General features: G+C 46.5%; 3 protein-coding genes across 7 annotated transcripts in view; 2 read left to right on the top strand and 1 right to left on the bottom strand.

Moving 5' to 3' along the window:
* Nucleotides 1–8,707: 8,707 nt before the first annotated feature.
* zc3h4 (zinc finger CCCH-type containing 4) lies at nucleotides 8,708–57,674 on the bottom strand. The gene is made up of 12 exons (XM_085973607.1): nucleotides 57,352–57,674; nucleotides 49,192–49,429; nucleotides 47,332–47,442; nucleotides 45,035–45,305; nucleotides 43,207–43,958; nucleotides 37,353–37,466; nucleotides 33,926–34,037; nucleotides 30,856–30,965; nucleotides 26,814–27,163; nucleotides 25,203–25,543; nucleotides 16,899–17,141; nucleotides 8,708–15,927 (listed from the first exon to the last, which is right to left on the bottom strand). Exons 1-12 carry the CDS (start codon nucleotides 57,471–57,473, stop codon nucleotides 14,426–14,428), a joined length of 4,266 nt encoding a protein of 1,421 aa, XP_085829733.1. The 5' UTR covers nucleotides 57,474–57,674; the 3' UTR covers nucleotides 8,708–14,425.
* Nucleotides 57,675–98,737: 41,063 nt separating this feature from the next.
* Nucleotides 98,738–218,471, top strand: supt5h (SPT5 homolog, DSIF elongation factor subunit). 5 transcript variants are annotated; one of them, XM_085973603.1, is made up of 31 exons: nucleotides 98,768–98,850; nucleotides 100,941–101,057; nucleotides 117,023–117,129; nucleotides 121,533–121,731; nucleotides 122,974–123,039; nucleotides 128,633–128,644; nucleotides 133,007–133,076; nucleotides 135,957–136,025; nucleotides 136,807–136,872; nucleotides 137,000–137,030; nucleotides 140,475–140,543; nucleotides 144,795–145,046; nucleotides 150,436–150,525; nucleotides 150,851–150,921; nucleotides 151,680–151,785; nucleotides 152,894–152,987; nucleotides 155,185–155,321; nucleotides 155,987–156,142; nucleotides 160,983–161,129; nucleotides 172,592–172,738; nucleotides 173,428–173,553; nucleotides 175,315–175,399; nucleotides 181,595–181,705; nucleotides 183,961–184,063; nucleotides 184,574–184,701; nucleotides 186,789–186,894; nucleotides 187,066–187,224; nucleotides 189,569–189,737; nucleotides 203,361–203,564; nucleotides 208,598–208,693; nucleotides 215,643–218,471. In XM_085973603.1, the coding sequence occupies exons 3-31, from the start codon at nucleotides 117,043–117,045 to the stop codon at nucleotides 215,823–215,825; spliced, it is 3,339 nt and encodes a 1,112-aa protein (XP_085829729.1). In that variant the 5' UTR covers nucleotides 98,768–98,850; nucleotides 100,941–101,057; nucleotides 117,023–117,042; the 3' UTR covers nucleotides 215,826–218,471. The 5 variants fall into 5 exon arrangements, with proteins under 5 accessions (XP_085829730.1, XP_085829728.1, XP_085829732.1 ...); XM_085973604.1 differs by lacking the exon at nucleotides 100,941–101,057 and having other exon boundaries at nucleotides 98,738–98,850; nucleotides 117,023–117,123; XM_085973602.1 differs by lacking the exon at nucleotides 100,941–101,057 and having other exon boundaries at nucleotides 98,738–98,850.
* Nucleotides 218,472–222,092: 3,621 nt separating this feature from the next.
* The window catches only part of timm50 (translocase of inner mitochondrial membrane 50 homolog (S. cerevisiae)), a 186,774-nt gene continuing 168,875 nt past the window's right edge, over nucleotides 222,093–239,991 (top strand). The window contains exon 1 of the mRNA XM_085973600.1: nucleotides 222,093–222,534. Within this exon, the coding sequence (XP_085829726.1) occupies nucleotides 222,123–222,534 (412 nt within the window). The 5' untranslated portion in view covers nucleotides 222,093–222,122. The remainder of the gene's footprint in view (nucleotides 222,535–239,991) is intronic.

The following is a 239,991-nucleotide window of genomic DNA, read 5'->3' as shown; positions in this document are numbered from 1 at the left end:
TCATGTGGCCAAGCAGCGAGACTTTACCGGCACAGGCCCGCTGGACCGAACGGCCTCCTTCAGTGCAGTATGATTTTATACTGGAGAAAATGCAGATGTATGGTCTCCCACCAGTGACGGCACTCAACAGCGGAAGCAGCCCCACCTTCGGGGAACTGACGGCATCGCTAGAGGTGCCAACCCTCCAGGAATTAAAGATCAATCTCCCGAGCACGACCGCCAGCAACACCCGGGAGAAAAATCATTGGGGCATTAAAAAAAAGTTTTTTTTTCTCATTTCCCATTTTCTTTGAACACTTTTATTTATTAAAATATTGGAGATGGGGGAAGGGGCTGTTTGAGCGGGAGGGGCAGTGAGGCGGGAGGCCATGTGAGGAAACCTCCGGGAAGATGTCCAATCAGAGTGGGCGACCCGGGCCATCATGAGAATCTGATGGATCTGCCATTGGACTTCTGGCTGCCCTGTCAAGGCAAGGAATCCAGGGATAAAAACAGAAAATGCTGGAAATACTCAGCAGGTCAGGCAGCATCTGTGGAGAGAGAAACAGGGTTTCAGGTCGATGACCCTTTGTCAGAACTAAAGGGTCATCGAGCTGAAACGTTAACTCTGTTTCTCTCTCCACAGATGCTGCCTGACCTGCTGAGTTACTCCAGCATTTTCTGGTTTTATTTCAGATTTCCAGCATCCACAGTATTTTGCTTTTGTATTAAAGGAATCCAGGGAGTCAGTTTACACACGAGAACGCTGCCTTTTCACATTATACAGAGCGGCCCAGCATGTTTTCAGAGACTGGTTGCCTATATACGTCCCTCTCCTCAAACAGAAACAAGAAAACAATCGGACGCTTCCTGATACACCTTTTCTTTTATGATCTCAAACATCACTCCAGTGAAAGGTACAGTGTATAAACCACTAAAAAAAAAGCCTCAAGACTTTGTGAAAACTAACTGAAACTGTTATTTCTTCTGAACGTCATCTGTAACTACGAAAAAATAGTGGAACTGGAATCAAATGGGTCTTACCCATTGCTGTGAGCCGTCACAAAATACTTCAGTTCGTAGATCAGCATTACCATCACAAGCCATGGAACTGTTGCGCTACTGTTAGCATTGTGTAGTGACTTTTAGGTACTTTACAAGGGTTTGAAGGACGCAGATTGGGGAAAAAGAAGCCTTGGCAAGGGGGGTCATCAAAGGCACAGAGCGAGGTTTTGAAAAGTGAGAGAGGTGGCAAGTAGGGGGGTTTTTAGGAAGAGAATTCTGTAGTGCAGGGGTGTGGCAGCTGAAGACTTTGCCTCCGATGGAGGAGTGGGGGTGGAAGCAGACACGCGAGACCTGAGACGAGAGCCTAGGTGCATGTTGGGAAATTGGGCTGAGTGAAGACATGTAGGGATTGGAAAGCAAGGACAGCTGTTAGAAAGTCAATGAATTGGGGACTGGCAACCATCGGTGGTTGGGAAGGGCAGGAGTGGATGGGTGCAGGGGAACATAACATAAGAAATAGGAGCAGGTGTAGGCCATTCAGCCCTTCGAGCCTGCTCCGCCATTCAATAAGATCATGGCTGATCTGCCTCAAATCCACCTTCCCGCACTATCCCCATATCCCTTGGTTCCTTTAGTATCCAAAAATCTATCGATCTCAGTAAACAACCAAGCTCTGTGGTAGAGAATTCCAAAGATTCACAACTCTTTGAGTGAAGAAATTTCTCATATCAGTCGTAAATGGCCGACTCCTTATCCTGAGACTGTGACCCCTAGTTCTCGACTCTCCAGCCAGGGGAAACATCCTCCTAGCATCTACCCTGTCAAGCCCCTTAAGAATTTTATGCATTTCAATGAGATCACCTCTCATTCTTCTCAACTCTAGGGAATATAGGCCTAGTCTACTCAATCTCTCCTCATAGGACAATCCCCCCATCCCAGGAATCAATCTAGTGAACCTTCGTTGCACTCCCTCTAAGGCAAGTATATCCTTCCTTAGGTAAGGAGACCAAAGCTGTCCACAGTACTCCAGATGTGGTCTCAGTATGATTGCAGTAAGACATCTTTACTCTTATTCTCCAATCCTTTTGTAATAAAGGCCAACATTCAATTTGCTTTCTAAATTGCTTGCTGTACCTGCATGTTAACTTTCTGTGATTCGTGTACAAAGACAGCCAAATCCCTCTGAATACCAAGATTCCCCAATCTCTCACCGTTTTAAAAATACTTTGCTTTTCTATTTTTCCTACCAAAGTGGATAACTGGTATAGAGTAGGATACCAACAAAGAATGATGAAGAATTATTCATTGTTTTGTTCATTTCAGTTGACTTGAGTGTTTTTGTTGAAATGATTAATGTTGTTGACATCACTGGATACTGGTGATTCACCCTCCCCACCCCTTAGATAATCGGTTTTAGTGATGCTAATTGAGGGATAAATATTGGGCAGGACACTAGGGAGAGCTTCCCTGCTCTTCTTTGAAATAATGCCGTGGGATCTTTTACGTCAACCTGTGAGGGCAGACGGGGCCTCGGTTTAACGTCTCATTCGAAAGACAGCACCTCCGACAGTGCAGCACTCCTTCAGTACTGCACTGGGAGTGTCAGCCTAGATTTTGTGCTCAACTCTCTGAAGTGGGACGTGAGACCCACAACCTTCTGACTCCAAAGCGAGAAGGCTACCCAGTGAACCGAGGCTCAGTGAGTCTTGTCTGCAGTGAGAGATGTGATACCCAAGCTGTGTTCAGTAAATTTTCTTTGAATTAAGTTACATCTTGGATTTTATCTGAATCCAAATAATGAGATGCTTATTTTTTTAAAAGAAAAGGGCATTTGGTTTATTTCTGAAGCTTCATAATCATTCTTTATTTCTGTGTTAATTGATCACACCCACCTTGTCCAAATAAAAGAAAACTTAACTTTACATGAGGACTCAGATAAGCAGATTGACGGAAGGGTATAGTGTATTCATATTCACTACCTACCAATGTTCCCTCTAATTTTTTTTTGGTGCGCGGTCCCTTTAACTGGCTGCGCGACCCATTCAAATATTCGCGTGCGCGCAGTTTCTTCCATGTACAAGCCGGTGGGCGGCCTGTGCGGGACCTCCAGACTGCTGCGCGGTCACGCAGCTTAGAGGGAACATTGCTACCTACCCTTCCTCGATCACCGAGTCTATCCATACACCTGATACAAAGTGATGTTTTCTTGCCTTTTTAAGGGCAGGACAGGTGTGATGAAATAAATCTATTAAAAAAAAACACAATCGCGTGTTAACCTTTTAAAACACCTTCCTGGTATCTTCCAAAATAAATGGAAATTTTGACCTGGTATAATTTCGGAATCTGAATACAATATGCAGCCTCGGGAGTTGTTAAAAATGGTATTACAAAAGCCTCATAACTACAGTCAGAGATAGCAGTGAGCTTTAGTTTCCTCTTTACCTCCATTGAGTTAAGGAAGAGGAAGTCCTGACCAGCCTCAGGTGGGAGACAAGAACCACCAAGTAATACAAGATAAGGAAAGGCCATTCAGCCTAGGTAGCTCACTTGTTTAGACCCACATACCCAGTCCGAGCTGTTTTTGAAAATTATACCACAGCTATCACCGTAAACAGTAATTATACGAGATGTAAACAGCAATTATATCGAACGATCAATCTGAGGCCAGTATCTGCAGAGTACAGACAGCAACAGGTTACATCACACTAAATGTTTAACGTTGATAAAGCAGGGTCTGAAAACATTTAAGAAAGATACTGGCAGTAAATTCACTGTATTCAGGAAGTCCGTTGGACCTCCTGATAATTTCTAAGCCGGCCTTCACACCATTCTGGAGTTATACTGCACACGGTGTCAAGTCCAAGTGATGCGACACGGGTTCTCCCGCTTGACTTCAGTGCAGAATCTGATCAGGATCAGATTCCAGGTTTATGCTGACACTTTGTGTTGATGTGCAGCCACGAAGCTTAATAATGTAACAAGAAAAATGTTCAAGAATGGAAGAGTATTTTCCAGGGCTGAAAATTTCCGCTCCCCGAGTCTGGGGTGCGAGGCCAATTGAAGCACTCCAACTGACCAGCTAACTGGTCCAACCATCCAACCTGTGACCTCACAATTTTACAAAATATAGAAAACAAACAATTCATAAACTATGATTTTGAGTCATTATTCTATATTTGGAATTATAAAGAAAAACATTAACATTGGCAATCAAATGAAAGCAGAAATTGCTGGAAACAACTGTGTCTGAAAGATAAAGGTTAATCATTTGGATGTGACCTTCAGCAGTGGTTTTGATAAAGGGTCTCATGTAAAGTGTTAACCTACCATCAGATTGCACATTTAAATTTATATCTGCTGGGTGATTAGCAGCCAAAACAAATAGTAACTTGATTGGTAGTCTTTAATGTAACAAAATGTCCCGTGCTTCACAGATGGATGTAAGGTAACGGATGCTGAGCCAGGGGAGGATTGGGAAGTGACCAAAAGCTTGGTTGAAAAGATGGGTTATAAAATGGTTTTCAAAAGATGGAGAGGTGGAGAAGTTTAAACTAGGATTTGGAATGCACTGCCTGATCGGGTGGTGGATACAGTTTCAATAGTAGCTTTCAAAGGGGAATTGGATAAATACTTGGAGCAAAATTTGCAGGGATCTGGGGAAAGAGCGGGGGGGTGGGACTAACTGGATTGCTCTTCGAAAGAGCTGGCACAGACTCGATGGGCCGAATGGCCTCCTTCCATGCAATGCTATTCTATGATTCTAAAGATGGAACTCCACAGAATCGCACCAAGACAAAAGACACTGCCGCTAATGTGGGGGTGGCTGAAAGTTAACATGCAGGTACAGCAAGCAATTAGGAAAGCAAATGGTATGTTGGCCTTTATTACAAGAGGATTTGAGTTAAAGAGTAAAGATGTCTTGCTGCAATTATATTAGGGCCCTGGTGAGACCACACCTGGAGCATCGTGTATGGTTTTGGTCTCCTTACCTCAAAGGATATACTTGCCATAGAGGGAGTGCAATGAAGGTTCACCAGGCTGGTTCCTGGGATAGGGATTGTCCTATGAGGGGAGATTGAATAGACTAGGCCTATATTCTCTAGAGTTTAGAAGAATGAGAGGTGATCTCATTGAAACATACAAAATTCTTACAGGGCTTGACAGGGTAGATGCAGGGAGGATGTTTCCCCTGGCTGGAGAGTCTAGAACCAGGGGTCACAGTCTCAGAATAAGGGGTCAGCCATTTAGGACTGAGATGAGGAGAAATTTCTTCACTCAGAGGGTGGTGAATCTTTGGAATTCTCTACCCCAGAGGGCTGTGGAGGCTCAGTCGTTGAGTATATTCAAGACAGAGATCGATAAATTTTTGAATATTAAGGGAATCAAGGGATATGGGGATAGTGCAGGAAAGTGGAGGTACAAGATCAGCCATGATCTTACTGAATGGCGGAGCAGGCTCCATGGGCCGAATGGCCTACTCCTGCTCCTATTCCTTATGTTCTTACCTCCCTTGGCATTTCTCAGTCTGTTAGAATGTACGTGGTACAGCGGAGCAACAATGAAACTTAGTGGCTTCAACTAGAGTCACCCGACCTGTTTACATAAGAAAGTCCCATTATAATGGATTACAATGTCACTTTCAATGTTAAATGTTGGCATACAAGGTGTGACTAAAAATCATAACCGGAAGTGAGATTTATGACCAGGAAATGTGCGCCTACAATATTTTTAATACTTATTTTTAGAAGACCGATTTTTACTTTTATGCAGCGGATATGCTGGATAAGGTCAAAGTAAAATTGTGACCTCCCTTAGTTGCCGAGTGGGTAAAAGCACCACTCGGTGTAGCTAAAGTCACAGAGACCACTTTTGCCTCAGCACCCCATGATTAGAGGGCAGAAAAAGCAGTGAGGATCCCACACTCCTGATCACTATAGAATGACTCGAGCTGCCGAGGGCCCGTGTGTGTCGACGTTTGGGTGAGAGCAGAATTGGGCTCAGCTACGATGAGTGGTTGGTGTGAAATCTATTTTTCTGACCATGCAATAGGAGCAAAAATCCCTTGAAAAGCAGACTGGTTACACTTCAAACCTATCATCACTCATTAACTAGGCTCACAACATGAAGAATGGCCACTCACACCAGGTACTTGAGGGCAGTCAGTCCTCAGCAAGTGTGCTCGTTTCCAGACAGGTTGTAAAAAATGGACAGTGACCTAGGCATGTTATCTAGACACTAGTACTAAGCTATTTAGTTTATTGCCATCAGCGAATTACCAGAAAAAAAGCTCTACCACAAACAAATATATAATTCTAATGTATAACACTAACCGGTGCTAGAACGAAGTGTAGCCAGGTGAAGTGGGCTAGAGGGCACTTGATGATTGAACCAGGATGTGCAGATAAAATTCAGTCCCCGTTTTCAAGTCATACATTCGCTTCTTATAGTTTACATAATACTTTGATATCATAATTAAATAGCAGAGCTTAGGGTAATTTAGGAATCAGAGAAATAGAACTGACCGCAGCAGATTTTATCTGCAGCATAGGTTGAGGAGTTGCACAACTGAGCCACTGCAGCGCCACTACTGGTGGGAGGATATAATAAAGCGTGACAGTTTACTTTGGCAATTTCCTTAATAAATGTTGACATAGAAGTTATAATGGAAATGTTGACACAGAAAGTAATATTTTTATTATATTATAGACACAGCTATATTAACCCATCAATTTCAGGATGAATCTAAATTGCCTATTTAAAGGAAAGGAATACCTGGCCTCATCTCTTTAATTCAAAGAAATACTTCGGGGGTCTATTTAAAACATATATTTTGAGAAAAGGTTTCATGATTTTATTTTTAGAAACATCACATGTTTTACCTCTTACCGGTGATGTTATTTACAAGGAGAAGCTCGATTCGCCTTGGAGCAGCTCCATTCATTTCAATAGTCAATTTGGACCGGGGCCGATTGCTAATCTAGAGCCACAGACTCCTGGAAAACAAGCGACTGTCATCAGCACATATTCCTGCAACGCAACTACTCAAGATCATTTTTTAGTTCTGCCTGAATTCACCTTGCGGGAATTCATGGAGCTCCTCCCATCAGGAGCATCACAGTAGCAGCCTCGACAGGATGGGGTACAGGATTACTGTTATGGTAATTTAATAAAACATCAGGCAGATTTTTTCAAATGATATATATTTGGAACAGATGGCAAAGTGCTTTGAACAGAAAGTACTTGCCTTCACCTGTAAGTTGCTGAATGCGTATACTGAAACGTAATATTCTGAAGTTAACCACAAACAAAATCTTAAAACTATGTGCTTTTGGAAGAGCACTGGTTTTTTCACTGAAATCATGCTACCCGCCTTTACCAATGGTTGCAGCATCTGCTTAATGTCGGTATCGGTCATATTTTATTAACACTGGTCAGGGGCTGAGAAACAGTCTACTTAAAACCAACACATTCCATGTTCAAAATGACAAGACTGACAACTTTTGCTGTATTTATCAGTAACAAAAATAAATGTGTAGGTAACAGGATATTATTTGCAGGCAGTACTCAGTGACGCCTGGTCGAGGAAGGTATTTGATGTCAGTGCTGGGGAATGGGGCACTTTCATTATCAGGCACAGCTGGCAGTATTAAGCACTCCCAGGTCAAGTATAGCATGCTTGGATGTTTCATTGATGCAGACCTGACAATGTGCCCCAACCTCCGAAGATTATCTGCGATATTCATCCCCCACCTCCACCCTGTGTCCTATCATTTTTTTTCTTCATTAATTCCTGGGATGTGGGCGTCATGGACAAGGCCGGCATTTATTGCCCATTCCTAATTGCCCTCGAGAGTGGCTTGCTAGGCCGTTTCGGAGGGCAGTTCAGAGTCATCATTGCTGTGGGTCTGGAGTCACATACAGGCCAGACCGGGTAAGGACGGCAGAAATCCTTCCATAAAGGACATTAGTGAGCCAGATGGGTTTTTACGACAAGTTTCATGGTCACCAATGCTGATACTAGCTTTTTATTCCAGGTTTATTTAATTAACTGAATTTAAATTCCCCAGCTGCCGTGGTGGAATTTCAACTTATGTCTCCGGGTCATTAGTCCAGGCCTCTGGATTATTAGTCCAGTAACATAACCACTATGCTACCATACCAAATTAATGCCGAATTTGGGGAACAGACTACCCGACCACATTTCATGCAGACCCTTCCTCCCAGCAGAGGCTTTCATCCCATCAGCTGGGGTAAAAGAAGTGTCCATCCCACTGCACCACCCATTGCCATCCCACTGCACCACCCATTGCCATCCCACTGCACCACCCATTCCCATCCTCCCACAACTGTTGGTGTTTCAGTGAACTGAACTACAACGGAAGACTCCTACAGAGATTCCTACAGCCCAGGTTCTTAGCTTATTTTTTTTCCGATTTACTCCTCTCACGAAGGCGTTGGCTCTTACTGGGGTACAGCAGCTCTTCAGTACCTTGCCCAAGTGGCAATCCCTTGTTTTGTAAGCCGAGACAGTAGGGGGTCACTGGGCTACTTGACCGTGAAAGTATCATGGCAGAGCCCAATTCTGTCCTCAACCAATGTCCAAACACATACACTTTCTAGCAGTGGTCACTGGATAGCCATCGAGAATACCAACCATAACCTACGAGCATTGAAGCCAATGACTGCCTCAGAGAGACCAAGAGGACGCACCCATCACCGAGAATAAAATATTAATACTGTACTTTTTATTAGCTGATGGTTAAAAAGCTGATGGTTAAAAAGCTGATGAGAAGGATACATGACAATACAATCTACCTATCACAAAAGGCATGTGATTTTGATGTTTAAGGGTGCACAGTAACACACTTACACTTGCTTCTTCAACATGCCCCCCTCCCTTCAAATAGCATCTCTTCTTTAAAAAAAAAGATATATAGTTTAACTAATTAATACGCTAATTAATACGTTCATTTCAGAGACAGTTAAATACAAAGACTGATTTTTTTTTTTTTACATATACAAGGAAAACAGGTTTGTGGTAGCTGTGTGAAGAGGCTGGACCCAGCATGAGGCAACACTTTACCATATATTGTACATCTCCTGCATGGAGAGTTGAGCTGCCACTAGTCAAATAGCAAAGTGTCGTGTTACATTTAGATGTGTTCTCTTGCCATGTTAGCTGAACTGTTAAAACAACTGGTCTAGGATTCAGTGCAGACTTTGTATGTGTTGATAATATTTGGCCCAAGAAATTATACCAATTGACTCATTCCGTGCACGGACATTAGCCAAACCATTAAAACCCAGTTTACATCAATCGAATCTAACAATCGATTCGCAATAAAGAATCTAGCGTGTACTAGGAAGATCTGATCAATCGGAATCAAGACCACTGCAATCCATGTTGCAGGAACGACTGGAGTCTCTGTAAATGCTTCAAATTCATTTTGGAATTGGCATGCCATAATACTTTATACATATAGAATTAATCGATCCAACTACACTCTGTTCTTTATGTTTAAACCCACTACAAACAGGTTCAATTTGATATCCAAAACTGCCAAGTACTCCACTGTCCACACAGTCACAGTGTGGATTTGAATCAAAGCAGCAATGCCCACTGGCCAGGAGATTTTCACCCTGTATACTTCAAGGATTATAAGCCTGCAAACTATACTCTATGATAATGTTTTTTGTTAAATCACATTATACTATTTGAACAAACTCATTCACTTTGAAGGGGTTAACTCCTCAGTTGAAATAGTAACGGAATTTCATACAAAGCATGACTAGGATGATGAAACATCATCACTTTCCAGCCTCAAGCCCTTTGAATACTCCCAATCCAAGACACACACGCGCATACAGACATATATACACAAACACGCACGCATAGACATAGGCAGACACACGCACACACAGACAGACACACACACATACAGAGACACACACACACACAGAGCTTTGCAACAGGAAATACAGGCTGCACGTTTTGCCACTCAGAAATGAATCCAGATTAAATTTAATCCAAATTCATTTGAAATGATACTTCACCCGTGCAAAGAACTACTTTCATTTCGATTCACTTCGGATTAACCCTAAATTTTAAACCTAGATCAGCTGATTTGGATCTGACCTCTTACTGTACGTGCTTCTTTCTCCCTCTGGAAATCGATCAGTACAAGCGGCAATATTGCAGTGCGCAGAGTCAAATCACAAATACAAATGCCATAATATTGTCTAACGTAAAAATATGTATGGGATGTCATCCAACTGAGCTCAGTGCATCATTTAAGTAACCTTTCACCATAGAATTAAAAGCACAATCCCCAATTCCCCCCACTCCAACGTTCCAACACAACATATAACAGAGCACGAATAACGGCGCTTATTTTGCCCCATTTGTTATTGCACAGAGCAGACTACACCCTGGGAATTCAGAAGACTTGGTGGAAGAGGTGGCTTTGACTTTAGCCTACCCGAAAATTAAACTGCAGCTCAATTTCAGTTGGACTCATCATGGCGAGTACTGCATCTTTATTAACAGATGTGCCACATCACAAGTAAATCCGATTTCATTTGGTTTCAATTGGATCACAATTGGTCTTCTGGCTCGACTGGTGAAAGTGGCCAAATGGCAATTTGATTATTTGCCACGAGTGAAGTGTGTTATAAATTTCAAATCCATCTATAATCTACACTCCACTTCAACTCTTTCATTCCTGAATATCCTATGTCGTTAATACTGCTTGTTCAAAGGGTTGTTCTCCATTTTTTGTAGCTTAAATTCCTTAAAATGCAACAATTCCTATTTGGTACATTCAGAAGATAGAACATTGATCTTGTGATGAAAGAGACTACACAGCGCATCTGAAGTGTAGAATTTACACCTTGCTTCCCTTTTCAGCAAACTGAAAAGACAAGGTGGCACCATGACTGACCATATTCACTTACAGATCCACACGAGGCTTTACAACTCATCAACCACATCTTTTTAGACATTTCCCTATTTTGAGCATCAGTTAATGAGAAATTTAAATCTTAAAAGAAGAAAAGATTGTACTTTAGATCAGACTTTAAAAATCAATAAAATTAAGTTAAGTTTCATAATGATCTCCAGTGATAACACTGAAGAAGTACTTATGCAACAAGCTAAAATGTGCTTCTATCAGCCCATCTCAGCCCTGGAAAGAAAGCTGACACACAGAGTGTGTGGATTACTAAACCCAGCTTTAAGATTGTTACCTGTAATACAGGAAACTTTCGATTAACCGGCACCTAAATAACCGGAAACGTCGGTTAACTGGCAAAATTCAGGAGTAGGTTCAGGTAACTTTTATTACTTGCCTTCCTCCATGTGTTGCTGTGCAAGGGTGTGGCTGCAGCTGTTGCTAAGCTACAGAGACGCTTGCAACTTGTGGCCATTGTTCTGAACCTGTTGCTAAGCAACAGGGTTTGTTGCTTTATACGGAGCTCTTAGCTCCGTATCTTTTACTATAGCTTTCGGTTATCCGGAATTTTTGATGAACCGGCACCACGTCGGTCCCGTCCGTGCCGGATAAAAAAAAGTTTCCTGTAAGTGGCTGGCTGGTTACACTACTCGAGTCGAGTGTCCAAGGTAATAGGAGCTCATCTCAAACACCCCACATACTTTATGAAATGGAGGAGGGGGAAATAATTTATATAAACCCATAGCAATTTGTACATAAAGATACAAACACACCTCATTAAAAAGGACATCATCTCCGAAATGATAGAACAAATATTTTGGAAGTGAATTAAAGGTCAGAGAACCTGATCAACAGGTTCTAAAGGTATCAGTGCTCTACCATTTCATAACACTTCCTGAACCCCAAGATTGGATTATACCTGTTAAACATTCAAAATATCGGCTATTGTAAATATTATGTACAGTTCATACAGAACTTAAATAAAACCTAGAATGCACTGTGTAACATCAGCCAGCTGTTACTCGTGTTCCGCATCGAGAGATGATGCAAGGTCAAAGTGCATTACAACTGTGTGTAATAAATACTGATTACAGAAATGGAGTACACCACAGAGTTATTCACTATACAATATTTATATGTGTAATAAAAATATATTTGGCTGAACTATAAAAAGGACACTGCTATCCAACGAACTATGGAGCTACCTCTCATCTAGACAGTATCATTGTAAAGCAAATTTCATAGAGACACTGTCTTCATATTGGGTATCATGCTATTTAAAATCCTGGCATCAGGAATAAATCCACAACATAAGCCAATACATAACCCCAACAGGATTCCAACACAATCCAACTAACCAAATGAAAAACCGCTACCCTTTGGCCCCATGTCTAGTTCCTACTTTGAGTGGACACCCAAATATAACCCATCACAATAATCCATCCCTCCCCCCGCCACGGCAGTTATCTCAGCCGTACTCGTAACCCTTCAGCCGTGCCTCACTGTCACATGATCCTACAAACTAACCCTGCAGTGACACCCAATGCCAACTCCTAAAGCCAGCGCGGAACACATGAGCTTGTACATCCTCTTGTCACCGTCCAAATCAAAACATTCATTTTCACTCCTCATCGACACGGACAGCTCATTTTAATATGAGCTGGCTGACTTTCTCACCAACACACCTCTGAGCGGCTGGCAACTTCGCAGCATCTGCTGGGAATGCACTTGCTCTATAACTTGCCCCGAGGTAACTCATGGCAGTACGGAATGTGGCTTGTCGAGACTGATTCAGGTGGTTAGTCCGGTTAACACATGGATTTGGTTGGTAACTTTAGAAATTTACAACCACCTGACGAGCATTGTTCCCTCGAATGTTTTCTTTTTGGGTGCGCGGTCCATTCAAATTACCGCGCATGCGCGCTTTTTCCAATTAAAAGCCGGTGAGCTGGTTGCGCGGGACCTCCAGACCATTGCGCGGCTGCGCAGCTGAACAGGAACATTGCTGACAAGTAAGCACAGCATTAAATTTACAGCACTGTAACTGGTACTGGTCGCACCCTTACAGATAATGAGTAGAAAAATAATTTAAACTTTCACTGGAGTTAGTGCAGTGTTACAGGAAGCTTTGTTACAATCAACAGCAAACCCTACATATTTACACAGACTTTAAAAAACAAAATTAACTTGTCACTGTGCACCTGACCTAAATTTTAGGAAATGTGGGAGCCTTACGACAGGAAAAACATTTTATTTTCTTCAAACAGATTATTCTACACTAATCCATCCGTCTCGGATTCGTCAGTGCCTCAGCTGCAGATACAAACAGACCTAAAATGATGTGAATGCTTGACTTTTTCTCTACTTTTTGTACATATTTACCATATAAAGATATTAAAACAAAAAGTAAAACAAAAAACAGCACCTTGTGTACGATTTCTCCACAGAAGAAATGCTTCAGTGTACAGTATTTGGAGTCTGTTGTGAATATATCACAGAGAGTGCAATCCTTGAGCTGAGAAAGCCTTGGTAACTTGGAAGACCCACATGTCCAATTTGGACAGGTTACAGGAATGCACGGAAACAATGGCCCGTTCTCGGCAGTTTCCAGAGAAGCAGGTACCAGGGTTGCAGGAGGCGCTTCTTTTTTTAGATAAAAAAGATTCTCAGTTATTCTTGAATATTCTGTCGTATCAGTTTGTCAAGAGTGTAGTTTATATACATGTGTGTGTATTTTTAAAATACATGTTTAAGACAGTCAACATTTCTAGCAGGGTTTTTAAGCCTGGGAAGTTTCACAGCCTTACACGTGAAATGTTCTAGGAAGTTCTGCCTCGCGGAATGGGGCTATCTGGTGATGCAGGGGCTGCAGACAGCCAGTTATTTGATAAAACCCAGCCGCACCCTCTTCACTGCCACATCGAGCAGGAAAGAGTAAACTCAGGGACCCACAGAACAAAACTGTATCTAAATGTATAGGAGGGTCACTTCACAAACACACCATTCAACTCATATCAGATTACATCTACATTCGATGTCAATTATGCACTTCTACAGAAAACTACACTGCAGTGTTTCCAAAAGACTGTCCTGGCAAAAAAGACCAATATCTTGTCTTCTATTTGAATCAGTAAGAGGCTGTATCTTGTCACAGACAAGCTCCTGCTATTGCAGCTTTCATCAGACAGACTGACTTGTCTTTAGAAAGAATGCACAAGAGCCAATAACTGGGGAAAGCCCACTTTTGCTTGTTTTGCTTTTGAAGAGTCTGAACTAATGGACTGAATCAGGTGTTGGATTCAGATATTGGTCTTCTGAACTGGCTAAAGTTCAGCTCGGTGAACTCTCATCACCTGCTTTCGAAGCATATTCACATTTATTAATTACAAAGTTAAAGTATATGATAAAACGTTGCCCGACACTGTGTCCAGCCCCTGATGTGAGGTTAAATATACAAGGTTAAATGCAGCATTCACTGTCCTTTTTACAATTTACTGACAAAATGGTGACGCAGTGGGATCAAACCCTTTAAAAACGTCTTTCAAGGAAGTTGCGTCCTGCTCGGTCGCCTCAGGAGGACTGTTCCCACCAAAGGGGCTGCCTGAGCCAGATTTACTGGCCTGCTTCACCTCGGAGAACTGCGGGTGAATCAGTCCAAACAGAGATGACACTGGGAGGCTGTGCACTGCCGTTTGACCCGTCTCCTGTGTGGGGGCAGCAGGAGCAGCTGGTTTAGGCCTGGGCCTGTTGTAACTATTGTATCTGCCTGCAGGAGTTTCGGAACTCAACTTCTCATTTTCCATTTGATCCAGCGTTAATTTCCTTACAAACAATGACTCTTTTGGCTTACTTGTGCTTTTCGAGACGTCCAACCCTTTAAGCTGAAGGTTACCTTCGCTGGAAGACTCTGTGCCTCTAACATTTGCACTCTGGGTGTTCGGAGTTCTTGGATCATACAAACTAATACCACTCAGCATGGTGCTCTGTTCTCCACCTCCTCCTCTGCTCTGCCCACCAGCAGTAACTAACCTGGGATCATATGGTACAAGGCCAGCACCCAAATCCTTCACTACAGGCGGGGCAGGGGGCTCATTTTGCTCCGCGGGCTTTCCGGATTGGGAGTTAGAGGTTTTGGGTACGCCAGTGGACCTCTGCAGCCTTGGGTCAACGGGGATCTTTCGCATCCTGGGGTCGGAAGGTTTGTCGTTCTGCGTGGTCACCTTGGTTGCTGAAGCGTCCACATTCTTCAATATTCGAGACAACAAGCCCAAGTTTGGAAGGGCAGAACTTGGTGCTGGCTGGGAAGGCTCCACAACTGGGTCGGAACTGCGCTGTCTGGGGTCCGAAGGCCCAGTTTGCGGTAAACGGTTCAACCGGGGGTCCAATGCTGGGAAGGGCACGGGAACAGCAACAGGATCTGGCTTAGGAATGGGCAGTGGGATCAGGTCCTCTGGGCTCCACAAGATACTTTTAGCAAAATGAGGCTTCCCCAGGGAGATGTCCATTTTAATATGGCTAAACTGCTTAAGCTGAGACCTGGGATCTCTCAACGAGGAACCTAGCAGAGGATCGAGAGGAATGACTACTGCCCTGTCCCTCAGGATCCTCTCGCCTTCCTCGTCATTAATTGCTGCTTGAGGCTTTACATTGGTAGCGACGGTTTGATGAACAGTGTCTGTTTTAGGCACAGTTACAGTCCTGCTTTCTGCAGCAGCTGTATCGGATCCAGAACTTCCCGACGTGTTCTCCGTGCTTCGAGATAGCCGGGGGTCCCTCGAAATCCGAGGGTCCACGGGCCGATTTGCGCTCGACTGCTTCTCCTTCTGCAGGCGCGGATCAGCGGCACTCTGGCTGTTACCGTTCTTGTTTTGTGCCACCCACGGGGCTTGCACTTGAGGCTTGCTAGCAGACTGCTGACGGAGTGTTTTTAATATGGAGCTCATACTACTTCCACCTTCCTCTTCATCACTTGAGTACCAATTATCACCATCACCTACGAAACACACAGCAGCACATTACTTTATACTGCAAGAGTTCTTTCAGTTTGAGGTGTGATCACTACTCTTCTATTAAGGAAGTGCACAAACTTTTAATATACTTTGTGGTATAATTGAGCATCGATCATTAATTCCCATTTCTCTACTTTTCTGCTCCCAGTATAGCCATCATGTAGGCTGAGACAGTTTGAAACCTTGAAAATGACTAAGAGGGTACCTCTAGTGGTATATAATAGGAAATGGTAAAGAAAAAGTATCATTACTTCAAATTAAATTACAGAAATCATTGCAAGGGGTCAGGGGTTCAAACTTGAGAAAGGTAAACGTAGACCTGACGTCAGGAAGTTTTTCATACACAGAGTATTAACCATGTGGAAGAGACTTCCAGGCAGATCAGTGAAGGCTGCTATAATTTAAACAGTTGGATGTAGGGATGGGGAGAAAGTACAGATTCTTCCTGGATTAATGAGCCAAATAGCTTTTCCCCTCCGTATTTATCTAGAAAACCATGGACTTATTAGCCTGTATCAGGCAGTAGGAGATGCACTTCATGTGGTGAAGTCTCATCGTCAAGTCTGCCTGCAAATGTGTATTGTAGCCCATCTTATAGCACGAGCACACCACCTTATAGCCTGACTAGAACTATCAATACTCTCAAACTGCAGGTAACAGCTGTTGACTTGAAGTTAGGATTCAAATTCGAGCCCAATGAATGGAGTCTACCATTAGAACTATTTGGCTAACATATTAAACATGGGTTTGAATGCAGTGAGTGCAGTTTACTTCACACAATGTATGGAATTTGCAACAAGCTTTCAAATATTGTGGGCAACAGCCACACAGTACTTAAGGATGACTGGGGAAAAAAATCTGCTTACTTTCTACTTTGATTGAGGATTGCACTGGGACATCGAATAACGCTATTTACTGTACAAAGCCTAACCAGAATTAAAAAAGCAATACTCACCCTCCTCGTTCTCTTTCTCCCGCTGGCTGTTGTCTGCTTTCCTCTTTGCCTTCTCCTCTTCCTCCTGCTGCTTTTGCTGAATGCGTAGAAAGAGTGCCCGCTGGGCGGCAGGAAGGAAGTCCGGGATATTTACAGCTGCTTTCTGACTGGATGGGACACCTCCATTCTCCTCCGCCTCCACTTCATCAATCTGTTGCAGCAGAACAGGCTGGCCACCGCCTTCCTCCATCTCTTCATAGTCACCTGGCACAGAAATGAGCAAAGAGGGATAGGCTGATTATCCTCAGGCATCTCACCAAATTCAACCTCAAAGCTTTTTCAAACAAAATAACTTTTACTCATTTTAAAGCAAATATAGATGTTATTTTTCCACGTCCTTGTTTTGCAGCAGTTCAATTGGGTCACTGTTTGGGCGAGTCAACCTGTTTCACAGGAGCTAAATGGGGCAGTGATTGTTCCATTGGTTTATAGTAGGTGAGCAGGTGTAGGGGGGGGGGGGGGAGGAAGGAATAGAAAGAACACCCTGTGCTTTTGTAAGAGGCAGGAAAGATAAAATGTTGCAAATGGGAATTTTTGTAAGAGGCATATATGCTGGGAGGCACACAACAGGATTCTGGGGTGACTGTCCCTTTAATGGTTTCTGTCCATAGAGGCAGCGGCAAAAAGAGGTCCGCCAGGTAACGCAACATGACCAAGAATGGGGAACGGAATCCAAAATCCCCAAAGCTTTGATAGTGCATGCTAGTGTTCCAATGTTTCCACAGCTAAAATAGGAATTGATTGTGAATGAAGAAAAAATAAGTCAGAGTACTTTTAATAGCCAAATGTTATCCATCTGTATAACTGGGAAGACAGTTAAAGAATGCAGCAGGTAACTTCAGGTTTGTCAGTCACTTCCCTCCCCCCTCACGGAGAGTCACCAGGTCTGGGTTCTACTTACACCTGCTCCAACAATGCATCTCTATTATGTGGGCAACCTGCTTGATCGCTACCCACCACCTCCTACTGGACAGTGAGCACGTGGATGCTGGTGAGACGCTTCTGTTTTCCAAAGTTGAACAGCCTGCCAATACTCACTGCTCAGGGTGTAATATGGTGTGGTACTATAGGGCAGCTGGCACATAGAACTGTTGCTTAGCATGAGACAGCAGCTCCAGGAGAGCTGAAAAAGTTGGAGGTGGAGGAGGCAATAAAACTGCCCAACACACAGCTTTTCAAAATACATTCAAGATGGAGCTACTCTCACATAATTTGCTTGGAAAGATGTAATCACAGCATTATTTTGCAACACACAAGCGTTTACTGTGACACAATCACAGCAATAATAAACTAATTGACCCTATGGGTCCAATTCAGAATCAAGCTACATTTATAAACGAGCAGTAGACAAGCTCATTAGTAAGAATATAAAATTAGTAACAGTACATGGCTAATAAACTCATCCAATTCATTTCAAATGGAAGTACGCTGGACTGTGTTCCAGACATACTTTAAAAAAAAATCTTCATTCTGTCCAAGATTGCAGAATCCACTCATTCTTGAATAAACTTATCGAGCTACTTTTTAAATGGGAATAAATTCTGCACTGTTTCAATACTCTACAAGTACGATCTCCTCCGGGCACTGCAGTGTGCCAATACTGCATTTTTTGAAATAACAACAGAAAATGCTGGAAAAACTCAGCAGGTCAGGCAACATCCGTGGAGAGAAATTTGAGTTGACGTTTCGGGTTTGACCCTTCTTCAAAACTGGAGAGAAAAGGAACTAGATCGAAGGCAGGGCTGCGATCGGACAAAAGAATAAAAGAACCAAAAGAAGTAAAAGAGATTAGAAGCTAGACGAGATGGTAATAGGCTGGGATTAGGTGTAAAGTGTACTGGCAGGGCAAAAGATAGCTGCCAGGTGTGAGAGAGAAGCAAAAGGAAAGGGGGGGGGGAGGAAAGGAGTGGAAATTTTTTTTTTGAAGATCTGCTTCGGTTTGCCTTGGCAAGCTCTGTCGTACTTTATGCAAATGTTTTTAATGACTCGTGTACTAACACACCTTTCGCCTGCGAGGCTAGAAAAGTCACCACATCCAGCATTTTTAGCACCTGAATTACTGTACATTTTTCAAGTCAGAACACCATTCACTTTTCATTCTCTAAACGCCAGCCAGAGAATGATATCCACCTTTCTCGCGTATCTTGCTCGCCACACGATTTGATAGTCATTGAATGTGGATGTTCCAACTATAATCCCTTTGATCATCATTCACGTGTACTTTTCCTTTATGCTTGCCCACAACCCAATTTTAATTTGCCCTAAATAACAAACTTTCAGTAAATAACACAATGCATCAAGACTCGGAGCGTAAGGCGAGAGTGGAAATAGTCCAAATCTAGTCTAAAAGGTACAATTTGTTTTTAAATGTCAGAGTCATAACGGCACAGGAGTCCGCCATTCAGCCCATCGAGTCCATGCCGGCTCTCTGCAGAGCAATCGAGTCAGTCCCATTCCCCCGCTCTATCCCCATAGCCCTCAAGTGCCTATCCAGTCTCCCCTTGAAAACATCGAGTGTCTCCACTTCCACCACTTCCGTCGGCAGCGAGTTCCAGGTCCTCACCACTCGCTGCGTAAAAAAGTTTCCCCTCACATCCGCCCTGTATCTCTTGCCCAAAACCTTCAATCTGTGTCCCCTAGTCCTTGTACCATCAACTAGTGGGAACAGCCTTTCCCCGTCTAGCCTATCCAAACCCGTCATAATCTTGTACACCTCTATCAAATCACCCCTCAACCTCCTTTGCTCTAATGAAAACAAATCCAGCTTCTCCAACCTGTCCTTGTAGCTAAGATCCCCCATCCCCGGAACCATTCTGGTAAATCTCCTCTGCACCCTCTCAAGGGCCTTCACAGCCTTCCTAAAGTGTGGTTACCAGTGTGGCCTAACCAGCGCTTTATAAAGGTTCAGCATAACTTCTCTACTTTTGTACTCAATACCTCTATTTATGAAGCCCAAGATCCCATATGCTTTGCTAACCACTCTCTCAATATATCCTGCCACCTTCAGGGACCTATGCACATTAACTCCCAGGTCCCTCTGTCCCTGCACACTCTTTAAAACTGTGCCATTAAGTGTATATTGCCTCTCCCTGTTCCTTCTGCCAAAATGCATCGCCTCACACTTCTCTGTATTAAATTCCATCTGCCACTTGCCTCTCTATGTCCTGTTGATATCATCAACACTGTTTGCCACACCCCCAAGTTTGGTGTCATTGGCAAATTTAGAAATTCTACTCTGTATTCCAATATCCAGGTCATTTATATCAAAAAGAGCAGTGGCCCCAGCACTGACCCTTGGGGAACACCACTGTCTACCATCCTCCAGTCTGAAAAACAGCCATTTACCACAACTCGCTGTTTTCTGTCCATAAGCCAATTCCTTATCCAAGCTGCCACTGACCCACCTATTCCATGAGCCTCAATTTTGTTAACCAGCCTTCTGTGTGGTACTTTGGCAAACGCCTTCCGAAAATCCATGTAGACAACATCCATTGTATTCCCATCATCAATCCTCTCTGTTACTTCAAACACGATCTGCCTTTTACAAATCCATGTCGGCTCTCCTTATCTCCAAATGCCCGTTAATTTTTTTCCTTGATTATTGTTTCTAAAACTTTACCCACCACTGATATTAAACTGACCGGCCTGTAGTTACTAGGATTGTCCTTACACCCTTTCTTGAACAATGGTGTCACATTTGCCACTTTCCAATCCTCAGGCACCTCCCCCGCATCTAGGGAAGATTGGAAAATTATGGCAAGCCCTTCCGCTATCTCCTCCCCCAATTCCCTTAGCAACCTAGGATGCAAGCCATCTGGACCAGGCGACTTGTCCACTCTAAGCATACCCAGTCTTTCTAGTAAATCCTGTTTATCAATTTTCACCCCTTCCATTGTTTCTACTTTTTCCACTTCTACCGATATTTTGTCAGCATCCACCTCCTTAGTAAACACCAATACAAAGTACTCATTGAGTATTCTAGCCTTGCCCTGCGCCTCTAAGCATATATCACCTGCGTTGTCTCTAATAGGCCCCGCACCGCATCGCCTCTTACTACCCGCTTACTGTTTACATGCCGGTAGAAGGTTTTTGGGTTCCCTTTTATGTTAACTGTCATTCTGCTCTCTCATTCTCTCTTTGCCAATATTATTTTCATCTTCACTTCCCCTCTCAACTTATTGTATTTGGTCTGGTTCTCCCTTGAAGAATTCACCTGACATGCATTATACACCCTCTTTTTTATTTCATCATCTTCTCTATCTCCCTTGTCATCCAAGGAGCCCTTGCTTCGGTTCCCTTACCCTTCCCTCTTGTTGGAATGTACCTAGCCTGTGCTTGGAACATCTCCTCCTTAAAGATCACCCATTGTTCCGTTACAGTTTTTCCTGTCAGTCTTTGGTTCCATTTTACCCTGGCTAGATCCTTTCGCATCCCATTGAAGTTAGCCCTATCCCAGTTTAGAAGTTCCACCTTAGATTGTTCCTTGCTCCTCTCCATTGCTAATCTACATCTTATGATACGATGATTACTCATACCCAAGTGTTCTCCCACAGACACTTGGTCGACCTGGCCCACCTCATTCCCCAGCACCTGATCCAGCAATGCCTCCTTCCTAGTTGGGCCAAGAACATATTGGTCAAGGAAATTCTCCTGAACACATTTCAGAAATTCCTCCCCCTCCTTTTCCTTTCCCTTTACCCCAGCATTATCCCAATCGATATTTGGGTAATTAAAGTCCCCCAATATCACCACTCTAATGCTCTTGCATATCTCTGCGATTTCCCCGCAGATTTGCTCCTCTACCTCCCTCTCACTATTTAGAGGCCTATAGAATACCCCCAATAGTGTGATCATACCCTTTTTGCTCCTCAACTCTAACCAAATGGATTCTGTCCTTGTCCCCTCAAGAACATCCTCCCTTTCCAACACTATAATGTCTTCCTTAAACAGCACTGCCACCCCACCCCCCTTTATCCTTCCCTATCTTTTCTGAACACCTTGTACCCTTGAATATTAAGTGCCCAGTCCTCACCGTTTTTAAGCCACGTTTCCGTTATTGCCACATAGCTAATTGTGCTTGTAGCTCACCAACCTTGTTCACCACACTTTGTGCGTTTACGTACATGCATTCTAAACCCATTTTTGAATTTTTCATAGTCTTTCTTAGTCTGCTCCTATCTAATATGGTACTACCGTCTCTAGTACTATCCAACACACTCACGCTTTTATGCACCTTATTCCTCTTTTCTACTCCTCTATGCTGGTGCCCACCCCCTGCCAAGTTAGTTTAAACCCTCCCCAACAGCACTAACAAACCTCCCTGCGAGAATATTGGTCCCGGCTCTGTTGAGGTGTAACCAGTCCGGCTTGTACAGGTCCCACCTTCCCCAGAAACAGCCCCAATGCCTCAGGAATCTAAAACCCTCCCTCCTGCACCATCTCTCCAGCCACACATTCATCTGCTCTATCCTCCTATTCCTGTACTCACTAGCACGTGGCACATGGAGTAATCTGGAGATTATCTTTGAGGACCTGCTTTTTAATCTCTCTCCTAGCTCCCTAAACTCTGCCTGCAGGACCTCATCCCTCTATCTGCCTATGTCGTTGGTACCGATATGGACAATGACCTCTGGCTGTTCGCCCCCCCCCCCCCCAAGAGTGTCCTGCAGCCGCTCAGTGGCATCCTTGACCCTGGCACCAGGGAGGCAACATACCAGCCTGGAGTCACGTCTACGGCCGCAGAAACGCCTGTCTGCTCCCCTAACTATCGAATCCCCAACCACGATTGAGCTTCCACTTGTTTTCCTCCCCCCCTGTGCAGCTGAGCCACCCGTGGTGCCGTGGACTTGACTCTGGCTGCACTCCCCAGAGGAACCATCGCCCTCACCAGTACTCAGAACAGAATACTGGTTGGAGAGCGCGATGCACTCCAGGGGCTCCTGCACTACCTGCCTGGTCCTCCTCTTCTGTCTGGCGGTCACCCATTTCCACTCTGCCTGCACACTCTTAAGCAGCGGGGTGACCACCTCTAGAAACATGCTATCCACGTAACTCTCAGCTTCACGGATGCACCGCAGTGACTCCAGCCACCTCTCAAGCGCCGAAACCTGGAGCTCGAGTTGCTGTAGCTGGCGACACTTCCCGCACATGTGGTCGTGCAGGACTTCCCACATGGCACAGGATGTGTACTCCATGGGACTGAGCTGCCCTGCAATGCCTCTATTTAATAGACTAAGAACTAACCCAGCAGGAATAAATTTAAAACTTAACAAAATACACTCCCCAGCTACTCGCCTTTTTAATAGGCTATTAACTAACTTAGCAGAAATAAATTTATAAATTAAAAAAAAAATACACTTACCAGCTACTCACCAATCAGCTCCTTCCCTTGTGCCGATTTCACTTTTTATACTCGGACGTCACTTTTTCAAAAACTGCCTGTTGAGTTGCTGTCACTCCGCTCTCGCTGTGCTCCCTCCAGGTCCGCTCCTTCCGATCGGGACTGCTCCGCTCTCGCTGTGCTCCCTCCAGGTCCGCTCCTTCCGATCGGGACTGCTCCGCTCTCGCTGTGCTCCCTCCAGGTCCGCTCCTTCCGATCGGGACTGCTCCGCTCTCGCTGTGCTCCCTCCAGGTCCGCTCCTTCCGATCGGGACTGCTCCGCTCTCGCTGTGCTCCCTCCAGGTCCGCTCCTTCCGATCGGGACTGCTCCGCTCTCGCTGTGCTCCCTCCAGGTCCGCTCCTTCCGATCGGGACTGCTCCGCTCTCGCTGTGCTCCCTCCAGGTCCGCTCCTTCCGATCGGGACTGCTCCGCTCTCGCTGTGCTCCCTCCAGGTCCGCTCCTTCCGATCGGGACTGCTCCGCTCTCGCTGTGCTCCCTCCAGGTCCGCTCCTTCCGATCGGGACTGCTCCGCTCTCGCTGTGCTCCCTCCAGGTCCGCTCCTTCCGATCGGGACTGCTCCGCTCTCGCTGTGCTCCCTCCAGGTCCGCTCCTTCCGATCGGGACTGCTCCGCTCTCGCTGTGCTCCCTCCAGGTCCGCTCCTTCCGATCGGGACTGCTCCGCTCTCGCTGTGCTCCCTCCAGGTCCGCTCCTTCCGATCGGGACTGCTCCGCTCTCGCTGTGCTCCCTCCAGGTCCGCTCCTTCCGATCGGGACTGCTCCGCTCTCGCTGTGCTCCCTCCAGGTCCGCTCCTTCCGATCGGGACTGCTCCGCTCTCGCTGTGCTCCCTCCAGGTCCGCTCCTTCCGATCGGGACTGCTCCGCTCTCGCTGTGCTCCCTCCAGGTCCGCTCCTTCCGATCGGGACTGCTCCGCTCTCGCTGTGCTCCCTCCAGGTCTGCTCCTTCCGGTCGCAGGCTCCTGCCGATCGGGACTGCTCCGCTCTCACTGTGCTCCCTCCAGGTGCGCTCCTTCTGGTCTCATGTTCCCATTGAAAAATAATCTTCTTTGGCTTATTCCTTGATCAGGAGAGCAGGCAGGAAGGCAGGTGACTTGCTCCCAGGTCAGTGTTCATGTCATTCTAAAACCAGCAGCCCATGTTGACTCACTTGCCAATATTTCCTCAGTCTCTATGGAAGCTACTTTACTTTCTACTGATGGCCTGGCGAAGATCGCTGATGCAACGTGTTGGTGCATATTATGGTACCAGGCTGTATGCCAAGAGCTGGATGGTACTGTGGATTTGCAGCACTTCTGTAGGATTTGACTCCAGCCCAGATTGAGGGAGTTAAAAAAAAAAGCCCTCTCTGTCCAATGTAATATTCCAAAGTGAGATGCGTCTGAGAAGATTCAGTCCAGTTACTGTGATCAGATGCACAGCACAGCCAATAATTTGGCACAAACTGGCACTAATCTCACTCAGAGAGGCTAAAAGAATGACTCATCTCGGAAAGGAGAATTTTACACTACCAAGGATGCTCCTCTAAAACTGGAAGGTACATGTTGATGGTGCAGAGTGGATAGTATTTCTCTCTGCATATGATCAGAGTTGTACCTAACCTTGGAGTACCTGATACAGACACGGAGGAAACCAATGTCCCTCACCGCCTTCAACATAAAAAGTCACCCAATGAATTAAATTAACTGCATTCAAAAGAGCCATGTGATTTTTACCTATTAAAGTGCTTGAAAATGTTTGAAGATGATGTCTCCATATGTTATCAAATCTTTATGTTAGCTTCCTGAATATATTACTAATCTGTGCTGAAAATACAGGATAAATATGCAGCAAGGGACTGGAAAGGGTAAGGTACATAACTTGTGTCCTACCTGCTTCTCCATCTTGACCAGGGTCCATCTGCATTCCCTGCTGTTGATAATAGCTATCATAGAAATTGGGTGCAGAAGGAACAGGGGGCATCATTCCTGGATCTCCTTGCATGAATGGTGCCATTGGAGGGCCTGGTCCCACTGGTGGTCCTGGATTCATTCCAGGGCCTAGCGGCATCTCCTCTGGGCCGGGGCCTGGCATAGGTCCAGGCATTGGGCCAGGCATGGGACCGGGTCCTGGTCCCATACCCGGAGCAGGTCCTGGACCCATGGGAGGTCCTGGTGGCCCAGGAGGTCCCGGAGGCCCTGGGAATCCAGGAGGTGGTGGTGGGAACCGTGGCCTGTGTGGAAAAAGAAAATCAATGTTATTCTCAAGCTCAAGCTTGGTTTGCAAACTGTCTTACACAACATTTATCCTTTGAGGACAATTGTACTTTTTCTGCATCAAAACAAACATTACAGCAAGTGGTGCCTTCGTCTCGCAGGATTCTGTGAGCTCACTTTGGTCTACGTTCAAAGCCAGATCGGATGCTGACCGTTTTAATTTTATATGAAGATGGTTCCACAGCTATCACAGGTGAGCTGCTCCATGCAAAGAGGAAAGGCCTGAAATGTCAGGTCTCATGAAATGGAAAACAGTACAACAGCAACAAATAACTCCTGTGAACTCTCCCTCTTGCGGCATCAGGAACATCCACTTCAAGAAAGGTCTGGCTGAAGAAAGCTCTTGGGTTCATTTGATTTCATCCTCTACAAATGCCAACCCATTACAGCTTTTAACATTCATTAAACAAGTAGACGGCCTCTCCGACAATGCACCACTCCCTCAAAACTGCATTAGAGCATCAGCCTAGATTACGTGCGCAGGTCCTGGTGCATGGCTTGAACACTACAATCTTAACTCAGGTTGATGGTGAATCATGGACGGAAACAGGCCATGCTATCGATGGGCCAAAATGTTATGAAGTCACATCGAGGACAGTTCTATACAAAAACATCTGCATTTGGGATGACTCCAAACATCAGTATTTAAGCATAAAAAACCAGTATGATATAAACCAAACAGTATACTGTAAAATTAAAGCAATTACAAAAATTATTGTTCACAAACAGCCTGTAAAGTGCACCATCCATAGAAACATAGAAGATAGGAGCAAGAGTAGGCCATTCGGCCCCTCGAGCCTGCTCCGCCATTCAATGCTGATCAAAAAGTGATCGCAGGAGGAAAAGCCCACGGGAGTCCAACAAGCCAGCAGCTCCCTTTTAGGTTCAACTCAACCCCAACATTTCAGCCATGTTCGTCAATCCCCTCTCTCTCCAGAAACAGCCAGCTGTGTAAGTGTGCTAAGAATTCTAACTCTAGTGATTCAGCACTCTGCAACAGGTGAAAGATTTCCTGTCTTAAAGTAAGTGAGCAGGGTGCTTTGACCAGCGGATTAAAGGACTAGAACTACTGATATGATGTCATTAATGGCACAATCGTTAGCAATTCCTACACAACAGACCATTTTAAAAGACCATTTAACAAAATAGCAGGGATATTACTATATAAACAAGTTAATATAAAATAGACTTGTGTCAAAATTTAAGAGTAGGGTGCGAAATGCATACCTCATTCCCATTTTATGTGCTAGATGTGGAGTGGGTTGAACAACAATCTCAAAGAGTGAGGGGATCTTCTTTTGACCTGGCAGACATGGTGGCCCAGGAGGTGGAGGGCATGGAGGCGGAGGACCTATTGGTGGGGGACCAGGTGGCGGAGGACCTGGAGGCGGCGGTCCCATCATGGGAGGTCGAGGAGCATTGGGAATATTTGAAGGAGGTGGCATTGGAGGTCGAGGTGGTGTGGGTAACAACCCAACTCCAGGTGGCGGCTTCGGTAAGGGAGTGATTCCTTGTTTCTTTAGCTCTTCCACTTCCTTCTCGTCCTCTGCACCAGCTTCTGCCTCACTGGCTAACATCTAATTGAAATGATGAAAAAACATCAATTTAATGACCAGTTCATAGAATCATAGAATGATACAGCACAGAGGAGGCCAGTCGTACCTGTGCCGGCTCTTTGGTAGAGCTATCCAATTAGTCCCAATTCCCTCCTCTTTCCCCAGAGCCCTGAAATTTTTTTTCCTACAAGTATTTAGCCAATTCTCTTTTGAATGTCACTATTCAATCTGCTTCCACCACCCTCACAGGCAGTGCATTCCAGATCGTAACAACTTGCTGTGTAAAAAAAAAGCTTCCTCGTGTTGTCTCTGGTTCTTTTGCTAATCACCTGAAATCTGCATCCTCGGGTTACCAACCCTTCTGCCACTGGAAAGAGTTTCTATCAAAAACGTTCCTGATTTTCAACACCGCTATCAAATCTCCTCTTAACCTTCTCTGCTCTAAGGAGAACAACCCCAGCTTCTCCAGTCTCTCCACATAACTGAGGTCCCTCAAATTCGGTACCATTCTAGTAAATCTCTTCTCCAAGGCCTTGACATCCTTCCTAAAGTGCGGTGCCCAGAAATGAACACAAGACTCCAGCTGAGGCCTAACCAGTGTTTATAAAGCAACGTCCTTGCTTTTGTACTCCAGTCCTCCATTAATAAATAATAATCCCATAGGCTTTTTTAACAGCCATCTGAACTTGTCCTGCCACCTTGGAAGGTTTGTACACATACACCCCCAGGTCCTGCCACCTTGGAAGGTTTGTACACATACACCCCCAGGTCCTGCCACCTTGGAAGGTTTGTACACATACACCCCCAGGTCCTGCCACCTTGGAAGGTTTGTACACATACACCCCCAGGTCTCACTGTTCCTTTAAAATTGGACCATTTCGTTCATATTGCCTCTTCTCATTTTCCTACCAAAATGCATCACTTAACACGTCTCTGCGTTAAATTTCATCCGCCACTTTTCCACCCATTTTACCAATCTGTCTATGACCTCCTGAAGTCTGTTACTATCCTCCTCATTGTTTACTACATTTCCGAGTTTCGTATCATCTGCAAACTTTGAAATCATGCCCTATATACCCAAGTCATTAATATATATCAAAAAGAGCAGTGGTCCTAGTACCGACCCCTGGGGAACACCACTGTACACTTCCCTCCAGTCTGAAAAACAACCGTTCACCACTACTCTCTGTTTTCTGTCACTTAGCCAATTTTGTATCCATGCTGCCACTGTCCCTTTAATCCCATGGTGTTGAATTTTGCTAACAAGTCTATTATGTGACACTTCCAAAACGTCTTCTGGAAGTCCATATACACAACATCAACCCTCTCCGTTCCTCGATCAAGTTAGTCAAACACGATTTGCCTTTAACAAATCTGTGCTGACTTTCATTTATTAGCCCATACTTTGACAAATGCCAATTAATTTTGTCCTGGATTATTGTCTCTAAAGGTTTCCCCACCACTGACGTTAGGCTGACTGGCCTGTAGTTGCTGGGTTTATCATTCTCCCTTTTTTTTTTTGAACAGGTGTGTAACATTTGCAATCCTCAAGTGCTCTGGCACCAACCCCATATCCAAGGAGGATTGGAGACTGTGGCCAGAGGCTCCGAAATTTCCAGTCTTACTTCCCTCAGTAACCTAGGATGCATCCCATCTGGACCGGGTGACTTTTCTACTTTGAGGACTGCCAATCTTTTAAGTACATCCTCTTTATCTATTTTTATCCTATCCAATATCGCTCCTGCCTCCTCCTTTACTGCTACATTGGCAGCATCCACTTCTCTGGTGAAGACTGAGGCAAAGTAATCATTTAGTACCTCAGCCATGCCCTTTACCTCCACAAGAAAATCTCTTTTTTGGTCCCGAATCAGCCCTACCCTTCCTTTCACTGCCCTTTTACTATTAACGTGTTTATAAAAGACTTTTTAAACCAGCTTTGTGCTGTGAACCTGCAACTCGTCAAACAGTCTACCTTCATTCAAGGCAGTCAAGAGAGGAGACTTTGGTTATGGTTGGAATTGAAGCAAGCTTCCAGGTGAAAAGACTGTGCGCCACCCAACCTCCCAGGATTCCTAAACTAGCTTTAATGGCAAAGTGTTTTCATGTTTATCCCCACTTTTAAAAGGTACTTTATTCTAACTTGCATTTTTTTTTTTAAATGTATTCATTGATAGGATGTGGGCGTCGCTGGCTAGGCCTGCATTTAGTGCCCATCCCTAATTGCCCTTGAGAAGATGGTGGTGAGCCGCCTTCTTGAACCGCTGCAGTCCATATGGTGTAGGTCTTATTGTTTTTCGTAGCGGTTGTTTTACAACTGAGTGGCTTGCTAGGCCATTTCAGAGGGCATTAAGGGTCAACCACATTGCTGTGGGTCTGGAGTCACATGTAGGCCAGACCAGGTAAGGATGGCAGATTTCCTTCCCTAAAGGACATTAGTGAACCAGATGGATTTTTGCAACAATCGACAATGGTATCATGGTCACCATTACTAAGACTAACATTTAATTCCAGAATTAAATTGAATTTAAATTCCACCAGCTGCCGTGGTGGGATTTGAACCCATATCCTCAGAGCATTTGGACTGAGTCTAGTGACATAACCACTACGCCACCGCCTCCCCATGCCGAGAAGCCGAGTTGAAAAGGTGGACAAGCAGCCTGCTGCCAGGCATCCGCCAATGTCACTTCTGAACAGTTTGTCAGAAGGTACACCAGATTGGCCTTGGGAAACTCACCTACTAATCGTCATCTTCTCTGAGGAGCACTTTCCCACTGCTCAACACTCCAAATAACACAGCCAACACCAGGACCTTGCAAACCGCAGGCATAAACCTGGTGTCCTCCCACACAGTGGAACAGTCAGTTGGAACACCACTGTGCAACCTATGGGGATGAACTCTTTATAATAGCACTGCTGTTCATGAGGCTCGACTTCAGTGGCAGAACATGAAGTAAATGAGGCCACAAAGCTGCCTCTGGAGGAGAGGAGAATCACTTCAAGAGGTGCATTTCCTGGGCTTCTCTGGAAACAGAGTCCATCACCATTTTTATTGGCTGTGGTCCAATAGTCTGAAATGAAACTCTCAAACTGTGCATGTGCAATGCAAGTAGGGCAGATACCACAGCACAAGAAGCTCCAACACCACTTGGACTGGAATGGCTCTAATATAAAGCAACAGTAAGTTGTTCCTAAGTCAAGCAATTTCCCTGCATGCAGGCAGCATTTCGGGTACCAATGCCATGTCATATTAACTGAAATAAACTGTTAAATATCAGCTGTTTCTGTGCTCCCAACACGGTAGACAGGAAAAATGCACTGCACAGTTTCTCATTGATCAATGCAGATCAGGCACTTCCCTGGTTCAGTCCCTGGTCTGTGCTGTGAGATGATCTGGGCAGCCGCAAGGATGCCACAAATGGCTTGGGTTAAGGACAAGAAATGAGCCAGGATTCCTGCTCTCGATTATTATCCAGCGACCGACCACCTGCTGAGAAGTGCCCATATACGGACATTGGCCTAGAACACGATTGTGCTCAGATGTGCTCCCCCCATTCTCAGTGATAAAATAACCTCTGGACAAGGTCTAGAATCACAACTGAGAATGACCACTTAAGCAAGGTACCCAAGGGCTGCCGCCGACCTGTATCCCAGTATGAGTCACTGCTGACAGGAGGGGGCGAAAACTTGGAAAGAAAATCCTGGATTTGCTTTACCTTGTCCAGCAGCTCCCTGGTTTCTTCGGTTAGAAGCCTGTGGGAAAATTTGCATTCGTCACCCTGGTAACAATTTCCAGTTGTATGGAAGAACTTGCAAGGAAATTCATGTGAGGCTAATTAAGGACAGTAATTTTCCTGAAAGGGCAACAGAATTTTCTAACATAAGAACTTAAGAAATAGGAGCAGGAGTTGGCCATTTGGCCCTTCGAGCCTGCTCTGCCATTCAATAAGATCATGGCTGATCTTCTACCTCATCTGCACTATCCCCATATCCCTTAATATTCAAAAATCTATTGCTCTGTCTTGAATATACTCAATGACTGAGCCTCCACAGCCCCCTGGGGTAGAGACAAAAGAAGCTCAACCCAAATTTTAAGAATTACTTTTGCTTTTTCATTCTTCCGAATGGACCATTAAGTAATGCACAGGTCAAATACCTCTCAAAGTTTCTTTTTCCCTGTTGAAGAATTTATGCAGTGTTTATTCTGCAGCTACCACAATCTGATTTATACGGCATGGCTCTAAATTAAACTATGGAGGCTGGGGGAGAGCTTTGCACATACACTCATACTCACTCACAGGCGGTAAACCCTAAAAGTTGAGAGAGGAGCAGGTGCATTCTCAGAATTAGACAAAAAAAATTCAGCTCACATTTATGAAGTAAGCAGAAAGTTCAAGGACCCTCGAGAAAAAATCAAGCCTGAAGGCTTTGTGTCTTAATGCGAGGAGCATTCGTAATAAGGTGGATGAATTAGCTGCGCAAATAGATGTAAACGGTTATGATATAATTGGGATTACGGAGAGATGGCCCCAGGGTGACCAAGACTGTGAATTCAACATCCAGGGGTATTCAATATTCAGGAAGGACAGGAAAAAAGGAAAAGGAGGTGGGGTAGCATTGCTGGTTAAAGAGGAGATTAACACAATAGTAAGGAAGGATATTAGCTCTGATGATGTGGAATCTGTGTGGGCAGAGCTGAGAAATACCAAGGGGCAGAAAACATTAGTGAGAGTTGTATACAGACCCCCAAACAGTAAGGCGGAGGTTGGGGATGGCATTAAACGGGAAATTAGAGACGCGAGCAATAAGGGCACAGCAGTGATCATGGGTGACTTTAATCTACATATAGATTGGGTTAACCAAATTAGTAACAATACTGTGGAGGAGGAATTCCTGGAGTGTATACGGGATGGTTTCCTGGACCAATATGTCGAGGAACCAACTGGAGATCAGGCCATCTTAGACTGGGTATTATGTAATGAGAAAGGATTAATTAGCAATCTTGTTGTGCGAGGCCCCTTGGGGAGGAGCGATCATAATATGATAGAATTCTTCATTAAGATGGAGAGTGAAGTAGTTGACTCAGAGACTAGGGTCCTGAATTTAAATAAAGGAAATTACGACGGTATGAGGCACGAGTTGGCTAGGATGGATTGGGGAACGTTAAAGGGTTGACGGTGGAGAGGCAATGGCAAACATTTAAAGATCGCATGGATGAACTACAGAATTTGTTCATCCCTGTTTGGCATAAAAATAAAACAAAAAAGGTCCTTGGAAAGAATGGATAAAGTTTGCAGAATGAGCAGGTTCCTTCCCTTAAAGAAATGGGGAGACATTATTAATGTCATTCTATGTACATCTGCTATTTGTTGAAACTGGTAGCTCTCTCGTGACATTGATGAGTCAGTCTGATGATATAATGTTCCTGTCATTAGTAAACAGTGTACCATGTAATGGAAAGTTGCTGAGGTGATGCTGTGTCCTTTTAAAGACACAAGCTGCTTTACAAACAGTAACAGAGACAATCATTGCCCATACAGCATGATGATTGTCTGCTACTATTTGTAACGTGGCTTGATTGGAAGGTGGTGGGGATTGTGGGACAGTACATTAGTATTCATGGGTTCTGGCAGGAGGAAGCTTGCAGACTGGCCGTTCTGAGAGTTGCCGCGGCTAGGACGTGGTACGATAAGGGGAGAGTCACTGTCTGAAATTGGGAAATGGTTGGGATTGACGGGTTTATTGGCGCTGGTTCACTAATGGTTTCACTGTTTCTACTGTTGTTGCCATGGCTTTCATAAGAATATCGGCTGCAGTAGAGGGTGGTACGGGATAGTGGATGTGGCCAGTTTTGAAATTTAAAAAGCGGAGAATTGGGGCAACATAAAGGCAGAAGCCGGTTTCCAAGCTTAGAAAAAAAGGCTGTCACTGTTTACATATAAAAGTATAAAAATGTGGCAGCATAGTGCAGACAGCAGACTCTGGAGTGAGTCAAGAGGTCACAGGACTGGGAGATGAAGCTTAGAGGGTCACGTTAGAATCTGCCAGAGGTCATCATAACAAATTTGGTTTAATTACAATAAATCTAACCATGATTAGGAGTGTCCAAGAAGTATGACTGAACACTGAGACAAAAAGTTTACATCAATTAAGTGTTATACTTACAGGAAAGTATATGAAATACTTTTAAGACAAATTGAAAACTAAACCTTTATGATTTAAAATGTAAAGTAAACCCCCCCAAAAATAAATGATTTTCCTGTACTCCCTCCCACTTACCCATACACAGTGCTTGTGAGTGTTAAAACCCAGTAAGAATTTTTAGCAAACCATTATTTTTCTGCTTACTTAGAAAATAAAAATCATAATGGTCACTCAGCATGGGAAATCTTAATCACGGTCAGCCAGTTTCTAGCAAGTGGAGGCGGAAAGAAAAACTGCTGCAAATCTGAAATTAAAAAGTGCATGTGCATAGCTCTGCTCTGCTCCTGGACAGTGAACTCGGAATGTTTTGGTAGCACAGTCAAGAATGTGTGCTTTGCCAAAACATTATTTTTAACACCCTTACTTCAGTTTATCAAGTGTGCAGGATCTCCAAAGTACCATCAAAGCACTTTTTAAAGTTGGCTTGACACTGCTCTGAACCTATAGGCTTTTTGGTGTCGAGACCAAGAGATAGAAGACATGGCTTTCCAAGCAGGTCCCCCCCACCGACATGTCACGGGCTCGGATCAGAACCTGACCGAGTTATGCTCCACAAAGTGGAGACCCAGAAGAAAAGGATATCGTGCATGTATAAACAATTTTCTGCTTTAGCGCAGAATCCATTGTAGTAAAATCTGCAGAGCTCCCGCTTCCTGGGGGGCCCTAAATCATGGCTGAAATTGCACTGCTCTCCCTGCAGAGAGGAGGAAAAAAACAAGTTAATATTTCTTCACCATTCTCATTCAGAACTATTCGGTGCAAATAAAAGCCTTTATTCATAATAAACATTTGTCACATCAACTGAGGTCAGGTACAAAAGTCACTGGATATTGTCTGGTCACACAAAGGACATACTCATTCATATCTGTTCTGGAGTCTTCAGTCATGCAGACCGTGCACAGTTGTTATAAATTTACAGATGAATCAGATTAAAAGATAAAGTGAACTGTAATTCTGCCCAATATCCATAACATGTGGACCATTGGAGAGCCACGACAATGTTCAACTGCTGCTCGGCCATTATAGGCAAGTTTGAGCAATTCTCAGCCCTGTCAGTGGGCTGAGCACTGGGTGGCACAGAGGAGAGGGGCAGGGAGAGGAGCAGGTGCACCAGACAGCAGTGCGCCACCCATCAGCCACTGGGGATGGAGAACATAAGAAATAGGAGCAGGAGTTGGCCATTTGGCCCTTCCAGCCTGCTCCGCCATTCAATACGATCATGGCTGATCTTCTACCTCGTCGCCACTTTCCTGCACTATCCCCATATCCCTTGATTCACTTAATATTCAAAAATCTATCGATCTCAGTCTTGAATATACTCAACAACTGAGCCTCCACAGCCCTCTGGGGCAGAGAATTCCAAAGATTCACCACCCTCTGAGTGAAGAAATTTCTCCTCATCTCAGTCCCAAATGGCCGACCTACTCAATCTCTCCTCATAGGGCAATCCCCCCATCCCAGGAACCAGTCTGGTGAACCTTTGTTGCACTCCCTCTAAGGTAAGTTCCCTAAACTACCTAGAACGAAGGTTCACTAGATTGATTCCTGGGATGAGAGGGTTGTCCTATGAGGAGCGATTGGGCCGATACTCTCTGGAGTTTAGAAGAATGAGAGGTGATCTCATTGCAACATATAAGATTCTGAGGGGGGGTTGACAAGGTAGATGCTGAGAGGTTGTTTCCCCTGGCTTTGAGTCTAGAACTATGGGGTATAATCTCAGGATAAGGGGGCGGCCATTTAAGACTGAGATGAGCAGGAATTTCTTCACTCAGAGGATTGTGAATCTTTGGAATTCTCTGCCCCAAAGGGCTGTGGATGCTCAGCTGTTGAGTATATTCACAGTTGAGATAGACAGGTTTTTGGGCACTAGGGGAATCAAGGGATATGGAGATCGGTTGGAAAGTGGAGATGAGATCGAAGATCAGCCATGATCTTATTGAATGGCGGAGCAGGCTCGAGGGGCCGTATGGTCTACTCCTGCTCCTAGTTCTTATGAAACACAGCAGGATGCAAGCAACCTAAAACATGGGCGAAAATCAAGAATGCAGTCCAGTTTTATCTTTACATCAGGTTCAAACAGCTGAAGAAGCAGCCCAGTGCAGATAAATTACACTGTTTACTGCACAATCCATTATGGTAAGCTAGGCTGTTTCTTCACCACAAGTTTGTGTACGGTATCACACCCCAGGGTGTGAACTGGGAATTTGGGAGTAGTTGTCCCGTAATTTTGAGCAATCAATTTGAGACATTTATTATCCAGATTTCCAACTGAATTTTTTTTTTATGGAAAGGCCATACATACACTTGAGTGACCCGTGTTATGTTCACACACGTGAGCTAGCTTCAGCTTCGTGCATGCTGGCAGTCCTGTTTCATGCCCAAATATGTGCAAAGCCCAAATCTTTTATATTGGGACTAATCATAGCATAAATTCCCTACACTGTGCACAAGCAAAAAAAAAGGTGAAATGACTACTGTTACAAATGAAAATTGGCAACCTATGGAACTGTAAGTGAACTGTAATTTAAAACAGTGGAATTCAGTCTGCATCTGTTGGGAGTAACTGTAATTACTTAACTAATATGCAAACTTTTTTACCTATATTTCCACATTTATATAACTATAATTAGTTATATAAAAAAAAACACAAGTTCTGACATAAAAGATGGCTAATAGACTGGAGTTTCATAGTCCATTTCTGATCTATGTTGAATTAACTGACCCCTCAGCTATGGACAGAGGTAGAGGTGCTATAATTTGCATCTGCGCCCCTAGGGTGTGGAGGGGATATTCAGACTGTACTTCCACTTCTAAATCACTGTTGTAACCCCTGCTGAAACTCTGTGTGTGAATGCAGATGTGGAGCAGGATCTGACTTGGCTGTAACAAGTCTACCAAGATTCACGGTCTAATTTCACAAATGAATAATAGGCAGTTAGGTGGGGGGTTGGTGTTGGCACCAGTGCTTGTGGCACAGTACTGCAAGATGAGCCAGGGCCTTCAGTAGAGGGGTGGAAACTGGAGCAGAAAATAAAATATAAAATACACTGAAAACACAAGGGTAGAAAAGCACTGAAACAGTAAGTTATCAAATGGTGGCTTAATGACAGAATGGTGCAACACGGCGCAAATGAGTGGTTAAGCAACGGCTCGATTTTAAAACTCTCATCCTTGTTTTCAAATCCCTCCATGGCCTCGCCCCTCCCTATCTCTGTAATCTCCTCCAGCCCGACAACCCTCAGATATCTGCGCTCCTCTATTTCTGGCCTCTTGAGCAGCACTGATTTTAATCGCCCCACCACTGGTGGCCGTGCCTTGAGCTGCCTGGGCCCTAAGCTCTGGAATTCCCTCCCTAAACCTCTCCGTCTCTCTCTCCTCCTTCAAGGCGCTCCTTAAACCCAACCGCTTTGCCCCAGTATGTGGCTCGGTGCCAATTTTTGTTTGATAACGCTCCTCTGAAGCACCTTGGGACATTTTACTACATTAAAGGCACCATATAAATATAAGTTGTTATTGCTTTTGTAGGAACTGGATTTGCATCCACAATCCCTCACACGATGAATACCAGGTCTAATCACATCTGGATGCTAGGTGCTCCACCAGGGAAGGGGTGAAAAGCTGGAAAGCAAGTCAAGTGCATCTCCTAATAACTAGTTACACCAAGGCAGAACCCTGGAAATTGATAACCTGCAGCCTCAGTCAACTGAGGAATGGTATGCAGTAAAAATATAAGAGATGGAAAGAAAGAAAATATGCTGGGCATAAATTGGTGGCTAAAATTATTCGTGAGCAGTTTGCTGGAAAATGATTAGCAATGGAATAATATAAATTCAACCACTTCCTTCAAAAGCAAACTATAATTTTTCAAAATCTATTTTCTAATACAGCAGAGCAATTAGTTGGATGTTATCAGCCAGAACAGAAGGTGATGGGGATCCAGGTCTCCTGATACTCTGGGTTTCTCAGCATAGTATTACAGCAAGACTGATGCTCACAAGCATTTCCTCACCTTTGAGCACCTGCCCTCTACAAAGAACTTGCAAAGTACTTTCCCTTTCTTCTCGTTACACGGTTGATGTCCTAGGTCGTGCATGTTCCTCATATGCCTCTCATCATTGAGAGCCTAGCAAAACACAAAAGGTTGGGTGGGATGGAGTGAGGGAGTTAACCATGTTCAGTACCGTCAACTAATATGATATAAAATGAAATACGTGTAAATCAGAGATGCAACAGTGGTAAATACACTATTGAACTGGAAAATGAGTATAAGAGACATAAGCATCCTCCTCAAAAATGTTAATACAGGTGGTTTTAAGACATTATTTGCAATGGTTTATTGCCACCAAAAAAGACACAATTTGACTTGTCCCTATTCCCATTGTAAAACAATGTCTTATTCTCCCTCATACTCTATATTGTTGGAGAAGAGGTCAGGCTGCATTTTGTCACCTACTTTTTCTAACAATGTAATGGAAAACATCATGATCAAAGCAATGGAAAATACTGACACCAAAGACAGTACCTGAATGTATAAGGATTGTCCAGCATCTGGTAAAGGAGCTGCAATATGCAGATGATACAGCCATTGCCACTGGGTCTTGGCTACCCAAAAATGAAGACAACAAAAGAGAGTGAAGGAAGATTGAAGAAAATGGATATTGATGGAAAAGGTCAATGAGTGTATGTACCTGGGAAGTTCTTCATCCAGCAAATGGGGATGTCAGAAACAAGTGAAGAGAAAAATTGCTCTAACTGGAAGTGTTTCTGACTAATTATGGAAATCACTACAGGTGGTGAGACATGAAAGTGTGTGTGAGGCTATTGATAAGTCAATGCTTCCATATGGTGCAACGGCTGGACCCTAATGAAAGCACAGTACAAAGAGTGGATGTTTTGGTGCAAATATCCAAAGAAGATGTTAAATATCAGTTGTGAGACCAACACTGAAGTATTGAGGGTATGTAGTAACACAGAATGCTAGTGAGAATATTTGTAATGGGCAATATATTACTGCTGTAGGACTGAAAATGAGTACACTCAGAAGATGGAAGAATGGATTCCAACTGGGAAGACTGAGTGGAAGATCAAAACTGAGATGGAGGACTGTGTACCGGAAGCTGGAATGCAAGAGTTACAATAGATAAAAAGCTACAGGAGCTGAGGGGAGTAGTGACATTTTTAGTCTAGATAGGACAACTAATTAATACTGAACACTATTCCACTGGATCAGAAAGCCAGCACACAGCCTGTTCCTAGGCATTTGTCCGTGTATCTGCTTGCATGACGGAAGCCTACAGTGATTCGTTTCCCAATTTTTTTTCTTCCTCTTCATGGGAAATCATTAGTGAAATCTGGTACTCTCCCTAGGTAATGCTTGGTGAGATCTGGTACTGTCCGTGGGTAATGCTTGGTGTGATCTGGTACTGTCCATGGGTAATACTTGGTGTGATCTGGTACTGTCCATGGGTAATGCTTGGTGTGATCTGGTACTCTCCGTGGGTAATGCTTGGTGAGATCTGGTACTGTCCGTGGGTAATGCTTGGTGTGATCTGCTACTGTCCATGGGTAATGCTTGGTGAGATCTGGTACTGTCCGTGGGTAATGCTTGGTGAGATCTGGTACTGTCCGTGGGTAATGCTTGGTGTGATCTGGTACTGTCCATGGGTAATACTTGGTGTGATCTGGTACTCTCCGTGGGTAATGCTTGGTGTGATCTGGTACTGTCCATGGGTAATGCTTGGTGAGATCTGGTACTGTCCATGGGTAATACTTGGTGTGATCTGGTACTGTCCATGGGTAATGCTTGGTGTGATCTGGTACTGTCCATGGGTAATGCTTGGTGAGATCTGGTACTGTCCGTGGGTAATACTTGGTGAGATCTGGTACTGTCCATGGGTAATGCTTGGTGTGATCTGGTACTGTCCATGGGTAATGCTTGGTGAGATCTGGTACTGTCCATGGGTAATGCTTGGTGTGATCTGGTACTGTCCGTGGGTAATGCTTGGTGAGATCTGGTACTGTCCATGGGTAATGCTTGGTGTGATCTGGTACTGTCCGTGGGTAATGCTTGGTGAGATCTGGTACTGTCCATGGGTAATGCTTGGTGTGATCTGGTACTGTCCATGGGTAATGCTTGGTGAGATCTGGTACTGTCCACGGGTAATACTTGGTGTGACCTGGTACTGTCCACGGGTAATGCTTGGTGAGATCTGGTACTGTCCATGGGTAATGCTTGGTGAGATCTGGTACTGTCCGTGGGTAATGCTTGGTGAGATCTGGTACTGTCCATGGGTAATGCTTGGTGAGATCTGGTACTGTCCATGGGTAATGCTTGGTGTGATCTGGTACTGTCCATGGGTAATGCTTGGTGAGATCTGGTACTGTCCATGGGTAATACTTGGTGAGATCTGGTACTGTCCATGGGTAATGCTTGGTGAGATCTGGTACTGTCCGTGGGTAATGCTTGGTGTGATCTGGTACTGTCCATGGGTAATGCTTGGTGAGATCTGGTACTGTCCGTGGGTAATGCTTGGTGAGATCTGGTACTGTCCGTGGGTAATGCTTGGTGTGATCTGGTACTGTCCATGGGTAATACTTGGTGTGATCTGGTACTGTCCATGGGTAATACTTGGTGTGACCTGGTACTGTCCATGGGTAATGCTTGGTGTGATCTGGTACTGTCCATGGGTAATGCTTGGTGAGATCTGGTACTGTCCATGGGTAATACTTGGTGTGACCTGGTACTGTCCACGGGTAATGCTTGGTGAGATCTGGTACTGTCCATGGGTAATGCTTGGTGAGATCTGGTACTGTCCGTGGGTAATGCTTGGTGAGATCTGGTACTGTCCATGGGTAATGCTTGGTGAGATCTGGTACTGTCCGTGGGTAATACTTGGTGTGATCTGGTACTGTCCGTGGGTAATGCTTGGTGTGATCTGGTACTGTCCATGGGTAATGCTTGGTGAGATCTGGTACTGTCCATGGGTAATACTTGGTGTGACCTGGTACTGTCCACGGGTAATGCTTGGTGAGATCTGGTACTGTCCATGGGTAATGCTTGGTGAGATCTGGTACTGTCCGTGGGTAATGCTTGGTGAGATCTGGTACTGTCCATGGGTAATGCTTGGTGAGATCTGGTACTGTCCGTGGGTAATACTTGGTGAGATCTGGTACTGTCCATGGGTAATACTTGGTGAGATCTGGTACTGTCCATGGGTAATGCTTGGTGAGATCTGGTACTGTCCGTGGGTAATACTTGGTGAGATCTGGTACTGTCCATGGGTAATACTTAGTGAGATCTGGTACTGTCCATGGGTAATACTTGGTGTGATCTGGTACTGTCCATGGGTAATACTTGGTGTGATCTGGTACTGTCCATGGGTAATACTTGGTGTGACCTGGTACTGTCCATGGGTAATACTTGGTGAGATCTGGTACTGTCCATGGGTAATGCTTGGTGAGATCTGGTACTGTCCGTGGGTAATACTTGGTGAGATCTGGTACTGTCCATGGGTAATACTTGGTGAGATCTGGTACTCTCCGTGGGTAATGCTTGGTGTGATCTGGTACTGTCCGTGGGTAATGCTTGGTGAGATCTGGTACTGTCCGTGGGTAATGCTTGGTGAGATCTGGTACTGTCCGTGGGTAATGCTTGGTGAGATCTGGTACTGTCCGTGGGTAATACTTGGTGAGATCTGGTACTGTTCGTGGGTAATACTTGGTGAGATCTGGTACTGTCCATGGGTAATACTTGGTGTGATCTGGTACTGTCCATGGGTAATACTTGGTGAGATCTGGTACTGTCCATAGGTAATACTTGGTGAGATCTGGTACTGTTCGTGGGTAATACTTGGTGAGATCTGGTACTGTCCATGGGTAATGCTTGGTGTGATCTGGTACTGTCCATGGGTAATACTTGGTGAGATCTGGTACTGTCCATGGGTAATGCTTGGTGTGATCTGGTACTGTCCATGGGTAATGCTTGGTGAGATCTGGTACTGTCCATGGGTAATACTTGGTGAGATCTGGTACTGTCCATGGGTAATGCTTGGTGAGATCTGGTACTGTCCATGGGTAATGCTTGGTGAGATCTGGTACTGTCCGTGGGTAATGCTTGGTGAGATCTGGTACTGTCCGTGGGTAATGCTTGGTGTGATCTGGTACTGTCCGTGGGTAATGCTTGGTGTGATCTGGTACTGTTCGTGGGTAATGCTTGGTGTGATCTGGTACTGTCCGTGGGTAATGCTTGGTGAGATCTGGTACTGTCCATGGGTAATACTTGGTGAGATCTGGTACTGTCCATGGGTAATGCTTGGTGAGATCTGGTACTGTCCATGGGTAATGCTTGGTGAGATCTGGTACTGTCCATGGGTAATACTTGGTGAGATCTGGTACTGTCCATGGGTAATGCTTGGTGAGATCTGGTACTGTCCATGGGTAATACTTGGTGAGATCTGGTACTGTCCATGGGTAATGCTTGGTGAGATCTGGTACTGTCCATGGGTAATACTTGGTGTGATCTGGTACTGTCCATGGGTAATGCTTGGTGAGATCTGGTACTGTCCATGGGTAATGCTTGGTGAGATCTGGTACTGTCCATGGGTAATACTTGGTGTGATCTGGTACTGTCCATGGGTAATGCTTGGTGAGATCTGGTACTGTCCATGGGTAATACTTGGTGAGATCTGGTACTGTCCATGGGTAATGCTTGGTGTGATCTGGTACTGTCCATGGGTAATACTTGGTGTGATCTGGTACTGTCCATGGGTAATGCTTGGTGAGATCTGGTACTGTCCATGGGTAATACTTGGTGAGATCTGGTACTGTCCATGGGTAATCACAGAATCACAGAAACCCCACAGTGCAGATAGAGGCCATTTCAGCCCATCGAGCCTGCACCGACACATATCCCACCCTATCCCCGTAACCCCACGTATTTAATCCCCCTAACACTAAGGGTCAATTTATCATAGCCAATCAACCTAACCCGCACATCTTTGGACTGTGGGAGGAAACCGGAGCACCCGGAGAAAACCCACGCAAACACGGGGAGAATGTGCAAACTCCACACAGACAGTTGCCCGAGGCCGGATTCGAACCCGGGTCCCTGGCGCTGTGAGGCAACAGTGCTAACCACTATGCCACCGTGTAATACTTGGTGTGATCTGGTACTGTCCATGGGTAATACTTGGTGTGATCTGGTACTGTCCATGGGTAATGCTTGGTGAGATCTGGTACTGTCCATGGGTAATACTTGGTGAGATCTGGTACTGTCCATGGGTAATACTTGGTGAGATCTGGTACTCAGCTCATGAAGAATTGTGGATACAAATCCACCAACGTGCTACATTGCTTTGATGGCCTTAGGTTACAAAACTATCATATGTAGGTTGGTGCCTTTCATTTCCTCCTGATGGGAGCTCCTGCTCTTATCTGAGCTGCTAAATAAAATCAATAATAATCGAAGTCAGAGCTCCCAAGTGGAAGGTATGAAAGCGACCAAAACAAAATTAAAACATTTGGGCCTATCTTAGTGTCCATTACTAACCAGTGCTGGTAGAGGACAGCGACATCTGCCTCCCTCAATGTGCAAGCGGTGATATAGAAGCTGATAGAAAGTGCCAAGTGAACTAACTGGTTATAGGCGTGAGAACACAACACAAACAAATATAATTTAAACCAAGGCCTTTTTATGTGCAATATATTTCTTCAAACTTTATGCCTTCAAAGTAAGTTTTTCTTCAATATGACTTAGCAACATTTACTCATCCAACTGCATAATAGTCTTCAGCTCTTCTGGGATAACTGCACGTCAAGCAATAATTCAATACTCAAAAAAAAATGTCAGATTTTATGTCTCTTACCCCCATATCTTCATCATAGAGGTCATCGTCACAATCATCCATAGGATCCATCATATGTCCCGGAGGTCCATGTCCTGGCGGTCCATAATCTGGCGGTCCATAATCTGGGGGTCCATAATCCGGCGGTCCATAATCCGGGGGTCCATGTCCCGGCGGTCCATATTCCGGCGGTCCATATTCCGGCGGTCCATATTCCGGCGGTCCATAATCTGGCCCAGGTCCATGACCAGGGGGTGCGTATGCTGGCCCAGGCCCATGCCCTGGTGGTCCATAATCTGGACCAGGTCCATGTCCCGGCCCCTGACCATGACCTGGAGGCCCATGTCCTGGGCCAGGATTGTGACCTGGAGGGGGCCCATGTCCCGGCCCAGGTCCATGACCTGGAGGGGGCCCATGTGCTGGCCCTGATCCGTGACCTGGAGGGGGTCCATGTGTTGGCCCGGAAACATGACCTGGAGGGGGCCCATGTCCCTGGCCTGGGGGCCCATGTCCCTGCCCAGGTCCATGGCCTGGGGGCCCATGTCCCTGCCCAGGTCCTGGTCCATGACTTGTGGGACCATGTGCAGGCCCAGGTCCATGCTCTGGAGGTCCATGTTCTGGTGGTCCATGCCCTGGCCCGGACCCATGTCCTTGTGACCCATGCACTTGGCCATGTGCTCCTCCTCTGCCTCCTCTTCCACCCCGTCCCCTGGCCCTTCCTCGGCCACCTCTGCCTCGGATGCCACGTCCTCTACCACCAGCTCTACCAGGACCTGCAGTTAAAAACAGAGAAGAGAGACAAGAAATAACAGAATTTATAATTAGAATAGGATAAGAATATAAAAGAACAGAAAAGCAATGCACTCAAAAGCATACAACTGGATGAATTATGAACAAATTACAAAATGGATAGCAATGGCTGCAGTGAGAAGTAAAGAAATGTCTAGCAAATATATAACCAATCTTTATCCCTAACTCTTAGTTGTAGAATCTGCCAATACAGTTCAACTTGCACTAATAACACTGCAGGAGTAAAACAAAAAATGTAATCCAACCCTTCAGCCATCCCCATCAAGAGCCCCAGGGAATAAAAGCACCACCTGGTGTAATATTGAGACAGAGAGACCAAGGAGATCCCCGGTTTGATCCTTGGCTTGTGCTAAGCTAATTGTTTGCTGAAGCAGTGATAAAGAACACCTTGCATTTATATAGTGATTTTAACTTCGTAAAACGTCCCAAGATGCTTCATTGCAGTGTTATTAAGCAAGATTTGTCGCAGAGCCACATAAGCAGATATTAGGACAGGTGATGTAGGTTTTAAGGAGTGTCTTAAAGGAGGCGAGAGAGCTGGAGAGGCGGAGAGGTTTAGGCAGGGAATTCCAGAGTTTAGGGCCTAGGCAGCTGAAGGCACGACTGCCAATGGTGGAGCGATGAAAATCGGGGATGAGCAAGAGGCCAGAATTGGAGGAGTGCAGAGATCTCGGAGGGTTGTAGGGCTGGAGGAGTTGACAGAGATAGGGAGGGGCGAGGCCGTGGAGGCTCTGCAATTGACTTCAGCGCCGCTGGGCTAAGGAGACGAGGAAAGAAAGGGCAAGTGTTCTCACCATCATCTACTGACTCCTGATGGAAAGGAATGTGTGTGGGGACAGGATCGTGGTTGATCGTTGGGCCCCGATAGTCGAACAGCCTACTAATCCTGTTTTGGCTCACAGATGAATGGTCACTCGAGAGAGGTAACCGATGGGTCCATGATAACTTACCCCAATATCAGTCAATGCCTCAAAAGGTGGAAAAAAACAGAAGGCAAAAAAAAGGAATACACAAAAGTTCAATTTTCTACAAGCTATACCTGATGTTCCACGCCCCCTATGTCCCATGGGCGTGTGGGCCTGTTGCTGGTGTTGTTGCTGAGAAGCCTCCTTTGCCTTCCTGTACTGGCTTAACTCTTTGGCAAAATCATCATATTCTTCCTCTTCCACATCTGGCGCTTCCTCCTCCTCTTCCTCATAGTCAGCATACTGCTCATCCTCATACTCCTCGTACACGTTATAGTTCATCTTTTCGGATTTCATGTATGTCTTCTTTGGTAAAGGAGCCCCTGAAGGCGGAGGATAAGGTGGCTGCATTGAGTAGAGCATAAGATATCTAATTAATTCAAGGACAGCAAAAATTCAGTAAAAATGTTGATTTACCAAATCATCAAAAACAACAACAGTTGCCCAATGGGTTGGTATGTTAATCGTCTGCCCCACAGTGGGAAAGTACAGTTTTGCACCAATAACCCAGAGTTCCTAATCTTAGCCAGGTCAACAGCAGATAGGTTAGGGCAGAATCCAGCAATAATGCAAATATTGGTAGGAGGTTAAGCCAAGACATTCTTGTGCACCACTCAGCAATTCATGACATAATAGTGGAGCTGAAAGCCTGGAGGCAGGTTCTGTCCTTCCTCTCACCTGACTATGAAAAAGGTGAATCCTCCCCTTCCAATTTTTGTCCTATTTATTTTGATTCTGTAAATAGGGTACATTTTCTCAATGTTTCTTCTGGTTTGTTTGCACACTGCTACTTTTTGTCTTCCTGCTTGCAACTCTCCCTAGTCTGTACACTGCTCCCCGGCCGAGAGGTCAGCTGGCATCCTGCTCATCAGTGTCAGCTGTGGCTCAGTGGGTAGCACACTCGCCTCGGAGTCAGAAGGTTGTGGGTTCAAGTCCCCACTCCAGGGACTTGAGCACATAAATCTAGGCTGATACTCCAGTGCAACACTGAGGGAGCGATGCGCTGTCGGAGCTGCTTTCTTTCGGATGAGACGGTAAACCCAGGCCCCGTCTGCTCTCTCAGGTGGACGTAAAAGATTCCATGGCACTATTTTGAATAAGAGCAGGGAAGTTATCACCGGTGTTCTGGCCAATATTTATCCCTCAATCAACATCACTAAAACAGATTATCTGATCATTATCACATTACTGTTTAGTGGGAGCTTGCTGTATACAAATTGGCTGCCGCGTTTCCTGCATTACAACAGTGACTACACTTCAAAAAGTACAGGAAAGTCTCGTTTAAACGGCACCTAAATATCCGGAATTCTCTATTAACCGGCAACATTCATACTCTGAAAACAACACCTCAATAACTGGAAATGTTGCCGAGTCCGAGTCTCCCGCGGTGGCCGAGTTAGTCAGTGGGGGTAGTTCTCCAAACTGCCGCTACTCGGCTTCTTGGCGCTGTCGGAAGTCGGAACACCTCAATAACAGGAGTCTCACTCTCCCGCGCTGCCGGGAGTACCCAATTACTGTATAATGCACATTTCTTGATTTTTTTTATTTTTGGTTGTTAAAAATAGCCTCGGTAGATAACCCTCTCCGTCATCCGGAATTTTTAATCAACCGGCACCATCCCGGTCCCGTCGGTGCCGGATACAAAAGAGTTTCCTGTATTTTGTTGGCTGTAAATAAATCTTTTCTTTCAGTTCTTAAACAAGCTTCATTCCCCAACGGTTTTACCTTCATGCTCTTCTCTACCAGAATACAAATTCTCAACTAAGACCTTGGGCTGTCTCACTGCTTCACCGCTCATTAATGCAGGAGTCCAGAGTCTCCACTAAGTCCCAGATCTCACACCGCCACCCCTATCCCCCTTATCTCCTTTTATAAACCTAGTCTTAGGGAATACGCCGATTTATTTTTAACTTTATTTTTTCTTCAAAATAACTCATCTGCATCACTGCAAAAAGAAATTAACATTTTATTTTTTAAATCTCCTAAACGCAAATAGAAGATTGATATCCTGCTCTAAGGAGTTCATCGAATCTCCTAGTCACTGGATGTTAAAAATATTTTTGAAAGATATTGACAGCATAAAGAAAGACAGACTTGCATTTATATAGCGCCTTTCACAACCACCTGATGTCCCAAAGCGCTTTACAACCAATGAAGTACTTTTGAAGTGCAGTCACGGTTGTAATGTAGGAAATATGTATCTCAGGCAAGGCTTGGGATCCTTGCAATACAGGAGAGAGGGGAGGGGCAGCAAGAAAAAACCTTGCCGAGGTCACACCCACACTAACCACCGGACAAAACGCTTCAAAGGGTAGCAGTGTAAAGCAAACAACAACATAATACATTAATACTCTACTTCGTCTGCCCTTACCTGTGAATATGGGGGACTGTATTCCCGGTACTTCCGGTACCCCTTCTCCCCGGGACTATAGTCAGACTCATCGCTATAATCAGAATAATCATCACTGGAAGACAAATGACGCTGCAAAGACAATTAAAGTGGAAAGATTGAAAATCCAACACAGCGATGCACATTTAAATTGTCACCTACTGCAACTGGGTGACCCACCAAATAATTAGTCCAGTTTTAGATATCACACCAATACCAGATGGTAGCAACATTTTGAAAGTTATAGTACCAAAAGACAATAAAGGCAACACTACTGTGTCGAGGAATACTGTGAAATTCCAGCCCACTTTACAGCTTCTCAGTTAAAGAAACGGAATAAAATACTATACCCTTGCCATACATATTTTGCAAATAGGATATATACTACTGCAGATTACTGAAGCTAAGTACTGCCACCACTTTGTTCCCTAATGCAATTAACTTCCTTAATTGGCGCTTAGCAATTGTCTATGCGTTGTTGGATCGAAAGTAGCCTGTCCTGCTTTACAATACACTGGGCTGAAACAAAAAGATGGAAAGGTTGAAGGTTCATTAGATTGATTCCTGGGATGACAGCGTTGTCCTATGAGGAGAGAGCGAGCCGATACTCTCTGGAGTTTAGAAGAATGAGAGGTGATCGCATCGAAACATATAAGATTCTAAGGGAGACTGACAGGGTAGATGCTGAGAGGTTGTTTCCCCTGGCTGGAGAGTCTAGTCCCAGGATAAGGGGTTGGCCATTTAAGGAATTTCTTCACTCAGAGGGTTGTGAATCTTTGCTGAATCGTTGAGTATATTCAAGGCTGAGATCGATAGGCTTTTGGACTCTAGGGGAATCAAGAGATATGGAGATCGGGCGGGAAAGTGGAGTTGAGGTTGAAGATCAGCCGTGATCTTATTGAATGGCGGAGCAGGCTCGAGGGGGCCGTACGGCCTACTCCTGCTCCTAATTCTTATATTATGATCGCCAAAATTATTATACGAGTTAAATATTCCCAGACAATATTATTAACCCTAAGGTTCAGCTGCAACCTGTGAATATATCTTGAATGGAGAGCTGTATCCAGAAGTCTAGTCGATATTGGCCCAGATATTCCGATCCCTACGGGTGTGTACGCACTGTGTACACACCCGTAGGGATATCGGAAATGCACAGCGCATGCGCTGAAAACCGGCATTTCTGATCTGTCAAGAATCCACTTGACAGATTGGACGCCTGCCCTGGAGAAGGGCCTCCGCGGGCAGAGAGTTCCGCTTTTTGGAGACCCTCCGCCCACAGAAAACCCTTACAATTCTTATGCCTGGTAAGGCCTGCTTTTACCAGGATAAGAGTTGAAAAAAGTAAAAAAATAAACTAAAAAAATTTCACTGATTTATCATTTAAAAATACTTTAAAAAAGGTAATTTATTTTTAACCCTGTAAAAAACCTGAATTACTTTTTTCAAAAAATTACATTTTTGTTTAAAGATATTTAATTTATTGTAATTTCAACTCATTTTAAAAATGTGATTTTTTTTAATGTATTTAAAGTTTTACTATGTTTTGGGGGTGATCTCCAATCATATATTTGACAGGTCTTCCTGTCAAGTGTATGAAGGGAGATTCCCTTCTTTGATTGGCTGCCCATGGCCCACGTGATCCCAGGGATGCTCCGAACTACCTGCGCCTCTGGGATATGTAGGCCCAGCACACTTGGAGTTTGGAGAGGCCCAGGATCGGAAATGTGCGCGTCCCGGGAGCCCTCAGGTAAGTGCAGAGGTTTTTCCAGATCACAGGCCTCCGCACGCGGGAGGCCTGCGATCGGAAAATACGGGCCATTGTCTAACTTTAGGGCCGATTACCTTGTGCTTTGATTTTCGTTTCTTTTTTGACCTTTTCTTTTCTTTTTCCTTTTCTTTCTTCCGCTTTCTCTTCAACCTACGATGGGATTTGTCCTTGTCCTTATCCTTCTCATCATCCTCGTGATCCCGTTCCTGTTTTTCAGGTTTCTCTTTCTTGATATTCTCCTGGGATTCCTCCTGAACCTCCACTTCCTCACCATCATCTTCTAATTCCCCTTCCTCCAGTTCTCCTTCTTCCCTATATTACCAAAAAATGAATAAATGTCAGGGTCAGAAATTGACATTATGGAGAAAAATAAGTTATTTCATTTAAACTAGCAATTAAGCAAAACAAAATGGCAACTCAAGAAAACTTCAGGATGGTAGTTATAGCCCAGTGAACTGATAGCACTAAAACTACTGGACCTATTTAAGATCAGCACTGACCACCATCCATTTCCACTGAGTACAGGTTTGGTTAGAAGAAGGATGCAAATTTCACTCGAAGCTCAAATAATAAAATAACATTATCATTCCAACAACTCTGTCATATACAGCAACGTGCTAAACATAGTTTGAAAACTTTTTACTAAGTTAAATTTCACTTTAACTTTAAACAAGAACAATTTCCTTCATCTTATGAATAAACTACATTAAGTTGTAAGCAACGTTTACAGCTTTCTCCTGGTGCTGACTAACGCTGGGGTTGGGTTCCACAGGGTCCAGGAACCCTCTGGTACCTCACCCAACTGGTTATTGTTCACTGAGGAGAGTAGACAGTGAAGGTCAATCATTGTTTCACTATGGGTGGGCAACCAGGGGTAGAGAAACCGAGTGCCTCCCTTGAATGGCTGTATTTCCGGCGTTCCCCTTTTTCTCAGAGAATCCCATGCCCTTTCAGGGCAGCCAGTCCACCCCGGGGGGGGGGGGGGGGGAGGGGGGGGGGGCGACACAGGAAACATATTACAAAAGCAAAATACTGCGGATGCTGGAAATCTGAAATAAAAACAGAAAATTTGGAAGTTTTTCCAGCATTTTGTTTTTATTACAGCAAACATATTCCTGTTCTCACCTGACTAATTTTTCCTCTCCAAACCTCATGAAGTCAATTGTGTGGCCCCAACTTACGCCCCAGTTGGGGTTAGTGAGCACAGTACAGACTGGAGATTGAACTTGACCCTTCTGGTTTGTAGTATGGCAATGATTTTATCACCCCACTAAAATAGGGCTCTCCCAATACTCAGCTGATCAAGGCAGTGAATATTTGAGCCAAGTATACCAAGGAGATCCCAGGTTTGATATCTGGTCTGTGCTCAACTAACTGATCTCAACCAGGGTTGAGGTCGGAATGCTACAACTGGCTTCAGTACCCAGTACTGGAGTGGGTGGTTTCCACTCTGAACATGAGCCAATGATCCCTGCTGGAAAGTGTATCTGGATGTTTGGCGAGGACAGCACCAGGATGATTCTCTCCCTCGTCAAACTTCCAACACTAAATATCTTGGTCCGCATACTCAGAGAAAGACCTGTCGAGCAGATATCCAAGAGATTGGACTTCAGCAAGAATCAGTGGCTTCAGGAAAGGGGAGGAAAGGAAAGAGGAAAAATGTTTTTACATTTCTGACTACTGATGCATTACTGCGTTAGTATTATTGGTTTCTATGAACATATTAAGCAGCCAATATGACTAAATTCAGGAAATTAAATAATAAAGCAAACTTCAATCACATCCCCTTTTCTGCTTTGAAAATCACGTATGAATGAAGACATTTTCTGGTTGTTTAAATGTTGAATGGAAAATGTAAACAATGACTTCTAGTGTGGGCATCCAAATGTGAACAACCACATCTTTTACTTTTAGATGGAAGCAACTTTAGATTCAGGCTGCAGTGAGAAAACATGTTGGGTAAAGATACAACTTGGAAAAATATATATGATTATTTTAAATCGTGGCAAGGTCCAGTGACAGATCAGTAATAAGTAGTTGGGCCCTAGACACGAGGTCCCAGCTGTGATCGCTCGTCTCTGTTGAGTTAGCCGATCTCAGTCGAGGCCGTGGTTGGAATATTATACCATTGCACCGCTGGGTTAGAAAAAGCACAACTGGTCAGTGTAACTGCTCCTGATTACTATCAAATAGCTCCGAGGGAAGTGTGAACGCGTGCTTGATAAATGAGGGCAGGCTCAAGCTTGGCTGCAGTGTCCTCTCCCCCTCTGTGGCCACTAACTCAGTGTCATGGCCCACATGTGAATAATGGTCACTTAGGTGAGGTATCATAGGCCACCTGTGGAACCCTGCACAAGGAACCAATGCATTTAGGTGCAGAATTCAGAAAAAAACACGCCTAGGCCTTGCAGCTGCTACAGTAGGTGTGAGAGAGCTAGACATGGTTAATCGCTTGTCTGACCAAGATGACCTATACCTAATATACAACCCTTTACACCTCTTTCCTGCAATTAAAATCTACTTACAAACTATAACACCCGTTAGCTGTTTCTTTGTGAAAATAGTTTGCAGATTTGCACCACCTCTCCCCTACCTATTTTTCCCTCCGCCAGGCCGTGGTTCTCTCCCACTGACCATGACAGTTCTGACGAAGGGCATCGCACAAAATTTGAATCTGTCTTTTTCTGTCAGATGCTGACTGGCATGCTGTGGATTTCCATCATTTCAAAACATACCACTTTTATGTTTGATTGTGCTTTTCTGACGCACCAGCACAAAACTTTAAATCTAAAATATTAATGTGCACCTATCATTTAAAATCTACAAAAATAGTGCAGAACTTTATTCAAATTCATTACTTTGAAAAATTGTCACTTTGTTGAAATGCAATATTAAAATTTCATCTGATAATTTTAAAGTGAGGCATTCTTGGGGCAATTTCCTCTTCTCCTGAAGGCGCTGAATCATACTGGCATGGAGTCCCATGGGCACTCAGTGAGCCTCCAATACCTAACCGAGTGGGCATTCTTTACGCAAGCTTAGACTGTTGCATGCCAGCAAGCTATTCTACCATCTGTGGCACCACAGCCTGGCCCAGCCCTGTCCTCGCCTGACATCAGCACACTTTCCAACATCAGCCGTTGGACTGCATTCAGGAGAGTGAACCCTAGCTGACTTGTTCGCTCCCTGGCCCTGGGGCAGAGGCCAGTTGTAGCACTGCAGTTCAAACCTGACACCCTCCTGGCTTGTACTGCTCAATACAACACCTGGCAGCGAATTGACATACTAGGCAATAGGAATGCAGCACTTAAAAACTTTGTTTAAACCCTTTAAATTGTGTTCTACATCCCTCCAAGAACTCTGCGTTGCTCCAACTCTGGCCTCTTGTGCATCCCCCCACTTCCTCACCCCACCATTGGCAGCTATGGCGGCAGCCATCTCAGCTCTGAACTCTAGAATTCCCTGTCTTCACCTCTCCACCGCTCGAACCTCATGCTCCTTTAAAACCTACCACTTTGACCAAGCTTCTGGTCGCCTCGTCCTAATATCTCCTTCTTTGGCTCAGTGTCAATTATTTGTCTGATTATGCTTCTGTGAAACGTCTTGGAGTGCTTTACTACGTTAAAGGTGCTATATAAAAGCAAATTGTTGATTTTTTTTCAGTAGAATTAACACCAGAACCTTTGCACCATTCACTGCTTATACAAATTTGCAGCTTAAACAGAAACAAGGACTTTGTTATCAGCTGAAGGAGGCTCAGGAATCTTGGTTTTAGGCACAGACTTTAGATATTCTAACATGGCAATACCAGAACTACAATTTCCATTGTGGTGAACTACTCTCAGTCAGACAGTATTGGGGAGATACTGAGCTGACGCAAGCCTCTATCCCAGAGACATACAGTGGGAAAAATCAGGTCTTTGTATGCCGCGTAGATGCCGTTTGCAGTGATGCTGGCAGAAACCTGATAAATTCCCTGTCTGATTTCTGAGGCAAGGAATGGTATACGAGGACTTAAAAATATACTGACAGGGAACCTGGGAACATCCTCCAGGTACCAAATTCCCACTCCCGATATTACAGGCAAACCTCCCAATTGCATTGCCCAGTCAAGGAATCGCAATTCCACAAGGAGTTGGAATAGGTGATCCAGTATGCTCCCATAAAGAACAGAAGATTTAGAAGGTATATTAAAAGTGAAAAAAAAATGTAAACACAGAAATTAAAAACCAAAGTGGGTATTCTATACATCTTCCCTTTGAATTAAAACTGGACAAAAAGACTTCGGAACATCTACATGGTGCGTGTCAACACTGCAAATGCTGAAAAACCTTTGGTGAGATTCCTGAGGTTTTGGGTATAGAACTTCAAATTCAAACTTTCTGGATTACCACTAGCTGTTTCATCAGCAATTGGCATTTTAAAAATGAAGTAACTTCCGGCATTTTAAAAATGAAGTAACTTCAATCAGCCTTCGCATTCAGATTTTGAGAAATTAAATCAGTACTTTGGCTCATCTTCAAAAACTATGTACAGAAAGTAAAAGACGTAATATATGTTGTTGAGGAGCCCCTGGTGGTTAACCTAGCTAGGATTTGGACTGTTCATCTAATGGGGAAAAGGGACATTCTCGTGGCCACTGGTAAGAATTTGCTGCCTGTGGGAAAAAAATCATATTCCAGCTCAGTGTTAATGGTAGATTTGCTCAAATGTTAGCCCAGAGTTCTAACTGTGCAAATGCCAACACCCTGCTAGAATGTTTGTACATGCTACCTACCAATCACCAAGGCTGTTAAACCTACGGTCTTAGAGCAAACTGCAATAAAACATTTGAAAGTGTCTCTTTAATACAAATAGTGAGTCTGATTGCCCCACTGGGTGGGGGAGCAGAGCTCCGGCCTCCGAACACTGGGTTAATACCCGGCAGGGTACTCGCGCCCGATAGCCGTGCATGGTGACTCTCCACTGCATCGGGCCAATCCCCCCACCCCCGGACAGGCCAACAACCCTGTCCACATTAAAAAGGGGGTCTTCATTAAGGAAACAACCCAGAGCTGGATATTAAAGCAGTGAAAGAAATGGGTTGCCTCATGTGCCACTAGGCACAGAAGAGAAGAAGAATGAGACTGTTCATGGCTACATTCAAGTATGAAAGCAGGCAATTACAATTTTCTAACTTTTTAAAAACTGCCTGCATAGTCAACTTAAAATTCACACAAACAAAAAATGCAACTCACTCGATTTATTTCATTATACTAATGATATTTTTTCCCCTTTTTCAGTCAATTATTCTCCCCTCCTGAAGACATTTACTCCTGATGCGATATAGCTCTGTGGGTACCCTCCAGTATCTCGCTCCTCGGGGTCACTATTCAGGTGTGATTCCTGGCAGGCTATTCCAGAATGCAGGCATAACAACGGAACCCAATGCTCTCCTCACCTGATGTTCACATACAGGTGTACTTCCAGCAACAATCAGGAGCCGCAGCTCTGGCTGACTGCCTTTTCTTGCAGGGGCACTGCAGTGTCCTTACTAACATGCTCTCTGAGATCAGCTCCCTCAGCATAGACCAGGAATCCAACCTGGGACCTTCTGGTCTGTATGGCTCTACTGCAAGCTGCTTTTACCATTGGGGAAACACCATCTTTAGACTTTTTAATAAATAGAAAGTTCAACGGATATAGAGTCAAACCTAGGTTGACATAACAATTAAAAATCTTTTATATCCTTCTCCATTTTTAGTTATTTTTCCTCGTCCTTAAGTTCCCAACACATACTGGCTGCGACAACAGCAGCTGATCTAGTTGGAAGGCTCTGTCACCAGCCACTTAACGGCTGACAAGATGGAGTTACTAATTTCCCCAACTTTTGAGAACTGCTCAGCATTTACTTGTGCCAAAAATTGGGAACTCAATGAATGGACACAGAACTTTTTCCTGCTACACTGATGCACAAACTTGCTGCATTACCTTCCCTACCCAATGAAAGAACTGTAAACTCACACATACATAATGATGTGTAACGTAGTACATGTGTATTATGGTCTCAATCAGATTCTGTTCAACTCAGACTATCCTCTGCTTAAAGAATGGAAAGAACTTTTATTCCTTATTTTATTAGCTGCGGAATTATTATCCAAAAGATAAGTTTGATCAATATGACAAGATGGTGATTTGTAAATGGAATAAATATTTAATGAGAATGAAATACTTTTTTTTTTAATCATTTAATTCTCTCTTTCAAACTGATCTGAAATTTCCCAAATGCCATTTCTAGCTTTTCTGTGCACAATTCCATGGCTTTGCAAATGGTGGACTTTTACCCAACTCTTAGCTAATGGTGCTCAGGACATCCACAAGGATTGGCATAAGAACGCGAGACTATCCTGGGGTGATTTTCCAACTATCCCTCCATATCGGAAAGTGTCCAGGCTCTGTTTACCATTATCAACAATACACCATGTTGGGATCCCAGTAATAATCCCAAGTCCTGCTCTTCAGTGGCATTGCGTTTCTGTGTAGCCAGGTTCTATGTTAACCCATATACTGTACAATTACTCTTATGAATTACCAAAATAAAACATTTTGGGCACAGCAACAAGCCATGTTCACATCATAACTATTCTGCCCTGGTTAAAAATGTAAGTTATCAATATCTACACATGAAATTAAGTTATTGAGATCTTCAAGTTTGCACTCACCCCAGTGAATGGACTCTACTTTTAAACCAAATTCCTTTGGTGAGACCTACTTTAAGACATGTACATGATTTTGGCAACATCCTAGAGTGTTATTTTACTCCAGAGCATTGATAAAATAACTGCTTTGTTTATGGATAAGCAATTTACAGTAAAGGTAGGGTTCAACTATGTCAGCACTGACATCCCCGATAGATGTCTAAAATGTTGTTGCGTTTATCCTGCCATAATGGGCTCCAGCTCTTTGTACTCTATGCTGTTCCAGCGTTGTCACTAGGGTAATGTAACATATTGTACCTGTACACCATTGAAAAACATAGGCTTAAGACAACACATTTCAATGTTGTGCCAATATGCTCGTTGTCTGATAATCGTAATTTGGCTCAAATTACTCCCACTATTTGTGTCAAATCTGTAAGTCACCAGTACTTCATTCACTTAGATGAACCCACAATGTACAATTTGAATTTGGAAGGGCAAAATCTACAACTGTATTGATGCGTGTTTTCAGTTCAAGGGGACATAATTTTTTTAATTTTGCATATCCCCCATTACACTTTATTGAAATCCTAATGACAACACTGTACTCTGGCTTCCCGTAACAAGAGAAAATGAGAACTACAGAAGAATGTACACCAAGGGGTCAGTTAATCATGGCTGAAGACAGTGAAAATAATTAAATGAGTTGCAAGTTTTGTTTTTTGCAAAAATATAGGAAAGGATACAGTATCAATGTTTCACAATGCCAAGTAAATATTGTACAAACAGCAGGTGGTGATTTTTTTGTTTTGCTGTGGTTACTACAGTAGCAGATTTTGAAAGGACCAAACTGAAGTCACCAAAGCAAAGAAAATAAATTGTGGGGGGGCAACTGTATTTGTGAAAGGAATGCAAAGTCAGTTTTTTTTTTAAATGGGCCGTGCATACTTAAAAAGAAAATCATCACAAACACACATCAAGATAGCTAAAGAGGGGTTTAAAATAAATTATAAATGTTTCTCTATATACACATGATGATGAGGACGCTGGGTAAAAAAAAAAGAAAATCCAAGTTCAAAGGTGACTTGCCGATGTCCTTTAACCGGGCTGCGTTTTATTAAAGGATATATAGAGCGAAAAATAAACATTAATGTCATAAAAATTAGATTAGCATAACAGAAACAGGCCCTGCTGCAAATAATTCCTGTGCATTCAAGACATATCCACATTGCTCTCTGCCAGCCAAGCATGCGATTAGGCCTTAAACCACCCCCTTACCTCCTGCTTCTTTTTTTAATAAAGAAAATATATAAAACCCAGCGACCACTTTTCCAAGAGGATTTAAATATTTGTTTTTTTCCCCCTTCCTTTTTTTAATAAAAAAAATTCCAAAGATACATTCCTCTACCTTCCGTCTCCTTTTTTTCTTTCAGGAAAAAAAACCTTGGTGAATTGTTGGATAATTTTGTTGTTGTTGTTGATGTTTTTTTTTGATTATTATATAAATAAAAGATAGAAATGTTGGATTAACCAAAAAAAAGGTTGTTTTTACTCGACCTTTCGTCTGCTGACTCAGTGAGGTTGATGTTGTGTTCGTTTTTGGGGGACTGCTTGTTGTTGGAGGAGGTGAGGCTTTCGAGAGACATTCTCTCTCTCCCTTTGGTCTCTCTCTCTCTCATATATATATATATAATAAAAAAGGCCTCTCCCTTAAATTGTTTTTAAAAAAACAAATGCGGGCACGGCAATTCAGAGCTTCTCACTAACTCTATAGAGATCGGGGAAATCAACGGCTCTGGTTACTGCTTAACCGGGGGGACGGGTTTTTTTTTTAAAGTTAATGGCGAGCTGGAGTTTTTTTGTTGTTTTTTTTTCAGTGCGGATCCGAGCCCCCGGGTTTTGTCGCCATTACACACTGACCAGGAGGAAGGGAAGAGAGAGAGAGTAAAAAATCACCGCCACAACATGGCGCCCGCCCGCCCGACGACGACGACCACCACGGACGACGACTACGACGCGCATTCACGGAAACTCACGAACAACGCCGCCGGAATCTGCCGAACCGCCCGACGACGACGCGGAAACTCACGAAGAACGACGCCGGAATCTGCCGAACCGCCCGACGACGACGACGCGGAAACTCACGAAGGACGACGCCGATACCGACGCTTCTCATTCGTCGCTCCACCTGCCGAAGGGTAAAAGGGGGTGACGTCATTTCTTGCGGAAACTCACGAAGAACGACGCCGATGCCGACGCTTCTCATTCGTCGCTCCACCTGCCGAAGGGTAAAAGGGGGTGACGTCATTTCTTACGAAAACGCACGAATGGCCTGCCGCCCAAGCCACCGACGTGCAACATCATTGCACGGAAAGGCACGAATTCCCAGGGCATAAGTTACCTATACAGATTTGTGTGTGTGTAGCTAATATATGGTTATCTTATTATTCGATATATCAAATAATGACATTTTTTAAAATTAAAAACATTTCTTCTGTCTAAATTTGTAGAACAATGCAAACTTCGTTTTATATATTTTTAGAAATAAAAAGAAAGAATTTATACAGACAAATTAGAGAGATGAGTAATAATCATGGGGGATTTCAACTACCCCGATATTAATTGCAGATAAGGGAATGGAGTTCCTACAATGTGTACAGGACTCCTTTCGAACCCAATATGTAAAAAGCCCAACAAGGGAGAATTGGTTATTAGGTCTAGTTATGGGGAATGAGCTAGAGCAGATAAGAGAAGTAAAAGTAGGGGAACATATAGGCAATAGTGACCATAATATAATATGCTTTAAGATGATAATAGAGAAGGACATAAGTATGACAAAAATCAGGTTAATAGATTGGAGAAAAGCTGATTTTGAGGGGCTGAGAATAGAACTTAGGAAGATAAAATGGGCAACAATATTGGCAAACAATGATGTAGAACGACAAAGGGAGACATTTAAAACGGTGTTCAACAGAGTGCAGGAAAAATATATTCCGCTAAAAGGAAAGAACAAACTAAACACTAATGAGACTCCATGGATGAATAAAGACATAAGGGAACAATTGAGGGTAAGGAAAGAGGCATACATCAAGTACATAGACAGCGGAGGTGTGCATGATAAGGGAGAATACAAAGGGATTAGGAGAGAAGTCAAAAAAACAATTAGGAAGGCAAAGAGGAACTATGAAATTAAATGATCAAGCAACATAAAACAAAATGGTGAAATATTTTACATCAATAAAAAAAGAAAGGTTGGGATGGGAATAGGGCCATTAAGGGATAGACAGGACATTACCATAGGTAACGATAGGGAGATGGCAGAAATATTAAATCATTATTTAGTTTTGGTATTTACCAGGGAGATAGAACAGGTGGACATGACATTGGATGATGAGCTGAGTAATGAGATAAGTGCATTTAAAATAAAAAAGGGGATATATTAAATAAACTTATCAAACTCAAAGAGGATAAAACCCCTGGTCCGGATGCATTGCATCCACACATTGTAAAAGAATCTAGGGAAGAGATAGCAGAGGCATTACTACACATATTTAATAACTCGTTAGAAAAAGGTGTAGTGTCAGAGGACTGGCGGATAGCTAACATAATACCTATATTTAAGAAGGGAGATAGAACATGTCCAGGGAATTATAGACCAGTCAGCTTAACATCGGTGGTAGGACAAATAATGGAATCGCGATTAAAGGAGAGAATAGGAGAACATCTAGAAACAAAAAGTATAATAATGAATAGTCAGCATGGATTTCAAAAGGGAAAGTCTTGCTTGACCAACCTCATTGAATTTTTTGAAGAGGTAACAGAGAGAGTAGACAAGGGTAATGCAGTAGATGTAATTTATCTAGATTTTCAAAAGGCCTTCGATAAGGTACCCCATAATAGACTGATGAACAAGGTCAGAGAATGTGGAGTCAAGGGACAAGTAGCAGAATGGATAGTTAGCTGGCTTCAGGACAGAAAGCAGAGAGTGGGGGTAAAGGGTAGCTATTCACAGTGGCAGAAGGTGGGTAGTGGTGTTCCACAAGGATCAGTGCTGGGACCACTGCTGTTCACAATTTATATCAACGATTTAGAATTTGGAATCAAAACACAATTTCTAAATTTGCAGATGACACCAAATCTGCGCACAGCAAGCCCCCACAAACAGCAATGTGATAATGACCAGATAATCTGTTTCACTGATGTTGATTGAGGGATAAACATTAGCCAGGACACCAGGGAGAACTCCCCCTGCTCTTCTTCGAAATAGTGCCATGGGATCTTTTACCTCCACCCGAGAGAGCAGACGGGGCCTCGGTTTAACGTTTCATCCGAAAGACGGCACCTCCGACCGTGCAGCTCTCCCTCAACACTGCACTGGAGTGTCAGCCTAGATTTTTATGCCCGAGTGTCATGGAGTGAGACTTGAACCCACAACCAACTCACTCAGAGGTGAGAATGCCAACCACGGCTGACACTAAAGTAAAGCTCATTCTAAACTAGGTCTATAGGAACATAGGGATGCACAGGACTTCAAAGGGACCACTGCGCTATATCTTGCCTATCCAAAATTTCGGGAAATTCCAAACACCTCAAACAATTCTTCTGCTCAATAAGCTTTTCCCTTACTAGATTGCCAATAGGACTGGCGTAATATTGTTTTTCACTATGGGTACCTGTACTGTTAATATTGTTGATTTTTCTGTAAAATTGATCACTGCATTTGTACTGTTAATCCTAAAGCTGTTTTTAAGGCTTTGTTTTATTATGGCTAATGAATGTAATGGATTTATTATGTAATTGATGAGTTGTAACAAGTACTACCATATTTAAATAAATATGTTTGACTAAAAAAAAAATAAGCTTTCCCTTCAAATAGCTAACATAGAAACATAGAAGATTGGAGCAGGAGTAGGCCATTCGGCCCCTCGAGCCTGCTCCGCCATTCAATGCGATCATGGCTGATCATCCAAATTCAGTACCCTGTCCATGCCTTCTCCCCATATCCCTTGATCCCTTTAGCCTTAAGAAATATATCTAACTCCTTCTTGAATATATTTAATGAATTGGTCTCAACTGCCTTGTGTGGTAGAGAATGCCACAGGTTCACCACTCTCTGGGTGAAGAAATTCCTCCTCATCTCAGTCCTAAATGGCTTACCCCTTATCCTTAGACTGTGACCCCTGGTTCTGGACTCCCCGCCATCGGGAACATTCTTCCTGCATCTAGTCTGTCCAGTCCTGTTAGAATTTTATAAGTTTCAATGAGATCCCCTCTCATTCTTCTAAACTCCAGCGAATATAAGCCTAATCGACCCAATCTCTCCTCATACGTCATTCCTGCCATCCCAGGTATCAGCCTGGTGAATCTTCGCTGCACTCCCTCCATGGCAAGAACATCCTTCCTCAGATAAGGCGACCAAAACTGCACACAATACTCAAGGTGTGGTCTCACCAAGGCCCTGTATAACTGCAGCAAGACATCCTTGCTCCTGTACTCGAATCCTCTCACCATGAAGGCCAACATACCATTTGCCTTCTTAACCACCTGCTGCACCTGCATGCTTACCTTCAGCGACTGGTGCACAAGGACACCCAGGTCTCATTGCATTTCCCCTTTTCCCAATTTATTGCCGTTCAGATAATAATCTGTCTTCCTGTTTTTGCCACCGAAGTGGATAACCTCGCATTTATCCACATTATACTGCATTTGCCATGCATCTGCCCAATCACCCAACCTGTCCAAATCATACTGGAGTTTCTCTGCATCCTCCTCACAGCACACACGCCCACCCAGCTTTGTGTCGTCTGCAAACTTGGAGATATTACATCTAGTTCCCTCGTCTAGATCATTTATAATCGACACTTGGATAAGTAGCTGAAGGAAAGAAATTAGCAGGGGTACGGGGAAAGGGCGGGGCAGTGGGACTCGCTGAAGGACTCTTGCAGAGAGCCAGCACGGGCTCGACGGGCCGAATGGCCTTCTTCCGTGCTGTAACCATTCTATGATATGACCTCTGTCTCCCCATCTGTGTGAAGCAGTTATATCCAAACGTATCCGTTCACCTGCCAGTCTTGCCTGCCTCAATTGTAGCACTCTTGCACAATTGCGAATTGAATGCTAGATTACAGGCAATTTAATGCTTTGGATTCGCATCCAAACGGAGACTATCCAGATTTAATTTGCACAGGAATCTTAGAAGCATATTTACCTTCACATATTGAGTAGATTGGGCCTATACTCTCTGGAGTTTAGAAGAATGAGAGGTGATCTTATTGAAACATACACGATTCAGAAGGGGGTTGACAGGGTAGATGCTGAGAGATTGTTTCCCCTGGCTAGAGAGTCTAGAACTAGGGGACACAGTCTCAGGATAAGGGGTCGGCCATTTAAGACTGAGATGAGGAGGAATTTCTTCACTCGGAGGTTTGTGAATCTTTGGAATTCTCTACCCCAGAGGGCTGTGGATGCTGAGTCTTTGAGTATATTCAAGGCCGAGATCGATAGATTTTTGGACTCTCGGGGAATCGAGGGATATGGAGATCGGGCGGGAAAGTGGAGTTGAGGTCGAAGATCAGCCATGATCTTATTGAATGGCGGAGCAGGCTCGAGGGGCCGTATGGTCAACTCCTGCTTCCAATTCTTATGTTCTTATGTTCTCTGTTTGCTAAGTGTTGGTATAAACATAAAGCGGGGAAACCTACCTGATATTGACGACTAATTTTTCATGAACAGGAAAGTACATCCTTCGCTGCCAGGAGAGGAGATTTACAACCAACATGTTCTGACAAAAGGTCATCGACCTGAAACGTTAACTCTGTTTCTCTCTCCACAGATGCTGCCTGACCTGCTGAGTATTTCCAGCATTTTCTGTTTTTATTTCCGATTTCCAGCATCCGCAGTATTGTGCTTTTGTTTGCAACCAACTTATCTGGATTGGATCCCAGAAGCAAAAGATTCCACTGCATTGGCAAGTTCCCGGGCACTGCAATTTTAAGCTATTTGACAAAAGCAAATCAATAATGAAATCAGGAAATACTGGCACATCTCCTGTCTCATGGTAAGTCAGAGGGTGTGATGTTTTATTCTGACAGGAGCGTTATACCATGTAACACACAATGTTTCATTCTGTTGCTAAGGTGGAACTGTATGTAACCTTGCACTTTCCCTAAAGCCACCAGTTTAAAGTGTGTTGTCAATTCAAGGCTAATTGCTGCGAAGTTTAGAAGAATGAGAGGGGATCTCATTGAAACATGTAACATTCTGACAGGGCTAGACAGACTGGATGCAGGGAGCATGTTTCCCCTGGCTGGGGGGTCTAGAACGAGGGGTCACAGTCTCAGGATACGGGCTAGGACATTTAGGACTGAGATGAGGAGAAATTTCTTCACTCAGAGGGTGGTGAACCTGTGGAATTCTCTACCACAGAAGGCTGTGGAGGCCAAGTCACTGAATATATTTAAGAAGGAGATAGATAGATTTCTAGACACAAAAGGCATCAAGGGGTATGGGGAGAGAGTGGGAATGTGGTATTGAGATAGAGGATCAGCCATGATCATATTGAATGGCGGAGCAGGCTTGAAGGGCTGAATGGCCGACTCCTGCTCCTATCTTTCTATGTTTCAATGTTAAGTGCATTCTGAAGTCAAGTTGAGCCTAATTACTGTTGCTCAGGAAGTTTCTCGGTCAACTGACAGTTGCTTGTAAATTCCCTGCACCTCCCAAGGTCAGAAGAAGCAATTAGAAAATTATTGGTTTTGCATTTCTTTAAGTACGATGCAGAAATTTGCAGGTGTGATGGCCAAAGTACAATGAATGTGTGCTGAATATGAGACCTTGTTGAGATACCGCGGCAAACGTGGGAGTCGAGACCAGAGCTATTGAAAACACAACTACTTTATTCCAACCACATGGCAAAAAGGAACTAGAAAAGCCCGCGCATCCACTTAAATACTTCCCAGACAGGAAGTGCTCCCGGCAGCCTGTCCCTGCGGGAAACAAGTTGCTGGAGGAAAGGGCCCCCGGCTGGGGGCTTCTGCTTAGACTGTCTGTGCTGCCGTGAGCGGATTATGTCCAGTGGTGGCGTGTCGCCACAGAGCTCCCCCCAGAATCCGCTTAGGAGGAGTGGACGAGTCGTGACGGTGGTCTAATGGTTCTGCCGCAGCGGCTCTGAGTGGTCGCCGGTCTGGTTGGCTGGGTCGGGCGGTTCGCCGCCGGCTGTGCTGGCTTGCCGGGGGGACGGCCTCTAGTTGGAGGCTGGGCCACGGGGACCTGTTCCCCTGGTTCTGTGTGTGCTGGTTTGAGCCGGTCGATGGAGACTGTCTCGACCCTGTCGCCGAGTCGCAGCTTGAAGACCTTGTCCCCGGTTTGTAGTACCTCGTACGGACCGTCGTACGGGGGTCGCAGGGGCCCGCGGTGCGCGTCGTGTCGCACGAAGACGAAGCGCGCCTGCTGTAAATTTGGCGGGACGTGAGGTGCGAGTTCGCCGTGTCGGTTGACCGGAAGTGGGGCGAACTGCTGAGCGGAAGAGAAAGAGTCGAGCCGCTGCTGTTCGGCCGACCAAGGCTTGGTAGGCTCCGGAAGGAATTCGTCTGGGACGCGCAGCGGTTGTCCGTAGACTAACTCCGCTGCCGAGGACTGGAGGTCTTCCTTGACCGCGGTGCGTAGGCCGAGTAGCACCCACGGTAGGCGGTCAGTCCAGGTACTGTCCTGCAGGCCGGCGCGGAGTGAGGCCTTGAGTGACCTGTGGAAGCGTTCACAAAGTCCGTTGGCCTGCGGGTGGTACGCCGTGGTGCGGTGGAGCGTCACCCCGAGGTTGCGTGCTGTGGCCGTCCAGAGTTCGGAGGTGAACTGGGCGCCTCTGTCGGAGGTTATGTCGGCCGGTACGCCGAACCTCGCAACCCAGGTGTTAACGAACGCCCTGGCGATGTCGGCTGTGGTGGTGGAGGTCAGCGGCACTGCCTCAGGCCAGCGTGTGTAGCGGTCGACCATCGTGAGGAGATAAGTTTGGCCTTGCGATGGCGGCAGGGGACCGATGATGTCGACGTGTACGTGGTCGAAGCGGCGGCTGGGTACCTCGAAGTCTCCCAGGGGTGCTTTGGTGTGCAGCTGTACCTTAGCCCGTTGGCAGGCGAGGCAGGAGGTGGCCCAAGTCCGAACATCTCTGCTGAGGCCGCGCCAGACGAAGCGCTTGGAGAGGAGTTTGACGGATGCGTGGGAACCCGGGTGAGAGAGCCCGTGGAGAGCGTCGAAAACGCGGCAGCGCCAGGTCTCAGGGACGACTGGCCTGGGTTGGCCGAGTGAGACATCGCACGTGACTGCCGTGGCTTCGGGCCCGTGCGCGACCTTGGCTAGGCGTAGCCCTGGCAGGCTGGTAGCCGCCGAGAGGAGGTCTGGGTCCGTGAGCTGGGCCGCTGCTAGTTGTGCGTAGTCGACCGCGAGGTGATTCGCACAGACGGCGGGACGGGAAAGGCAGTCGGCGACCACGTTGTCTCTACCGGAGACGTGCTGAATGTCCGTAGTAAACTCGGAGACGGCCGCGAGCTGGCGTTGCTGCCTAGCGGACCAGGGTTCGGTGTGCTTGGCCATCGCGTATGTGAGTGGCTTGTGGTCCACATACGCGGTGAAGGGGCGGCCTTCCAGGAGGAACCTGAAATGGCGGACCGACAGGTGGAGTGCGAGAAGCTCGCGGTCGAAAGTGGAGTATTTGACCTCCGGGGGGCGCAGTTGGCGGCTGTAGAAGGCAAGTGGCTGCCACGCGCCATTGACCCACTGCTCGAACACGGCCCCGACCGCGTGGTCGGAGGCGTCGGTGGTGAGCGCGACCCGGGCATCGGCCCTCGGGTGCGCGAGCAGAGTGGCGTCGGCGAGCGCGTTTTTGGTGGCGTCGAAGGCGGCTGCCGTGTCAGTGGTCCAGGCTACGTCCATCTTGCCGGATTTTCCTCGGAGGGAGTCGTATAGGGGCTTCATGAGGGCTGCGGCTCTGGGGATGAACCTGTTGTAGAAGTTCACCATCCCGAGGAACTCCTGGAGGCCCTTGATGGTTGTGGGGCGGGGGAATTGCTGGACGGCCTGCACCTTGTTGGGCAGGGGGACGGCCCCAGCAGGGGTGATGTGGTGACCGAGAAAATCGATCTCGGTTAGGCCGAATTGGCACTTTGCCGGGCTGAGGATGAGCCCGTGTTGGGCTAGGCGCCCGAACAGGATGCGAAGGTGTTCGAGGTGTTCCTGTTTGGAGGAGCTGGCCACGAGAATGTCGTCTAGATAGACGAATAGGAAGTTCAGGTCCCGGAGGACTGAGTCCATAAGGCGCTGGAAAGCCTGTGCTGCATTCTTGAGGCCGAAGCGCATCCTCAGGAACTCGAACAGGCCGAATGGGGTGATGACGGCCGTTTTGGGGATGTCCGCGGGGTGTACGGGGACTTGGTGGTAACCGCGCACCAGGTCGACTTTGGAAAAGACGGTTCGTCCGGCCAGTCGGGCCGAGAAGTCCTGGATGTGTGGCACCGGGTATCGATCGGGGGTGGTGGCGTCGTTGAGGCGGCGGTAGTCCCCGCAAGGGCGCCAGCCTCCGCCGGGCTTGGGGGCGATGTGGAGGGGCGAGGCCCAAGGGCTGCTGGAGCGGCGGATGATGCCGAGTTGTTCCATGGTGGTGAACTCGGCCCGTGCGATTTCCAGCTTGGCCGGGTTGAGTCTGCGGGCGTGGGCAGAAACTGGGGGGCCGGTGGTGGGGATATAGTGTTCCACACCGTGCTTGGCGGCTTTGGCCGAAAAGGTCGGGTTAGTGAGGGCGGGAAACTCAGCTAGGAGTGCCGAGTAGTCGTCCGTGGCTCTGGCGAGGCAGTAGGTCGTCAGGCCGGCCGAACGGGCCGGGGTAAAGGCGCCGGGGATGGGGGCCATAGTGTTGATGTCGACGAGGCGGTGCCTCGGAATGTCGACAAGGAGGCCGTGGGCGCGTAGGAAGTCGGCGCCGATGAGTGGGCAGAGGACCTTGGCTGTGAGGAACTCCCAGCGGTAGCGGCGGCCCGCGAGGTCGAGCGTGACCATGCGGGTGCCATATGTGCGGATTTCAGAGCCGCTGGCTGCAGCCAGTGTGATACCCCGTGTGCCACGTTGGATCTCGAGGGCGGAGGCGGGGGTGATGCTGTGCTGGGCCCCTGTGTCGCACAGAAATCGGCGGTCGGTTCTGTCGTCAGTGACGTACAGTAGGGGCTCCTTCTGCCCCGCGGCCATCGCGGGGGCCGGTGCGGGGGGGGGTTTGAAGGTACACAGTGGCGTGCAGCGTTGAGCCCTAGCGCCAAAACGGGTGTGGTAGTAGCAGTGACCCGGAGTGGTAGGGCGGTCGGGCCTAGCGGCCCGGGAAGACCGCGTGGTCGTTGCCGTGAAGTCGGGCGCGACGTCGCGAGCGGCCTGTGCAGAGAGCAGCCGGTCGGCCTTTTCGGCTATATCATTCAGGTCCATGGAGTCAGACTCCACAATGAGCGGGCGGATGCTGGCGGGGAGCTGCCGAATGAAAAGCGTGCGAAAAAGGGCGCCGGGGTTTTTGTCGTCTGAGAGGGACAGCATGTGGGAAAGCAGGTCTGATGGTGAAGCGTCACCAAGGCCGGGGAGGTCCAGGAGTTGGCAGTGGCGCTGGTAAGAGGATGTTTGAAATTTTTTAAGTAGCGCAGCCTTCAGATGTTCGTACTTGCCCTCTGTTGGTGGATTCTGCAGCGCTGCCCAAACCTTGGGGACTGTAGCGTAGGTGAGCGAGGCGACGAGGTAGTCGTACTTCGTGGCGTCGACTGTAATGCCTTTCAGCCGGAATCTGGACTCAGCTTGAACGAACCAGGCTTCGGCGAGGTTCTCCCAAAAGTCTGGTAATTTAACCGTGACTGCGTTTGTATCCGCCATGCTAGCTTAGGATTCGTCCTGAGCGTCGGGGTCACCAGTGTTGAGATACCGCGGCAAACATGGGAGTCGAGACCAGAGCTATTGAAAACACAACTACTTTATTCCAACCACATGGCAAAAAGGAACTAGAAAAGCCCGCGCATCCACTTAAATACTTCCCAGACAGGAAGTGCTCCCGGCAGCCTGTCCCTGCGGGAAACAAGTTGCTGGAGGAAAGGGCCCCCGGCTGGGGGCTTCTGCTTAGACTGTCTGTGCCGCCGTGAGCGGATTATGTCCAGTGGTGGCGTGTCGCCACAACCTCATTTAAAAAAAAGAAAGACTTGCAGCTATATAGCACCTTTCACGACCACTGCACATCCCAAAGCGCTTTACAGCCAATTAAGTACTTTTGAAATGTAGTCACTGTTACAATGTGGGAAACGCAGCAGCCAATTTGTGCACAGCAAGGTCCCACAAACAGCAATGTGAGTATGACCAGATAATCTGTTTTTAGTGATGTTGATTGAGGGATAAATATTGGCCGGGACACCGGGGAGAACTCCCCTGCTCTTCTTCAACATAGTGCCATGGGATCTTTTACGTCCACCTGAGAAAGCAGACGGGGGCCTCGGTTTAACGTCTCATCCAAAAGACGGCACCTCTGACAGTGCAGCACTCCCTCAGTACTGCACTGGAGTGCCAGCCTAGATTTTATGTTCAAGTCCCTGGAGTGGGACTTGAACCCACAACCTTCTGACTCAGAGGCAAGGGTGCTGCCCACTGAGCCACAACCTTCTTTATATACACATCTCCCCCATGGTATTGGTCACAGATAAAAATACAAAAAAAAATAAAGTGAGTAAATAAATAGTGCTTTGCTTACCTACTGCAGATAGATAAAGAAATAAATATATTTCCTTCACCCACCACAATTACATAATTCAATCGACCTGTGCATAAAAGAAGTTGAAGAGACAAATATCTCCTCAAATATAGTTAGTTGTATAATTTGTTCCAGGCTTGAACCAATCAGATACATTTCAGGTTTTAGTTTGTTTTAGATGTTTTCATATTAAACTTCACAGTTGTAACAATAGCTTCCAGGGTTCAATTAGTGTTGCCAAACCCATAACATTTTTAATTGATCTCCAGGGCACTGGAGTGAGCAACCCTGGAGAAAAATCATGTGATGAACCCTCCGGGAATACATCTAACCAGAGTTTGCAACCCTAGTTTCAACACTTTCCCTCCTCAGATTTTCCACTGCTGGGTGGGTCATACAAACAGCAAGTCTCAGCAGACTCTGTAAAAGACCAGTCTTTCTGTCAAACATTAATACAATTTTGATGGGTTACACACTTCCCCTCCCTCACACCACCGCCCCCACCTGCGCCCCCCCCACGCCCCCCCCACGCCCCCCCGCCCTGTCCAAATCGTGGTTGCTCAGTAGAAAAATCCAGGAGTGCATTAGAGTCATAGGCCTAGAAATTCGGTATAGCCGCGCTTGGGGCGCTAGTCCTGGCGATGCGCAAAGTTTAGCGCCAGGCGCAATTTAGCACGATATTGGGTTGCAGCGCCCCTAAAGGTGATTGCGGCGCTAAATCAGGCGCTGCACGCTACTCTTAAGGCGCTAACCCAGCGGCGCAACCCAATTTCGCGGCGGCGAGGCGCAGCGAGGGTGCTGTCAATAATCACTTTCTCTGAGACACACTGGCGCCGGCCAGCTCTTAAAGGGGCAGGTCAATTGGCATCACCAGACACACTCACTGCCTTGTAGGCCTTCAAAGCGGTGGGAGCCTACCTGTGGCGCACCAGCCTAGCAAGACATGGAAAGGGTGAGGCAGAGGGCAGAACGCCTCACTGATGGGGCATTGGATGCTTTGGTTGGCGCAGTGGAATCAAGGCCAAGGAAGATGGTCGGAATGTGATTTATGTTTTGGACAGTCTCCCGGGTGTGAGAGGCAGTTATGTGTCAGTGTATTAGTTTTGCTTTCTGTTGCCATAGCTTTCTCATGTTTGAAGGAACCACATTTTGTGTAATGAAACACTTTCTTCATTTACAATGGCCATGCCTGCTATTTACATGCATCTTGCCCTTCACAGGCTTGGGGGTATCAGACTGGTTCCATTCCTGTTCTTGGAATGGCAGCAAGCATTCCGTGAGAGGGGCCTAGAAGCTACTTCTGATCAGCCTCTGACGCGCAGCCTGAGAAGAGCCGCTCGCGTAGAAGTTCAGGCCAGCAGGCATCTTCTCAGCCACCGACAGAGATGTCCTGCACCTTATCTGAGGCTGCAGATCTGGCTGAAGCAGCTGGCACAGCTCAGTCACCACCTCCTTTCTAAATCGCAGCCTTCTGACACACTGCTCCTCCGGCATGTTCATGTAGGAAAACTGCTGTCGGAAAACCCTGCCAGCGTAAGGTCTGCTGTGGCGACGTCTGTTGGCCCTCCTCCGTCTGGCCATGCCCGCCCCCCTCTCCCAGCATCTCAGTGCCCTTTCCAGATGATTCAGCAGCAGGACGTTCCCCTCCAATGCAGCCCCCATAATAAGTGCCCACAGGAAGGTTCCCCATTGTCAAGGCTCACCAACAGCAAGGTGATGGTCAGAAGGCTGAAGATCGTCTGCCTCCGCTGGCTCAGTGGTCAAATGGCTCTCAGTGTGCAGCTCAGCAACTCTTTGTAGCTCTCGAGGAAGTTGTGCTCCAAAAATGGCTGCCGCATTTAAACCACACCAGTCCCCTTTAAATAATGCTCCTCCAGCCCGAGAGCGACTTGGTAAGGTTCCAGGTAAGCTGTCACTATTAGCGCCAGGTGCTACGGAGGGGGGCGCCACTGAATTTCCGGTCCGGGGCACCCAAAAGGCGTTGCACACTCAAATGACGTCATAATCAGCCTGCACCCATGAGCGGGCGCTAAGCTGGCGCTAAATGCATGCTCAATATGGGGCAAGGCGCTGGGCGCCCTGCGCCCGCCCGGAAATTGGCTAGCGCCCCACTTCTCGGCCTCTTTAGGCGTTAATCGGTGGCGCTAACAACCGAATTTTTCCCCCATAGAGTTATACAGCACAAAAAGAGGCCCTTCGACCCATCCCATTTTCCAGCACTTGGCCCGTAGCCTTGTATGCTATGGCATTTCAAGTGCTCATCTAAATGATTCTTGAATGTTGTGAGTGTTCCTGCCTCTACCACCCTTTCAGGCAGTGAGTTCCAGATTCCAACCACCCTCTGGGTGAAAAAGTTTTTCTCAAATCCCCAATAAACCTTCTGCCCCTTGCCTTGAAACTATGCCCCCTTGTTATTGACCCATCTACTAAGGGGAAAAGTTCCTTTCTATCTACCCTATCTATGAACCTCATAATTTTGTACATCTCAATCAGGTCCCCCCTCAGCCTTCTCTGCTCAAAGGAAAACAGCCCCAGCCTGTCCAGTCTTTCTTCATAGCTAAAACACTCCAGCCCAGGTAACATCCTGGTGAATCTCCTCTGCACCCTCTCTAATGCAATCACATCCTTCCTATAGGGTGGTGACCAGAACTGCACACAGTATTCCAGCTGTGGCCTAACTAGCATTTTGTACAGCTCCATCATAACCTCCCTGCTCTTATATTCTATGCCTTGGCTAATGAAGGCAAGTATCCCATATGCCTTTTTAACCACCTTATCTACCTGTCCTGCTGCCTTCAGGGATCTATGTACATGCACACCAAGGTCCCTCTGATCCCCTGTCCTTCCTAGGGTCCTACCATTCATTGTGTATTCCCTTGCCTTGTTAGTCCTCCCAAAATGCATCACCTCACACTTTTCAGGGTTAAACTCCATTTGCCACTGTTCTGCCCATCTAACCAACCCATCTATATCGTCCTGTAGCCTGAGGCTTCCCTCCTTGCTATTTACCACTCCACCAATTTTCATGTCATCTGCGAACTTGCTGATCATATCTAAATCATTAATGTACATGACAAACAGCAAAGGACCAGCACCGATCCCTGCGGTACACCACTGGACACAGGCTTCCAGTCACAAAAACAACCTTCGACCATCACCCTCTGCCTCCTGCCACTAAGCCAATTTTGGATCCAATGTGCCAAATTGCCCTGGGTCCCATGGGCTCTTACCTTCTTGACCAGTTTCCCATGTGGGACTTTGTCAAAAGCCTTACTGAAGTCCATGTAGACTACATCAACTGCACTACCCTCATCCACACACCTAGTCACCCCCTCAAAAAATTCAATCAAATTGGTTAGACATGATCTCCCCTGACAAAGCCATGCTGACTATCATTGATTAATCCTTGCCTCTCCAAGTGGAGACTAATTCTGTCCCTCAGAATTTTTTCCAATAATTTCCCTACCACTGATGTTAGGCTCACTGGCCTGTAATTCCCTGATTTATCCCTACTACCCTTCTTGAATAATGGTACTATGTTAGCTGTTCTTCAGTCCTCTGGCACCTCCCCTGTGGCTAGAGAGGTTCTGAAAATTTGTGTCAGAGCCCCTGCAATCTCCTCCCTTGCCTCACACAGCAGCCTGGGATACACCTCGCCTGGGCCTGGGGATTATCCACTTTTAAGCCCACTAAAACCGCTAGTACCTCCTCCCTCTCAATACTAATTTGTTCAAGTATATCACAATCCCCCTGCATGATTTCTATGCCTACATCATCCTTCTCCATAGTGAACACAGATGCAAAATATTCATTTAAAACCTCACCTACATCTTCCGGCTCTACACACAGATTGCCACTTTGGGTCTAATGGGCCCTATTCTTTCACTGGTTATCCTCTTGCCCTTAATATACTTATAAAACACCTTGGGATTTTCCTTTATTTTGCCCGCCCCCTCTTCGCTCTGCTAATTTATTTTTTAAGTACCCCCCTGCAGTTTCTATACTCCTCTAGGGCTTCCACTGTTTTTAGTACTTTGTACCTACCAAAAGCCTCCCTTTTTTTCCTAATCCATTCTTGTATATCCCTTGACATCCAGGGTTCCCTGGGCTTGTTGGTCTCACCCTTGACCTTTACGGGAATATGTTGGCGTTGTACTCTCTCTATTTCCTTTCTGAAAGACTCCCACTACTATGATGTGGAATTTCCTACAAGTAGCTGATACCAGTCCACTTTGGCCAGATCCTGCCTTATCATATTAAAATCAGCCTTCCCCCAATTTAGAACCTTTATTTCTGGTCCATCTTTGTCCTTTTCCATGACTACCTTAAACCTCACCGAATTATGGTCACTGTCACCAAAATGCTCTCCGACTGACACTTCTACCACTTGCCCGGCTACATTCCCTAGAATTAGGTCCAGTACCGCCCCCTCTCTTGCAGGACTTTCTACATGCTGGCTCAAAAAGCTCTCCTTGATGCACTTTAAGAATTCTGCACCCTCTGAGCCTTTCACAGTCTGACTATCCCAGTTAATATTGGGGAAGTTGAAATCCCCTACTATTATTACCCTATTATTTCTACACTTCTCTGAGATTTGCCTACATATCTGTTCCTCTATCTCCCCCTGACTGTTTGGGGGCCTATAGTACACTCCCAGCAAAGTGCTTGCCCCCTTTTTGTTTTTAAGTTCTACCCATATGGCCTCATTAGAGGAACCTGCTAAGATATCATCCCTCCTTACAGCAGTGATTAACTCCTTGATTAATATTGCAACACCCCCTCCTCTTTTACACCCCCCTCTGACTCGCCTGAAGATTCTATACCCCGGAATATTGAGCTGCCAGTCCTGCCCCTCCCTCAACCATGTCTCCGTGATAGCAACAATATCATACTCCCATGTGTTCATCAACACCTTCAATTCATCTGCCTTACTCGCAAGACTCCTTGCATTAAAATAAATGCCATCCAGCCTTGCCATACTCCCTTGTGCCGTTACATATTTGCTCTGCCTTCCAGGCTGACTTGAATTTTCCTCTATATTTGGCTGTGCATCACCCCCGACTATAGCTCCACTCCGTATCCCATCCCCCTGCCAAGTTAGTTTAAACCCCCCCCGCCCCAACAGTACTAGCAAACCTCCCCACAAGGGTGTTGGTCCCGTTCCGGTTCAGGTACAACCTGTCTGACTTGTACAGGTCCCACCTTCTCCAGAAGCAGACCCAGTGATCCAGGAAACTAAAGCCCTCCCTCCTGCACCAACTCTTTAGCCACGCATTCATCTGCTCTATCCTCCTATTCCTATACTCACTAGCACGTGGCACCGGGAGTAATCCAGAGATTACGGCCTAGAAATTCACTTGCGTTTGCGCCCAATTAGGGGCGAAAGAGTGGGTTGCGCCGGAAGTTGCGTCGCGCCCGAAATTAGGTGGGCCCTAACATCGGCGTTAGCCGGTAGCGCTGCGCCGGCACCGATGACGTCATCGGTGTGCGCAGTGCCCTGGTACCGCCCGAAACCACGCCGATCCCCATCTTCAGTAGCGGCCGCCTCATCCATGGCAGCTGCTAACAACATCGGGAGACCGGGTCCTTACAGCAGCCTTAGCGGGGCGCTTTAAGGTGGAGGTGCGGCCGGCCGCTTTTTCGGCGGCCGCCTGCCCGCACCTCCTTCCCTGGCCTCCTCCACCCCCCTCCCCCCCCGCGGCATTGCCGGCTGGTTTCCGTGGAGCCCGGCACTTCTCCGTTGTGCCGGGCTCTTTTGCCGGCACTTGCAATCGGGGCTCCGGCCGTAGCAGGCACCTCCCCCTTAAGAGAAGGGGGAGGCCTGCAGTACAGCAGCCTGCCGCACCGCATCGGGTGGCGCAGCGGGACCAGGAGCGCTGAAATTCACTTTCAGTGCCCCAAGCGGGGCGGCCAAACCCTGGAACAGCGCCCGGTTCCGCTTTGGGGCGCTGAAAGTGAATATGGGGCGGGCACAACTGGCTCCGCGGCGGGCGCAAAATTTCCGGTGCAAACAAGCTGGCGGGGCTATACCCAATTTCTAGGCCCACAACCTTTGAGGTCCTGCTCTTTAATCTGCTACCTAGCTCCCTAAATACTTGTTGCAGGACCTCATCCCTCTTTCTACCTATGTCGTTGGTCCCAATGTGAACCACGACCTCTGCCTGTTCACCCTCCCCCTTCAGAATGCCCTGCAGCCGTTCAGTGACATCCTTGACCCTGGCACCAGGGAGGCAACATACCATCCTGGAGTCATGTCTGCGGCCACAGAATCACTTCTTGTTACCTGGTTAAGCTTCCTCATTCAGCTGGCAGTGATAGCTGTGGGAAAGCAGAGGAATCCAAGTGCAGTTTTCTCAGAGAGGCACAGGCCCCCAGTGGAAAACATTGGAGGTATTTTGAATGCACAAAATGCAATAGTTTCAGCGAGCTTAATTAATTTTGTGTGAATTTTCAACAACAAAAAACCTATTTCAAGAACCATGATGAGAAACAAAAATGGCACTATTTTCAAAATACATTTTGAACAATTTCAATGGTTCTTTATTGATTAGGAGCTTTTTTTTTTAATGCCAATTCTTGATTGGTAATTTTTATTCCCACAACTTGTTGATAGATACAATTCAACCTGATTCACTTGCGATTTGTTGGTGTTTGATGAAACTAATATGTAAGAAAATCAGGTGAAAGTACGACCTACCCTTTCAGGTGAGACACTTTGAAGTGTGATGGATCTGAGCTATGCGCGAGTCTTGATGTCCCATGGCATTGTTCACAGAGAGTCGGTGGGTCCATTGTTTTATGCTATGTCATGTGCAATATATCATCAGGCCAAAGAATTACGGTGATGAAATAATTAAAATTGCACTTTTTATTTCAAATTATTATGGGAGTGTTCGCAATATTTTCATGTTCAAATTATGTGATTCCCACAATTTCATGCAAATTATAAATCAGTGGCCTTGGCTATAATTACATATTTGTTTATCCATGTAATAAGAATATAACATAAGAAATAAGAGCAGGAGTCAGCCATACAGCCCCTCGAGCCTGCTCCGCCACACGGCCCCTCGAGCCTGCTCCGCCACACGGCCCCTCGAGCCTGCTCCGCCGTACGGCCCCTCGAGCCTGCTCCGCCGTACGGCCCCTCGAGCCTGCTCCTCCACACGGCCCCTCGAGCCTGCTCCGCCACACGGCCCCTCGAGCCTGCTCCGCCACATGGCCCCTCGAGCCTGCTCCGCCACACGGCCCCTCGAGCCTGCTCCGCCACACGGCCCCTCGAGCCTGCTCCGCCGTACGGCCCCTCGAGCCTGCTCCGCCGTACGGCCCCTCGAGCCTGCTCCGCCGTACGGCCCCTCGAGCCTGCTCCGCCACACGGCCCCTCGAGCCTGCTCCGCCACACGGCCCCTCGAGCCTGCTCCGCCACACGGCCCCTCGAGCCTGCTCCTCCACACGGCCCCTCGAGCCTGCTCCGCCATTCAATAAGATCATGGCTGATCATCTACATCAACTCCACTTCCCTGCCCGCTCCCCATAACCCTTCACTCCCTTACCGTTCAAAAATCTGTCTCCACCTTAAATATATTCAATAACCCAGCCTCCACAGCTCTCTGGGGCAGAGAATTCCAAAGATTCACGGCCCTCTGAGAGAAGAAATTCTCCCTCATTTCCGTCTTAAATGGGTGCCCCCTTATTCTGAAATTATGCCCCCTAGTTCTAGATTCCCCCACGAGGGGAAACATCCTCTCTGCATCTACCCTGTCAAGCCCCTTCAGAATCTTACATGTTTCAATAAGATCCCCTCTCATTCTTCTAAACTCCAATGAGTATAGGCCCAACCTGCTCAACCTTTCTTCATAAGACAACCCCTTCGTCTCAGGAATCAACCTCGTGAACCTTCTCTGAACTGCCTCCAATGCAAATATATCCTTCCTTAAATAAGGAGACCAAAACTGTACGCAGTACTCCAGGTGTGGTCTCACCAACGCCCTGTACAGTTGTAACAGGACTTCCCTACTTTTATACTCCATTCCCTTTGCAATAAAGGCCAACACTCCATTTGCCTTCCTAATTACTGGCTGTACCTGCATGCTAACTGTCATGTATGTACCTTTAAGGGGGAGAACTACTTTTTACAGCTCCTGTATCCTGTAGTACCGGCAGTGACCACACCTGTATATAAACCCTGAGTAGTGATCTGTACAGTCAGTTGCAGTTTGAACCCTCATTCGGTAAACACCTGTTGATCGTTCCCTGCAGTCTTTGTCTGATTATTGAAGGACACAACATTAAGATACACGGATCTAACATTGGCGACGACGCAGATTCGAACCTACCTGCAACTCTGCATCACCTCCCAGGGATTCGCTCCTGGAGAACAGTGGAAGGAGGTCGAGTCCAGAAGCACGGGCGTCGACCACGGGCAACCGCCCAGTCATCCAGCGGAGATTTGAGCATCGCAGGGGAGGCTGTTGAGAGCCAGGCTTGGCTTTCCAGTCACGGTGGTCCAGCGAAACAGGCTGGCAACAGGTGCTGCGCAGACCCTTCCCGGACAGCGGCGGCTAGAGCCGACTGAGCGGCACAGAAAAAGGCCGAGCAACGTCAACGGGGGAGAGAGAGAGGGCAGAACGCACAGGGTGCAGCCGGTGTCAGGACCGAGCGCCGTCAACGGGGAGAGAGACGAGAGAGAGCAGAGCGCAGCCGGTGTTCAAGGGCCGAGCAGCGTCAACGGGGGAGAGAGGCGCGCAAGAAAACGTGAGGCACTGCCATTGTCACGAGGACCGCTGAGAGCAGCGTTGGCAGCAGCGCGGAAGACGCCATTTTAAGCCGCAGCGGGGAAGAAAGGAAAGCGCGGGAGACGCCATTTTAAGCCACAGCGGGGAAGAAAGGAAAGCGCGGGAGACGCCATTTTAAGCCAGTCTAACCACACCCAAAAATGCCGAAGAGTGGCAGTATCACAGCGTTCGACAATGAAGTCGAAGATTGGACGACATATGTCGAACGCATAGAAGTATACTGCAAGGCGAATGAAGTGCCAGATGACAAGAAAGCGCTGGTATTGTTGAATTCAATGGGTGCAAAAACGTATGGCTTACTACGAAACCTAGTAACCCCAGAGAAGCCAGTAGAAAAGGATTTTGAAAACATAGTGTCAATCCTGCAGGACCACTTAAACCCCACACCGCTGCTGATAGCAGAAAGATTTAAGTTTCACAAAAGGAACCAGCATAAAGATGAAAGTAATGCTGAGTATTTAACGGAACTGCGCAAGCTATCGAAACACTGCCAGTTTGGAACGGGACTAGCAGATACTTTAAGGGACAAGTTTGTGTGTGGGCTTCAAAGTGAAGGAACCCAGAAACGGCTTCTATCAGAAAAGGATCTTACGCTGGACAAGGCTTTCAGCATTGCAGTATCACACGAAGCAGCAGCACGGGGCGCTGCAGAGATACAACGGAGACCGCAAGAATATGGCACAAATGAAATGTCATACGGAACAGTGAACTGCTATCGCTGCGGCAGAACAACACACGACCATAGTGATTGCTGGTTCAAGGACAAAGTGTGCAGACAGTGTGGAAAAGTAGGACACATAGCAAGAGTCTGCAGGTCGGGAAAGAAAACCAGCAGCAAGAAACCTCCACAGGAGAAGTACAAGAAGGTACATAAGGTGACGGAGAGTAGTTCAGACGAACAGAAGAGTGATACAGACTCCGGAAGCAAGGAGCTGGGTTGTCTGAAACTACATAATGTGATCAAAACGGAGGATCACCAAACTATCTGGGTCACGCTCAAGATAGCAGGAATCCAAGTGAAAATGGAATTGGACACAGGATCAGCCCTAACAGTCATAAACCGAAGGGACTACAAGCGGCTATTCTCACATATACCCTTGAGAGATACAAAGATTGTCTTGAAGATGTACACGGGGCAAAAAGTCTACCCCAAAGGAAAAATAAGGGTGAACGTTATATATAACGGCAAGGAAACACCAAAAATGGACCTATATGTATTGCCAAATGGAGGACCACCACTACTAGGACGTGAATGGATCTGGAAGATACAGCTAGATTGGCATTCCATACAAGCACTGACTGTAGATGCCAAAAAGGATGACGACATCACACCTGGACGACCGTCAAAAATGCTAACTGACGCACAAGAAGTGTTCCAGCAGGGACTCGGAACACTAAAAGGCACAACAGCGACGATCAAAATGGAGGAAAATGCAAGCCCAAAGATTTTTAAGGCCAGACCGGTACCTTATGCGATCCGCCCAGCCGTCGAAGCAGAGCTGGAAGGTTTGGAACGTTCAGGAGTACACCCATCGTTCCTGTAATGAAGAGGTCGTTGAGTAATACGCCTGGGGAACCAAAGAAGGTTCGCATCTGTGGGGACTTTAAGGTGACAGTGAACCCAATCCTTCACACTGTACAATATCCGCTTCCGCGGATTGAAGATATTTTCGCCTCGCTATCTGGAGGGAAATGCTTCACTAAGATTGATCTGGCCCAGGCGTACCTGCAAATGGAGGTAGAAGAAGCCTCGAAACAGTACCTCACAGTCAACATTCATAAAGGTCTCTACCAATACAACCGGCTGGTGTTCGGGGTAGCATCAGCTCCGGCTATTTGGCAAAGGGCAATGGAACAAGTCCTGCAAGGGATTCCAGGGACCCAGTGTTATTTGGACGACATCCCGGTCACGGGCGAAAATGACAGTGATCACCTCGCCAACCTGGAGCAGGTGCTCACTAGATTGAAGGAATATGGGCTCCGAGCTAATCGCCACAAATGCGAGTTTTTCCAGAAGCAGATCTCGTATTGTGGCCACGTTATTGATAAAAAGGGGTTACATAAGTCCCCTGAAAAGATTGAGGCAGTAGTCAAGGCTCCAGCACCGGAAAATGTGTCACAACTGAGGTCGTTCCTCGGGCTGGTGAACTACTACCATAAGTTCTTGCCGAATTTGTCTACCTTACTACACCCACTGAATACCCTACTGCAAACGGGGGTACCATGGAAGTGGAGTGACGAATGTAAACGAGCTTTCCAGAAGAGCAAAGCATTGATCACATCAAAAGAGGTGTTGGCTCGTTTCAACCCAGCACTATCAATTCGGTTGGCGTGTGATGCATCACCCTATGGCATTGGAGCGGTGCTGTCGCACAAATTCCCGGACAGCTCGGAGAGGCCAGTCGCCTTTGCGTCTCGGTCACTAACCTCAGCCGAGCGTAACTACGCCCAGATTGACAGGGAGGCCCTCAGCCTAGTGTGGGGAGTGAAAAAGTTCAATCACTATCTGCATGGGCAGAAGTTCACCTTGCTGACTGACCACCAACCACTTGTCTCCATCTTTAATCCAAAGAAGGGCGTTCCGGTGATGACTGCGCAACGGCTACAAAGATGGTCCCTTTTTCTATGGGCGCACCAATATGAAATCGAGTATAAGGGCACGAAACAGCATGGAAACGCTGATGGGCTATCATGCCTGCCACTACCTACTGCGGAGGAAGCACCAGCATTGGATCCTGTCGAAATATTTCATTCGACTATAATTGAATGCTTGCCAGTAACTAACGCTGGTATAGAGAAGGAGACCCGAAATGACCCGACACTGTCTCGGGTATATGATTTGACGGTGAAGGGATGGCCAGCACATGGCGACTCACTGTTGCCAGCATTCTCATCCAGAAGAGAACAGCTGTCAGTATGCCAGGGGACAGTGATGTGTGGATCCCGAGTGGTAATTCCACCCAAGTTAAGGGAGAGAGTGCTCAATGAGCTTCACGAAGGTCATCTGGGAGGGGTGAAAATGAAAAGCCTTGCTAGGGCTTATGTGTGGTGGCCGGGGATCGATCAGCAAATCGAGGACCTGACAAAGAGCTGCTCAGGATGCCAGAAGGTCCAAAATGCACCACCACATGCCCCTCTACACCCATGGGAGTGGCCCTCATCTCCATGGCAATGGGTGCATATTGATTTTGCTGGTCCATTCATGGATTCAATGTTTTTAATAGCTGTGGATGCGCACTCGAAATGGCCTGAGGTGATCAAAATGTCCTCTACCACCACGGAGAAAACGATTGCAGTCCTACGGACCATTTTTGCCAGGAACGGCTTGCCAGAGCAGATTTGCTCTGATAACAGACCACAGTTTGTGTCCGAAGAGTTTCGAAGGTTTATGAAAAGGATTGGGGTAAGGCATTACACATCCGCCCCGTGTCATCCAGCCTCAAATGGATTGGCTGAGAGGTTCGTACAAACCTTTAAAAAAGCAGTAAAGGCCATGTGCGATGACGACATTCCACTGCAGCATAAGGTGGACAATTTCCTGTTAGCCTACAGAAATGCGACACATGCAGTCACCAACCAGGCCCCGGCCATGATGTTCTTTAACCGAAGGTTGAGATCTCGTCTGGATTTGCTCAGACCAAATGTACGAAGAGATGTTGAGCGTAAGCAATTCCAGCACATCAATGAGAAGCCGACAAGGAGCTTCAATGTAGAGCAACCAGTCTTGGCCCGCGACTAGCGAACAGAGAAATGGCAACCAGGAATGATATGCACACGGCAGGGGCCACTAATGTACACAGTGGATGTTGGGGAGACCATTGTGAGACGCCATGCTGACCAGATCCTAGAGTCACAGGAACGAGTCAACCCCATGTCTCGGCCATACGTACCTGGTGAGGAACCCGATGTACAGGTCGCATCTACCTCAGAAACAATAGCATTGGAAGCTGATGAATCAACTGACGACAGGGTGTTAGAATCGCCTCTGCACCAAGAGCGAGACACTCGGGAAAGGCGTTATCCAGAAAGAATCAGGAAGCCTCCCCAAAGACTGAATTTATAAATAGACTATTTTCAGTTAATGTTGCATGTTAAAAGTGTTAATTGTAATTAGTTGATATTTAATTGTTAAATGAGTGTTATGGCACTGTTAATCTAAAAGGGGAGGAATTGTAATGTATGTACCTTTAAGGGGGCAGCACGGTGGCATAGTGGTTAGCACTGTTGCCTCACAGCGCCAGGGACCCGGGTTCGAATCCGGCCTCGGGCGACTGTCTGTGTGGAGTTTGCACATTCTCCCCGTGTTTGCGTGGGTTTCCTCCGGGTGCTCCGGTTTCCTCCCACAGTCCAAAGATGTGCAGGTTAGGTTGATTGGCTATGATAAATTGACCCTTAGTGTTAGGGGGATTAAATACGTGGGGTTACGGGGATAGGGTGGGATATGTGTTGGTGTAGGGGTTACAGGGATCGGGTGGGATATGTGTCGGTGCAGGCTTGATGGGCCGAAATGGCCTCTATCTGCACTGTGGGGTTTCTGTGATTCTGTGATTCTGTGAACTGCTTTTTACAGCTCCTGTATCCTGTAGTACCGGCAGTGACCACACCTGTATATAAACCCTGAGTAGTGATCTGTACAGTCAGTTGCAGTTTGAACCCTCATTCAGTAAACACCTGTTGATCGTTCCCTGCAGTCTGATTATTGAAGGACACAACATTAAGATACACGGATCTAACACTAACTTTTTGTGATTCATGTACAAGGACCCCCAGATCCCTCTGAACCTCAGCATTTTGTAATCTCTCCCCATTTAAATAATAATTTACTTTTTTATTTTTCCTACCAATGTGGATAACCTTGCATTTTCCCACATTGTACTCCATCTGCCAGATTTTTGCCCACTCACTTAGCCTATCTAAATCCCTTTGGATCTTCTTTGCGTCCTCCACACAATTTGCTTTCCCACCTATCTTTGTATCATCAGCAAATTTGGCTACATTACACTCGGTCCCTTCATCTAAGTCATTGATATAGATTGTAAATATGTTGAAGATACCCTGGGAGTACTAGGAATGTTGAGTGTGTGGAAATTGTGCTACTGGGGTATAGCAATGTTTGGAGAGTGTTTGTGAGAAGTTGCAGCATTGTGGTTGGGCATGGGAGCATTTATATGCTAATATACTCGCACAGCAGAAGGTCAGTAAAGGATGCTGAACTATATGATCCAGCTCTCTCTCTTATAAGATTACTGGTGACACAAATTCTCCTCCTTTCTTAATTGACTGGTGAATCAAACAAAATCTGATCTGCAGCCTGACGTAAGACTAACTCCACGACTCATTTCAAGGACCCTAGCCTTAAAGGGATACACACCCATATTTTATTTCACGTGGCAGAATGCTCCTATCCTTAATATATAAGTAAACACCGCATTCTCTAATTTGTGGTGAACAGTACAATGGGAGATTCCCTGGTATTTATTATAAATTCCTGCATGAATCATCAATGTTCTGAATTGAATTAAAAATAAACTCAGGAGGGATTGCAAAATAGTAATTATTTTTTTGCCACACAATTACTATTTGGTGAATAATTGCTGAAATATACCATCATTAAAATTATGCTGTGTGGGTATTAGCATACCTGCTTAATACGTTTATGAAATTCCTTTCATAGAAATTTACGGCACAGAAGGAGGCCATTCGGCCCATCGTATCTGTGCAGGCCGACAAAGAGCTCTCCAGCCTAATCCCACTTTCCAGCTCTTGGTCCGTAGCCCTGTAGGTTACAGCACTTCAAGTGCATATCCAAGTACTTTTTAAATGCGGTGAGGGTTTCTGCCTCTACCACCCTTTCAGGCAGTGAGTTCCAGACCCCCACCACCCTCTGGGTGAAAAAAGTTCTCCTCAACTCTGCCTTGAACCATTCTGGAAATCATGAACAGATTCGCTGCAAGCAGGGTTCGAACCTGCACAAGGAAACCCCACACTCGGCCATCATAGCTGACATTGCGTGGCATTTTAAACAGAGGAATTAACTCATTCCTTCTGTTACAATAGTACTCGGATGTCCCAAAGTGCATCACAGCTGAGTATCGCCTCTGTTGTTAAGTAGACAAAGCCCAAGCCATCTTTTATGTTGTATCTATGCTTTAATGCGTTCAATCAAGCATGTAGATTCGTCGAATTAAATCAGAGTCAGGCAGACAGGCTCATAACTGCGATGTTCACTTTATTGTGTAAAATGGCTGACTGCCATTTTTCCCGGGTAATTCCCATAATGCAATGCACATTACATTACCGTATTTACTGGTGTCAAACTCGCACATTACATTACCGTATTGACTGGTGTCAAACTCGCAATCAATACACGACATCTTACATTTGAATTCACCCCATCAGGGGTACAGTAGCATAGTGGTAATGTTACTAGACAAGAGGCCTGGCCTAATGATCTGGGGACAGGACTTCAAATCTCACCACAGCAGCTGGGGAATTTAAATTCAATTAAGTAAATCTGGAATTAAAAGCCAGTAATGGTAATCATGACACTGTTGTAAAACCCCATCTGGTTCACTAATATCCTTTAGGGGAGGAAATCTACCTTCCTTACCTGGTCTGGCCTACGTGTGGTCTCCAGAGCCACAGCAATGTGGTTGAATCTGACATGGCCTCGCAAGCCACTCAGTTGTATAAAGTGACTCACCATTAAGGATGGGCAAGTAAAGCTGGCCCGCATCCCGTGAATGAATTAAAAAAATTCTAAAGTCATATAAAATAAAGACAAAAAACCTCTGGCTTTTGCTCAATATCTGAGGTCATGATCACAATTTAGGAAACTACTGTGTGGAAAGTTACTGGCATGAAACTACAACTCTGTGGCAGAGCACAGTGGAATATTTTTGCAGCGATTGATAGTTTTAGATAGAGGGGGGAGAAGAGGAGGTGGCAAGTAAAGACTCAGCACCATCACAGGGACACACGCTCACTCAGATGTAAAGACGCTCTAGAAATGGCCTGAGCCAAATTCAACCTCGGGACTCATTCGAATGAAACCGGTGATCTGCAGACGCCGATCGGGGGGGCCTGATGAATTATGGCTGTCTCCGACGCCAAGATAGTTCGCAGGTAGCTCCTCGGAAGTGGGGGAGGAGATGCAACGAGGAGCAAGCCTGGGCCGTTTGTGGAGCGAGGAGGAGCACTTTCAAAAGGTTTAGTGGCTGACGTAATAAAACTCACTACGCACTTGGTTTGAGTGTAAAGCAAGGCTTTAATCAACTTGTTTCAGAACATGGAGGTCTAGTTGTACTTCACTAGTTCTTACAAAATGTCCCTGGGCAAGCTGGCCCACGCCCGAGTATTTATACTCCTTGGACGGCGCCACCAGCTGGCCGTCCAGTGTTATTTCATGAGTAGTTTCTTTATGGTGATGAGATTTATAACAGTGGCCATTTCTTAAGCGGCCTCCCGCGGTCCCTATAAGAATTGAGGGTTAGGCCACTCAAGGCCTGGTACAGCTAGGCGGAGCTTGCACGGCGCAGCCACCACCCATTTATAGAGAGACATAGGGGGGAAAATTCAGTATCGCCCCGTTTGGGGCGCCATTATCGGCCGTGCGCAAAGTTTAGCGCCTGGCGCTAATTATCGCCTCCAACAGCAAACTTGGCTTTTATCGCCCCTGGAGGTGATTGGAGCGCTAAATCAGGTGCTTCACACCTGTCTTAAGGCGCAAAGGCCGAGGAGCGAGGCTCTACCTCAGAGCGCTGGCGAAGCAAGGAAGGGCCAATCAAAATAAACCTGCAAAGTACTGCTCAGTACCCAAAACCCCTTCACACAGCGTTGAATCTCTCCAGAAGTCTCTCTCTCTCTCTCAGAATGCGTGGTGCAAAAATATCACCGACAAAAAAAGGCAGGAAGCGGTCGCCTTTAAATAGCGCTCCCCCAGTCCCTTTCTGACAGCATAACGCTCCCCTCAACCTGTCGTTGCTATCGGCAGGCGGTAAGGCAGGGGGCACCACTCAATATCCGGTCTGGGGCGCTAACGGGGCGTTGTGCACTCGACTGATGTCACGATCTGCCGGCGCAGGAGATCGCGGCGGTAGTGTTTAGCGTCGCCGCAAAATGTCTAGATAATTTCGCGAGCGGCGCAAACATCGCCGCGCCCGAGCACCAGTTGCTTTGCGCCACAATTGACGCCCTCTTAAGGCGCTAACGGGAGGCGTAAACAACTGAATTTTCCCCCCATAGAGTTATACAGCACAGAAAGAGGCCCTTCGACCCATCATGTCCGCGCCGGCCATCAAGCCCTATCTATTCTAATCCCATTTTCCAGCACTTGGTCCGTAGCCTTGTATGCTATGGTGTTTCAAGTGCTTATCTAAATGCTTCTTGAATGTTGTGAGGGTTCCTGCCTCTACCACCCTTTCAGGCAGTGAGTTCCAGATTCCAACCACCCTCTGAGTGAAAAGGTTTTCCCTCAAAACCCCTCTAAACCTCCTGCCCCTTACCTTGAAACTATGCCCCCTGGTTATTGACCCCTCTACTAAGGGGAAAAGTTCCTTTCTATCTACCCTATCTATGCCCCTCATAATTTTGTACACCTCAATCAGGTCCCCCCGCAGCCTTCTCTGCTCTAAGGAAAACAACCCCAGCCTGTCCAGTCTCTCTTCATAGCTGAAGCGCTTTTTTTTGTATTTTGTATCCTAATTTTGCATCGGAGTACCACGACCGGCGGTAGGATGCCGATTTGTATATGCAAGGCGCATAAAACTTGGTTCAGGAGGTCGTCCTGTACAGTTTATAGGCACCCGCATCCAACAAAGAAAGAAAGACTTGCATTTCTATAACACCTTCCACGATCACCGGACGTCCCAAAGCGCTTTACAGCCAATGAAATACTTTTTGAAGTGGAGTCACTGTTGTAATGTAGGAAACGCGGCAGCCAATTTGCACACAGCAAGCTCCCACAAACTGCAATGTGATGACGACCAGATCATCCAGTTTTAGTGATGTTGATTGCGGGATCAATATTGGCCAGGACACCGGGGGATAACTCCCCTGCTCTTCTTCAATATAGTGCCATGGGATCTTTCACATCCACCTGAGAGAGCAGACGGGGCCTCGGTTTAACGTCTCATCTGAAAGACAGCACCTCCCACAGTGCAGCGCTCCCTCAGTATTGCACTGGGAGTGTCAGCCTAGCTTTATGTGCTCAAGTCCCTGGAGTGGGACTTGAGCCCACAAACTTCTGACTCAGAGGCGAGTGTGCCACCCACTGAGCCACAGCTGACACTGGCAGTGTGACAACTGGCTGCCCAGCAGGGCGAATCAGACATGGGTTCATCCCCTTATCGTTCATTTTACACCCAAATAATAGCAGAAATGAAGATGCTTTCACTGGTGGGGAGACCAAAACTAGGGGCCATAATTATAAGAGTCACTAACTAATCCGACAAGGAATTCAGGAGAAACTTCTTTACCCAGAGAAACATAGGAGCAGGAGTAGGCCATTCGGCCCTTCGAGCTTGCTCCGCCATTCAACGAGATCATGGCTGATCATCCAAACCCTAGCACCCGGTCCCTACACCGACAGCCATCCCACCCAAGCCCTATCCCCGTAACCCCACGTATTTAATCCCCCCTAACACTAAGGGCCAATTTTTATCATGGCCAATTAACCTAACCCGCACATCTTTGGACTGTGGGAGGAAACCGGAGCACCCGGAGGAAACCCACGCAAACACGGGGAGAATGTGCAAACTCCACACAGACAGTCACCCGAGGCCGGATTCGAACCCGGGTCCCTGGCGCTGTGAGGCAACAGCGCTAACCACTATGCCACCGTGCTGCCGAGAGTGGTGAGAATGTGGAACTCGCTACAACAGGGAGTGGTTGAGGCGAATAGCATAGATGCATTTAAGGGGAAGCTAGACAGGCACATGAGGGAGAAAGGAATCGAGGGTTATGCAGATATGGTTAGATGAAGAAGGGTAGGAGGAGGCTCGCATGGAGCATAAACACCGGCATAGACCAGTTGAGCCGAATGGCCTGTTTCTGTGCCGTAAATTCGATGTAATTCTGTATGAACACACGTTGTTGTAGATGCTTTCCAACAATCCACGCCAACAAATAGGAATTTAGGAACAGGAGCAATGTTCCCTCTAATTGTTTTTTTTGGGTGCACGGCCCACTCAAACTTGCGCGCAGCACGGTTTTTCCATTGAGAAACTGGCAAGTGACCTGCGCGGGAGCTTCAGATAGCTGCGTGGTCGTGCGGCTAAACGGGACCATTGAACAGGAGTACATAAGAACATAAGAAATAGGAGCAGGAGTGGGCCATACGGCCCCTCGAGCCTGCTCCACCATACGGCTCCTCGAACCTGCTTCGCCATACGGCCCCTCGAAACTGCTCCGCCATACGGCCCCTCGAACCTGCTCCGCCATACGGCCCCTCGAACCTGCTCCACCATACGGCCCCTCGAGCCTGCTCCACCATACGGCCCCTCGAACCTGCTCCGCCATACGGCCCCTCGAACCTGCTCTGCCATACGGCCCCTCGAACCTGCTCCACCATATGGCCCCTCGAGCCTGCTCCGCCATACGGCCCCTCGAACCTGCTCCACCATACGGCCCCTCGAGCCTGCTCCGCCATACGGCCCCTCGAACCTGCTCCGCCATACGGCCCCTCGAACCTGCTCCGCCATACGGCCCCTCGAACCTGCTCCACCATACGGCCCCTCCAACCTGCTCCGCCATACTGCCCCTCGAACCTGCTCCACCATACGGCCCCTCGAGCCTGCTCCGCCATACGGCCCCTCCAACCTGCTCCGCCATACGGCCCCTCGAACCTGCTCCACCATACGGCCCCTCGAGCCTGCTCCGCCATACGGCCCCTCGAACCTGCTCCACCATACGGCCCCTCGAACCTGCTCCACCATACGGCCCCTCGAACCTGCTCCGCCATACGGCCCCTCGAACCTGCTCCACCATACGGCCCCTCGCTCGAGCCTGCTCCGCTATACGGCCCCTCGAACCTGCTCCACCATACGGCCCCTCGAACCTGCTCCGCCATACGGCCCCTCGAACCTGCTCCGCCATACGGCCCCTCGAACCTGCTCCGCCATACGGCCCCTCGAACCTGCTGTGCCATACGGCCCCTCGAACCTGCTCCACCATACAGCCCCTCGAGCCTGCTCCACCATATGGCCCCTCGAACCTGCTCCGCCATACGGCCCCTCGAACCTGCTCCGCCATATGGCCCCTCGAACCTGCTCCGCCATTCAATAAGATCATGGCTGATCGTCGACCTCAACTCCACTTTCCCACCCTATCCCCATATCCTTTGATTTCTTTAGTGTTCAAAAATTTATCGATCTCTGTCTTGAATTTACTCAAAGACTCAGCATCCACAGCCCTCTGGGGTAGAGAATTCCAAAGATTCACCACCCTCTGAGTGAAGGAATTTCTCCTAATCTCAGTCCTAAATGGCCGACCCCTTAACCTGAGACTATGCCCCCTGGTTCTAGACTCCCCAGCCAGCGGAAACAACCTCCCTGCATCTAACCTGTCAAGCCCTGTAAGAATTTTGTATGTTTCAATGAGATCACCTCTCATTCTTCTAAACTCCAGAGAATATAGGCCCTTTCTACTTATTCTCTCTCATAGGAAAGCCCTATCATCCCAGGAATCAGTCTGGTGAACCTTCGCTGCACTCCCTCTATGGCAAGTGTATCTTTCCTTAGGTAAGGAGACCAAAACTGTGCACAGTACTCCAGGTGTGGTCTCCCCAAAGTCCTGTACAATTGCAGCAAGACTTCCTTACTCTTATACTGCAACCCCCTTGCAATAAAGGCTAACATACCATTTGCCTTCCTTATTGCTTGCTGTACCTACACGTTAATTTTCTGTGATTCGTGTCCAAGGATACTCAAATCATTCTGAATTCCAACATTTACTAGTCTCTCACTTTTAAAAGAATATTTTGCTTTTCTATTCTTCCTACCAAAGTGGATAATTTCACATTTTCCCACATTATACTCCATCTGTCACCTTCTTGCCCACTCACGTAACCGGCCTATATCCCTTTGCATACTCCTCACAACTTACTTTCCCACCTTGCTTTGTATTGTCAGCAAACTTGGATACATTACACTCGGTCCCCTCATCTCAGTCTTTGATATCGATTGTAAATAGTTGAGGCCCATGCACTAGTTTTTGCAGCAACCCAGTAGTCAACTAAATCAAGTGAAAGCTGGAAAAAATGAATATATTAAGAGTGAGGAATGTTGGATGCTGTTCGAACCTGGAGCTGGAGCTGGAGCTGCAACTGCAAGATGCTGAGCTGCCAACCCGAAAATAACACGTATATTCCTACTCTCTGTTTTCTGTCCGTTAACTTAATCCAAGCTAATATGTTACCCTCAACCTCATGAACTCTAATCTTGTGTACCAACCTCTTGTGTGGCACTTTATCGCATGCCTTTTAAAAACCCAAATATAGTACATCCACTGGTTCCCCTTTATCTACCCTGCTAGTCCAACACGATTTCCCTTTCACAAGACCTTGTTGACTCTGCCTAATCATATTATGATTTTCTAAATGCCCTATTACCACATCCCTAATAATACATTCCAGCATTTTCCCGACGATTGATGTCAGGTTAATGAGTCTATAGTTCTCTGTTTTCTCTCTCCCTCCCTTCTTGAATAGCAAGGTTATATTTGCTACCTTCCAATCCACGGGGACCGTTCTAGAATCTAGGGAATTCTGGAAGATCAAAACTAATGCATCCACTATCTCTGCAGCCACTTCTTTTAAAACCCTAGGATGTAGGCCATCAGGCCCAGGGGATTTGTTGGCTTTTAACAACATAAAAATACGAGCAGGAGTAGGCCATACTGCACCTCGAGCCTGCTCCACCATTTAATAAGATCATCGTTGAATTTTTACATCAACTGCACTTTTTTGCTCATTTGATTCCCTTAGTGCTCAAAAATCTATTGATCTCAGTCTTTAATATACTCAATGATTGAGCATCTACAGCCCTCTGGGGTGGAGAATTCCAAAGATTCACAACCCTTTGAGTGAAGAAATTTCTCCTCATCTCAGTCCTAAATGGCCGACCCCTAATCTGAGACTATGACCCCCTAGTTCTAGACTCTCCAGCCAGGGGAAGCAGCCTCTCAGCATCTACCCTGTCAAGCCCACTAAGAATTTTATACGTTTCAATGAAATCACCTCTCATTCTTCTAAACTCCAGAGAAGGCCTATTCTACTCAATCTTTCCTCATAGGACAGCCCTCTCATCCCAGGAATCAACCTAGTGAGCCTTTGTTGAACCCCCTCTAAGGCAAGTATATCCTTCCTTAGATAAAGAGACCATTATAGTCTCATTAATTTCTCCAGTACTTTTACTTTATTAATATTAATTCCTTTAAGTTCCTCAGTATCATTAGACCCATGGTTCCACACTATTTCCGTATGTTTTTTGTGTCTTCTATTGTGACGACAGATATAAAATATTTGTTTAACGTTTTTGCCATTTCCTTATTCCCATTATAATTTCTCCTGTCTCTGCCTCTAAGGGACCCATGTTTCCTTTTGCTAATCTCTTCCTTTTTACATACTTGTAGAAGCTCTTACAATTTGTTTTTCTATTTCTTGCTAGTTTACTCTCATGTTCTATTTTCTCCATTTATCAATTTCTTAGTCATCCTTTGCTGATTTCTAAAACCCTCCCAATCCTCGGGCTTACTACTCTTTTTGGCAATATTGTAAGTCTATTCTTTTAATCCAATACTATCCTTAACTTCTCTAGTTGGCCACAGTTGGACCACTTTTCTCATGGAATTTTTATTTCTCAAGAGAATGTATGTTCGTTGAGAATTATTTCTTTAAATGTTTGGCAGTGCTTATCAACTGTCATATCTTTTAATCTAATTTCCCAATATACCTTAGCCAACTCGCCCCTCATACCTTCGTACTTGACTTTGTTTAAATTTAAGACCCTAGTTTCAGACTTAACCGCATCACTCTGAAACTCAATCTAAAATTCTATATTATGATCACTCTTCCCCAGAGGATCCTTTACTACAAGATTACTAATTAACCATGTTTTCATAACACAATATTAGACCTAAAATAGCCTGTTCCCTAGTTGGTTCCTTGACAATTTGTTCTAGATAACTATCCCGAATGCATTCCATGAACACATCCTCCAAACTACTTTTGCCAATTTGGTTTGTCCAGTCTATATGAAGATTAAAGTTCCCCATGATTATTGCATTACCCTTTTTACATGCTCTTCTAATTTGCTAATTAATACTCTGTCTAAAATTGTAACTGCTGTTAGTTGGCCTATAAATTACTCCCATCGGTGTTACTGCCCCAGAGAGCTGTGGAGGCTGGGTCATGAAATATATTTAAGGTGGAGATAGACAGATTTTTACAAGATAAGGGAGTGAAGGGTTATAGGGAGCAGGCAGGGAAGTGGCTTTGAGCCCAAGATCAGCCATGATCTTATTGAATGGCAGAGCAGGCTCGAGGGGCCAAGAGGCCTATTCCTGCTCCTATTTCTTATGTTCTTATGTTACCTGCCCTTTGCTATTTCTTAACTCCATCTGTACTGATTCTATTTCCTGATTTTCTGGGCTAAGATCCTTTCTCACTATTGTCCTTATCTCATCCTTTATTATCAGGGCTACCCCACCTCCTTTTCCATTTTGCATATCTTGTCTAAAAGTCAAGTACCCTGGAATATTTAGATCCCAACCTTTGTCACCCTGCAACCATGTCTCAGTAATGGCTACTAGATTAACCCCATTTATCTCTATTTGTGCCATTAATTCATCTATCTTATTACAAATGCTTCGTGTATTCAGATATAACGTCTTTCATTTTAACTTTTTACTATTTTCCCTGATGTGACCTTGGTCACTAATGCCCAATTACCTTTGTTAAACTCTCTGTTCCTTCCTGAAACACGCTGCTTGATTTTACCCAAATCGCTATTCTGCTCTACAGCCTTGACTTTTCTCTTCAGGCTTATAAATTTTCCTGATTCCTCCCCACCCCCCCCTTATTAGTTTAAAGCCCCATCTACCGCCCTAGTTATTCGATTCACCAGGACACTGGTCCCAGCCTGGTTTAAGTGGAGCCCGTCCCAACGGAACAGCTCCCTCTTTCCCCAGTACTGGTGCCAGTGCCCCATGAACTGAAACCCCTGCCTCACACACCACTCTTTGAGCCACGCATTTAAACCTCTAATCTGTTTGTCCCTGTGCCAATTTGCGCGTGGCTCAGCTAGTAATCCAGAGATTATTACCTTTGAGGTTCTGCTTTTTAATTTGGACCCTAGCTCCTCAAACTCCCATGCAGAATATCATTCCTAGTTCGACCTACGTCATTGGTTCCTACTTAAACCACGACAACTGGATACCCCCTCTCCTGCTCCAAGTTCTTCTACAGCTGCGAGGAGATGTTCTTAACCTGGCAACACAGCCTTCAGGACTCCTGGTTGTGGCTGCAGAGAACAGTTTCTATCCCCCCTGAATATACTGTCCCCTACCACTACAACATTCCTTTTCACTCCCCCCATTTGAATGGCCTCTTGTACCATGGAGCCGTGGTCAGTTTGCTCATCCACCCTGCAGACTTTTCCCCCATCCACATAGGCAGCAAGAACCTCATACCTGCTGGTCAAGGGCAAAGGCCGAGGCTCCTCCTGCACTGCACCTGATGTCCTCTTACCTGCCTGACTCGCAGTCACACTCTCCTGTCCCTGACCATTGACTAACTCTAAGGTACTGCGTAACCTAAGGGGTGTTACTGCATCCTGGGCCAAAATGTCCAGGTAACTCTCCCCCTCCCTGATGCATCACAAGGTCTGCACCTCGGACTCCAGCTCAACAGCTCTGAGCCGAAGTTCCTCGAGTTTGCACTTACTGCAGATGTGGTTGCCTGGGATTGCAATGCTCTCCACAAACTCCCACATGCTGCAGATATGGCACACCACCTGCCCTGCCATCAGTCTTGTCCTGGCCAATATTTATCCCTCAATCAACATAACAAACAGATTATCCGGTTATTATCACGTTGCTGTTTGAGGGACCTTGCTGTGGGTAGATTGGCTGCTGTGTTTCCTACATTGCAACATATACTCCAAAAAGTACTTAATTGGCTGTAAAGCGCTTTGAGACATCCTGTGATCGTGAAAGGCGCTATATAAATGCAAGTCTTTCTTTTTCTTTTTATCTGTAGCAAACCTTGTTTTAAGTATTTAATGAATAAAAGTTTTTATGTAATGAATTCACTTGGTTTATTTTTAGTTTTCTTTTAAACTAATTCATTTGTCTAGTTTAAATTATGAATTTAATAAAGTATTAGTAATTTATAGGTTGCTCTCTGTTTCTCTCTCCACAGATGCTGCCTGACCTGCTGAGTATTTCCAGCATTTTCTGTTCCTGTCTCAGATTTCCAGCATCCGCAGTATTTTGCTTTTGTCCAGGTTCCGAGTGTGAACCACTCCCCTAGCTGTTAGCGTCTCCTTCCCCCTCTGCACCGAGTTCCCACTCTCACTAAATTCCTGTTGCCCCTCTGTTTAGTAGATTCTCCCAGCTCTGCGCACACAGTAGACCTCTTGAGCCTGTTCTGTCATTCAATTAGATCATGGCTGATCAGTACCTCAACCCCATTTACCCTCCTTTGATCCATACCTAACAAAAACCCAGCAACTTTGGCATTGAGAGCTTCAATTATAATAATAATTCAACTTTATTGTCATTGTACAATGCACAAGTACATGAACAACAAAATGTGATCTTGCAAGCTCCCATGAGTCCAGTACAAATAACATTAAAAGCACCGCCCTGGGAGAAGCAAAGCCGCTGCGTCTGTGCGCGCCGCCATTCCATTTCCACCATTCCTCCTGTCCGACAATCTTCAGCCCAACGCCCGGGCCTGCTCACCAGCCGTCCCTCCCGGGGCTCCTTCCGTGACCTTCTCACCAACCGCCCCTCCTCGGGGCTCCTTCCGTGACCTTCTGCACCTGGTCTTCCCTGATGGTCACCCCTCCAAGTACTAACCAGGCCTGACTCTGCTTAGCTTCCAAGCCTTGCCAGTGACCCTGTCCCTAGTCCTAGTTCCAGCATCCGGTCTTTTGGGGGAAGACAGTCCAGATTTCTTTTTTTTTTATTCGTTCATGGGATGTGGGCATCGCTGGCAAGGCCAGCATTTATTCCCCATCCCTAATTGCCCTTGAGAAGGTGGTGGTGAGCCGCCTTCTTGAACCGCTGCAGTCCGTGTGGTGAAGGTACTCCCACAGTGCTGTTAGGGAGGGAGTTCCAGGATTTTGACCCAGCAATGATGAAGGAACGGCGATATATTTCTAAGTCAGGATGGTATGTGACTTGGAGGGAAATTCAGCTCATTTGTCCATGTTTGGACCAAGGCTGTAATGAGGTCTGGAGCTGTGTGGCCCTGGCGAAACCCAGACTGAACATCAGAGCATGTTATGGTGAGTAAATGCCGCTTGATAGCACTGTCAACGACAACTTCCATCACTTTGCTGATGATTGAGAGTAGACTGATGGGGTGGTAATTGGCTGGATTGGATTTGTCCTGCTTTTTGTGGACAGGACATAACTGGGCGATTTTCCTCTTTGTCAGGTGGATGCCAGTGTTGTAGCTGTACTGGAACAGCTTGGCTAGAGGCGCAGCTAGTTCTGGAGCACAAGTCTTCAGCACTACAGCCGGGATGTTGACGGGGCCCATAGCCTTTGCTGTATCCAGTGTGCTCAGCCGTTTCTTGATACCCTTCTACTACCCTTTGTGTGAAGAAGTGCTTCCTGATTTAACTCCTGAACGGCCTGGCTCTAACTTTAAGGTTATGGCCCCTTGTTCTGGACTTCCCCACCAAAGGAAATCATTTCTCTGTATCTGCTCTGTCCAATCATTTTAGCAACTTAAACACCTCCTCAATCTTTTCTACTGGGGGGGAATTACAAGCCAAGTTTATGAAACCTGCCCTCAAAGTAAACACTCAAATTTGAATGCATTTAGAACTTATTTTTGTCATTAACATTACTTGGTACTTAAATGAGACGTTAAACTGAGGCCCCATCTGCCCTCTCAAGCTGTTCCAGTACAGCTACAACACTGGCTTCTACCCGACAAAGTGGAAAATTGCCCAGGTATGTCCTGTCCACAAAAAGCAGGACAAATCCAATCTGGACAATTACCATCTCAATCATCAGCAAAGTGATGGAAGGTGTCGTCGACAGTACTATCAAGTGGCACTTACTCACCAATAACCTGCTCACCGATGCTCAGTTTGAGTTTCGCCAGGACCACTCGGCTGCAGACCTCATTCACAGAATCACAGAAACCCCACAGTGCAGATAGAGGCCATTTCGGCCCATCGAGCCTGCACCGACACATATCCCACCCGATCCCCGTAACCCCTACACCAACACATATCCCACCCTATCCCCACGTATTTAATCCCCCTAACACTAAGGGTCAATTTATCATAGCCAATCCACCTAACCCGCACATCTTTGGACTGTGGGAGGAAACCGGAGCACCCGGAGGAAACCCACGCAAACACAGGGAAAATGTGCAAACTCCACACAGACAGTCACCCAAGGCCGGATTCGAACCCGGGTCCCTGGCGCTTGTGAGGCAACAGTGCTAACCACTATGCCACCGTGCTTTTTGGGGGAAGACATTTCAGATTTCTCTTTTTTTATTCATTCGCGGGATGTGGGCATCGCAGGCGAGGCCAGCGTTTATTGTCCATCCCTAATTGCCCTTGGGAAGGTGGTGGTGAGCCGCCTTCTTGAACCACTGCAATCCTCATGGTGAAGGTACTATTTCGAAGAGCAGGGGGGGAGTTCTCCCCGGTGTCCTGGGGGCTAATATTTATCCCTCAACCAACATCACTAAAAAAACATATTATCTGGTCAATTATCGCATTGCTGTTTGTGGGATTACAGGGGCTACACTTCAAATAGTCCTTCATTGGGCTGTAAAGCACTTTGGGACGTCTGGAGGTCGTGAAATCATCGATCCATAGAATGGTTACAGCACAGTAGGAGGCCATTCGGCCCGTCAAGCCCGTGCTGGCTCTCTGCATAGAGCACTTCAGCTAGTCCCGCTCCCCCGCCCTTTCCCCGTAGCCCTGCAAGTCTTTTTCCTTCAGCTACTTATCCAATTGTCTTTTGAAAGCCACCATTGAGTCGGCCTCCACCACCCTCTCAGGCAGCACATTTCAGATCCTCACCACTCGCTGCGTAACGGCAACAACAACTTGTATTTATAGAGCGCCTTTAACGTAGTAAAATGTCCCAAGGCGCTGCACAGGAGTATTATAAGACAAAAATTTTTACACTGAGCCACTTAAGGAGAAATTAGGGCAGGTGACCAAAAGCTTGGTCAAAGAGGTAAGTTTTAAGGAGCGTCTTAAAGGAGGAAAGAGAGGTAGTGAGGCGGAGAGGATTAGGGAGGGAATTCCAGGCCTAGGCAGCTGAAGGCACGGCCACCGATGGTTGAGCAATTATAATCAGGGATCCTCAAGAGGGCAGAATTAGAGGAGCGCAGATATCTCGGGGGGGTTGTGGGGCTGAAGGAGATCACAGAGATAGGGAGGGGCGAGGCCACGGAGGGATTTGAAAACATGGATGAGAATTTTGAAAAAAGTTTTCCCTCAATTCGCCTTTGGTTCTTCCGCCAATCACCATAGAAACATACATAGAAACATAGAAGATAGGAGCAGGAGTAGGCCATTCAGCCCCTCAAGCCTACTCCGCCATTCAATGAGATTGTGGCTGATCATCCAAACTCAGTACCCTGTTCCTGCTTTCTCCCCATATCCCTGCATCCCTTTAGCCTTAAGAAATATATCTAACTCCTTCTTGACTATATTTAATAAATTGGCCTCAACGACCTTTAGTGGTAGAGAATTCCACAGGTTCACCACTCTCTGGGTGAAGAAATTCCTCCTCATCTCTGTTCTAAATGGCTTACCCCTTATCATTAGACTGTGACCCCTGGTTCTGGACTCCCCCGCCATCGGGAACATCCTTCCTGCATCTAGTCTGTCTAGTCACAGAAATCCCACAGTGCAAATAGAGGCCATTTCGGCCCATCGAGCCTGCACCGACACATATCCCACCCGATCCCCGTAACCCCACGTATTTAATCCCCCTAACACTAAGGGTCAATTTATCATAGCCAATCATCCTAACCCGCACATCTTTGGACTGTGGGAGGAAACCGGAGCACCCGGAGAAAACCCACGCAAACACGGGGAGAATGTGCAAACTCCACACAGACAGTCACCCGAGGCCGGATTCGAACCCGGGTCCCTGGCGCTGTGAGGCAACAGTGCTAACCACTATGCCACCGTGCTGCTGTCCTGTTAGAATTTTATAAGTTTCAATGAGATCCCCTCTAATTCTTCTAAACTCCAGTGAGTACAAGCCCAATCAACCCAATCTCTCCTCATACGTCATTCCTGCCATCCCAGTATCAGCTTGGTGAATCTTCGCGGCACTCCCTCCATGGCAAGAACACCCTTCCTCAGGTAAGGCGACCAAAACTCCACACAATACTCAAGGTGCGGTCTCACCAAGGCCCTGTACAATCTGTGCCCTCTGGTTCTCGACCCTCCCTCCAATGGGAACAGTTTCTCTCTATCTACTCTGTCTAGACCCCCCAACCCTCTGTAGACATGTACGATAGCAAAATACTGCAGATGCTGGAAATCCGAAATAACAACAGAAAATGCTGGAAAAACTCAGCAGGCCAGGCAACATCGGTGGAGAGAAATTAGAGTCGACGTTTCGGGTCGCAACCCTTTTTCAAAACTGGAAGGGAAATGAAATGGTTCGAAAGGCAGGACTGGGAGAGAACAAAAGTGAAGAGACATTAAGAGGTATTCAAAACCAGACGAGATGGTGATAGGACAGTGGAGACAAGCTCAGATTAGGTGTGAACTGTTCTGGCAGAATGGGAGACAGCTGCCATGTGGGAGAGAGAAAAAAAGGAAAGGGCGGGGGGGAGGGAAAAACCAAAACAAAGGTGTGGATAAAAAATATAAGTAAAAATGTAATAGGGGCCGAGGTTATGATCTGAAATTGTTGAACTGGATATTGAGTCCTGAAGGCTGCAAAGTGCCTAATCGGAAGATGAGGTGCTGTTCCTTCAGTTGACATGCTCCTCCTCCTTTTTTTGCCCCTGGTTGACGCACAGCTGTCAATCACAAGGAGGCGAGGAACGCGGGAGCTTACGCCCCTCCTGGCGTCTGGGAGCGTGACGCGCGTGCTCGCACGCACGGCGGGCACGCTGACGCCCTTTGACGCAAGTGGCCGGGGGGATGACGCGCACGCGCACGAACGGCGGGCACCCTCACGCCCTTCGACGCAGACTTGGCGGGGGCGCGCCCGCCCGCTGGCGAGCTGCGCGGTGCGGTATTGGCGCGGGAGCGGCGGCTGGACCGAGGCCGTTCGGAGTTGGTGGTGAGTGTGACCCGGGGGGCAATGGGCCGCCGATAGCGAAGCGAAGGGAAGGAAAGGAAAGGAGGCGGCGGGTTGGGTGACGGCCTGCTCCCACACACCAACTCTTGAAGTCCGGGTTGCACCGATCCGCCCGTCGCCTCAAACTCGACGGCAGGCTGGGAGTCAGCAGCTAGGCCGCGCCGGCGACCCCCGGCTTCTCAGCGGCCGCCCCTTCCCCTGCCCCGGGGGGAGGCTTTCTGTTTGCTCCCTTTTAAAACAATCCCCAAAGGCGAGGCGGGACAGGGAGTCAGCCAGTCCCTCTGGGCAGCTGCCTGCCTGCCTGCCTGGGGTTTTTTCTTGTGTTATGATTTTTATTTACAGGCTGAACTTCCATTGACTTCTTACAGGATACAGTTCAACAGGCGCTATTCTCTCTCCAGTATTCCCCCCCCCAATCTCGGTGCTTAGCGTCAGCAACTCTTCAACTGCATAGGCATCACACACAGCCCAATTTTCTCCTCACCCGATGCCCACATGCCTGCACTTTAGGCAGGGTTGCTGGCTATCAATCAGAAAGAAAAGAACTTGCATTTCTATAGCGCCTTTCACAACCTCAGGACGTCCCAAAGCGCTTTACAGCCAATGAAGTACTTTTTGAAGTGTGGTCACTGCTGTAATGTGGGATACGCGGCAGCTAAATTTGCGCACAGCAAGCTCCCACAAACTGTAATGTGATATAATGACCAGATTATCTGTTTTTAGTGATGTTGGTGGAGGGATAAATATTGGCCCCAGGACACCGGGGAGAACTCCCCTGCTCTTCGAGATAGTGCCGCAGGATCTTTTACATCTGCCTGAGAGAGAACTATTCGAGTTCTCCTTACTGCATTGTGTGTGGCTGGAATCTAGGGATTCTGGTTCCCCAAGCTCCTGTTTAACGTCTAACCTGAAAGACGGCACCTCCCTCAGTACTACACTGGAGTGTCGGCCTCGATTTTTGTGCTCAAGTCGCTGGAGTGGGACTTGAACTCTCAACCTTCTGACAGTGCGAGTGCTGCCAACAGCTGACACTGGGATGTTATAAACTGAATATAGCAAAATGCACTAGTTATATTGTGTGGCCCTTTTGCAGAATAAACCGCAATATCTTAACTATTTTGACACTTTGGGCATATCGTGATTGGTTTTGATAATGGTTTTTAATCATAGTATTTCTATTCAATTCAATTCAATTCAATTTTATTTGTCATATATGCAGCAGAATGTGTACTGCACAATGAAATGTTGATTTTTACGTGTCCTCCCAACATTGGAATAAATATGGCATAACAATGATAAAAATACTAATAGAAATACAGTATTAATAAATAAAACAACAGTAATAAATAATAAATTATTCGTTCATGAATCTTATGGCCTGGGGGTAGAAGCTGTTTCGAAACCTCCTGGTACGAGACTGTATGCTTCGGTATCTCTTACCGGACGGGAGCAGGGCGAAGAGGTTGTGGCTGGGGTGGCTCGCGTCTTTGATGATTCTCGGGGCCTTCCCCCGGCACCTCTCGGGGTAGATATCCTGCACAGCGGGTAGTTTAATTCCTATAGTATGTTGTGCAGCTTTCACCGCCATCTGTAGAGCCTTGCGGTTTGTGGCGGTGCAGTTGCTATACCAGGTAGTGATGCAGCCGGTCAGGATACTCTCGATGGTGCACCGGTAGAAGTTGGTGAGAATCTGGGGGGCCATTCCAAATTTCCCTAAATTCAGTCATTATATCACTGCCTGGAAATAGGGGACTTGGTTGGCTTTGTAATGCAGACCAGTATCTGACTACTATTCAGGCGACCATGATTTCAAGTCCCAACCAGTCATTCAAATTTTGTTACCTGCACTTTGAGTTTTGGAAGAAAAAGGTGACTTTGGATTTACGGTTCCCATAGCTCTCCACAACTGGTGTTTTCCTTGTGTCTAAGCCTACTGTAGACTAATTGGAGTTTGATTGCTGTGATCAGTCAATAACTCCATTATCGTTGTATCACGCGTCTACCGGGCTGGTAGAAGGCGAACTCGATGAACTGTGGCCTTTTCTCATCTAGCACTTCCTATGTAATTTCAGGCTCCTGGATGGAATACTGCCCTACTGTGGGGCAGGAGAACAAAATCTTGTCTGCTCCGCTTCCTTGCAGCCTTTACTGTCCCTCCCCAGAAGAAGTGCAATCGCAGAGCTCATCACGTAATTGATAATGGTCTCGTTAATCCAGACTTGGCAGCGTGGTTACATTGGGAGGTGTGGGGCATGAGTTGGAATAAAATGAAACGAGAGATAAAAGAGTAGAACAGTACTCTCCTGATTCCTCAATTGGTAAAACCATTAAAGAAAAGAAAGACTTGCTTATATATAGTTCCTTTCATGACCTCAGGATGTCCCAAAGTGCTTTGCAGCCAATGAAGTACTTTTGAAGTATGGCCCCTGTTGTAATATGGGAAACATGGCAGCCAACTTGGGAAAAGCAAGCTCCCACAGACAGCAATGACAGATACTCTGTTTTAGTGATGTTGGTTCATGGATAAATAGTGGCCACGACACCGGGGAGAAGCTTCCTGCTGTTCTTCAAAATAGTGCCATCGGATCTTTTGCGTCCACCTGAGAGGGCAGACAGGGCCTCAGTTTAACGTCTCGGCCAAAAGACCGCACCTCCGACAGTGCAGCACTGGAGTGTCAGCCTGGACTTTGTGCTCAAGTCCCTGGAGTGGGACTTGTATGTGCAAAACAACTCTCATGTGCCACATGCAGAGGTTCAGGTACAGAATGAACCAAGAGCTGGTGAATCAGTATTGTTGAAGCATGTATTTTGCCACGGGAAGGCTCCTGCTTGTCCCATGTCACTTTGCATGCATTCCCTGAGGCTTTCGATTTGCACAAAACACGTGTCAGATCTGTGAGACTGCTCCTCATCATTTGTGTCTCTCTCATAATGTAACAAATAAACCCTGCACGAATGCACAGTCTGAAAGGGTGGTGGAAGCAGATTCAATAGTAACTCAAAAGGAAATTGGATATTTGTTTGAAAAGGAAAGAAAATGCAGGGCTATGGCGAAAGTCAAATTTTTGTCTTATAATACTCCTGTGAAGCTCCTTGGGACGTTTTAATACATTAAAGGCGCTATATAAATACAAGTTATTGTTGAGAGTAGGGGAGTGGGACTAATTGGACAACTTTCAAAGAGTTGGCATAGGCACGATGGGCCAAATGGCCGCCTGTGCTGTATGATTCCATGTACTGTACTGTGCAGTTGTTTTGGTAAATAATCGTACTGCAATCCTTGATGGAGGAATTTTAGTATCAATTATTCCGAGGCATAACACTGATTTTCACTTTCCAGTGGCATATTGCCATTGATTGTGAGGCAGGTAAATGTAATTTGTTCCATTTGTTAGATTTATTTTCAATTCCTGTTTTATTATTTTTCCCAATTCTTGATTATTTCTCATCTGATTGTTTGTTTCCTATTCTTTGTGATGTTAACTTCAGATTTAAATTTGATTCCTCTGTATGTGCTGAGATAGCGACTCTCCGCAGTAGTGGTGCAACAGTTGGTTCTATCACCCTTCGGCAAAGGAGGGGAAATCAGACAACAGCAACAACAATTTGCATTTATACAGCACCTTTAATGTAGTAAAACATCCCAAGGCACTTTTCAGGAGTGTTCTCGAACAAAATTTGACATCGAGCCATGAGATATTAGGACAGATGACCAAAAGCTCAATTCAAGAGGTAGGTTTTAAGGAGCGTCTTAATGGAGGATAGAGAGGTGGAGAGGTTTAGGGAGGGAATTCCAGAGCTTTGGGCCGAGGCAGCTGAAGGCATGGCTGCCAATGGTGAAACGGTTAAAATCGGGGATGCACAAGAGGCCAGAGTTGGAGCAGCGCAGATATCTCTGAGGGTTGCAGGGCTGGAGGAAATCACAGAGATAGGGAGGGCTGAGGCCATGGAGGGATTTGAAAACAAGGATGAGAGTTTTAAAACTGAGGCGTTGCCTATGTAGGTCAGTGAGCACAGGTGATGGGTGAGCAGGATTTGGTGCGAGTTTGGATGAGCTCAATTTTGTGGAAGATGGGAGAGTGTTGAAATATTCAAGTCTAGAGGTAACAAACGTTTGGGTAAGGGTTTCAGCAGCAGATGAGCTGAGGCAGGAATGGAGATGGGCTATGTTATGGAGGTTGAAGTAGGCGGTCTTGGTGAAGGCGCGGATATGTGGTCGGAAGCTCATCTGCGGGTCAAGTATGGCAGGAAGGTTGCGAACGGTCTGGTTCAGCCTCAGGATTCCCGCTTTTGATCACTATCCAGTCATCCCAACTGTAAAAACCATGTGAGGACGATAACAGGCTCTGCTGTGATATTTCCATAGCCGAGTATCCTGTCGACGCTCTCTTCCCATGGCTCATGTGAAGAATGGTCACACAGTAAGGTATTCAAGAGCGACTGGCAGCCGTGGAACTGTACTAAGACAAGAGGCAGTGACTTCAGGGGAGGAGGAGAAGAACATTTCCTAAAAGTATTTGGTTTCTTATCTGGGTTGTTGGTGTTGTCTAGTCAGCATTTTGCTGTTACTTTGAAGATCTTGTTGCTGCATGTAGCTTACTTGTCCTCCACTAGAATTTTTGTGATTTCTCTTCCGTTGAAAAAGGTGCAAACAAGTGGAAAGTCTCGGGATAAACATGTTGAATGTTGACCGTTGGCTGAACTGCAGCTCACTTTTACATGGTTATTTGTTTTGTTACAGAACCTTTTTGGTTCTTTCTATGCTGGCTACTTTTTAAAGTTTTACAAAGAAGCAGCTAAAAGGGAATGCGTGTGTGCTTTTGGTAGTTTTTTTTTGTACTCATTAAAATGAGGGATGTTTGTGCCGGGAAAGGAATTGCTTCCCTAGTAGTTTGGGCCAGCATCATATGGAGAGATGAAAACCGTGCCACAGAGAACTCCACTACTAAGCATTCCCAGTTCGAGTGTACTGTGGACCCAGCCCAAATTGTGGTACTCTGCTCCAACAATATGCCTCGACCCTAACCTTGGAGCAGCAATGTTGCCTCGACCCTAACCTTGGAGCAGCAGTGTTGCCTCGACCCTAACCTTGGAGCAGCAGTGTTGCCTCGACCCTAACCTTGGAGCAGCAGTGTTGCCTCGACCCTAACCTTGGAGCAGCAGTGTTGCCTCGACCCTAACCTTGGAGCAGCAGTGTTGCCTCGACCCTAACCTTGGAGCAGCAGTGTTGCCTCGACCCTAACCTTGGAGCAGCAATGTTGCCTCGACCCTAACCTTGGAGCGGCAATGTTGCCTCGACTCTAACCTTGGAGCGGCAATGTTGCCTCGACCCTAACCTTAGAGCGGCAATGTTGCCTCGACCCTAACCTTGGAGCGGCAATGTTGCCTCGACCCTAACCTTGGAGCGGCAGTGTTGCCTCGACCCTAACCTTGGAGCGGCAGTGTTGCCTCGACCCTAACCTTGGAGCGGCAGTGTTGCCTCGACCCTAACCTTGGAGCGGCAGTGTTGCCTCGACTCTAACCTTGGAGCGGCAGTGTTGCCTCGACCCTAACCTTGGAGCGGCAGTGTTGCCTCGACCCTAACCTTGGAGCGGCAGTGTTGCCTCGACCCTAACCTTGGAGCGGCAGTGTTGCCTCGACCCTAACCTTGGAGCGGCAGTGTTGCCTCGACCCTAACCTTGGAGCGGCAGTGTTGCCTCGACCCTAACCTTGGAGCGGCAGTGTTGCCTCGACCCTAACCTTGGAGCGGCAGTGTTGCCTCGACCCTAACCTTGGAGCGGCAGTGTTGCCTCGACCCTAACCTTGGAGCGGCAGTGTTGCCTCGACCCTAACCTTGGAGCGGCAGTGTGACATGTTTCCGCTTATGCCACCATAATGCTTGTGATGAGACTGCTTAAGATCTGAGGAAGGATGCTCTTGCCATGGAGGGAGTGCAGCGAAGATTCACCAGGCTGATACCTGGGATGGCAGGAATGACGTATGAGGAGAGATTGGGTCGATTGGGCTTGTACTCGCTGGAGTTTAGAAGAATGAGAGGGAATCTCATTGAAACTTATAAAATTCTGACAGGACTAGACAGACTAGATGCAGGAAGGATGTTCCCGATGGTCAGGGAGTCCAGAACCAGGGGTCACAGTCTAAAGATAAGGGGTAAGCCATTTGGGACAGAGATGAGGATGAATTTCTTCACCCAGAGAGTGGTGAACCTGTGGAATTCTCTACCACAGAAGGCAGTTGAGGCCAATTCATTAAATATATTCAAGAAGGAGTTGGATATATTTCTTAAGGCTAAGGGGATCAAGGGATATGGGGAGAAGGCAGGGACAGGGTACTGAATTTGGATGATCAGCCATGATCTCATTGAATGGTGGAGCAGGCTCGAGGGGCCGAATGGCCTACTCCTATCTTCTATGTTTCTATGTTTTAAGGTCATTTTGTGTAGGTCTCTTGCAGCCAGTGGAGAGAGGATAATTATTCCCATCCATTTTGGCTGGATTCAAACCCATTTCTGTGGTCAAGGGGGAATGCCAACACCTTTCGCGCCAGCCAGCCTCAACGCTTGCAGAGACTTCTGTATAGAGATCATTGATTGACTATTTCACGTATCCTACTTACTAAAATTTTTCCACAAAAAGTCTGATCTAATTTAAAATGACACCATGTAAAATTCTGAAACCATAGCTAAAGATTAGCATCTGAGTGATTCAAGAATGTTGTATATAAAATGCGAGAAACCGCAAATTCTGGAATGTGAAATAACTTGCTGGAAGCAGGTAAGTCAGCATCTGAAAAAGGAAGATGGGTTAATGTTTCAGGTATGATTCTTCATCAGTGCTGATGTAAGAACCTTCTGTTAATTCATCCATCTCGCTATCAGTTGTAGACTGACATGTATTTGCAGCAATGCCTGTTCTGAATATGATTTTTATGTTAATTTTTCAAAAGACCGACGATAAGGTGCCACATAGTAGACTTTTTTGAACATGTAGTGTCAGGGGACAAGTTGCAGAATGGATAGCAAGCTGGCTACAGAACAGTAAACAGAGGATAGGGGTTAAGGGTAGCTACCCAGACTGGTTAAGGGTGGGAAATGGTGTCCCATAAGGATCGGTGCTGGGACCACAGTTTACATAAACTCTGGAATCGGAAGTACAATTTCAAAATTTGCAGATGACACCAAATTGGGGGGAGGTGGGTTGGGGGGGGCATTGTTAATAGAGGAGGACTGCGACAAAATACAAGAAGACATTAATAAACTTGCAGAATGAGTATGTCATTGGCAAATTAATAAAAATATAGATAACTGAGGTGTTACATTTCAGTAGGAAGAATAAGAAAGCTACATACTCCTTGGAAAATAAGAGAAAATAGGGTATGGTAGCAATGTGGTTATGTTACTGGACCGGTAATCCAGAGGCCTGGACTAATGATCTGGAGACGTGAGTTCAAATCCCACCATGGTAACTGGGGAATTTAAATTCAGTGAATTAATTAAATCTGGAATAAAAAGCTAGCGGTGCCGAGTGGCCCCTTCAAAATATTGTGTATGTGCGGTTTTTGCATTGAAAAGCTGGCAAGCCAGCTGGGTGGGATCCCTTGAGCACTGCGCAGCCACGCTGTTTAAAGGGAACTTTGCCTGGGTGTCCTCAACATTGACTCTGGACCCCATGAAGTCTCATGGCATCAGGTCAAACATGGGCAAGGAAACCTCCTGCTGATTACCACCTACCGCCCTCCCTCAGCTGATGAATCAGTAACTCCTCTATGTTGAACACCACTTGGAAGAAGCACTGAGGTTAGCAAGGGAACAGAATGTACTCTGGCTGGGGGACTTCAATGTCCATCACCAAGAGTGGCTCGGTAGCACCACTTCTGACCGAGCTGGCCGAGTCCTGAAGGACGTAGCTGCCAGAATGGGCCTGTGGCAGGTGGCGAGAGAACCAACACGAGGGAAAAATTTACTTGACCTCTTCTCACCAAGCTACCTGTCGCAGATGCATCTGTCCACGACAGTATTGGTAGGAGTGACTACCACAGCGTCTTTGTGGAGGTGAAGTCCAGTCTTCACACTGAGGACACTCTCCATTGTGTTTTGTGGCACGACCACCATGCTAAATGGGATAGATTCAAAACAGATCAGTAGCTTAAAACTGGGCAGCCATGAATTGCTGTGGGCCATCAGCAGCAGAATTGGATTCCACCACAATCTGTTACCTCATGGCCCAGCATATCCCTCACTCTACCATTACCATCAAGCCAGGGGACCAACCCTGGTTCAATGAGGACTGTCGTAGAGCCTGCCAGGAGCAGCACCAGGCATACCTAAAGATGAGGTGTCAACCTGGGGAAGCTGCAACACTGGACTACATACATGCTGAACAGCATGCTATTGACAGAGCTAAGCGATCCCACAATGAATCAGACCAAAGCTCTCTAGTCCTGCCACATCCAGTTGTGAATGGTAGTGGACAGTTAAACAACTAGCGGGAGGAGGAGGCTCCACGAACATCCCCATCCTCAATGATGGAGCCCAGCACGTGAGTGCAAAAGACAACGCTGAAGCTTTTGCAACCATCTTCAGCCAGAAGTGCCGAGTGGATGATTCATCTCGGCCTCCTCCTGAGGTCCCTACCATCACAGAATACGGTCTTCAGCCAATTCGATTCACTCCACGTGATATCAAGAAATGGTTGAGCGCACTGGATGCAGCAAAGGCTATGGGCCCCGACAACATCACAGCTGTCGTGCTGAAGACTTGTTCTCCAGAACTAGCCGTGCTTCTAGCCAAGCAGTTCCAGCACAGCTACCACACTGGTATCTACCCGACAATGTGGAAAATTGACCAGGTATGTCCTGTCCATAAAAAGCAGGAACATCCAGTCTGGCCAATTACCGCCCCATCAGTCTACTCTCAATCACCAGAAAAGTGCTATCAACTGGCACTTACTCACCAATAACCTGCTGACCGATGCTCAGTTTGGGTTCCGCCAGGACCACTCAGCTCCAGACCTCATTACGGCCTTGGTCCAAACATGGACTGAAGAGCTGGATTCCAGAGGTGAGGTTTGAGTGATTGCCTTTGACATCAGGGCAGCATTTGACTGAGTGTGGCATCAAGGAGCCCTAATAAAATTGAAGTCAATGGGACTCTGAGGGGGAAAAACTCTCCACTGGCCGGAGTCATAACTAGCACAAAGGAAGGTGGTTGTTGGAGGCCAATCATCTCAGCCCCAGGACATCACGGCAGGAGTTCCTCAGGGCAGTGTCCTTGGCCCAACCATCTTCAGCTGCTTCATCAATGACCTTCCCTCCATCATAAGGTCAGAAGTGGGGATGTTCGCTGATGATGAAGTGTTCAGTTCCATTTGGAACTCCCCGGATAATGAAAATCCAATTTGTTTGGGAAAATGTGGAACTCGCTACCACACGGAGTAGTTGACGCACATAGCTTGTTCAGAGGCAGCACAGGCACGATGGGCCGAATGGCGTCCTTCTGTGCTGTATAATTCTAGGTCCCAGTGCATCACAACAGGGATCATACAGCAGGTCCCAGTACATCACGCAGTGAACATCAGAGCAGGGATCATGCAACAGGTCTGGAATGCCCTGCCTGAAACGGTGTTGGAAGCAGATTCAGTGGTAAATTTCCAAATGAAGTTGGATATATCCTTTTAAGAGAAAACATTTGCAGGGCAATGGGGAAAGAACAAGGGGACTACAGGAAACTTGGGTTTATCCGGAGGTTGTATGTCCGGAAACCTTGATCTAACGGCAGAAATCAGCAGCCGTTTTGTTGGTTTTTTTTTCTCCTAGCATTTTTTTAAACAGTCAGTCTCTGGCAAGCCTTTCTGAAGCTGTTGCTAAGCTACAGAGACGCTTCCAAGGTACGGGCCGACTGTTTACAAGCTGTTGCTAAGCAACGGTGTTTGTTGTCAAGATACGGAGATGAAAACCTCCGTATCCTTCAACATTAGCGCTGGTCTGTCCGGAAGTTTTCATAGATCGGCATCACGTCGGTGCCGGATATCGCGAAGTTTCCTGTAGTTGGATAGCTCTTTCAAAAAGCCAGCAGAGGTACGATGGGCCGAATAGCCGCCTTCTGTGCTGTATGATTATGCAGCCCATGAAGAAAAAAATTGTTGTGGCGGCTTGGTTCTTCCCAACAGAGAGCCAGTGCCAGTTATCCCAGGTCACATTCTTGCATTTTGTAATGGTGGGTGGCAAAGGGAGGGGGTGAAAAATGACGATGTTGACTCAAAGTTTGGTCTTCCTCATTGGCACTGTAGTTTAGGAATGAGCCATAAAGACCAGCTTTCATCCCACAGCGGGTGGGAGCTTGCAGTTGATCTCACTGCTTCTGGGTTAAGATCAGATCAGCCGTTGCCTCTGTTTCTGATTTGTTCTCCAGTTTCCTCTTCCCCGATGTGCACCTGCCTGGATGTGGGTGAGGAGATGATTGCTTGTGATGCTCCCAATGGTTGAATAGACTCCCAAAGGTCATTATCTAGGCTTGTACGTGGAAAATGGTCACTTGAGCAAGGTTCTGAAGGGAGGGGGGACACTCTGAACCATGCCTTAGCATGAGTCAGTGATTTCAGGAGAGGGGGAGAGAAAATTGGATGGGGAGAGAGAGCGGTTCTTGACATTCAGGGCCAGAAGACCAAACTTTCAAAACTTGACGACCAGAAATAAATTCTATTCTGGCAGCCACACATTTTGATATATCTGTACTATAAAATAAAGTGACTGATTTTTTTACTAACTGCAAGTATGCCAAGTAACAATTTTTGAAACCGAGCCAATCAGTGTGACCTCTTGCGTATATTTTGTTTCTGACTACTTTAAATGTTCTAATTTTCTTATTTCTTCTCTTCCCTCTGATTCTCTCATTTCTTCTCTCAATCCTTCTCTTCCCTACGTCTCTCGCATTCCCCCACTGCTTCCTTGTTTTCCCCAGTCCCTCGAATTCTTTTTGCAATCCTCTTTTTTTTTTCTCTCTCGCAATTTGTATCAAAAGACTTCACTTCGAACTGTTTTGAGTAATTTAGGGTTTCTGGGTTGACATGTATTCTCGTTTTAATTTTGCGCACAGAATTATACATTCAAGGTGTTGGTGTACATGAGAGGAAGGTCTTAAATAACTGCTCCCACAAAATCATTAACTTTTAAGTACTATTTTCATAAGGTTTTTAATTTGATGCACCCTATAGGCGGTATATGCTGAAATTAAAAACACGATTCAATATTGGAGATGCAGATGTTTCAATTAACATATTAAATGCTTGTTAAATTACTTAATTACTCTATAGTTGGGGGAAGAAATTGTGGGTTGGTTAAGAAGCTCATAAACTCTGCTAAAAAAAATTGTCAATAAAAAGACAAAATTCTTTTTGCACCCCTCACATAGACAGTAAGTCAATGAACGGTGCCTAAACAAAGCACAATTACTGAAAACAGTTCTGAGAAGTCTTTTGATACAAACTGCTAGAGAGAAAAAAAGAGGGTTACAGTGCCATTCAAAAGCTGCACTTCAGCCTCAATAAATCCGAGACTCGATGTTAGCGAAACAAAACAAGGCTTTTATTGACTTAGAAGGTAACACACAGGAGAGAGGTATCTTCCATCCAGAGCTCTGCCGTACTGGATGTGCTGCAGGCTGGGCCAGCTTACATAGGGGCCAGGTATGGGCGGAGCCCTACACATAGTACAATACAATGGGCCAGGTATGGGCGGAGCCCTACACATAGTACAATACAATGGTGAGGAAACGGAACAGAGGTAAGGGAAATGAAACTGAAACCAACCACAGTCACAGGCAGTGATGAATGGAATATTTCATCACATTCACCCCTTCTATAGATTTAGTCTGGTCGGGGGTTTGATAGTCCTCTGCGACCGACGTGGCTGTTGTGGTGCCGCGGGTGTCGGCTGGGTGTCCCCGGTGGCCTCCTGGGTCTCTGCCGGGGGTGCCGCCAGGGTTGTTGAAGGGGTAGTTGGTGGGGGTGCCGTTGGTCGATGTTCTTCCGGGGGTGATGAAAGAGTAGTGGGTGGGTAAGAGTTGCTGTGATTGTTGTTGCTGCTATTGTCGTGGTTGTTGTCGTTACCGGCTGGGGCGACGTCTTTTATGGACACGGTGTCCTCCCTTCCGTTGGCGTGCTGGACATACGCGTATTGGGGGTTGGCGTGAAGTAGGTGCACTGGCTCCACGAGAGGGTCCGTCTTGTGGCCCCTCACATGCCTTCGCACGAATACCGGACCTGGGGTGGAGAGCCATGACGGCATGGATACGCCTGAGGTGGATTTCCGGGGAAAGACAAACATTCGTTCATGAGGCGTGGCATTAGTGGCAGTACACAATAGCGACCGTATCGAATGGAGCACATCTGGGAGGACTTCCTGCCAGCGGGAGATAGGGAGGCCCTTGGTCCTTAGAGCTAGAGTGACTGCTTTCCATACTGTCCCGTTCTCTCGCTCCACTTGACCGTTACCCCGGGGGTTGTAGCTGGTGGTACGGCTCGTGGCTTTTTGCTTTGGTGCTTTTTGTTCACCCCAGTGGCACTGTGAAATTTAGAGCCCTAACTGGTACTTCTGAAAGGGGATGCAGGAAGAGAGGCAGCTGGGGGTGTACGTAAACAAATCTTTGAAGGTGGCAAGACAACTTGAGAAGGCTGTTTTTAAAAAAAGCATACGTGAATTTGGCTTTATAAACTGAGGTATAGAGTACAAAAGCAAGGAAGTTATGCGCAACCTTTATAAATCACCGGTTAGGCCTCAGCTGGAGTATTGTGTCCAATTCTGGGCACCACACTTTAGGAAGGATGTATAAGACCTTGCAGAGGAGATTGACTAGAATGGCACCAGGGATGAGGGACTTCAGTTATGTTGAAAGACTAGAGAAGCTGGGGTTGTTCTTCTTGGAGCAGAGAAGGTTAAGGAGAGATTTAATAGAGGTGTTCAAAATCATGAAGGGTTTTGATAGAGTAAATTGGAGAAACTGTTTCCACCGACAGCAGGTCAGATTTAAGGTAATTGGCAAAAGAAGCAAAGGCGAGTTGCGCATATTTTTTATGCAGCAAGTTGTTACGATCCAGAACGCACTGCCTGAAAGGGCGGTGGAAGCAAATTCAATAATTTTCTAAAGGGAATTGGATCAATACTTGAAGGGGAATTTTTTTTCGGACTACAGAGAAAGAGGGGGGGAGTGGGGCTAATTGGAGAGCTCTTTCAAAGAGCCGGCACAGGCACGATGGGCCGAATGGCCTCTTCCTGTGCTGTATCATGCTATCCTGCCAAGTTTGATGTACGGAGGTGACTGAACAATTTTACCGCATCCTTCCACCAGCACTATGAAGACTCTTCTGCTGAGACGAGAGGTTTTGTCAGTAAGGCACTAGCTATTGGCTGAGCTCAGATGCCACAGGCTAGTCATTGCCCACCACAGAAAACGTTATTAGGTTAGTTTGGAACTTGTGTTTGGTACTAGGTCAAAATACATTGTACTTAATGGGCAGCTCTTCCAAAAATGGGAGACGATCAGAGGAAAGCGGTCTGAAGCAACACAGGATACTTAAATTCAGGTCATAAGGTTTTCAAAAGAAATGCTGCATCCTTATTGAAATATTTGCTGCAGTAATTATTTTGTGACCTCGGAGGCAACGGATGTTTCCTGAGATAGGGCGAGTGAAGTGTTGCACACCCCATGGCAGCGGGCTGAGTGGGCTGTCTGTACAGGGACAACGGAAAAAGGCTGGCACGGGGAGATGAAAGACTTACATTTATATAGTGCCTTCCACGACCTCAGGACGTCCCAAAGCTGTTGGGAAAGAGCGGGGGAGTGGAACTAATTGGAGAGCTCTCTCTAAGAGCCGGCACAGGATTTTGGCCCAGCGACAGTGAAGGAACGGCGATACAGGTCCAAGTCAGGATGGTGTGTGGCTTGGAGGGGAACTTGTAGGTGGTGATGTTCCCATGCGTCTGCTGCCCTTGTCCTTCTAAGTGGTAGAGGTCGTGGTTTTGGAAGGTGCTGTTGAAGGAGCTTTGGCGAGTTGCTGCAGTGCATCTTGTAGACGGTACACACTGCAGCCACAGTGCGCCGGTGGTGGAGGGAGTGCCAATCAAGCGGGCTGCTTTATCCTGAATGGTGTCGAGCTTCTTGAGTGTTGTTGGAGCTGCACTCATCCAGGCAAGTGGAGAGTATTCCATCACACTCCTGACTTGTGCCTTGTAGATGGTGGAAAGGCTTTGGGGAGTCAGGGGGTGAGACACTCGCCGCAGAATTCCCAGCCTCTGGCCTGCTCTTGTAGCCACAGTATTTATATGGCTGGTCCAGTTCAGTTTCTGATCAATGGTAACCCCCAGGATGTTGATAGTGGGGGATTCAGCGATGGTAATGCCATTGAATGTCAAGGGGAGATGGTTAGAGTCTCGCTTGTTGGAGATGGTCATTGCCTGGCACTTGTGTGGTGCGAATGTTACTTGCCACTTGTCAGCCCAAGTCTGAATGTTGTCCAGGTCTTGCTGCATATGGACACGGACTGCGTCAGTATCCGACGAGTCTCGAATGGTGCTGAACAGTATGCAATCATCAGCGAACATCCCCACTTCTGACCTTATGATGGAGGGAAGGTCATTGATGAAACAGCTGAAGATGGTTGGGCCTAGGACACTGCCCTGAGGAACTCCTGCAGTGATGTTATGTGATTGAGATGAATGACCTCCAACAACCACAGCCAACTTCCTTTGTGCTAGGTATGATTCCAACCAGTGGAGAGTTTTCCCCTTGATTCCCATTGACTTCAGTTTTACTAGGGCTCCTTGATACCACACTCGATCAAATGCTGCCTTGACGTCAAGGGCAGTCACTCTCACCTCACCTCTGGAATTCAGCTCTTTTGTCCATGTTTGGACCAAGGCTGTAATGAGATCAGGAGCGTAGAAACAGCTTCTCTACAGCTACCCTATCGAACCCTTTCATAATCTTAGAGACATCAATCAGGTCACCCCTTAGCCTTCTCTTTTCTAGAGGAAAGAGCCCCAGCCTGTTCAGTCTTTCCTGATGGATATAATCATCATTGTAAATCTTTCTTGCACCTTCTGCGGTGCCTCTGCATCGTTTTTTATAATATGGAGACCAGAACTGTGCACAGTACTTGAAGTGTGGTCTTACCAAGGTTCTGTACAAGTTTAACACAACTTCTCTGCTTTTCAAATCTATCCCTCTAGAAATGAACCCCAGTGCTCGCATCATGATGGCCTTATTAACCTGCGTAGCTACTTGTAGTGATGTGTCAGTACCCCCAGATCCCTTTTCTTTCCCCTGTAGACGCTTATTTTCCAAGAGCACCGTACCACCTCCTCAGGGCATCCCAAAATGCCTCAAAACCAATTCATTAGTTCAGAAATTTGTGAGCAACCCCACGCAGCATTAACTAGTTATTGAGAAATGTAATGTGTCGTGCAGATGCACACTGAGCAGATTCCGAGCCCCTTCTCCCTCAGCAGGTAGATCAGACAGATCAAAATGGTTTTTGTGTGTGTAGATGTTAGCAAGTATTGTATGTTTTCAACGCTATATATTTGTTAATGTTGTACTATACATCGACAACATTTTGTCAGCTGTGACTCAGTGGGCAGCACCCTCGCCTCTGGGTCAGAAGGTTGTGGGTTCAAGTCCCACTCCAGAGACTTGAGCACAAAAATCTAGGCTGACACTCCAGTGCAGCACTGAGGGAGTGCTGCACTGTCGGAGGTGCCGTCTTTTGGATGAGATGTTAAACTGCTCTCTCAGGTGGACATAAAAGATCCCACGGCACTATTTCGAAGAAAAATGGGAGTTCTCCCCGGTGTCCTAGCTGATAATTATTCCTCAATCAACATCACTAAAACAGAGTATCTGTCATTATCACATTGCCGCTGGTGGGAGCTTGCTTTTCCCAAGTTGGCCGCCACGTTTCCTACATTACAACAGGGACCACACTTCAAAAGTACTTCATTTGGCTGCAAAGCACTTTGGAATATCCTGAGGTCATGAAAGGAACTATATATAAGATATCTGGACATTATCACATTGTTGTTTGTGGGAGCTTGCTGTGTGCAAATTGGTTGCTGTGTTTCCTACATTACAACAGTGACTCCACTTCAGAAATATTTCAATGGCCGTAAAGCGCTTTGGGTCGTCCGGTGGTCGGGAAAAGCGCGAAATAAATTCAAGTTTTTTTTCTTTTCTATGTATTTGTTAATATTGTACTGCAAGTTTTGCAACATTTTGTTACTTAGCAACAAGATGTTAACCTATGTAATACAATTTTATCCTGCTTTTGGTCTGGATTTGGAATGTCCCATTTTTACGGTGTAATTTGTATTTTACTCATTTCAGTGCACTAGCCCTATGTTGTGTTGCTGGGATACCTTGATCACAACACAGACTTTCTCTCTTCTACCTGAATCTTGCTCAATTAATTCTAAATATCCCCTTACCAGTGAGATATTTTGTATCGTGTCCTCGGATACTGCTTGTTGAAACTTATTTGTGTAGGTCCAAAGTCCATATACAGGAAACTTTCTTTTAACCGGTACCTAAATATCCGGAAATCTCTCTCAACCGGCAAAATTCAGGAGTAGGTTCAGGTAAGTTTTTACTATATATTAGTGGCCGTGTAACCGGGGTTCCTGGACCTGTGGCCGTGTAACCGGGGTTCCCGCACCTGTGGCTGTGTAAGCGAGACTCCTGCACAAGTGCCGTGTAACCGGGGCTCCTGCGCAAGTGCCGTGTAACCGGGGCTCCTGTGCAAGTGCCGTGTAACCGGGGCTCCTGCGCAAGTGCCGTGTAACCGGGGCTCCTGCGCAAGTGCCGTGTAACCGGGGCTCCTGCGCAAGTGCCGTGTAACCGGGGCTCCTGCGCAAGTGCCGTGTAACCGGGGCTCCTGCGCAAGTGCCGTGTAACCGGGGCTCCTGCGCAAGTGCCGTGTAACCGGGGCTCCTGCGCAAGTGCCGTGTAACCGGGGCTCCTGCGCAAGTGCCGTGTAACCGGGGCTCCTGCGCAAGTGCCGTGTAACCGGGGCTCCTGCGCAAGTGCCGTGTAACCGGGGCTCCTGCGCAAGTGCCGTGTAACCGGGGCTCCTGCGCAAGTGCCGTGTAACCGGGGCTCCTGCGCAAGTGCCGTGTAACCGGGGCTCCTGCGCAAGTGCCGTGTAACCGGGGCTCCTGCGCAAGTGCCGTGTAACCGGGGCTCCTGCGCAAGTGCCGTGTAACCGGGGCTCCTGCGCAAGTGCCGTGTAACCGGGGATCCTGCGCAAGTGCCGTGTAACCGGGGCTCCTGCGCAAGTGCCGTGTAACCGGGGATCCTGCGCAAGTGCCGTGTAACCGGGGCTCCTGCGCAAGTGCCGTGTAACCGGGGCTCCTGCGCAAGTGCCGTGTAACCGGGGCTCTCGTACCTTGGTAAGTATACCTCTCTGTAATCCGGACTTTTTGATCAACCAGCACCACATCGGTGCCGGATAAAAAAGTGTTTCCTGTATTATACATAATCTAATGTATACATTTTGTTCTTGTGTGCTTATCAGGTGTTCACTGTGATAATTGGGTATGTTAGCATAGTGGTTATGTTACTGGACTAGTAATCCAGAGGCCTGGGCCAATGATCCGAGTCCAAATCCTACCACAGTAATAAATCTGGAATAAAAAGTTGGTATCAGTAATGGTGACCATGAAACTATTGGATTGTTATAAAAACCCATCTGGCTTACGAATGTCCTTTAGGGGAGGAAATTTGCTGTCCTTGCCCAGTCTGGCCTATATGCGATTCCAGACCCACAGCAATGTGGTTGACTCTTAACTGCCCTCGGAAATAGCCCAGCAAGCCACTCAGTTGTATCAAACTGCTCCAAAGAAGTATACTCACTGTGGGAGTAGCTTCACTGCAGTGGCTCACCACCACCTCCTCGAGGGCAATTAGATATGGGCAGTAAATGCTGGCCTTGCCAGCGACGCCCACATCCCAGGAATGAATTTTTAAAAAGTTTCATAAGCTTCTAATTTTTAAATCTGATGTTGTTTTGTCCAACCAGGCTCAAGTGAAATACTGCATAGAAACCTCGAAATTGAAAGTTCCATATTTCTATCCTGTGTCTTATTTTAATTCTCCTTTCCACTTCAGGCTTTCGCTGAGTTCACAGCATGTCGGACAGCGATGGCAGCAACTTCACCGATGAGGACAGTTCCCGCAGCAGCGAGGCAGAGGAGCAAGAGGAAAACGAGGTACAGGTAGACTATCCTTATCCGAACTTCCGAAAACCTCTAAAAACCGAAAGTTTTTTTGTTCAGCGTAAGTCATGCGCACGACATGACCAGAGTGGCGCACGACTTACGCTGAGCAGGGCAGAGGGTCCCAGAGTTCCCTCCTGGGTAGGAGATTGCAGGCCGAGCCGGGCAGTGTGAAGGAGGTACCGGGAGAGTGAACCCAACAATACAGCGGCCCGTCCGATATTCTTTTCTCTTCCCCCCCCCCCCCCCCCCCCACCCGACCCGACCCCCCGTCCGATATTCTTTTCTCCCCCCCTCCCCCCCTGACCTGAACTGCGGCCTGTCCGATATTCTTTTCTCCCCCCTCCCCCCCCCCGACCTGATTTGCGGGCCAGCTTAGTAGGAGTCAGCCGATATCCGGCTTTCCAGAGAAGCAGGAAGGGGAATGAGACACGGAACAGTCGCAAGAGGTAGCCTGAACTTTAAAAATTTATATTAAATACAAATTTCCCAGTCTTATAATAATACCTTCTGAAATCTGAAAAATTCCAAAAACCGAAACTCAGCTGGCCCCAAGGCTTTCGGATAAGGGATAGTGTACCTGTACTTGAGATTGCACAGACTTGTACAGTAGTATTCCTGAGTTACTTTGTATTTGGGGAAAATGAAATAGTTACTATTCTTGACTAAATATGCCCCCCCTCCTGCTGTCGTATGTGTAACTGGAGTTGAACTCTGATCGATAAACCTCTGGGGACGCACTGATGCTGCTGTATTTGTTAGCACCCCACAAATGCTTCAACAAACTAGCAGCATTCCTGTGGACATGGATTATCTGGGGTCTCGAGTGTGGGTGTAATGTTTAGCTGCTAACCTAATCTGTTGCTTTAAGGCTAACACTGGAAGACTTCCACAGTGATTTCAGTTAATAGCTATTTCTAAATTGCTCCCATCGATTCGAGGTCAACAAATTACTTAAGTTTCAGGCTCCAGGTCAATCCCTGTCCTCCTGTTTTTTTTTTAAAGAATATTTTTGCATCCTGTTGCAAAGTATAATGTGTGATTGACATAGAAACAGAAGATAGGAGCAGGAGGAGGTCATTCAGCCCCTCGAGCCTGCTCCGCCATTTAATGAGATCATGGCTGATATCCAAACTCAGTGCCCTGTCCCTGCTTTCTCCCCATACCCCTTGATCCCTTTAGCCTTCTTGAATATCTTTAATGAATTGGCCTCAACTGCCTTGTGTGGTAGAGAATTCCACAGGTTCACCACTCTCTGGGTGAAGAAATTCCTCCTAATCTCTGTCCTAAATGGCTTACCCCTTATCCTTAGACTGTGACCCCTGGTTCTGGACTCCCCGGCCATCGGGAACATCCTTCCTGCATCTAGTCTGTCTAGTCCTTTTAGAATTTTATAAGTTTCAATGAGATCCCCTCTCATTCTTCTAAACTCTAGCGAGTATAAGCCCAATCGACCCAATCTCTCTCCATATGTCATTCTTGCCATGAGCTAGACAAAATAATTATGTAAAAAATGTAAAGGGTGCCATTATTACATACAAACTAATTCAATTAAAAGTTATTTTACTTGTAATATTGGAGCTGTAGTCTCCTAAAACCACTCACCACTCCCCCCACCCCCAGTTCAATGTCAGCAAAATCAGAGCCATCCTTTTTAGCTCCTGTCAGCATTTACTTGTGTCATGAACTTCATCAAGCTCCCACGCTGATTTTGTGAGGGGCAGAATTTTGGTCCCTATCAAATCTGAGCTTAGCTCTTTAACCCGTGTCTCATCTGTTGCCAAGACTTCATTCTTCTGCTTCTGAAACATTTCCTGCTTACGCCTTAGCTCTTCCCGACCACTTTGAAATCCTAATCCATGTCTGCATCATCTCAAGCACAGACAACTCACTGCCTCTTCCCTTCAAAAGCTACAGCTAATTTTGAATTTGCCAGCCTGTGTCCTGACCCCCACACAGTTCTCCTCAATCTGGTATATTTCCATGATCTGGTTCCTTGTGCCCCAGTGAATGAAAAAGATCCTTTATTCTCATCTTCAAATACCGGCTTGTCTTGTCTTACCCTGTCTGGAGAAATCTTCTGCAGCTTTACATTGGTACCTTCACCCTCTGCTCCTCTGACTCCAGATTGCTGCTTGTCCATTGCTCTCTCCACTCCATCATCAGAGGTCAGTCATTCTGCCCTTGTCCTCTAGAATTCTACCCGTAAGCCCCTCCACCTTTCGACCAGCCTCCCTGCCTTCAAAAACCCTCCTTAATAACCCACCTTTGTCTGCACCTCGAGCCTCATTGTTTTGCACTTTAAAAAAATCTTCCCTTTCCTGCTCTGAAACACGGCGTGCTTTTAGAATAGAATTGGTTATACTTCATGAGTGTCATGCAGCTCAAAGTCCCCTTTCTAAATATAACTCAAGTTTGGAAGGGCAAAATCTATAATTATCGTGCTGGTGTTTATCATACTGAAAATCTTAATGGCAGGTTATTCTATAGCAGCATATACATGAGTTTCTCCGGTTTGATTATACTGTATGTTAGGGAACTGAATTTCAGAAGGTTTTCCAGGACAACATAGAAGTACGCTATTTGAGCCAACCACGCAGGCCTTCTCCCACTCTAATGACCTCTTCCTACCCTGCCCCTGAATCCTTCTGTTCCCTACTCCCTCAAGTGTGCATCAAGCCTCCCCTTAAATGCATCAGTGCTATCTGCTCCAACTGCATTCTTAACATTCTCTGTGTAAAAAACACAGGAACAGGAGTAGGCCATTTAGCTCATCGAGCATCTTCCGCCAGTCAATGAGATCATGGCTGATTTGTGACCGAGCTCCACATACCCGACTTTGGCCCATGTCCTTTAATACCTTTGGTTAACAAAAAGCTATCAATCTCAGATTTAAAATTAACAATTGATCCAGCAGCAATTGCTGTTTGCAGAAGAGAGTTCCAAACTTCTACCACCCTGTGTGTGTAGAAGTGTTTCCTAATTTCACTCCTGAAAGGCCTGGCCCTAATCTTTAGACTGTGCCCCCTAGTCCAGTGGAAATAGTTTCTCTATCTACCCTATCGAACTGACCCTTAATATCTTGAAAACTTTGATTAGATCACCCCATTACCTTCTGAATTCCAGGGAATACAACCCTAGTTTGTGTAATTGCTCTTTGTAATTTAACCCATGGAGTTCGGGTGTCATTCTGGTAACCCTACGCTGCACTCCCTCCAAGGCCAATCTATCCTTCCTAAGGTGTGGTGCCCAGAAGTGCTCCCAGTGCTCCAGGTGTGGTCTCACCAGGGTTTTGTACAGCTGCAGCAGGACTTCTACCCCCTTGGATTCTAGTCCTCTCGATATAAAGGCCAGCATTCCATTAGCCTTTTTGATTGTTTTCTGTACCTGTTGATGACATTTTAATGATCTAGGTACCTGGACCTCCACTGTTTTTAGCTTTTCAACATTTAGAAAGTACCCTTGTTCGATCCTTTTTAGGTCCAAAGTAGATGACCTCACATTTGCCTACATTGAGATCCATTTGCCACAATTTTGCCCATTCACTTAATCGATTGATATCCCTTTGTAATGTTATGCTTTCCTCCACACTACCTACAATGCCCACCTACCTTTGTGTTATCGGCAAATTTGGATATGTGATCCTAAATTCTTTATTTGCTATGTTAGTGACTATCGTATATTTATCCCCTCTTGTTCTGGTCTCACCCACTTGTGGAAACAGTTTCTGCACATTCCTCCAATCGAATTCCTTCATAGTTTTATAGACCTCCAGCAGGTCATCTCTTATCCAGAGAGGTCTGCTCATTCTTTCTTGGTACAGGAAACTTTCTGGTATCCGGCACTGACGGGACCGAGCTGGTGCCGTACCATCAAAACTGCCGTAGGAACCAGCGCTAATGTTAAAACATACGGAGCTTTTGAGCTCCATGTGAATCAACAAACCCTGTTGCTTAGCAACAGCTTCAAAACAGTCGGCCGCAGCTTAGAAGCGTCTCTGTAGCTAAGCAACAGCTTCAGCTAGACCTTGCAGAGCCTGTCTGGGGAAAAAAAAAAGCAACGAGAAGTAAAAGAAACTTATAGGAAACGGCTCCTGAATTTTGCCGGTAGATAGAGCTTTCCAGACATCGGTTAAACGAAAGTTTCCTGTAGTTGCTTCCAATGTTCCCTCTAAATGTTTTTCCCCGCGGGAGCCCTTTACATTCACTCTGCGGCCGCTGCTGCACCTTATGTCTTCCAGCGGTGGCAGCTGGTGAGTGCCCTGTGCGGGACCTTGCGCTCGAACATTGGGTGCATCCTCTCAATTCGGATAACACAGGAATGTTGACTGATTCCATTTTACCTCTAATTTTGCGAGGGTTTTTCTCATCATTAATCTGTCTGTATGCTCCGCTGTAATGCAGGAGGAGGAAGAGCATGCCAGTCGGGGTGGCAGCGAGAAAGCAGAGGGAGAAGGAGAAGTAGAAGAGGAGGCAGAAGAAGCTGATGAGGAAGAGGAGGAGGAGGAGGAGGAGGAAGAAGAGGAAGAATATGACGAGGAAGAAGATGATGACCGACCCAAGAAGAAACCGCGACATGGAGGATTCATCTTGGATGAAGCCGGTACTGAAGTCGATTTATATTTTTATATGTAGTTCTATACCTGGAATGATCATCTTGTATCATTATTGAGCCACATAAGTTATGATCTGTGGATGTTTGTAATATTGTAGAATATCTTTTCAGTTTTGTAATCTTTATTTTGTTAAAACATTGCCACATTTTCTTGAGGGAATGCCACAGGTTTTTGCTTCAGGTTTGGGTTATTGTGATGGGACAGAACGGTTTGGTGGTTTCAAATAACTTGTTTCAAACCTTTTAAGCCTTGGGCTTGAGATTTGCTATTTAACTAAACCCCTAGAATGAATTACATCTTATAATATCTCTTTGGAATGCATTCACTAGAATTTGCACCATTTCCTAGTAAGCTTGCTGTTGACTCTACTGAAATACTGCTGACATGTAAAAAGAACATCCTTATTTAGAATCATAGAAATTTACAGCACAGAAGGAGGCCGTTCGGCCCATCGTGTCTGTGCCGGCCGAAAGAGAGCTCTCCAGCCTAATCCCACTTTCCAGCTCTCGGTCCGTAGCCTTGTTGGTTATTTGCTTATTGAAGGGGAGGAACATAACTATGGATGAGAAAAGATGCATTTTATTTCAATGAGCCAGCACGCGATCCAATTTGTGTCGACTTAAAACTGTTTTGGCTTCGTGTCAACACGTTGCCGTGTAATTAGTGTGTGACACGCTGAGCGCACAGATTGCCTGACGGTGTGCGAGCACTGCCAGGAGTCTTGTGCTGCTGTGGCTTCACACCTGCTGCAGTCTGACTGCGGTTGTGTGCAAAGTTCAGAGGTTCGTACAGTCCTTTGAAATCTTTTTAATGTTAAGGCGTTGACGCGGCAGCTCGTGCTCCTCTAACATTAAAATTCAGCTGCCGTTTGGATGGCGGTGAGCAGAGCTCTGTACCTGCGTGAAAGCGCGCAGAGACTTGCTGCAGAATTGCTGGCAGGCGAACTTCAGTCTGCCCGCGCCGCCCTGCATTGCCCCATTGGCAGATGTGATTTTCAGTTGGAAGCGAGACAAATATTTTTAGTTTTAAAACCGCGTGGTTTAAAATGATTACTCTCCAATGATCCATGCAACGGGTACCACCGCCATGCCCACGAGAATGATTCTCAATGATTGAGTTGATCGCCAAAACATTGCGTTGGTTATTAAGGCTTGAGCGTTTGCTTTTAAAAGGTAATTGGTGACCAGTTGAATATCCAAAGAATTGAACTTTTTTTTTTTTTAAAAAAGATGTGGACGATGAGTATGAAGATGAAGATCAGTGGGAGGATGGAGCAGAGGACATCCTTGAGAAAGGTTCGTTTCGTGTTAACATTGCGTACTTTGCCGATGGCGGTCTGAAATATATGTAACTTGGTGCAAATGTGGCTTTCGCCATCTCTGGTTTGTTGTGTGTTGGACCAATGCAAGTTATTTAACAAAATGTATAAAATGATGGCTCTTTGTATTCAGCTGTCACCTACCACTACATATAGTAACTGAAAAATGTAATTGGGGATATTGTCTCATTCATCACTCTGTTGGTCAAATCACATTAGGTTCACAAGTTGGACCTTGATTTCATTAATAGAGTGAAGTTGGTATCCATATTATTAATAACCTACAGAGTTAGATGTTAAACATATACAGGTAGAAGTGTTTGTCAGAATCCAGTTAATCACCTTATTCATAGGCACAGTAACTCATTCATGTGCTCGTGATTCTGGGCTATGACTTTAGATGGTAATCAGTCGATCTCCCCAAGCATCATTCATGGGCAAGAATGGTTTTTCAAGTTTTTCACCTGTAGCTGTGTCTCTGCTTCTACCCCACTCCCTCTCTATCTGCTTTCCTTTTTATGTTTGTCTTCCATGCTCTGTCTATCTCTCTCTCTCTTCCTTTCACTTCCTTTCTCTTATTCCTTCCTCTTTCTGTCAGTCTCTCCTTGTGTCGGTCTACTCTCTCCAAGTCTCCCGTTCTCTCTGCCTCTCCGACATTTCCTTTTGCTGATTTGTTCCACGAGCTGCTGTAAAATGTGGGTGAGAGAGAAACTGGGGGCGGGCAACAGGAGGGTATAGGTGGACTCGACTGAGCCAGGTGTTCTGTCTGTCGCTGACATGGTGAATTAAGAGTCACGGCATTGTTCCGTACTGGTATTGTCTGGGAGCTGCTGCAACACTTGGGTGAGAGAGAAACAAGAAGCCTGAGAAGAACCGGGAAGTCTGAATGACGATGCTGGCTGCAGAAGATGAATATTGGGGTCAGGAGAGTGGAGATGCTTTCCTCCAGATGAAATATTCAACTGAGATCCTGTCTGCCTGTTCAGGTGAATGTTAAAGCTGTAGTGGGACAGTGATTCACAGAATCACAGAAACCCCACAGTGCAGATAGAGGCCATTTCGGCCCATCGAGCCTGCACCGACACATATCCCACCCGATCCCCGTAACCCCTACACCAACACATATCCCACCCTATCCCCGTAACCCCACGTATTTAATCCCCCTAACACTAAGGGTCAATTTATCATAGCCAATCAACCTAACCCGCACATCTTTGGACTGTGGGAGGAAACCGGAGCACCCGGAGGAAACCCACGCAAACACGGGGAGAATGTGCAAACTCCACACAGATTATATTGGTATTCTGCAAGGATGTGATCAAATGGAGCGAAAGAGATCCATCATCCATACCCATCTTGTGAAAAGTTATCTATAAATCTAACTTGCTGTGTAATTGTTCTCAATTATTGTGCAACACTGCAGTCAGCTTGAGCAGGTTTGTCTGGTTTTAAGCATCACGACTTGGTGATTCAACAGTATTGAGCTGGATTGAAGGACTGAATCATGTTGGCTTCATCTGTGGTCTTGCATTTTATCACATCTCATTAATTAATGGTTTAACAGTTATGCTTGCTTCCTTTTAGTTATTGTGCAAAGGACAACTGAACTCAAGAACAACACACTTCAAAAGAAGCGTGTCCCCTTTTATTTGTTTCTAATTTCTGTGCACTCATATAATGAGCCTGTATTTGTTCCTACGTGTGTTGCTAGTGCAATGTGCGTATAAATATTCTTGGTATCTGAGGCCGGACCTGAATTAGCCAGTACAGTGAAAATATCCCTTTTTAAGATCGAAATTTTTGATTCTGAAATGTTAAAAAAAAAAAAACAGAAATCTAAGTTGCCAATTTATTGGAAGTATCAAATTAAGATACCAGCAAAATTTCCACCAATATGGTACATTCTGCATTATCTGTACAATGTGTACACCCATCTCCCCTGTGTTCGCTGACCTACATTGGCTCCCAGTTAAGTAAGGTGTTGATTTTAAAATTCTCATCCTTGTTTTCAAATCCCTCCATGGCCTCGCCCCCTCCTTATCTCTGTAATCTCCTCCAGCCCTATAATCCCTCTAGACTCCTGCGCTCCACCTATTCTGGCCTTTTGAACACCCTCGATTTTAAAAACCCTACCATTGGTGGCCGTGCCTTCAGCTGCCTAGATCCTAAGCTCTGGAATTCCTTCCCTAAATCTCTCCGCGCCTCCACTTCTCGTTCCTCCTTTAAGACGCTCCTTAAAACCGCCTTCTTCGACCAAGCATTTGGTCGTTAGCCCCAACATCTTATATGGCTCGGTGTCAAATTGATTTTTTTGATAACACTCCTGTGAAGTGCCTTGGGACGTTTTATTATGTTAAAGGCGCCATATAAATATAAGTTGTTGCATAGTATTACATAGAATTTACAGCACAGAAACAGGCCATTTGGCCCAACAGGTCTATGTTGGTTTCTATGTTTCACACAAGCCTCATCCCGCCTTACCTCATCTCACCCGATCACCATACCCTTCTATTCATAGATGGCAGTATATTAAGTTTCCTTGCACAATCCAATGGCATAACATTCAGGTCTGTAGGAGCTACTTCATCGTAACTTGTCTTGTGCAAAAAGAAACACGTTTGCCTCCAAATTCCTCTGTTTCTCCACCAGTGACTGTGGGAAGCAGTAGCGTGTGCAGAAATCTGGCACGAAACAACCCTGCAGTGTTCTGTTTCCTTACTAACCTAGGTAGTTAGGGACCAATGTCCGCTGTAAGCTGCGCGGCACTCCAGGGATCCCGTGCAGCCGGCTTTTCAATACAAAAAACTGCATACGCGCGGTATTTTAAATGGCCCGCACAGTCCCTTAAAGGGGCCGCGCAGCACCAAAAAAACTCTGAGGGAGCATTGGTAGGGACACCATTCCTTGTAAACTGTGTAGACCAGTAAGTCTGGAGTTTGATCCCGCACAATGTGCTAAGTTAGTTGACCTCATCCCAGCGCAGCAGCTGGTGCTGCAGTTGGTCTTCATGCTGCAACTAGGGATCCCATTGCAACCAAGCAATTCCTGGTATAAAATGTCCATGTGTGGACAGGATCAGTCTTAGCTATTCAATCCAAAACTCTGCTGCCCATATCCTAACTAACATCAAATCCTGTTCACCCATCATCGCTGACCTACATTGGCTGCCGGTCCAGCAACGTCTTAAATTTAAAATTCGCATCCTTGTGTTCAAATCCTTTCATGGCCTCCCCACCCCTCCCCCAATCGCTGTAACCTCCTCCAACCCTCCAAGACCTCTGTGTTCCTCCAATTCTGGCCTCTTGTGCATCGTCGACCACGTCCTACCATTGGCAGCCATGCCCTCAGCCATCTTGGCCCTAAGCTCTGGAATTCCCTCCCCCAAACTCTCTGCGCCTCTCCTCCTTTAAGATGCTACTTAAAACCTACCTCTTTGACCAAGCCTTTGGTCATCTGTCTGAATGACCCCTTATGTGGCTTGGTGTCAAATGTTGTTTGATAACACTCCGGTGAAGCACCTTTGGACATTTTGTGAGATTAAAAGTGCTGTATAAATTCAAGTTGCTGATGCTGCACACGTGGGCAGTTAGCATGCTGACACTCGCTGTCCTGATTTGGACATGAAGAATGACCACTTGGATGAGTCAGCAGATGGCTCCCAGAACTTGTGGGCCCAAACCCCACCTAGAGTCAGCACCTTTAGGGAAGGAGGGGAGAAAATAGGGGCGGGGGACAAAGCCGTACTGCTTCCCCCAATGATCGCGGTGATTTTCAACTTGGAAAAATAATTTTTCCATCAACTTGCGTGTGTTTGATCCAAGGTACTTTCTGAGAGTTGAAACAGGTCCAGTGAACCACAGAGGAACAAATACAGGCGTGTAAATAAGCGGAATAAAAAATGCAGAGAAACTGAAAGTAAGACTTTTGAAATTAAAAAAAAAAAATTTCATTGCCCTTCCAAGCAGTGAGTCTGCTTCTATGCTTTGTTTTCCAAATTGTTGTCCTTACCCTATAAGCTTACCACAATGAGGGGAACACTCACAGAATATATCCCCACTGCTTTGATAATTGACTTCAGCTTCTATATTTTGAGCTGCCTTGCACTACTGGAACTTTTTCTGTACAATAGTTTTGTTTTCTGCCAGGCACGAACAAGAATTGCAGTAATACACCACAATTAGCCCGTACACTGGCTGTTCACATTCATGTAGTTGAAACTATTTGAGACTATTGGTGGTGTGTATGAACAAAAGCATACATATCATGTAACAATATGTAGGACCTGGTCTAATCCTGTTTTAAAGAGGTAGTTGCGGTGATCTCAAGATGTCTGATAAACACCCAATGCAAGGTAATTCAACTGGAGCATCAAAAGTTGCCTTTTTTTAGAAAATAATAAAGGAAGTGTACATTCGCAGAAAATGATAACCGTGAAACCTCACCGTGTGATAGCTGGTGCTCAAACAACTTCACTCATTCACGTGAAATCCCTAAGTCATTTAAAATGAACAGATTATAACAACAGGCAAAGAAACCTCATGCAAAATGATATTGCACAGTGCAATTTCAAGGCCTCAAATGGTTGACATCTTTTCCATTTGTATTGGTGTACTTTTGCAGTTCGAATTCCTTGCTATATATTTAGTTATGTAGGCCTAGAACTAGATTGCTTTCATATCTCTACTCAAAAAAAACATTTATTACATACATTTTATTTCTCAATCTCACACTTGAGTACCTTTTATGTCTTCGTGTGTGGGTCAGCATTTTGGAGTTAAGTTGGTGCAGACATACCATGTGAAGCTGCTGAGAGGCAGACTCGACCAAATGAACCTGCCAGAGCCTTTACCAATCAGTGCATAAAATATTTATACATACATGAAAAAACAGCGTGCACTTCCTCCTGTGTGCAAACCCCACTGTTAGCACGATTTTTTGGTTCCCTTTTCTGTCAACATTTACCATTGCAAATTGCCATGTCAGTGTTCCCAATTCCGTTTTGCTGTGTCAGCTGCAGGCTTTGGCCAGTAGGTGGCTCTGGAACAAGCTGTTGAAGACTCTTCCCAACTCTGGAGCCGTCTTGTATATAAGAAAGCTAATGTTCATCAACTGATTGGTCATCACCATGGGCTGGAGAAAATTATATTCCATGTCAGTAAGGCACAGCACTTGCACTTTTTTTTTTACTGCCATGGACTATACGTTGATGGGTGTGGGTGGAGTACCAGGTGTTCTCATTGTTGGTAACACTGCAGCGATCGATGCATGCAGAGCAAGATTCCAATTGCCATGCTCAAACAGATTAATTAAGGATGTTTTGTTTGAATCGGGCCTGGCTTTAATTAAAGTGAAAGAGTAGTTTACCCTTTCAGTCTGTGAGTGCTCTCTCTTTGAAAACATGTCCGTTTTGCCCGTGTGAATTTTTTTTCATTTTTGTTTTTAGTACATCATACATACCTGCTTATGTGCCATGTTTTAATTTTTATCCTTACATTTTTTTGTTCCCCATTCACCATGTGGTTGATTTTGGTGGTATTGTTTGGCTCTTTACTATGTTGCCTTCTGAACAGAAGAAATTGAAGGTACGTGCACGATTCTGCATATTGTTTTAGAGCTTAGTACACATTGGTCTATGGGTCATAATTATTTAGGGCTTTGAAATCGCACTGTGTGAATATTAGCAAAAATTTGGATGAGTTAATGAGCAAACATTTCTGTTAAAGTCACAACAGGAGCGTCACACGAGTGTGTTGAGCGTTTATTTGGGCCAACACCCATATGCTGTTAAAATAGCATGCATACTTTGGAAATATTCCGACATTGATATTTACACGGTAATTTCAAGGCCCAAGTGCGCTTATTTACGCGAGCTTTGGGTTGATTTACATAGGCTGTAATTTAAAATGATATGTACTACATTAAACCATCTGGCAATATACTTTGCTTTCCGACAAGCAACGTGTTGTCTACCTTTTAATTTCTTTTGCTCGGTGGGCTGTTAAGGTAATGGTTCAAGTTCCACTACTGCCTGATATTCAGACTGAGTAAGATGAACAGTGCATGTTCATCTTCAAGGATTAGGTGTAATGAGCAGGGATTGGAATTGCTGGTTAAGCTCTTTGGCCCGCACCTCAGCTGCCGATCTTCCAGCTTATCTGGTTTTAGTACCATTTTCATAGGCATCTGAATCATTTAAGTCAAAATCTTTAGCTTCCCCTCAATTATCCCCACAAACAAAATTGCTTTTTAAAATCGAATAACAGAATAGAATAGAAAGCTAAGATGGGAGGACATCCAGCAATTGACTTTCTAGCATGAGCTAATGTAGGTGTTTCATACATGCAGCATCCTTCCGATCTTAATAAACCTCTCCGCACCATTCTCTGCTCGAGAAGGTGATGGGCAAGCTGCTCCAAGATCGCCACCAATACCACTCTTGATCTGCCTGTCGAGTTTTGAGAGCAGCCTGAGATTACCTGTCAATCAGTTTTGCTTCCTTTCTTTGGTGAAGCACTCAGCATCCTTGCATTGACTTCGCAACCGGAATGAATCGCATGGGGAATTGCGTGCTGCATTGCCCACACTCCTTGAACAGGAGATTGCTACATGCTGGTCGATTCATGAATGGCCATGCAGGAAGTGCTTGTAGTTTTTTTCCTCCCAATGTCTGAATACGACCTGTGTAAAACTCCGATTTGGAATTCTGGAAGTTCTTTTAAGTTTAATGGGCTGACGGAAACAAATCAGACTTGAAGATTTTTATTTGCTTTTATTGCTTTGTGGTAATTGACTCACTGAAGAAGCAATATTAATATGACTAGCTGATTTGAGAAAAAGGGGCAAATCTTAAATGCAGATGGTGACTTCCACAGATACTCTTCATGAATAAATCAACTTTGTGTTTTTTCTCCTCCCCCCCCCCCCCCCTTTTCCGGTCTTTTTCCATTCTTGAAGTTTCCCACCACTATTTGCTTCTGAAAAGGGTGACATGCTGGAGACTTGCTTCTGAGTCTTTGCCAGTGCTGTTTTATAGCCAGCTCCTAAGAGATGGATAACAGTCCGACTGGGAGGAGGGAGAGTCAGGCATGGTGGCCAGAGGCCGGACCGTGAGCGGGAGAAGCAGGCCACCACATCGTGGAGCCGGCAACAGTGAGGAGGAGGCCGTGGTGACGGAGCGGCTGAGGGACATCGCGTTCCCACTGCCGTTGGATGCCATTGAATTGACTTTTTCTGAACATGGCGCTGGAGAACAGCGACGTGTCCCTGTGAGCTCCCACAGCTTATTGTGGGAGTGATCGGGGAGTAAGCATTCCATTGTACTAGTTACATATGGCAAATGAAATTGAAATTAACTAGCTGAGAGACTGTCTGCTTGCCGCCACCACCTCTCCTGTGGAGAAGCACTTATTCTCTGATGGGCACCTTCCTGAGGTCAGGCATACAGAGTGGGAAATTGTGAAGCTGTAGTGTTCCATTTGGGATTGCTGCTGGGCTGGGCTGCTGTGCATTTTTAACTTTTAACTGCATGCCTGCTGAATTATACTTCCAGCTAATTGTGCTCTGCTGACTTAATGGAGAACTGATTTCATTAGCTGGACATAGCGCTCAAACCCATTGAGACGGATGCAAGCTGACGATGTTAATTGCTGTAGTTGCAGGTCTCTGACGTTTATGGCAGGCTTCACATGGTAGCAAAAGGGACAAAGTATTGGCTCACCTTGGTTTGTCACATTGCATCAAATATGGCGTGATTAATTAACTGCCAAATTCAAAATGCCAAGTCTTTTAATAGATTACTTCCAAGTATTCTCTGTGTAGACTGACTTGACATAAATTAGAAAATAGGGATTAAGTCCCATGGCTACATATTACTTCGTAGTACTTGCCATAGATGTTTTATGAGTTATTGCTAGGGATACAGAATGCCTATCTTACGGGAAACGTGGCTTTCTCCATGACGCTACAGTACAAATGTGTCCTGCTTCCTGACGGCATTTACAAAGAACTTTGTAGCTTCAGCGGTCTGCCAGAAGCGATCACAATTCAGTCAGTAGTTCCTAGCTTCTGCTAAAAAGCATGGAGCAAGAATAATGACCAAGCTCGAGTGTCAAGTAACATTCGCGCCGCAGAAGTGCACAACAATGACCATCTCTAACTAGAGAAAGTCTAACCACTTCCCCTTGACATTCAGTGGCATTACCATTGTTGAATCCCCCACCATCAACATCTTGATGGGTCACCATTGACCAGAAACTTAACTGGACCAGCCACATAAATACTGTAGCTACAAGAGCAGGTCAGAGGCTGGGTATTCTGTGGCCAGTAACTCACCTCTTGACTCCCCAAAGCCTTTCTACCATATCATAGAATCATAGAATGGTTACAGCACAGAAGGCGGCCATTTGGCCCATTGAGCCCGTGCCGACTCTCCGCTAGTCCCACTCCCCTGCCCTTTCCCTGTAGCCCTGCAAAAACATTTCTTTCAGATACTTATCCAACTCCCTTTTGAAAGATAAGATTGATTCTGCCTCCACCACCCTTTCAGGCCGTGCATTCCAGATCTTAACCACTCGCTGCGTAAAAAAGTTTTTTCTTATGTCGCCTTTGGTTCTTTTGCCAATCACTTTAAATCTGTGTCCTCTGGTTCTCGACCCTTCCGCCAATGGGAACAGTTTCCCTCTACTCTGTCCAGACGCCTCATGATTTTGAACACCTCGATCAAATCTCCTCTGCTCCGCTCCAAGGAGAACAACCCCAACTTCTCCAGTCTATCAACGTAACTGAAGTCCCTCATTCCTGGAATGATTCTCGTAAATCTTTTCTGCACCTTCTCTAAGGCCTTCACATCTTTCCTAAAGTGTGACGCCCAGGATTGGACTCAGCACTCCAGTTGGGGCCGAACCAGTGTTTTATACAGGTTCATCATAATTTCCACACTTTTGTACTTTCTACCTCTATTTATGGAGCCCAGTATCCTGTAAGCCTTTTTAACTGCTTTCTCAACCTGCTCTGCCACCTTCAAGGCACAAGTCAGGAGTGTGATGGAATACTCTCCACTTGCCTGGCTAAGTACAGCTCCAACAACACTCAAGAAGCTCGACACCATCCAGGACAAAGCAGCCCGCTTGATTGGCACTCCATCCACCACCTTCAACATTCACTCCCTCCACCACCGGCGCACCGTGGCTGCAGTGTGTACCATCTACAAGATGCACTGCAGCAACTCGCCAAGGCTTCTTCGGCAGCACCTCCCAAACCCACGACCTCTGCCTAGAAGGACAAGGGCAGCAGACGCGTGGGAACACCACCACACCATCCTGACTTAGAAATATATCGGCGTTCCTTCATCACCCCTGGGTCAAAATCGTGGAACTCCCTAACAGCACTGAGAGAGCACCTTCACCACATGGACTGCAGCGGTTCAAGAAGGCGGCTCACCACCACCTTCTCAAGGACAATTACGGATGGGTAATAAATGCTGGCCTTGCCAGCGACGCCCACATCCCATGAATGAATGGAGAAAAAAAATTGCAGTTGTTTTAAGTCACTTTATCCTGTGGATACCATTTCAATTAAAATGCTTACAAATTTGCAAGTTGCTCTTCACTAAAATAAAACCTGGGGATGTAACTTTACAGTAGGCTTTCCCGAAGTAATTTAGTGCTTCTATCTCATTTAAAAATGCTTTCTAATTGAGCAGATAGTGTGATTGATTCATTCCTGAATATTGATTTGAGCCTGAGTTTATGCTTGGCTGATGGGACATGTGTTGATCTGCCTGTCTTTATAGCTAATCAACCTTTGTCTTGTTAAGGGTGCTACAACTTGGAAGGGGCAAACATTGAAAGTCCAGCCATGCAATAATACTAATTATCGGTGGACTAGTTGGATTTAATTTGTCTGCTGATACGTTGCCTCATCATTCTGTTTATTATACTCTGTAGCCTCCAACATTGACAACCTGGTCCTTGATGAAGATCACTCGGGAGCAAGAAGACTGCTGAATCACTGGAGGTAACCTTTTTTTCCCCCCCCTTCTCCTTATGTTTTAGGGATAACATCTCTTGTTCAGCCCCCGAGCCAACCTAATGTCACCGTTGGCCAAGAAAGTGGACAATCTGCTCCAAGGCTTCCAACAATACTGTTTTCTTTAATTGGAGATCTAAGTGCGTGGTCCTTTTAAATTAGTGGCTGGTGAGCGGCCTGCGTAGGACCTCCCGATTGGTGCTCGGCTGTGCACCTTAGGGGGAACATTGCTTGAGAGTAGTTTTCTCACTTTTGCTTTGCCTCCCTTTGGTACCTTCCCACAGTGACATAGCTGAGATGGGAATTCATGTTCACATGTATATGGGAGATGAAATGTATTACAGGTAGACTATCCTTTATCCGCACTTCCAAAAACCTCTTAAAAACCAAAAGTTTTTCCGTGGAGCGTAAGTCGTGCGCACGACATGACCCGAGTGGCGCCAAACATGACAGGAGTGGTCCGGGAGCTCTGCCTTTCCCTGTGAGCAGGGCAGAGGGTCACAGAGTTCCTTCCTGGGTAGGAGATTGCAGGCCGAGCCGGGTAGTGTGAAGGAGGTACCGGGAGAGTGAACCCAACAATACAGCGGCCCGTCCGATAGCTGCAGTGGCCCGTCCGATAGTCTTTTCTTCCCCCCCCCCCCCCCCCCCGACCTGATTTGCGGGCCAGCTTAGTGTAGGAGTCAGCCGATATCCGGCTTTCCCACAACTGGCGGCGGCAGTCGAGCCCCAGACTCCCGCTAAGTCAAGGAATTCAGATACGGAGCAGGGGGAGCCGGAAACTTCGATCTAACGGCAGAAATCAGCAGCCGTTTTGTTAGGTTTTTTTTCTTCCCCTAACTTTTTTTTTAAACAGTCAGGCTGTGGAAAGAGTCTCTGTAGCTTAGCAACAGCTTCAGAGACGCTTCCAAGGCAGGGCCCGAGTGTTTACAAGCTGTTGCTAAGCAACAGTGTTTGTTGTCAGATACGGAGATGAAAACCTTCTGAAATCCGAAAAATTCCGAAAACAGAAACACAGCTGGTCCCAAGGTTTTCAGATAAAGGATAGTCTACCTGTATTCAAATCCTTGTAATACACTTCTCAATATATTTTTTCCCATAAAAATGCAGATTAATCTATAATGAATCTGTTACGGTCTTTGGACATGTACTGCAACACCTACTGTAACTATGCTGTAATGTTTCCCCATTTATTTGACTGCATGTGTCATGATTCATTAAATGTTCATTTAAATGTATTCGGTAGTGTACTGTTTGCAGAATTTCCACTCCTGATCACTAATCAGTGACCCCTGTTGGAAAGTGCGTGTGCAGATGTAGTGAGGTCAGGATCGATCTCCACTGTGTTGCCCTCCTTTCACAGAATCATAGAATAACACAGCACAGAAGGAGGCCATTTGGATCGTCGAGTCTGCGCCGGCTCTTTCGAAGAGCAATCCAGTTAGTCCCACTCCTCCGCTCTTTCCCCATATCTCTGCAATTTTTTCTCCTTCAAGTATTTATCCAATTCCCTTTTGAAAGCTACTATTGAATCTGTTTCCACCACCTATCAGGCAGTGCATTCCAAACCCTAACCACTCGTTGCATTAAAAAAAGCTTTTCCTCATGTTGCCTCGGGTTCTTTTGCCAGTCGCCTTGATCCTGTGCCCTCTGGTTATTGACCCTTTTCTCTTTATTTACTCTATTTAAATCCTTCATGATTTTAAACTCCTCTATCAGTTCTCCTCTTAGCCTTCTCTGCTCCAAGGAGAACAACCCCAGCTTCTCCAGTCTATCCACATAATTGAAATCCCTCATCCCTGGAATCATTCTCTTAAATCTTTTCTGCACCCTCTCTAAGGCCTTCGCATCCTTCCTAAAGTGTGGTGTCCAGAATTGGACACAATACTCCAGTTGAGGCCGAACCAGTGTTTTATAAAGGTTCATCATGATTTCCACACTTTTGTACTCTATATTTCCCTCAACCAACCTCGGATGCATCCCCCCCAGACCGGGTGACTTATCCACTTAAGTACTGCCAGCCTTTCTAGTACCTCTTTATCTATTTTCATCTCATCCAGTATCCTGACAACCTCCTAGTTTACCGTAGCTTTGGCAAAGCACTCATTTAGTACCTCAGCCATGCATTCTGCCTCCACGAATAGTTCTTCGTTTTGTTCCCTAGTTGGCCCCACCGCTCCTCTGACAACCCTTTTGCTGTTAATATGCCTATAGAAGGCCTTTGGATTCCCTTTTATGGTTCCACAGTTCGGTAGCACGCTGCGACTCACTGTCCCAGATGACAGCCAGAGAATGGTCACTTGGGCGAGGTACTGGAAGGCGCCAGGCGCCTGGCGCACTGCAGTCCAGTGAACACTGCAACTTTCGGAGAGCAGAGAAACTTGTTTTAATGAATGCTAAAAGTTTTTACACAAAATGGCAACTAACTTCACTTCCACCACTGTGAAAACCAAGCCTCTTCCAAATCATTACTATGAATGAAGACCATTTGCTGCTTTTTCTGCACTATGTTTCAACCACTTAAATGTTTATATTTGTATTTTGTAATCGTGCTTCACGCTTGCACAGAATCGTTGTAGAAAACACTTTTGTCACAGTACAGGCCAGGGCTATGAACATCCCTCCTTTTATTTTAAGTTTGGTGTGCGTCGTTAATGTGGACAGCTCGGCGAGCATTGGGAACTGATGACGAGAGGGGCCATGATTCTTTGGGGGGCCCAGGTGGAAACTCGCCTTCAAAGTTCTGCACGGTCCTAGCTATCTTGTGATTTAGTTATGAATGTAACTCAACATGTTGAAATAATCATGTCATACACTTGTGTTATTGCACCTGTTTGGAAGCTGCAGCTAATAATTCAATGCATTTTACAGAGACAAAAGAGAAGAGGAACTGGGTGAATATTATATGAATAAATATGCCAAGCCTACTGCAGGAGACCAGTAAGTATTCTGCTTCTTAGACATGTGTTTTTTTTTAAGTTAGTAAATCTTCTGATTCTAAACCCATTGTATTGTCGATGTTGAAGGCAGATATAAAGGTTTTGCAGCTGTGGTATTGATTTATCAACAAAGGGAATTGAGGATTTTCGATCTGTTCGATTCACAGAGTGCAGGGGATTGGGGGAGGTGCCTAGCTCTGTGTTTGAGGGAGTCACGCATGGACTGTAGAAAGAATGGGCTGGATGGGACCAAGGCCTTGCTCTTATTCCGAGCTTGAGTTTTAACCAAGTCATTGTCAGTCCTGGTGGAGCCATATCAGACATAGATGAGCCCAGAGAGTCTGTAGCTTTAAACACACACCCAAGCAGGGTTTTGTGTAAATATATTACACAGCATTCAATCTGGTAAGATAAACCTGAGTGTATCTTTCATGGCTGAAGGGCTTATCCACTCCTCTCCCTGTCATACAAGACCGGGCAATAGTGACCGTGGACCAGGGTGTAAGCTGGTCAACTGACAGGAGTGCGGAACTGTAAAGAGATGCTGTGTAATCTTAGTTTTAGAGATTTAAACTTGCATTTTAAATTTACACTTTTATGTATAACTCTAACCCCTTAGCTGAGATTGTATTGTATCAGCTCTATTTCACTGGCTGAGTTTAGCTTGCTCTGATCCAGTTCAGTGAACACCCTTCTGCAAATGAGGCTCTTTGAGTCAAAGGTGATGTCTGTGTGCTTTGAGCAGTTTTGTGCCTGCTACCTTCTCCTGTTTGTCCTTTCAGTTTCTATGGTGCAGCGGATGAACTCTCCGATGACATCACGCAGCAGCAGTTACTGCCCGGTGTAAAGTAAGTGACTCTTCAGTAAACACTAATTAAACTTTTCAAAGTTTGAAATACAGGTAATTATATTGGCCAAAATCGGCATTCATTCTCTGGCCTAATCCTGTTTTTTTTCCCCCTCTACTTAACACAGGGATCCCAATTTGTGGACCGTGAAATGTAAGGTATGGTTGTTCACAGATGCACAAGCTGAATGTTTGTACCTGTGGGGCTTATGCATTTCTGGGGCGTACGGAAATAACCTGTCAAAAAAACAACATATTTCAGGAAATGCTTCTACAACAATTTTCTAAATATCTAGCAACAAGTGATTGCTGTTTTAGCAATTAAACTATTGCTATGATTCCAGGCTGTTGCACCAACCTTTGAAAAGAGAACTTTTGTTGCAGACTTCAAATTTCAGGTTTTAATTAAATGTAGTAGTGATGTATCCTTTTTTCCTGCCCATTTTCTCATATACCCTGGAGGTGTTGGCTCCTTGCTAGGGGTATGGTTCCACAAGCCTGGTCACAGTCCAGCACCTTGCTCAAGTGCCCATTCTGTTGGTGTGAACCCTGCAGTTTGATTGTAGGAGCATCGTGAGTGAGGCTGACCCTGACGTCCACAATGTGCATTTTGCAGCAGAGGTTGCTGCTTAGTGATCAGGAGCAGCATTCCTGAGCGATTTTTCTCCTCCCTCGGAGGGGCGTCCTATTATATTTCTTCATTAGCTACCGGAATGTAGTGGAACGGATACCTGTTTTAAAAATTGAATTTATTTGTTTAGTTATTTGAATTCAACTGGAACATGTATTTGATTGTGTCACAAAAGTTTGCAATATGCACTCACTGATGTCACAGCAAAATGATGAGTCCAGTTCAAATCCCCCAAATAATCAGTAATTCTACTAAATCAAATGAGAAGGTTGCCCTACGAGGAGAGATTGGGTAAATTGGGCCTTTACTTCCTGGAGTTTCGAAGAATGAAAGGTGATCTCATTGAAACATACAAGATTCTGAGGGGACATACACAAAAGATGTGCGGGTTAGGTTGATTGGCTATGATAAATTGACCCTTAGTGTTAGGGGGATTAAATACGTGGGGTTACGGGGATAGAGTGGGATATGTGTTGGTGTAGGGGTTACGGGGATCGGGTGGGATATGTGTCGGTGCAGGCTCGATGGGCCGAAATGGCCTCTATCTGCACTGTGGAGTTTCTGTGATTCTGTGAAAAGCAAAATACTCAGCAGGTCAGGCAGCACCTGTGGAGAGAGAAACAGAGTTAACGTTTCAGGTCGATGACCTTTCGTCAGAACTCTCAAACTCTGTTTCTCTCTCCACAGGTGCTGCCTGACCAGCTGAAGATTCTGGGGTGGATTGACAGGGTAGATGCTGAGAGGCTGTTTCCCCTGGCTGGAGAGTCTAGAACTAGGGGGCATAGTCTCAGGATAAGGGGTCGGCCATTTAAGACTGAGATGAGGAGTTTCTTCACTCAGAGGGTTGTGAATCTTTGGAATTCTCTGCCCCAGAGGGCTGTGGATGCTCAGTCATTGAGTATATTCAAGACTGAGATCGAGAGATTATTGGACGCTAAGGGAATCGAGAGATATGGGGGCCAGGTGGGAAAGTGGAGGTGAACTCGAAGATCAGCCATGTTATTGAATGGCGGAGCAGGCTCGAGGGGCTGTATGGCCTACTCCTGCTCCTAATTCTTATGTTTTTATAACACAAAAAATACACATTAGTAACACAATCTAGGGATCCAGGTGGCCTGATTGATCTAGTCTGGCTTCCCACTCTTTTGCTGCTATGCTGGCTTTGTTGTGTTGCTACCCTGTAGCTCCTGCTTGTGTTGCTGTTACAATTAAACTTCCTACTCCATTTATACTGGGAACTATAATTTAAGCTGTGGCCAGTGCTGAGGAATTAGTCGAAGTTTTAAAATCTGTGTTCAGTCTTTCAAAATTCAATAATATAAATATGGAAATGTAACTTTGCAAATCTGCCAGTATTAAATATGACTCTGTCTCTAAGATTACTGGCTATTCTGATTTCACGGAATCACGAGGCAGATTGTTGAGCTGCTGATGGGTAAGAGATATTGGTGTAGGAACTCAGTCCTTTGGGACTAGGTTGGTGAGTGGAAATTGTCTTTTCCAGTCCTCTTAAAGCCCTGTGTCCCGAGGACATTGGGATGTATTGGAGCCGGGGTAGTTAAAGTACATCCATTGATGCGTCATGGGTAATCAGAAGCTTGTTTCATTGCCTTAGGGAGTCGGGATGAATTTTGCAGCATTTTTCTTAAAGTTGGCCACACTTTTTCCCTTTTTTTGATGCTTTGTTTGGCATTGGCAGCGCAATTACAGTGCGCCATCTAACAGATAACGTGGGCATTGCTGGGCTTGATTGGTCACTTTATACCCTTTTCTTATGTTTGTAATTGAATTTGATACCGAGGAAACTGTCAGCTTGAAACCTGTTTTTAAAAAAAAAAAAAAATCTGCAATCCAAAGAATTTTCAGCATGCCATACCTTGAGTTATGGCCCTGATTTAACAACAACTGCAAAATATATATTCCTGTCGTTGACCTGTGATAAATGGGCCGAGATAGAGTGGATAGGAAGGACCTATTTCCCTTAGCAGAGGTCAATAACCAGGGGGCAGAGATTTAAAGTAATTAGTAGAAGGATTAGAGGGGAGTTGAGGAGAAATCTTACCACCCAGAGGGTGGTGGGGGTCTGGAACTCACTGCCTGAAAGGGTGGTAGAGGCAGAAACCCTCATCACATTTAAAAAGTACAGGAAACTTTCTGGTACCCGGCACGGACGGTACCGACCTGGTGCCGGTCCATCAACAATGCCAGATAACCGAACGCTATAGTTAAAACATACGGAGCTCAGAGCTCCGTCTAAAGCAACAAACCCTGTTGGCTTCAAAACAATCGGCACAAGTTGCAAGCGTCTCTGTAGCTTAGCAACAGCTTCAGCTACACGCTTGCACAGCCACAAATGAGTAAAAAAAAAGTAACTAAAAGTTAAAAAAAAAAAAAAAAAAAGTTATCTGAAGCGACTCCTGAATTTTGCCGGTGGATAGAGCGTTCCGGTTATTTAGTGGCCGGTTAATCGAAAGTTTCCTGTACTTGGATATGCACCTGAAGTGCTGTAACCTACAGGGCTAGGGACCAAGAGCTGGAAAGTGGGATTAGGCTGGACAGCTCTTCTTCGGCCGGCACGGAAACGATGGGCCGAATGGTCTCCTGTGCCGTAAATTTCTATGATTCTAAATGTCTTTCAAAACAGTAACTGTAGGATCCAATCAGTGCAGTGAGGGTGGTGCACTGTGTCTACGGGTACATTATTATTTTGATCTTGGGATTCTGGCCAATTCATAGATTTCTTGAACTTGCATCTTGGAGGTTGTTTACATCTTAAGAAACCCCCTGTGTTCCCGAAGCACCGAACACACTCCCATTCATGTTTGGTACCACATGTATGAATCTATCAGTGGTCAGCACTAGTTATTTTAACACCGGGGAAAATCATCCTTTTTTTAAAGTTGATCTAAAATTGTGGATTTGTATTTGGTGAAATTTGGGATTACAACTTGATGTACTTTTCCTTTTTCCAGATCGGTGAGGAGCGGGCGACTGCTATTTCGCTGATGAGGAAGTTTGTCGCCTATCAGTTTACGGATTCAGTAGGTACCTTTTCATTATTCTTAAACAGCAAATTTACTCTTGGTCTCTGTTACTGTTGATGGAGTTGGCCACCAGACACATGAGAGAACTCTGGGGTGAATTTTCCACACTGCTGTTTTTGTTGAGGATTGGGCTGTTTTGTATTTTTCTTCCCCAGTGTTGTTTTTAAACAATCTTCATTTGAGTAATAATGATTCAGTATATGGTTATAATCACTTTATATTTTCTACTCTAACATAAAAAAACAATCCAAGAGCGGAGTATAATTTCTTCAGAGTATAACGCAGCCTACAAGCGGAGTTTTGTCAGCAGTTTTGAACATAGGCATGCCCTATTGTAGGTTTCTCTCTTCAACTTCTAACACACAGGCTTTTTTTAATACACTATTCTCTTTATCAAACTGGGAGTGACCTTGTCTTATTTGGTAATCTCCGGTCAATGTACCGTCCTTCAACCAATTCTTACGTGCACAAGTTTGCATTTCTCTACAAAATTTGTATATCAATATCCTTTTGCGTAGGTTGTAATGCCCTTGTCGAACATCCTGTTGGCAGGAATCCCTGTTTCAGTCCCAAGGTCCTGAAACTGGTCACTTGAACAAACTGACTGTTGCTAAGTGAAATCTGATTCTCTCTCTCCAATGATGCCAATCACTTATTTTTGCCCTATATTGAATGAGCTAAATATGAGCACCATTCAGAAGCCAAATTAGCCGAGTTCCATGTACCAACACCCGTTATCCAAAGATATAAAAATGAATCTTGCATTTATGTAGTGAGCTATGATATGGAAATACCACAAAAGTTCTGAACAATGAATTACTGCACTCCAAGAAAGTAACTGTTGTGTTGTCCTCGTAACATGTGTCATTCATCATGAAGAGTGTGGGTTGCTTGTGCCAGGCCTCTCCAAAGGTGCTGTGAAACCAACTGCTCGAAGATGTGGGAGAGAGATAGGGGATAACTTCTTGTCCTATTAAACACACTCTCCGTGGCCTAGCCGCTACTTGATGTTGATCACACCACGACAGTTGAGGAGATGAGTTCACCATGTCGGGCAAGTCACGGGTTCAAGGACATCAGCACATGTCTTGCCATTTCATTTTTTTGTCTCCAATTTTCTCCCCATTTCTCTTAAAGGCACTGATTCACGGTGGGACACATTTCATGAGTGCTAGCGGCCTTATTTCAGGTACCCATTCTGCATGCCTGAGCCCATACCTCGCCTCTCGAGCCAGAAGGTTGTGGGTTCAAGTTCCGCTCCAGAGACGAGCACAAGGTCTAGTACTGAGCGAGCGCTGCACTGACGGAGGTGCCGTCTTTCGGATGAGAAGTTAAACCGAGGCCCCTTCTGCCCCCTCAGGTGGAAGTAAAAGATCCTATGGCATTAATCGAAGAATTGCAGGGATGTTCTCCCCTGTGTTCTGGCCAATATTTATCCCTCAACCAACACCTAAAAAACCAGATTATCTCATTGCCGTTTGTGGGAGCTTGCTGTGTGCAGATTTGCAGCTGTGTTTCCAGCATTACATACACTTCAAAAAGTACTTTTAACAGTTTCCAGTTTCCTGGCCTCAACCGTCCCCTTTTCACTGGACGTCCAATCCCTCTACACCTCCAACCACCGCCAGGACGGCCTGAGGGCGCTCCACTTCTTCCTTGAACAGAGGCCCAACCAGTCCCCATCCACCACTACCCTCCTCCACCTGGCTGAACTTGTTCTCACATTGAACAACTTCTCCTCTGACTCCACTCACTTCCTCCAAATCAAAGGTGTTGCTATGGGTACCCGCATGGGCCCTAGCTATGCCTGCCTTTTCATGGGATATGTGGAACACTTTGTTCCAGTCCTACTCAGGTCCCCTCCCTCACCTCTTTTTCCGGTACATCGATGACTGTATCGGTGCCGTTTCCTGCTCTTGCCCTGAACTAGATAAGTTCATTCACTTTGCTTCCAATTTCCACCCTTCCCTCACCTTCACATGGTCCATCTCCGATTCTTCTCTTCCCTTCCTTGACTTCTCCGTCTCCATTTCTGGCGATCGGCTTTCGACAAACATCTACTACAAGCCCACTGACTCCCACAGCTACGTGGACTACACTTCCTCCCACCCCGCTTCCTGTAAGGACTCTATTCCATTCTCCCAGTTTCTCCGTCTCCGCCGCATCTGCTCTGACGATGCCACCTTCCATACCAGTGCTTCCAATATGTCTTCCTTTTTCCTCAACCGAGGATTCCCCTCTACTGTGGTTGACACGGCCCTTGACCGTGTCCGTTCCATTTCCTGCACTTCTGCTCTCCCCCCTTCCCCTCCCTCCCGGAACCACGATAGGGTTGCCCTTGTCCTCACCTTTCACTCCACCAGCCTCCACATTCAACGGATCATCTTCCGCCACCTCCAACGTGATCCCACCACCAAACGCATCTTCCCCTCACCTCCCCTTTCAGCATTCCGAAGGGACCGCTCCCTCCGCAACACCCTGGTCCACTCCTCAATCACCCCTAACAGCCCCTCTCCTTCACCTGGCACCTTCCCGTGCAAGCGCAGGAGATGCAACACATGCCCTTTTACCTCCTCCCTTCCCACTGTCCAGGGCCCCAAACACCCCTTCCAGGTGAAACAGCGATTTACTTGTACTTCTTGCAATCTAGTATACTGTATTCGCTGCTCACGATGCGGTCTCCTCTACATTGGGGAGACCAAACACAGATTGGGTGACCACTTTGCGGAACACCTCCGTTCAGTCCGTAAGGGTGACCCTGAGCTTCCGGTCGCCTGTCACTTTAATTCTCCGCTCCACTCCCGCTCTGATCTCTCTGTCCGCGGCCTCTTACACTGTTCCAATGTAGCTCAGTGTAAGCTCGAGGAACAGCACCTCATCTTTCGATTAGGCACTTTACAGCCTTCTGGACTCAACATTGAGTTCAACAATTTCAAACTATAACCCCTGCCCCCATTTTTCATGCTGTATGATTTTTGCCATTCCCATTTGCAACATTTTATCTTTGCTGCCTCCTACAAAACTACAGTCTGTTCCTTCAAGTCCTTCCTCCCCTCCCTGTCTTTGCACCTGCTTAATATCTGTTACATCTCCAGCTTTTTCCAGTTCTGATGAAGGGTCCCAGACCTGAAACGTTAACTCCGTTTCTCTCTCCATGATGCTGCCTGGCCTGCTGAGTGCTTCCAGCGTTTTCTGTTGTTATTTCAAAAAGTACTTCATTGGCTGTAAAGCGCTTTGTGACATCCTGAGGTTGTGAAAGGCGCTATAGAAATGCAAGTCTTTCTTTTCCTTCATCAGCAGGCTATTCGATTGTCAAGATCATAGTCGAGCTCCGTCTTGTCCACAGTTATGTCCACTCACACACTTTTCAGCAGAATAGAGGGTGGGTAACCCTGGCTGTTCTCCTCCTCCCCCCAGCCCCCCTCATGACTCAGGCATGCTGCGCCAGCTGAGATCAACCCACTCGGCAAACAATTGAACAGACCTTCTTGTCTGAATGGTCTAATACCACACGCAACTCCCTTTTATTTGGAAGAAAGAATTCTTTGCGAGCATTTCTTTCTTTTTGTGCCTTTCTCCTGCTTCCCCAAATCATGTTTACCACCTTAAAAATTGTGGAATTTTGATTTCTCGGTTTTCCTGTTTATCCATCTAAACCACAAACTTTTGCAGATACTTGAAGAACATGTTCAGCAGTGAACATATTTCTTGGTACCATTGAAATTCTCTCTTTTTCCTAAAGAGTCAGGTTTGCTTAACTCTTGTACAACAGGAAACTTTGTGCTATCCGGCACCCACGGGACCCGAGCTGCTGCCGTTGCCTCAAAACTTCCGTACTCTCCAGTTAATGTTGAGAGATACGGAGATTCTTATCTCCGTATTTGACAACAAACACTGTTGCTTAGCAACAGCTTCTAAACACTCGGGTGTGGCCCTAAAGCTCTGTAGCTGAAGCTGTTGCTATAGCTACAGACCTTGCACAGCTTGACTGTTCAAACGAAGCAAAAAAAAACAAACAAAAAGAATAAAAAACGGCTGCTGATTTTTGCCGGTGGCTCCAGATTGCCGGATAGCTCACCTCCGGATAGCACAAAGTTTCCTGTAGTAAGGAAATGGAAACTTAGAGTTAACACGAGGTGCTGTTATTTGCTTCCACACTGTTGATTATGATGTGAATTTGGTGCTCAAGTTTCTTCTGAATAAAACATGAAATTTGATTTTGAAATGTTTTATTTCTTCTACCTGTAGCCCCTCCAGATCAAGTCTGTTGTTTCCCCTGAGCACGTGAAGGGGTACATTTACGTTGAGGCATACAAACAGACTCACGTCAAGCAGGCCATTGAGGGTGTGGGCAACCTGAGGATTGGGTTCTGGAACCAGCAGATGGTCCCCATCAAGGAAATGACTGATGTGCTGAAGGTGGTGAAGGAGGTGACCAACCTGAAACCCAAATCCTGGGTTCGTCTAAAGAGAGGCCTGTACAAGGATGATATTGCACAGGTAAAGCTTTCTCTCTCGCAGTTTGTGTAACTTCAGCGTTCTTACAATAATTTTGTTGTGTTCTGAAAATTAAAGGGTCCAATATGAAATCATTACATTCCTCTTTGGGCTTTGATTTTTTCCCCCCCCAAAACTGGTCTCCCTTTCGAGAAAACTGTCAGCGCTTTCAGCTCCCGGGTGACCTGGGATGATTATGTGGAGTTGGAGGGGATGGGGAGAAATCTGGGCTTTGTGGCACACGGACCATGGAGATCGTTGCCCAAGTGTCTTGCAGTGGGAATTGGATTAAAGTGCAACCTGTGCTGCACCTTGGGTTTGGTCCCGATTGATGCCAGATTTTGCATTCTGATCTCGGGAGCAGTCAGATATATTTTTGTCCAGCGCTGCCTGCTTGAATCTGCCATTCGTCATGGGCTCCAAGTCTAGAGGAATATTTCAATATTGCTTGCCTTGAAGGATTTTTAAGCCTTCCGAATATATTTAATCTTGCCAGTGCTCGATGTCTTTGTAATCAGTTGTTGTCACCAGTTGGAATTGGGAGGGGAGGTTGGGGTAGGTAGAGTGTCTTTGTGGTTGCCTTGACTGAGGTGACAAGTCTGGTGACGGAAGATTGGAAACAGAACAGCACTCAATGACGACTTGGCAATTCAATACATGAGGCAGGGAGGTCTGCATTATTCCAGGATAGTGTTAGATTAACCAGCTCCCTGGCATATTTAATCCAATCAGATGGAGTAGATCTGTCACTTGGGGGCTACAATTCTTCCCACACAGCTTCCAATGACCCTGGAAAGCCAATGGACTAATGGGTAGCCTAGTCTCGTGGATAGAAGTGGGAAGCTTGATCGCATATCTCTGCTGGTAGTTGCACAGTTTTAACTGATTAAACTTCAGCAGTACCTTTTCTGGGGGTGAGCAAGTTCTGTGGGCTAACTAAGTGTGGTGCACCTTTGTGGGGCTGGAGAGTGTAAGAGCTTAACGATCTCTGAGTTCTTGGACAAGACACCAATAGGCAGCAGCCAGTATGTTTGAGCAATAGATCAAGATTTATTAAGCATACAGCGTAATATACTTAATATTAGGCGATAGTTTTAGCCCTAGCTCTCTGGAACCTCTCGGATACAGATGATGTCGTCTTAAGTCTGTTCCTTTGTCCTCGCAGTACGTCTGTGTGAAGTTGTTCTTTGGGTATCGAGGTTTTAACCCTTTTATCAAAAGTTGATTTGGCCAGTGTCCATATATGGTTTTTTAACAAAATCACCTTTTTTAATTGGTTCTAATGGTCAAAATACCATCGTCACTCAGACTAAGGTAGCATCCCGCCTTTCCAGTATTTTTCCACCAACTTTGCCATGTTCAGTGTTATCTTACTTATAGTTTTGTTAAGCGAATTCTAAGTTCTATACAGCATTATAATATGTTATTTAATGATTTAACCTTCACTCGCAGTCTGGGGCTGTTTGTTATCAAAACTTAGTCAAAACTGCTTTGGACTCTGCAGCTACATTTTGAACAAGTTATCTAGTTACCCAGGAGTAATTATGGGTAATATTATTTGGTCATTGGCTACACTTGAAGTTATACATATATGATTCTCGTCTACTAAATATCTTTAAATATCAGCCTTTCGTACAAGAGTAATCTTGTGTATACTAGTGTAGCGGTTATACAACTGGACAAGCAACCCAGAGGCTGAGCGTTCAAATCCCACCATGGCTATTTGTGAAATAGATCATCTGGTAATTTGTGAGCTGACACCAGAACAAATGAGCATGGAAGTTGCTGGATGGTCATAAGAACCGATTGATTGACAAATGTCCCTCAGGGAAGGAACGCTGCCTCTTTGCCTGGTGATACAACAACAACAATTTGTATTTATATCTGGCCTTTAAAGTAGTAAAACATCCAAAGGCGCATCGCAGGAGCGTTACAAAACAAAATTTGACACCCAATCACATTAGGAGATATTAGGGCAGATGACCAAAAGTTTGGTGGAAGAGGTAGGTTTTAAGGAGCGTCTTAAAGGAGGAGCGAAAGGCAGAGAGGTTTAGGGGGGGAATTCCAGAGCTTAGGGCCTTGGCAGCTGAAGGCACGGCCACCAATGGTTGAGCGATTAAAATCAGGGATGCTCAAGAGGCCAGAATTAGAGGAGCGCAGGTATCTCGGAAGTTTGTGGAGCTGGAGGAGATTAGAGATGGGGAGGGGCGAGGCCATGGAGGGATTTGAAAACGAGGATGAGAATTTTAAAATCGAGGTGTTGTTTAACCTCCGGGAGCCAATGTAGATCAGCGAGCACAGGGGTGATGGGTGAACGGGACTTGGTGCGAGTTAGGACACGGGCAGTGAGCACAGGGGTGATGGGTGAACGGGACTGGGTGCGAGTTAGGACACGGGGCAGTGAGCACGGGGTGATGGGTGAACGGGACTGGGTGCGAGTTAGGACACGGGACAGTGAGTACAGGGGGTGATGGGTGAACGGGACTGGGTGTGAGTTAGGACACGGGGCAGTGAGCACAGGGGGTGATGGGTGAACGGGACTGGGTGCGAGTTAGGACACGGGGCAGTGAGCACAGGGGGTGATGGGTGAACGGGACTGGGTGTGAGTTAGGACACGGGGTAGTGAGCACAGGGGTGATGGGTGAACGGGACTTGGTGCGAGTTAGGACACGGGGCAGTGAGCACAGGGGGTGATGGGTGAACGGGACTGGGTGTGAGTTAGGACACGGGGTAGTGAGCACAGGGGTGATGGGTGAACGGGACTTGGTGCGAGTTAGGACACGGGGCAGTGAGCACAGGGGGTGATGGGTGAACGGGACTCGGTGCGAGTTACGACACGGTGCAGTGAGCACAGGGGTGATGGGTGACCGGGACTGGGTGTGAGTTGGGACACGGGGCAGTGAGCACAGGGGGTGATGGGTGAACGGGACTGGGTGCGAGTTAGGACACGGGGCAGTGAGCACAGGGGGTGATGGGTGAACGGGACTGGGTGTGAGTTAGGACACGGGGCAGTGAGCACAGGGGCCGATGGGTGAACGGGACTGGGTGTGAGTTAGGACACGGGGCAGTGAGCACAGGGGGTGATGGGTGAACGGGACTGGGTGTGAGTTAGGACACGGCAGTGAGCACAGGGGGTGATGGGTGAACGGGACTGGGTGCGAGTTAGGACACGGGGCAGTGAGCACGGGGTGATGGGTGAACGGGACTGGGTGTGAGTTAGGGCACGGGGTGATGGGTGAACGGGACTGGGTGTGAGTTAGGACACGGGGCAGTGAGCACGGGGGTTGATGGGTGAACGGGACTTGGTGCGAGTTAGGACACGGGGCAGTGAGCACGGGGTGATGGGTGAACGGGACTGGGTGCGAGTTAGGACACGGGGTAGTGAGCACAGGGGGTGATGGGTGAACGGGACTCGGTGTGAGTTAGGACACGGGGCAGTGAGCACGGGGTGATGGGTGAACGGGACTGGGTGCGAGTTAGGACACGGGGCAGTGTGCACGGGGTGATGGGTGAACGGGACTGGGTGTGAGTTAGGACACGGGGCAGCGAGCACAGGGGGTGATGGGTGAACGGGACTGGGTTTGAGTTAGGACACGGGGCAGTGAGCACGGGGCGATGGGTGAACGGGACTGGGTGCGAGCTAGGACACGGGTCAGTGAGCACGGGGTGATGGGTGAACGGGACTGGGTGTGAGTTAGGACACGGGGCAGTGAGCACAGGGGGTGATGGGTGAACGGGACTGGGTGTGAGTTAGGACACGGGGCAGTGAGCACAGGGGGTGATGGGTGAACGGGACTGGGTGCGAGTTAGGACACGGGGCAGTGAGCACAGGGGGTGATGGGTGAACGGGACCGGGTGTGAGTTAGGACACGGGGCAGTGAGCACGGGGTGATGGGTGAACGGGACTGGGTGTGAGTTAGGACACGGGGCAGTGAGCACGGGGTGATGGGTGAACGGTGCGAGTTAGGACACGGGGCAGTGAGCACGGGGAGATGGGTGAACGGGACTTGGTGCGAGCTAGGACACGGGGCAGTGAGCACAGGGGGTGATGGGTGAACGGGACTGGGTGTGAGTTAGGACACGGGGCAGTGAGCACGGGGTGATGGGTGAACGGGACTGGGTGTGAGTTAGGACACGGGGCAGTGAGCACGGGGTGATGGGTGAACGGGAGTGGGTGTGAGTTCGGACACGGGGCAGTGAGCACAGGGGGTGATGGGTGAACGGGACTGGGTGTGAGTTAGGACACGGGGCAGTGAGCACAGGGGGTGATAGGTGAACGGGACTGGGTGTGAGTTAGGACACGGGGCAGTGAGCACAGGGGGTGATGGGTGAACGGGACTGGGTGTGAGTTAGGACACGGGGCAGTGAGCACAGGGGGTGATGGGTGAACGGGACTGGGTGTGAGTTAGGACACGGGGCAGTGAGCACAGGGGGTGATGGGTGAACGGGACTTGGTGTGAGTTAGGACACGGGGCAGTGAGCACAGGGGGTGATGGGTGAACGGGACTGGGTGTGAGTTAGGACACGGGGCAGTGAGCACAGGGGGTGATGGGTGAACGGGACTGGGTGCGAGTTAGGACACGGGGCGGTGAGCACAGGGGGTGATGGGTGAACGGGACTGGGTGTGAGTTAGGACACGGGGCAGTGAGCACAGGGGGTGATGGGTGAACGGGACTGGGTGTGAGTTAGGACACGGGGCAGCAGAGTTTTGGATGAGCTCAAGTTTACTGAGGGTAGAACGTGGGTGACCAGCTAGGAGTGTGCTGGAACAGTCAAGTCTAGAGGTACGGCCTACATGTGACTCCTGTTCTCTGTGCTTGACTCTCAATGCTCTGAGGGCAACTAGGGATAGGCAATATGTCACCCATGTTCCAGGAATAAATTGAAACTCCATATTAGGTTAAGAAACACTGTACTTGTGTGGTTTTCTCAATCGTTTGGTTTCTGTATGTGTCACCATGTGGGAAGCGTCGATATCTATTCCTGTTTGCATGGATCCAAACTATATTTTGAATTTATGAATGTTTTTGAAAAGCTTTTCTTTCAAAAAGGATAGGCAAGGGTTTCTTTTTGCTGAGCAAATGGATTTATTTCTCATTTGCAGCTCAATCCACCTGTGGTTGACCAGTGTTAGCGTTGCACTGCCTTTGTGTAGGATGTGATGATTGTTGAGTGCACTCGTTGAGTAATGGTTCGTAGCGTAGAAGTTATGATCCATAATTGATGCTTTCTACAAATCAAAATATGTGCCAAACTGTTAAAAATCTAAAGTTTCTTCAGTGGCTGTAAATGTTAATTAAAATATTTGCTGAAAGCATAAATGTTGATGCTTCTCATGGTGCCCTGCCTCACCTAAATGACCTTGGAAAAACACCTTACTTGTTTTTTTCAGGTGGACTATGTTGAGCCAAGCCAAAACACCATTTCTCTCAAACTGATTCCAAGAATTGATTATGAACGAATCAAAGCTCGAATGAGTTTGGTAAGAGCCCATCTTCAGATACTACTTGATATTCCGCGTTGATGATGGACTCGGGCTGTATCCAAGCACTCGGTCATTGTTACTGTCGAAAATATCCGCCTGTGTTTGGCATTAACAATAGTGAAACGGGAACTGTGTTGAAGCGAAGATTCTCTCCTACCTGGGACTTCCTAATCCTGTGTGGATACCTGCCACTGAAGACTTGTTGCTTACTGTTGTTTATTTGGTATCTGATTTTCAAATTGAGTTAAGGCTGTTAATCTAACATAGTTTGAATCTACTGAATATGTCAATTTAACAATAAAATTAAACTTTTAACCCACAGAAAGACTGGTTTGCTAAAAGGAAAAGATTCAAGAGACCACTTCAGCGACTGTTTGATGCGGAAAAGATCAGGTATGACTTAAACTGCATCTGATTTAGAGTGATGCACTACAGCTGATCCAGATATTTGTATCCTGAATGCTGAGTATTGAACTGAGCAAACAATCGATTGTCAAATTGGGTTCCCTCAAAATTTGTGGGAATATCAGGACGTTAGTCAAGGAAAGGGTCCAAGTGGTCTCAGATTTCTGACTTTCTACAGATTTCTGTATTCATTGACTTACTAGTACATTTCAGTTGCTGTGTACTAACTTTTTTCGCAATGATGGCGCTCCTTTCTTTATGTTGGCCGTTGAGACTGGGATCCCCGGGGTGTGCCAGTAGTTGGATAGGGTGGTGGCAACTAACATAGAAGAGTTTGAAGACTACCAAAATAAACTGAAGCCCAGCCACATAACTTCAAAAAAAAGTGTTGTAGAAGTTCAATTGTAGCTCCATAGATCTATAATACTAGTTCTAAAATATTACAAATATCATGATGGTTCTCATGTCTTTAGGTAGAAATATTTCCCAACTCCAAAATGGATACTACTGTATAAGAATTAGCCAGTGATAAACTTGCTCAGACATATCCACCTTTTAGTGATCTATAAGAAACCTATTATCTGATCAAAAGAATAAGGTAGTTAGTAGGACCATAATGAAACTGCACGTACTAGATTTTGTTGCACTTCAGAGTGGCCCTGGAATCTTATCAACATCATTGCACTTTACGCCGGGATTTCATTCTGTTAATGTGTTTTAATTGAAATGTTTCTATAACTGCACAGATCACTGGGTGGTGACGTTACCACAGATGGAGACTTTCTCATATTTGAGGGCAATCGCTACAGCAGGAAAGGATTCTTGTTCAAAAGTTTTGCCATGTCTGCAGTTGTAAGTGATGTCGCCTACAGAATCTTTTCTGTGCCAGTGTGGTTTGAAATTTTGTTTTTAAAGATCGTCCTCCAAACTTCTCCAAGCCTCTTGCTTGCTGTGGTGACTTGGTTAGCACATCTCAGGTAGACGAGCAATTTAGGTTGCAGTTATACTGCTGTTTCTGCACTGTAGCAGTATAATTGAGAAGAGCACTGAGTGCACTTAAAGCCATAGTGATGCCCACTCCAGGATGCCATCTTTCACTGAATGCGGTTTATCGCCGACCTTTAATGGATGTTGGTACTGTTCTGTTGCAATTTTTACGGTAATAAGAATGGTCTTGGGTATAGCACGCACTTCCTGTAAATGTCACATGTTGCCCCTTTTGTCACACTTTGTATATCCCAGACTCCCCATGAGCAACACCAAGTTAGATGGTTTCTATCCCCCCCGCCCCACCAGATGCCTCATCAAGCAGTTTGTGTACTCAGAAAGTAAACCTCATGTATCTGGTATGTTTGCAGACATTTGTGTGGTACGAGTTTCTTGCTCTTCATTCTGCCTGTCTGACAGGTTAGCTTTGAAAATTGGGTGGCGTTTAACATTTAAGCTATTATTGGTTAGTAAAATGCTGCACCTCTGATTTAATTGTCTAAATTTATTCTTCCTGCTCTTCCCTCCCCATCTTACAATATTAAGAATTAGACAAAATTCGACCTGCCAAATAAAACTGTCATGATACAATTTGCTCTTTTTCATGGCCAAGAGGTTGGTTGGTTGTGCTCTGAGACTTTCACCAATCCCTGTCTGATTCAGCTGCTGGGATGTGTGCGAGAGGTGGTGGATACCCTCCCCATTGATTGTTACTGTCTGGAAAGCACTTTGCTTCCCTGTGGCATTCTGGTTCGGAGTAGAACCCAGTGTGCGGCAGTTCACGGGCAATACCCTGGGGACCAGTACTCGATAGCACTGTGCAATAACACACCAGGGCATCTTGAAAAACCTTGTGGTCCTCTACTCCGTAGCGCTGTGCAATAAAGCACCAGGGCATCTTGAGCCTCCTGTCTCATTTTTCCTACAGTTCATAGTTTTTGTAATAACTGGAGTGACTTTTTGCATGTTACAGATTACTGAAGGAGTCAAGCCGACACTTTCTGAGCTAGAAAAGTATGAGGACCAGCCAGAGGGCATTGATCTGGAGGTTGTGACTGAATCAACGGGTAAGTGCTTTGTCTCACAGAATCACAGAAACCCCACAGTGCAGATAGAGGCCATTTCGGCCCATCGAGCCTGCACCGACACATATCCCACCCGATCCCCGTAACCCCTACACCAACACATATCCCACCCTATCCCCGTAACCCCACGTATATAATCCCCCTAACACTAAGGGTCAATTTATCATAGCCAATCAACCTAACCCGCACATCACAAGAGAGAAAATGCAGAGCTGCTCGATAGAGGGCTCCTATATGCATATTGGTGTTTCCATTGCCTCAAATTAATTTCTAATTTGATCTTTTCCTCTTTTTCACCCCGCCCTATTTCCCCCCCCCCCCCCCCCCCCCAAAACATCGTAAATGCAGCGTACAGTTGAGCCACACATATCAGCAGGTTTGCTCTTCCTTTCCTGATTTGGCTGAGCTTGTAAAATGTGTGCCACTATTAACCTTGGTGCCCTGGGGTTAGGGAGGAGGGAAATTGGGCAAAATTCCCCCTCCTGATTGCGAAGCCACTGGCCCTCGCAGGCAAGTGCAGCAACAAAACCGGGTGCGACAATGTAACACTGTGGCTGGCAGTCAAATAGCCTGAGGACATTCACCAACACACGTGGAGAACGGCCACTTTTGAAAAGTACTTGAGGGCACTTAGTGCTCACGGAAACGTACCCCACCAACTTGATCCTTGAAGAGAATGGGGAGGAAATCGGAGGGTGGAGGGAAATCTAACTGCAGCTATCACTTAAAAACCCGCAATGCCTATGCCATTTCCGGACGTGCCTTAAAGGATATGTTGCTATCCATGTAGAACTTTGCACAAGGCATTTGAGAAGGTTTTTAATTGTGTATAAAAGTGTCACAGCTACATTTTTTACATGCCCTGGTGTTTTTGGTGTGATGCTCAATGTAATTGATATTTTTGACACTCCTTTTCAAGCAGTGCCGTTGGGGGGGGGGGGGGGGGGGGGACGCTAAGTATTTAGTGCTAAAATAAGTGATGGCTATCTAATAATGTAGCCTACAACGGTAACCTGAAAAAGTTGGCCTCCAAGGTCTTCAGAGGTTATGCTAAGACTATGCAATTTGGAGTGTTGTGTTCAATTCTGGTCACCACGCTCCAAACAATCTGAACATACAGTGGTGTGGACGCAGAGAAGGGCAACAAGACCAATTGCAAGTATCAAGGCGATGACTCTGTTTGCAGAAGAAAAGAAAGCCTTGCATTTCTATAGCGCCTTTCGTGACCTCGGGACGTCCCAAAGCGCTTTACAGCCATTGAAGTACTTTTTGAAGTGGAGTCACTGTTGTAATGTGGGAAACACAGCAGCCAATTTGCGCACAGCAAGCTCCCACAAACAGCAATGTGATAATGACCAGATAATCTGTTTTATGATGTTGATTGAAGGATAAATATTGGCCAGAAGCTGGAAAGACTGGCTAAGGAAAGCCGCCCATTCAGTTATTATGTAAAATAGTTTAGATGAAGTAAACCCAGCATATTACAGAAAAGTAGGGCAAGTTTAAATTTGTGAAAAGTAAATTGGAAACCACTATTAGAAATGTTTTGAATAATCAGCCAACCAGGCAGGTTATTGGAGCCAAAAGCCTCAGGGATGTTCAAGATCTGACTGATTCCTGGGATGGCAGGACTGTATTCACTAGAGTTTAGAAGAATGAGAGGGGATCTCATTGAAACATATAAAATTCTGACAGGGCTAGACAGACTGGATGCAGGGAGGATGTTTCCCCTGGCTGGGGGGTCTAGAACGAGAGGTCACAGTCTCAGGATACGGGGTAGGACATTTAGGAATGAGATGAGAAATTTCTTCACTCAGAGGGTGGTGAACCTGTGGAATTCTCTACCACAGAAGGCTGTGGAGGCGAAGTCACTGAATATATTTAAGAAGGAGATAGATTTCTAGACACAAAAGGCATCAAGGGGTATGGGGAGAGAGCGGGAATATGGTATTGAGATAGAGGATCAGCCATGATCTCATTGAATGACGGAGCAGGCTCGAAGGGCCGAATGGCTTACTCCTGCTCCTATTTTTCCATGTTTCTATGGAGTTGGATGCTGTAATGGAAGAGCTGGGGAATGAAAGCGATGAGCTTTGATTGGCTGATTGCCCTTTTGTGGTGCTCGACTTTACTTGTGTCCTTGATTGAATCTTAAGTAGAACATTTTGGCTTTTTTCAGGCAAAGAAAGAGAACACAACCTACAACCCGGCGATAATGTGGAAGTTTGTGAGGGTGAATTGATAAACCTGCAGGGTAAAGTTTTGAGTGTGGAGGGCAACAAGATCACAATTCTGCCCAAACACGAGGATCTGAAGGTACTGAGGAATGTGGTTTGAGAATCAATTCACCTCCACAGGTTGACCAGCCGTAACTTTTTATCAACAGCAGATGATTCTGCTTGTGTCCACCTGGTATCCGATCACTTGCTGTAGCAACGGAAGCCTATTCAAACTGAGCCAGCCTGTCTAAGAAAATGACTGGTCTAATCTCCACATCAGTTAAAACCAGTAATAAAATAGACTGTGTTCTTATCGTTTGCAAATCCGAGGGGGGAAAATCCGCTCCTTTGGGGGATTTAATCAACTATTGACTAGCAAACCAAGTCATGCTGATGGGCCACAGTGTGACTGTGGACAAAGGGCGAGGCCAGACTTGGGCTCAGCAGTAATGCCCCTTTCCATCCAACAAGCTGCTGACGTTCACTGCCAAGGTTCATGCATGGATCCTAGCCGCTTCAGTCTGGTACCTTAGCTGGGAGCCAAAGCGCTGGGAAGGGGAGAACATTGAGAAGAGGAAACAATAAGTAAATATCAGCTCTGTTTAACCTCAGCTGCATCATTTCATCTACCCCAAGGGTGTGTTTTTTAAAAGGATTTATAATCAGGCCATTGACTCAGTCTAGAACAGACCAGGCATTGGAATATGTACAAGGGACTTGCCGTGATGGAAGTGATTCAGTTTAACATTTGTTTACTTGCAGGATCCTTTAGAGTTTCCAGCCCATGAATTGCGCAAATACTTCAAAATGGGAGACCACGTGAAGGTGATAGCGGGACGTTACGAGGGAGATACAGGACTGATTGTGCGAGTGGAGGAAAACTTTGTCATTCTTTTTTCAGACCTGACGATGCATGAGGTAATGTTTTGAAGACTACATATTCTAAATGACGCTCACACTTTGAAGTAATGGTGGTAAGAGGGCTGTCCGTTTGAGTTTAGGGCAACAACAACAACTTGCATTTATATAGCGCTTTTTAACGTAGGAAGATGTCCCAAGGTGCTTCACAGGAGTGTTATCGGACAAATATTAACACCGAGCCAAAGAATGGAAGCGTTAGGACAGGTGACTAAACGCTTCGTCAAAGAGGTAAGTTTTAAGGAAGGTCTAAAAGGAGGAGAGGGGGGTGGGGACGTGAAGGAGAGAATTCCGGAGCTTAGGGCTAGACGGCAGAAGCCACAGCCACCCATGGTGGAGTGAAGGGAGTGGGGAATGCACAAGAGACCAGAGTTGGAGGAGCACTGAGCTCTTTGAGGTTGTAGGGTGGGAGGAGGTTACAGAAGTCGGAAGGAGTGATGCAATTGACAGGATTTAAACACAAGGATGAGAATTAAAAAATTGAGGCATTGGTGGACTAGTAGCCAGTGTAGGTCAGGTGAGGTTGCGAACAGTCTAGTTCAGCCTGAGACAATGACCAGGGAGGGGGCTGGAATCAGTGCCAGTGGTTTGTGGCGCGGGCCGCAGACAATGGTTTTGATCTTTCCAATGTTTAATTGGAGGAAATTGCAGTTCATCCAGTACTGGATGTCGGGTAAGCAGTCTGATGACACAGTCTGGAAGTGGAGGGTTCGAGAGAAATGGTGGCGAGGTAGAGCTGGGTGTTGTCAGCGTACGTGTGGAACCTGATGTGTCATTTGATGAGCTCTGAGGGGCAGCATGTAGATGAGAAATAGGAGGGAGCCAAGGATAGATCCTTGGGGGACTTCGGAGATAACAATGCGGAAGTGGGAAGAGAAGCCATTGCAGATTCTCTGGCTATCACTGGATAGGTAAGAGTGCAGACAAGTGAACAGACCACTCAGCTGGATCACGGAGGAGAGGTGTGGAGGAGGATGGTGTGGTCAACCTTGTCATGCTGCAGACAGGTTGAGAAGGATGAGAGGGGATAGTGTATGTTGGCCTTTATTACAAGGGGTTTGAGTACAAGAGTAAGGAAGTCTTATTACAGTTGTACAGGACTTTGGTGAGACCACACCTGGAGTACTGTGCACAATTTTGGTCCTCTTATCCGAGAAAGGACATGCATGCCTTCGAGCCAGTGCAACAAAGGTTCACTAGACTGATTCCTTAGATGAGAAGGTTGTCCTTAGAGGAGTGATTGAGTAGATTGGGCCTGTACTCTCTGGAGTTTAGAAGAATGAGAGGTAATCTCATTGAAACATATAAGATTCTGAAGGGGATTGACAGGGTAGGTGCTGAGAGGTTGTTTCCCCTGGCTAGAGTCTAGAACTAGGGGGCACAGTCTCAGGATAAGGGGTCGGCCATTTAAGACTGAGATATTTGGAATTTCTTCACTCAGAGGGTTGTGAATCTTTGGAATTCTCTGCCCCAAAGGGCTGTGGAGGCTGAGTCTTTGAGTATATTCGAAGCTGAGGTCGATAGATTTTTGGACTCAATGTGAATCAAGGGATATGGGGATCAGGCGGGAAAGTGGAGTTGTGGTCAAAGATCAGCCATGATCATATTGAATGGCGAAGAAGGCTCGAAGGGCCAAATAGCCTATTCCTGCTCCTAATTTTTGTGTGTCACAGTCATATAGGATATTATTTGTGACTGATAAAGCCACTTTAGTGCTGTGGCAGGTGTGCAAGCCTGATTGGAGAGGTTCAACTTGGAGTTGCGGGAAACATGGACATGGATTTGGGAGGCGACAACACATCCAGGAGTTTGAGGAGGTTGGAGATGGGACAGTAGTTTGCAAGAACAGAGTGGTCAAGTGTGTTTTTTTTTATATAGGGGGTGATAATGGCAGATGCAAAAGGGAAGGGGGACAGTACAGGAAACTCTTTGGTGCCCGACGAACTCGGCCACCGCGGGAGACTCGGACTCGGCAACATTTCCGTTTATTGAGGTGTTGTTTTCAGAGTATGAATTTTGCCGGTTAATAGAGAATTCCAGATATTTAGCTGCCGTTTAAACGAGAGTTTCCTGTATTTGAGCATCGACGGGCCAGGCAAGCTGTTAGCATATAATCACTGTTCCTCCTGGCTGATTGTGGCTTGTAGAACTGAGTAACTGAGAGAGGATAAAAATAGTAACATGCGATGGGTAGAAAGGTTAGTATTTCAGATTAGTCTTTACCCTAATTAGTAAAAGAGATGACGTCAGCAATCATCTAGTCTAAATGGTGAGATTGTCTCCAAACTACAGTCAGGAGACCTGAAGGTTAAGGAGCGACCCCACTGGGTTATATCAGATTAAATTGCACAGATGAGTTGGACCTGGAATATTGCTTTAAGGTCAGTCAGGCCAGAAATGAAAGATTTGCATTTATATAGTGCCTTGCACAACCACCAGACATCCCAAAACGCTTTACAGCCAATGAAGTTCTTTTGAAGTGGAGTCACTGTTGCAATGTAGGAAATGCAGCAGCCAATTTGAGCACAGCAAGGTCCCATAAACAGCAAAGTGACAATGACCAGATGATCTGTTTTAGATGTTGATTGAGGGATAAATATTGGCCAGGGCACCAGGGAGAACTCCCTTGCTCTTGGAAATAGTGCCACGGGACCTTTTACGTCCACCTGAGAGAGCAGACAGGGCCTCGGTTTGACGTCTCATCTGAAAGACGGCACCTCTGACAGCGCAGCACTCCCTCAGCACTGCCTTGGAGTGTCTGCCTAGATTTTTTTTTTATGCTTGAGTCTCTGGAGTGGGACTTGAACCCACAACCTTCTGACTCAGGCGAGAGTGCTACTTACTGAGCCACAGAAGCCAGGGAGCGAAAAGACGTAAAAATATTAGTGAAAAATACATTTAAAACAGATCTTCAGAAAAAATGTCTTTACTTGAAGAGGAATAATCTACCAGGTAAGGAAGTAGATTTCAGGCTGAACAGGGAGTTCAGGATGCAGTTGGACGCTGGGCTGGGTGACCACCTCTGCACCTTCTCTAGAGTCATAGTACTCTTCCTGAGGTTGGGGGAATCAAAACTGGGCGCACTGCTTCAATGGGTTCAGTACTTCACTGTAAAACACTTTGGGACATGTTGTGGTTGTGACAGGTGCTATATAAATGCAAGTCTTTTTTCAAACGAGGTCTTGCCAAAGCATTATATAACCCTATTATAGTGGTCCTAATTTGTAATGAATGATCTGGGCAATAAAGCCTGGGACTCTGTTTGCATTGTCGGGTGGGGGGCTGTGGTTGGAGAAATAATGGATACTTGTGAGTGATTTCAAAAGTGCCAATAAATCTTGGAGTTCAGGTAATGTTCTAAAAGTTTGTAATAACTATTTGAATTTAAAGAGTATCACATTAAAGTAAGTAAGACCAGAGGGAATAAGGTCAATTCAAATGAATAAAAAGTAAATTGAAAGCAGTTTTCAGAAAGAATTTCTGTATTGAAAGGGTGATAAATGTTTGGAAACTCTTTCAGGGTTTGGTATAGTACAGAAAAATATTTGGGTCATTCAAAATCATTGGGTGTTGAATGAGGATAATTAAGGCACTGGAGGGATGAGCTTCGAGGGACCAAAGTGACATTTTCTCATCATTGATTTATCTTGTGTTTATCTCTGATTGCTGTCTTGAATATTACGCCTTTATTACTGTTAACTTTAAGGGAGAATTGCACTCTGCCGTTGATCAATTTTTGAATTGGCTCTGGGACTTCCTGCAGATGCTGGCAGTATGCCTCATGGCACTGTTCCCTGCCCGTCATTGTTGCAGCTTTGTCGAGCAATCTGTGGTTGTTCACTGAAAATTTCCATACTTTGTATTTGTTCGTATCTTTTATTGCTCGCATGGTAAGAATACAGTGAGTTTAGTCGAGTTGAAGAAGCCTTTTTTCTGGTTCCACCTTTAAGAACTTAAGAATTAGGAGCAGGAGTAGGCCATATTGCCCCTCGAGCCTGCTCCCCATTCAGTAAGATCATGGCTGATCTTCGACCAGAACTCCGCTTTCCTGCCTGATCCCCATTTCCCTTGATTCCCCTGGAGTCCAAAATATCTACTTCAGCCTTGAATATACTCAATGACTGAGCCTCCACAGCCCTCTGGGGTAGAGAATTCCAAAGATTCACAACCCTCTGAGTGAAGAAATTCCTCCTCATCTCAGTCTTAAATGGCCGACCCCTTATCCTGAGACTATGTCCCCTAGTTCTAGACTCTCCAGCCAGGGGAAACAACATCTCAGCACCTACCCTGTCAATTCCCCTCGGTATCTTGTATGTTTCAATGACGTCAGCCCTCATTCTTCTGAACTTGAGAGTATAGGCTCAATCTCTCCTCATAAGACAACCCTCTCACCCCAGGGATCGATCTAGGGAACCTTTGTTGTACGACCCTTTCGTTCCTGAAGCTGCCAACTGTAGCTGGGGTTCAGTTGCCATGGGGCGCTAGCTACTCAATTGTACCCTGCCCAGGTGACCACTATTCACATTGTAAGCTTAAACAGTGAATGTCGGGCAGGCATCAAATCCAAGGCTGGTCCTGTCCATATCTTGCACTTTCCAGCAGGGCTCAGCAGATGACCATCAGGAGTAGGAATCCTGTTTATTTTATTCCCCTTCCCTTGCGAGAGACACTGAGGCAAATTGTCGTGCTTCATCTGTTGACCCTGGCTGCAGTCGACTAACTATTTGTTTTATTTTATTTTATGTGATGTACAACTTATGCAGTCCGGAGAGCTTTCATGGTGAGGCAGTTTTGAGGGTGCTGCTTATTTTGAGACTTACCTGACCCTTCTGTGTTTCAGCTGAAAGTGCTCCCAAGGGATTTGCAGCTGTGTTCAGAGACTGCATCTGGAGTCGATGCAGGGGGTCAGCACGAATGGGGTGAACTGGTACAACTCGATCCACAGACTATGGGAGTCATTGTCCGGCTGGAGAGAGAGACATTCCAGGTACGATATTTGGTTCTGAACTAAAGAAGTTAGTCTCTTGTGATGTATTATCTGAAAATATTGTTAATTAGTGGAAATTTCATTCGGTTTGGAACAGTTTGTTGTAACCTAATACATTCAATGCAATTTTTTCTCCAAGTATTTATCCAATTCCCTTTTGAAGGCTACTATTAAATCTGTATCCACCACCCTATCATGGTGTGGAGATGCTGGTGTTGGACTGGGGTGGACAAATGTAAGAAGTCACACAACACCAGGTTATAGTCCAACAGTTTTATTTGAAATCACAAGCTTTCGGAGCGCTGCTCCTTCGTCAGGTGAAGTGGAGAGATGCCTATAGACACAGATTATATAGTCAGAGAATAATGCCAGATGATTACAGGTAATCTTTCTAACTGCCATTTATCACACCTCGGCAGAGAGATAATCACAGCAATCAAATGCAAAATCGTCGAGCAGAAACTGATAGCCAAGTTCCGCACCCATGAGGATGGCCTGAACCGGGATCTTGGGTTCATGTCACGCTACATGTAACCCCACCTGACGTAGGGTCACCCAGACTCGAGTCGTCGTTGGCTTGTTCTCTCTACACAGATGGGGCCGGACCTGCTGTGATTTCCAGCAAAGAAAATGTTTTTTGTCTGTTTTTTGTTTTTCACACAGACCCCAGCATCTGCAACATTTTACCCCTTGTGACCCCACCTCATTGTTCTTTGATGTAATGTTTTCCTGACTGACCTGTTTGGACACCATTCACACCTTTGATTGCTGTGATTATCTCTCTGCCGAGGTGTGATAAATGGCAGTTAGAAAGATTACCTGTAATCATCTGGCATTATTCTCTGACTATATAATCTGTGTTTATAGGCATCTCTCCACTTCACCTTTTCAAATAAAACTGTTGGACTATAACCTGGTGTTGTGTGATTTCTTACATTTGACCACCCTATCAGGCAGTGCATTCCAAATCCGAACCACTCGTTGCGTAAAAAAGTTTTTCCTCATGTCGCCTCTGGTTCTTTTGCCAATCACTTCGTATTAAAGACAGTGACATTTCTCAAGTAGTCTGAAATACCAGCTTTTAAATTGAAATATATAATCCAGTGAATTTTGCACTGGGGGGGCGGGAATACTTCAATAATTTTCCTACCTGTCACCGATGCCAGCACCAAACATTCCTAGCTCAGCCCTGGGACATCCAGCTATGAATGTTGTTCGCGCACAATGTTGTGCCTTAACTCGGCATGAGAAGAGCACCCTTGACATCCAGTTTGAATTTTTCTACTTTGCGGAAAAACCATCCCAATGGCATTTCTGGGCAAGATTGCCAAATTAGGAGCAGTTGTTGCTGCAGGCCCATGTCCACTGGGAACCGGGTTGAGATGACGCAGCCTCGTTTTAGTAGCCAGCAGAGGGGCAAGACTTTCATCTCAATCGGTCTGCGTTGGATTCCAATCCACGTTTGAGGCCAGAGTCTAACAACTTGAACTTATATAGTGCCTTTAATGTTATCAGGCACTTCACAGGAGTGTTATCAAACAAAATTTGACACTGAGCCGCACAAGGCGGTGTCAGGACAGGTGACCAAAAACTTGGTCGAAGAGTTAGATTTTAAGGAGCATCTTAAATGAGGAGAGAGAGGTGGAGAGGTTAGTGGAGGGAATTCCAGAACTTAGGGCCTAGACAGCTGAAGGCACGGCCACCACTGGTGGAGCCATAACCAGCTGTACCACCTTGAAGTATGACCTTATTGTTTACCGACTCGTCGCTTTCACCCTCCTCTCAATTTCATTTGACTACTCTCTTTTCCGCACCTTGCTTATGCTGACACACAGGATCTCGATCTCAATTAAAACTAATTTATGCAGCCAGATGAGTGGAACTGCCCTTTTTGTCCAAGTCGCCAGCTCTACAAAGTAATTGATTGGGTACTTGTATGGATTTGAGAACTACACACACACACACACACACACACACGCGCTCTCTTTCCTCTGTCGCCATAGTTGGCAGGTGTGGTAGGAGGCTCCAGTTGAGAAATGGGGAAGCAGTGAACAGAAGGGGAGAAAGCAGTTGTCTGGGAGCTCCAGGTTGCTGCTCCAATGCAAAATCTCACTGACTGTCCGAATTGCCTCCGTGATAATCTGGGTTACACTGTTTAAAGTTTGGGTGGTTGGTAGTGACAAATCATAGAATGGTTACAGCACAGAAGGAGGCCATTTGGCCAGTCAGGCCCATGCCGGTTCTCTGCAAGAGCACTTCAGCTAGTCCCTTTCCCCGTAGCCTTGCAAGTGGTTTTCCTTCAGGTACTTATCCAATTCTCTTTTGAAAGCTGTGATTGAATCCGCCTCCACCACCTTTCAGGCAGTGCATTCCAGAGCCTAACCACTCGCTGCATAAAAAAGTTTTTCCTCATGTCACCTTTGGTTCTTCTGCCAATCACCTTAAATCTGTGTCCCTTGGTTCTTGACCCTTCTGCCAATGGGAACTGTTTCTCTCTATCTACTCTGTCGAGAGCCCTCATGATTTTGAATACATAGAAACATAGAAGATAGGAGCAGGAGTAGGCCATTCGGCCCCTTGAGCCTGCTCCGCCATTCAATGAGATCATGGCTGATCATCCAAATTCAGTACCCTGTCCCTGCCTTCTCCCCATATCCCTTGATCCCTTTAGCCCTAAGAAATATATCCAACTCCTTCTTGAATATATTTAATGAACTGGCCTCCACCGCCCTCTGTGGTAGAGAATTCCACAGGTTCACCACTCTCTGGGTGAAGAAATTCCTCCTCAACTCAGTCCTAAATGGCTTACCCCTTATCCTTAGACTGTGACCCCTGGTTCTGGACTCCCCCGCCATCGGGAACATCCTTCCTGCATCTAGTCTGTCCAAGCCTGACAGAATTTTATAGGTTTTGATGAGATCCCCTCTCAATCTTCTAAACTCCAGTGAGTATAAGCTCAATCGACACAATCTCTCCTCATACGTCATTCCTGCCATCCCAGGTGTCAGCCTGGTGAATCTTCGCTGCACTCCTTCCATGGTAAGAACATCCTTCCTCAGATAAGGCAACCAAAACTGCACACAATACTCAAGGTGCGGTCTCACCAAGGCCCTGTACAACTGCAGCAAGACATCCTTGTTCCTGTACTCGAACCCTCTTGCTACGAAGGCCAACATACCATTTGCTTTCTTAACCGCCTGCTGCACCTGCATGCTTACCTTCAGCGACTGGTGCACAAGAACACCCAGGTCTCTCTGCACTTCCCCTTCTCCCAATCTATTGCCATTCAAATAATAATCTGCCTTCCTGTTTTTGCCACCAAAGTGGATAACCTCACATTTATCCACATTATAGTGCATTTGCCATGTTTCTGCCCAATCACCCAACCTGTTCAAATCGTACTGGAGTTTCACGACATCCTCCTCACAGCATACCCTCCCACCCAGCTTTGTGTCGTCTGCAAATTTGGAGATACGACATCCAATTCCCTCGTCCAGATCGTTAATATATATTGTGAACAGCTGGGGTCCTAGGACCGATCCTTGCGGTACCCCACTTGTCACTGCCTGCCACTCGGAAAACAACCCGTTTATTCCAACTCTTTGCTTTTTATCTGCCAACCAGTTCTCTATCCAAGTCAATACGTTGCCCCCAATCCCATGTGACTTGATTTTGCACGCTAATCTCTTATGCGGGACCTTATCGAAAGCCTTCTGAAAGTCCAAATACACCACATCCACTGGTTCTCCCTTATCTATTTTACCAGTTACATCCTCAAAAAATTCCAGTAGATTAGTCGAGCACGATTTACCTTTTGTAAATCCATGTTGACTTTGTCCAATCCTGTCACTGCTTTCCAAGTGCTCTGCTATTACATCTTTTATAATGTACTCTAGCATTTTCCCCACTACCGATGTCAGGCTTACCGGTCTATAATTCCCTGCTTTTTCTCTACCGCCTTTTTTGAATAGTGGGGTAACATTAGCTACCCTCCAATCCATGGGTACCGTTCCAGAGTCTATCGAGTTCTGGAAGATGACCAGCAATGCATCTACTATCTCCAGGGTCACTTAAGTACCCTAGGATGTAGATTATCAGGCCCTGGGGATTTATCGGCCTTCAATCCCGTCAACTTCCCCAACAGCATTTCCCCACAAATACTGATTTCTTTCAGTTCCTCCCTCTCATTAGTCCCTATGTTCCCCGACATCTCTGGGAGGTTATTTGTGTCCTCCTTTGTGAAGACAGAACCAAAATATGTATTTAATTGGTTTCGCCATTTCTTTGTTCCCCATTATAAATTCCCCTGATTCTGACTGCAAGGGACCTACGCTTGACTTCACCAATCTTTTTCTCTTCACATATCTATTAAAGCTTTTACAGCCAGTTTTTATGTTCCTTGCTAGCTTACTTTCATAATCTATTTTCCCCCTCTTAATTAATCCCTTTGTCCTCCTTTGCTGAATCCTAAACTGCTCCCAATCCTCAGGTTTGCTGCTATTTTTGGCCAATTTATATGTCCTCTCTTTGGATCTTATGTTATCCCTAATTTCCCTTGTTAGCAACGGTTGAGTCACCTTTTTTGAATTATTTTTATGCCAAACTGGGATAAACAAATTCTGTAGTTCATCCATGCGATCTTTGAATGTTTGCCATTGCCTATCCACCGTCAACCCTTTGAGTGACATTCCCCAATCAATCCTACCCAACTCGCGCCTCATGACATCATAGTTCCCTTTATTTAAATTCAGGACCTTCGTCTCTGAGTCAACTACTTCACTCTCCATCTTAATGAAGAATTCGATCATATTATGATCGCTCCGGCCCAAGGGGCCTCGCACAACAAGATTGCTAATTAATCCTTTCTCATTGCATAATACCCAGTCTAAGATGGCCTGATCTCTAGTTGGTTCCTCGACATATTGGTCCAGGAAACCATCCCGTATACACTCCAGGGATTCCTCCTCCACAGTATTGTTACTAATTTGGTTAGCCCAATCTATATGTAGATTAAAGTCACCCATGATGGCTGCTGTGCCCTTATTGCACGCTTCTTTAATTTCCCTTTTAATGCCATTCCCAACCACTGCATTACTGTTTGGGGGTCTATATACCACTCCCACTAACATTTTCTGCGCTTTGGTATTTCTCAGTTCTACCCATACAGATTCCACATCATCAGAGCTAATATCCTTCCTTACAATTGTGTTAATCCCCTCTTTAACCAGCAATGCCATCCCACCTCCCTTTCCTTTTTGCCTATCTTTCCTGAATATTGAATACCTCCATCAAATCTCCTCTCAACCTTCTCTGCTCTAAGGAGAACAACCCCAACTTCTCCAGTCTATCCACGTAACTGAAGTCCCTCATCCCTTAAACAATTCTTGTAAATCTTTTCTTAACCCTCTCTAAGGCCTTAACATCCTTAATAAAGTGCGGTGCCCAGAATTGGACACAATACTCCAGTTGAGGCCGAACCAGTGTTTTATAAAGGTTCATCATAACTTCCTTGCTTTTGTACTCTATGCCTCTATTTATGAAGCCCAGGATTCCATATGCTTTTTTAACCGCTTTCTGAACCTGCCCTGTCACCTTCAACAATTTGTGCACATATACCCCCAGGTCTCTCTGTTCTTGCACCCCCTTTAGAATTGTACCCTTTAGTTTATATTGCCTCTCCTCGTTCTTCCTACCAACACATATCACTTCGCACTTTTCTGCATTAAATTTAATCTGCTACATGTCCGCCCATTCCACCAGGCATTCAATGTCTTTTTGAAGTCTATCACTATCCTCCCCTCTGTTCACTGTATTTCCATGTTTTGTGTCATCTGCAAATTTTGAAATTGCGTCCTGTACATCCAAGTCCAAATCATTAATATATATCAAGAAAAGCAGTGGTCCTAGTACTGATCCCTGGGGAACACCACTGTGTACCTTCCTCCAGTCCGAAAAACAACTGTTCACCACTATTCTCTATTTCCTGTTATTTAACCAATTTTGTATCCATGCTGCCACTGTCCCTTTTATTCCATGGGCTTCAACTTTGCTGGCAAGCCTATTATGTGGCACTTTATCAAACACCTTTTGGAAGTCCATGTACACCACATCAACCGCATTACCCTCATCAACCCTCTCTGTTTACCTCATCAAAAAACTCAATCAAGTTAGTTAAACCTGATTTGCCTTTAACAAATCCGTGCTGGCTTTCTTTAATTAATCCACACTTGTCCTAGTGACTTAATTTTGTCCCGGATTATCATTTCTAAAAGCTTCCCACTATCGAGGTTAAACTGACTGGCCTGTAGTTGCTGGGTTTATCCTTGCACCATTTTTTGAACAAGGTTGTAACATTTGCAATTCTCCAGTCCTCTGGCACCACCCCTGTATCTAAGGAGGATTGGAAGATTATGGCCAGTACCTCTGCAATTTCCAGCTTACCTCCCTCAGCATCCTAGGATGCATCCCATCCAGTCCTGGTGACTTATCTGCTTTAAATACAGTCAGCCTTTCTGGTACCTCTTTATCAGTTTTTATCCTATCCAGTATCTCCACTACCTCCTCTTTCACTGACTTTGGCAGCATCTTCTTCCTTGGTGAAGACAGATGCAAAGTACTCATTCAGTACCTCAGCCATGCCCTCTGCCTCCACTGGGTCTCCTTTTTGGTCTCGAATTGACCCCACCCTTCCTCTTACTATCCGTTTACTATTTATGTGCCTATAGAAAACTTTTGGATTCCCTTTTATGTTAGCTGCGAATCTATTCTCATACTCTGTCTTTGCCCCTATTATTTCCTTTTTCATTTCCCCTCTGAACTTTCTATATTCAGCCTGATTCTCACTTGTATTCTTAACCTGACATCTGTCATGCACCCCCTTTCTCTGCTTCATTTTACTCTCTATCTCTTTCCTCATCCAGGGAGCTGTGACTTTGGTTGCCTTACTTTCCCCCTCGTGGGAATGTACCTCGACTGTACCCGAACCATCTCTTTAAAGGCAGCCCATTGTTCGATTACAGTTTTGCCTGCCAACCTTTGATTTCAATTTACCCGGGCCAGATCCATTCTCAACTCACTGAAATTGGCCTTCCTCCAATTAAGTATTTTTACTCTAGATTGCTCCCTGTCTTTTTCCATAGCTACTCTAAACGTTATGATACTATGATCACTGTTCCCTAAATGATCCCCTACTGACACTTGCTCCACTTGACTTACCTCATTCCCCAGAACCAGATCCAGCAATGCCTCCTTCCTTGTTGGGCCGGAAACGTGCCGATCAAGAAAGTTCTCCCGAGCACACTTCAGAAATTCTTCCCCCTTTCTGCCCTTTACACTATTACTATCCCGGTCTATGTTAGGATAGTTGAAGTCCCCCTTTATCACTACTCTATAGTTCTTGCACCTCTCTGTAATTTCCTGATAAATTTGCTCCTGTATATCCATCCCATTAGTTGGCCTCCTATAGAATACACCTAGTAGTGTAATGGCACCTCTATTGTTTCTCAACTCTAACCAAATAGATTCTGTCCTTGACCCCTCCAGGACATCCTCTCTCTCCATCCAGCACTATAACATTCTCCTTAATAAATACTGCCACCCCACCTCCTTCCTTTCCTTCCCTATCTTTCCTGAACACCTTGTATCCAGGAATATTTAGTACCTGTGGTAAACCACTGTCATACCTGTCTGTGTCTGTATGTGTATTCCACTAGGTACAGGTCTGGACATGCCTCGGCTGACTCCTCCCACTATTCCAGGTATATAAGTGACTACCTCCCAGTCCCTTAGTATTCTGGACGGGTCGACCACTCGAGACAAGACCTTCATTCTTTAGTTAATAAAAGCCTGATTGTTACTCGCTCAACTTCAGTCTTTTGAGTAATTGATGGCGCATCAGGCTTTTATTAACTAAAGAATGAAGGTCTTGTCTCGAGTGGTCGACCCGTCCAGAATACTAAGGGACTGGGAGGTAGTCACTTATATACCTGGAATAGTGGGAGGAGTCAGCCGAGGCATGTCCAGACCTGTACCTAGTGGAATACACATACAGACACAGACAGGTATGACAGTGGTTTACCACAGTACCCAATCCTGCCCTTCTTTGAGCCAGGTCTCCGCTATCGCCACGACATCATATTCCCATCATATTCCCGCCTGCAGCTCACCAACCTGATTTACCACGCGTTGTGCGTTTACACTCGTGCACTGTAAACCTGTCTTAGACCTTCTTGTATTCTCTCTTAGTCTGACCCCACCTAATACCGTACTATTTCTTACTCTAGTGCGTTCTGTCTCTCCCAATCCTTTGTGCACCTTGTTTCTCCTTTCTAATGCTACATCCTGTTGCCTATCCCCCTGCCAAATTAGTTTAAACCCTCCCCAACAACACTAGCAAACCCCCCCCCCCACAAGGAAATTGGTCCCAGCTCTGTTGAGGTGAAACCCGTCCGACCTGTACAAGCCCACCTCCCCCAGAATCGGTCCCAATATCACAGGAATCTAAAGCCCTCCATCCTGTACCATCTCTCCAGCCACACATTCATCTGCTCTATCCTCCTATTTCTATACCCTCTAGCTCGTGGCATCAGGAGTAATCCAGAGATAACTACCTTTGAGGTCCTGCATTTTAATCTCTTTCCTAGCTCCCTAAAATCTGCTTGCGGGACCTCATCTCTCTTTCTACCTATGTCATTGATACTGATATGGGCCAAGACCTCTGGCTGTTCACCACCCCCCTCCCCTCAATGTTCTGCAGCTGCTCAGTGACATATGAACATACAAAGTAGGAGCAGGAGTAGGCCACTCGGCCCCTCGAGCCTGCTCCGCCATTCAATAAGATCATGGCTGATCTGATTACTCCACATTCCCGCCTAACCCCAATAACCTTTCACCCCCTTGCTTATCAAGAATCTATCTACCTCTGGCTTAAAAATATTCAAAGACTCTGCTTCCACCGCCCTCTGAGGAAGAGAGTTCCAAAGACTCGCGACCCTCTGAGAAAGAATTTCTCCTCATCTCTGTCTTAAATGGGCGACCCCTTATTTTAAACAATGACCCCTAGTTCTAGATTCTCCCACAAGAGGAAACATCCTCTCCACATCCACCCTGTCCAGACCCCTCAGGATCTTATATGTTTCAATCAAGTCACCTCTTACTCTTCTAAACTCCAGCGGATACAAGCCTAGCCTGTCCAACCTTTCCTCATAAGACAACCCGCCCATTCCAGGTATTAGTCCAGTAAACCTTCTCTGAACTGCTTCCAACGCATTTACATCCTTCCTTAAATAAGGAGACCAATACTGTACACAGTGCTCCAGATGTGGTCTCACCAATGCCCTGTATAACTGAAGCATAACCTCCCGACTTTTGTATTCAATTCCCCTCGCAATAAACGATAACATTCTATTAGCTTTCCTAATTACTTGCTGTACCTGCATAGTAACCTTGTGCGATTCATGCACTAGGACACCCAGATCCCTCTGCACCTCAGAGCTCTGCAATCTCTCACCATTTAGATAATATGCTTTTTTAATCTTCCTGCCAAAATGGACAATTTCACATTTTCCCACATTATACTCCATTTGCCAGATCTTTGCCCACTCACTTAATCTATCTCTCTCCCTTTGTAGCCTCCTTATGTCCTCTTCACAATTTACTTTCCTACCTATCTTTGTGTCATCAGCAAATTTAGCAACCATACCTTTGGCCCCTTCATCCAAGTCATTTATATAAATTGTAAATGCCTTATTGAAAAATAAGCAAATCTGCAAGCTAAAGGGAGGTGCAAGACAGAAAAAGTCCACACAATGTCTATAGGACATCCTTGACCCTGGCACCAGGGAGGCAACATAACATCCTGTCTGTGGCCGCAGAAGCGCCTGTCTGTTCCCCTAACTATTGAATCTCCTATCACTATTGCTTTACCGATGATCTTCCTCTCTTCTCCCTCTGGGTACAACTGAGCCACTCATGGAGCGGTGGACTTGGCTCTGGCTGTACGCCTCAGAGAAACCCTCGCCCTCACAAGTATTCATACTGGTTAGAGAGAGAGATGCACTCGGGGGACTCCTGCACTACCTGCCTGGTCCTCCTTGTCTTTTTAACGGTCACCCTGCCTGCACGCTCTTGCGCTGCGGGGTGACCACCTCCTGAAACGTGCTATCCTCGTAGCTCTCAGCCTCATGGATACACCGCAGTGACGCCAGCTGCTGCTCAAGCTCCGAAACCTGGAGCTTGAGCTCCTCCAGCTGACGACACTTCCTGTATATGTGGTTGTCCAGGACACTGGAATCGTCCTGAAGTTCCCACATGGCACAAGATGTACATTCCACGAGACTGAGGTGCCCTGCCATGCCTCTACTTAATAGACTATTAACTAACTTTACAGAAATAAACTCAAGACTTAAAGATAAACAATCACCATTTACTCACCAATCAGCTCCTTCCCTTGTGGATGTCACTTCAGGTTTTTTACCTCGCTCCCTGACGCTCGCGCTCCCTCTGGGCTCTACCTTCATCTATGGCTGCTTCTCTTGCTCTCTCGCAGGTCCGCTCTCGAGCCTATTAACTTAGAGTCTTTGGGTTCTGTGGCTCCACTCCTCCTTTTCAACTGGATGTCGCAAACGCCTTCCTCCTCTTCACCAAATTCCTGCTCTCACCAAATTCTTCCACTGCGATTGCGATCCACTGCAATTGCGTTCTCCCAGCTCTGTCTCCAAGCTCTCATGTTGGATTTAAGAATGAATGCAATGTGCATTTGTTACTATATGTGGAGTATTAGTAAAGCAACTGAAGAAATAAATGTCTTAATCCAATTCCTGTAATGTACAGGAAACTTTCTGGTATCCGGCACTGACGGGACCGAGCTGGTGCCGTACCATCAAAACTGCCGTAGAAACCAGCGCTAATGTTAAAACATACGGAGCTTTTGAGCTCTGTGAATCAACAAACCCTGTTGCAGCTTCAAAACAGTCGGCCGCAGCTTAAAAGCGTCTCTGTAGCTAAGCAACAGCTTCAGCTAGACCTTGCAGAGCCTGACGGGGGAAAAAAAAGCAACGAGAAGTAAAAAAACTTAAAGGAAACGGCTCCTGAATTTTGCCGGTAGATAGAGCTTTCCGGGCATTTAACCTCCGGTTAAACGAAAGTTTCCTGTATGCTCCTTTTTAAGAAGTGACCAGGTAACACGTGGCTGCATTACTATTGTGTTTGGGCTGGAGCCTGCTTTTTGACAGGAAGGATGGAGAGGAAACAAATCAAGCACACTCCAGACCAAACTCCCTCAGGCTATAGACATTGTGTGGACTTTTTCTGTCTTGCACCTCCCTTTAGCTTGCAGATTTGCCTATTTTTCAATAAGGCATTTACTGAAGGCATGTGCTGTATCCTTTGACAATAGAAAGCTGGTCCCCTTGTACTTGAGCTGAGACATGCTGGCTCTTTGGTCATAAGTTTGTCTTTTGCAGGTCCTGAACATGTACGGGAAAGTCATTACTGTACGGCATCAGGCAATAACCCGGAAAAAGGACAATCGCTTTGCTGTGGCCCTGGACTCTGAGCAAAATAATATTCACGTGAAAGACATTGTCAAAGTCATTGATGGACCGCACTCGGTAAGGCTTCTCGATAAGGCCACAAGTATCGTGATGTTAAACGGAGAGTTAAGCTGGCACAGCATAAAATTCTAATTTTTAAAAATAAAAACAATTCCCATCTTCCTCTTTAATTATAGAAAAAATAAATTGGGCACATTAGATTAAAATATGACAGTAGAACAAGGAACACAAGTTCAGACTAGCGAAAGACCATTTTGGAACTGATGTCAGGAAGGTTGTCGTCACATAGAATGACATAGTGCAAGGAATAGACTTCTGGATAGAGTAGTGGCAGCAATAAGCCTGGAATCATTTAAGAAGCATGGATGCTGAAATGGGGTTTATAGATTATTGGCAGTGAGAAAATGCTGGAATTGCACAACAGATCCGTGAACATCTGAAACGTAGTTAACATCTTGTTTGGAGACCAGTCTCCCAGTTAATGGTCTCTTTATCGAAGTGTTAACCTGTCTTTTCCGTTTTCTCAGATTCTGATGGACCCATTTTATGCTTTTTATTACAGTTTGTTCTTTCGGTATCTTCTTTGTACTCCAAGTCCTAGTGCTCTAATCGCCACGCACTATTCATGTTATCACGCCCAGTTTCTGTACTTAATTAAAATGTTGCGTAGCTTTTGCCGAAATGCGCGGACAAGCAATATTTAACTGAATTTGTGTAAACTTGCAAAAAAAATGTTTAATTGTCAGGGTCGTGAGGGGGAGATTAGACATTTGTATCGTGGCTTCGCGTTTCTACACTGCAAGAAGTTGGTGGAAAACGGCGGTATGTTCGTTTGCAAAACTCGGCACTTGGTACTCGCTGGTGGCGCAAAGGTAAGCGATGTGAAATTACACAACCTAAATAAAATCCCCATGCTCCACACCTTCAGTGGTTCCACAGGCTGCTCGCGCTCTTCTAGGCTGACCAGCAGGAGGCTTGTGTGAGCAATTTAACGAGCTCACCATGTCCAACTTTTATTCTGCAGTAAGAGGCACATGTTCTCCACTCGACCTTCATGTGTGAAGAGGCTGAGATTGACAGCTGAGGAAAGTGGGAGCTTGGAAATCTGCGTCTCACCTCTTAGTTACGCTCGGAATATTTCCTCCGATTTATTTTTAACAAAGGTTCTTGTGAGTGTGAAGTGTGTTTCCAACTGTGGGTTGGCGCTTCTGTAGTGAAATCTCACTTGTAACATCTTTCCTCCTTGTCATGCATTCTGGGTTGAAAGTTAAAAGTTCTGTCTGCCTCTTAGTTCTCCACGTGATATTCATGTAATTGTATCATTTCTGTCAATCGAAATTTAGTGTCTCTCTTGCCCAAGTGTGTGGATAGACAATATTTAACTGAATCCGTGAAAGTCTGTATTTAAAAAAAAAAAAAAAAAAAAAAAAAAATACCTTCATTGGGCATTGGCAGTTGTGCATCCATTAGCACAGCTGCCAACTACAAGTTAACAAATGGCCTCCCTGTCTAGAACTCAATGCAGGAAGGAAACTGAACTGCTGTCGTTCTCCCTTGTTCTTTCCATTTGTCAAATCATCCATGTGGAACATAAAGTAAAAACAGAAGATGCTGGAAATGTGCAGCAGGTCGCTCAGCATCTGACGGAAAGATTGGATCATGTTTGGGCTGGGATTCTTCAGCAGAACTCCAAGGTTCCACCTGAACATTGAGTAGATTGGGCCTATACTCTGGAGTTCAGAAGAATGAGAGGTGATCTCATTGAAACATATAAGATTCTGAGGGGGATTGACAGGGTAGATGCTGAGAGGCTGTTTCCCCTGGCTGGCGAGTCTAGAACTAGGGGGCAGAGTCTCAGGATAAGGGGTCGGCCATTTAAGACTGAGATGAGGAGGAATTTCTTCACTCAGAGGATTGTGAATCTTTGGAATTCTCTGCCCCAGAGGACTGTGGATGCTCAGTCGTTGAGTATATTCAAGGCTGAGATAGATTTTTGGACACTAAGGGAATCGAGGGCTATGGGGATTGGGCGGGAAAGTGGAGTTGAGGTCGAAGATCAGCCATGATCTTATTGAATGGCGGAGCAGTCTTGAGGGGCTGTACCTCCTGCTCCTAATTCTTATGTTCTAACTACCCTGCTGTGCATTTCCAACAGAGAAATGATTTTCTTTTCAGAGATTTGGTTGATGAGACTGTTGCCCTGTTTCAGTAGGTAGCTGACTATCGCTGACCAGGAAGGCTCCAGGTTTGGCGCTGTCCCGTGCTGAGTTAGCTAGCCTGAGGCAGGGATGTGGTTGGCATGTATAATTTGCCTTTGGGCCCTGGTGTGGGACTTTCTAATCTAGCTGGAAAGTTAGTGAACATCAGGTGATGACAGGGTTTGAGTCAGTCTGCCCCCCCTCACTGTCTCATCTCAGCTCACTCATGAATAATGGCTACTTGTCCAAGTTCTTGGTGTGCACCCGATACCTGTAGAACCATACTCCAACTCATTGCCTCGGCGAGCAAGGGGACAAGAGTTGTCGAGAAAACAAATAATTTTTTTTTAAAGTGGGACTGCCTCTTGAACTAGCATGACAATTAACACAGACTGGTCCTTCTTCAGTGACTTATTTATTTAACTTTTATTGCAGCCAAGGGATGTTACAAATTTCACAGTGAGCGGTTTTGCCCCGATGAGCCCCCGGATCAGCAGTCCAATGCACCCCAGTGGTGGAGGTGAGTGAACTCCCAAGTCGCTATGCGATCTACAACTTCTGCTTTGGTGGGACATATGCACTTGAAAACCAGTAATGAGCGCACACAGCATTGTGATATTGATATGATTGGAAGATCTGTTGCTATCTTATCTAAGGTGTATACTCCTTTAATATCATACAATGCAATTTTTCCCCTTTGGTCTGTTTAAGCGTGAAGCTATTTTCCATTTTCTTAGCTTTGCACGGGTAGCTACAATGGTTTTTAATGGGAGGCTCTGCGATTGCTACAGTGACACCGAACTGCAAGTCATTGGTTCTGTGTTTCCTGTGACTTTTATGAGTGAACTCCCCTCCTGTATTACAAATGGTGGATTTATGGGGCCATGTAGCAGAGCTTTATTAATGTTTGTTTCATCATCCAACACTTTTTCAAAAAAAAAAATTGCCAAGTGGGTTTAACCATTTATTGAAGCCTGTTACAAGAGAGTGTCAAATGGATCTGAGGAAAGCCTTTGCAATAAGCTGGTGTACAATCGAGGTAGATTGAGACTCGGTGGTGTTTACTCAGATATAACAACAACAACTTGCATTTATAATAGCGTCTTTTAACATATTAAAACACCCCAAGGTGCTTCACAGGAGCATTGTCAAACCAAAACTGACACCGAGCCAATGAAGGGGACATTAGTAACCAAAGACTTGGTCAAAGTGTTAAGTTTTAATGAGAGGGACTTCCAGAGCTTATGGCCGAGGCAGCTGAAGGCACGGCCAGCAACGGTGGAGCGAAGAATGGGAGGAACGCAGAGTTTTCGGAGGGTTGCAGGGCTAGAGGAGGTTACATAGATAGGGAGGGGCGAATCCATGGAGGGGTTTGAACACCAGGAGGAGGATTTTAAAGTTGAGGCGCTGCCAGACCAGAAGCCAATGTAGGTCAGCGTGCACAGGGGTGATGTATGAACAGGTGCGAGTTACGATACGGGCAGCAGAGATTTAGATGAGCAAGTTTATGGAGCGTTGAAAATGGGAGTGATACGCTTATCAATTACTCCATAAAAGGCGATGAATTAGGAAAGTAATGAAGAGGTTTTTATTAACTAAAGAACAGAGCATGCCTCTCGTGGCCAACTGGTTCCAAGAAGGAAGTGGGTTGCCGAAACACCCACCTTTATACCTGGTCATGTGGGCGGAGCCAGCTGAGGCATGCATTGGTACACAGCGCCAACCAGAGGTAACAATATGCTGCCCGGTTGCTGCCTGCGGGATCCCAAGAGGTGTCTGGCGTAAATCGTGTTCACTGGGCGCGTGTATTGCCCTTTTAGTAGTTCGAGGGCCGCCGTGTACGTAGTAGCATCCCGGATGAGTGTATATACTTGAGGGCTCACCTGGGCGGTCAAAACTTTTAGTTTGTTCTCCTCCGATGTCACGGCGGAGGCTTCTAGGAAGGATGCAAAGCAGCTCAGCCAGCGTTCGAAATTGGTCGATGAACCCGCTGCTTGAGGGTCGAGGTCAAGGCATGCTGGTCTGAGGGCTCGCAGCAACGCCTGCTGTTGTTGCAGTTCAGGTGTCGAGATTTTACTTTTAGTTAATAAAATTGATACGCTTATCAATTACTCCATAAAAGGCGATGAATTAGGAAAGTAATGAAGAGGTTTTTATTAACTAAAGAACAGAGCATGTCTCTCGTGGCCAACTGGTTCCAAGAAGGAAGTGGGTTGCCGAAACACCCACCTTTATACCTGGTCATGTGGGCGGAGCCAGCTGAGGCATGCATTGGCACACAGCGCCAACCAGAGGTAACAATATGCAATAACGATAACAGTAGGATACAATAACAGTGGTTTACCACAGGGAGCCCGGCCATGATGGTGTTGGAGCAGTCGCGTCTAGAGGGAACAAAAACATGGGCCAGTTTTCAGCAGTCGATGGCTGGAGATGGCAGATTATTGTGGGGGTGGTTCGAATCATAGAACGCTTACAGCACGGAAGAAGGCCATTCAGCCTGTCCAGCCCGTGTCGACTCTCCGCTAGTCCCACTCCCCCGCCCTTTCCCCGTAGCCCTGCAAATTCTTTTCTTTCAGATACTTATCCAACTCCCTTTTGAAAGATAAGATTGAGTCTGCCTCCACCACCCTTTCAGGCAGTGCATTCCAGATCTTAACCCCTCGCTGTGTTTAAAAAAAAAAAAAAAAAAAGAGTTTTTTCTTGCGTAGCCTTTGGTTCTTTTGCCAATCACCTTAAATCTGTGTCCTCTGGTTCTTGACCCTTCTGCCAATGGGAACAGTGTCTCTCTGTCGACTCTGTCCAGACCCCTCATGAACACCTCTGTCAAATCTTCTCTCAATCTTCTCTGCTCCAAGAAGAACAACCCCAGTTTCTCCAGCTTCTTTTCTGTGTTAAATTTTATCTGTCACATGTCTGCCCATTTCACCAGCCTGTCTATGCCTTTCTGAAGTCTATCATTCTGATCTTCACTGTTCACTGTACCACCAAGTTTTGTATCATCTGCAAATTTCAAAATTGCGCCCTGTACACCCACGTCCAAGTCATCAATACATATCAAGAAAAACGGTGGTCCTAGAACCGACCCTGGAGAGCACCACTCTATACCTTCCTCCAGTAAGAAAAACAACCATTCACCACTACTCTCTGTTTCCTGTCACTTAGCCAATTTCGTATCCGTGCTGCCACTGTCCCTTTTATTCCATGGGCTTCAACTTTGCTGGCAAGCCTATTTTGTGGTACTTTGTCGAACGCCTTTTGGAAATCCATGTACACTATGTCAACCGCATTAGCCTCATCAATCCTCTCTTACCTCATCAAGAACTCGATCAAGTTGGTTAAACACGATTTGCCTTTAACAAATCCATGCTTGCTTTCCTTAATTAATCCACACCTATCCAAGTGACTGTTAATTTTGTCCCTGATTACTGTTTCTAAAAGCTTCCCCACTACCGAGGTTAAATTGACTGGCCTGTAGTTGCTGGGTTTATCTTTACACACTTTTTTGAACAATGGTGTAACATTTGCAATTCTCCAGTCCTCTGGCACCACCCCTGTATCTGAGGAGGATTGGAATATTATGGCCAGTACCTCCACGATTTCCTCGCTCAATTCCCTCAGCATCCTAGGATGCATCCCGTTCGCTCCTGGTGATTTATTTACTTTGTACAGCCAGACTTTCTAACACCTCTTTATCAATTTTTGTCCCATCAAGTGTCTCCACTACCACCTCCTTTACTATGTCTATGGCACATCCTCTTCCTTGGTGAAGACAGATGCAAAGTACTTGTTTAGTACCTCAGCCGTACCCTCTGCCTCCATGTGTAGGACTCCTTTTTGGTCCCTAATCGGCCCCACCCCTCCTCTTACTTGCCTTTTACTATTTATATGCCTAAAGAAGACTTTTGGATTACCTTTTGTTAGCTGCCATTCTATTCTCATACCCTCTTTTGCCCTTTTTATTTTCTTTTTCACTTCTCCGATCTTTCTATATATAGCCTGATTCTCAGGTGTATTTGCAACCTGACATCTGTCATACGCACTCTTTTTCTGCTTCATCGTATTCTCTATCTCTTTCGTCACCCAGGGAGTGCTGACTTTAGTTGCCCTGCCTTTCCCCCTAGTGGGAATGTACCTCAACTGTACCTGAACTATTTCCTCTTTAAAGGCAGCCCATTGTTCCATTACAGTTTTGCCTGCCAATCTTTGATTCCAGTTTACCCGGGCCAGATCCATTCTCATCCCACTGAAATTGGCCTTCCCCCCAGTTAAACATTCTTACTCTAGATCGCTCCCTGTCCTTTTCCATAGCTAATCTAAACCTTATGATACTATGATCACTGTTCCCTAAATGTTCACCTACTGACACTTGCTGTGTAGGCATTCTTGGTGAATGAGGGGGTCGAGGTTGCAAACAGTCTGGTTCAGCCTGGGACCGTGCCAAGGGAGGAGAGTTTGTTGCGGGGCTGAAGACTGTGGCTTCTGTCTTCCCAATGTTTAATTGGAGGAAATTTAAGCTCATCAAATACTGGATGTTGGACCAGCAGTCTTGACAACACAGAGGCAGTGGAGGGGTTGAGAGAGGTGGTGGTAAGGTAGAGCTGGTTGACATCAGTGTACATGTGGAAGCTGACGTCGTTTCTTGTACATGCTGCCCTGTCGGCGGCACCATCAGATGAGAAATAGGAGGGGGCCAAGGATAGATCCTTGGGGGGGGGGGGTCTCCAGAGGGAACAGGAAGAGAAGCCATTGCAGATTCTCTGGCTACAACTGGATAGATAGGAATGGAACCGAGCAAGGGCAGTCCCGCTGAGTTGGACAACGGAGGAGAGGTGGCGGGAGGAGAATGGTCAACCGTATCAAAGGCTGCAGACAGGTCGAGAAGATTGAGGATGCATAGTGCACCATTGCTATTTGTGATTGATGAGGGCCATTTCAGTGCTATGGCAGGGAGGGGGGGAAGCCTAACAGTTTTAAACATGGAGTTGTGGGAAAGATGGGCATGGATTTGGAAGGCGACTACACGTTCAGGAACTTTGGAGAGGAATGGGAGGTTGGAGGTGGGGCGGTAGTTTGCAAGGACTGAGGAGTAAGGTTGGATTTTTTGGGGAGGGGGATGATGATTTGAGGGGGAGGGGTCAGTACCAGAGAAGAGGGAATGGTTTACAATATCGGCTAACATGGAGGCCAGGAAGGGAAGTTGGGTGGTCAGCAGTTTAGTGGGAATAGGACCGAGAAAGCAGGAGGTGGGTCTTGTGGGCAAGATGAGCTCAGAGAGCATGAGGAGCGAAACTAGAGAAAGATGCGAGTTCAGGGCTAGGGCAGGGGGGAACCTGGGGAAAGTTTGTCTTGGTGGGCTCGGGGAAGGGAGGGAAGCGGCAGAGGCAACTGAACGGATGATCTCAATCTTGCTGACAAAGTCCACGAGCTCCTCGTACTTGTTGGAAGGGGAGAGGGATTTAAGGAGGCAGTTGGTAGTGGAGAAGAGAAGCTGGGGGTTATCTTTACATTCCAGAATGACCCTGGAATAGTGCGGTTTTGGCAGAGACCCGATAGTGCTTTATTTGGCCCAGCTCAATCTGAGGATTAACGGCTAAACCAGTTGTCTGCCATAGACGTTCAGACACATCGCACAGGTTAGTGAATGATGCTGTGATGTTAGAGAATCAGTAAGCAGGAGAGGGAAGAACTTATGACTAGTTGGCCCAGAGACCAGATTTTTCTTGGGCTTGCTTGTAGTCTGAGGTTTAAAATAGATGGGCGCCGGGCTCCCCAGAGAGTCCTGTAATTCTGAACTATCCACTATGTTTAAAACAAAAGGCTGATGATTAAATAATAAGAATAATGCACACTTACCCAAACACTGATGTTCCTTTTCAAAGTGGTTTTCCTTTATTTAAATAATATGAAATTTCCAGCATATATTAGGCAGGTTACAGTAACTGAACTACTTTCAAAGAGGGCAGTTACTTTGTAGATGAAGTCTTGTTTGCTAACTACTAGCTCCTGAGTTCGGGAGGACAGCACTGGGCTTGGTGATGATCCCTCCTCCTGTTTATCAATAATAAGTGATTTTGGTGTGAGCAGTTTAACAAATCTATGACTGCACTGTTAAATCAATATTTAGTATATAATGTTTTAAATATGTTACAGTCCACATACTCATTTTTGTTTCATTCTGATTGTTTCTAACCGTTGACCCTTGGGATGTGGCCGTCGCTGGCAAATCCAGCATTTATTGCCCATCCCTAATTGCCGTCGAGAAGGTGGTGGTGAGCCCCCTTCTTGAACCACTGCAGTCCGTGTGGTGAAGGTAGTCCCACAGTGCTGTTAGGGAGGGAGTGCCAGGATTTTGACCCAGCGACGATGAAGGAACGGCGATATCTTTCCAAGTCCAGACGGTGTGTGACTTGGAGGGGAACTTGGAGCTGATTCTGTTCCCATTGCGCCTGCTGCCCCTGTCTTTCTAGGTGGTAGAGGTCGTGGGTTTGGGAGGTGCTGTTGAAGAAGCCCTGTTGAGTTGCTGTAGATGGTATACACTGCAGACACGGTACGCCGGTGGTGGAGGGAGTGAATGTTTAACTCCAATCCCATTTCCGTGATTTGTAGAATCACATGCTGAGGGTTAGAATGTGTCTGTGCCCTGTATGTATGGTACATTTATAGTGAGTTTATTGATGACTGCGCAGAGTTCGATGTTTATTTGATCTTGCAGCTCCTCGAGGCGGTGGGTTTGGAGGACAAGGGGGAATGGGCCGCGGTCGAGGACGTAGAGATAACGATCTGATCGGACAAACGGTCCGCATTTCACAAGGACCATATAAAGGTATGTGTGGAATCCCTTCGACAATGAAAAACAGAGACTTCCTTTTTAAAAATAACACCAACTTGTGTAGGCTGTCTGCTCAAGGCAATGTACACCACAAAACCCCAACAAACTGCCTCATCTAGAGGTTCCTGATGTACAATACTGTGGTTACTGTCTCGTCAGTGCCAGCTTATGTTTACATTATTTTGTTTCATTTAAAAAAAAAAATAACTTCAGAAATAGAATGCTGTTAACATCAAAAGTTCTGCAAATAACTGATTATTTGCAGTATAAAAATCCCAATAATTTTTAGGCAATATTTTTGATGACGATGATTGAAGATCATTTTCATAGCTTGGTAATCACTAACATAAGAACATAATTAGGAGCAGGAGTGGGCCGTACGGCCCCTCGAGCCTGCTCCGCCGCACGGCCCCTCGAGCCTGCTCCGCCGCGCGGCCCCTCGAGCCTGCTCCGCCGCGCGGCCCCTCGAGCCTGCTCCGCCGCACGACCCCTCGAGCCTGCTCCGCCGCGCGGCCCCTCGAGCCTGCTCCGCCGCGCGGCCCCTCGAGCCTGCTCCGCCGCGCGGCCCCTCGAGCCTGCTCCGCCACGCGGCCCCTCGAGCCAGCTCTGCCATTCAATAAGATCATGGCTGATCATCGACCTCAACTCCACTTTCCTGCCCGATCTCCTTATCCCTTGACCCCTAGAATCCAAAAATCTATCGATCTCAGCCTTGAATATACTCAACGACTGAGCATCCACAGCCCTCTAGGGTAGAGAGTTCCAAAGATTCACAACCCTCTGAGTGAAGAAATTCCTCCTCATTTCAGTCTTAAATGGCCGACCCCTTATCCTGAGACTCTGCCCCCTAGTTCTAGACTCTCCCGCCAGGGGAAACAACCTCTCAGCATCTACCCTGTTAATCCCCGCCCTAATGGCTGAAAGTCACCATGTTTCCTTTGAACTCTTGTCATGAATTGACATTGTCTGTGAGGCTCAGGACCAGACCAGGCAGTCACCAAGGGAGAGGGAGCACGGAACTAGAGATGGCGATTCATCCCCCTCGGGTCTATTTCACCATTCGGGTAGTTCATGGCTGATCTGTATCTTAACTCCATTTACCCGTTGTCGTTCCGTTACCCTTACCCAACAAAAATCTATCGAGCTCAGTTTTGAAATTTTCAATTGACCCCCAGCCTCAACAGCTTTTCGGCGGGGGGGGGTGGGGGGAGTTCCAGATTTCTAATACCTGTTGTGTGAAGAAGGGAGGGAAGCTACACTTTAGGTTGAGATGTTAATGCATTTAAAATTCAAGCTCGAGAATTATTCTCACTGAATTACATCTATTTCAACTGCAAACCTCATTTTTTCAGCCTGTCTGAAATGATCCTGAATGCCTCAGGATTTGTAACTACGTAGTAGTCTAGTGAAGTGGAAAATGTTCTCTAGAAGTTCAGAACAGTAACATTTCTTATAGTGTTACGCTCCTGCCATTTAGTTTTGCTATATGAATTGTGCAATATGAATTTCTATAAATATTAAATACACTGTTGTAAAGTACATGTACCCTGGAGCAGAAATTCAATACACTGCTGTTTCTGTCTAGCGTCACTACAGGAGAATACTTGCTTTATGAGCGATATGTAGCAAACTATAGACACTTTTATAAATAACCTATTAGGATTTTGCTACATATAATGTACAGGGCCAATCTTTGCTCGCTCAGTGCCTGGAATTACAAGAGAAAGAAAGACTTGCATTTATATCGTGTCTTTCACGGCCACCGAACGTCTTAAAGCGCTTTACAGCCAGTGAGGTACTTTTTGAAGTGTAGTCACTGTTGTAATGTAGGAAATGCAGCAGCCAGTTTGCGCACAGCAAGCTCCCACAAACAGCAATGTGATAACGACCAGATAATCTGTTTTTATTATGTTGATTGAAGGATAAATATTGGCCGGGACACCGGGGAGAACTCTCCTGCTCTTTGAAATAGTGCCGTGGGATCTTTTACATCCACCTGAGAGAGCAGACGGGGTTTAACGTCTCATCTGAAAGACGGCACCTCCGACAGTGCAGCGCTCCTTCAGCACTGCACTGGAGTGTCAGCCTAGATTTGTTGTGCTCAATTCTTTGGAGTGGGACTTGAACCCTCAACCTTCTGACTGAGAGAGTGAGAGTACTACCCACTGAGCCACAGCTGACACGAGAAGTAATTCAATCCAGTATTACCATGCTCAGGTCGAACTCAGTGCCTGTAATTGTTTCTGCAGGTTACATTGGTGTAGTAAAGGATGCGACAGAATCCACAGCTCGAGTTGAGCTTCATTCCACCTGCCAGACCATTTCTGTAGATCGCCAGCGCCTCACTACAGTGTAAGTATCGAGCTTCGGTGAAAGAGGAACCGATGTTGAAGGCGATGAGTGATTGTGATGCAAGGACCGAATGAATGAAATCGAATGAACTGGCTTGGCTCAAGGTCATAGAATAGCCTGCTGACGCTCACTGTCGAGGCTCACTAACGAATAATGACTGCTTTTGGTGATGTGCTGGTGGGTGCCTGGCACCTGTGGAGCTGAAACCAAACAAGGAGTCAGCATCTTCAGGAGGGGGGGGAACGTGGTAAAGAAAAGGGGCAGGGGAAGAACTGGAACTTCTTAAGACTGATGTTGGCAATTTGCAAAATGTTGTGGTTCTTTTACATTGAATTCTGGAAAGTGTAGGAGTTTTTATATACATATTTTATTTATTTGATATATATGTATTTATTTAATTTAATATTTATTATATTTTACTACCTGGAGGTATCGTGAGCTAAATGGTTCCTCGTGGTGGAATTTGATTTGTAGGGAAAAATATTAAATGATTTAATGCTTGAATTCCAGGGACTCGAAGAAGAAGGGCGGTTTGACATCTGCTTACAGTCGTACCCCAATGTATGGCTCCCAAACCCCGATGTATGGCTCAGGGTCTCGGACACCCATGTACGGCTCCCAGACGCCTTTACACGATGGTAAGTTCACTCATCTAGATACAATATGGTTTTTTTTTTTCCTTTTCACTTCTCATTTATCCACTGATCATTTTAATTAAATTCTTGGATTAAATTGGCATCATGCCCCAGGAACTGAGGTATTCTGAGAGTGCCTGTGGACGAAGCAGCATATGCAAAACTTACTTGAGCTGTGCAATCAAGAAAATCAAAGACAGTGCATTCATGATCTGAAGGTCTTCATTTATATGAGTTTTAAAACAACAGGGGCTGGGCTTTGTGCCCCATTAATTCATGTGTGCAAACCCATAACAAGTCCACACATTCCCAGTGTGGCCTACTTAGCCTCGTAATCGAAATTACCAAGCACGACCGACATTTGTGTAGATCTGATCAAAAGTGTATTTATTCCCCTGACAGTTTATCTTTACTGTCTAGTTATAAACTCTGTAATCTGTCCCAAAGTACCTGCACATCAGACTTAAACGTCCATCAGAGCAAAAACATTCCTGTGTATATAAAGAGATTCGAAAGGCGGAATTGGTTCCAGCAGGTGAGGCACGTGGTTGAATATTTTTTCTCGGACTTGAAACCCTAAGTCTTTTGCGAAACTGAGATGGTGCAACTCACGTTTAAAAGCTCTGGGAATTTGAAAGTGAAAGTTTCAGGCCATTTTTCAGCCACTTTAAAGAGATTAATTGGCAGTTAAGTGGAAAGATGGTGGAATGCCCAGTTAATTGGGCACTTTCTCTCCTCTGCTGAAGGCATCAGTTGTTGCTTGGGTTTGGTTCTGCTGGTGCTGGCCACTCTCCAAGACCTTGTCTAGCGAGTATGTCAAAGCTGAGCTCCATCCTTTCCTCTCCCAACCTACACAAGAGTTGTGCTTCTCCCTGGGATCAGTAGATAACGATCAGGAGCAGGAACCTTGGTTGCTTTTATTTGTACTGGCTGAGGACTAACCTGACAGAGAATGAGAATTAAACCTGGGCCTTTCTCATGTACATGGTCAACACTACAGCAGACATTGCCTTTACCCAGTGCACCATTAAGGAAGTGTTGTGACATTTTAAACTGGAGTAATGAGGCCATACTGTGGGACTATTTAAATGTGGACCAAAAGAGCAGCTCTGTGAACCAAAACCAAAAACCCCAGCACAAGTACCCCCTCTTTGAGGAGGGCACCACTACAGCAATATTCTCTCACCGTCTATTCAAACTGATAGGATTTAGTTTCACTTTATTTTATAAACATGATTTGGTTCGCCTGGTTAATAATACAGCTAACATCCTACGGTGCCCAATGGTCGCAGAAGGTCTCCAGAGTACTGGTGGACAATGTTCCCACTAATTTTTTGGGTGCACGGCCCCTTTAACGGGCTGCGCGGCCCATTCAGGTTTCCGTGCATGCACAGTTTTTCCCATTTTAAAATCCACCGAGTGGCCTGCGCGGGACCTCCAAACTGCCGCGTGGCCACGCAGCTTAATGGGAACATTGCTGGTGGACCCCCGCGTAACCCCTCTCCAAGACCATGGAAGAGAGGCAGGGCAGTCAGAGTGACCCTCCCTGCGGATTCCACACACCCTGGCCCCTGTGGGTGGCAGCTTTGGCTCTGCCTCGAGGAAATCCTCCAACTCCTCCCCCCCCCCGCACCACCATCGTACAGGGTGGCCACGGATTAGGAGTGTCAGGCTGAAGTGAAGCCAGAAGTTGAGGAGCAGCCCCCTTAACTAATGGAACAGGGGCTGCAAGCTCTCGCGCGCCAGGAAAACGTGGGAAAACGGTTTCCTCCTGGCCACTGAAATGACGTGCGGCCTGGTTATCCGTGAAGTGGCACAAAAAGGTGCGAGATACCACAGCTCCATGCAGCACACTCTACCACCCAGGAGTTAGCTGAGGTGTGTCCGGACGGTGAATGAGAGCAAGGAAGTGGAGCGTGTGCAGGAGCTCCATATTGGGCATTGCCGTATCTTTCATAGCTAAAATCACTGCAGAATCTCCAAAGCAATTTAATCGAAAATAATTAAATGTTGAGTGCATGCATATTCTGCCCTGCAACTGAAATGACTGTGAAGATCAGTATGTTTCAGACTTATTTCCATGTTTCTAGGGAGTCGAACCCCTCATTATGGTTCCCAGACGCCAGTTCACGATGGGAGCAGGACACCAGGACAGAGCGGTGCTTGGGACCCTAACAATCCCAACACGCCCTCCAGGTTAGTAACACTGAAACCAAAGCTGTACAGTTCGGCTTGCAGCAAAGATTAGTGCAATCATAAATTAAGTAATTAATTTTTTCACAAGATCGTGTGCATTTTCATTCTTTGCAAGTTTATTTTATTTCCCCCCACCCCTCACGAAAACCTTTCTTCCCTTTGATTTCACAGGAATGACGACGAGTATGATTTCCCTTACGATGATGAGCCCACCCCATCTCCGCAGGCGTACGGTGGAACACCCAACCCGCAGACTCCAGGCTACACGGATGTGCCGTCTCCACAGGTCAACCCCCAATATAACCCTCAAACGCCTGGAACACCAGCAATGTAAGTACTTGTCAATTCCTCTGTTGGGTAATTATAACATCGGACATTCGTTCTCCGAAGACAGTACCTTTTTTCCGTTGAGGTACTTCACTCTGTCTGTAGGTGCTACTGAGAAAGTACAGAGGTGGAATTTGCACCATGTAGAGGCAGACATTAATTTTCTAGTAACTGGTGTTCATAGATTTGCATAGAATTTACAGCACAGAAACAGGCCATTCAGCCCTACTGATCTTTGCCGGTGTTTATGCTTCACACGAGCTTCCTCCCACCTTACTTCATCTCACCCTAACAATATATCCTTCTACTCCTTTCTCCCTCAATGTTCCCTAAAATACATCGATGCTATTTGCCTCAACCATTCCACGTGGTAGCAAGTTCCACATTCTCCTGAATTTCTTAGTTAATTTATTAGTGACTATCTTCTATTTATGACCCCAATATACTAGGAGATGTATTGTCTTAATGTGCATTCACACTACACGTTGAATGTTGCTACAAAACATTTTCTGTGCATACTGACGCTAAATTTGCGTAGTGAAAATGTGGAGTTCAGGTCCACGCAGAGTGAGACTCCCACCTCCAGGGAGCGCCTCTCCACTTGGATCCGATGTCCGGTCAGGCTGAATTCAGGCTCTGCTTGCAGTCTAACTGTCGTGTAAAAACACCCTTGGAAGAATATAATGTAAAGTTTAAAGAGCCATCATGAATGATTTAGATAGAGTGAGTAAAGAGAAACTGTTTCCAATGGCTGAAGGGTCGATAACCAGACAACACAGATTTAAGGTGATTGGCAAAAGAACCAGCGGCGACATGAGGAACAACCTTTTTACACGACGAGTGGTTAGGATTTGGAATGCACTTCCTCATAGAGTGGTGGATATAGATTCAATAGCAGCCTTCAAAATGGAATTGGATAAATACTTGAAGGAGAAAACATTGCAGAGATATGGGGAAAGAGCGGGGGAGTGGGACTAACTGGATTGCTCTTCGAAAGAGCCGGCGCAGACTCGATGGGCCGAATGGCCTCCTTCTGTGCTGTACAATGATTAGAGGAGAGGAAGATTCATTCTGTAAACTAACCAGATTGGCAGTCTGTTAATTGGGCTGTGTGCATCAGTGTTGATGTCTCCTTTTCTCTTTCTTTTCACTCTCTCCCTCTCTTGTCTCCCTCTTCCCGCTCCCCACATTACAGGAAACTTTGGTTTATCCGGAGGTTAACTGTCCGGAATGCTCGATCCACCGGCAAAAATCAGGAGCCGTTTCGTTAGGTTTTTTTTCCTTTTTGTTGCTTTTTTTCCCACCAGTCAGGCTCTGCAAGGTCTTGCTGAAGCTGTTGCTAAGCTACAGAGACGCTTGCAAGGTACGGCCGACTGTTTAGAAGCTGTTGCTAAGCAACAGGGTTTGTTGCCAGATACGGAGCTCTGTATGTTTCAACATTAACGCTGGTTTGTCCGGCACTTTTGATGGGACGGCAACAGCTTGGTCCCGCCGGTGCCGGATAGCACAAAGTTTCCTGTACTATGTTGCTTATTAAATTGTTCGAGTGTTATCTAGCTTTTGAGATTTATTTTTAGTGTACATGAGAAAGTGTCATGGTGGCTGTATCAGAATTTCTTTCTTGCTGCAGTCTGATTTGACAGAAATGATTTTGTGCGATGTGTAGGGTGAATTACAACAGTAACAGCCCAGAAAGTTAACCAAAAGGGAAAAGTACATCTGATGTTACAGCCTCAGAACTTTTTATTCCATCGATATCTGGAATAATTTGAGAACACTCTCTGAACAATCTATGTTGTAGAAAACCTTGAACCACAAGGTTTCTGTAGCAGAAACCAGATTCATTCTCTACACCAACACATTTCCAGTGTTTGCAAACTGGGTTGTGTGTGTGTTCCTCACCAACCCCCCAAAAAGGGCACTGCTCAAGTCATTTCAGGCAGCCTTCAACCGAGCCACTTGCAAAATGGGTGTAAACGGATTGAGCATTTTAACAAGCATTGGAACTGTAAATCCCTTCTAACATTAGGAGTTAAACAGTGCCCTAGTTCACGTTTCTCTCGCGTCCGCTCCCCCACCCCCAGAATAAAAACGTTTCTATAAAAAAAAACTCCTTCCCTCCCCCACCCCAAAGTTTGCTCATTAGGTCTTCAGTAAGTGTCCTATCACACTTGGTTCTGGATCAACGTATACTTCGGGGGGGTGGGGGGAGGGGGGCGGTGGGAAACCCAAGTGAATTGCTATGGGTTCAGCTGCCTTTGTACGGATTATTACTTTCCAGAAAAGATTGCTCAGATTTGACGAATGGAGACCTTTCCTCGTTTAACCTTTGCCATTTGCCTTTCAGGTACAACACTGACCAGTTTTCTCCATATGCAGCGCCATCCCCTCAAGGATCTTACCAGCCCAGTCCAAGCCCACAGAGCTATCACCAGGTTGCACCAAGTCCTGTGGGCTATCAGAATACTCATTCGCCTGCCAGCTATCACCCAACACCTTCACCCATGGCATACCAGGTAGGTTTTAAGTGAGAGCTTGTGTGAATTTACATTTACAAAGCCAGAAATTCCTCGTCTATGCTGGGTTAGCTGATGGACTGGGCAGTAGCTGGGATGCTGTGACTATTTTGTGGACCTGGGTCAGGGTTCACACATAAAGGCCACCTGGGAGAGGCAATGGAGTTCTGCTGGTGCCTTTTTAAAAAAATTTGTTCTCTGGGTGTGGGAACAGATTGAGCAGCTCAAAACTGGGCATCCACGAGGCGCTGTGCGCAATGTTCGCTTTAAGCTGCACTGCCGTGCAGTGCTCTGGAGGTCCCGTGCAGCCGGTGAGCCGGCTTTTACATTGAAAAACCACGCACGCGCGTTATTTTGAATGGGCCGTGCAGCCAGTTAAACGGGCCGTGCGGCCCAAAAAAAGTTAGAGGGACAAATGGCTGTGGGGCAGCAGCAGATTTGCACACCGCCACAATCTGTAACCTCATGGTCCGACGTATCCCTCACTCTACCATTACCATCCAGCCAGGGGACCAACCCTGGTTCAATGAGGAGTGCAGAAGAGCAGCACCGGGCATACCTAAAAATGAGGTTCCAAGCTGGTGAAGCTACAACACAGGACTACATGCATGCTGAACAGCAGAAACAGCATGCTGTGGACAGAGCTAAGTGATCCCACAATCAACCAAAAACAGAAAATGCTGGAGATACTCAGCCGGTCAGGCAGCATCTGTGAAGAGAGAAACAGAGTTAACGTTTCAGGTCGATGACCTTTCGTCAGAACTGATCAGATCAAAGCTCCTGCCACATCCAGTAGTGAATGGTGGTGAACAATTAACGGGAGGAAGAGGCTCCATGAACATCCCCATCCTCAATGATGGCGGAGACAAGGCTGAAGCGTTTGCAACTATCTTCAGTCAGAAGTGCCGAGTGGATGATCCATCTTGGCCTCCTCCCAAGCTCCCCACTGGGACTGGGAGCAGCTACTTATAGGAAAATCCACATCAAAACAGTGGGAGACTTTCAGAAGGGAAATAGAGAGAGTACAACGCCAACATGTTCCTGTAAAGGTCAAGGGTGGGACCAACAAGCAAAGGGAACCTTGGATGACAAGGGATATACAAAAATGCATTAGAAAAAAAAGGGGGGCTTTTGGCAATTACAAAAGGCTAAAGACGGAGTGTGGTAAACCACTGTCATACCTGTCTGTGTCTGTATGTGTATTCCACTAGGTACAGGTCTGGACATGCCTCGGCTGACTCCTCCCACTATTCCAGGTATATAAGTGACTACCTCCCAGTCCCTTAGTATTCTGGACGGGTCGACCACTCGAGACAAGACCTTCATTCTTTAGTTAATAAAAGCCTGATTGTTACTCGCTCAACCTCAGTCTTTTGAGTAATTGATGGCGCATCAATTTTATTAACTAAATTTTTTATAATGGAGAAGATCCTCACACCAGCATGCCTGGACCTGGACAGTCGGGAAGCGGACGCTTCCACCAAGTTTGCTCACTGGCTCACGTGCTTCGAGACATTCCTGACTGCCTCCACTGCGGTCGAAACGGATGCGGACAAACTGTCTGTCCTGTTCTCCAAGGTGAACCACCGAGTGTACTCAGTCATCCGGGACGCGACCTCGTACACAGCCGCCCTCCAGCTCCTCAAGACCCAGTACACGCGCCCTGTGAACGAAGTATACGCCAGGCACCTTCTGGGGAGTCGCAAGCAACAACCTGGGGAATCGACTGAGGAATACCTCCAAGCACTGTCCGTGCTTGGCCGGGCCTGTGGGTGTAAGGCGGTAACGCCCACTAAGTACACGGAGGAACTGATCCGGGATGCCTTCGTAGCGGGCCACAGGTCCAACTACACCCGACAGCGACTGCTGGAGCAGAGTGACCTCACCCTCGACAAAGCCTCCGACATCGCACTAACGCTGGACGCAGCCTTCCGGGGCATGGATGCCTACTCCTCTGCACCGTGGATGCCGCGGGGAACGACAACCTGGGACACGGTAGGACAGCCCCATAGCACCGTGCCACCCCAGCCACAGCCCAACAACGGCCCAACTACCGCAGCAGTGTCCCAAAGCCAGACAGCAGTATCCCAAGGCCAGAAATGCTACTTCTGTGGCCAGGCCAAACACCCCAGAGCGCGCTGCCCGGCGAAGAATGCGACCTGCTCGGGCTGCGGGAAAAAGGGACACTACGCCAGCGTCTGCAAGGCCAAAGCCACCCCGAACGCCAGCAGCGCCGCGTGTGGGCCGTGCGAGCCGCCATCTTGGGCCTCCCCAGCCATGTGCGAACCACCGCAGCAGCAGCCATCTTGGACGACTCCAGCCACATGGGAATCATGGACGCCGCCATCTTGGACACCAGCCGGGACGCAGCAGACCGCCAACCCCCCCCCATCTGATACTCGCAGCGACACACCGACCCCTACGCTGGCCTCTGTGACGCTGGACCAAACGAGACCGCACCAGCTAGCTCGGTCCAAAATGGACGTTAAGGTAAACGGCCATGCAATAAACTGCCTTTTTGACTCCGGGAGCACAGAGAGCTTCATCCACCCCGACACGGTGCGGCGTTGCTCTCTCCCAGTCCTGCCTGCGCACCAGCGGATTTCTATGGCCTCCGAGTCCCAGTCAGCGGACATTGGCGGCTACTGCGTGGTGACACTAGTAGTAGACGGGACTGTGTTCAATAATTTTAAACTCCTGGTCCTGCCCGACCTCTGCGCTGCCGTTCTACTGGGGTTGGATTTCCAGTGCCACCTCAAAAGCGTTACGATGGCATACGGTGGCCCCCTCCCCCCACTCACAGTCCGCAGCCAGCAGCCTCCAAATTGCCCGCCGCGCACCAGATGCAACCTCTCCACACTCAGAGTCCCACCCCCCCCACTGTTTGCTAACCTCACCCCCGACTGTAAGCCCATCGCCACAAAGAGCAGGCGATACAGTGCCGGGGACAGGGTTTTCATCAAAACCGAAGTGGAACGGCTCCTGAAGGAGGGGATTATTGAGGGCAGCTCCAGCCCCTGGCGAGCCCAGGTTGTGGTCGTTAAGACCGGCGAGAAACAACGCCTGGTCATCGACTACAGCCAAACAATAAACCGCTACACCCTGCTGGACGCCTACCCACTCCCCCGCATAGCTGACATGGTCAACCAGATCGCGCAGTACCGCGTCTTTTCGACCATTGACCTGAAATCAGCATACCACCAGCTCCCCATCAGCCCTGAAGACCGCCAGTATACTGCTTTTGAGGCAAACGGCCGCCTCTATCACTTCCTTAGGGTTCCCTTCGGCGTTACCAACGGGGTCTCCGTCTTCCAAAGGGAGATGGACCGGATGGTCGATCAAAACGAGCTGCAGGCCACTTTCCCTTACCTAGATAATGTGACCATCTGCGGCCATGACTTGCAGGACCATGACGCAAACCTCGAGAAATTCCTCCGCACCGCCCAACTCCTGAACCTGACATATAACAAGGAGAAGTGCATATTCCGCACAGACCGCCTCGCCATCCTTGGCTGTGTTGTAGAACACGGGATCATCGGTCCCGACCCGGACCGGATGCGTCCCCTTATGGAACTCCCACTGCCCCACTGCCTAAAAGCTCTGAAGAGGTGCCTAGGGTTTTTTTCCTACTACGCTCAGTGGGTCCCCTACTATGCAGACAAAGCCCGTCCGCTGATCAAGTCCACCTCTTTTCCCGTGACGGCAGAGGCCCGCTTAGCCTTCCACCGTATCAAGGAAGACATTGCCAAAGCCACCATGCACGCAGTGGACGAATCCATTCCCTTCCAGGTGGAAAGCGATGCGTCTGACTTCGCTCTGGCCGCCACCCTTAATCAGGCGGGGAGACCTGTGGCATTCTTCTCACGAACCCTCCAGGGCCCGGAGACCAGACACTCCGCGGTCGAGAAGGAGGCCCAGGCTATCGTGGAGGCTGTGCGTCATTGGAGGCACTACCTGGCCGGAAAACGATTTACCCTGCTCACTGACCAGCGTTCAGTTGCTTTTATGTTCAACAACAAGCAGAGGGGCAAAATCAAAAATGACAAGATCTTGAGGTGGAGAATCGAACTTTCCACCTACAATTACGAGATCTTGTACCGGCCTGGGAAGCTCAATGAACCCCCAGATGCCCTATCGCGTGGCACCTGCGCCAGCGCGCAGATCGATAGGCTGAGGGCCCTCCACAATGACCTCTGCCACCCGGGGGTCACCAGGTTCTTCCACTTCATCAAGGCCCGCAACCTGCCTTACTCCATCGAGGAGGTCAGGACCATGACCAAGAACTGCCAAGTCTGCGCTGAGTGCAAACCGCACTTTTATAGACCAGACAGAGCCCACCTGATAAAAGCCACTCGCCCTTTCGAACGCCTGAGCGTCGATTTCAAAGGGCCTCTCCCCTCCTCCGACCGCAATGTGTACTTCCTCAACATCATTGACGAGTACTCCCGGTTCCCGTTTGCTATCCCCTGCCCGGACATGACCAGTGCCACGGTCATTAAATCTCTGAACAGCCTCTTCACCCTGTTCGGTTTCCCCAGCTATATCCATAGCGACCGGGGCTCATCGTTTATGAGCGACGAACTCCGCCAGTACCTGCTCGCTAGGGGTATAGCCACAAGCAGGACCACCAGTTACAACCCCCGGGGGAACGGACAGGTGGAAAGAGAGAATGCAACTGTTTGGAAGGCCGCCCTACTAGCCTTAAAGTCTAGGGGCCTTCCGACCTCCCGCTGGCAGGAGGTGCTCCCCGATGCGCTCCACTCGATTCGGTCACTTCTCTGCACTGCCACCAATGCCACCCCTCACGAGAAAATGTTTGTCTTCCCAAGGAAGTCCACATCGGGGACATCGTTACCGCCATGGCTGACGTCCCCAGGGCCGGTACTACTGAGAAGACACGTGAGGGCCAATAAAATGGACCCCCTGGTCGAGAGGGTCGACCTCCTCCACGCCAACCCCCAGTACGCTTACATTGCGTACCCGGACGGGCGGGAGGACACAGTCTCCATACGAGACCTCGCACCCTCGGGGACCGCTGTAACCCACTACCCATTACCAACCCCCCCCACGACCCGATATCCAACCCCAGCAGCCGGCTCGCCTTGGACCATCACCCACGAGGACTACACTCCAGGGCCCCAGCCTACACGGGACGCAACGCCGGAAGCTCCACCACCCCTGCCGTCGCCACGTCGATCACAGCGGCAGACAAGACCTCCGGAGAGACTCCAATACACGAACTTTTAAATACACTTCACCCCGCCGGACTCATTTTTAAACAAGGGGTGAATGTGGTAAACCACTGTCATACCTGTCTGTGTCTGTATGTGTATTCCACTAGGTACAGGTCTGGACATGCCTCGGCTGACTCCTCCCACTATTCCAGGTATATAAGTGACTACCTCCCAGTCCCTTAGTATTCTGGACGGGTCGACCACTCGAGACAAGACCTTCATTCTTTAGTTAATAAAAGCCTGATTGTTACTCGCTCAACCTCAGTCTTTTGAGTAATTGATGGCGCATCACGGAGGAAGCCCTAGAGGAGTATAAAAAGTGCAGGGGCATACTTAAAAGAGAAATTAGGAGGGCAAAGAGGGGCCATGAAATAACACTGGCGAGCAAAATAAAGGAAAATCCTAAGATGTTTTATAAGTATATTAAGGGCAAGAGGATAACCAGGGAAAGGGTTGGGCCCATTAGGGACCAAAGTGGCAATCTGTGTGTAGAGCCAGATGATGTAGGCGGGGTTTTAAATGAATTTTTTGCATCTGTGTTCACTATGGAGAAAGACGATGTAGACATAGAAATCGGGCAAGGGGACTGTGACATACTTGAACATATTAGCATCGAGAGGGAGGAGATACTAGCGGTTTTAGCAGGCCAAAAAGTGGATAAATCCCCAGGCCCGGACGAGATGTATCCCAGGCTGTTGTGGGAGGCAAAGGAGGAGATTGCAGGGGCTCTGACACAAATTTTCAGAACCTCTCTGGCCACAGGGGATGTACCAGAGGACTGGAGAACAGCTAACGTAGTACCATTATACAAGAAGGGTAGCAGGGATAAACCAGGGAATTACAGGCCGGTGAGCCTAACATCTGTGGTAGGGAAATTATTGGAAAAAATTCTGAGGGACAAAATTAGTCTCCACTTGGAGAGGCAAGGATTAATCGGGGATAGTCAGCATGGCTTTGTCAAGGGTAAATCATGTCTGACCAATCTGATTGAATTTTTTGAGGGGGTGACTAGGTGTGTGGATGAGGGAAATGCTGTGGATGTGGTTTACATGGACTTCAGTAAAGCTTTTGACAAAGTCCCGCATAGGAGACTGGTCAAGAAGGTAAGAGCCCATGGGATCCAGGGTGCCTTGGCGCATTGGATCCTAAACTGGCTGAGTGGCAGGAGGCAGAGGGTGATGGTCGAAGGTTGCTTTTGTGACTGGAAGCCTGTGTCCAGTGGGATACCTCAGGGATCGGTGCTGGGTCCCTTGCTGTTTGTGATCTACATAAATGATTTGGATGAGAATGTGAAAGGTATGATCAGTAAGTTCGCAGATGACACGAAAATTGGTGGGGTGGTAAATTGCGAGGAGGAAAGCCTCAGGCTACAGGACGATATAAACGGGTTGGTCAGATGGGTGGAAAAGTGGCAAATGGAATTTAACCCTGAAAAGTGCGAGGTGATGCATTTTGGACGGACAAATAAGGCAAGGGAATACACAATGAGGGGTAGGACCCTAGGAAGTACAGAGGGACCTTGGTGTACATGTACATAGATCCCCGAAGGCAGCGGAACAGGTAGATAAGGTGGTTAAAAAGGCATATGGGATACTTGCCTTCATTAGCCGAGGCATAGAATATAAGAGCAGGGAGGTTATGATGGAGCTGTACAAAACGCTGGTGAGGCCACAGCTGGAGTACTGTGTGCAGTTCTGGTCGCCTCACTATAGAAAGGATGTGATTGCTTTGGAGAGGGTGCAGAGAAGATTCACCAGGATGTTACCTGGGATGGAGCGCCTCAGCTATGAAGAAAGGCTAAACAGGCTGGGGTTGTTTTCCTTGGAGCAAAGAAGGCTGAGGGGGGACCTGATTGAGGTGTACAAAATGATGAGGGGCATCGATAGGGTGGATAAAGAGGAACTTTTCCCCTTAGTAGGGGGGTCAATAACAAGGGGGCATAGATTCAGGGTAAGGGGCAGGAGGTTTAGAGGGGATTTGAGGAGGAACTTTTTCACCCAGAGGGTGGTTGGAATCTGGAACTCACTGCCTGAAAGGGTGGTAGAGGCAGGAACCCTCACAACATTCAAGAAGCATTTGGATGAGCACTTGAAATGCCATTGCATACAAGGCTATGGACCAAATGCTGGAAAATGGGATTAGTCTGGACAGGGATTGATGGACGGCGCAGACACGATGGGCCGAAGGGCCTCTTTCTGTGCTGAAAAACTCTATGACTCTATGACCATCACAGAAGCCAGTCTTCAGCCAATTTGATTCACTCCATGTGATATCAAGAAACAGCTGAGTGCACTGGATACAGCAATGGCTGTGGGCCCTGACAACATCCCGGCTGTCTTGCTGAAGGCTTGAGCTCCAGAACTAGCCATGCCTCTAGCCAAGCTGTTCCAGTACAGCTACAACATTGGCACCTACCCGACAACGTGGAAAATTGCCCAGGCACATTCTGTCCACAAAAAGCAGGACAAATCCAATCCAGTCAATTACCGCCCCATCAGTCTACTCTCAATTATCAGCAAAGTGATGGAAGGTGTCGCCGACAATGCTATCAAATGGAACTTATTCACCAATAACCTGCTCACCGATGCTCACTTTGGGTTCCGCCAGGACCACTTGGCTCCAGACCTCATTACAGCCTTGGTCCAAACATGGACAAAAGAGCTGAATTCCAGAGGTGAGGTGAGAGCACCTGCCCTTATCATAGAATGGTTACAGCACGGTAGGAGGCCATTCGGCCCGTCGAGCCCGTGCCAGCTCTCTGCAAGAGCACTTCAGCCAGTCCCACTCCCCCGTCCTTTCCCCGTAGCCCTGCAAATTTCTTTCCTTCAGGTACTTATCTAACTCCCTTTTGAAAGCCGTGATTGAATCTGCCTCCACCACCCTTTCAGGCAGCGCATTCCAGATCTTAACCAGTCGCTGTGTAAAAAAGTTTTTTCTTATGTCGCCTTTGGTTCTTTTGCCAATCACCTTAAGACGGTGTCCTCTGGTTCTCGACCCTTCTGCCAATGGGAACAGTTTCTCTCTATCTACTCTGTCCAGACCCCTCATGATTTTGAACACCTCTATCAAATCTCCTCTAAACCTTCTCTGCTCCAAGGAGAACAACCCCAGCTTCTCCAGTCTATCAACATAACTGAAGTCCCTCATTCCTGGAATCATTCTCGTAAATCTTTTCTGTACCCTCTCTAAGGCCTTCACATCCTTCCTAAAGTGTGGTGCCCAGAATCGGACACAGTACTCCAATTGGGGCCGAACCAGTGTTTTATACAGGTTCATCATAATTTCCACACTTTTGTACTCTATACCTTTATTTATGAAGCCCAGGATCCCGTAAGCCTTTTTAACTGCTTTCTCAACCTGCCCTGCCACCTTCAACGATTTGTGCACACATACCCCTAGGTGTCTCTGTTCATGCACCCCCTTCAGGATTGTACCATTTAGTTTAAATGTCCTCTCCTCATTCTTGCTACCAAAATGTATCACTTCACACTTTTCTGCGTTAAATTTCATCTGCCACGTGTCCGCCCATTTCACCAGCCTGTCTATGCCTTCCTAAAGTCTATCCCTCTCCCCCTCACTGTTCACTATACTTCCAAGTTTTGTGTCATCTGCAAATTTTGAATTTGTGCCCTGTACACCCACGTCCAAGTCATTAATATACATCAAGAAAAGCAGTGGTCCAAGAACCGGCGCCCGGGGAACACCACTGTGTACCTTCCTCCGGTCCAAAAAACAACCGTTCACCTCTACTCTCTGTTTCCTATGATTTAGCCAATTCCGTATCCATACTGCCGCTGTCCCTTTTATTCCATGGGCTTCAACTTTGCTGGCAAGCCTATTATGTGGCACTTTGTCGAATGCCTTTTGGAAATCCATATACAGGAAACTTTGTGATATCCGGCACCGACGGGACCGAGCTGTTGCCGATCTATCAAAACTGCCGGACATACAAAGTTAATGTTGCAGCATACGGAGGTTTTCATCTCCGTATCTGACAACAAACACTGTTGCTTAGCAACAGCTTCTAAAGAGTTGGCTGCAGCTGCAAGCGTCTGTAGCTGAAGCTGTTGCTATAGCTACAGACCTTGCAGTGGCTGACTTGGGGGGAAAAAAAGAACGAGATCTAAAAAAACTTACAGAAAACGGCTCCTGATTTTTGCCGTTAGATCGAGTATTCCGGACATACAACCTCCGGATAATCCAAAGTTTCCTGTACACTCCGTCAACTGCATTACCCTCATCAAAGAACTCAATCTAAGTTAGTTAAACACAATTTGTCTTAAACAAATCAGTACTGGCTTTCCTTAATTAATCCACACTTGTCCAAGTGACTTAATTTTGTCCCTGATTACTGTTTCTAAAAGCTTCCCCACTACCGAGGTCAAACTGACTGGCCTGTAGTTGCTGGGTTTATCTTTACACACTTTTTTGAACAATGATGTAACATTTGCAATTCTCCAGTCCTCTGGCACCACCCCCGTATCTGAGGAGGATTGGAATATTATGGCCAGTACCTCCGCAATCTCCTCCCTCAATTCCCTCAGCATCCAAGGATGCATCCCATCCGCTCCTGGTGATTTATTACTTTAAGTACAGCCAGCCTTTCTAATACCTCTATCAATTTTTATCCTATCAATTGTCTCCACTGCCACCTCCTTCACTCTGTCTGTGGCAGCATCCTCTTCCTTGGTGAAGACAGAGGCAAAGTACTCATTTAGTACCTCAGCCATGCCCTCTGCCACCATGCGCAGGTCTCCTTTTTGGTCTCTAATCGGTCCCACCCCTCCTCTTACTACCCGTTTACTATTTATATGCCTATAGAAGACTTTTGGATTATCTTTTATGTTGGCTGCCATTCTATTCTCACCTCTCTTTGCCCCTCTTATTTTCTTTTTCACTTCTCCTCTGACCTTTCTATATATAGCCTGATTCTCAGGTGTATTTGCAACCTGACATTTGTCATACGCACTCTTCATCTTGTCTATCTTTTTCGTCATCCACGGAGCGCTGACTTTAGTTGCCCTGCATTTCTCCCTAGCAGGAATGTACCTCAACTGTACCTGAACGATTTCCTCTTTAAAGGCAGCCCATTGTTCCACTACAGTTTTGCCTGCCAATCTTTGATTCCAGTTTACCCGGGCCAGATCCGTTCTCATCCCACTGAAATTGGCTTTCCCCCAGTTAAACATTTTTACTCTAGATTGCTCCCTGTCCTTTTTCATAGCTAATCTAAACGTTATGATATTATGATCACTGTTCCCTAAATGTTCACCTACTGACACTTGCTCCACTTGACCCACCTCATTCCCCAGAACCAGATCCAGCAATGCCTCCTTCCTCGTCGGATCAGAAACATACTGATCAAGAAAGTTCTCCTGAACACACTTCACAAATTCTTCCCCTTCTCTGCCCTTAACACTATTACGATCCCAGTCTATATTAGGATAGTTGAAGTCCCCCGTTATTGCTACTCTATAGTTCTTGCATCTCTCTGTCATTTCTCTGCAAATTTGCTCCTCCATATCTTTCCCACTATTTGGTGATCTATAGAATACAGCTAGTAGTGAAATGGCACCTCTATTAATTCTTAACTCTAGCCATATAGATTCTGTCCATGACCCCTCCAGGATATCCTCCCTCTCCAGCACTGTAACATTCTCCTTGACCAATACTGCCACCCCACCTCCTATGTTTCCTGAACACTTTATAACCAGGAATATTTAACACCCAATCCTGCTGTTTTTTGAGCCAGTTCTCAGTTATTACCACAGCATCATATTCCCATGTGGCTATTTGTGCCTGCAGCTCACTTACCTCGTTTACTACGCTTCGTGCGTTCACATACATACACTGTAAACCCATCTTAGACCATCCTGCATTCTCTCTTCGTTTGGCCCCACCTAATACCTTACTATTTCTTACTTTAGTGTTCTCTGTCTCTCCCAATCCTTTGAGCACTTTATTTCCTTTTTCTAATGTTACATCCTGGTGCCCATCCCCCTGCCAAATTAGTTTAAAGTCTCCCCAACAGCACTAGCAAACCTCCCTGCGAGGATATTGGTTCCAGCCCTGTTGGCGAGCAACCCGTCTGGCCTGTACAGGTCCCACCTCCCCCAGAAGCAGTCCCAATGCCCCAGGAATCTAAAGCCCTCCCTCCTGCATCATCTCTCCAGCCACGCATTCATCTGCTCTATCTTCCTGTTTCTATACTCTCTAGCTCGTGGCATTGGGAGTAATCCGGAGATTACTATCTTTGAGGTTCTGCTTCTTAATCTCTTTCCTAGCTCCCTAAAATCTGCCTGCAGGACCTCATCCCTTTCTACCTGTGTCGTTGGTACTGATATGGACCATGACCTCTGGCTGTTCACCGTCCCGCCTCAATGTTCTGCAGCCGTTTGGTGACATCCTTGACCCTGGCACCAGGGCGGCAACATAGCATCTTGGAGTCACATCTGTGGCCGCAGAAACACCTGTCTGCTCCCCTAACTATCGAATTTCCTACCACTATTGCTCTCCCACTCTTCTTCCTCCCCCTGTACAGCTGAGCCGCCATGGTGCCGCAGACTTGGTTCTGGCTGTACTCCCCAGAGGAACCATCGCCCTCACCCATATACTGAATACTGGTTAGAGAGCAAGATGCACTCGGGGGAACTCCTGCACTACCTGCCTGGTCCTGCTCTTCTGACATCAAGGCAGCATATGACAGCGCGTGACATCAAGGAGCCCTAGTAAAATTCAAGTCAATGGGAATCGAGGGGAAAACTCTCCACTGGCTGGAGTCATACCTAGCACAAAGGAAGATGGTTGTGGTGGTTGTTGGAGGCCAATCATCTCTGCCCAGGACATTGTTACAGGAGTTCCTCAGGGCAGTGTCCTAGGCCCAACCATCTTCAGCTGCTTCACCACTGACCTTCCCTCCATCATGAGGTCAGAAGTGGGAATGTTTGCTGATGATTGCACAGTGTTCAGTTCCATTCGCAACTCCTCAGATAATGAAGCAGCCCGTGCCCACATGCAGTAAAACTTGGGACGACATTCCGGCTTGGGCTGAGTAACATTCGTGCCACACAAGTGCCAGGCAATGACCATCTCCAACAAGAGAGTCTAACCATCACCCCTTGACATTTAACAGCATTACCATCGCCGAATCCCCCACCATCAACATCCTGGGGGTCACCATTGACCAGAAACTGAACCAGCCACGTAACTACTGTGGCTACAAGAGCAGGTCAGAGGCTGGGTATTCTGAGGCGAGTGTCTCACCTCCTGACTCCCCAAAGCCTTTCCACCATCTACAAGGCATAAGTCAGGAGTGTGATGGAATATTCTCCACTTACCTGGATGAGCGCAGCTCCAACAACACTCAAGAAGCTCGACACCATCCAGGACAAAGCAGCCCACATGATTGGCACCACATCCACCACCTTAAACATTCACTCCCTCCACCACCGGCGTACCGTGGCTGCAGTGTGTACCATCTGCAAGATGCACTGCAGCAACTCGCCAAGGCTTCTTCGGCAGCACCTCCCAAACCCGCGACCTCTTCCACCTAGAAGGACAAGGGCAGCAGACGCATGGGAACACCGCCACCTCCAAGTTCCCCTCCAAGTCACACACCATCCTGACTTCGAAATATATCACCGTTCCTTCATCATCGCTGGGTCAAAATCCTGGAACTCCATCCCTAACACCACTGTGGGAGTACCTTCACCACACGGACTGCAGCGGTTCAAGGTGGCAGCTCACCACCACCTTCTCAAGGGCAATTAGGGATGGGTAATAAATGTGAAGCCAACATCCCATGAACGAATTAAAACAAGCGTGGGTAAGGCCCCATTTATTGCCCATTCCTAGTTGCCATAGGAAGGTTTCTTAAATCGCTGCAGTCCTTGTAATGATGGTATTCCCACACCTCTGTTAGATAGTGAAGTCCTGGATTTTGACCGAGGAGCCATGAAGAAACAGTGGTAAATCGTCAAGTCCCACAAGTTAGGTAAATGACCAGATAATCTGTTTCTTTAGTGAGGTTGCTTGATAGATAAATGTTGGGCAGACACTGGGCGAACTCGTCTGCAAATAGTGCTTTTACGTCCACATGAGAGCAGGTGGGGCCTCAGTTTAAGGTCTCATCAGAAAGATGGTGCCTCCGACAGTGCAGCACTGCCTCAGTACTTCGCATAATCTTAGACCTACCTTCTTTCAATTAGTTTAGGTTGTTTTTAAAGGTAGTTTTGCTTTGAGGGGAACCACTTTTTGTGACCCTGATCACTGTTCTGGTTGAAGGAGCTAAGTGACCCTTTTTTTGACTGATGGGAAATAAATTGTGCATGAACAATGCTGTGTTTTCTCTTCCCTTTCTGCCCCACTCATGGTATATTTTGTGTTTCAGGCAAGTCCAAGCCCAAGCCCTGTTGGCTACAGCCCAATGACACCTGGTGCTCCGTCTCCTGGTGCCTACAATCCTCACACACCAGGTTCCAACATTGATCAGGGTTCCAATGACTGGGTGACGACAGACATCATGGTTAAAGTGCGTGACACCTACCTGGACGCACAGATCATTGGGCAGACGGGTGTGATCCGCAGCGTGTCGGTACGTGACATCTTGGGACAGAATTTAAATGCATTTTTAATACAAACAACAAATATGTGATTCAGTAGCTTGGCTTCTTAATTGAATCAGAAAACATAAAATGAAAAGAGCAACCCTATTAAGGGTTTATAGTCTCTTAATTACCATTAACCCCAGTAAGATATTGTCTATAGCTGTAAGTAAGTAGTTAATGGCGCAATCACCTGAGAGCATCCTGGAATTAGAGTAGAGTTGCATGCATGCAGGGTTTAAAACAGCCCTGAGGGGTGGAAGGTGAAATCGCTTTCTGTCTGATGCAGGTGGGACTGAATTCCCTCCCTCCCAAGGTGGTTTTTAAAGTCAGCTAGCACTCTGAATCCCCATGCTTGTGGGGTACGGCAGCATATATCTACAGGAAACTTTTTTTTATCCGGCACCGACGTGGTGCCGGTTCATCAAAAATCCGGATAACCGAAAGCTATAGTAAAAGATACGGAGAGCTGAGAGCTCCGTATAAAGCAACAAACCCTGTTGCTTAGCAACAAGTTCAGAACAATGGTCACAAGTTCCAAGCGTCTCTGTAGCTTAGCAACAGCTGCAGCCACACCCTTGCACAACAACAGATCGAGGAAGGTAAGTAGAATATGAAGTAAAACTTACCTGAACCTACTCCTGAATTTTGCCGGTTAACCGAGATTCCGGTTATTTAGGTGCCGGTAAATCGAAAGTTTCCTGTATGTTACTGGACTAGTAATCCAGAGGCCTGGACTAATGATCCGGAGACGCGAGTTCAAATCCCACCACAGCAACTGGGGAATTTAAATTCAGTTAATTAAATAAATCTGGAGTTTAAAAAAAAAAGCTAGTTATCAGGAATGGTGATTGCCGTAAAAACCCATCTGGTTCACTGATGTCCTTTAGGAAAGGAAATTACCCACAGCAATGTTGTCGGACTCTTAACTGCCCTCTGAAATGGCAGCCCACCACCACCTTCTCGAGGCAATTAGGGATGGGCAATAAATGCTGGCCTTACCAGCGATGCCTACACCCATGAATAATTTTTTTTTTAATGCTTGGTTACGTGGGATCGTCACCGTAGGGTCCAGTTATCTGGTGAGAAAAGTGCGTTTTTGATGGTTTCAGGAACAGATTTTGGCATTTGCCTAAAATAAATGGAACAGAGTGACGTGTTTGGCATTATATCTCAAAAGGTAGAGGATCGTAGAATCTCCCTTCCTATTAGAGTCATAGTCATAGAGTTTTACAGCACAGAAAGAGGCCCTTCGGCCCATCGTGTCTGCGCCGCCCATCCCTCCCTGTCCAGTCTAATCCCATTTTCCAGCATTTGGTCCATAGCCTTGTATGCAATGGCATTTCAAGTGCTCATCCAAATGCTTCTTGAATGTTGTGAGGGTTCCTGCCTCTACCACCCTTTCAGGCAGTGAGTTCCAGCTTCCAACCACCCTCTGGGTGAAAAAGTTCCTCCTCAAATCCCCCCTAAATCTCCTGCCCCTTACCCTGAATCTGTGCCCCCTTGTTATTGACCCCCCTACTAAGGGGAAAAGTTCCTCTTTATCTACCCTATCTATGCCCCTCATCATTTTGTACACCTCAATCAGGTCCCCCCTCAGCCTTCTTTGCTCCAAGGAAAACAACCCCAGCCTGTCCAGTCTCTCTTCATAGCTGAGGCGCTCCATCCCAGGTAACATCCTGGTGAATCTTCTCTGCACCCTCTCCAAAGCAATCACATCCTTCCTATATTGAGGCGACCAGAACTGCATACAGTACTCCAGCTGTGGCCTCACCAGCGTTTTGTACAGCTCCATCATAACCTCTCTGCTCTTATATTCTATGCCTCTGCTAATGAAGGCAAGTATCCCATAAGCCTTTTTAACCACCTTATCTACCTGTTCCGCTGCCTTCAGGGAATTATGTACATGTACACCAAGGTCCCTCTGACCCTCTGTACTTCCTAGGGTCCTACCACTCATTGTGTATTCCCTTGCCTTATTTGTCCGTCCAAAATGCATCACCTCGCACTTTTCCGGGTTAAATTCCATTTGCCACTTTTCCGCCCATCTGACCAACCCGTTAATATTGTCCTGTAGCCTGAGGCTTTCCTCCTCGCAATTTACCACCCCACCAATTTTCGTGTCATCCGCGAACTTACTGATCATACCCTTTACATTCTCATCCAAATCATTAATGTAGATCACAAACAGCAAGGGACCCAGCACCGATCCCTGAGGTACCCCACTGGACACAGGCTTCCAGTCACAAAAGCAACCTTCGACCATCACCCTCTGCCTCCTGCCACTCAGCCAGTTTAGGATCCAACGCGCCAAGGCCCCCTGGATCCCATGGGCTCTTACCTTCTTGACCAGTCTCCTATGCGGGACCTTGTCAAAAGCTTTACTGAAGTCCATGTAAACCACATCCACAGCATTTCCCTCATCCACACACCTAGTCACCCCCTCGAAAAATTCAATCAGATTGGTCAGACATGATTTACCCTTGACAAAGCCATGCTGACTATCCCCGATTAATCCTTGCCTCTCCAAGTGGAGACTAATTTTGTCCCTCAGAATTTTTTCCAATAATTTCCCTACCACAGATGTTAGGCTCACTGGCCTGTAATTCCCTGGTTTATCCCTGCTACCCTTCTTGAATAATGGTACTACATTAGCTGTTCTCCAGTCCTCTGGTACATCCCCTGTGGCCAGAGAGGTTCTGAAAATTTGTGTCAGAGCCCCTGCAATCTCCTCCTTTGCCTCACACAACAGCCTGGGATACATCTCGTCCGGGCCTGGGGATTTATCCACTTTTTGGCCTGCTAAAACCGCTAGTACCTCCTCCCTCTCGATGCTAATATGTTCAAGTATGTCGCAGTCCCCTTGCCCGACTTCTATATCTACATCGTCTTTCTCCATAGTGAACACTGAGGCAAAAAATTCATTTAAAACCCCACCTACTTCATCTGGCTCTACACACAGCTTGCCACTTTGGTCCCTAATGGGCCCTACCCTTTCCCTGGTTATCCTCTTGCCCTTAATATACTTATAAAACATCTTAGGATTTTCCTTTATTTTGCTCGCCAGTGTTATTTCATGGCCCCTCCTCGCCCTCCTAATTTCTTTTTTAAGTATGCCCCTGCACCTCCTATACTCCTCTAGGGCTTCCACCGTCTTTTGTCTTTTGTAACTGCCAAAAGCCCCCCTTTTTTTCCCTAATGCATTTTTGTATATCCTTTGTCATCCAAGGTTCCCTTTGCTTGTTGGTCCCACCCTTGACCTTTACAGGAACATGTTGGTGTTGTACTCTCTATTTCCCTTCTGAAAGCCTCCCACTGTTTTGATGTGGATTTTCCTATAAGTAGCTGCTCCCAGTCCACTTTTGCCAGATCCTGTCTTATCTTGTTAAAATCGGCCTTCCCCCAATTTAGAACCCTGATTTCCGGGCCGTCTTTGTCTTTTTCCATGACCACCTTAAATCTCACCGAATTGTGGTCACTATCGCCAAAATGCTCTCCTACAGACACTTCCACCACCTGCCCGGCTACATTCCCTAGAATTAGGTCCAGTACCGCCCCCTCTCTTGTAGGACTTTCTACATGTTGGCTCAAAAAGCTTTCCTGGATGCACTTTAAGAATTCTGCACCCTCTAAGCCTTTCACACTCTGACTATCCCAATTTATATTGGGGAAGTTGAAATCCCCCACTATTACTACCCTATTATTTTCACACTTTTCTGATATCTGCCTGCATATCTGTTCCTCTATCTCCCCCTGACTGTTTGGGGGCCTATAGTACACTCCCAGCAAGGTGCTTGACCCCTTTTTGTTTTTAAGTTCTACCCATATGGCCTCATTAGAGGAACCCGCTAATATATCATCCCTCCTTACAGCAGTAATAGACTCCTTAATTAATATTGCAACACCCCCTCCCCTTTTACACCCCCCTCTGTCTCGCCTGAAGATTCTATACCCCGGAATATTTAGCTGCCAGTCCTGACCCTCCCTCAACCATGTCTCCGTGATAGCAACAATATCGTACTCCCATGTGTTCAACAACAACTTCAGTTCATCCACCTTATTTGCAAGACTCCTTGCATTAAAATAAATGCCTTCCAGCCCTGCCATATTCCCTTTTGCCTTCACATCTTTGCTCTGCCTTCCCTGCTGACTTGTTTTTTCCTCCTTATTTGGCTGTACATCACCCCCTACTATAGCTCCACTCTGTATCCCATCCCCCTGCCGAATTAGTTTAAACCCCCCCCAGCAGTGCTAGCAAACCTCCCCGCAAGGATATTGGTTCCCCTCTGGTTCAGGTGTAAACCGTCCGACTTGTACAAGTCCCACCTTTCCCAGAAGCAGACCCAGTGATCCAGGAAACTAAAGCCCTCCCTCCTGCACCATCCCTTTAGCCACGCATTCATCTGTTCTATCCTCCTATTCCTATACTCACTAGCACGTGGCACCGGGAGTAATCCAGAGATTACAACCTTTGAGGTCCTGCTCCTTAATCTTGCCCCTAGCTCCCTAAATTCTTGCTGCAGGACCTATTGTGATTCTTTACTGCACTGTTTAGTTATGCAATGTGAGAAGAGGATGTCTAAACTTGCCGTAGCTTCAGTTACACCAAGTATTTGCTAAGTGAGATAACCTTTTCGTTTAGCTGCTAGAACTCTTTATTTGTTGTCTTCATTCTCAGCTTTACCTGACACTGTCAGCTGCAGGTACATCTGAGTTGTGCCAATTCTTATTCAAGAGGCCAGTTAGAGTAACTGAGGGGCCCGTTAGAGAGAAGCTGGCACAAGCAGTTTTGTATTTCTTCATTCCCCAGTGAATAACGCAGATATATAAAAAAAAAAGACATTTGTATTTTTATAGTGCCTTCCCCAATCTCTCCAGGCACTTGACCCCCATGAATGACCTTGAACTGCACTGACTGCGATGTAGGCAAATGCTGCGCGAGGGGAAATGTAAACTTTTACTGCAGTGTATGTGCTGAAATGATTGTATACGTTTGAAGAAATGTTGACCGTATCCCCTGCAGGGCGGCCTGTGTTCTGTGTATCTGTCAGACACTGACAAAGTGGTCAGCATCTCAAGCGAGCACCTCGAACCCGTCACCCCTGTGAAAAACGATAAGGTAAGAGCCAACCGATGTTGCCCTGTTTTTTTTTCCATGCGCGGGCTCTTTAACTGGCTGCGTGGCCCATTCAAATCTTCGCGCATGCGCGGTTATTCCCATTGAAAAGCCAGTGAGTGACCTGCGTGGAACCTCCAGACCGTTGTGCGGCCTAACGGGAACGTTAGAACCAACCAGCTCGTGTTCACCTGCTGCCAGATATGTTGCAGGAACGCCTGATGATCTGTTGCAATGCATAACATTGTACAGTATGTTCTCCCCCCCGTTACACCATCCCTCCTGAAGTTAACACGCACATTCCGATTAGTCAACAAAGAACTATCCAAAGTCCCAATTAAAGTTTGTTTTGATTAAAATAAATTTGCAATACCAGGCAAAAATACCCAATTAGCAATACAGGTAGACTATCCTTTATCCGAAAACCTTGGGACCAGCTGTGTTTCGGTTTTCGGAATTTTTCGGATTTCAGAAGGTTTTCATCTCCGTATCTGACAACAAACACTGTTGCTTAGCAACAGCTTGTAAACACCCGGGCCCTGCCTTGGCAGCGCCTCTGAAGCTGTTGCTAAGCTACAGAGACTCTTTCCACAGCCTGGCTGTTTAAAAAAATGCTCGGGGAAGTAAAAAAATGCTCGGGGAAGAAAAAAAACCTAACAAAATGGCTGCTGATTTCTGCCGTTAGATCAAGGTTCCCAGCTCCCCCTGCTCCGTATCTGAATTCCTTGGCTTAGCGGGGGTCTGGGGCTCGACTGCCGCCGCCAGTTGTGGGAAAGCCGGATATCGGCTGACTCCTACACTAAGCTGGCCCACAAATCAGGTCCGGGGGGGTGGGGGGAGAAAAGACTATCGGACGGGCCGCTGTATTGTTGGGTTCACTCTCCCGGTACCTCCTTCACACTACCCGGCTCGGCCTGCAATCTCCTACCCAGGAGGGAACTCTGTGACCCTCTGCCCTGTTCACAGGGAAAGGCAGAGCTCCCGGACCACTCCTGTCATGTTTAGCGCCACTCGGGTCATGTCGTGCGCACGACTTACGCTCCACGAAAAAACTTTCGGTTTTTAGAGGTTTTCCGTTTTCGGAAGTGCGGATAAAGGATAGTCTACCTGTACAGTGTTTTAAAAAAAAAAAATTTTTTTTAATATAATGATGGGTGTTTAAATTTTTTCAAGACCCTTCTTAATGAAGATGCATTTGATGATGCTGTGGGTTGAGGCACTGACCTTTCCCCTCTGGTGCTCTACTCAAATACATCTCAAACTGATGGGGATAAAAGCCTCCTCTGTCTGCTGGCCGTCAGGGTTGGACGTGAAATCTGTCTCTTTCCCTGTGGGTGCAAGTCACCAGCACAGAACTGCCCCTAATTCGGTTCGAATTGGCAATCGTTCTGAGAAGCCACAGGCTGATTGCTGTGGGAAATGGGAAAGACGCCTCACAGTAGATTTTTCAAGCTCGCCGTTATAGCAGAATTTAGGGAACTTTATTCGACATCTAACCCCCTTATACCAGACTTGGGAGTGTTTGAAATGGTGAAGTATTCCACTCCCCAGCACCAACACTCCTCAACGTGATGACCAGAACATTCAGAAAAATAGTGCCAAAAAAAAAAGTGTTGGTGGACACGACAGGCTGATATTTTACTTTGGCAACATGTAAAATCATGTACCTCTGTGTAAAAGCAACCCATTTGCTGACTTGATTCAGAGGCTTTTAGCTTCGCTAACCTAAGCATACTGATTTGAGAATAGTTTATGCTGCTGTCCAATCATAGTCATAATGGCACAGAAGGAGGCCATTCGGCTCATCGAGTCCATGCCGGCTCTTTGTAGAGCAATTCAGTCAGTCCCATTCCCCCGCTCTATCCCCGTAGCCCTGCAAGTTTATTTCCCTCAAGTGCCTATCCAGTCTCCCCTTGAAAACATCGAGTGTCTCCGCTTCCACCACTTCCGTCGGCAGCGAGTTCCAGGTCCTCACCACTCGCTGTGTAAAAAGGTTTTTCCTCACATCCCCCCTGTATCTCTTGCCCAGAACCGTAAATCTGTGTCCCCTAGTCCTTGTACCATCAACTAGTGGGAAGAGCCTTTCCCCGTCTAGCCTATCCAAACCCGTCATAATCTTGTACACCTCTATCAAATCACCCCTCAACCTCCTTTGCTCTAATGAAAACAAATCCAGCTTCTCCAACCTGTCCTTGTAGCTAAGATCCCCCATCCCCGGAACCATTCTGGCAAATCTCCTCTGCACCCTCTCAAGGGCCTTCACATCCTTCTTAAAGTGTGGTGACCAGAACTGGACGCAATACTCCAGTTGTGGCCTAGCCAGCGCTTTATAAAGGTTCAGCATAACTTCTCTACTTTTGTACTCAATACCTCTATTTATGAAGCCCAAGATCACATATGCTTTGCTAACCACTCTCTCAATATGTCCTGCCACCTTCAGGGACCTATGCACATTAACTCCCAGGTCCCTCTGTCCCTGCACACTCTTTAAAACTGTGCCATTAAGTGTATATTGCCTCTCCCTGTTCCTTCTGCCAAAATGCATCGCCTCACACTTCTCTATTAAATTCCATCTGCCACTTGTCTGCCCATTCTACTAGCCTTTCTATGTCCTGTTGCAGTCGATTGATATCATCATCACTGTTTTCCACACCCCCAAGTTTGGTGTTATCGGCAAATTTAGAAATTCTACTCTGTATTCCAATATCCAGGTCATTTATATCAAAAAGAGCAGTGGCCCCAGCACTGACCCTTGGGGAACACCACTGTCTACCATCCTCCAGTCTGAAAAACAGCCATTTACCACAACTCACTGTTTTCTGTCCTTAAGCCAATTCCTTATCCAAGCTGCCACTGACCCACCTATTCCATGAGCCTCAATTTTGTTAACCAGCCTTGTGTGTGGTACTTTGTCAAACGCCTTCTGAAAATCCATGTAGACAACATCCATTGCATTCCCTTCATCGATCCTCTCTGTTACTTCATCAAAAACTTCAATTAGATTAGTCAAACACGATCTTTGTTTTACAAACCCGTGTTGGCTTTCCTTAATTAGCTTAAACCTCTCCAAATGCCCGTTAATTTTTTTCCTTGATTATTGTTTCTAAAACTTTACCCACCACTGATGTTAAACTGACGGCCTGTAGTTACTAGGATTGTCCTTACACCCTTTCTTGAACAATGGTGTCACATTTGCCACTTTCCAATCCTCAGGCACCTCCCCCGCATCTAAGGAAGATTGGAAAATTATGGCAAGCCCTTCCGCTATCTCCTCCCCCAATTCCCTTTGCAACCTGGGATGCAAGCCATCTGGACCAAGCGACTTGTCCACTCTGAGCATACCCAGCCTTTCGAGTAAATTCTGTTTATCAATTTTCACCCCTTCCATTGTTTCTACTTTTTCCACTTCTACTGATATTTTGTCAGCATCCACCTCCTTAGTAAACACCGATACAAAGTACTCATTGAGTATTCTAGCCTTGCCCTGCGCCTCTAAGCATATATCACCTTCTTTGTCTCTAATAGGCCCCACACCGCATCGCCTCTTACTACCCGCTTATTGTTTACATGCCGGTAGAAAATTTTTGGGTTCCCTTTTATGTTAACTGCTATTCTACTCTCTCATTCTCTCTTTGCCAATCTTATTTTCATCTTCACATCCCCTCTCAACTTATTGTATTTGGTCTGGTTCTCCCTTGAAGAATTCACCCGACATTCATCATACGCCCTCTTTTTTATTTCATCATCTTCTCTATCTCCCTCGTCATCCAAGGAGCCCTTGCTTCGATTCCCTTACCCTTCCCTCTTGTTGGAATGTACCTAGCCTATACTTGGAACATCTCCTCCTTAAAGATCACCCATTGTTCCATTACAGTTATTCCTGTCAGTCTTTGGTTCCATTTTACCCTGGCTAGATCCTTTCGCATCCCATTGAAGTTAGCCCTATTCCAGTTTAGAAGTTCCACTCTAGATTGTTCCTTGCTCCTCTCCATTGCTAATCTAAATCTTATGATACGATGATCACTCGTACCCAAGTGTTCTCCCACAGACACTTGGTCGGCCTGGCCCACCTCATTCCCCAGCACCAGATCCAGCAATGCCTCCTTCCTAGTTGGGCCAAGAACATTTTGGTCAAGGAAATTCCCCCTCCTTTCCCTTTATCCTAGCATTATCCCAATTGATATTTGGGTAATTAAAGTCCCCCAGTATCACCACTCTAACGCTCTTGCATATCTCTGTGATTTCCCTGCAGATTTGCCCCTCTACCTCCCTCTCACTATTTAGAGGCCTGTAGAATACCCCCAATAGTGTGATCATACTCTTCTTGCTCTTCAACTCTAACCAAATGGATTCTGTCCTTGTCCCCTCAAGAACATCCTCCCTTTCCAACACTACAATGTCTTCCTTAAACAGCACTGCCACCCCACCTCCCTTTTTTCCTTCCCTATCTTTTCTGAACACCTTGTACCCTTGAATATTAAGTGCCCAGTCCTCACCGTTTTTAAGCCATGTTTCCGTTATTGCCACAACATCATATTGCCATACAGCTAATTGTGTTTGTAGCTCACCATCCTTATTCACCACACGTTGTGCGTTTACGTACATGCAGTCTAAACCCATTTTTGAATTTTTTGTCGTCTTTCTCAGTCTGCTCCTATCTAACATGGTACTACTACTGCCGCCAGTACTATCCAACACACTCACTCTTTTATGCACCTTATTCCTCTTTTCTACTCCAATATGCTGGTGCCCACCCCCCTGCCAAGTTAGTTTAAACCCTCCCCAACAGCACTAACAAACCTCCCCACGAGAATATTGGTCCCGGCTCTGTTGAGGTGTAACCAGTCCGGCTTGTACGGGTCCCACCTTCCCCAGAAATGGTCCCAATACCTCAGGAATCTAAAGCCCTCCCTCCTGCACCATCTCTCCAGCCACACATTCATCTGCTCTATCCTCCTAGTCCTGTACTCACTAGCACATGACACCGGGAGTAATCCGGAGATTATTACCTTTGAGGTCCTGCTTTTTAATCTCTCTCCTCACTCCCTAAACTCTGCCTGCAGGACTTCATCCCACTTTCTGCCTATGTTGTTGGTACCAATATGAACAACGACCCCTGGCTGTTCACCTTTCCCCCTCAGAGTGTCCTGCAGCCACTCAGTGACAGTTCCCTTTAATTGTTTTTTGGGATTCATGGGCCATTCAAAATACCACGGTTGCGGGGTTTTTCCCCATTTAAAAGCTGGTGAGCCGGCTGCGTGGGAGCTCCAGGGCGCTGCGATGTTTCGCAGCTTGAAGGGAACATTACTGCTATCTACACCTGGAGTGAAGCTGTGTGTTTTTTTTAAAGAACTGTTTGTTTTGGAGTGTGTTGCATCAGCAGGATATATATGTGTTTTATAATGGGATGGGCAGGAGTGTGGCCCAAGAGACTCTTTGGTTCGTCAGCTGATGTAAGGCAGGCTTCGGGACCTTCGAATGAGCAGGAAAAAAACCTTCAGATCTGGACCTTCAATTAAAAATGTGAAAAATATTGCCTTTTACTGCTACTCTTAGCGATGGCTTCCTCCCTTTCCTCTGCTATTTACTCGTTTTAAACCACTCCCGTCTTGAAACGACTGAACACTCGTGTGGCAAGCAGAGGGAGGGTTAACAATAACTTCTATTTATTAATGTAGTAAAACGTTCCAAGGTGCTTCACAGGAGCGTTATAAAACAAAATTGGACACTGAGCCACGAGATATTAGGGCAGATGACCAAAAGCTTGATCAAAGCGGTAGGTTTAAAGGAGTGTCTTAAAGGAGGAGAGAGAGGCGGAGAGGTTTAGGGAGGGAATTCCAGAGCTCAAGAGCCTAGGCAGCTGAAGGCACGGCCACCAATGGTTGAGCGATTAAAACCAGGGATGCTCAAGAGGCCAGAATTAGAAGAGCGCCGAAATTTGAGGGTTGTAGGGCTGAAGGAGATTCGAGATCGGGAATGATTTGAAAATCAGGATGAGAATTTTAAAATGAGGCATTGCTTAACCGGGAGCCAACTGTCCAATAGCCAATGAATGAATGACGAGACGGTCTGTTGGTGATATTCATGGGCGAGTGAATCATTGAGAAAATGAGTTTTGATTCGTGAGGCCTGCTTTGTGTTGATCTGACTTCCATTCGGCTGCTGTGGTAATGAGTCGATTGCCCATTTGTGTTGCGTCAGAGTGTGTATGTACTTTTCTGTATGGGGAATTGCAGCAGTAAAATTGGAAATAAAATCTTGCCTTGTATCCCAGTATGATTCCAAAGTTTTTTTTGAACATCTATTATTGTGTTAAATCTGTAGCTACAGGAAATCCCTTCTCCCTTCGCCCAAAATTATAATTTCAATGAGGAGTCTTGGAAAGAAAGAAGTTGCATTTAAATAGCACATTTTACATCCTCAGGATGTCCCAAAGTGCTTTCTGACTAACGGAATACTTTAAAAGTTTTATGTACACTGACACTGCAACCAATATGCACTCAGCAAGGTCCCACAAATAGCACATGAATGAATGACCAGACAATCTGTTGGTGACGTTTGTTGAAAGAAGAATATTAGCCAGGACACCGAGAACTCCCTGCTCCCCTTTTTCAAAGAGCATAGTTGCAAGTGTTGGGCGCCCCACAAAGGAAGTTCGAGAGAAGAATAACGTAAAGCAGTGCATGTTCTCTCTCTCCACAACCACTCTCTTTCCCCAGCCCCGGACCGACTCCCGAGCGAATTCAGAATCTTAACTGAACCTTACGGGGAAGCCACTGAGCCGATCAGATCAGCCCTCCCTCCCGGCAGCTCCTTACAGAGTTCCAGCTGCTGTGGATCGGGGCTCTGAGCCGGCAGACTCTGCGTGTGGCGGCAATTTAAAGACAAGCCGCCTTTCAGAAGAGAGTACTTTTGCTTGATGGCTCAAATGTTACCATTTTTACACCCGTAGGTGAAGGTGATTCTGGGTGAAGACCGGGAAGCCACAGGCATGCTACTCAGTATTGATGGCGAGGACGGGATTGTCCGTATGGAGCTGGATGACCAGCTGAAGATTCTCAACCTGAGGTTTCTTGGGATCCTCAGTGAAGAAGGAACGTCATCTAGCAAGGATGTATATAGTCGGAAGTCATAAAACTCTCTCTCCTGTGAAGTTTTTGTGTTCAGAATTTTAGGTTTCTCCACCCCCCCCCCCCCCTCTCCCCCTTGTGTTTTTTGCTTTGATATTGTCTCGCTTATTGTAGCCAGATGTTAGCAGTGGTTCATTTAAAAAAAAAAAAAGACTGCTAACAGCAGCAACCAGTTGTTTGAGCAAATGGATGAATGTATGTTAATTTGACACCGAAATGCAAATGTAGCTGTTCCTTTTCTTTTTTAAAAAAAAAAAACAAACCCCTGTTTGAGACGTGAAATGGGTAAATGGTACATTTTTGTTTCTTTACGCAACACAGACCGAGATCGATTTGTGTGTGAACAGGTAACTGAGTCCGTGCGCGCGAGGCCGAGTGTGAAAGTAGACATTTTTTGTAGCGATCGAATGGTGCTCCTTCGGGTAGATACTGAAGGCTATTTTTGTAATAATTAGGAGCACGTGTACAGGTGTGAGAAGTCACACGAAGGAGAATAGTAAGTTGACAAAAATTACTGCAACTATTTTTTAACAAACTAATTCCAAAAAAAACTTACATTGTGTAAATTTCTATTATTGAAAGCTTTTTAAGTTGGCGCTGGTTTTGAAAGTATTTGTAGGATGCTTTGAAAATCAACTCGGTACCGGATATTCTATTTCCAAGTTTCAAGGGGTTTGGAACAGCGCTCGGAATGCGAGTACTGGTTTATTCCTCATAGTCCATTCCCTAGATGCCCTATTTATTCCTCCAGATCCCTTCTGTTTGCATTCAGTTTCCGTCGAGATGTCCAGTTTCAAAGTTTAAACCAAGGGCCGAGTATACTTTAGCACTGCGAGATATCGAATAATCTATCCAATGAGAATCGGATTTTAAACTAACTCCAAACCAAGAACCTATATCACTTCGACTCGAATCATCTGCTTTTCAACTTCTGAGAAATCAAAGAGGAAGAACTTTTTTCTCCGTACGTAGTTTGATTAGAGTGTACCATTTCACGCTCTATTATTCTCTGGTTCTGCTGGAGATTTGCAGCAGGCTGTAAGCAATGGAGTGCAGTGTAGCCAGGGTAAGTGATCTGAAAACATTGGTTGTGTTGCTCCGTATCTTATACACTGGACGTTTGTTTCCACAAATATTAAAAAGTAGAGCTGGGTGTTGCTTTCAAGATTATTTGTTTCCGAGGCCAGTACAGAATTTGCAGACGGGAGTAGTTCCACTCTGGGCCCCTGTTGCCACACGCAAAATGGAAAAGAGATGAACAAGAATTTTTTCCGATAAGCTGTGTAGCTGCACGATGCATTTCTCTCTCTGAATGGTGGGCAGCAAGTGCCTGCACCCTATAGGCGCTCTTGATCACACATCCTCCTTCAGCTCGGAACTGATTGTCGTTGTCTGCCTTGTGTAGGACACCAGCACAGCCTCTGAGCTGGCATGGCCTGTGTCAGTTGTCCCTCTTTCCCCATATCTTGAGGTTGTCTATTCATGGAACTCTGCTGAAGCGTTTGCCGGTATAATGAATGAGGGTTATGAGAGTGTTCTAACCATTGCACTGTTGGGTTACCAGACCGGGTGTATGTTATTTTTTGTTGCTAATCCAACGATGCTGTAGAAACGTCTGAGGTCTATACATGGTTTTGAAGTGTGCTGTGGCCTAAACATAGTTTTGAAGTGTGTGCTGTTTATCTGTCATTCACCCAAGGGATTCAGTGTTTAAGTAAAAATTAAAATGCAATGGCATGTCAAAGTAGCAGCATCGCTCACGGAGCGGGATGATCTGGTCCGGGATTCCTGATCTCGGCGACGTCACTCTCTGAGGCAATGAGCAGATTCTCCGCTGCCAGCAGAGATGGAATCTTCGAGGGAGGCTGTTGCTGGGCTGCTCGTGCACCTCCGGAGCGGCACAAAGCGTAGCAGACGCGGGGGCTGGCTGCAGTTTGTACACGGCCTGGTATGGAGGAAATCACTGGAGTCTTGCCCTCAAATTGGAAAACCTGTGGGCAGATTTTGACTTTAGACGCAACCTAACAAAGTGTCTGCAGTTGCCAGAAAAAGAGAATCTGAGTGACTAGTTTCACAAAAGCACTGAATCTGCTTGAGATTTCTCAATCAACTGTGCTCTTAAGGTTTCTGGATCGCTAATTCATAAGTTCATGAACATCCTGCAAGTTCATTCCCCACATAGTCGGAAGAATCCACTGTATCTGGCTCAAACCTAATGTCAATTAACCAGTTAGCATCATGGGAACAAAACACTTATAAAAAGTTGTCCAAAGTATCTGAGACACTTTAACCCTAATTTTATTGCGTATATATTCTATAAATATATGGTTAAAAAACAAAAGGAATCTTGCAAATTGGGACAGCTGTTTTCCTCCTTGGGCTGGTGTGCTGGTTTAAAACTAACTTGTGAAATTGGACAATCTGCAAATGCTCAGTCCTGTCCTATTCAACGAAAAGAAAATGTTAAGGATATCATTGGTTTACAATGGCCACTGCTAGGATCGGTTTCTGCTAACATGTTTGCTAAATGTCTCCTCCTAATGTAAAGTGTATTTCTGTGGTTTGGAAATACCACTGTATGGCCAATATTTGAGCTTGTAAACCCTTTTTTGTTCTGAATGGAGTCAATAAAAAGACTTGCAGATCTTAAATAGTGTGTTGGACTTGTGTGCAAGATACTACTATTTCAGATGTCCCCTCACTCTTCCTTTTCAGAAGCATTCATTCTCATTAGGGTACAGTTCTCTGCATTGGTAGCCCTCTGGTACTGCGCTTAAATGGTCTTTCTTCCTGAATTGGTCTAGACGTAGTGTGCCTGCGGATTATTAAAACATGGAAGGGTATATATTCCATTCATAACATAAGGAATAGGAGCAGGAGTAGGCCGTATGGCCCCTCGAGCCTGCTCCGCCATTCAATAAGATCATGGCTGATCTTCGATCTCAACTCCACTTTCCCACCCGATCCCCATATCCTTTGATTCTCTTAGTGCCCAAAAATCTATCTCAGCCTTGAATATACTCAATGATTCAGCATCCACAGCCCTTTGGGGTAGAGAATTCCAAAGATTCACAACCCTCTGAGTGAAGAAATTTCTCCTCATCGCAGTCTTAAATGGCCGACCCCTTATCCTGAGAGTATGACTAAGGCAATTACAGGTGAGAGCAACTAATTCCACATACACTGGAAAATTAAACTTTGGACCTCCCTGGTCTCTGTCAGTACCCTGCTGGGTGGGCGACGCTTTTACCCAATTGGCCCTTGGGGAGACCAAGGTAAGAATTCTGACACAGTCTGGATTCACACACCAGAGTTACACTCCATCTGGTTAACAAGCTCTATATTCAGCTTGCCTTTTTTCATTACTGATTCTCAAAAAAAACCTGAGCCCTGACAGATCTTTCAAAAGCCTGCAAAATAATTTTTGTGAAATTTGAAGTAGAATTAGAAAAATCTACTTTTGTAGGTTTTAGGCTTTTGGTGCAGAAAAATGGTGAGATGCTGAGGTGATACCGTGCAGTGGATGCAGAATTGTTTCCCATTTCCACTATTCTATGCTGTGTGGAGGTGCTAAATGGAACCAGGTCACAGGCGGCTTGCAACCCAGGGAGACCAGAGGGGATGAAAAACTGGAGGGTGAATCTTTCGATGACTCACTAGGAGCTGGCAGCCCCTTTTGTATTTTTAACAGCAACAACTTGCATTTAAGAAGACATTAGGACAGGTGACCAATGCTTGGTCAGAGGTAGGTTTTAAGCTGAAGGAGGAGAGAGGGGGTGGAAAAATTTACGGTGGGAATTCGAGCTTTGGGCCGCCAATGGTGGGGCGAAGGATGTGGTGGATGCGCAGGAGTTGGAGGAACGCAGAGTTCTTGGAGGGTTGGAGGTTACAGAGATATGGAAGGGCGAGGCCATGGAGGGATTTGAACAAGAGGATGAGTTCAAATAGCCAACCTTCATGTGAGCCTAGACAGTCTGTGTTGGCAGGCTACTCAAATATGGATGGCATCAGAATTAAGTTGGCCACCATTCTCCCCCGTTGGATCACTGAATAGCAAAAAGAAGCGTGAACCTGGGTTGATTTTTCCCCTCCCTAGCCCATGAATGTTAGGGGTAATGCCCCAGCTGACTTGCTGACTGAGATGTGCCACCTCAGCATTGACCGAGGATCAAACCTGGGATCTTCTGGTTTGTATGACTTAACAGCTTGCCTTTAACTAGCGCATTTAATACCACAAAATGTTCAAGGTATTTGGGAGTGGAGGGTTAGGGGAGGTGAATGAAGGTGTGGTGAAAAAAGGTCTTTAAGATGGGGAGAGATTTAGGAAAGGAATTCCACAGCAGAGGGGCAGTAGGCTTTGCCACTGATGTTAGGGAGAGGTAAAAAGCCAGGACCATTAAGGGAGAAAATACTCTGGAATCTCTCCGATTCAATTGCATTTACATAGCACCTTTCACAACCTCAGGATGTCCTAAAACACTTCGCAACCAATTATGTTTCCTACGTAACACGGTTGTAGCCAACTTGGCAGATGCCAATTTGCATACAGCAAGGTCCCACAAACATGATGAAAATGACCAGATAATCTGTGTTAGTTGAGGGATAGATATTGGCCAGGGGAGAACACCCTCGCTCTGCTTTGAAATAGTTCCATGGGCTCTTTCACCTCCACCGGAGAGAGCAGACGGGGCCTCGATTTAACGTCACATCCGAAAGACGGCACCTCTGACAGTGCAGCCCTCCCTCAGCACTACACTGGAGTATATGTCTAGATTTTGTGCTCAAGTCTCTGGAGTGGGACTTGAATCCTTCTGACTCAGACGTGAGCTCTATAAACTTACCCCTGTGAGGGCTCTTAAGTTCATGTTTTACTTAAAAATAAATAAATAAATAAATAAATTAAAAAGAAAAAATTCTCTTTGTTAATGTTGTTTGCCTTCATTAATCCTTTAATGTATTAGCATATGGTTTGTCACATGGTTTAGTATGAGCATGCTCAGTTCGCTCTGGCCTAATAAACAAGCACATGGATTAGCAACTCATGGTTTCACTGTCCTTCATTTGTTCTACCCACATATCATTTTGGCGATGAGGATGGGATCCCAAAGCCATTTTTAGGGATCATAGAAGGACACAGTGTTCAACCTTTGAGTGGACAAGTTGAAGGTGAATTTGTGACACCTAAACCGAATTTTTGCAATGTTTTACTGCTCATGCTGTGCTTTGCCTTCGCGTGTAGGAATACACAGCAACAGCGGCATTGATTCTCTCTGGTACACAGGTAGCGTACTGAGTCACCGTTCGATGGGATCGGGACAATCATGGCCGTGCCTACGGGATTCATCGGAAGCCTCGGCATGCGTGACTGAGCTCGCGAACCATTCAGTTCTTAAATTGGATGGAGATTTTTTTTTAGGGCCAATAACATTATTGAGACCAAAGGTGTAGATGAGCATGTTAAAGCTCAAAATAAAGTAATCTGTGAACAGAAAAAGCAATCTTTCTGACAGAGATTGGGCCAGATGTCTACGGAACACCTCCCAAACCTGTGACCTCGTCCGCCTAGAAGGACAAGGGCAGCAGGCGCATGCAAACACCATTATCTCCAGGTTCCCCTCCAAGTCGCGCGCCATCCTGACTTGGAAATATATCGGCCGTTCCTTCATCTTTGCTGGGTCAAAATCCTGGAACTCTTTGATGTGGAGATGCCGGTGTTGGACTGGGGTGGACAAATGTGAGAAGTCACACAACACCAGGTTATAGTCCAACAGTTTTATTTGAAATCACAAGCTTTTGGAGCGCTGCTCCTTCATCACCTGATGAAAGCTTGTGATTTCAAATAAAGCTTGGACGATAACCTGGTGTTGTGTGACTTCTCACACTGGAACTCTTTAACAGCACTGGGGGAGCACCTTCACCACACGGACTGCAGCGGTTCAAGAAGGCGGCTCACCACCACCTTCTCAAGGGCAATTAAGGATGGGCAATAAGTGCTGGCAATGCCAGCGACGCCCACATCCCATAAAAACGAATTGGAAAAAAAAAACTGTGATAATACATTACACTTTGCATTTGGGATTTTTGGACTGGCTATTTCGAGTTGAGTTTTGCTTTCTGGCGGCGAGGGTTGGTTTGTCCTTCTCCGCGCACTGTGCTGACCTTTGGCGGGATCGTGCCGGGAGGCGTCGCTGCCGAGCTTTGTGCTGATTGGCTCGGTGATGTCACCGGCGCTCGGCACGCCGGCCTCCCATTGGTGGCGGATGGCGTCAGTCAGAGAGGGGGGACGGGACCAGTTGGCCAAGATGGCGGCGGCGCTGCGCTGCATGTGTCGCCGGTCAGCGCTCAGCCTCGGCGGCCCGACCTTGCGCTGCCGGCCCGCCAGCGGCCGCCGAGCGTCGGCGCTCGACAGGGACCAGGCGAAGGCCGGCTCCAGTCCGCTGTCGACGGAGAGGGGCCGCGGGCCGAGCGGCGCGGCGGCAGGCGGCCTGGCTCAGGCCATCCTGCAGGAGAAGCAGCAGCAGCAGCAGCGGGCCCGGGAGGAGGGCGGCAGCGCCGGCAGTGGCAGCGGCGGCGAGCCCGGGGCTGGGAGCGGTGCCGGCGGCACGGAGCAGGAGAAGAAACAGAAGCAGAATGCGGCCTACGCCAAGAAGATGGTGCTGAGGCTGGCGGGGCTGCTGGGGGTCGGCGGCGCCCTCGGGGTGGTCTACGTCTTCGGTGAGTGGCAGCAGCTCAGTGTCCGCCCCTGAAAAATCCCCCTCCTCGAACCGCTCTGTTGGTCACTGCTGTCAATTGCCATGTCAACGTGTCCCCATTCAATTTTGCCGTGTCAACATGTCCCCATTCACCTTTGCCATGTCAACATTTCCCCATTCACCTTTGCCGTGTCAACATGTCCCCATTCACCTTTGCCGTGTCAGCATTTCCCCATTCACCTTTGCCATGTCAACATTTCCCCATTCACCTTTGCCGTGTCAACATTTCCCCATTCAACTTTGCCATCAAATCAAGTCAAATCAAAATCAAATCAAATCAACTTTTATTGTCATTGTTAGTGCACAAGTGCAGTACAACGAAATGTAGGCTTGCGGCTCCCGAGAGTGTACATTTGGATTAAGACATTTAAACATTCAACATACATTTGGCTTGTAGTGTATTAACATAAATATGACCATAATAAAGTGCATTGGCAGATGTGCAGGCTTTAGAGTTTATTTGTGGAGTTCAGTAGGATGACAGCCCTGGGAAAGAAGCTGTTCCTAAATCTGGTCGTACGGGTGCGAATGCATCTGTAGCGTCTCCCAGATGGTAGGAGGGCGAACAGACTGTGCCTGGGGTGGGTAGGGTCTTTGATGATGGACCGTGACCTCCGTAGACAACGTTTCTGGTATATGTGCTCTATGGTCGGTAGCCAGGTGCCGGCAATGCGTTGGGCAGTTTTGACTACCCGCTGCAGGGCTTTCCGGTCATAGTAGCTACAGCTGCCATACCATACTGTGATACAGTTTGTCAGGATGCTCTCTATAGTGCAGTGGTAAAAGTTAGAGAGGATCAGGGGTGACAGGTTACATCCCTTCAGCCTCCTTAGGAAATATAGGCGCTGCTGGGCCTTCTTCACCAGAGAGGAGGTATTGAGGGACCAGGAGAGGTCTTCCGTGATGTGGACTCCGAGGAACTTAAAGCTGTCCACCCTTTCCACCACAGCCCCATTGATGTGGATGGGGGTGTGACTTCCGCCTTTGGACTTCCTGAAGTCCACAATGATTTTTTTTGTTTTCTTGGTGTTAAGGGCCAGGTTGTTATCGGCGCACCACTTCACAAGATGCTGGACCTCCTCCCTGCAGGCTGACTCATCATTGTTGGTGATCTGGCCTACTACCGTGGTGTCATCCGCAAACTTGATGATGGTGTTGGAACTATGAACAGCCACACAGTCGTGGGTGAAGAGGGAGTAGAGGAGGGGGCTCAGCACACATCCTTGTGGGGCCCCCGTGTTCAGGGTCGGGGGGGGGGGGAGGTGTGGTTACCTAATTTGACAGACTGGGGTCTGTTTGTTAGGAAGTCCAGGGTCCAGTTGCAGAGGGAAGTGTTCAGGCCAAGAGTTTGGAGTTTGGTGGCCAGCTTGTTGGGGACGATAGTGTTGAATGCTGAGCTGTAGTCTATAAACAGCATTCTGATGTAGGTCTCCTTACCATCTAGGTGATTCAGTGCCGAGTGTAGAGCAGTTGTGATTGCATCCTCCGTTGATCTGTTTGCACGATAGGCAAACTGGTGTTGGTCAAGGGAGGCAGGAACACTGGCTTTGATGTGGGCTAAGACCAGTCTCTCGAAACACTTCATTATGATGGGTGTGAGCGCGACAGGTCGATAGTCGTTGAGGCACGTCACAGCCGTTTGTTTTGGCACAGGAATAATGGTAGCGGTCTTGAAGCATGTAGGGACTACTGCCTGGGCCAATGACAGATTGAAGATGGCGGTGAAGACATCAGCCAGCTGATCAGCACATTTCTTGAGCACCCGTCCAGGGATGCTATCTGGTCCAGCAGCCTTTCGTGTGTTCACTCCGCGTAGAACACCCCTTACGTCGGAGGTCGACAGAGTGAGCACCTGGTCTTCCGGGGGTGGCAAGGCTTTGGTAGCCGGCTCCATGTTGTCCCTGTCGAAGCGAGCGTAGAAGTTGTTAAGCTCCTCCGGAAGGGAGGCATCGCTAACCGGGGGACTGGTGTTTTTGCCCTTGTAGTCAGTGATGGACTGGATGCCTTGCCACATGCGCCGGGGGTCCGAGTTGTTGCGGAAGTGATCCTCTATCCGCAGTGTCTGTTTCCTTTTGGCAGTCCTGATGCCCTTTTTTAGGTTGGTCCTAGCTGCACTGTAAGCCGCCGCGTCGCCAGATTTAAATGCTGCGTCGCGTGCTTTCAACAGTGAGCGGACCTCTCCGTTCATCCAGGGTTTCTGGTTGGGGTATGTCCTGATATTTTTATGGGTCGTGGCGACCTCGACGCAGCTGTTGATGTAGAATAGCACTGTGGATGCGTATTCCTCGATGTCATTATGGGCAAACATGCCCCAGTCAGTGCGTTCGAAGCAGTCCTGAAGCTCTGATACTGCCCCCTCTGGCCATACTTTCACTGCTCTCACTGATGTTCTCCCTCTTTTGATGAGCGGTTTGTATGCCGGGGCTAGAAACAGAGAGAGGTGGTCAGACTTCCCAAGGTGGGGGGCAGGGAATGGCCTTATAAGCGTCTACAATGCTCATGTAGACTTGATCCAGTGTGTTCTCCCCTCTTGTGGGGCAGGAGACATTCTGGTGGAATTTCGGTAGTACAGTTTTTAGGTTTATGTGATTGAAATCCCCTGCGATGATAAAAGCTCCGTCTGGGTGCGCAGTTTGTTGTTCGCTGATGGCCCTGTAGAGGTCCTTCAGTGCTAGTTTTGCATTAGCGTGTGGTGGGATGTAGACCACAGTGATGATAACAGCCGTGAATTCCCGAGGCAGGTAGAAGGGTCTGCACCTTACCATGAGGAATTCCAAATCAGCCGAGCAGGATCTATCGATTATGTCCGTGTTAGTGCACCAGGCATTGTTAGTGTAAATGCACAAACCGCCTCCCTTGCTCTTACCGGAGTCTGCAGTTCTGTCGGCGCGGAAGACTGTGCGTCCTTCTAGTTGGATGGTGGTGTCAGGGATGCTGTTGTTCAGCCAGGTCTCTGTGAAGATCATGGCGCAGCATTCCTTTGTCCTTTTCTGTGTGGAGAGATCCAGTTTGATCTCATCCATTTTGTTCTCCAGTGACCTGACGTTGGCCAGGAAAATACTTGGGAGGGAGGGTTTGTGTGGGGCCCTCTTCAGCCTGTTTTGGATACCTGCCCTCTTACCCCGCTTCTGCTTGCGTTCCCTGCGCGTTCTGCGCTGACTTCCGGCTGGGGAAGGACGCCACGCTGGTCCCGGGGGTCGGGCGATGTCGGGAGGCAGATCGATGTCGCCGAGTGTAAGCCGCACGCAGTCGGCCCCGATGTCTAGGAGCGTCTGCCGGCTGTACGGTCGGTCAGCCTTTAATTCCCGAATCAGCAGAGTCCAGAAGAGACTCAGAAGGAGGGTGAAAACGCTCAGTCTCGGGAGAGACAAAGCCGCTGCGTCCGTGCGCGCCGCCATTTTAGAATGTCAACATTTCCCCATTCACCTTTGCTGTGTCAACATTTCTGTGTCGGCCGTGGCTCAGTCAGAAGGTTGTGGGTTCAAGTCCCACTCCAGAGACTCCAGCACAAAAATCTAGGCTGACACTCCCAGTGCGGTGCTGAGGGAGCGCTGCGCTGCCGGAGGTGCCGTCTTTCGCATGAGACGTTAAACTGAGGCCTCGTCTGCCGCCTCAGGTGGACGTAAAAGATCCCGTGGCACTATTTTGAAGAGCAGGGGAGTTCTCCCTGGTGTCCTGGCCAATATTTATCCCTCAACCAACATAACAAAAGCAGATTATCTGGTCATTAGCATATTGCTGTTTGTGGGAGCTTGCTGTGCGCAAATTGGCTTCCGTGTTTCCCGCATCACAACAGTGACTACACTTCAAAAAGTACTTCATAGGCTGTAAAATGCTTTGAGACGTCCGGTGGTCGTGAAAGGCGCTATATGAATGCAAGTCTTTCTTCCCCATTCATTTTTACTTCAACATTTCCCCATTCAACTTTGCCGCATCAACATTTCCCCATTCAACTTTGCCATGTTATGGTGCAGTTGCAGACTCTGGCCACATTGTGGCGCCGTTGAGTGGGTTTCTGAAGTCGCTCCCAACTTGCTCCGTGGCACTGTAGGTTACGGGAATTCAAATGCATATCCCAGTACTTTTTAAATGAAACCCTTGTTGCCACAGACAGCCGGCCCACCTCCTCCAACCCCTGGCTCGGGTTGTTTTCGGGTTCCTCGCACGGTTCCCAAGGTGTCCCCTGAGGATCTATCTTTGGCCCCCCCTCCTATTTCTCATCAACATGCTGCCCCTCGGTGACATCATCTGAAAACACAGTGTCAGTTTCCACACGTGCGCTGGCGACACCCAGCTCTGCCTCACCACCAATTCTTTCAACCCCTCCACTGTCTCTAAATTGCCAGCCTGGATAGGCTGGGGTTGTTTTCTTTGTAACAGAGGAGGCTGAGGGGAGATTTCATTGCGCTGTGTAACATTCTGAGGGCCCGAGATAGAGCGGATAGGAAGGACCTATTTCCCTTAGAGAGGTCAGTAACCAGGGGGCAGAGATTTAAAGTAATTGGTAGAAGGATTAGAGGGGAGTTGAGGAGAACTTTTTTCACCCAGAGGGTGGTGGGGGTCTGGAACTCACTGCCTGAAAGGGTGGTAGAGGCAGAAACCCTCTCGCATTTAAAAAGTACTTGGATATACAGTTGAAGAGCCGTAACCTACAGGGCTACGGACCTAGTGCTGGAAAGTGGGATTAGGCCGGAGAACTCTTTTTCAGACACGATAGGCCAAATGATGGTCGTCTGTGCTGTAAATCTCTGTGGTTGCCATCTTGTATGCACGGTGGCATAGTGGTTAGCACTGTTGCCTCACAGCGCCAGGGACCCGGGTTCGAATCCGGCCTCGGGTGACTGTCTGTGTGGAGTTTGCACATTCTCCCCGTGTTTGCGTGGGTTTCCTCCGGGTGCTCCGGTTTCCTCCCACAGTCCAAAGATGTGCGGGTTAGGTTGATTGGCTATGATAAATTGACCCTTAGTGTTAGGGGGGATTAAATATGTGGGGTTACGGGGATAGGGCTTGGGTGGGATGCCTGTCGGTGTAGGGACCGGGTGCTAGGGTTTGGATGATCAGCCATGATCTCGTTGAATGGCGGAGCAGGCTCGAAGGGCCGAATGGCCTACTCCTGCTCCTAGTTTCTATGTTTCTATGAACTGACCTTGGGCAAGGCTACAAGCCGTTAACTGTTAATACATGTTAATATGTCATTACATTAAATGTGACAAGCGCTCAGTGAATAGAATCATACAATGGTTACAGAACAGAAGAAGGCCATTCGGCCCGTCAAACCCGTGCCGGCTCTCTGCGAGAGCACTTCAGCTGGTCCCACTCCCCCGCCCTCTCCCCGTAGCCCTGCCATTTTTTTTTCTTTCAGCTACTTGTCCAACTCCCTTTTGAAAGCCGTGATTGAGTCGGCCTCCACCACCCTTTCAGGCCGTGCATTCCAGATCCTCACCACTCGCTGCGTATAAATGTTTTATCTTATGTCGCTTTTGGACTTTTACCAATCACCTTGAATCTGTGTCCTCTGGTTCTCGACCCTTCTGCCAATGGGAACAGTTTCTCTCTATCTACTCTGTCCGGACCCCTCATGATTTTGAACACCTCGATCAAATCTCCTCTCAACCTTCTCTGCTCTAAGGAGAACAACCCCAGCTTCTCCAGTCTATCCACGTAACTGAAGTCCTTCATCCCTGGAATCATTCTCCGAAATCTTTTCTGCACCCTCTCTAAGGCCTTCACATCATTGGCCACAGCTGTCAAATCTTGCTTATTTTTGTTTTCAAAATTGTTTAGCTTACTTCCAAAAATCAAACACAACCCCAGGTATTGAACTGAGTCTCTGATTTCAGTAACGTGTAATAGACCCTCCATAACCTCCAACTTGTTGAAAACTCTTGCTGCATGTATCCTGTCCAGCTCATCCATCGCCCCATGTCTTAGCTGACCTGTGTTGCCTCTGCACTCCCCACTGCATTAAACGTTCCATCCTTGTCTTTGAAGCTCTTCATTGCCTGAACCCACCCTATTTCTGCAACCTGTCTCGGTCTTTTCCATCAGGAATCTCTACTGTTTTTCCTGGCGACCATTTGCGCAGCTGCGTGGATTTGATTGCTGAACCCGAATCCAGTACCAGATCTCGGCTTGATAGAGCAGTGAGAAATGGTGCTCCCGAATCATGCTTTGTTTTAGTTTTCATTGCTTATAGTGAGGCGTGCCTGTGACTGGTCTTTATAGCGACAGACATTACATAGAATTTTACAGCACAGAAACAGGCCATTCATTCAACGGTCTTCATTCGGTGTTCATGCTCCACGTGAGCCTCCTCCCACCCGACCACATCTCACCCTATTCCTTTCTCGTGTTTATCTAGCTTTCTCTTAAATGCATCGATGCTATTCACCTCAGCTACTCCGTGTGGTAGCGAGCACCGTTCCCTTTAAGCTGCGTGGAACCCGCGCAGCTGGCTTATCAATAAAAGGGACTGCGTGGCGCCAAAAAAATTAGAGCGAACGTTGGTAGCGAGTTCCACGTTCTAACCACTCTCTGGGTGAAGAAGTTTCTTCTGAATTCCCTATTGGATTTATTAGTGACTATCTTATATTTATGGCCCAGAGTTTTCGATTTCCCCAACATGCATGGACACTGTCTGCAAGGAGAATGTGCCCCAACACACTGAGGATGCCCCTGTGGAGGTGCTTGCAATTAATTGGCGGTTTTCACTGTCCCAGTTCCAGATTTGATCACGGTGTGAAGTCAACATGCCTTTGGCAGCGGAATGATTTGTGGTAATGGGAGGCTGAAGCAGACACGGGAAAGAGAGAATCAAGTGTTTGCTGGTGTTCTGGTTGCGTTTGAGTGATTCAATTGTCGTATATCAGTGGCAAAATAAAAGATGGAAATGTGCAGCAGGTTGTACAACATCTGAAAGTGAAAGGGCAGATTATCATGTTGGGTGGGGCCGTCCATCAGACTCTCTTCTCCCCAGGATCCTACCTGAAATACTAACTTGTCTTTCTTTCAGCTCCTGAGTGACTGTGCACTTCCAGCATTTTGTTTGTGTTTCAGTTTTGCTTTTCGTGCTGTGTTGTACCCATTATATTAGAACTGCTTTGTACAGGGCTTTGGTGAGACCACACCTGGAGCACTGTGCACAGTTTTTGTCTCCTTATCTGAGGAAGGTTATACTTGCCTTAGAGGCGGTGCAGTGAAGATTCACTGGATTGATTCCTGGGATGAGAGGGTTGTCCTATGAGCAGAATTTGAGTAGCTTGGGCTTATACTCTCTCGGGTGGATTGACAGGGTAGATGCTGAGAGGTTGTTTCCCCCTGGCTGGAGAGTCTAGAACTAGGGGGCATAGTCTCAGGATAAGGGGTCGGCCATTTAAGACTGAGATGAGGAGGAATTTCACTCGGAAGGTGGTGAATCTTTGGAATTCTCTACCCCAGAGGGCTGTGGACGCTCAGTCTTTGAGTATTCAAGGCTGAGATCGATAGATATTTGGATTAGGTGAATCGAGGGATATGGGGATCGGACGGGAAAGTGGAGTTGAGGTCGAAGATCAGCCATGATATTGAATGGTGCAGCAGGCTTGAGGGGCCGAATGGCCTATTCTTGCTCCTAATTCTTATGTTCTTATGCTGCATTCTGTTTCTCAGGAAAGAGGGGGTGGGGGTAATAAATTAGTTATTAAGTGCAGGGGAAAGATGCAACAAAGAAATAAACTACACATTAAAGATAGGAATTGGAAAGATAAGCCAGAGTATGTTATGACAATTTAGGAAACATAAATTAGGGGATGTGAAATTTAAGAATGAAAATTGAATCAGTCACCCCTGCCTTGAGACTAAGTTACCTGTCCTCCCGTCGCCCTGCCCTGGCCACCCACCCATCCATTTATTTCTCCTGTCCTCCCGTCGCCCTGCCCTGCCCTGGCCACCCACCCATCCATTTATTTCTCCAGTCCTCCCGTCGCCCTGCCCTGGCCACCCACCCATCCATTTATTTCTCCAGTCCTCCCGTCGCCCTGCCCTGGCCACCCACCCATCCATTTATTTCTCCAGTCCTCCCGTCGCCCTGCCCTGCCCTGGCCACCCACCCATCCATTTATTTCTCCTGTCCTCCCGTCGCCCTGCCCTGGCCACCCACCCATCCATTTATTTCTCCAGTCCTCCCGTCGCCCTGCCCTGCCCTGGCCACCCACCCATCCATTTATTTCTCCAGTCCTCCCGTCGCCCTGCCCTGGCCACCCACCCATCCATTTATTTCTCCTGTCCTCCCGTCGCCCTGCCCTGGCCACCCACCCATCCATTTATTTCTCCAGTCCTCCCGTCGCCCTGCCCTGGCCACCCACCCATCCATTTATTTCTCCAGTCCTCCCGTCGCCCTGCCCTGGCCACCCACCCATCCATTTATTTCTCCAGTAGATGTTTGCTGTTTTTAAAATGCCTTCCGTGCAATCGAAATTCCCATTGCCATTGTGGGAGATGTCTCTGAAATGGCCGCCTCAGACTTTAATGTTGTGGTCACGCTGCGGAATGTGGATTGTGTGACTTTAGACATTTCTCACCTTTAGTGCCAGTTCTGGAACTCTGAAATAACCTTTTATCTCACGTTGGGCAACTTGTGTTTTCTTTCGAACACCATCTGTTCTGAACACACATTTTTTGGTTCCTGCCTAACTTTCTTTTCCCTAATCCTGAAGGTGACATATTGGGGTCAGTTTCCATAACTTGCTCAAATGGCCATTCCTTAAGTGTTGCCATGGGTGGTGAATGTTGGCAGGTTATTTGAGTGCAGCGGGAGATTCGGAAGTGGAGCTTTACCTGCGAGCCTGATGTCAGCTTGGCTCAGTGTTATCAGTCTCACCTCGGAGTCAGGAGGTCGTGGGTTCAAGCACCACTCCAGAGACTTGAGCACATAATCCAGGCTGACACTCCCAACGTTGTACTGAGGGAGTGCTGCACTGTCGGTGGTGCCGTTTTTCGATGAGACATTAAACCGAGGACCCGTCTGCTCTCTCAGGTGGACGTAAAAGATCCCATGGCACTATTCGAAGAAGCGCAGGGGATTTCTCCTGGTGTCCTGGCCAATACTTAGGCCTCAAGCAACATCACTAATCTAGTCATTATCTCATTGCTGTTTGTGGGATCTTGCTGTGAGCAGATTGGTTGCCACGTTTCTTGCATTACAACAGTGACCACGTTTCAGAAGTACTTCATTGGCTGTAAAGTGATTTGGGATGTCCTGAGATTGTGCAAGGCGCTGTAGAAATGTTCTAGCTATCTCAAGACACGAGGGATTGAACCTGGGAACTTTTGTTCACTGAATAAGGTCGCAGAGTATGTAGTGTTATCTGTGGCGGCTAAATCGCTCAGTCTGGCTGAAAAACAAGTGTTGGTGTGAGGAGAACACACTTTGTACTTCTTGTGGGGGGTGCTTGGCTCAGGCTCTTTAACATGCTTTTTAACATTTTCACACTTCCTGTGCTATGAATGGGAAGGTGAGCAGGCAACCTCCTCCAAGGGTTCCACCATTCTGTAAGCATCTGCCAGGGGGTACAGGAAATCCGTTCTGTCCTGCCCTCGCCCTCCAGTCTGCCCAATGTGTTCACCCCTTGCTATCATCCATTCTGTCTCCCATGTCATAAACTGCCTACCCATTAAATGTGTTGATGTGACCTGGAGCAGTACGAATGGGTCTCTGTGCAGCACTTTCTCAGTTAATGTCTGGGACATGTTGGTTCCTTCATATCCTCTCACTCTCAGACTGCATTGTTCCACCTCAGTCTTTGTTTGTCTGATGTGTGTATGTTTTGAAAGGTAGCAGAGAAATTTGTTACACACAAAAAGAAAGACTTGCATTTATATAGCGCCTTTCACGACCTCAGGATGGCCCAAAGTGCTTTACAGCCAATGAAGTACTTTTTGAAGTGTTGTCACTGTTGTAATGTAGGAAACGCAGCAGCCAATTTGCGCACAGCAAGCTCCCACAAACAGCAATGTGATAATGACCAGATAATCTGTTTTTTAGTGATTGAGGGATGAATATTGGCCAGAACACCGGTGATAACTCCCCTGCTCTTCCTTGATATAGTGCCGTGGGATCTTTTACGTCCCTCTGAGGGCAGACAGGGCCTCGGTTTAATGACTCAGCCGAAAGACGGCACCTCTGACACTGCAGCGCTCCCTCAGTACTGCACTGGAGCGTCAGGTTTGATTTATGTGCTCCAGTCTCTGGAGTGGGACTGGAACCCACAACCTTCTGACTCAGGTGAGAGTGCCACCCACTGAGCCACAGCTGACCCAAGACTAACGAGGCACATAACCTTCATTTTACAGAAACGTGTTAGAGAGTTCTATTCCCTCAGGTGGACCAACCATTATTTTGTGAGTATTCTCCAGTCTTATCTTGGGACTTTGCATTCAGTCCATTTTAGGAGGGGAGAAGACTTGAGAGGAATAGTTAATGTTCACAGGTTATTTGGAAATTTTTGACTCACTGGCCTGACATTTTACTAATATATGCTTAAAATTATGCTACAGTAGCAACTTGCCGTTATCTAGCACCTTTTTAACAAGGAAAAATGCCCCAAGGCGTTTCACATTGCTATAGTCAGCCAGTGGACACCAAGACAAAGTATATTAAGAGGGATGACCAAAAGCTTGGTCAAAGAGTTCCGTTTTAAGGAGGTTCTTCAAGGATGCGAGAGAGGCGAAGAGGTTTAGGGAGGAACTCCAGAGTTTAGGGTCAAGGCAGCTGAAGGCACGGCCGCCAATGGTAGAGTGAAGGGAGTGGAAGATGTGCAAGGGGCCAGAGTCGGAGGAACGGAGCGTTCTGGGGGTGTGGATGGGGTGGGGGGGAGTTGTAGGGCTGGAGGAGGTTTCAGAGATGGGAAGCGGCGAGCCCATGAAGAAATTTAAAGTCGAGGGTGAGAATTTTAAATTTGAGGTATTGGGAGACCGGGAGCTGATGTAGGTCAGCGAGACAGGTGATGGGTGAGCGGGATTTGCTACGGGCAGCTGTTTTGGATGAGCCGGGGTTTGCGGAGGATGGAGAATGGGAGGCCGGTTATTTAAAATTTTCCCCAGTTTCTAAGTGCTGACTCTTGTTGGGGGACGGTTCCACAGCCCTTCAGAACTTTAACCAATAGGTCATTTTTAACAGACAGTGCAACCACGCGTGGCTTCACAACCAAGCCTGTTGCCGTTTTCACTTGACACATATACACACAATTTGAAGCAAAGTCGCTGGCTAGCAGTCAGAGCTCGGCACAGTGACTGAGCTTTCCTTACCCGAGCCCAGAGGCGCTGGGGACGGACTAGACCAACCACTGCCTTGCTTCTCAAATCCTGATTAGCTCACTGATCGTAACTTGTAACCTGCATGTAGCTGTGCCCCATTCCAAATATCATGCATTTTAAAATGGCTTTTCAAAGTCATTTTGCTGAAAGTATACAAACAAATCTGTGATTTGGACAGGGCTGTTATTTTTTTGTGGCATTCTGATGTGTTCCTCCAGTATGTTTTTTCTCAGCCGTGGCTGAGTGGGCAGCACTCTCTCCTGAATCAGAAGGTTGTGGGTTTATCCCCACTCCAGGACTTCAGCACGTAATCCAGGCTGACCCTTCCAGCGCAGTACTGAGGGAGTGCTGCACTGCCGGAGGTGCCGCCTTTCGGATGAGATAATAAACTGAAGCTAAAGATCACACGAGTCCTGGCCATCCGAAAAGGATTATTTGGTCATCCGTTCATTTGCTGGTTGTAAATTGACTGCTGCAGAACAAGAGCACCTCCACTTTGGAAAAAGAAATTCATAGACTGCAGCTTTGGGACATACTGAGGATTCTAGTGCTGCAGCTGATCCCGGGTGTGGGTTATGCTGCAGTTTGTGTAAATTATTTAGCCGATAAAGCCCCGATCAGTATAGCAATGGGAGATGCACAGGGTTCCTCCTTCAGTCGCTCCAGTTTTCTTTCCACACCTCTGGACTTTGGCTGGGGTGGAGGTGGACAGGCACTTGCAGCGAGCGATTTGCGGCCTGGCCGAGCGGCCAACTTTCATTGACAGCCGCCTTTTCACCCATGGTGCTTTTCACTTCATTTAGTTGACCATTTTGTTTCTCTAAAGTATGACTTCTTCAGCAATTTGAGTTTTAACATGTGATTTTCTTTTATTTTGTTGTAAATCAGGGCTGATGACTAACCTCCACTAGTCCTATCACCATCTCGTCTGGTTTTGAATACCTCTTAATGTCTCTTCACTTCTTTTGTTCTCTCCCAGCCCTGCCTTCGATCTATTTCATTTCCCTTCCAGTTTTGAAGAAGGGTTCGACCCGAAACGTTGTCTCTAATTTCTCTCCACGGATGTTGCCTGGCCTGCTGAGTTTTTCCAGCGTTTTCTGTTGTTATTTCTGATGACCAATGTGTGGGGTTGGATCCACATTGAAACAGCTTCTTTAAAGATCACTTTTTTTCTCCCATTTTCCTGTCATTTTTTTTTTGAACTGCTTTTTCAGTTCCTCCAATAATTTGGTATCAATCCTGAATTTTAACCGGGGGATTTTTTCCCCTTTTGAAACCGGCTCGTTGATCTGTGCATACTCCACTTTTGAAAGTATTTTCTTCACTACTTTTTCTGCTGCTTTTGCAGTGCTCTGATTTCTTCCGTTTAGATTTTCCGTTTTAATACTGATGTGTTCCTGCCACCTCTGCGAGCCCCCGTTGGATCTGTATTGGTGTCTTTGAAACAAGCTCCTTCCATTTGTCAATGCATTGAGCATGTAATGGTCATTTTATTAAACGCCGTGTAATCCAATGCACTGTGAGCAAAGGCATGGGATGTTCACTTGTAAAGTTGAAGGTGTATATATTTTACTCTCAAACGATGATCACAGCAACTTCAAATTACTCCGACATTTTACTATACTGATGTCAGCTCAGTGGGCAGCACTCCTGCCTCCCAGTCTCAAGATTGTGGGTTTAAGCCCCACTCCAGAGACTTGAGCACAAAAATCTAGGCCGACACTCCCAGTGCGGTGCTGAGGGAGTGCTGCACTGCCGGAGGTGCCGTCTTTTGGATGAGACGTTAAACCGAGGCCCCCTCTGTCCCCTCGGGTGGACGTAAGAGATCCCATGCCACTATTTTGAAGAAGAGCAGGGGGAGTTCTCCCCAGTATCCTGGGGCCAATATTTATCCCTCAACCAACATCACTAAAACAGATGATCTGGTCATTATCACAGTGCTGTTTCTGGGAGCTTGCTGTGTGCAAATTTGGATGCCGCGTTTCTCACATTACAGCAGTGACTACACGCCAAAAGTACTTCATTGGCTGTGAAGTGCTTTGGGACGTCCTAAGGTCGTGAAAGGCGCTATAGAACATAAGAACATAAGAAGTAGGAGCAGGAGTAGGCCGTACGGCCCCTCGGGCCTGCTCCGCCATTCAATAGGATCATGGCTGATCTGAACTTAGACTCGCGTCCACTTCCCTGCCCACTCCCCGTAACCCCTTATTCCCTTATCAGCTAGGAAACTGTCTACGTTTTAAATTTATTTACTGTCGCAGCTTCCACAGCTCTCTCAGGTAGCAAATTCCATAGATTTACTACCCTCTGAGTGAAGAAGTTTCTCCTCATCTCAGTTTTGAAAGGGCAGCCCCTTATTCTAAGATTATGCCCCCTAGTTCTAGTCTCACCCATCAGTGGAAACATCCTCACCGCATCCACCCGATCAAGCCCCCTCACAATCTTATATGTTTCGATAAGATCGCCTCTCATTCTTATGAATTCCAATGAGTAGAGGCCCAACCTACTCAACCTTTCCACATAAGCCAACCCCCTCATCTCCGGAATCAACCGAGTGAAACTGCTCTGAACCGCCTCGAGAGCAAGTATATCTTTTCTTAAATATGGAAACCAAAACTGCACGCAGCATTCCAGGTGTGGCCTCACCAATACCCTGTATAACTGAAGCAAGACTTCCCTGCTTTTATGCTCCATCCCCCTTGCAATAAAAGCCAAGATTCCATTGGCCTTCCTGATCACCTGCTGTACCTGCATACTAACCTGTGTTTCATGTACCAGGACCCCCAGATCCCTTTGTACTGTAGCACTTTGCAGTTTCTCTCCATTTAGATAATAACTTGCTCTTTGATTATATAAATGCAAGTCTTTTTTTCTGAGCTGTTTTCCTTTGCTGTCCACCCTCACCTTCCTGCCAGGCATGAGCACGCTTGTAGTATTCGTATCTCATCATGGAACATTGTCATTTCAATCTTATTTTTTTATTAATGAGGTTTCAGAATCACAGAATCCCCACAGTGCAGATAGAGGCCATTTCGGCCCATCGAGCCTGCACCGACACATATCCCACCCTATCCCCGTAACCCCACGCATTTAATCCCCTAACACTAAGGGTCAATTTATCATAGCCAAATCAACCTAACCTGCACATCTTTGGACTGTGGGAGGAAACCGGAGCACCCGGAGAAAACCCACGCAAACACGGGGAGAATGTGCAAACTCCACACAGACAGTCACCTGAGGCCGGATTTGAACCCGGGTCCCTGGCGCTGTGAGGCAACAGTGCTAACCACTATGCCACCGTGCCCCCTATTAACTTTTATTTCTGTTAACCAACCTTGATCATTTGATAGCAACGAGCAGCACAAGCCTGACTGAGTTTCCCCCCTATTCCCTGTGCGCCCTGCCCCATTTCGTATCTTCCAAACTTTTCACATACGTTTCGGAAGGTTAGTCACAGCGAGCACGAGTTGAGTAGACAGTGAAACTGTTTGTGGTGATGTTGCTTGAAGGAGGAATGTCATCCGGAACACTGGGAGGACTCCCCGTCTTTCGTTTTCGGGATGTAGGTGATGTTGGCAAGGCTGCATTTATTGTCAATCCCGAGTTGCCCTGAGATGGTGGTGGGCTTTTTCGAATCGCAGTTTTTTGGTTTAGTAACTAAATGTTTTGTGGGGTCACTTTGATCGATCACGTCGTGTGGGACTGGAATTGCGAGCCGGCCAGACCGGGCAGTCGTGGCAGGTTCTCTTCCCTGAAGGACGGTAGTTGAACCAGTTAGGATTTTACAACAATCTTGTAGTTTTTGTGGCCATTTTCCTGCTGCCAGCCCACAAATGATCAGACTTACTGAATTCGGTTTCGCAACTTTGCGGGATTTGAATATTAAACCTCTGGGTTAGTGAGTCTAATTGTTTCGATCACTGAAGGATTTCGGACTTTCGATTATGGACTTCTAGTACCTGCTTTTAAGGAAGACTAGCTAAAAGAGCGGAACTTGGTTTAAAGTAAAGGAAAGATCACACAATGTTCAGGTTGGCCAAATCGCAGTGTATGGCCTTTGCTAACTGTCCAGGATGCTTGGGAAAGAACACAGAGTCAGCAAGACTGATTGGAGCCCTTAGCAAGGCCAGGACTTCATAAACAGGCTGACTGCTGCAGAGATAAGAGACAAGGCTGGAAGAACTGCTAAACAAGGCCTGAAGAACTGGCAAACGTGCCCAAATATGATGTCAGCAGACGTGACAAAGGAAAACATAAAAACAGCCCATTATATGAAGATTTGCAGGAGAACCACGCGCAAGGTTTGATCGATACAACGTAGGAAAGGAACCTTCTCATCTACCAGGAAAAAGGACCTGATCACCCCTTCGTTCATGAGTTGCGCTCGTTAGAAAGGTTGTATGAGCAGCTACTACTATCTTCCTGGTTAAAAACTGTTGTCTCTGAATGTCCAACAAAATTCTTTAGAGTTGGAAAATAAGTAGTGTCTCGCTGGACCCTTGACCTTCTGTGTCTTGAACTGGAGCGAGAGGGAAACCCCGTCACCGCTGTATCTCTGCACCCAAGATGTGTCCCAGTGGACAGGCGTTGCGGCTTAATGAAAGAACGTTTTGGTAATGGCAGCTGTTGTAGCTGTAATTGTTTTTCTCGCCCTCCCCAGCTCCTGGTTTCTGTCACCTCCGGTCCCTCTACCAAGTGGCCGTACTTCTGTGTGAGTGTGGGTAGGCTATTCAACGGTGTGAGGCGTCGCAGCTACGCCTGACCCCAGCCGTGCCAGATTTCTGCACGTCAGCAGTTTGCAGCAGTGGCGAGTTGATCGCGATCAAGAGCAGGGCCCCCTGGCTGAATGTTCCCCTCCTTGTCCCAGAGGCCCAGTGGCTAATTATAGCACCGCTACAGCCACCATGGTTGAGGTCGGCACACACTAGCGATGAAGCTGAATAACCCCCCCCTCCCGTCCGTCCGCATAGTTCAGTCTCCCACTGAGCAGTGCAGATGTTTGTGACTTAAGAAGCTGGGCGCACAACTGGGCCAGATGTGCGAAGTGTTCTGTTTATTTGGCCACAACTTTTACATCAGTTGCGCATTTACACCAGATTTTAGGATGTGATCAGATCCAGTCTGGTATACACGCACTCAGAAGCTGATGTTGCAATTGCTGTTGTACGTATTTGAGCTCCTAGTCATTAAATATTTGTATTTTCTTGTTGTAATGTTACTTAAATGCCGACATCTGTTGCGTATGTTACTAACCAGAGTCAGTTTGACTCCGTGACTGTCCTCCCACCTCCGATTCAGAATGTTGTAGGTTGAAGCCGAGGACTTGAGCACACAATCTAGGCTGGCATCTCGATGCTTTACTGAGGGAGTGCTGCATGGCCGGACGTTCCTTTTTTTTGTGAATGTGATCTTAAATCGAGGCTCGGTCTACCTGTTTGGGTGGAAGTAAAAGATCCCCACGGAACTATACAAAGAAGAGTAGAGGAGTTCTCCTTAGTCAGTGTCCTGATTAACATTCCGCCCTCAACCGACACAAGCAAAACAAGATCTGTGGGACCTTTCTGTACATAAATTGGCTGGTGGTGTTGCCTAAATAATAAGTGACTACACTTGGATGCCTGGAGGACATAAAAGGAACCATGTAAAATGCAAGTTCGTTCTTACAGGAAACTTTTTTATCCGGCACCGAGGGGACTGGCGTGGTGCCGGTTTATCAAAAAGTCCGGATTACAGAGAGGTATAGTAAAAGGTACGAGAGCCCCGTACACGGCCACAGATCCAGGCGTCCCTGTTGCTATGCAACAGGTGCAGGAACCCCGGTTACACGGCCACAGATCCAGGAACGGCCACTAATATGAAGTAAAACTTACCTGAACCTACTCCTGAATTTTGCCGGTTAACAGAGATTTCCGGTTATTGAGGTGCCGGTAAATCGAGAGTTTCCTGTATTTCTCTTGCAGGTTTCTGCCGCTGGAGACCAGCAGTTAGGAACTGAACTGTTGGAGCACCTCTGGTGGCACAACAGAAGCAGCAGGGCTGTAATGACCTGTCTGTCTGTCTTTCCAGCGATTTTACTATGCGGCTTTTCTTTTGGTCAGCCAAGTGTGTCTCTACGTGTACGCCCCAT

The sequence above is a fragment of the Somniosus microcephalus genome, chromosome 34, assembly GCF_052327205.1.
Source record: "Somniosus microcephalus isolate GS21.2 chromosome 34, FLI_Smic_1.0, whole genome shotgun sequence".
Lineage (NCBI taxonomy): Eukaryota > Metazoa > Chordata > Chondrichthyes > Squaliformes > Somniosidae > Somniosus > Somniosus microcephalus.
The sequence above is the reverse complement of the archived record's forward strand: the minus strand, read 5'-3'. Positions and strand labels throughout refer to the sequence as shown.

Excerpts from the sequence above, each read along its gene's own strand:
- supt5h (XM_085973602.1), top strand. The coding sequence starts at position 117,043 with ATGTCGGACAGCGATGGCAGCAACTTCACCGATGAGGACAGTTCCCGC. Across the intron at positions 133,077-135,956 it reads AGACTGCTGAATCACTGGAG|AGACAAAAGAGAAGAGGAAC; the intron begins GTAACCTTTTTT and ends TGCATTTTACAG. Across the intron at positions 161,130-172,591 it reads TGGAGAGAGAGACATTCCAG|GTCCTGAACATGTACGGGAA; the intron begins GTACGATATTTG and ends TGTCTTTTGCAG.
- zc3h4 (XM_085973607.1), bottom strand. The coding sequence starts at position 57,473 with ATGAGAGAGAGAGAGACCAAAGGGAGAGAGAGAATGTCTCTCGAAAGC. Across the intron at positions 49,430-57,351 it reads ACTGAGTCAGCAGACGAAAG|GGAAGAAGGAGAACTGGAGG; the intron begins GTCGAGTAAAAA and ends TTGGTAATATAG. Across the intron at positions 34,038-37,352 it reads TAGAGGGCAGGTGCTCAAAG|GGAGAGCAGTGCAATTTCAG; the intron begins GTGAGGAAATGC and ends TCCTCTCTGCAG.